Below are 288,358 nucleotides of genomic sequence, written 5' to 3'. Positions count from 1 at the left end.
AACCTGAGTTGGCATCACAGCCTGCATAAACGGTGAATAGGATGATGTCAGCTTCAGACTGCTCAATGATAGTCTTCTATCGGTTGTTGTGTTGACAAGTTGAAGTAATGTGGGCCAACAGCATAGACAATCGCCGCATTCACATTCTTTGCCAGGTCTGTGAGGTAGCTGCATATTCATTTGTGCAACCGCTCCTTGTTACTGACACTACAGACTACACAGTAGTGTTTTGAATGCCTTGGCAGAGGGGAAGGGGTCATTCAATGTCATGTACGTGTTGGGTACATGTGCCTTACCCTGTACACGTAGGTCTCACTCATCATCTTTAGTTGAGTATGCTGCATCGTATGGGTCATTCACACAGATGATACAATGGTGGGCAATGATGATGGATGGATGACACCTTAGACTAGCTAGACATTGACCAACCAATTCCATGTGCTTCCTCTTGGCTTCTTTTCGGGTGGCAAGAGTGTTACTCTTATGCGGGCCATATTGTTAACATTTCTGGAGTGCACCAGCAACTGCTTTTCATTTTGGATGATGGGAGAGCCAGCCTGACTTAATTTTGCTGCCCTTGTTCATTGTACATTCATTCCACATGTCCTAGGCCATGTTGGAATAGTGATTACCTGTGATGGACTGAGTGAAGTTAGTACGAAGGAAGGCAACTTGTTCAGCAGGGAGAGCTGTCAGCATCGCCCAGAAGTCAGGCAGCCACCTCCCATACTTATTGTTGTCGTATGCTACCATCCACGGCTGCATAGCACGCAAAGAGCTGGCATACTTTTCCCAATTGCAGATATGGACTGCATGCACATTCTGCATTAGCACATAAGTCATGGACAGGAAGTCCCTCCAGTAGTCTGCCAAATCACTGACCTCTAATTGTGAGAAAAGCTTGCTGATGTGATTCTTGAGATCAGCACAGGTTTCCAGGGAGAGACTTGTATTCTCAGAATATCAAGATTCTCTCTTGTCTCCTCTGTTATCAGCCTGTCCTTGGCCAGCTGACTCATTAGTGCCTCATACATCAGCCTCAAGCAACGCAGCCCCCTCTTATAATGCTTGCCTTTCATCGCACAATCAACGGATCCCTCAGCAATGACTCCTCCCGCAACATCGCCTAGCTCACTCTCCTTGTAGCGCCTGTTGATGGCACTCATCATCACACACACTGCATGTGTATGGAAAGGACCAAGAAAGGGCACGATGTGATGGTACTTGTCTGGGTTCTCTGCCTTGATCAGAGTTTTATTGTTTTAGGATGATCTCCCAGTAAAAAGGCAAAGAGCATGCAGTTTTGTATTACCTGCACCAGGGCCAAGAGGACAAGGAAGTTGAGAGTGAGGAGGATGATAATGATGATGCACAGAGGAGGAGGGTGGAGTCATCTGAATCTGATGATTCAGATACCACTGAGTCACCGCCAAGCAGAACGCTTGAGCTCCGTTCGAGTTATGTCCCTCGGCACAGGCTATCGTAAATCATGTTTTGGGGTGAACGTTAGCCCCAACTGCCACCCTCAGTGGTTACTGGCCAATCAACAGTCCTTGCCCGATACATATTATTTAATATAGGCTTTGGGATGACGCCGATCTACGTCTTGACTCCTGAGACACTGCTGCCCATCTTTCCATCCCATCGTTCCCAACAGTCATGTCTGGGGGGAGGGGGGAGGGGGCAGTGATCATGATGCTCTCCAAATAAACCCACTTTGTTTGTTTTTATTATGTGCAACAGAGAGAATAAAAAGAGCTGAGACCGAACAGCATGTAAGCTATTGGAGACACGTCTGGCTATAATAGGAAAATAAATGGAGCATTCTACCTGCTCTCTCTCTGTGTGTGTGTGTGTGTGTGTGTGTGTGTGTGTGTGTGTGTTTGGACACAGACACAAAGCATCTCTCTCTCTCTCCCAGGGGCTGTAGCTGAAAAAGGGAGGCTAGCTGGCTTGCAACCAAACAAAACAAAGAGTTGTTCCTAGGAAGATGGCTGCATTCTGGCACTGGATCAGAAGGCAGCAGAAGGGAGTGCCTGCCTTGAAGTGTGGTTGGTGTGAGTGTGCGCGTGTGCGTGTGTGTGTGTGCGTTTGCGTGAGCAACATGTCGCACAGCAGGGGCTGTGCTTTACTGTAGCAGGTTGGCAGCTGATGCAGGGTGGCAGGTCTCGGGCAAATGTGACTTGAACACAATTCACAGTGTTTGTTTAAATTAAAATGGCAGATGTCTGGCATTTAGTAGCCTTGCGTAGTGATACTAATAACACTGCGTGGATATTATTCTCGTCCTTCTCAGTGTTAGATTTATTTTTGCAATGTCCCGCCCCATATTTGAATACTGGGCCCTGGTTGGTTAAAACACCTCCGCTACCTGTTACATTTATTATTTATTATGCGTAGGTGTGGTTCGGGCGTTATAATGAAACCAATCACCGTGCCACATGCCATTGCCTTTAAGAGAAGACAGCCCAATCCATTATGCATTACCCATTACCCCCAGTGCAATGTTGCATTACACTATGGCCCATGGAAGAGCCGCGCCCCGCCCGCCCTCGTGCCGCACCCCCACAACAGCCAAGAACACTTTTTTATGAAGTTCTGTTAATCTATGAGGTTCCAGTTTTCATTTGGTATATAGATCGTGATGTGTTGTCTCTCTATGAAGCCAAATGAAATGTTTGGATTAATTAAACAGACTTAACACTGCGCTGAGGCGAAATAAGATTAGAAATGACACCCGTTTTACACATTAAATATGTTATATATGAGCATATGTTAGGGCCCTTCTACTGCATTAGGAATACGCAATAAGACTAATAGCTACTCCATGTTAATTTACAGGGGGTGTAATATTTGGTTTATATAACTGTCAACTGTCAAATAGTTATACTATACGCATAATTTCAATGAATTGAGTATACAGGACCCCAATGGACAAGAGAAAACAGGGAAAAAAGGTCTGACATTATTTTGTTTGAACTGAACCTCGCCAAGGGATGACGGTGGAGGACGAGGGGGGTGATTATGTATTCTGAACAGAACACTGAACTATCTGATTTAATCACATGCTCTGCAAGAGACAGATTTATCCTTAATTTGATTCAAATTGAAAACACACGCACGCGTGCACACACGCGCGTGCACACACACACACACACACACACACAATCTCTCTCTCTCTCTCTGTCTCTACGGATCACAATTGTTTGGATAATTAGTCTAATCATGCTGAACTCAGCTCGTGAAACATGAATGAAAATCACACCCAGGAATAGGATCCTACTCAGAATTAAACCACTTGTGCTTGTAAATATTATCTCTGGCGGTTACTGGAGTCTAAAGAACACTGAACTCGTAATTGGAGATAATGATGGCATCAAGGCCCACCAAAATATATTTTAGCCGACTAAATCACCTGTAGATTTAGTCGACTAAAATCTTCTGATATTTATTCGATTAAAACTAGACTAACACTAAAACATTCCAGGTGACTAAAATGTGACTGAAACTAAATGAAATGAAACGACTGTTTTTAATAGTAAAATAGCAAGTAACAAGTTCACAACACGTCGCAGCGCAAAGTGTTCTGAGCTTGTAGATCTGCAATTTACTACTACTGCTTGTAGATTTGTTATTTTCAGAATGCAAAGTGTAAAATTACTTATACTGGATCTCTTGTCCACTAGTCCCCTTCCTAACATTTTAGTGTAGTTTTTATTTGTTGACGAAATAGTTTTAGTCATCATGGCTTAGTTTTTATTTCATTTTTATGTAGTTTTTGTCAGTGAAAAAAGGTAGTCGACGAACATTTTTCGTCATAGTATTAGTCGACGAAAACAACACTGAATGGAAAGGAATGGTATCAGATTATTCTGATACCTCCATGCCTGGTGCCCTTGCCCAGACTGAACCCATCTTTGAACTCTGTTCAATTCAATACAAATGTATTCATCACACAAAAGGCAATTTGGTTTTGGGCATGAGTAAAAACAGACAGGAAACAGACATAACATAATCAGATGATCAGACGATTACAAGCAAGAGAGCTGTTTGGGAACCATGTTGGGGCTGTGATTGCATTTCAAAATAATGCAAGTTATTATAAATAAAGATAAAAATAAATAAATAAATAATTAAATAGTCCACATGGCGGGAAGGCATTTCCTGTGCCAAGCAGCAGATTGAGTGGCCAAATTGTGCTTAAATTCAGGCAGGTGGCTTTGACACTGTGATTAGTAACTTTTGGGTTTATTCTTTTGTAAATTGACGCCCTACACGAAAGCATCAAAAGTAGCAGATCTGCAAGCTCGAAAACGTGTAGATCTGCTACTTTTGAATTTGAATCCTAAAAAGTTACATGTTTTGGACAAATTAGGTTTCCATGCACCCGATAGAGACGATTTATGCTCGATGATACAACAGTGTTGCACAGCGAAAACATGTGGACCTGAGGTTGAAGGACACGGGTACCCATGGTGCCATGGACCTTTGCCCTGCATTATTGCTGCTCCTAGGATGAGGCCCGGCTTGGGAGGGGGGCACTCCAGTGAATGATTTTGGAACAGGTGTTCACTAAACGCTTTGGAGACAGATTCTGTTTTTGACAGTGAGGGATGGGAACTGGGGACAAAATCTGTCCACAGACGAACACCAAACAACTACTTTTCTACGATGTGTCAGCTATAAGGGATTAAGGGCTAGATTAAGGGCCTGTGTCTGGGTCTGTCTGTCTGTCTGTCCGCAGGCCACATTTCTTGTGCTGTATAGGCTAAGGAAGTAGAATATGTTTCACATATTGTGAAGGGAATATCTTTACTTTTTAGAAAAGCTCAGAACGGTGCAAGTCGGCAATACATTGCCCACCCGTGTGTGCAATAATCCTTTACCTGATATAGTCGTTGTCTGACATGTCCAACTGGTCCGGTTGGCCAATAAGGGAAGCCGGTACCCCCTCCCAGTCCCAAACACAGAGAGATTCGCTGTCCCCCTATATAGGACACACACGCCAAGTTTGAGGCTGTTCGGTTGGGCAGTGCCGCGGTGCCCAAGTTATGCCTGGGAGAGACAGACAGACACACACAAACACACAGGTTTAGTGAATTAATAGTTAGATAGATACAGTAGATAATTAAGTCAACCGAAGTGGTTTGAAACTTCGCGCAAATAGATGACTGATATCATATTGAGGTAATAGACTGGCCACAGAGATCCACTGGGAAGCCACGCCAGTATTAGACCCTTTCTTTTGAAAATAATGTAATTTTATTTGTCCAACAACACAGAAGTGCCCCATGAAACACAGAAGAATGTTTGTGGGTTTTCTACACTGTAGAATTAAATCATTCCAGCCTATAAAGCGGACAATTTGAAGAGCAACTAACCAGCTGTGTCATTTTTGTCCTGCTCCCGACAGGTCGATATCTGCGTCTCAAAATGTTCCGTGAGGACCACGGCTCTTGGATGACCATGTTCTTCAGCACCATCCTGTTCCTCTTCATCTTCTCCCACATCTACAACCTGTTCCTGCTGATGAATGGAAGCATGGGGTAAGTCTGGTCACGATGAGTCCTACTCCTACCATTCCTGTCTGAGGGCTGCAACTAGCCATTATTTAATTTATGTGTGATAATTCTATCGACTACTTTTTGGATGAATCAAATAAAGGTGAAGGGAGGTTATTAATACAAATTGACTAACCACTGCCGCTGTGCCGCATAATCATATACCGTACTTTGTTGAACAACGGTGTTATGCCAAAATAGTGAAAACGGCTTGTAGATCAACTATTTTCTTCAATTTCTGAGATAATTATAAGCAAAATAAGGATTTATTATATATGTTTTTGTTATTGAATCAATTGTCAATAGTTTTTATATTGGATTAAATTGGTCAATTGGAATAACTGTTGCACCCCATAGTTCTCTGCTGCCATTGGTTAGAGACCTCGGTGGCACACACTCCCTCCTGTTGGCTTTCTGTAATTGATCCAAACATCTTGCCTGAGTGGAGGCTCAATACCAGGCTGATTAATGAACCCCAGCCTATAAATTACACGGAGAGGCCTTCCTCCTTCAAGGGGAGGGTGGTTAACCTGAAAGATCACCTCAACTTCAACACACATCTGCCTCCTCTTGCCTAGAACATTGACGTTATTTTGACAGCTTTGGTTTCAAAGGAAAACATCTCCTGCCGCCCCCCCCCCCCCCCCCCCCCCCCCTTTGTCCTCTAACGTACTGAGAAACTGCCACATAAAGCGGAGCACATGCACATATCAAGAAGCTGACAGGAATCCGTTTGTGCATTTGCAATGTGTCTGTCTGGGGGAAGTGAGGGGGGGGGGAGATGCCCTTGAAGCCAGCCAGCCTGGAGGTCACATGGGGGCTGATTTACCGTGAGGTTTGTTTGGGTTGTAAAGCATCAACGTGACAGGTGTCTGTTGAAATGCAAGCTGTCAGGGGTGAAACCGCGCCTAGTAATGGGATTTGTCCCGTCTGAAGCTGTTTCTTTTCCTTTTCCTCCATCGTAACGGCTTAGCGTCCATAAGGCAGAGGCAGATGAAGGCTATTAGCTCAAAAGGAGAGGTGTTGTGTTTTTCCACGACTAGAGGGATGAGTTTGTATAATCGGCCCATCCGTCACTTTGGCCCGCGCCGTGACATCGGCATCCATCATGTCAGCTCTTTTCACTTGGCCGAGGGAAGGGGCTTGCATGGCTGAGCAGAGGGGCAGAGGTCCTCACCGCACCGTGAATGTTGCAGACTCAGGACAGCTTCCACGTTTTGCTTCCCACTTAGTGTGTTCACTAAAGAGAGGATTTAATTTAGCTGTCTATACATAGGTGTGTGTGTGTGTGTGTGTGTGTGTGTGTGGGTGTGTGTGTGTGTGTGTGTGTGTGTGTGTGTGTGTGTGTTTTCAGGTTGCCACTGCACTTTTTGTCAACTGCAGAGACTGTCAAACACTATAAAACATAATATGCAAACAATTACATGTATGTGCAAGCATCTATGAATTAAACTGATTAATCAGAACTTACAATTAAAGTCATATACATTGGCATTCTTAATTAAGCCATCTGTAGTTCTCCAGGTGCACCATTCATAACAAACTGAAAACAAATCCAACAGGCATAATTCAAGAAAATGACAATCGCCTCGAACCATTCATGTTGTGTTCAGTCATCGCCTGCTGTAAAGCTCTCCACTCACAGACAGATGGCGCTGTTGTAAAGCGAGTGGGCCTGCCCTCTATAACCAGCCCGCTTGATCTTTGCAGATGTTCAATCTTTGCAGATGTCCAATCCCCCATCCATCCATCCATCCATCCCCTCTCTCCCTGGCTCTGTATGCTGTATGCTGTTGCATGCATGGCCGCTGCGGGACCCGGGTCCTGCCAAAAACCATTAGTGTTTACGTCTCTGTCAAAGACCCGATGTGTAAGAGCAGTGTTCACACTCTGCTGGGACAGACACCCCCCCCCCCCCCTCCCTCCCTCCTCAAGCCTCAAGTCTAAATAATGTGTGCTCCATCTGCATGACGGTGCCGTGTGCCGTAAACAGCAATGAGCTCGCAGGTCTGCTGTTTTCATAAATTAGGCTTCGGGAGGATGGCTCCGGGCTGGGACAGCACAGCTCAAATGAAGCAGTGACAGGAGGGAAGGAAGAGGGGGGGGGGGGGGGGGGGGGGATGTGTCACACACCAAAAATAACTGATCTACAAGCTCAGTGATGCAAATAGCCTGTATCCTTAGACTCACTAAATTGAGAAAGGACGCAATCATGTCACCCTCCCCGGGGGTCCTGGCCATGCAATACTGTACTCAGTACTGTACTCCTGTGACCCCTACTGTGACCCCCTGGGTCCCGGGACCCATTACATTGAAACCCTATTTACAGTAACATCACTGAAGCTCACGCGTCGCATCGTGACACATTGAAAGCTTGTAGATCAGGTAGTACTTTTGGCGCGGCGACACCGGCGCACAACTATAGGGATAAATCAGGCTTTATATTATGGATGGAGAATGGAAGTGCTGCAGCACCGAGGATGCTGTGAGAGTCCTTTGATCCGTGTCCACACCCTTTCTGTACGCTCCCCGCACCACCCGCTATTCCCACCCCCCACCCCCCGCCTTCAGTTTCACCCCCTGCACTGTGAATCAGTTGTACAGTAGTTCCACACAACACAAGAAGGGAAGTAGCCTACAATTTCCCTTTGTTGCCTTGTCTAACCCCTGGGTGAGAATGAATGCCCACCCCACCTGGATTGAAAGGATGGTCCAGTGAGAGGTGTCATTATGGCCGAGGCTTTTAAAAAGCTAGGTGTTTTGGCATGGTCTGAGCCAGGCATATAATGGGTTAATGGCAACAGCATGGTGCCCCTGAGAGAGACTTCCAGTTGAGATGGAACACTTACAGGAGAGAGGTTTCCGTTTGGCTGCAAGGTTATTTTAGCTCAGCCTTGTTTTTACTTTTTGTTATAGTTATAGTTTTTATTAATTTTTTTAAAAGCAGGTTTGCTATTAGTTTTAGTTTCGTTTGGTAAGTTTACTATTAATAGTTGTGGCATTTGTTTTGTCGGAGAGAGTGTGATTCACATTCAGAACCTGGCACAGACAATGTTTTTAGCTGTGCCAGATTCTGTGCTGGCATATGCAACCAAAATACTAGGCTTATGTAAGATGTTGGCAAAACCAGAAATGAAGGTAATTTTCTCTCATTTTAGTTTGTTTCGGTTAGTTTTGTAAACACACAACAATACAGTTTCAGTTAGATAGTGATAGTTTCAATATCTATTTTTAGGTACAGTATAACTACAGTATAATACTACATTATAATAACCGTGGGTTGGCTGACCTGTGAATCCTCCTGTGAATTTTGTTACACATTGCTCCCATTGCTATGTTTTGTCAACATGTGTGCATGTGTTTCAGTGGCGCTACTGTAGCTGTGTGTGTGCATGCTTGCGTGCGTGCGTGCATCTAGAGAGGAGGAGGGCGTCCGTCTGTCTCCCCGCTGTCCCTCTGACCTGCCGCCGTATGCTCCTGCTGCCCTCATTGGTATGCTTCCATTCCAGTCTGACCTTTCAGACCGCGCTGAGCGTGATTTAATTAGAGCTATAGCGGTACAACCGCGCAAGTCAGATAAACTAAGCCATTCCTTATCCAGTCACGACAGCAACGGCCCTGTAAAACCATCAACGAGGGGCGGGGTAACATCATGTTCCATTTCTAGATTATTGTTTTCACGATTAGTCATAGAGCAATTGATTCCTGTGTTATCTCTCGCCTCTGAGAGATTGCTAGGACTATACTGTACATCCATCGCTGTCGGGCAGAAACCTTGTATCTCCATATTTCTTTTAAGGTTGTTAATTTAAAAAAATCTTAAATTCGTAAGAAACAGTAGTAGCAAAGATCTCTACAAGATCTGCTATTTCTGCTATTTTTTAAAGAAAATAATATTTAACATGTAAGTGGTTAAGTGTGTGCGTGTGTGGATTTTACACTGTAAAACCAATTAAACATTTTAACAAGAGCTTGTGACATAGCTACATTGCGTCCATTGGAGCACAGGTTCCTGAAAGATGACGTGTTTTGGACATACAATGTTTCCGCCCGACAACTGAGTCGATATAACCGTATCTGAGACAGTGACACCATGAGCCAATATTGAAACAAACCGCCCCCGGGTCAACAGCTATATCAGCCAGCTTCCAACCTGGGCTTATCGTCTATCTAGGGGAGTAGGTCCCTCCATTGTGGCTCCCTGGGGGAGGTAATCCACCCTTGTTACCACAGTCCCTCGCACATCTGGGCCGATTTGCATTTTAATGCAACTGTCAGATTAAGGACGACTGTTTGCGTGAACCCGGAGGAGTGTGACCGCCCGCCCGTGGAGTTTGACGGCGCGGTCTCGCCGACATTCTGTCACACCGCAAATCCCATCCCCGACGTATTACGGTTGCCATTAACCGGCAGAAATCAGCCCCTAATTAAGATGGTGTTATTTAATTAAGACGGCCCAATGCGTGGCACACACATTAATCATGCCTAATTTAGGAGAGAGGTGGTACAGTATGTAGTGTATGCAGTGGTGTAAAGTAACCAAGTCAATTTACTCAAGTTATCTCAAGGTCTACAATTTTGAGGTACTTTTACTTGGAGTATTTCTCCAATTTTCAGTACTTCTACTCCACTAAATCTCAGTTCCAAATATTGTACTTTTACTCCAGTATTTATTTGAAAACTTTACTAGTTAGATCATAGATTTACAAGCTTCTACAAGCTTGCATTGTGAGATTGTGAGCTTATAGATCTGAGCTTGTGGATCTGTAGATTTTCAAAGTAGGACATTCTACATACAGTAATGTCCTTTTGATACCAATACTTTTATACATTTACTTAAGTAAATGTTCAATTCCAGACCTTTACTTGTAACAATATCTGTCTACAGTATTGAAAAGATGTACTTTTCCCACCACTGTGTGTATGTTGGAGGGGGGTGTTGGCATTCAGGGAAGCACCTAGCGGAGCTGTGCTGGGATAGGGAGCTGTGCTGGGATAGGGAGCTGTGCTGGGATAGGGAGCTGTGCTGGGATAGGGAGCTGGGCTGGGATAGGGAGCTGTGCTGGGATAGGGAGCTGTGCGGGGATAGAGGCCAGTGACGCGTTGCAGGGAGGATGAAGGATGCCTCTTTTGTCCTTTCATCCTGTACGGGAGGAGGAGGAGGAGGGGAAGGAAGCATAATGGATGCTGGAGAAGATGAGTGGGATAGAGCAGCTTTTCTGGACTAACCCTAACCCACCATCAAATCTACAGTATATGGGAAGCGTTTGCGGCCCACCCCTGCTCTGACCGGTCGGTCGGTCGGCCGTGTGCATTTTCAAAGTATGTTTATTTTTTGTTTCTGGCCAGGATCAACAAAACTAACATAGATATATGCCTACTTTAATATTTTGATAGCAATATATAGTATCACAATGAAAACACGCCTTTCAAGGTCTTAAAGAAAAATAGGTTGTCTTTTTTTAATTGATTTGTGATATCATATAAATCTAGGCATTTTGCCAATTCCTTTAGACACTTCAGCTCGAGATTAACCATTTACCATAATTATGTTGCAATGATATTGCATTCAGTTTGGCGGTGTGGCTCTGCTCATGAGATATTTACAGTTCACCTGCACAAGCATGAGACAGAATCTGAGATCACAAACCCCCTGGAGCAGAGCATAAGATAGTTATTAGACATGAACATAAAATAGACCCTTCAATTGCAAAGAGTTAAGGTACCACATATCATAGTACAATCCATAGAACCACAGTACAATCGCAGAATCGTCCATCAACATGCCACATGCCACAGGGAGGAGGCCGGGGAGGTGGAGGGATTTTGAACGCTGGCGGCTGCACAACATCTGTGACAGCTAACACGTTGAATGAAGAGTGAATAGTGACAGCTTAAATAAACCGCCTGAGTTTCACAGTGGGTATGTGAGGGCATGAGCGAGATAGCTTGTAGAGAATAAGAATGAAGAGAGGTTGAACTGGAGAGACAGGCTGACTGATGATTACTATTTCTATGCATTTCATGAATTACCTCGGGGTTACCTTGCTTACTGAAAGTCGCGGTGGATTAAGAGCGTCTGCTAAAGGCCTAAATTGTAAGTCGTAAATTGAGAAAGAGCCAAAGGGAGAGTGGGGTACGATGATGAGGGAGTAAAGGCCAGGGTGGGAGCCAGGGAAGGAACAGTGTGGCCGTTTTATGTATGAAATCACACGCTACACTGATCTGGATTACAGCTCCATACATAAGAGCATTGTCTCTCCTTTACCACAATCCCCCTGTAGAGCAAAAGGCATGGCTGGTCCTTTCAGCCGTCTGCTTGTCTCTTTGGCACTGAGCTGTTGTAATGCTAGTGGATTTAAAAAGGCACAGTAAATAGTATGTTGTGGTATTTAGGTTCCCCTCTGTTGTGCGCAGCTGGCGATGGGATTCCCTTCTGCCTCTTAGCTGGGCCTATCTAGCCATGACCAGAGGGTTCTGCCATCCGCCGTAAAACGCTGTGATTTCATGGTGCTCAGAATGAGCACCATGAATAATGTTTTTTGTTTTTTTTGTCGTTTTCTTTGCTAAATCAGTGTCATTTGAATAGTGATAAATGGAGACATCTCATATTGTTGTGAGACGGGTGCCATGTTGGCATTACTCCTGTTCTGAAGTTGGTCCTATACGTAAGTACACTACCAGTAAGACGCCTGAGGGCAAGGAGAGACCTCGCCCTAAAGGTCGAGGCCCGGTGCACATATATGGAGCCATATATAGAGCGTGTCTTCACCGTCTTGAGTGTACAGGGCTTGATGAGGTCAGATCAACATATGGAATGTCAGAACAGGTCAGCTCCATATATGGAGATCTAAGGGTGGCAGCGGGGGCAGTGTCTTGAGTGTACAGGGTTTGATGAGGGCCCAGGTAGGGCCTTAACTTTCGGGCCTGTTGAGAACTCTAGTTTTCACCGGCTGCCAGGCGTGGCTGCACAAATAACTTTGGGGCAGCCCCGTCTAGCGTTTAAATCAGGGGTTCCCCACCTTTATATTGTCACGGACCGGTTGACAGTTCATAAAAGATCCTGTACCGTCACAGCATGTAGTGTTTTGTTTCATTAGTGCGAGCGACCGTGATAAGGCTGCAGCTGTTGTTGTTGCTGCTGCTGCTGCTCGCTGACCACACATGAACGGTAAAGATAGAGGATCGGACAGTGATGTCACCGTTATGCTACGCAACACTGAAGTAACACAGACTCGAAGCCGTTTATAAATCAGACTGCTGTTTAGAAAGTCCTTGTGAAGATGTGTCGTCGCACAGGGCCCCCCCCCCCCCCCCCCCCCCGCACAATCAGAAGCGTTTTCAAAGTGACGAGGAGGATACAAAGACTGCCTGACTGAAAGGCATGCATTTTCATTCTAATGGGTGATTAAGGGTCGCGCAGACTTGTGCTCTACGTGCAACGGCAAATCCACTGCCACTATAGTACTCAGGTTTGATGTTTGTCCTTTCGTTTTCAAATGGATTATTCTATACGACGGGATTCCCTCCTCGCGTACCAGTGGCACATGTCCCGTACCGGTGGTTGGGAACCTCTGGTTTAAATGGACAGACAGTATCAGTCACAAGGGAGACATCGAAGAGGATGAATGGATGGGGAATGATCAACATATGGAATGTCTGAACACGTTCTGACATATATCCATATACTAATATTGATGACATCAGGGATCTCCATATATGGGCTCAATTGCGACAGCAGGTTGCATTTACTATGATATGATCCCTGATTTACTATCATCCCCGATGATGTCATAGTGATGTTACGAGAACTGGGCACAATATATGACGTGACGTGACAAATTCGAGTGTGACATGACGTGACAAAAACGCAAGGTTTCATAGTTAACTGCGACCTTCGGTCACAATAACAAATCATTGCTCATTGGTTTTGAGCAGGAACCTCTTATCTCCATATTTCTTTTTGTAAATGAATGCCCTACCTACATCATCACACAAAGGCATCAAAAGTAGCACATCCACAAGCTCGAAGCGATGCACTTTGATCTGCTACTTTAACTATTTTAGAATTTGAATCCTGAAAGGTAACAGTTTGGGACAAGAGGTTTCCACCCGATAGAGACTAAAAAGTCTACCTGAGCGCCCCGGAATTATACTTCCATAATAGTCGATCTGCTATATCGTACGACTAGCTAGCTTGAGTCACTCTCTCTGTCTCCCATGTTCCTGCCTCGCTCACCCACATACGGCCAGTATACTGTATGTATCTATGTCTCATATACGTAAACATTCATTCCTTACCCCCATTCATTATGAAGGTCCGTGACCGCAAAACATGGCTTCCACGAACATTAAAACTGGACTTGTCCAAATCCGTTCCCCGGCTGGCTACCCCCAGGCTTCCCCCAGGGTTGTAAACTCCTCACTCCGTCGTGTGTAACATCCTCCATGTGCCGAAAATAACCCATCCGCTATTTTCAGCAAACCCTTTCCCCACAATAATAACGGAGAAAATACACTAGTAGAGCCCTGAGGGACTCCGGTCAGCCATTATGGCTAATCAATCACCTCCTAAATGTATGCGGAATGAGATGATAAAGCATTATCGTGAATTATAATTTAAGTCACGATAAAAATATAATAATAATAATATATACAGTAATATAAATATAATAAGTATTATATTATCATGACAAGTTGTTTGCAAGTTTGCTGTCAGGTTAGCCGTTTTCTCTCTGATCACTTTGTGTGTGAAGGTGTGTGTGTGTGTGTGTGTGTGTGTGTGTGTGTGTGTGTGTGTGTGTGTGTGTGTGTGTGTGTGTGTGTGTGTGTGTAGGGGGGTCCACCTCAGGTCAGCTTCATGCAGAGCATAATTGTACGACAAACGGCATCACCTTGACAACTGTATGCGAGAGTCACAGAGAGATGTGGGTGCTACAGAGGGCATGCATGTACATGCACAGTAATGTGTCTATTTTGATATGCTTGTTTGTGTATGTATTTTTATTTTTGTGTAGGCAGGGTGCGGGGAAGGGTGGTGGATTGTCGTGTGTGCGTGTGCGTGCACTTGTTACTTGTGGTCGAATTTGTCAAATCACAAGAGAAATGTTCCGTTAGTTAAAAATATATTGTTTTATTGTGAAGGAAAACAAATCTAATTGGGATTAGTGTTATGATTTTATTCGATAACTGTACTTGTTTGTATGATGTATGCAGGACTATATATAATATGCCGAATGTATTATGAAATATATAGTGCATGATCTATTGATGATATGATATATAGAATATAATTCATTATAGAGCATATAAATATGTATAGATATTACTATTACATTTAATTATCTGATTAATTTCTCTTAAGTGAATTACTTTATTTAAGTTTATACCATGTTGGCATGTATTGACGTCAAGCGATGACACTGAATGTACAGTAATAAAGGGATTTTTTACTTCTCCCTACTCCTTTTCAAAGAATAGAATAATTATAATACTTGCGGCCAGTGAGGCTTGTTTTAGTTTTAGTTTTTTAGTTTTGTGAATATTATTTTATTTGTCCTGTTATTTTGCACTTATTTTAATTATTTGACTTTTCTTGTCTAATTTTAACATAAATAAAGGTTTCCATTCATTCATTCATTCATTCGACATTTAGATGTCAGGATTAGGGGCCACGGGGCTCATGGCTCAGGGGAGTGGCCGGTAGTGCGGTCGGATGGGGAAATGTGAGGTTCCCAGCTCGATCCCAGGTTACCCCCAGAGTTAGTGTTTTTCTGGCTTTTGGGAACGGGCAAAAAAAATACATTAATTAAATATAGTATAGTAATACAAACACATGTGTGTGAGTGTGAGTGAGTGAGTGAGTGAGTTAATTGTCTGTTCATTATCACCAGATCTTATCATTATGTTTCCCATCAGGCAAATGTGTTCAGTATTTGAGAAGCATAGCGTCGTTGTGCATGCAGGCTTGGATACATTTTGATTGCTGTTGTTCTGCAACCAATTTTCCATTACAAAGCTGATTAGTAGAACTATTTTGGGCATTTATAAATGCCACCCAGTGCGGAACAAATTTGGTTTTCAAGAATACAAAAACTTTTTAATCAGCATTCCAACCATTTTAATATTTCAGGGAGCTTGTAGTGTGTGTGTGTGTGTGTGTGTGTGTGTGTGTGTGTGTGTGTGTGTGTGTGTGTGTGTGTGTGCGCGTGCGTACGTGCGTGCATGCGTGTGAATGTGTGTGTACGTGCACACATGTGTGCGTGCCTGTGTTTATTTGTATTGTGTGTTTATTTGTAATGTGTGTGTGTGTGTGTGTGTGTGTGTGTGTGTGTGTGTGTGTGTGTGTGTGTGTGTGTGTGTGTGTTTGTCTGTGTGCTGTAGCTGTTTATGCGTGACAATGAAAATGGACAGGCAGATTTATGTAGTGTTTGGAGAAGGACACTTCATTGTTGAAGCACATTGTTATAATGGAAAACTAATGGTGGTGGTGGGGGAAGGCTGATACAGTATACTATAATACAGTATACTATAATACAGTATACAGTGTCTGACTGCTAAAGTCTGTCCCACTCATGAGCCAGGGAACTGATAAGGGCCAACAAACTCAGTCAGTTCAATACAGTGAATGGCGAATGGCGACACTGATCAAGTATAGGGTTTTAATTCACCCAAAAGTTAGACTTTTTTGCCCGACAGCAACGATTTATTCAAGTACTGTACTAGTTACTTTTACTTTACTTGACTACCTCAGAGGGAAACTGAGGCAACTTGTTACTCCACTACAATTATTTGAAAACAGCCTTATGTTATACTTAGATTATAATAATCATCTATCTACAAATTCACCAAGTCTCTGTGTACGTACAGTACGTGTGTACGTCTGTAATCCACGTAACTCGAAAACCGTTCGCCCCAATCGACCCGCACGTTCCACAGCACCACAGGGAGTGCAGTGCCCGGTCCGTCGGATCTCCGGTTGTCCAGAACCAGCACAAAAGCCTCTGCCCAGGCTCTGGACAGGGCCCCTGCCCTTGCCCTTATTAATAACAACTTGTAACCATTACTTTTGGTACTTTTAGTATGTTTGTGACTTTTACTCAAGTAACATTCCGAATACAGGACGTACAGTAACAAAGTATTTCTCCACTGTGGTATTGCTATACTTTTACTTAAGTAAACAATCTACTACCACTGAACGTGTGGGGCCAAAGAATTGAGATGGAGTTTTTTAGTTGCCTGGGGAGATGGTGTAGTGATAGCGTGGCGGGCTCATGGTGACAGCTTTATGCCCTGTGGTAACGACCGCTGCTCAGCGCCACATACTGTAAATACGTTGTTAGGCTGTGTAGCGGCCGGAGGGGAGACAGCCAATGCATCTCAATGCGGAGGAGGCGGCCAAGGACCCCAAATATAATGAAACCGGCCTTTAAAGGGCAGGCGAGGTCATCCCGCTGGCCCTGCCGCCACTAAATCACTAGCTGTCCTAACAGGGCAAACAAATGATAAAAGCAAGAGTGTGAAAGCGAATACATCGGTGTGGAGTGGACAGTCAAGAGATGAATAGGTGAGGGACTGGTGCTAGGGATGGGGGACAATATTGGCAGAATCAAATATTTGCTTTCGGGGAATACCTCGATGTGGTTTCAGAAGAAAATCACAGCAGGGCTGCATGATATTAGGAAAACAATGCGATATGAGAAAACATTGTTGAATTGTGATGATGATATGACTTAATATTGAAGTATACGAGTATATAAGTGTACGCCTTTTATTGGTTTTTTGAAGGGACAGACAGTAGGCTGACTGGAAACGGGAGAGAGATGGGGGAAGACATGCCGTGTCGGGCTCGGGTGGACACCTCATTATGTCCAATACTGATACTTTTCAGGATTCAAATTCAAAACGAGCTTGTAGATCTGCTACTTTTGATGCAATATTTGCTGCAATACATCACAAAAATTCGATAACCAACATCCCACATGATATCTAGTCTCATATCATGATAACAAACTAATATCAGTATATCAGAATACATATGACCACAATGGAAACAAGTCCGCGGGACTCTTTTGTGCCTTAATGTCATACGGTATTGCACCTCTCTGCTGTTTAAATTTCTGTCCAATAAAGAATTCAATCAATGAAAATGGCCCAGCTCTAACTGTGGCTTGGAGGTATAGTTGATGACTACCAGGCAAAGATAAATCTCTCTCAGCACACTGTTTTAGAATCCTAATGAACATAACGTGCCCTGAAACCGCATCAAAGTTGTTACTTTGATCAAATAAAATAAAAGTCATTTAAAAAAATGGATGACTGGGAATGGTGAAAGTGCTTGATTCATCAGCAATGTGTGACATTGCAAAAAGGATTAATTGGCAATCTCATGCAGTGTGAGTTATTGAATAGAAAGGTCAAGTACAGTCTGACGGTCGCACTGATTGATGTAAACGTCTATTGCAGTGGGTTTCTGGAGCATGAGGCCCACTTGAAAATACTGAAAGCGTTTGGCGGCCCACCCATCAGACCACTTTGTCTCCCAGCCCACACATGTGGCTGGGAATCAAATCTATTGCATACAAACAACGACAACAGAATCAATAGCACGTCTGCATTGTTTTTAGTTAAGATTTTTCCTGTTTAATTCAGTTGTCTACACATGAATAATTTTCACTCGCCTTGCCTGATCAAAACCTCATAGAACATACGCCAGTTAACAGCAACCCAATGTGTCCAGGCTTAAAGAAATAAGGAAAATAATAATTATATATATATCGTGAATTTGACAGAACAAGACTTTGAAGGTCATTGAAAGAGAGCGGCTTGACATTTCTATGACCGTCCGAGCGTGCAGACAGTGATAACACTATCTCCACGGAGGGTTGTCCGAGCTGGCACGGCTGGCGCTGCTGGCATCCGTGCCGGGGCGGCCGCGGCGGAAGGCTCAGCAGCGCTCGAGCCACAGGAGCCATTTTGGGTCCGATTATTCATGGTGCTATACTGTACCGGCGTGGCACCGCTTCTGGATTCTCTCATTAGGTCATCCAGCTCCAAAGGCCATTAAAATTTCAAGCCAGCATGAATAAGTCATAGTACTGCCTCTGATCATGCAGAGCAAAGAGTCCCCAAACTCATCATAGTTGCTCCGCAGAGAATAAGGCAAAAATAAACCTCAACCTCACACAAACCTCTATCCCCTGTTATAACAAGGGATAACATTTGCCCAATTAGACATGTCTGGAGGTAGAGGTTGAAATAGATGGCTGGGTTGATTGTTGCATTTCATAGCTGTTCGGACAGAAACCTTGTATCTCCATGTTTCAACTTTGTTTTTCCATAAATGAATGCCCTATACTTCAACAAGGTTTCTGCCCCGGCGACAGCGACGATTTAAAGGCGAGCGTGTCGTGCCAGACAGCATTTTTCTCCACAAGTATCGATTTGAGTTGGTTTTTTTGTTGCTGCGGGTAAATGACTCCCTGTGGGATCTCCTTGGTAACTGGAGCCGTGCCAACTTCACTGAACGTCTAACTGACTTAATGCACGTATAAATCGCCATTCCAATCAAGGCCATTTTTATTTGCGGGGCGCAGAGTCCAGGCAATAAGTCACCTGCACTACCTCTTACGCTTTCGTTAATGAAGGCCTGTCAGAAGATATTTAATGAACACTGCTTTGATGATGTATGATTTATAATGTTCTCGCTTTACACAATTCCTGGACACAGGTCTGCTGGGCAATTAACCGAAAATATATCGAAAGCGATATTTAGAACCAATAAACGACAGAATAATCGAGAAGCAAGTTAAGTTTAGAGAAGTTAATTATAGAGTATTTATTGTTTTCTTGGAATTGACATGTAAAAATTCGAATAGATTTTTTTTTAGAATCGACTAAATCAATTAGTCTGATTAACCATCTAACCCTGTATTCTACTTTGTTGTACAATGGTAGCGTACAAAAACAGTGAAGATAGCTGATCTACAAGCTGACAATATGTGACCCTGCAATGCGTTGTAGGCTTGTAGATCTGCCATTGTCATATAGGTTTACTGTGTAGTACGTTCATGAATTGGAATCGAGGCAAACATATGTTCATTAATCGTAGTCGAGGCAAAGGTTTTAAATAATCCCGAAATTGATTTGAAAGCCTGATAGTACAGACACTGGAAAACTGTTGGCATGTTTTGCGGTTAAATTGCCATTAACTCATCATGAGTGTTCTAGATTTCCTCTGTTGTGAACTAATAAGCAGATGCAAAAAACATGAGGAACCATTAGCATGAATTAAAGATGAACATACAGCAGGGATAAGTTAACCAACCATAATGGTTTTATCCTTTACGTGTTCTGTAGCGTCTTCTTTACGAAGGCTCTGTGGCTTGGTAGCCACAGAGTGAGAAAGTGCTATATGAATATGTACTTACTTACTTCCCTCTGGTTTGTGATACCAGCAGTGGTGTAAAGTAACTAAGTACATTTACTTAAGTACTGTTTAAAGGACCACTTCAGCACTTTTCAACCTATCTTCATATACTATAGGTCCTCACTTAATAATCATGATAAAATCGCCCAATTTCTTTCTACTCTGTCTGTGTCTCATAGGAGGACTGTGGGCAGTTCAGAAACACGTCCACCAGTTACATCATCGTTATGCAGATTTCTTTTTAAGCAATATTTATTTTACAAACATGTTTAGATTTGTATTATCATGAGAACGATGGCTTCCATTTTCGCATTGCAACTTTTCAGGACTAGAAAGCCTTGCCGTTTCTATTAACTTGGAATCCTAACTGCCCACAGTCCTCCTATGAGACACAGACAGAGTAGAAGAAAATTGGGCTAACATGATTATTAGTGAGGACCTAGTAGTATATGAAGATAGGTTGAAAAGTGGTGAAGTGGTCCTTTAAGTACAGTTTTGAGGTAGTTCTACTTATATATTTTGGCACTTTTATACTAAAATGTATAAAAATGCCAAAATGGCAATACTTTTGTACTTTTACTTAAGTACATTGTGAGATACTATACTTAAGTAAAACCAAACATTAAAAAAGTCCATAGACTTGGCTGCCACATGACGTCACGAGTGGGGTATGTTGTGATTATGTTGTACTTAGGACGTCCTTGAAAAAGAGAGCTTTCTCTCAACGGTCTTACCGGAATAAATAAAGGTTAATAAAATAGAAAATAAACACGCACAAAGACAATAGTCAAGACTGATTGAGAAACATCATTAAAAGTGGTGAATGTACTGTATAAATCAGACAGTCCAAATTGGCATCAACATGGGCATGAATGTTTCACACCATCCCGTTGCCCTGTAATGGAACAGGGAACCATTCTGGCTAGTAGAAAAACGACCCGAGGACAACAAAGACGAATGGTGCCGTTGACTTCAAATGTGACCCCTCGAGAGTGCAGCCAGCACGCTTAGCATCGCATCTATTATATTCATGAGAGTGTGACCTGGATGGAGGGGGGGGCTACATGGGGTGGATGAGCGCCCCACCTGCTCCACTCAACATCTAAGACGTTGTGCTGCCAAGAGATCAAACAGGCCCCTTTGTTCTCCCAGGCTCCCATCCAGTCCCGTGGAGGAGGCAACTGACCCACTTTTGCCTCCTCTCCCTGTGTTAATACCTGGAGAGACTGGAGAGATGTACTGGTATGTCTGCGTGCGTGTGTGTGTGTGCGTGCGCGCACGCGCGTGTGTGTGTGCATGCTGAACGAAAACCCTCTCATCTCCATCCTCTCCGTGGAGATCCAGACGTAACTGCAGAGACTCGGAAGAATGCATGTCATTTTTTATCAAACGTTACAAGCGAACGCGATCGTTTTGCATCTCTGTAATGGCATGTGCTTTTAGCCCGGTGCCCATGTTTCGCTTAGCATAGCCGTTATGTGCTGCTGCTGCTGCTGCTGCTGAATGCTAGAACCAGGCTCCGCCAACTCCCTCGTGTTTGCAGGGAAGACAGTCTCATTGTTTTGGCAATGCCGATTACAAATCACTGTGACACGGGGAGCAAATTTGCCAAACAAATGGATAATTTACCAGACATTAGGAAGACAGATGAGAACTAAACGAGAGGGAGTTTGTTGCTGTACAAACGAATGCTGCGGCGGCAGCGATGTAAATTGTTTACAACCCTCAGGGCGACTTGGCAGGTAGAGCCATCACACAGCGTTTGCACACACACGCGCACGCACACGCACACACACACACACACACACACACACACACACACACACACACAGACATTGATTAACTCTGACAGCTAGCATCATGACACTGAGCAGTGGTGATGGCTTTCTCTCGTCGCTCCACTGACCTCTTTCCACCTGCCTAACTCTTTCCACCTGCCTAACTCTTTCCACCTGCCTAACTCTTTCCACCTGCCTAACTCTTTCCACCTGCCTAACTCTTTCCACCTGCCTAACTCGCTGCCATTCACTGCCCTCAGATGTTTTACTTAAGTAAAAGTATAATTACTGCAATGCAAAAGTCCATTCAGTACAGAAAATTGGAAATACTCCAGTAAAGTAAAAAAAAATAACTTAACGTTTTACTAAGTACAGTACTTATGTACTTAGTTACTGTATACCACAGCTCACTGCCCTCATCACATCTCTCTCTCAATCTCTCTTGTGTATCTTTCTCAGGCCCCACATGGTGACAGAGTACATGGGCATCAGGAATGAGAGTTTCATGAAAATTGCTGCAGTGGGAACGTGGATGGGAGACTTCGTCACCGCTTGGATGGTGAGGCTCCTACAGTTATATAGCCGACCCTATGCATGCTCCACCCTCCACAGTGTCTGGTGACCATCCATATGGGAGAACCCTCGAACAAGACATTGCATGATATTATCATTTGGCTCCATTTGTACACCCTTGGAGATACAGACCTGTAAGCGTCCATTTGGCTCTTAACTATCAATAATGTAGATGGGACCCCAGGGACCCCCCCTCCCCAAGGACACCTTTGGGAACAATTGCCTAGTGAGGTGGTGGCTAGCTATTCAGTTGAATTACAACTCACACTGTAAGATTTAAGATTATTCACATTCGGAAGTTTATGAAGCACAAAGAGATGGGATATGAATATGCAGACGAGACAACATGATGTTCTAATAAGCAGATGGGTTTTTACTTCAACAGTGACTTCCCATATTGCAGTTCCCGCAAGGCTGCAGTCATACAGTTCTTATTAATAAAGCAGTCATTAAACACATCTCTATGTCCAGCGGATTAGGGAGTGATTAAGCCGAGTTATATGCGACTGTACAGATACCGGGGGTGGAGATGCCATGCTCAATTTTGTTGTCACATCACATAGGGTTTTGTGCAAGCGCCATCAGGCACAGTTTCCAGGAAAGAAAGGGCGGGGGAGCAGAAAGAGGGAGAGCAATGAGAAGGTCAAGTCAAAATAAAAATCTAAGCTACAGTATGTATATTACACTGTATACGCATAGCATAAAAGCCAGCAGGTGTGAGGTTAGACATAAGGGGTGCAATACCGTGCAATCAGTGGCGGCAGCGCATAAATATACCCCCCCACGTCCCCACAGTCTGTCTGAGGTCAGAAGCAACCTGTATATTAAACAATTCCAAGGACACTGACGTAGACAGATGGAACCAGGATGAAATTTTTTTTTACTCTTTACCCATACACAAGATGTAACGGTAAACAAACCTTGAACCTACTGTATAAGCTAATGCTAATGCAAGGTGCTACCTAAGTGATACTTCCTATAGACAGCCCCTTCATCCAAACAGAAAAGTACTCTCTAATTATATTAAACAACGTCAAAATCACCAACATTGCAGCTGTAGAGAACGCTTGAATTATCATCTTACTATCAGCAAAGTGTTTGTTTCATAAAAATCCACCGTAGACATTTTATGAGCTATACTCCCCGTCAAGAAATTCCTTGCATGTGATTTTTGTGTGTGTTGGAGTTTGGAAGTGCTGGTTGAATATCACTCAACGGCCTATGTGTACCACCTGTTTTGAATGTGCACAGTGCAGGAGGCAGCAGGAGGTTGCTTCACTGATAACGAGCGCTTCCAAACTCTGAATTTCTTGACAAGAAGTAGCTCATACAATGTCTACGGTGGAATTTTATTAAACAAAAACTTTACAGATAGAAAGAGGATAATTCAAGCCTTCCCTACAGCTGCAATGTTGGTGATTTTGACGTTAATATTTAATATAATTTGATAGGACTTTTCTGTTTGGATGAATGGGCTGTCTATGGGAAGTATCACCTATAGGTAGCACCTTGCTGGCAAGATGGCTGCGGTCTGAATATGGGCAATAACACCTCATCACTCTCATAATAACAAGGCCAAGAAATTCAGAATAATACAAGTATAGCACTCCAAACTGATTCCAGCCCTGCCCACTAATTCTCCAGAGGGTTCACAGATAGCGTGGTATTGAGTCTAGTGTGGGGGTCAGATGATGAAGCGAGCATATGCAGTGAAGGGGGCGGAGTAGAGAGGTAAACTATAGCTCTTCCCTTTGGACTGGGCCGGTTCATTTGTCAACATAAATGGAGGAGAGCTGCGTCCAGAGGAGGGGGGGGGGGGGGGGGGGGGGAGTGGAATGCACATAGAGAGGAGGAGAGGGCCCTGACACCAGGCAGCACGCTTGGTGCCGGAGACATCTTGACAAGCTCCTTCACTGCCCACATTAGTATTCTACAGTACACACACACTGCAGGGAGGGAGGGAGGGAGGGGGAGGGGAGGGGAGAGTGACGAGAGGGAAAGTAATGAGAGAGAGAAGGAGGAGAAGGCAATAGCGGAAATGTAGTCGGGATTGCGTGAAGGGAAAGGGGGAGACGAGGCGTAGAGCGACAAGGTGAAACAGAGACAGGGACAGAAAAGGCGTGAGAGATATGGAGAGAGACAGACGGAGCGACAGACGACAGAGTTAGACACTGGGCAGGGCAAAGTGCTGATTCCGTTAATTACATTGAAGTTTTCTTGCGTGCGTGGGTAGGGGGGCGTGGGGAGGAGGTTGTTACATAGCCTACAATCTATTCAACAAGGCACTTTAAGACGATGACCTCTGTCTCTGCAGGAGAGAGAGAGAAGGAGAGAGAGAGAGAAAGGGAGCACAGATTTAAAATGTGTCATAGGCTGATGAGCAAACAGGAAGAGCTTGTTTTCACGATGTTGCTGCTGATGCCAGAAAAAAAAGAAGAAATCAATCGCTGATTGGCAGATCCAAATCCTCCCCCGATACGAGATACAGTCTGTCTCCACATCCATAGGCATGTTCCCATGGATGTTCATAGCCGCATATTAAATTCAGCTCCGATAGCACATTGTTGCCCGTCAAAGGCTATAATGTTCTCTATAATGTTTAATGATCGAGAGACAGCGTCACATGTATAGCTCTTCGACCAGATGAAGACATTATCCAGAATTGATTGTGATGCCCCACTGCCTTTCATGCCCAAAGGCAACGAATCGTTGCCCGGTTAATGCGCTGGGCATAGTGAGCAATTGCCCAGGGCGCCAAACCACTGGGGGGCGCCAAGAGGGGGGGGGGGGGGGTTGCCCAGAGCGCCAGTTGGCCCAGCCCTCTCCCTGGCAACGATACGTGAAATGCTTTCATGCACATTAATAATACAAGCATGTATAGGCCGTGATAAGCCGTTTTGCACTTGAAACATGTGGACAGACGGACAGAGTGGCTTACTACATGTGTGAAACATGTGGACAGACAGACAGAGTGGCTTACTGTGTGAAACATGTGGACAGATGGACAGAGTGGCTTACTGTATGAAACATGTGGACAGACAGAGTGCTTACTGTGTGAAACATGTGGACAGATGGACAGAGTAGCTTACTGTATGAAACATGTGGACAGATGGACAGAGTAGCTTACTGTATGAAACATGTGGACAGACAGACAGAGTGGCTTACTGTGTGAAACATGTGGACAGATGGACAGAGTGGCTTACTGTGTGAAACATGTGAACAGACAGACAGAGTGGCTTACTGTGTGAAACATGTGGAAAGACGGACAGAGTGGCTTACTGTGTGAGACATGTGGAACAGACGGACAGTGGCTTACTGTATGAAACATGTGGACAGACGGACAGAGTGGCTTACTGTATGAAACATGTGGACAGACGGACAGAGTGGCTTACTGTATGAAACATGTGGACAGACGGACAGAGTAGCTTACTGTGTGAGACATGTGGACAGACAGAGTAGCTTACATGTGTGAGACATGTGTACAGACGGACAGAGTAGCTTACTGTGTGAGACATGTGGACAGACGGACAGAGTATAGCTTACTGTATGAAACATGTGGACAGACGGACAGAGTATAGCTTACTGTGTGAGACATGTGGACAGACGGACAGAGTGGCTTACTGTATGTCAGCTGATCCCATGCTGCTGTTAACAACACAGGCCGGTACAGTATTTCATTACGCCTGTCAAGCACAAAAGTATATGCTTTGTAATACTATACAGTATGTTACAATGTCTCTGTCGGGTAGAAACCTTGTATGTCCAAAACCATTTGTTTTAAGGAAATGGGGGAAAAAAACCAATGGATCTAATGTAGTATTTTAGACACATGCTCTTATATACTTTTCATTGGCTAAATATTTATATATAAAAAATTACACACAGACAGACTTAGCCACTTTTATCCTATAGTGTGTCTATTTTTCAATAGGCAAAAGATAAGTTTAAATTATTATTTTTTAAATAGCAAATAATTGCAAATCTACAAGTCTACTAATATTGGCTATTGCTAATGACACTGTCTTTTACATGACACTGAGATTTCTGCCAGACAGTGATAAGATGATGCCAGACTCAGAGTTATCAGATGTTTTAGACTCAATCTTATTTTTCCATCTTGTGTGCAGAACCTGTGCCAGTATTATGCTATACTGTCTGTATAACCTGTATACTGTACAATATTACGAAATGGAAAATAGTCTGCAATGTAGAAGCCATTGACCACATAACAAGCAACCAACATAAAATAACCAACATGAAAAAAGGGAGAAAAGAAATCAACAAAAGTTGGTTTTCTCAGTAAGTCTTACACATATCATAATTCATTTATCAGCCTGGGTTTGAGTTTAATTTCCAAAACAAACAGATGGAGAACCCGAGTTCAACTGGGCCCTCTGCATTCCCTTGTAGCCTACACCCTACACCTACAGTATTGTATGTAAACACATTTATTTTCTTTTACCATCTGCAGGTAACAGACATGATGCTGCAGGCTTCAAACTACCCAGACTGGGGCAAAGCAGCCAGGAGGTTCTGGAAAAAAGGCAACACCAGGATCGTTCTATTCTGGTAGGCATTTTACCTACTCTTCCCACCCACTCGTGTGTGTGTGTGTGTGTGTGTGTGTGTGTGTGTGTCGGCACGTGTGTGCTTGCTCCCGTCAGTCTGCGTGTACGGTGCCCTCCGTAGCCCCCTGCGGGGTTACACACAGTCGATAGCCGTGTTAATCCTCCCCCCTCTCAGTGTCAGCACCTTTAATTAGAAGAACAACTGGGCAAAAAATCAATGGACACGGCAAGGTCATGGGGCCAGCCAAACTCCTGCCTTTACACTTCACATCTCACCAGCAGTGTGACCCCCTTAAATAACAGCTGAACAAACGCTTGCAATCCCTGTCAGATATGGCCATTACTTCTGGACCGACAAGTCCATCCGTTCCTACTTGATGTATTACATTAAAGTAGCATAGATTCACGAAGGGTCCGAACAAGCAGTTCAGTGCCTGTCTGCCAAATGTGAAATGTGGACATGTTTCCCCCCTCCCCCCCAAAATTGGTTTATTTTACAGTCAATGCATGTGCAGCAATGCCATCGAAAAGCTTTGTGACATCTATCTAGACCTCTCGTTGCTGTCAGGTAGAAAGTTAAAAAAATTTATGTATTTTTTTCGTAAATGACTGCAATTACTTCATCACACAAAAGTGTCGCACAACATTATCGAAAACAGCAGATCTACAAGCATACAAGGTTTCCACCGACAACAAAGTATAGGGCATAAGTGGTTAAAGGAGAATTCCGGACCAGCGCTTTCCAAGCACAAGTTCCGGAACAGCAAGTACTGCTCTCTGGATGTTATTATTTAAAAAACAATTATGTAAATTTTTCACCTGTACCACTCGTACTCCGTACTCTTTTTACAACTCGAACCCTGTTGACATCGTACGTCTGATATGTACAGAGAAAGCGTGGCTGAGGAAAAGACATTTCAAACTTCAAAGCCAGTTTAGGCCGCGGTGTCAGAACGTTTCCACGGAATCGATTTGCTGTCCATTAGAATTCAAGAGAAGGAGAAGGCCTTCTTCCACAAGTCTTTGTCTTGTTATTGACGGACGTCCCCCCTGGAATTGGACTTTCACAATCGATTATTCTGATTTTGACAAGACGTCACATGAAATACCTCCGCTTGAAATATGATTTATGAAAGTGCTGCTGGCCGTCCTGGCGGGGTACAAACTAGATATAAAAAAAGCACTGAACAACCCTGGTGAATTCTAAGTGACAGCACTGACGGAAAAAGTATTATTTATATTATTGGAGAAACACTCTTTTACAAGTAAAAGTCCCGTAATCAAAAAGTAAAGTACAAAAGTATTGGCTAGTAACTAAAGTTTTCAAATAATTGTAGTGGAGCAAAAAGTACAATATTTGCCTCTGAGATAGTGGGGTAGAAGTATCAAGTATAAAGTATTAAAAAACTAGAAATAATCCACTAAAGTAAAACAAAAAATCTTTATACACTACTTGAGTAAATGTAGTTACTTTCCACCACTGGTGAATAAGTGACATTGCCACAAAAGTCATCCATGTGGAAGAATAAGCATGCTACTTTGGAATATTAATCCCCCCCTGCCACAATAATGTTTTTAGCTCCTAATTGAAATGGGACGGTACTATAGCGGTCTGCAAGCCAGGCCAGCTGTTGTGTGGCGGTATAATGTGCGGTGGGACGCTAATCGGCGAGTGACATTGAAATAATTATACACAAGTGAGGGAAAATACAAGCTTTTCCCCCCGCTGCTTAAACCCTGCTTATGTTCCAGCAGACACAACTAATGCAGAATTACTGCAGTGAGAGATAAACATGGAGAGTCCGAAACTCATTCATTTATTTAGGTTACTTGGAAAACCCTGTTTTGTTGGTGGAGAGGGAGAGTGGTCAGCCCTTTGCTTTTACCAAGATGTAGAAAAGCTGAGAGGGAAGGCGTAGTAGAAGGAGCACATTGTGAACCCGTTTTGAAAATTGCTTTGAAAATAAAATGTGAACTTTTCAAAGCTATCAGGAAAGCCAGAGAGAGATAAATGCTTTTAAACTGTTCCTCAACAGGAGGAAACCACTCAACAGATGTATGAAAAGCTCTCGCCTTAATGATTAACCTTGAAGTCAGTGGTAATGGTGCCGCTGGTGTGACAGACGTGTCGTCATTGTTACATCTACCTAGCTATGATCCATTAGTCGCTCAAGTTAAACACAAAAGGCTTTTGGAGCATCATTCTAGACTGATTCATTTTAAGTGCCGGTGTCCATCACCGCACCTGTCAGGGCACCCGTTTCGAATACCATCAATGCATTGCAAGGGACAAAATCACCTTTAATCAGAGCATTCAATGCTCCAGTAGACGCATCTACTGACCTACCAGATCTCAGTAGCTGCATTCTGTGCTGTTCATCACAGCTACCAGCGACAACACACGTTGTCGACTGACTCAACACTGCATGTGTGGCCGGTTAAAACTGATACAGTATGAGGTTAGGCCGTTAGGGGATTACTTGGGCCGAGAGAGGCAGAGCACACACAAAGCGTATCAATCAATGGTGTGAATTGTGTGATCGTGGACGTGGATTACTTTACTTATTCATCAAGGTGAAAAGGTCTGTCGAGGCATCGCCTATAGGCTGTAATTTATTATCTAGATAATAGTTCTTCTTTCACGGGTAGGCCTATGGGCTTTAACTGCAATCTAGTCTTACCAGCGCCAAATAGTCAAATTGCATGTGACACACTGTACTGGCAAAATAGTGCCACCTACTGCTTATTTCGTATCTCCCATGAGTCGCATTATATCAGTGGATGGAAACGGCCAACAATACGCTTCCTATATTTTCGCCAGAGAGAGCCAGTAGGGTACAAGAGCAGTGACAACATAAATGTTGTTAATTAGCACAACGACTAAATTGGGGAGGAAAAAACTGGTGTAATATAATTGGCTACTCTAATTAATTCACACAACTTTGAAAACAGCTTGTACTGAAGAACACTTTGGCCCCACCTATCCCCACTAGAGACATGTTTCACCTCATTTGGGATGGACTGTGCATTTGAGTCAGTGCCTTAATTAGTGCCTTATTAGTTTCATATTGCAAAATGTGCATAGTTTGAGCTCAACAGACTAAATGCAAGAACACATTACACATGCCATTCTGTCATGCAGCTCGCATGACACTGAAAAACTGAAAAAGAGGAACTGAGGCCTAGATTAACATGCAACAAAATTTGACAAAATACGTAGTGGATGGGTGAAGCAGGGGGTCCCTGCTTGCTTCATCTCTCTATCAGTCAAAGCCTGTACACTTAATCAATTGATTTATCTGACATTCTCTATCCTCATAGTCATTGGATGAAATTGATATCCTGACCTGGAAAATGCCTTTTATTTTCTTTCAAGAGCTGTGACATGGGAGTCTCCTGTTACTGAACACTCTGTACTTGCAGAACTATTGAACATTTATTTTAACCAAAGGAGTTCACTTACCCTATCTTTAACAACTTAAAGGACAACTTTAGATTTTTTTCAACCAAGGTGGTTCATGTTTTAGGTCGTTAGAGAAAGTAAAAGGTGAGTGTTAATTTCTTTTTAATTGCTGCTTTAATTCGTTTTAGCGTTTTTAGCTATTTTTGACAGGGGGACACGGGCATTCGAACAAGTGGCTAAATATGCCTTTTGTTTAAGTTAGGGCGATTTCCTTATTGTTATTTACTATAATCTTACTAGACCCCAGGAAATTACATCTGGCCACAGTAGTTTTTTTTCTGTGTGTCTGAACGAACACCTGGAACCTAGGGGGCTGCCATACTGTGTGCCGTGGCTCAATCGCCAGTTTGTCACCTCCTCCTTCACATTTTGTGGCCAGATGTAATTTCCTGGGGTCTAGTAGGACTGGACTACAGTAAATAATAATAAAGAAATCATAAAAAAGACAAAAAGTACATTTAGCCACTTGTTCGAATGCCCCCGTCCCCCGGCTAAAATCGTTCAAACGAAAGAAAGCAGTAAATTACATTTTTGACATGCAATGACACTGTACCTTTTACTTTCTCTAATAACAACCTAAAACATGAACCTTGAAAAATACCAATGTTGTCCTTTAAACCCCAGCATCCATATATTGTGCGGAAACTGGAAACCGCAGAAAATAATACGACAAACTGTTATTTTCAACGGCTTTCCCCACAGCAGCAGAAAGCCCTGAGGGACTCAGAGGCTGAGGACGCTCAACCATATGGGGTTTATGTCATTAAGTGATGTGATTTTATTTGATTTTTTTAACAAAGGACCTCTCCTCTCTCTATGCAGGACGGTGCTGATCTCCCTCACCTCCGTGGTGGTGCTGGTGATCAGCACAGACTGGATCAGCTGGGACAAGCTGAACAGGGGCTTCGTGCCCAGCGATGAGGTCTCCAGGGCCTTCCTGGCCTCCTTCATCCTGGTCTTTGACCTTCTTATTGTCATGCAGGTATGGCCCACACCCCCCTCCACACACATAATATAGTCCCCCGTGGCCAATTAAAACAGGGAGCTGCCTGGGACAGGGTCCTGGCATCACTCTGTCACATGGAGCTGTGCCGTGCCGTGCCGTGCCATGCCGTGCCGCAGGCTGTTTGATCACTGCTAGCTGCAGTTGACCTGCAGAACTACTACACTACACGCCCAGGGACTGGGCGCGCGCACACACACACACACACACACACACACACACACAGCTATAGGCTATTTGTCAGGGCATCAACATTTTAGGATGAGGATTCCATGAATGGTAATCGTTTTTGTGACACTTTTATACCCAACCCTGGAAAGAAAATAGCAGATATATATAACCTACAGTACGTCATACGAACATCATAACGGCTCAGATCTACTCCGTCTGTCAATGTTTTTGTCACAGTCTGTCACAGCTTTGTGTGTGTGTGTGTGTGTGTGTGTGTGTGTGTGTGTGTGTGTGTGTGTGTGTGTGTGTGTGTGTGTGTGTGTGTGTGTGTGTGTGTGTGTGTGCGCGTGCGTGTGTGTGTGAGTTAGAGAGCACGGAATGTGCTCAGCTGATTGGCATAATATGATGATGTATGATGATACATGATGTATGATGAGGATAAGAGCGCCCTTAACTTAATGATATTTTTTTACTAAATCAGGTACAACACCGACCGTAGCGTAACCCTGCCGGCCTGAACCATAACCTCTAAAGTCCTAATCGGCCTATAGAACCTGTAAATCATTTGAACTACTAGTAGGCATGACTGGCTAGTGTCCTGTTGTTATAAAAAGTAGTAGCCATTTGAATTCGGCCACTGGGTATTTGGTGCGTCTTGGAAAGCACCGTTCCGTCCCTGCGCGTGCACATAAAACAATTACTGGTACCACGGCGTGGTACTGCGTTCTACGAGCATGACACCACTGATGGTGACCACCCAGTCCCGAAATTGGACCATCTGTCCCGTGTCCCACACAAACAGAACAATGTCCCGCGAATCAAGTCAGAAACAGGAACGCATGAGTCTGTCAGATAAAATGCTCTGGGCAGCGGCACCACCACCACCATAAATCACACAGGTGCCATATTTGGAATTAAAACTGCGATTTTCACTGAAAAGCTACACTTTTTGCACGTCTGATTTCTCTCTTCTCTCTGGACCAGCGAAATTGTCTTCAGAAATGATTGTTTCGGAAATTGTAATATGCTTTTTGGGGACATTTGTCTTCTCACAAACACAAGTGCACAAGCATGCATATTCATGCACACGCGATACAGGCGCACACATCACACACGCGCATGTGTACAAATTGTTTACTCCGTTACATCTCTCCTCCCGAATTGACCCTTGGTCCACTTTGTTTTTCACTTTGTTTTCCTCCTCTCCTCAATGATGATGACTTTTTTCTTCTCTGTCTTTTTCTCTCCTTCATCCAACGTCCTCCTCTCTCCCACAGGAGAGTACTACTCACATCAATACAAGCCTGTGTGTCAGTGCTTTCATGAATATGCAAATGTGTTTGTCTGGGTGGAGAAAACAAAAACACATAGCTGTTTAGAGAGAGAGAGAGAGAGAGAGAGAGAGAGAGAGAGAGAGAGAGAGAGAGAGAGAGAGAGAGAGATGATGGGAGCCAGAACCAGGGTCCAGATAGGCATGGTTTGAAAACAGTGTAGTTTTTGTCGACTAAAACCAAGACGAAAAATGTTCGTCGACTACCTTTTTTCACTGACGAATACTAAATTGGAACTAAATGAAAACTAAGCTATGGTGACTAAAACTAAGACTAAATGTATTGACAATTCATCAACAGATTAAAAACTAGACTAAAATGTTAGGAAGGGACTAGTGGACAAGAGATCCAGTATAAGTCATTTTACACTTGGTTGCATGCAATGCTGAAAATGTGCTTGTGTGTGGAAGAATATGCCTCCTCCTCCATCAAAGAACAGTTCTGCTATTTTCTAAAATAAAAATTTGCTGCCAAAAACAACACTGTTTGAAAACAAGCCTACTTCAAGCCTTGTCTCTGCCAGATGGAAACCTCATGTGTCCAAAACTGTTACTTTTCAGGATTCAGGATTCAGGAACAGCAAAAATAGCACAAAATAGCCAAAAACATTGCGACACATTTAGAGCTTGTAGGTCGACATTAATTTAAAACAAAAAAGGAAACAAACTAAAAAACGCATTGACACTTATTCCTGGTTTGTATTTAGGCTATTGTAGTAGAGCTGCGGTTCTCACTTTTCTTTTTGAGTGGTGCAACCACTCCTACAACCAGCAATGTCCGTGTACCTGTGTACCTGTGTAAGTGAGCATGAGTATGTGACTTATTAATACCAGTAGGGGGCGCCAGAAACAGAGAGAGGGGTAGTGCTGTGTCTCTAATGAGAGAGAGAGAGAGAGAGAGGGGGGGGGGGGGGGGGGGGGGAATTGCACCACTCAGTTCACACGTGTGTGATTTTTACTATAGCATACCGTTTCTGTCAGGGAGAAACCTCTATCTCCATAATTATCATCCCCCCCCCCTCTCTTAAATTAATGCCCTATAAATTCACCATACTAGTGTCACACAAAATGCATTAGAACTAGACAGGGCATGTTCATGGGCTTATATTTACTATCCCCTTAAAATGTGCATTTCTACTCTGCTGATTATTGGAATTACTAAGAGGCCACTAAAGCACGAGAAAGCTCATCTTCTAGAGCACTGGTTAAAATAATATACAAAAACTGTACAACTAATATATAGAGTGAGATTTTATCTTTTTCTAGGCGTCCCTTATTTTTCGTAGAATTATGGGACACAAGGCCCAGACTATTTCATGTAGTTTGCAACCCAGGAGACCTGCTACAATGCACATAAATTAATGACGGATGCAAATATATAACTTCTAATATTCTATTCGTGCTCACTGTCACAATCATACAGTATACCTATACCTAAGACCGGCAGGGAGGTGCACACATAGACATCAAGCTGCCATTTTACCCGTCTGTAAAACAACTGCCCTTTCCAGACCATGAATGCAGCATTTACTATGGTGAAAGAAATGCAAATGCCCTCCTCTCCTTTCCATGCTATACTGGAAGGAAGGCAACATTCAGGAGAATTGCTTTTTTTCCCCCGAAGTCTCCTGAATACAGCATTTTGCATTGAACAAATTTGTTTATCCATGTCGTACACTAGCTAAAGAGTGCTGGGTTGTTGCGCACACAAAAAGGGCACTCTACAAGCTCACAGTGCGACACGTTGTGAGATCTGCGATTTTCCCTATTTTTGTCCAAAGGTGCCCTCTTACGGGATTTCAGCCCCTGCCCCTCTTAACACTCTCTGCACGTCCCTGTCTAGTGTCTAGAGTATTATACTGTAATGACATCACTCCATTATAGTCCCACTGAGGACACATTTTGAATTCACACACACACACACACACACACACACACACACACACACACACACACACACACACACACACACACACACACACACACACACACACACACACACACACACACACACACAATTATAACCAACATGAGCAAGATTAAGAGTGCATGGTTCTAAAGATGGGTTTTGATACATTTTAATTGCCCAGCCAGCTCTAATCATGGATGCTGCATTCTTTCAGTTCATTGTGTTGAACACTATTCATGAGGGTGTCATGGAGAGTAATTAGCCCACCTGAGTCCTGACTTAATTTCACCTTCAGGTAGAACACCACTGTCAGGCAGAAACCTTGTATATATCCACATGTATCCAGCGCAGCTATATGAAAATAGCCGATCTGCAAGCTCACAACATGAGTGTTGTGAGCTTGTAGATCTGCTATTTAAAAAAACATTTTGAATGTTTGAAATATTTTTAACAACATAAATCTTTGGGACATTGACATACCAGTAAGCAATTTGACCAGTGGTGGACAGTGTCATGAAGAGCTGATTTAGGCAAAAAATATAACACACACACACGACTTACTGTCCCCCGGAGCCAGACCCCTGCACCCCCAACCCCCCTTCATTTTCCTTCTTTGTTTATGACAGACCCCTCTCGTTTCTCTCCCAATGTACCAGCCAGCACGTTTACAACAAGTTATTTATGATTTCAATTAGTCGGTCCTTTCGGCGGTGGGGCCCCCGCCGCTGCTCTCACGGCTCTAACCACACGTTGTGCGCCAGAGAGTTTGTCAATAAAACAAAACTCATCCCGCCGCTGCTCTCACGGCTCTAACCACACGTTGTGCGCCAGAGAGTTTGTCAATAAAACAAAACTCATCCCGCCGCTGCGCTCACAAAGGCTTCATTCGCCTTCATTTAAGCAGCACTCGTTGCCTGCAGTTAATCTCTCACCTCCATGAGAAACGCATTATTGGCCTAATTAGTGACGTGGATCTGGATACTGCAGATAGCATGCTGTCTGCTGCATTTTTGCATTATCATTTTCTTTTGCATTATCTTTTTCTCTCACTGGTTATTTGACACAATAAATCGTGTGCATGCATGCACATGTACAATTTACAATTTACAATTTAGGCATTTAGCAGACGCTCTTAATCCAGAGCGACTTACATTAAGCAAGAACAAAAAAGCATGGGATTACATCACATAAAGACATTTATCATGAAACATGCGTAAGCTAAGAAAGTAACAGTGGAATATCTATAATGAAACTATACATATAAGCTATACATCTATACTACTATGCTACACATATGTACTATGACGTGCTATGACTACATACAATGCACTTATGCTGTCTACATAACATGCTATAAGTCTGTATCAAATGCTATCTAAGTCTACAGAATTGCTATCTAAGGGGGTGGGGTAAGTGCTATGGGCCATGATGGAGTCTGAAAAGGTGGGATGTACAATATATATAATATATATAATAATATATATAATATATATAATGTATTTCTCACATGTCTGGTTAATTATACGTGTGAATCGTGAACATGCATATATATATATATATTCCTCACATTTCTTATATATATATATGTCCCAGAGACTCGTTATTCCATGGGAGGGAGGTTTTTGGTTTAAATGTCATGCCTGTTAGTGCTAGAACAGCGAAAGTATATAGCCTATCGTTGCAGTCGGGCGGAAAACTCTTATCTCCACATTTTAAACGGTTTGTGTTTTTAGTACTTTTTTCGTGAATGAATGCCGTACTTGATCATACTACATGTGGCACACAAAGGCATCAAAAGTAGCAGGAGCTTGTTGATCTGTTGCTTTTGCTACTTTTGAATTTGAATCCTGAAAAGTAACAGTTTGTGGTACGAGGTTTCCATCTGACAGAGGCGATATGGTAGGAGAAGTGGAGGTCTTAATTAATATCTAGGGGGATACAGTACATGATCCCCTTTCCTTTATGCACTTCATTGGATATTGGCATGGGCCCACGAGAAATGCAGCCGTATGGAAATTCCTGACTGTAATAAAAATTGGATGCAAATGAGAGCAAACAAGAGTGGAACCCAGGCAGCTACGCTGATAAAGCTGAGCTATATCTTTATTTAAAAAGAAATCACGCGCGTATGAACTGAGGGGCGCTCCTATCATCGTAATTCATCCATTCATTTTCAATGGGAATTGAAACTTTGTGTAGGACAAAAATTGCTAATTTGCTCGTCTACATAATTATGACGTAAATTCTCCATTCATTGTCAATGGGAATTTATGTGTATAAAAATCTACACTACTGAATATAGAAGGGGCAATAATATGCATGGTAAAATTGCTTGGTGTATGTAATTGGCTCTGAGGAAGACATTAACTTTGAATCACTTTAGAATAGAATAGTGTCACGGTATAGGACTCAAATGCAGAACGACCAGGCCAGGCAGAGAAGTGACTGTTCAAGAGGTTTCATTCTCAAAAACCCACATGGAAAAATCACAAGGAATAATATACTTGGAACAACTGGGAAAATAACTAGGACTAGGCAATAACTAGAAATACACAAGGAACTGACCACATCATATGACGCCGAACTGACAAGGAACTGAAAACACTGGGGCATATATATAGACAAGACTAACTACACACAGGTGAACAGAAACACACAATCAACTCTGGGATAGGCTAACAGGCAACAGAACGCAGGTAGCTAGAGTTATACTAATACAGGGAGGTGAGACAAGGCAGGTGACAGCAAACAAGGCAGACAGGACATCACAGCTAGAACACTACTACAAAATAAGGTACAGAACACAAATACAAGTAATAAGTCCAAGAACAAAGGAGCGTACCATGACAAGGGGTGCCCAAAAGGTAGATTGGGATCTACCAGTAGATCACAAAGGCTGTGCAGGTAGACTACATGACATATGCCCTAAATATGCGACTTGAATTAAGGTGACTTGATTAATTGACATCAAGAAGGGCCTGTCAGCTCACTTCAGAGCTTTAACACTTTGTTTTCAAGTGTGTTAGGTGCAAACGTCAGTAGCATGTCCTTTCAAACGGGCATCGATTAACACAGACGTTGTCGCCTGGATCAACGACAGGTCTGCTCAAGAGGGGTGCGACAACGCAACCTACCAATCAAAATGTTCCCCTTTATTTCCCATTCCAAGCGTGTTTGGAACACATATTCCCAAGCCCCCTTGGGTAAATTTTCAAAGTATTTTACTATTTTCAGCAATGTGATTTGTTGTTTTGGGGTTGGTAGATATTGTCAAGCTTGTCACTTTAAAAGTAGTACTCAAGTCAAAAAGGTGTGTGCATCCCATTGTAGTGGGGAAGTCCCCGCTTCGTCTCTCTCTCTCTCAGCTAAGGGGTCCTTGTATTGGCCTAATAAATGTTGAAGGCCCCTGCTCTATAGCATTGAGTACTATCAGAATATAGAGCTATTTAACACTTATTTCAACCAATGAAAATCACACATCCTCCCTTTAAGGCTAACCGCTTATCCATAGTCGGGTCGCGGGGGCAACAGCTCCACCAGAGTGTTCCAGACTTCCCTCTCCGCAGAGCAACATTAGTCCCTAAGACGTTCCAAGGCCAGTTAGTCGATGTGTTTCCTCCCACTGCGCCTTGGTCTGCCCCGGGGTCTCCTCCCAGTGGGATGTGTCTCGAGGACGTCCCTATAGGGAGACGCCCGGGAGGCATCCTAACCAGATGCCCCGAACCACCAAAGCTGGCTCCTTTCCAGGCGAAGAAGCAGCGACTCTACTCCGAGTCTCTCTCATGTCACTGAACTTATCACCCTATCTCTAAGGGAAATGCGAGCCACCCACTGAAGAAAACTCATTTCGGCCGCTTGTATTCGCGACCTTATGTGGGTTTATGCGAGTTCACCGTCAGTTCAGTGTTCACCCCCGCAATGAAAACATCCTTTTGGCATCATGCACACTGCACGGTATACTGCGTGTTTATCCTGGACAATTTGCATTTCTCTATCTGTTCTGTCCTTAAGTTGAAAGTAGTTGTGGTGCATTTCATTAGCTAGATTGTGTGTGTGTGTGTGTGTATATGTGTGTGTGTGTGTGTGTGTGTGTGTGTGTGTGTGTGTGTGTGCGTGCGCGTGTTTATCTATCTGTTCTGTCCTTAAGTTGAAAGTAGTTGTGGTGCATTTAATTAGCTAGATTGTGCTGTGTGTGTGTGTGTGTGTGTGTGTGTGTGTGTGTGTGTGTGTGTGTGTGTGTGTGTGTGTGTGTGTGTGTGTGTCTCCATCAGGACTGGGAGTTTCCCCACTTCATGGGGGACCTGGATGTGAACCTGCCAGGAATGTCCACAACACAGTTCAAGTTCAGGCTTCCTGTCTGCAAGCGCATCTTTAAAGAGGAGTACCACATTCACATCACAGGTATGATCACACACAGCCTACTGTATATGGAGCATTCATACTGTATAAGTGTATATGATCACACACAGCCTATTTGGAGCATAAACATTTCACTAATGCCACCAAGCAATAGTCCCTTGAAACACTCTCCTATAATGTACAATCTTGTACAATATATTTGGTTATAGTTATTAAAATAACTGATACATACGGTTATAGTTATTACCATATAGAGTTCACTACGACTCAGACATAACCATATATAGTTAATGTGCCTAGTGAAACTGCCATTTTCTAAATGTCTTAAGAGTTAGATTTTTTTTTTGGGGGGGGGGGGGGGGGGGGGAGAGAGAGAGAGAGAGAAATGTGCGTGTCATCACTTGAAACACATAATACTCCGCTTTCCCATTTAAAACCATTACCCAGGTTCTCTTCCATTTGGTTCTGAGCTGTGCACACGGCACGTCACTCCCATCGAGTGAAGGAGCTAAACAATGCTCCTGCTGCTGCTAAATGTTAAACCGGTCAAACGCTCACCGATTCAAACCGCAGGGGTTGTTAACTCTAGTGCACTGCATAGCCAATTAGCCATTAAGTATTATGGAGACGGCTCCCTGCGCAACGTGATTGGTTTAAGTAAGAGCATATTAACAGCATGTCTCTGGGAGAGACGGGAGGGAGAGGTATACTGTATGTTGTCGTCACTGTTGGGCAGAGAAACCTCGTATGTCCAAAAGCATTTACTTTTCAGGAAATTGAGGAAAAATCCATACAGAAATGCAGTGTTGTTTTTGGCAGCAATTTTGGATTTTAGATAGTCTTTTGAATAGTTTTCCTTTAGTTTTAGTCACATTTTAGTCACCAGGATTGTCTTAGTGTTAGTCTAGTTTTACTCGACTAAAATGTATTTTGTCCGGCCTTGATGCCGTCGTAATGACTGATTTTACACTTACTGAAAATAGCGATCTACAAGCTCACAACACGTAGCAGCGCAACCATTTCATGGTTTGGGATTTTATTTAAAGTCGACGAAATCAACACTGCAGAAATGTAAACAGCTCGTGGTACAGTCAGACATTAACAAATCTACTACCAGATAGATGTATTTCACCCCATGTATTTCGCCCCATGTTCATCCCTGACCATATACAGTATGTCTTTTCAGAGCTAGCTTTCATTTTGAAGACCAAAAACTCACGGGCAGTGAACTGGATATAAAAACCTGCTGTCCCGCGAATCGACGTTCATTATTTAATTCACCAAAAACAAATTTTGTAACCGCAACCTGGCAAGGTCTTCTTCAGGGAAGGATCAGGCCAATTTTGAAAGAAACCAGTGTTATGCATCCTTTAAAGGACAATTTCGGACAATTTCGGCTTTCTTACCTTTATTTGTAGTTGTTATGTCCCCACTAAAGAGGTCCAGGTGTTATTTTGTGCAAAAGTGCATTATTGGCTATTTCCCCTACGATAAGCCCTCAATGGAGTGTTGGGTTTTAGTGCTAATTCGCTTATTTCCAAATAACAAAATCAAAATAACACCTTGGACCTCTTTGGTGGGGCTACAAATAAAAGGTAAGAAAGCCTTCTAGTCTGAAATTCTCTTAATGGCTTTTGCTTGATTTAGCCATTCTATACTTTTATGTGATGGTCTTATACGTTAAAGTATGGCATACATTTACCCAACCGAATACGATACGATACAACTTGCACTGACATTTGTTTTGCGTCCATGACGTCACCGTTCAAGAAACAGACAAGACATAGACATACATTACAAAATGGTAGACATTACAGGAGACGTATGACAGAAAACAATCAGGAACGAGAAAGTTCGAGAACATATCCACTGGTTTAACGATTTTGGTTTAGAAGCAAGACAGACTGATGTACAAACGTATGTGTAATGTTTGAAAATATGGAGTTACAAGTTTTGCAGCGATGATGTATTGTACAGCCTGGCTGCTCTCTGCCTTTGCTATCAGTCACCCGGCAGAGATGAGCTGTGTGATGGAAATGTAGTGATCTCATTAAGATAGAAGATAGAAGAGTCTCTGCACCTCCGGATGGGTCTATTCACTCTATTGGTGCTTAATATGTGAGTGAGCCCAAAGTCAATGTCATGCAGCAATACCTGATGAATTAATGAATGAATATATGAATGAGTGTGGTGAATATCTTGTCTTGGCTCTGCTCATACATCTCATTGGGACTATTAGCCCATTCTGGGCGTCCGGGAACCCCTTTTGGTGTCTTAACCATTATTTTAAACAGATCTACAAGCTTGTAGATCTGCTATTTTTGAAAAATCGTGAAAATGTGTCGCAAATTTGGAATATATATTCTTTCAGAGCGAACATTTTTAACTCAAATCTTTGCTTCTGGAACAACATATTTTCAGATTGGGGTCGGAGGCCAAATGCATATAATTTTTGCGTTCCTTGATATGAAATATTGAGCACCACTGAGATAAAAACATAGCTATTTCAGAAAACTGTCATGATTTATAAGACATTTTTCTCAATTCGATGTCAGGCCTAAATGGGTTAGGCTAGTTCATGCATCAGTCTACGACATACATTACCGGCTTGTTGAATAGGGACAAGGCTTTCTATACATGTTTTGCATGCCGCTTATTAAACAGGCATTTTTGCATAACACGCTGCTTTACGTTTTGTCCTAAAAAAGGTCCTTTCAGAAGGCCAGCGCGACTGACCTGGCTAGGAATTCGTTTTCAATGATAGGCCTAGGTTTTTTTGTAGGAGGAGGGGGGGGGGGGGGGGTTTGAGGCTTTAACCTTTGCTTTTATGAAATAAATAGGCTATCTGAGACCATTAGGGTTTATGAAAGACCCTTCTACAACCAGATCTTATTTTAATGATGTTTGGGAGACAAGAAACACTTTCCTGGGGTTTTTATGTGGGCAATATGTGTTTTTAGATATTTTAGTATTTCAAAGTGTCCATGATCTCATGGACACTGGGCTCACTTCCTTCCTGGACTACAATTCTCATAATGCTTTGGTGCACTGCTCCTCCTTGTAGATAGGGGGAGGGCTGTCTTACTGAGACAACATGTAGTCCAGTAAATAAGTGAGCCCAGTGTCCATGACATCATGGACACTTTGCAATACTAAAATATATAAAACATACAGTACATATTACCCACATAAAAACCCAGGGAAAGTGTTTGTCTCCCAGAACATAATTAAAATAAGATCTGGTTGCAAAAGGGGTGAAGTGTCCCTTCAAACCAAATAAAGAGATTTTATACTTCTCATTACAGTGAATATTTAGGATGTATTCATTCCATGAGAAAGTATCTTATAAGTGTGGGGAACGCTTCCTGATAGCTTGAGTTTCTGAAGTTCTACACAGCAAATACAGCATTTATACTGTACATGGATGCATTGGTTTCCCCCCTCTTCACAACGTCCTTGTCAGCTGTCGCCACCCATCTCCTAGGCAACCAGTGTCCCTGCGACCTCACTATACAGTAAACAACACATGGTCACCCTGCCATCTTATCTACGGAAACTATATGGAAACTAAATTAAAACTAAGCTATGATGACTAAAACTAAAGACTAAGACTAAATATACTGACAATTTCGTCAACAAATAAAAACTAGACTAAATGTTAGGGAGGGACTAGTGGACAAGAGATCCAGTATAAGTCATTTTACAATTCGTTGCATGCTGAAAATAGCCAATCTAAGAGCTCACAACACGTCGCAGTGCGACGCGTTGTAAATCAGCTATTTTCATAAAATACTCCTTACGACGGCATCAAGGCCCGCCAAAACACATTTTAGTCGACTAAATCAACTGTAGATTTAGTCGACTAAAACTAGACTAACACTAAAACATTCCAGGTGACTAAAATGTAACTAAAACTAAATGAAAACTATTCAAGGGACTATGACTAAAAACTAAAACTAAAAATCTGCTGCCAAAAAACAACAGTGCTCCAATCCCTCCCCCACTCACTACACAGGCAAGTGGTTCAACTACGGCATCATCTTCCTGGTGCTGATCCTGGACCTGAACATGTGGAAGAACCAGATCTTCTACAAGCCCTACGAGTACGGCCAGTATGTGGGGCCCGGCGACCGCATCTTCACCGTGGAGTACCCCGAGACGCTGACCAGCTTCAACCGCAGCACGCTGACCTACGAGTGGCGCTCGGAGGCGCTGGACCCCGTCACCAACCGCTCCTACGTGGAGCGAGACATGTTCCTCCACAGCCGATACCTGGGCCACAGCCTGGACGTCAAGTGCCTGGCGTTCATCCCCAGGTTGGATTATTATTATTATAAAATAAAATAAAATGTAACCCATTTTTTTCACCCCTGTGTCAATTACCTAATGTGATCCTGGGCTCTAGACACCCAGCTCCGCCAACCTGGGGAGAGAAACGGACTTGAACTCATGCTTCATGCATGAGTGTCCATTGTCCAAGTTGCTCCTTTAGTTTCCTTTCGTAAATTTGTTCAGTGGTGTGCAGTGAAGATAACTAACATACAGACACGATACACCCGACTTCACTATAAAAACACTAACACATAATAAAACTCTACTACAGTACTTAAAAGCATAATAGCTCACAACATGGTGCCTCGCATTGTCATTGTAGATCAGCTATTTCAGCTATTTTTAAGACAAATATCTGGTACTGACAAAGACTAAAACTAAGGAAATCAATTATTTTAGTTTAGTTAAACGCTATAGAGTTTCATTTCATTAAAATGTGTGTGGGGAGAAATTAAATGACCCCAACAACTAAATTGTTAGTTTTAGTCATAATAACCCAGATCATTTCATCCCCAGCTTGGCGATGTTTGGCCTCTTCGGCTTCTTCATCTGGCTGCTCGGGCGCTTCCAGAAGTGCGAGACCTTCCCGGAGAGCCAGGACAAGACGTACGAGAGGATAAAGCGCAAGTCGCCGTCGGACTACAGCAGCAAGGAGATGGGCGGCGTGACGCCCACGGAGGTCCACCTGTCCATGAGCGAGACGCTGAGGCGGGCGGCCACGCCTATGCTCCTCTCGGTGGACGGCGCTCACTTCGGCATGACGCCCTTGACTAACTCCACGTCCTCCGTGTCCATGGAGACATCGGAGAACCAGAACACGCAGAACACGCACACGAGCGGCGTCACGATCAACGGCGAGATGCAGGGTGAGCCGGCCGTCTCTTTCGACGTCCACAAAACCTCGCCGACGCCATAGAAACAACGAAGTTTGGTCGGTGGTTCTAAAACATTTTGATGGTGGGAGACTGAAAGATTTTCAAACGAGGGCATGTCCGTTTTCTGTATCAAGGTTGAACATTGTAATTTTGAGGTCTTGAGGAATCATTTTTCACTAGAACGGAGTTAAGCATCGCAAGAGAACCCTCTGCTTCTGTCTGTCAGTGAAGAACAACAGGTCTCTAAATTACAATAACATGTAGATTTTTGTACGTTTGGACCACAAAACATTAGACAGCTTTAGACAGCATCTTGGTGCTTGCTAGAGTACATGTTTTCGTAAATCTATTTTCATGTTGTTAAACTACATTTGGTGCCTACTCCAGGTGATGTGGATTTTATCGTTTCACAACACTGTTACAGCAAAATGTGTGCCTTGATATTTGGTGTGTTCACTTACTGATGGACGCATACTATGACGGTATGTAGGCAGAAACTTTTAAGATGTCCCAGATGTTATGTATGCTCAGACTATTGGATACAGTATGTCCTCTTTTTGCATGGACAATGGTTACCTCATCAGATCCACTTTGATTCATTTCTTGTCTCTCCCCGTCTTTTTACCCCCTCATACGGTCTGCATTTATTTAAACAGCTTTATCCAAATTGTTTTAAAATGTGCATTACATTAAACCAGTGCTTCTTACATTTTTATATCAAGGAACCCCAACAGAACATGCATTTGACCCCCATAAGAGAAGATTTGTGTTAATGTTTCAAAACTATTCAAGACATTTCAAAAACTTAAATAATTTAGATACATTTTTGAAAATAAGCTCAACAAGCTTACAGCAGATTGTGAGCTTGTAGATCCGAGATTGGCTGTTTTCAAATGCATATAGGTTTAAATTGGGTAACCTGATGTTGATGCTTTAATAACACATTTTGCTGGGGACCCTGTGGAACCCCCTCAAGCACCACCTGGCAGTCCTCGGACCTCACTTTGAGAACAATTGCATTAACGCGTTCACACACAGATGGCGGAGGCAGCCATCCAAGGTACTGCACCACCCTCATCGGGAGAAGATCAGTGTCTTGCTCAAAGGCACTTCGACACGCAGGCAGGAGGAGGAGCCAGGGATTGAACCACGAACATTTCCAACATGGCCGCTCTACTGTACCTCCTCCTGCGCCACTGCCTCCCCGCCACCCCCCCCCCCCCACACACACACACACACACACACACACACACACACACACACACACACACACACGCATCCTCATTTCATGTTGAAATGACATGATTATGATTATGAACAGTGACACACATTAATGGTCTGTTCATCTCCCCGCTAAGATTATCAATTTGCAGGCTAATAAACCAAGCCAGCTGAGATCAAACAACAAACCAACAAGTCACTTTTGTGATTGCTTATGTGGCTGAATGCACCTGCGCTTGAATACCAATGAGGTCTGAAAAGGTAGTTTTGCCCTTGGCATAAATTTCCCATTTTCCAACGTTCAAAAGGGAGTTCTGCACCAAAAAATAAAGCTTGAGTTCCCACACAGCCTGAAAGAAACATGACTTTTAAATGCAGGTGTTTTCAAAAGGAATATGGTTTTGACCGTGACAGCTGCACGTCACCTGACCATTTGTTTCCTCCTTTTTTTTATTCTTACAGATGAGCGAACTGCAGCAGCACTATCAATTTCCCCCAATTTGAAATCTAAATATTTATAAGCAAGCATAACAATATTGCATGCTGACACATAACCATATGGTATGCCATAATATAATCTATAATATATTCCTAGAAATGTTTCTTTTTCCGCCCAGATAAAAGTATGAAGGCTGCAAAAATGTATGGACACAGTGGACGTAGGGCTGGGCAATACAACCATGTGGAAGGTGCTAGTTTCGATGAACTCAGATCAATTAAATTTAATGAAAAGTTTTCTACACTCTTTTTAAACTGACCTCATAGTTCTCTGACAAAGTCTGTACTGTATATGTTACGCTTGGGGGCGCAATATTTAATCACTAATTGATTTTAATAACTGATACAACTATTTATCGACTTTAATAAAGTCATTGATTTTCATTTATAGTGAAAATAGCCAATTGCAGATAGGCTATTTGCACTATTTGTGCCACCACTGTACAATATAATAATGTAATAGGGCTTGAGTGGTTAATCAGACTAATAGTTATTCAATTATTTTGTGTCAATTAGTTGACAAAATTACATTTAAAATCCCCCCAAAATTGCTTCTTGATTATTCGATTAATCGACGAAAGCAAGGTGAGAGTTTCTAAACGTCGGATTTGATACATTTCCGGTTAATTACCCAGCCCTACGATGGAGAATAAGGGGCTATTATGCGTGAAAACACAATAATAACAACAGTTACAGTATGTATTTGTTTCTTCAACCTAACTTGTGACACTTGATTTAAACCGAAAATGTGTGCTGTGTTAGTTTTCTGTTCTGCAATAGTCACTCAACTCTGGAGGATAACCTTGTAAGTGTGTAAGTGTGTGTGTGTGTGTGTGTGTGTGTGTGTGTGTGTGTGTGTGTGTGTGTGTGTGTGTGCACACTGTATGTGCGTGGTACTGTATATGCATGTTTGTGTGTATACCGTCTGTGTTTGCGCATTAAAGTGTGTGTGGACAGATATTTGAATGTGCTTTTGTGCACATAGTTGATATACTGTAATTAATCAGTGATATTTTCTACTACCGTATGCTTGCGCACATTTACTGTGCATGCATGTGCGTGTGTGTGTGTGTGTGTGTGTGTGTGTGTGTTCATTACTCCGTTTTCTCTGTGCACATACCATAATTATGGTATGTTTAAATATCGCATCCCTATTCTGGCCTGGGGAGAACATACTGCGAGAACAGCAAATGTAGCAGGCCAAGTATAGAGCCCTGGGGAACCCCGGTGGTCAATGGAGTATAGCTTTTGCATGGATTAAAGTCACCATGACTGACACGTGTATTAGAATGGGTCATAAAACGCTATAAATGGTGTCGGCTATTTCATAGAAGCAAACGTCAAAGCCTCAATCTGCAATTTCTTGAACCGACTGGCTGTCTGTAGAACAGCAACACCACCTAACATTTACTAATGTCCAAAACATTGACTTTTCTGGATTCAAATTCAAAAGTAGCAGATTTGAGCTTGCGGATTTGCCACTTTTGATACTCTTATGTGATGCCGTAGTATGACGGAAAAACACAAACAGTTGGAATTTGGAGATAAGAGGTTTCTGCCCTACCTACAGCAACGATATGAATAGTTTATAGGAAACACACCACTAGTAGTCCGGCAGTCGACAGGCTTCTTTTGTTTAAAGTGGGAAATTTGGTATGGTAGTCTTTTTTATTGGCCTAAAATATTGTCTATATACATACATGAAACCACTTGCTCACCGGCTGTTAGTATTGGGCAATCTTTTTTATAGGGGTTTCTTGTGACCCTACCATTAATGGCAGGCAAAAATGTCAAATTTTCCTTTTGCTTCAAGTAGCACGTGACATGTTAAACTAGGGGTTTTTCATGATTCTGAATCCAGGGGGAAAGAATACATTTACAGTATAGTGAAAATAGCTGATCTACAAGCACACAATGCATCTTATCGCAACACATTGTGAGCTTGTAGAACCGCTATTTTCACAGACAAGTATAACATATTTAAGTGGTTAAATGATCTGTTTGGTGTATAAAATATATACTGAAACTGAATATAGCTGTTGTCGGGCAGAAACCTATAGCATCTCCAAGTTATTTGTTCCTCAAATGAATGCCTTACTTAAGTTACTTAATCACACACACAATAAGTGAAAATAACAGATCTACAAACACACAATAGCTTGTAATTTTTAAATTGAAAACAGTTTTGGACATACAAAGTTTTGACCCAACAGTGAATTAGATTGTCCATTGAGCCCTAAACCTTTCGTAAACAGTCTCGGTGAAGGACAGACTGGCATGTGGTGGTGGTGATATTATTATTATTATTATTATTGTTATTTTTTTTATTGTAATGTATGGGTTAAAAGAAAAGAATGTCACTATACCTGCTGGTGTCCATGTATGATGTTTTATATTATTGTATTGAAATACTAACAAATAATTTGTCATCCGTCTGTGTGTTTGCATTTATTATTTTATTTATTTATTTTCATATCAAATCAGAAGGATATCTTTCATATTTGCTTAGTATTCTACACTTCAGTGGCTCTCAACCGTCTCTGGATCAGGGCCTCTCACATCTTAAAAATGTCCGCGGCCCACCCATCTCTCAAGTGGACAGATGGGTGGGCCATATGCATTTTACCAGAGCCTGTTTGCTTTAATAATCAATCAAACATTTTGTGTTCCAGCTTGGATCAATGGAACTATAGTAACTATTTTGCAACATCACAATGAAAACTCGCTTTCCGAGGTTTTAAAGAAAAACATTGGCTACACTTCACGGCCCAACCAGCGGTCCCTGGGCCCGGCCGGCCCACAGGTTGAGAATCACTGTACACTATACTGTATGATGTGTGTCTGTTGAGGAATCATGTGTTACCAATAAATCTATACATTTGCTACTGGACAGCACTTGTGTTTATTTTTTTATGCTGCTCATCCTGCTATGTAAAGTTGTAGCTTTACATTTTCCAATACTAAGGGACACAGTTGCCAAGCAACACTAGCACAGGTCAACTTCTTGCAGCTGCTGACCCAATTAATATGGACGATATGAAATAATGATGCTATCTGATTCTGCACACAAGGACACTTCAATATCTCTCAGCCTCACATTACAATGCCTTCCGCTCAACGCTGCTTGGTCCCCTGTTTGATATCTATACCGATGAGGAGCGCGCGCACAAACACACACACACACACACACACACGCGGTAGACTGCTGCTGCAGATCATAAATAAACATTATTTTAAAAAAAGACTTCTTCACAGGTAGGCTATATCTGAATCTGCATCCTGCAGTATATTCAAGACCTTATTTGGATCGTCCTTGAGTTGAGCGAGCCCTTTGCTTGAAGTGACTTATCAAAAACTATAGACCAAGACTTGACTCAAAAGAAATTGCAATAGCTAAAAGGTTTTTTATGATCCGGGGTCATCCAAATAACATTAAAAATGGATTATTATGTATACATTTTGGAAAACGGCCATAGCCGTTTGGGAAATTGGCTATGGCCAAATTCAAGGAGTGTTTTTTGTGCAAAACTAATGCTTGGATGGAATGGGTTAAGAATCATGAAAAAAAAAACTAGTTTGACACGTCACATGCTACTTAAACTAAAGCATAATTCAAATTTGAAATGTTTGCCTTATATACTGTAGGTTTTCAATGATACCCCAACCCCCAATCCCTGAATTTACCATGATCCAAAATGTATATAATAATCCATTATTTGGATGAGCCTAAGGATCATAAGAAACCTTGAACGATTACTATTGTAATATATTTTGGGTCATGCCCCTTTTTAGCTTAGATTGACTGGCCTATAAACCTAACAGTAAGGGGCGGATTTGACCATTCACAGCCTCCTCTGTTTTGATCCCATAGCCTGAGGGGACTAATGCAACTATGCAGGAGAATGGAAACATATTAAGATGGAAAAGTCCCCTGGTTTAACCCTGGGTCAGAGTCATAGTAAGACAGAGGTACGACATTGAGGGGGCAGAAAACAGCCCGGTCACGTGGTTATGTAATTGTAACTCGTTTGTCACTGTAAAGCCTATGGACTCAAATGCATTCAGTCAACTTCCGGTTCAGGCCATTGTCACTATTCACCAATAAAAGCCTATGAAGAAGAGGACTGGCCCCATGAAGTGAACGGTGAACTCTTACTCTATGGCTGGTTAAACCAGGGGTTAAGCCAGAGTTAAACCCTGGTGTTAAACCCCCACTACCCCCAGTACTGTGATTGGCTGAGAGGCCCTATCGATCACCCCTCACACTTGTGTTTCACTAGGAATAATGGTCACGAAAAGCCATTTTAGCTGGTCTTTAACCGGTCAGCACATTAGAAGTGAGTGTGTTGTGCGCTTACCTGTAATCCTCTTTTCAATGCCACAGCTGGTCTAGTTCAACGCAACAGCTTTGCCCCACCAGCCCAGTCTGTGGCTTCCGCCTGCAAGCCTTGCTTGCTTTGGAAAAGAGTTAATTTATGTATAAAGATAGGCCTAACATTAATATATTCCACACTGAAAACAGATCAGGGAAGTGTCTGAAGTCACATTTAATGTTGGTTGTTTGTATCTTCCAAGTCCCCACTAATGACTAGCAGCAGTTGTTTCTCTTTGCATTAAAACAAGCTGATTTCCATCTCCTTTAATCAGGCACCTCCCTGACATCAGACAAAGAGCACCGAAGTCCTGACGTAACTCGCTCATCCCTTCGATTCCCCTGGTTCGCGGAAGTAATTTCTCTATGGAGAATAACATGGGGTGATCTTAATATCGTCTACTATAAGCGTTGTGGTCCAAAAATAAACAAGCTGTCTCGGCGTTATTGTCAGGGAGGTGTCTCTGTATCGTTTGCAACAGTCAGTCACTCATATATGATACAGTCTGCTTCTAGCGAAAATCTAACTAATTCAGCAGCAGTAACATTAGCGTTTTCTCTCAGTCAGTTGATTCTTCATATCCATGAGTGAAGCGGCCGGGGTGACATGTTTATTTTTCAATGGAACTAAACAAATACATGAACCTGGGGACTGACGCCCTCTACTGAAAGTGACGTCAGACTTCGGTGCTCTTATCCTAATAGGTAGGTACGCGCGCATGCACCTTAGATTGTTTGCTTAAGCCTAAACTCAGGTAACCACATTATTAATGAACTTTAGGCTACATGTGAAGTGAAGTTAATACTGAAAGATGACAAATATGTTACCAAAAAGTAAATGGATTTATCAGATCACCATAATTAACAGCCAATGTGATTAACATTCACTCATTCTGTTGGAGAGTCTTGCATGAGACACACAATTGCCATCCTCCTTTATTGTATATCAGGACACGCTGCAGATGCAAATGCAATTTAGAAAATAATTGAAGACTGATAGGCTACTATACAACCCTAAATGTGGGCATGTTGTTTATTGTGTGGGGAAAATATACACCCACGTACTGTCTGCCACAGAGTATTATGTGAGAGTGAAGCCTCCCATGTATGCCATTGGGCTGAGAAATTAGATATTGATTTTCTTGGAGTACCATGCAGTACGAGAAAGCACATGAAAGGAGTTTGTTTTTGCGAGACTGGGTGCCCATATTGCAGTGATGCCAGTGTATTGACTAATTCCCAAGTGCAATGAGTGGATTTGTGTTGGTTTTGTTTATGATCAATTACATTCGACCTCAAAATACGTGTGCCGGTTGCACACACATATGCGCGCGCGCGCGCACGCACACACACACACACACACACACACACACACACACACACACACAGAACAGCTACAGAGATCAAGTGGGATTGATTGATTGATTGAAATCTTTATTAACAGTTTGCAGAATTACAGTACATTTCAAGCACAAACTCAATACAAAGACTGTTAACTGTGAGTGGACGACCCAATTAAGCCTTACACTTGTTTACAACAGGGTCCACATTGTTCAATTCATCAAAACATTTAGAGACAAACAAATAGACACTTCTATGTAGTTAAAGAACAGAACAGGAATTCATCATATAGGAAGCGAAAAGGGAAAAAAAGTATATATACAGTGAGGGGAACAGGGGGATAAAAGAAAAGAAAACGAAAGACAGAGTGTAGGGCGCCTGCACACAACACCATGCGTTGATGCCATGTGTGCATATGTGCAGGCACCCAACACCACGTCCATACAAAAACATAGTACAATCCATAGTACAAAGACAGAGTGTAGGGCGCCTGCACACAACACCATGCGTTGATGCCATGTGTGCATATGTGCAGGCACCCAACACCACGTCCATACAAAAACATAGTACAATCCAGATACAAATTCAGCTTTTACAGAGGCCAGTTTCGAATTGCAGCCATCCGTAGGTGCCCTTTGAGAGCAGTTTTGAAGGAGCCAAGGGATTCACATGTCTTAATGACTGTTGGTAGGGCGTTCCACATTTTGGTCGCATAGGAGCGAAAAGAATTTAGTCCCTTGTTTGTGCCGAATCTGGGTTGTACATGGTTTGTTGCACTCCCTCTGGTGTTGTGGGTGTGGACTTCGTTTACATTTAGGAAGTATTTAGACAGGTACATGGGTATCTTGGTGGTGTATCTAATCTTGTGGACCAGACCCATTGCAAGATGCTGTACTCTGTCGTCGACCCTAAGCCATCCCAGCCTGTCAAAGTGGGCAGGGGTGAGGTGGGTTCGGGGGGTGAGGCCAAGTAGGAGCCTGACCAGTTTGTTTTGGGAGGTCTGGAGCCTTGTTTTAAGGGCCTTTGAGGTGCTGTGGTACCAGGAGGTGGATGCATAGTCAAAGAAACCTTGTACAAGGGCTCCTGTTAAGGTCTTCAAGGTGTTTTTGTCGACCAGTGAGGAGATCCTGTAGAGGAATCTTGTTCTTTGATTGACTTTTTTGATTACGTTGGTGGCCATCTTATCACCGGAAAGATTGGCCTCCAGGATGGAACCTAGGTAGGTAATTTGATCCTTCCGTGTGATAATATCATCACCAACTCTAACCAAGAAGCCATCTGCCTTTTTGAGATTACTATTTGATCCGAAGAGAATGGATTCAGTTTTTCCCAGGTGTAAGGATAGTTTGTTATCAGCGAGCCAGGTGCAGATTCTACCGAGTTCGGAGCTGAGGGTCTTTTCAACCTGCAGTTTGTTCCTGTCCGAGACCAGCAGTGCTGAGTCGTCTGCGAACAGGAACAAGTTGCAGTCACAAGCTGAAGTCATGTCGTTTACATATATTAGGAACAGTAAAGGCCCTAGTATGCTTCCTTGTGGGACGCCACAGCTCACTGGGAGGGGGGGGGACAGTGTTCCGTTCACTTCCACCATCTGTTCTCTCCCCTCCAGGTAGGATTGCATCCAGCTCACTGATGTGCTATCAAAACCAATAGCTTTAAGCTTGTTAACCAGTATGGAGTGGTTCACGGTGTCAAAAGCCTTTTGGAGGTCCAGCATGACCATGCCGCAGTATTTTCCAGCATCCACCTCGTGTTTGATGTGGTCGCTCAAATAGAGAAGGCATGTGTCAGTGGAGTGGGATGTTCTGAAACCAGATTGGAACTCGTACAACAATTTATTAGTGGCAAGATACTTTTCAACCTGTTCATAGACTATTTTTTCCATCACTTTCGAGATGGAGCTTAGAATAGAAATAGGGCGGTAGTTGCCGGGTTCTAATTTGCTCCCTTTTTTGTACAGGGGGGTTACTTTGGCCAGTTTAAAATCTCTGGGGACCTGTCCTTGTTTGATGGAGAGGTTAACTATGTGGGTGATGACTGGAGCTATGGAAATGGCTGAGTCTCTGAGAAATTTGGAGGGAATATTGTCATGGCCAGTGGCCTTGTGGGGTTGGAGGGCACTCAGTTTCTTAAGTACCTCCTCAGTTGTTACCATTGTCATTTTAAAATCATCTTTACAAACACCTAGGTTTTTGTAGAAGCCTTTGATGTGCTCTACACCAAAACGCCCAGAGTGGGAGGGCAGTTTGTTAACCAGCATTGTTGCAATGTTTGTAAAGAAGATGTTCAAGTGATTGGCTACATCAACCTTGTCAGTGATGAGGGTGTTATTTGATTTGATGTTTATGTTAGTAAACCTGGTTTTAAGTTTCTGACCACAGCCTAGTTGGTTGTTTAGTAGCTTCCAGAGCTCCCGAGGATTGTTTTTGATTTCCTCGGCTTTATCATTGATAAAGTTACTTTTGGCTGATTTGGTCATGGCAATTACACCGTTTCTTAGCTTGTTACATTGGGTTTTAAGGATGCACAGTTTGGTTTGGAGATCACTGTCGAAGCGCTTAGCTAGCTTGGACTTGCATTTAAGAAGTTCAGAGCATTTGTTGTCTCTGGCTTTCATTGCAGTCAGTATGTCCGAATTCATCCATGGCTCCGAGCGGGTTTTGACCCTGATGGTTCTCAGAGGAGCCATGTTGTTTAGTACTGTTGTAAATTTGGTTTTAAAGCCAAGCCATGCTTCTTCGACTAGTGAGCTCCTGAGCACATCGGACCAATCCAGTCTCTCCAGTTCTAGGTTAAAGGCCTCACTAGAGTAGGTTTTGAGGTCCCTAGATATGACTGTTTTGTGACAGTCAAATTTTAGTTTCTGTATTTTGCGGGTACAGAAAATCATAAAATGATCACTGAGCCCACATACAATAACCCCTTTCTTGGAGATTCTGGATTTGTCCGAGGTCAGAATGAGATCAATGACAGTTTGAGTAGAATCACACACTCTTGTGGGTTGGGTAATTAGCTGGCTGAAACCATGCAGATCACAGAGCCGACTAAACGATTTAAACACAGGCACTTCCTTACGATGCATGTCCGTATTCCAGTCGCCAATCAGGATTTTCTCTACAGATTCCTCCCCAGCTAAGCACCCCTCAAGAATATCATAGAACCCGTGCTGATCAGGCGGTCTATAGACGGTGCCAACTAGTACTGATTTAGCATTTTTGAAAATTAATTCAACCCACACAGTTTCAATTTCATCATGCTGTAATTCAGTACGAGTAACATATTCAGTGTCTTTGTGAATATACATGCACACGCCACCACCATGCCTGTTTCTGTCGTTCCTAATGACAGTATATGACAGGATAACTTTCTCCAGCTCAACCTCGCTATTTTCAGGGGTGGAAAGTAAACAGACTAAGTACATTTACTCAAGTGCTGTACATATATTATACTTCTACTCCACTAAACATCTCAGAGGCAAATATTGTACTTTTATTGTAATTTTACTATTACTGGACTATACATATTTAACATCTTTAATTAGATGCTTCGCTTGGATTAATACAAAACATACATTAACCACTTGAGCCCTATTTTATAATTTGTTGCTGTCGGGAGGAAACCTCATAACTAAGGTTTTAGATTTTTTTGGGCATAAATCAGTGCTTATGGTTTCGAAAATATTGAACCAATAGAAAGTAGTTAAAAACCTCTTAACTCCACTGGACCCTCAAAATGTCTGCTAAAACAACTAACTCCACCATGCACCTCTCCCCCTCTCATGGAAGTAATTGACAATATATAAAGTTACAGCACCAACTTTGATGAGGCAGTATTGCTTTGTTTTAAAAATATAAGGTTTTCTTCATTTCCTGAAAAAAAGATCTGCTTTTTGAAAATGTGTTTATTGTTTATAAATGAAGGAAAATTCTTGTGAAAAGGGGTATTCTGCATAATGGCTACGTATAATTATTTTTATAATAATTATATTGTACTTTTACTCAACTGTCCTGAATACCGGACATTTACTAGAATTGTAAGTGTTTAAGAGTTTTGAGTGTTCATGTACAGGGGTCTGGCCGTCCCTTCAGCTCTTGATTAAAAAAAATCATTTTCGGGCCAGGATACCATTTTTATACAGTAGAGAGAACACACACAGGACAGGATACAGATTAAGTTAAATTGGAAGTGGTGACATAAATATATATGAGCACACAAATGTGGAACTGGAACACTATAAAATGGAGTCTGATCAATGTGTACTTTCTCCTGATTGGCTGAAGATTGTCCACCCACCTGGAAAATGTATTTTGAAAAAGTTTGCCAACAACGTATCGGCCTCAGGTCTTCGTGGGGTAAGTAACACATCTGAGTATAGCTATCTTCCAGTGAAATCAGTGCTCAGTGCACACACAGCCCATCCCTCTGTGCTGTCAGCTCTGTCACCCCAGCAGACCCGCCGGTTGAACTGATCAAAATTCATCCCTCAGCCTCCCCAGACCAGACCAAGCAGAGATGGCTTCCTATAGCTCTGTCACCCATGGCCCAGTGCATGGGATTCATCCTTAATTCCTGCACCGACTCTCTGATGTTATCAGGAGCAGGTGACATTCAGCCAGCGCTTCTCAACCTGCGGGCCGGGGCCCACATGGGCAGTGAGGATACCTTCTCAACCTGCGGGCCGGGGCCCACATGGGCAGTGAGGATATTGCAAGAGGACCCCCGGCGGGAACCCCTTTTGGTTTTTTTTTAAGCATTGTTATACTTTGGCTATTGAAAAATAGCAGATCTACAAGCTACGAGCTTGTATGTCTGCTATTTCTTTTTAATCTTGAAAATGTGGTGCAAATCTTTGAATATATTCTTTCAGAGCGAACGTTTTTAAATCAAATCTTTGGTTCTGGGGGGGGGGGGCTTCTGGAACAACATATTTTCAGATGGGCGTCCGCGGCCAAATACAAATAATTCTGGGGGTCCTTGACATCAAATATTGAGCACCACTGATATAGAAACATAGCCTGGTGGAACCACTCCCCCTGCTGGACAACATTTGCATTCTGCCAGAAGGGTGAGTCTGGTATCTCTCGGGCAGAGATGATGTTACTCCGGACCAAATCAGACCGGAGCGATATGCAGCCGTATGCGGCCACTAGAGGCGGGATCAACGCGAGACTTATGACATATTGAAGCTGTGCCACAGCACAAATGTAAACTCAACCTAACAAGACTACAACTCGAAATGATTATGGAGATATCAGATTGTTGTCCCGCTGCCTCCGGGTTCATCGTCTCTGCTTGAGAGAGCCCAGATGCAGGCAGGAGGAGGAAACTGGTGAACTCAATACTGCCGCAATCTGGCAGAGTCAGGTTAATAGAAAAAAAATCATGATTTAGAAGACATTTTTTAAATTTTGTCGTCAGGCCTAAATGGGTTAAAAAAAGTGAGTGTATAACTTGTTTTATTTCTATAAAGATTAGTTTTCATCATTCATTTTAATTAGTAATACTAGACTAGAATATTTTGGCACTGTTGAGGAGGATAGATTGAGGTTTGTGTGTTAAGAAAAATGAAAATGAAATGCATTTTTATTTGTATTGCCCTCTCCTCTACAACTACATATATGTATGTATGTATAAGGCAGAGACATTTTAATAAGGTACATCCAAGTTATGAATTTGTGTCCGTTGGATATGTCCCTTTCAACATGACTTTCATTGGATGCACACACTTGCTTGCCTATATTAGTATGAAGTTGAGTAGAATCTATACAGAATTCTAGGCATAAAGGCATACAGTGTGTGTTGATGAGTGGATTTCAGTTCATGTGTAATATAGCAGCATAGTTTAAGTAATGGAGCTGTACTAGGGGTTACAGAGAGGCAGAATAACTGCCACTGTGTGGCATAGCAGCATTGGATGACAGAAGTGATATTATTGTATGAATAACAGCGTTACATAAGGTTTTTAGCAGCATGATCAAGTACCTGTGGCTCTATCCCTCTGTCTCTGTGTCTGGTGCGCACGCATGTGCACACGCACGAACGCACACACGTCATAGTTCCGTGGGGGGGTATGTTCTCACGCTGGCATGTTGTGTGAAGCAGAGCACAAGCACCATGTGAATGGGATGGTGAATGCATGGGAATGCTGATAAATGTGATTATCATTTTAGGGTAAAATTTGGGAACACGGCCATTTTCATTCAACGGTGCTGAATCGGAAAAAGGCTCCGTTATTACCGTCTATAGATGCTGATCATTACATCACACTTCCGTACTCCAATCACACCTCATTCTCTCAACGAGGCGGTCCAATACGTCTCTCTGCCCTCAAATGATGAATGTTATTGAATCACTATATCCTAGCTTTTCTTACATTATAATTCTGTTCAGGCCCTGTTTGGACCTGTGCTATGTTTAAATTGTTCTAATATGATTGGCATAATATTCATGACCTGTTTGATTAATCTGTGTAATACATGGGAGATGGACCTGGACATATACTGAATAGCCTACCTTGGAAGTGTCCTGTATTTGTCATCTCTATACTGTCCAGTCTGTGATGTGATCAATATCATGTGCCAATATGCTGCAGTTGAAAGTCTGCATATTGTGTTTCTAATGTCTACCCTTAAACCTGTCTAAAACAGCAGGAATCAACATGCAATATAACTCTTTGAGACCAAGAAATAGAACGACAGCAATAGCCATGACCCGCTGAGCGCTGTTCAGAGGTGGACAGCCGCTGCCCCCGCCGGAGGGGGCAATGGGGCTCAAGAGGTTTTAAACCCCAGTAGGCCTACTCTGGGGAGCCCTAAGATCAACCAAGTGGTTCAAGTGGTTAAATCCAATCGGAGTATATATATATATTTTCCCACCACTGGTTTTTATTCTTGCTCCTCTGTCTGGTGAAAGATAGCACACTGTGCTCTGATACACTGTTCTGGTGAATAACTGAATATGTATGACTGAGGTGCTCTGCAGTGGAACTGGCCTGTAATGTAGCCTCTCCAAAGCTCCTCTGGTAGTTAAGTGCCTCCTGTGACCCAGTGCACGATACAGTACTTGCTGTGGGGACAATTCAATATCAGAGAATACAGGTGTACCAGATTCATACAAAAAGTAACCTCTTGGCTATGTGTGGAGTGAATGTCCTTATACAGCACATGCAAATTATGTTTTCAGTATAAGTGATAATTGGATTTGCTTCATACTATCGAGTCAGCACTACGTGTATTTACATCTTAACAAATTTTGCCTATGAATAATTAAAAGCTTTGCTCTCTTCAACATAGAGGGAATGGTAATGGGGTTTCTGTTTAACACCACAGCACATTTTTGTTTGGGCAGTTGGAGCCGTTTTGGGAAAGGAATGAACCTTTAAAAAAAGCCTGATTCCTCACACAGGCCCCATTGCATGCTGTGTTGCTGACGCTATCTATCCGTCGGTTTCTTAGATCTGCACCACAGCTGGGTTCTCAAACTTTTTTGTGTCATCATCAGTCCCCCATCTTTTTGTTCCAGGGACCCCCAGAAGAGAAGATTTGTGTTTAAAATTATACAAAATGTTCCAATACTTTCAAGATAAAAAAGAAAAGAAAATGGCATATCCCTGCATGCTGTTTGGAAGAAACCGCCTAACTCTTATGAAAATAATAAATACAAATACAGCCAGCTCAAGTGGAGTTAGGAGGTTTTTGTTGAAGCGCGTTTAAATACTTTTCATTGGTTCAATATTTTTTTTAACCAACACACAGACGTATAAGGGTGTTCAATAGCACTGATTTATAAAAAAATCAGTGCTATAAAAAAGGTTTGCTAAACAGGTGGAGTTAGTTGGTTTGGAAGATAGTTTGAGGATCCAATGGTTTTCGCAGGAAACACTTTTTAATACTTTCCTTTGGTTAAATATTATACACACAGATGTAAAGGGTTCAATAGCATTGATAAAAAAGGAGTTAAAAAGGTGGTTTCTTCCGGACAGCAACGACACAAGCTTGCAATGCTTGTACATCTGTGACCGACTGCAGAGGTAGGTAGGTAGGTAGGTAGGTAGGTCACATGTGCTTACGTTTGTTTCTAAATATCTGTGAATTTCCCTGGCCTAGCTACAAAATGAAACGGGTTTACCTCTCTGTGGTCCTTAACTCCAGCGGTGGCAGCCATGCACAATGCTATGGCGCTGATCATTAATAATGAATATAGGAGGGACCGCAAAGTGGGCACCCTGCGGATCCGGGCATCTGTTGCTGGGGGTTCAGGAACTGCCATGGAAAATTGGACATTTAGGAGCCAGCTGGACGAGCACCATGCCCCGCTGTGCCACCACTACACAGGTTCCCACTGGCAGCCTGCCACCGCCAGGCTACAACCCAGCGGACCAGAGCATGCCAGATGGTGCCCTTGCCAACCCCTTTTACAGCCAGGGTGAACTGCCCACTTCAACCAAGTTTTCTCTCACTTACACACAGTGGTGGTCAAAGTATATCTATTCCCATTTTGAACCCCCGACTTCCATATTCTTGGGGGGAACATTTGTCAAACAATAGCTGATCTACGAGCTTGTAGCAAAGTAGCAATACAGCAATGTAGAAATGTTACAAGTAAAATGCATGTATTCAAAAGCTTACTTTAAGTCAAATTGCAAAAGTGGTAGCATCAAATACTTAAAAAATAAGCAATAAGTAAAAGTACTCATCAAGAATGTTTATTTCAGAATCAGAATCATGTTTTTGAACTATTAATCACTACTTATGCTGTATTTTATACTTATTGTTAAGATATTGTAAAAAGTACATATAGTAGTAGTATATAGCATCAAGAAAGTAAAGTACAAGTACCTTAAAATTGTACTTAAGTACTATAGTACTTTGGAATGATGTGTGGAATGATGGTAAGCTGAGGTGGGAACGTTTATCTTGAGAGATGTTATTGTTAGATGCAGAAAAAGCTCTGCTGAGAGGGTGAGTCGGAATACAAATGCACTCCATTACGTTGTGTGTTTGTTAATGTAAGCGGCTGAGGGCTATATAAGTGCTGAGGGGGAGTCAGTCGGTTACAACGGAGTCTGGTCCGCGGGGAAATAAATCCAACGGCCCTGGCTTAACTTATTTCTGCCTGCATAGTAATCTGATAGACTCTGATAATTAAATTATAGGGCCTCTAATGCTCGTACTAGGATACAAGTATTACCATCTACCCCTGGAGGCACATGGTGCGTTTACTCTTTACTTCCCCCAGAAACAATATTTAATTATTATTTAAAAAGAAACTTAAAATAGTGAAAATAGCCCATCTACAAGCTCACAATGAGTTGCATCATGCTATTTCACTACTTTTGTATGATATGATAAAAAATATATATATTAAAAAAAAGAAAATGTGAGTTTTCTGCCTGACAGCAACGATATATTGAACACGTCTTCTAGACTGTATGATATGATTAGCCCAACCCTACTTGGAGGGGAGTCACAGTGGCCCGCCATTATATATCGTCTCTGTCGGCTGGAAACCTCGTAGTCCAAAGCTATACTTTACAAAGTTACTTTCCAGGATTCAAATAAAGAAAACAGCAAAAAGTGGAGTTCGACATGCTCAAAACGTGTCGCTTCGTGCCGCATTTGAGCTAGAAGATGTGCTACTTTTGATGCTTTCGTGTGACGCTGTAGTAGGGATAGAATATGGAGATAAGAGGTTTCTGCCCGACAGCAACGATATGCAAATGTAGACCATTCAACAGATGTGGTGCCTGATTTCAAGTCCACGTGGGGACAGTTCCCTATCAGCACCATCCCAGTTAACAAGCTTAGAACAGGACCTCTAGGGGAGGTCCTAAAGACCCCCATGTTAGTGAGTGCCAATGACCCATGTGAAAGACACATGCAGGGTTGGGTCCTAAAGCCCCTAAAGTTAGTGAGTGGCAATAACACACACAGGGGGGCGATGGAGGGGACCTTGCCTCTGCTTTTGATATGCCTCTGTGGTCATTCATTTATATCAGCAGTGGGCATTATGTTTTATCCCTGCTTCTGGTCATTTGAATTAAAGTGGCACTGTTGCCACGACAACGGGTAACAGCAGCATGATGTCATGGCAGTGCCATGACTATAAATAGAGCCTAGGTAGAAGTTTAAGGGCAGATAGAGATAGTGATTCATAGCAAATAATCACAAATAGCAAGCTCAAAACGTGTCGCATCACGGTGTATTGTGAGCTTGTACATCGGCTACTCTTCAATATCAAGAGAAGAGTATAGTCAAGTGGCTATAGGAATGTGTACTTCAGATGTTACACTTCTTTGGCAAAAAATAACACATTTTCAACTAAACTAGTTGGGCCAATTAGGTTTGACAGTGTGATTGACAGTGTGACCTTGATCTCTAGAACAACCAAAAGGTTCTTCAAGCATTCATTGCCAGGAACAAAACAAGAGCCGTTTAATGTAAATGGAAATACTTTATTTCACAGTTACACAATAACAAGCTTGGAAATAAATTAGAAACAACAGAATCTTGAACAAAACCGTTACAGAGCACCACATTAATATAAACAACTCTCATAAATGTGGCAATGGAAGCTTTTAAACACTAATTGCCTTACTCTATCTAGGCTATCATGATTAAGAGATTCAAAGTTTATTTTATTTCATTTTTTTTTAGAAATCAGCAAAAATCTTTTGGACATTGAGCACAGTCATGCCAGTAATAGTGAATATCTTACAGCTTCATGTTGCAGATGGTTCGGAGCGGGGCGAGTGGTGCTGTTTCCTCAACGTTTTCACTGGTTCATCAAGCTCAACAGTGAGGAGTAGCAGGGCTTTGTGGGAACTGGAGTCCATCATCTGTTTGGTTTATTATGTTTGTATTTGGTATAAAGACGACTTGAGAACGCAGACTCTGATCAGACACAATTTGCAAATACCACAGAAAACAGTGGTTCTCAACCTCAAGTACCCCCAGTTTGGCATGCAGATTAGGCCATGGAACCCATAAGGGTCCATTTAATTCCATTTGTACACTCTCAAAGTTACAGAACCGGTCCATTTTGGTTCCTAAACTTCCTATCTTTCTATAATTTCCCTGGACCGCACATTGAGAACCTTAGAACATTTATTTTAAACTGCCAACTTCAGTTTTTGGACAGGCTTTCCAAACTGGTTCCGACAGTCAGGAAAATAATGGGGCTGCAGAAGAGTCCGGGAAAAAGCTATCAGAAGTTCATGTATCGCGCCTTAGTATTAACCCATTTAGACACCCAGAATGGGTGGGAACCCATTCTAGCCATTATGGGCAGCGACTGACGCACCTAGTAATGCATTTTCAATGAGAGGCATGCGTTTATGTTGGACGTGCGGAGAAGTTGAGGGGCGACAACGCCAAGCGTATTTACATGGGTCCCGGTAAATTGTCGTGCGCGTGCTCGTTTCGTGCACACGCTCGTGACTGACTAGACCTGGATTGTGTTGAGCTTTGTGTTGCCCCTCATTAACCACCCTGGGCAAGACCTACGCTGTAGAGGCATTTGTTTGGGCGGAAGTTGCGGGATTTTAGCGGAAGTATCGCCCAAGGAAATGACGTTGATGCTTTACAAATCAGTTTACATTCTCCCGCGAATGAAACAAGTGTTGTGATTGGTCGGGAAAATATCGTATGCGGGGGAAATACATCTGACGGATGTTCCGGACGATACATCCGCCGATAGCTTCGCTGCCTTACGTTGTGACCAGGCTTTTCTTTCCGCAGATACAGTAGGTAAGCCTGGGACCGAGGCTACTCATGAACAGACCTGGAGCAGACCTGAAAGGACCTTTAGGTTGGGGTGAGGCTGATTCCCACACAGGGCAGTAGACCAGGTGCACACGGTCACAAGTCCGTGTTGTTTGGTACCTCTCAGCGATGAACATCATGACACTCTGAACTGTCCCTGATGTGGAGAGCATCACACATCTGGTACTCTGAGCCATCCATTCCCACCGGCGGGGCAGCGCGCGAGGAGGCTGTGAGTGCAGAAAGCAAGTCATTGCAAAGCATGACACCAAATAATTGGTAAAACACTAAGTACAAAGTAAACCGTTGATCAAAGCCAGAACACAATCGATCCGTTTGATCATTAAAAATAAGCATGCTCTGAACGTGCACGGTCTGGCTGCCCGTGTTGAGGTGGTCAGATGGGTGGCCCGCCAAACTCTGTTTTCAAGTGTGCTCTGATCCAGAAAAGGTTGAGAACCGCTGGGCTTTAAAGTTTCGAACAAATGCAGAAATAAGGATTTGCAAATCGTTGCTGTCGGGCAAAAATCTTGTATCTCCGTGCTTCAAAATGTTATGTTTTTTTTGTTGTTTTCATAAATCAAAAGACGCTACAAGAGTGTAGCAGTAAATAGTAAAAATAGCATGTCTACAAGCTCACAACGTGTCGTTGTGAGATTATACATCAGGCTATTTTCCCCATTTTTGAAATGCCATAAAAAAGGAAGATTTTGATTGGACAAACAAGGTTTCCACCCGACCTCGTGTTTGACTCAGGCCTGTGAGGAGGAGAGTGAAGAGACATTATGGTGTGTGTTCATTTTCTATTCTTCTCTTTTTTTCTTCTTTTCTTTACATGGAGGATGCTGTACAGGGTCGCTTCAGGTCTGCCACCACTAAAGGCACATGGGGTCCACCGAGCAACAGGTGTGTCCGTTCTGAAGGAAACAAAGCAAGAGGGGAAGTTGAAATAAAATGTGTCGTTTATTGACAACTTTATTGATCCTGTCGTTGAGTAAGCGCTTTGGGTATTCAGAAAAGCGCTAAATAAACTTGAGATATTATAATTAATGACGGCCCTGAACGTCAGACCAAATCTAACATTTAACTGCCACATTGAAAACGAGTTTTCAGTGATTACGTTAGATTGTGCTCTTCACCAACCAGTGTTGTTTTTGTCGACTAAAACTAAGACGAAAAATGTTCTTTTCACTGACGAAAACTAAATGAAAACTAAGCTATGATGACTAAAACTAAGACGAAATATACTGACTATTTCATTTTGCATGCTGAAAATAGCAGATCTACAAGCTTGTAGATCGGCTATTTTCAGCAAGTGTAAAATCTGTCATTACAACGACATCAAGGCCACCAAAATGCAATTTAGTCAACTAAATCAACTGTAGATTTAGTCGACTAAAATGTGACTACATCTAAAGGAAAACTATTCAAGAGACTATATGACTAAAACTAAAATAGAAATTTGCTGCCAAAAACAACACTGTCACCAATATATGAGTGGTTCTAGGTTGCTAGGAGACCCATTCAACCGGAAATGAACCGGCAGTGAAAACTCTCCATCCGCCTCAATGTAAACAGATTTACAAAAATGCATTTATCTCTGGATCTTTTCCCAGATTGCGCTTTTTGGTCAAAACAAGCTTTCAGTTTTTGTCTAGTTTTAGTCAACTAAATATCATAAGATGTTAGTCGACTAAATCTAGTCTACAGTCGACAAAACAATATTGTGGCAGGACTTGGTGGCATCGTAATGGCTGATTTTACACTCGGTTGCATGCTAAAAACCATTCAATGTGCAAGCTTGCGCCGTGAGCTTGTAGATCTGCTATTTTCAGAGTGCAACACCCGAGTGCAACCAAACATACATACTAGTTCTACTGGTTTTCTTCTACACTAGTCTCTCCCTAACATTTTAGTCTAGTTTTAATTTGTTGACCAAATGAACACTGAGACATACAAAAACAGAAAATGCCCTCCTCCCCCAAACACACCCTGACAAAAACAACAATCCAAGAAGTAGAAAAAAAAGAGCACAGTAAAAAAAACACACAAAAATGGCATCAACAGCTGTACCTCAACGAGTTACGTACATAAGAAATGGCTTCCAACATAACATTTATCACTCGTACCTCGTAGACTAAATAAATAAATAAAACGTTGAAAAAGGAAAAACGAAAGTCTAAATGTCATGCAGACCTTGACCCTGAGACAACCACCACCTCCCAGGGCCTCTCATAGTATACTGTAACATTTCACACAGCTGCATACCGATTGCAGTTTGACATTTAGAATTGTGGAGGGCACCAGCAGATGCAAGGCAATGATGATAGTCTACTGAGAATACAGTACGTTGAAACCTTGTACGTGTACAGTATATTTCAACTGTTATCGGTTTGTTGTAAATTAGCGGTCTCGCAAAAGCAGCGTAAATAGACGGTCTTGTAGATCGTGTAGATATTTTGGAAAACATTTTGAAAGAGAAAGCAGTTAAGTGTGTCTTGGTTTCTTGGTGGTTTTCTAAATAGTGAACCCACGAAAAGTATAAACAAGATCTTGTGACTAAATAATAACTACAGTAGCCGGTGTTATAACCACTTTGTTCCTGACGTACTTTTTTGTTTCTATTTCTATTTGAGGATTGTTTAAGTTTACAGTGAAATCCTCGTTACTTCATTTATATTTCAGGATGGTTCAAACAGTCAAACAGTACAGTAGTGAGACCGGATTTTAGTGGTTGTTTTTAACTGAAGCAGATTCATAATTCAGAGAGACTAGTCTGTGCAAACACTATGTTTGTGCATGCATGCGTATGGAGGGAAAACGTGTGTGTGTGTGTGTGTGTGTGTGTGTGTGTGTGTGTGTGTGTGTGTAGGTGTGCAGGCCACATTCATTCCTTTTCATTCCATTCCGCTTCATTGCTCTCCTCTCCCCTCATTAGTTATTCATATTTTTTATTTGATTGGTTCGGGCAATATCACGCAATGCCATGTGGTCGGCATATCAGAACTTGCTCACTCACTGGCAGTCAGGATGTGAAGCTCAATTCTCAGCCTAGTCCAAGTCTTGAAAATATCTCTAGCCAGGGAGAAGATTTATGTAAAACAAAAAAATCTAAATGACAATTTCTATGTTTTTGAAACATCTGATGTACTTAAGCTCAGAGTAAATTTGCTCGCATGAGCCCATTTTTTAAGTATTAGAAGAATGTATTAGAACAAAAACAACAAATACTGCTTCTCGAGCAATATTAATTTATCTTTTTCTTTTCAGGTGTAAAATAAATGTGAGTTTGAAGTAACAATGGGGGTTTGTATAGGAGAGGGGGAGCAGCTAAAATCAATAACAAATATCTAAATACTGAATCAAGCATGCTAAAAACTGTCTGGGGTGTTCACATAAGCCTGGGTAGACGATGAAATGAGTCACTCATGACCCACATCTTTTTTTAAAGTGAAATATCCCGTTGCTCATCAGTTATTGTTTGCAAATGTGGGTTTGGATATATATTCGGCTAATCACCCAGGCCTAACGTGAGCTCCACATCCAGCCCTAACAGGAGCTCCCTGTCCCTGGGTGTTGGGTGGTGCATGCTGGCTGGGTTACCTTGCACTGACAGAGGGTGCACTCTGTCCATGGGTGTTGGATGCTGGCTGGGTTACCTTGCACTGACAGAGGGTGCACTCTGTCCATGGGTGTTGGGTGGTGCATGCTGGCTGGGTTACCTTGCACTGACAGAGGGTGCACTCTGTCCATGGGTGTTGGGTGGTGCATGCTGGTTGGGTGGTTACCTTGCACTGACAGAGGGTGCACTCTGTCCATGGGTGTTGGGTGGTGCATGCTGGCTGGGTTACCTTGCACTGACAGAGGGTGCACTCTGTGCCGTGTTTGACCCAGGAGGCTCCGCTGAAGCGTGGGATGCCGTGCTCGTCGGCGCAGGTCTTGGTGATGTCGTTGCGGATGGTGTCGGCCTGGCAGGGGTCGCTCACACAGCGGGGGCAGCACTCGCCCTCCGGGACCACTGTGAACTCACAGTCCACGGGCGGACAGGACAGAGGCCAGCAGTCCACCTGCCCCTGCTGTGGTACGGAGGGAGGGAGGGCGACAGAGAGGGAGAGTTTGAGATGGACACTGACGAAGCTGAATTATAGTACATTGCTTAGCATTGATCGGTTTGTTTTGCTAAAACTTGAGAGCTGAGAACAAGGCCTAAGTAAGTTGCTATTTGCTTTTTGGAAATTTGGAAGCAGTACAGGTCACAGCTGCAGGAGTAAGAGATAGCCTTCGTTTTACGACACAAGCTTGCTTTAGACCAATTATTATTTGTGAGTCAGTCAGTCTATCTATCTGTGTGCTTTACTGGTGTATGATGTACGATGTATGTTGTGTGAGTGTGAATGTTACCGCGCTGTAATCTTTCTATCATCATTTGCATCTGAGTCCAGGAACTATCTGATATTTTGAGAGTTTCAATTCCGCTAGAATATTTGACTGTGACCCCAATCTATGTACACTGTGTTCATTTAACTTTAAAGGCAGAGTAGTGACATGCCTTGGGAAATGGTAATACATTTTCACCTGCACTGAGGCAGGCGCTTATTTGGCGCTTATTTGGCAGAGCAGTTGAGCTGCGGTGAAATTGTGCTCGTTTCATGCACGCGCCCGCAGGCAGATAGAGCTGGATTGTGGTCAGCTTTTTCTTTTTTTAAACAGGCCTTAATAGTGTGCAAACAGAACCAAATGCTGCACACACTCAGAGTTACAAAGCCGTTAAGGGCACGTTTGGTCCCACAGACCTGATGTTGAATATAGTACTTGAATTTTAAGAGACAATAGGACATTCACACCTAATCAGTGGGATTGGACCCATCTGTGAGTGCTTATAGAATTTGATTTCTTTGAACTTCAACTTGATGCCAACATTGTTCCACCTCCCCTTTTCCCTTATAGGAACCGTATAGGAAGTTGAGAACCAGTGAGTTAGACAGATGGACGGACGGACGGACGGACGGACGGACGGACGGACAGACAGACAGACAGACAGACAGACAGACAGACAGACAGACCATATTCAAACAATATGACTTCTTTGGAAAAGCAATCCGTTTGGTTTTTTACAGTATGCAAATATACACAGCATACATTTGCATGCGAGATGGGCTGCCTGTCTGATCACGACTTCATGGTGGGGGGGGGGGGAAGTTATCAGGGTATCTGGGAGACGTACAACTTCCTGCACAGTCAGCAGAACACAGCAACAAAAGCTTTTTTTGGTAAATGATCCTGCTGCTTTTTTTAATTCACTTGTTGTGGTCTCTCCTCTCTCATTGTTGTTCCCATATTATTCTCTGCACAGCACACGCCTGCAGCAGACGAAGCCATATTGGATTTCAATTGGCCAGAGAAAACAGGTCATATATTTGGGGTTTCGACTTTATAGATCCTCTGGCTCAGCTATGCGTGTGCCCTGCAAGCCCTGACCCACTTCTGCTTTACACTTTCATCCACTGCAGTGTTGCTTTCCTCCACTAAAAACCAAGGCGAAGAATGTTCGTCGACTACCTTTTTTCACTGATGAAAACTACATGGAAGCTAAATGAAAACTAAGCTAAAAACTAAAACTAAGACTAAATATGTTGACAATTTCGTCAACAGATAAAAACTAGAGTAAAATGTTAGGAAGGGACTAGTCTAGTGGACAGGAGATCCAGTATAAGTAAAAGACAAGTCATTTTACACTTGGTTGCATGCTGAAAATAGCAGATTGGCTATTTTCAGCAAGTGTAAAATCAGCCGGCATCAAGGCCCGCCAAAACACATTTTAGTCGACAAAATCACCTGTAGATGTAGTCGACTAAAACTAGACTAACACTAATACATTCCAGGTGACTAAAATGTGACAAAAACCAAGTGAAAACTATTCAAGAGACTATGACTAAAACTAAAATAGAAATTTGCTGTCAACTTTGCTGCCAAAAACAACAATGATCCTTGGCAAATAAAAGGTCTAGCTTGTAGCTTATCCTATACACATACTATGTACTGTATCTACCGTTCTGTCTAATTTGTGCCCTTTCTGCATGCCCTGGTTGGGTTGTTTTTTAATGTGTTGAATTCTGAACTAGTATTTATATTAAAGCTTTTTAACTCATTTATTTAATTTTAATATATTGTTTTACTATTGGGCTACTGGGGACAGAACGGAACTGTACCGTTGGCGGAGCATTATGGAAGCAGCTAGGAGGCTCGATCCAACGACAATACGTCCATCCCACGGGGAGTTCTGTTTTATTGTTTTCCTCTGAAGGCCAGGCGAAGGGCTGCGTAGCCCCGGCATACACGCAGAACAATTTAGCACAATCTGAGCACCGCAGCCAACCAAGTTCGATACACATACTATTATGTATATAAAGAAGAAAAAGAGGTTGTGCATCAACAATGGGTTTTCTCTCAGTGGAGTGCTAGACCTACAATTAAATATAATATCAAAAATAGGAATAAAAGAAAAGAATCCCTAACATCCACATTTTTAAATCAATAGAGAACAAAGCACTCACATTTCCACATGCTGCCTCACTAATAGCCAGCGCAACACCCCTTCCTTTGTCCGCCTTCTCCTACCAAACCACACCGTTTGCACACATCTCACCATGCACAACACCAACAGCTTGCCTGTCCAGACATCACGCACTACTTTGCATCCATGCAACTGTCATATTTACAGTACAATATCCATTTATATGAAAGAACACATTCTTGCCACCAGCCTACGTCAAAATCGTCACCACTTTGCCGAGTTACGCCAACTCTGTTCACTTCATGGGGCCAGTCCAATGGCGCATTGTAGTCTACGGCCTTCACAGTGACACAATGTGTTACATGAACCACGCGACCGGGATGATTTCTAACCCCTCAATGTCCAACCACGCTGCCTCTGCTCCACACCAGCTCATCCTACCTCAGCCCCCTCCCCCTCTGGCTGCTGTGCCGGACAGGCGAACACTCGGCTCCGTCCTATGAGCTAATTTAGAACTTCCTGTCTGAGAGCTAGCTAATTTAAGACATCCGGTTGCCTTCAGAATAAGATAAGGTTATTTAATTCGTTAATTAAATAATTATTACATTACATTATTAGTATTATTATTACATTACAGTTATTGTAAAGACACACATTATGTTTCTGTGTAAAAATAAGTAATTAAATAACATAAAAAAGTTATCTAAATGGATAAATGCTATTCACTGGAGTGCATGGACTTTATAAAGTGGAAACTGGACAAAAGACGGCTCCGCGAGGCAACTATCTGGACATACCCACGTGTTCAGGGAGATGTCCTGTACCACACCCCAGTCTCCGCTAAGCGGGAGAGGTGTAAAATTCACAGCAGCAGAGCTTCTACTGTGGTCAATGCAAAAAAATGTACCGTTTCCGGACCCAGAATGGACACTGGACAAAAGACGGCTCCGCGAGGCAACTATCTGGACATACCCACGTGTTCAGGGAGATGTCCTGTACCACACCCCAGTCTCCGCTAAGCGGGAGAGGTGTAAAATTCACAGCTGGAGCCCTTCTACTGGGATCAATGCAAAAAAAATACCGTTTCCGGACCCAGAATGGACACTGGACAAAAGACGGCTCCGCGAGGCAACTATCTGGACATACCCACGTGTTCAGGGAGATGTCCTGTACCACACCCCAGTCTCCGCTAAGCGGGAGAGGTGTAAAATTCACAGCAGCAGAGCTTCTACTGTGGTCAATGCAAAAGAATGTACCGTTTCCGGACCCAGAATGGACACTGGACAAAAGACGGCTCCGCGAGGCAACTATCTGGACATACCCACGTGTTCAGGGAGATGTCCTGTACCACACCCCAGTCTCCGCTAAGCGGGAGAGGTGTAAAATTCACAGCAGCAGAGCTTCTACTGTGGTCAATGCAAAAAAATGTACCGTTTCCGGACCCAGAATGGACACTGGACAAAAGACGGCTCCGCGAGGCAACTATCTGGACATACCCACGTGTTCAGGGAGATGTCCTGTACCACACCCCAGTCTCCGCTAAGCGGGAGAGGTGTAAAATTCACAGCTGGAGCCCTTCTACTGGGGTCAATGCAAAAAAAATACCGTTTCCGGACCCAGAATGGACACTGGACAAAAGACGGCTCCGCGAGGCAACTATCTGGACATACCCACGCGTCCGGGGAGATGTCCTCTACCACCCCACAGTCTCCGCTAAGCGGGAGAGGTGTAAAATTCACAGCAGCAGAGCTTCTACTGGAGTCAATGCAAAAAAATTACCGTTTCCGGACCCAGAATGGACACTGGACAAAAGACGGCTCCGCGAGGCAACTATCTGGACATACCCACGCGTCCGGGGAGATGTCCTCTACCACACCCCACTCTCCGCTAAGCGGGAGAGGTGTAAAATTCACAGCTGGAGCCCTTCTACTGGGGTCAATGCAAAAACATTACCGTTTCCGGACCCAGAATGGACACTGGACAAAAGACGGCTCCGCGAGGCAACTATCTGGACATACCCACGTGTTCAGGGAGATGTCCTGTACCACACCCCAGTCTCCGCTAAGCGGGAGAGGTGTAAAATTCACAGCAGCAGAGCTTCTACTGTGGTCAATGCAAAAGAATGTACCGTTTCCGGACCCAGAATGGACACTGGACAAAAGACGGCTCCGCGAGGCAACTATCTGGACATACCCACGTGTTCAGGGAGATGTCCTGTACCACACCCCAGTCTCCGCTAAGCGGGAGAGGTGTAAAATTCACAGCAGCAGAGCTTCTACTGTGGTCAATGCAAAAAAATGTACCGTTTCCGGACCCAGAATGGACACTGGACAAAAGACGGCTCCGCGAGGCAACTATCTGGACATACCCACGTGTTCAGGGAGATGTCCTGTACCACACCCCAGTCTCCGCTAAGCGGGAGAGGTGTAAAATTCACAGCAGCAGAGCTTCTACTGTGGTCAATGCAAAAGAATGTACCGTTTCCGGACCCAGAATGGACACTGGACAAAAGACGGCTCCGCGAGGCAACTATCTGGACATACCCACGTGTTCAGGGAGATGTCCTGTACCACACCCCAGTCTCCGCTAAGCGGGAGAGGTGTAAAATTCACAGCTGGAGCCCTTCTACTGGGGTCAATGCAAAAACATTACCGTTTCCGGACCCAGAATGGACACTGGACAAAAGACGGCTCCGCGAGGCAACTATCTGGACATACCCACGTGTTCAGGGAGATGTCCTGTACCACACCCCAGTCTCCGCTAAGCGGGAGAGGTGTAAAATTCACAGCAGCAGAGCTTCTACTGTGGTCAATGCAAAAAAATGTACCGTTTCCGGACCCAGAATGGACACTGGACAAAAGACGGCTCCGCGAGGCAACTATCTGGACATACCCACGCGTCCGGGGAGATGTCCTCTACCACACCCCACTCTCCGCTAAGCGGGAGAGGTGTAAAATTCACAGCAGCAGAGCTTCTACTGGGGTCAATGCAAAAAACATTACCGTTTCCGGACCCAGAATGGACACTGGACAAAAGACGGCTCCGCGAGGCAACTATCTGGACATACCCACGCGTCCGGGGAGATGTCCTCTACCACACCCCACTCTCCGCTAAGCGGGAGAGGTGTAAAATTCACAGCTGGAGCCCTTCTACTGGGGTCAATGCAAAAACATTACCGTTTCCGGACCCAGAATGGACACTGGACAAAAGACGGCTCCGCGAGGCAACTATCTGGACATACCCACGTGTTCAGGGAGATGTCCTGTACCACACCCCAGTCTCCGCTAAGCGGGAGAGGTGTAAAATTCACAGCAGCAGAGCTTCTACTGTGGTCAATGCAAAAGAATGTACCGTTTCCGGACCCAGAATGGACACTGGACAAAAGACGGCTCCGCGAGGCAACTATCTGGACATACCCACGTGTTCAGGGAGATGTCCTGTACCACACCCCAGTCTCCGCTAAGCGGGAGAGGTGTAAAATTCACAGCTGGAGCCCTTCTACTGGGGTCAATGCAAAAACATTACCGTTTCCGGACCCAGAATGGACACTGGACAAAAGACGGCTCCGCGAGGCAACTATCTGGACATACCCACGTGTTCAGGGAGATGTCCTGTACCACACCCCAGTCTCCGCTAAGCGGGAGAGGTGTAAAATTCACAGCAGCAGAGCTTCTACTGTGGTCAATGCAAAAAAATGTACCGTTTCCGGACCCAGAATGGACACTGGACAAAAGACGGCTCCGCGAGGCAACTATCTGGACATACCCACGCGTCCGGGGAGATGTCCTCTACCACACCCCACTCTCCGCTAAGCGGGAGAGGTGTAAAATTCACAGCAGCAGAGCTTCTACTGGGGTCAATGCAAAAAACATTACCGTTTCCGGACCCAGAATGGACACTGGACAAAAGACGGCTCCGCGAGGCAACTATCTGGACATACCCACGCGTTCGGGGAGATGTCCTCTACCACCCCACAGTCTCCGCTAAGCGGGAGAGGTGTAAAATTCACAGCTGGAGCCCTTCTTATATTGGTAACAGCCTACACATAGAGGATGTGGATGGAATTAGTGAATGTCCAGTTATTGGCGATGCCTTGACCACAGATACGAAACAGAGTAATGATGAAGCTGACAAGATTGCTTTAGAGATTCTACAAATTAACACATCTGCTACACCCATGAAAATGCGTGTGAACAGAAGGTGTGCCAAACATCCACTAGATGCTAATGAATGGGTCATGCCAAGTAAAAGGGCTGTCTATTGCATTTGCCAAGCGCCAAATGACCGAAATAAAGCTATGATTGCATGTGACCTCTGTGGAGCCTGGTTTCATATGGACTGTCTGGGAGTTTCACCTAGTCGAGACTTTGACAAACTCAATTATGCGTGTTTATCCACTACTTGCAATCATGAGCCATTGACACAGGGGATTTTATATACTGAAAAGAATAGCAGTGTTCATGTGCAGCCTATAAAGCCTGAAAAGAATAGCAGTGTTCATGTGCAGGAAGACAGCACTAGTGTAGATGAATCACATTTAAATCAAACCAACAGTGTTCATGTGCAGCCTATAAAGCCTGAAAAGAATAGCAGTGTTCATGTGCAGGAAGACAGCACTAGTGCAGATGAATCACATTTAAATCAAACCAGCAGTGTTCATGTGCCTATAAAGCCAGTTGTTGTGCACCACGCATTTCATGAGAGCACTGTACATAATCATTCTGTACAGACTCTGAGTCTAGATGCTGTAGAAATAGATCACTCGTATAGCACTGTACAGAATCAGTCTGTACAGACTCTGAGTCTAGATGCTGTAGAAATAGATCACTCGTATAGCACTGTACAGACTCTGAGTCTAGATGCTGTAGAAATAGATCACTCGTATAGCACTGTACATCAGTCTGTACAGACTCTGAGTCTAGATGATGGTACTGTTCAGAGTGTCATGGGACTATCTAGTGCTACATTAGGACCCTTAAAACACAGTGCCATTGAACCTACTACCTTTACTTTGAAGTCTTCAGAATGGGACACTGTAAACTCCTTAAGAGTCAAAGGAAATAAATATTTTAAGATGTATGAATGGCAAGAGCTGTTTGCCAGCAAAGTCAAGGAATCGAATCCATACTGTATAATCCGTTTTGTTAATCACTACTTGCCACAGGGGGGATCATTAAGACTAAACTAACAGAGAAAAGGATTTTGTATTATGAAATTATAGTAAGTTCATTTAATTCATCAACTCCTGTTGCATTCATGATCTCTGAAGAACATACTCAATCGGCTATAGAGGAACTACTCACACAATTGAGATGCAAAGAGAAGGAGATATTTGGTACAAACACAACACCGATTCAGATTAATAGTGACAGGTCCATAGTGCTTTTAAAAGCCAGTATGCGTATCTTCAATCAAGATAGCATGAGTATGTACTTGTTACGCTGCTGGAGAATAGTGGTAGGAAAGGCAGATAACAAAGATTTAGATTTCTGTACCATAAGGGCATGTAAAAGTCATTTGATGAAACAGGCAAGTCACATTTGCAAACAACAATACATACACAGAGATAAGAGGTATAATTTGGTACATCTTCAGCACTTTAGTTAATGCCAAAACACTACAACAAACAAGTACAATAGTACAAGCTGCTTGTATTGTACTTGGTAGTAAAAGGAACTCTAGCGTGGTGCAAGCCAGTATTGACACCATCATGTCTGAGACACAGAAACTAGCGCCACAGAAAGAAAATGTTGATACAAAGCATGATCGACAAGACAAGATAAATTGAAACCATTGACACCTACTTCGATGGTTCAGTTGTCATCTATGCCGGGGAATTTAGCAGCTCTCATTCAAGCGTTTTTTCAAAATCCAGGTCACACATTTGATTGCAAAACAATCTGTGGTGTCACTCAACAACTAGTGAATAGCATCCCAGACTTGGCCTTAGGAATGCACAATGACCCATTAGATTTTATACACAAACTAGTAGATTGGTTGAGTATGTGTGGTGTCCACACAGTTGTTCAAGCAAAACATACAGACATCTGTACATTCTGTGCCTGGACAATTCTTCTATTACTAATATTTTTGCATTACCGCTGCCAGGAAACGGTAATTTTTTTGCATTGACCGGAAACGGTATTTTTTTTGCATTGACCCCAGTAGAAGCTCTGCTGCTGTGAATTTTACACCTCTCCCGCTTAGCGGAGACTGGGGTGTGGTACAGGACATCTCCCTGAACACGTGGGTATGTCCAGATAGTTGCCTCGCGGAGCCGTCTTTTGTCCAGTGTCCATTCTGGGTCCGGAAACGGTACATTTTTTTGCATTGACCACAGTAGAAGCTCTGCTGCTGTGAATTTTACACCTCTCCCGCTTAGCGGAGACTGGGGTGTGGTACAGGACATCTCCCTGAACACGTGGGTATGTCCAGATAGTTGCCTCGCGGAGCCGTCTTTTGTCCAGTGTCCATTCTGGGTCCGGAAACGGTACATTTTTTTGCATTGACCACAGTAGAAGCTCTGCTGCTGTGAATTTTACACCTCTCCCGCTTAGCGGAGACTGGGGTGTGGTACAGGACATCTCCCTGAACACGTGGGTATGTCCAGATAGTTGCCTCGCGGAGCCGTCTTTTGTCCAGTGTCCATTCTGGGTCCGGAAACGGTACATTTCTTTGCATTGATCACAGTAGAAGCTCTGCTGCTGTGAATTTTACACCTCTCCCGCTTAGCGGAGACTGGGGTGTGGTACAGGACATCTCCCTGAACACGTGGGTATGTCCAGATAGTTGCCTCGCGGAGCCGTCTTTTGTCCAGTGTCCATTCTGGGTCCGGAAACGGATTTTTTTTTGCATTGACCCCAGTAGAAGGGCTCCAGCTGTGAATTTTACACCTCTCCCGCTTAGCGGAGACTGGGGTGTGGTACAGGACATCTCCCTGAACACGTGGGTATGTCCAGATAGTTGCCTCGCGGAGCCGTCTTTTGTCCAGTGTCCATTCTGGGTCCGGAAACGGTAATTTTTTTGCATTGACCCCAGTAGAAGGGCTCCAGCTGTGAATTTTACACCTCTCCCGCTTAGCAGAGACTGGGGTGTGGTACAGGACATCTCCCTGAACACGTGGGTATGTCCAGATAGTTGCCTCGCGGAGCCGTCTTTTGTCCAGTGTCCAGTCTGGGTCCGGAAACGGTATTTGTTTTGCATTGACCCCAGTAGAAGCTCTGCTGCCGTGAATTTTACACCTCTCCCGCTTAGCGGAGAGTGGGGTGTGGTAGAGGACATCTCCCCGGACGCGTGGGTATGTCCAGATAGTTGCCTCGCGGAGCCGTCTTTTGTCCAGTGTCCATTCTGGGTCCGGAAACGGTATTTTTTTTGCATTGACTCCAGTAGAAGCTCTGCTGCTGTGAATTTTACACCTCTCCCGCTTAGCGGAGACTGTGGGGTGGTAGAGGACATCTCCCCGGACGCGTGGGTATGTCCAGATAGTTGCCTCGCGGAGCCGTCTTTTGTCCAGTGTCCATTCTGGGTCCGGAAACGGTATTTTTTTTGCATTGACCCCAGTAGAAGGGCTCCAGCTGTGAATTTTACACCTCTCCCGCTTAGCGGAGACTGTGGGGTGGTAGAGGACATCTCCCCGGACGCGTGGGTATGTCCAGATAGTTGCCTCGCGGAGCCGTCTTTTGTCCAGTGTCCATTCTGGGTCCGGAAACGGTAATCTTTTTTGCATTGACCACAGTAGAAGCTCTGCTGCTGTGAATTTTACACCTCTCCCGCTTAGCGGAGAGTGGGGTGTGGTAGAGGACATCTCCCCGGACGCGTGGGTATGTCCAGATAGTTGCCTCGCGGAGCCGTCTTTTGTCCAGTGTCCACTTTATGAAGTCCATGCACTCCAGTGAATAGCATTTATCCATTTAGATAACTTTATTATTATTATTATTATTATTATTTAATTACTTGTTTTTACACAGAAACATAATGTGTGTCTTATAGCATCATTTAAATGCTTAATTTGTAGTTTTAATGTGCAAATTAATTTTTTTTTCAATACTCTAGAGGTACTCTTATTTTGAAGAGATCGTCTACCGGAAGCCTTAAATTAGCTCACTAGATTAGCTCACTAGACAGTGCCGTAAACTCCACCTCAGACAGTAACAGTACGCATCGACAAACAAACACCACGTCGTGTTGACTAGACTACACTAATAAGGACCCATGACGGCCACCACCAGCAACAACACGCCGGCAACAACCCGAAAAAGACATCTCTCGCCTATCGCACGGCAAACGCCACACAACTACGCTTGGTGAACGCAGCTAAAGTAGCTGCCGTACAACATGGACCTCGCATCAGTGCCACAGGTTCAGTGGCAGTAGACTGTGGAGGATTTTTGTATCGCATCGCGGGCCGGGGGGACTTCAATTGAAGTGCGCGAGTGAGTGAGTGAGTGAGCGAGTGAGTGAGTGAGTGTGTGTGTGTGCGTGTGTGTGTGTGCGCGTGCACACGCACACACATATTATGTGCACACATAATAATAACTAATACCCCATCCGTTACTACATACACTCCCGCAATTTCCTCCATATTGTGCTGCAACGTAACTCTAGGATGAGCCACCCCGCAAAATTATTTTTTATTGGCACACGCCAATAAACCAATGCGTACGCATTGTAGCAAGAGCCTTCATCAGATATACATGTGTATCGTCTCGGTCGGTTGAAAACCTCATATGCCCAAAACTGTTGCATTTCAGGATTCAAATAAAACAATATCGGCAGATGGAGAAGCTTCATGCCGCGTTCCGAGCTTGTAGATACGCTACTTTTGATGCTTTTGTGTGATGCTGTAGATTGTAGAATGATCAAGTACACTGAAAGAAAAAAAACGTTGGTTTAACATGAATGAAATATGGACATTGGTTCCACATGAATGGTTTGCTTTGGCAGCACTAGCTCCAATTGTCTAGGTTAAACACATCTATATGAACTTACCCTAATGCAATTGAACAGTGTTACTTATACATGTTTCAATCACGTTGGGTCAACATGATTTACTTAAGGTCATTCAATGTATTAGTACATGTTTCAATCAAGTTGGGGCAACATGATTCAGTTAACTTCATTCAATTTACTATTAAATGTTTCAAATACATTATGGCAACATGATTCAGTCATATTCATTATTCTAGCTACATGATGTGATCATATTAGTCCAACACAATTTGATCCATGCAAAAAAAAAGTTTATTTGTATTAATGCAGGGAACAGTACGTGCATTTATGCATTACAATGCATTACATAACAACATTAGTTATGTTAACAACATTAACAACATTAATTTTAACAAAATTTTAATTAAAATTAATTTAATTAAAATTTTAACAACATTTTAATTAAAATTAAAATTAATTTAACTCGGGTTCAGCGCATAAATGAGCCCCAACAACATGGCCGTTGCAAAGGCCACATTATCCAGGTCTTGTACCACCGTGACTCCCTCAAGGACAATTCTGACATTGTCCTCACTGGTGTTTTTGATGACGATGATCCCCATTGTCGTCTTCTCCAAGGCAGCATCACTGATTGTCTCCTCCACATCCTAAGTTTTCACAAAAAGGCATTATTAGTTATAATCAATAATGAGCTGCAACTGTGAATTCCATCTGTGGTTAATGAGATGCAATCTGCTTTGAGTCTGTATAACTTTTTAACTTTTTTTATTATAAATATTTGAAGCTTTTTAAGAAAACCTAGGTCAGGATTTAGAAGGCATTTTTGTAATCAGTCTTATGTCTAAATGGGTTAAGTCACAACTATGTATAGCATCACATTTGACTTGGCAGCAGTTAACAACACTGCCGCTTGAGTGTTGGCAAAAAGCATCAGTGGTTCTTCAAAGATGTACACAGTGCATGTATACACTGTACAGTCACTTACTATGAATTCCTGCACAAGGTCTCCAGGATCCTCGTTGAGGTAGATGCAGAGTCCTTTTATTATGCAGTCCCTTCCTTCGTCCGTGTCATCCTGAAAGATAAGGGACAGAACAGACTCTTAAAACTCAAATACATAAGCGGTGCTTGCAGGTTAACATGTTTTTGTAAAAGAAAAAAAAGGCCTACAAGCTCACAATGCATCACATAGTGCCATGAGCTTGTAGATAGTTTATTTTGTTTGTGTGACACTTTTATATGATGAAGCAGAGTTTAAATGTAATAAAAATCAGACCAGTCTGAAGAGAGTGGTGCAACAGCACCCCCTATTGGTACTCTAAACATAGTCCCACCAAACGTAGTCCCACCAGGACAAAGCTGTTCCTTCACTTAAAAATAAAAGTTTAAATATGGAGACACAAGGTTTCTGCCTGAGCAGCAATATAGTTCCATTACAGTAAAGTAAGTACACATGGATGTGACACATAAAAATTAAACTGAAAAAGGAGGAGGAAGTCTGCACACCGTTTTAAAAGCTTATACCTGACGAAGGCCACAGAAGGTGATAATTAAAGTTGTTAAGGAGCTTTTAAAACAGTGTTCAGACTTCCTTCTTTTTCTGTGTACATATACACAGTAGCACACCCATGGTTGCATACATTCTTGCACCTATAAACACACTCAGTACACCTATCAACCTTGGTATAATGTATTTTGAAAATGTCAAGAAACATGTTCCAGGGAAGCAGTTGCCATAAGCAAAGATTTGAGCTAGAAATCTAAAATCTAAATCATTTTAATCATATGTTATACTTTAGCTATTGGAAAATAGCCGATCTACAAGCTCATAGCGCGGCACCGAGTGCCACGCTAAGAGCTTTTAGATCTACAATTGTTTCTTTCAGAGTGAACGTTTTTAGCTCAAATCCTTGCTTCTCGGCAGTCCCTGGAACAACATATTTTCAGATGGGGGTCGACGGCCAAATAAATATAATTCTGGGGCTCCGCGACATTAAAAAGTTTGAGAACTACTGTCTAAATGGATTAAGATAACTTACTGTGTCCATGTTCGTCATCTCTTTCAGTGTTTTCCCTTTCTGCCCAGTTGCGCTTTCAAACAGCTTCAGCAGGTTTTCAGAGTACATGTCCAGCTGTGACAGGAACCTTGACTGCAGAGGCATGTGTGTGATCCGTTTAAACTCTGCATCAATCTGAAAACACACAAGCACACAGCGCTTTATGAGACAATTTTCATTAATATGGCATTCATAAGTAAGTCACATACTGTGTACACTGTCATAGCACTTAGTTCCTACTAACCTCAGTCACATTAAAGAGAGCTGGCCATCTTGTTGTGAACTCGCTGATCATGGGATCTACTAGATAGTTCTACATGACAAACCTTACACGTCCACATTCACAGCAACAGTCACTGAAAATGAAGAGAACGTTGAAATTAGAAATCAATAAATGTCGTCGATTTCGGCCAAAAAACCTTGCATTTAATTTTAATAAATTAATGCCATACTTCATCACAACATTGTCATGATGAAGTAGGGGAACTCAGTGTCATGCATCAAGTTGTGAGCTGTAGATTGGTGGTTATAGGAATGTACAGCAACAAACAAAATGTTTCACCTATAACGTGACCATATTGAGTAGTGTGTATTTTATGAATAAATAACCAATGAAAGTACTAACAATAACAACGATATTAATCAGATTGTAGAAAATTCCCAATAGCTTCATTTATTTGCCTTATTTTGTACAGGCCTATTTTGGGCAACCTCACTTTAGTTCAGGATGCCTGAACTAAAGTTGGAAACTGGGTCCTATAGAATGACTAGAGGTTGCCCAAAATAGGCCTGGACAAAATAAGGCAAATAAATGAAGCTATGGGGAATTTTCTACACAGATCATTTGATAGTTAAGATTGGGGAGGCAGTACTCACCACAAGGAAATGAGCCTTGATGTGATACAAAGATCTTTTGGACACAACTCGAGCCACTACAGGTTGTTTGTCTGAAACAAAGACAACAGTAATCATGCAACTGTCGGTCTGTACTTAGGAACCTATTCAGTCATTTTGTTCATTTAAGAGAGTATTACCAGTGAAACAAGACAGCTTCGGACCAGGGAGGTGCTGAACACAGGTCTTTCAGGAGGTTGTAGGTATCAGGAGGTACAGTCACTGAAAATGAAGAGAACATTGAAATTAGAAATCAATAAATGTTGTCGATTTTGGCCAAAAAACCTTGTATCTAATTTTAATAAATGAATGCCTCATCTTATAATTCATCATGACATTCTCATGATAAAGTAGGGGAACTCAGTGTCATACATCAAGTTGTGAGCTGATCATTTAGCAAACTGTAAGGCTAATCAAAGCAACCATCTTATTCAGTAAACTAGTGTCGATGGCATGACACCATTCTAACAATACTGACTAAACCAGACTATAGACTGTAGAGTAGCAGAGTGAAGAAAACCATTGCAATGACAAAATATATACTCTTACATCAAGCAGCAGTAGAATAATACAAAGGGTGTTGTTGAACTTTACATATATGCACAGAGACAGCAGAGTGTGTTTTGAGACAATAGAATGTTAATTTCTCCCAACACCTGAAGAGAGCCTCAAAGAGTAAAGAACAATGGCTGATACTTGGCAAGTTGGCTAAGGTTCACACCAGCCCCTTTTGGGTAGACAGGCAGTCTTCACTCATGAACCCTCACATTAGCACATAATATATGAAAAGCACAAGTGCAATGTGCATTTTTTTTATTGCTTGGTGTTCCAGTTATATTCTATGACACAGTTTAGTATGAATTTGCACTAGTTTAAGCAGAGAAAAAAATCGCGGAAAATTCGTCTATTTTATAATGTTATTTTTAGTGAATTTCTCTGGAACGGAAGGTCCAATCTGCTCAGTATAAAGTTTGTTTGATGCAGGACTTTGAGGACAATATCCACGTCAGGTTGAACATGGTCAAATAACAAGCTAATCCCGTAAATCATTTGAGAAAGCATGGTAGCCTGCGTTAGCATAAAACACAACAGTTTAAGCAGAGAGAAAAATCGCGGAAATTCGTCAATTTTATAATGTTCTTTTTAATGAATTTCTCTGGAACGGAAGGTCCAATCTGCTCAGTATAAAGTTTGTTTGATGCAGGACTTTGAGGACAATATCCACGTCAGGTTGAACATGGTCAAATAACAAGCTAATCCCGTAAATCATTTGAGAAAGCATGGTAGCATGAACGCTAGCCTGCGCTAGCATCATAAGAACACAACACCAGTCTAGGAAGATGGCATGATAACTAACCTGTGCTAGCATTGTTAACATAACACCACCAGGGAAATCCGGCTTATAATAATTATAATTAAGACTCATTATAGCCTTACCTTATGCTTTTAGGCTCCAGCATGTCTACTTGTCCACTGTCCAGCTCCCAAGCAGAAGAAAGAGGGGGAAGGAAAACAGGATACCTGGGTACTTCCTGCTAATTCGCGCCATACGTTTGACTTCCGATTCAATTGAAATATATTAGGTCAATGTGATTGAATCACTTTCAGGGTTAGGGCCGGTTAGGGCTTATGACTCACTTTAACTCAACACATTCTAATCACGTTATGTGGTCAAACATAAATTGTTGATGTTGAACATATATAATCTGTTCATTTAATCTCAACAAAGGGAGTTTTCATTTTTCTCAGTGTACGGCGAAAAAACACAAACTTTTAGAATTATGGAGATAAGAGGTTTCTGCCCGACAGCAACGATAATAAACTTCTGCAAGTAAAGTATACCGTATATCAGTATAAATCAGGCAGTATAAATCAGGCTGTACGTCACGCACCCTCTCATACTCACACTTGTACACTCACATGCGCCACGCACACTTGTACACACTCGCGTGCGCCACGCACACACACTCCCTCATTTACTCTATGCTCTTTTATACTCCGTGTCACACGTGCACAAAAACAAGGAGACTGGAGCTTGATGCATGCCTCCCTCCCATCTGGGGGATATGTAATATCACTGAAAATCATCTGGCTCAGCGTTTTCTCTGATGTTGTAATAAATTAGAAGGAGGCCCTCGTCGGCCCTTGCCGCCGCGCAGCGTGTAAACATTTCAAAGAAGGAAACACCTTGATTGGCACTCTTTGCCCGTGCAGCCGGAGGGAAGGGGATTCGACGCGGCCGTATACTACGTCGTGTCTGTTTCATGTAGATTTTTGCAAATGAGATTTGCAAATGAGAATGTGAATTTCAAAAACAATCAGTCACTCTCTCAGCCACAGTCCACAGTCCACACGGGAGGGAGAATATGGAGCTAGAATGCGATCCACCCTCATGGAAATCAAGTCTGTGATATTCCAGAAAGCTCCAAAACGTGAATGCAAAATGTCGTTTTTGCATTCAATTTTCACGGTCTCCGAATGCACTGAAATCCATTTATTTCCTGATTTGCATAGAAGGAATAAGGCTAAGGGAAGGTATCTAGTGTAGGCCATATATACAGTATCACTGCATGCTACTGTATGCCCACATTAAAAACCAGTGACATTTACACAAAGTTTGCCTGGTAATCAGCTTGGAGCATAGCCAATTTCATACATTTATGCAAGCTGCGTACTGCAGGTTAAACCATGTTCCTTATACTTTATAATAGCGGGACATGAATTAAAATCAGACGACCAAGCCTAAGAGCATTGTTCTTTGTTCTCTGGCAATTCGATTAAAAAGATATCAAAAACACTGGCGCCCAGCGGCTGCAAATTCTGCAGGAAAAAAGGCCTTATTGTTGGTGGATCACACACATAGCTGAGAGAGGGACCCGGGCCGCAACCAAAGATAAACTTGACTCTTGGGTGAGTGCTTTGCCCGTCCCTCCTGCCACTGTATATTTTAAGGCTCTCTGCTGGGAGCGTGCGCCGCTGTGGCTCTGCAAAGTGTAACGGCATTCAAGGTTCATTTCACGTTCCTGTCACGCTACTGAAGCCTGTGCACCGTATCTTGCAGCACTATATTCCCCTCCAACCGCCTGCCGCTTACACAGCGGGCCGGGAGGAGTAGGACGGAGGCTCTATGCGTCCTCCCAGTGGAGGTTCCTCACTGACATGTGAGTTAGTAGACAACACAGACAGTGTGCATCTATCTTCTGTATGTGTATGTGGACACTATGGCTGAGACTCACAACGTCTTAAAATCAGGTGGTATCCTATAATCAGCTCAAAGCACGACCACTTTATGCGCCCTTCGTATTATGCAAGTCGCACACACATTATGGCTTATTACCACTTTCCAGCATATTTTAGCATTGGGGGAGTGTCCATATGTTAATTATAGTCGCTTTGCGCTATCTGCAATTATACCCCTTGACCTAAAAAGACTCATTACACCTGGGTCTTAAATGCAAAAAGCAATGGTTGATTTGACACAAGAGCGATGCCGTGCCTGCTCAGCAGTGTTGCCATGTCTGTTTATTATAAGCGACTTTGGGCTTATTTTTCCGTAAAGTTGCTTGTAAGTAGTAGTTGTGGTTGCTTTTCTTGTTTCTATTGTGGTTATTTAGGCTTTTCTCTTAATGTTGTTTAAACCAGTGATTCTTACAGAGTGACATTGCCATGTCGAGGACCCCCAGATGAATGTATTTGCCCAAATAAGGACCCTAGATCAAAAATATATTTTGGGCCGGGGACCCCCATGACAGATTTGTGTTTTTAAATGTTTCAATAAAATGTTTCAAAAATATTCCACAATTGTCACTTTTTTCCAAGATTCCTTTTGGAAATAGCAGATCTACAAGCTCACAATGCATCACATCATGACGCGTTGTGAGCTTGTAAATGGGCACCAGTGCCACATTGGCACAAAGGAGGGTGACTGAGTATTGTTGGTTTCAAATAAACTATGTTTAAACATCTAGTCAAATAAATGAAGTCCCCCACATATGCTAGTAAATTACATTCTGCACACAGCATATTCTATACATTCATTAGAACTATTAACTCTGACTGGGGATATGTATAATATAATGATCATTATAACAATGTGCAAGAAAATATTTAAAAACAAGAACTGTGGACAATCAAAATTAGTTGGAATTCAAATGAATCTTGATATGACACACTGACGATCTAGAAAATAAAAACATGGCACTTCATTTAAAAAAGGTTGCAGACCCCTGCCCCATGGTATAAGGCTTCTTTTGGGATTATTTTGTATAGACCTGGTTGTTACTTATTTCTCTGAAAACTGGCAACACCGCTACGCCGTGCTCAGCAGTACGGCTTTCTGTGGTAAAAACTTGAGAACGGCCACAGTTCTCTCATTTCTCAACCTTTTTTAAAATGTAAAATTCTCCTTAAGAAGTTTGCTTTCATTCGCTGTATCGTACCCGATTCTATTGTTATACAGTCGCTAACGCTATCAAACAAAATTTTATGTTCGGGTTAGACGATTTTGGGAACATTACCCATGGATTGACAGCCTATGCTGTCTTTAAGCTCGCAGTTCCATTCTGATCTGAAAGGTAGGTGGCATTTCAAAGGCTTATAGTTATTCATTTATGAATCAAATGAACTAGAATAAAGATTTTCACGGCTGTTTAGAACAGAAACAAATGAAATGATGTGTGTGCGTAATACCTCTCCCTCCCTCCCTATCGCTGTCATGACTTTCCAACACTGCATGTTACTTTAATAACCACAAAACATAGACATAGGACTACACGCTATGCACATCATGACAGCTTGTAGATCTGTTCTTTTGAGGCACAAAGGAGACAGCAGTGCAATAGGATTAGGAATTATGTTATGGTTAACCAAAATGTAACAAAGTCATGTCATGTCTATGGTACCTGCATGCAGAGTATATTGTCATTATTTGTACACCATTGTGTGTGTGTGTGTGTGTGTGTGTGTGTGTGTGTGTGTGTGTGTGTGTGTGTGTGTGTGTGTGTGTGTGTGTGCGTGCGCACGCGTGCTCGTGTTGTGTGTGCGCTCACCCGGCATGTACACGTGCCTGTAGGAGGCATGCGTGTAGGCATGGATGCCTCAGTTGCCGTATGTATGACAAGCAAAGAAAGCACTATAAAATGTGCCTTCCTCCTACGCTATACAAATATAAAATATAAAAATATAAAAGCTCAGCTCATTTTCCGGTGGCCTGCGCTTCTCCCCCGCCACCACCAACCAACTCTCAGCTGCAGTGGGTTTTCCTACCCGTGCCCTATAATGGTGTAAGACCCTTCAGGGTCTGCCCTTAAGGACACCCCTCAAAATGCGGGGCGGTGGAAATCAGCATTTCTCTGCTCCTCAGACCAGTACCAGTGAGACTGGGAGCCAGCCGACTCCTATTCATATTGTGGGGTCTCGAGAGCGACACCCCGCGATGGTAAGTGCGTTGCCAGGGCAACCAGACACGCTGTCAGACAGAAGAAGCCTCGGGCCGTTAGGAACGCCCTCAGCCGTGTCATAGGGAATATATACGTCCCGAATCTCCTCCTCCGCCAGCTGGAGCTGATGGATCGACCGCACCCAAATCAGCAAGCGGCCACACCCGTCATATAAAAAGGAAGACTCAGTCTACGTCTGACAGCGGCTGGTTCACACACACATGCTCACGGAGGCACGCACGGCACACCGTCGGGGGGTAAGACGACACACACACCTCCACCGAACACACATTCATGTGAATAGCTCTGCATGTCTTAACTGTCATTCTCCTCTCATCACAGGCTTTTAGGAACGGTCCAGGGAATGTCCGAGGGACAGAGACACTCGGACTGTATGAGTAAAATATAGAGACGTTCCAAGTCCGCATATCGCGCGGCGGGAGGGTGGCAGCCCCGCCACAGTGACAGCGACAAGGACACTACCCAAAATAAGGTCGGAAAGAAACCTATAATTCTTGAGTCTACTATTGAGGCCTGTCTAGCGAACAGGCGCTCATTATATACGCCAGGGTGGCAAAACGGCTAGTGCTCTCTTGGAGCTGGAACCCGCTAGGGGAGAAGACCCGCTACAGTTAAAGATAAAGACCGATGACGTCACGAAGCAAGGCAGCGCCGTCACCTCTTATCGTTATTAAAACCACAGCCCTCCAGTGAGGAGCGAGCTATCAGAGACTGTACAAACCTGAGTTGAAATCTAATCTTCTGTTCTCATCCTCTCCAGGCTGGCGACGACGCCTGTGAAACTTAAATTGTATGGAATATAATTTATGCTGAACCTACGTGGGGTTTCTCCTGCATGCATTCTGTATACTTTGCTGCTAAACAAATAAAGAGCCGTTTGAAACTGCTGCAATCCCCTGTTCCGCCTGCTCCTTGACCACTGAGACTCCACAATATGCTAATGCCTCAAGCAGAATTTAGTAAAAGTAGCAATACCACAAAATTAAAGGGCATGTATTCTAAATTTGACTCGATTAAAAGTAAAGGTATTGGCGTGAAAAGTAAAAAAGTGTCTTAGATTTGTCTTAGAGCGTAGATGGGCTGTTTTCAAATAGCCAAAATATAAGGCTTGAGCGCTATACGTTTGCATTAATAATCTACATCTGCAGAGTATAGTGAGTAGTGAAGTGACTAAAGTTTGCCTCTGAGGTAAACATTGAAGTAGAAGAAGGGATAGACACTGGAGCAGCTTGGACAGTTTAAACCCTTTTTTATCCAGGTGCAAGTACAAATAATGACTGACGTTTCTATCTTATCTTCCTCAGATTCATGCAAATATTCTCCTTTAAGTGCAGTAGTCGTCTCTGTCCAAAACTTTTCAGGATTCAAATTCAAAAGTATCCAAAGTGGGGATCTGCAACGTTTGGCGATGTTGTGTGATCCAGCATTATGATCCAGTAGCAGATAGAAGGTTTCTGCCCGACAGCCACGATGAACAGCACGTGGTTGCGTTATGCCACTAGTCATTTGTAGGCCTACAGGGGGACACGGGAGCAAACAGAGCTGCTATAGCGTAGTGTGAATGATTTACAGGCCATACATACGCTGCTGTCAGAAGAGAGGCGCTCCATCCAGCGCACGGTGTGTAAATTGGAGCTTGTAAGTGGGAAGCCAGATGACAGGGGAGAGAATGTACTGCATGACATTTGCATTTAATAAACATGGTGACAGGCTAGTGCGAGGCAACGTGAGGAGGTGGATCCCTGTGTACTGTACAATGAAGACAGTGGCATTTCCACGGATCTGGTGGGGTGGGGATACATTTGTAAAACTCCCTCGCCGTTGCCGCTATGTTTGAGCGTAGGCTGGGCGCGTGGAAGAAACTTCTGTATAAGATAGATCTTTCTCTCGGCAGAGGCTTCAGAAGTGGAGAACCGTGGGCTTATCGTAAATATGTTCTGTGACAACATCTTCTACTGCAGTATATACAGTATAGGCTATACACTATATGCTTTAACGCCTCCACACTGCTACACACTTCTATGTGGCCGTGGCGTGAACTTGGGTATTATATTAGTCTCTGTCGGGTGGAAATACTGTATGTGCAAATGTTATTCAAAAACATAGCGGATCAAAACGAGCTTGTAGATCTGCTACTTTGCATAGCCTACTTCTGATGCTGTAGTAGTTTACTGATCAAGTAGGGCAATAATTTACGGGAAAATAAAATACAGGAAAATAAAATATAGAGATAAAAGGTTTCTGCCCCGACAGGCGTGCACACGCACGCACTCTCTCTCTCTCTCTCTCTCTCTCTCTCTCTCTCTCTCTCTCTCTCTCTCTCTTCAGGCATACACCGCTCTCTTCTCAACCTTTTCCTTCCAGAATGTAATAAGCCAGGCCGAACCAAGCAGACAGCGGTGCGTGTATAAACTCAATTCTCACCCTCCTGGCCAATCACTTCTTCTGTAGGTAGAAAACTCATCTCTTCAAGAAATACTTCACATACCTCTTCTCCTGCAACCCTCCTCTCTGCTCAGGATTTATTGACCTAGCATATACTGGACTATAGCCATAGGGACAGGTACTAGTCTCCTGTGAGACCCACAGCCGGAGTCGAGCCTCGGGTTCGACTCCCTCAAAATTACTTTGCACCACTGAACAATAGCTGGTAAAAAAGCGAAGCGGTGCCTGCATGCTGCTGCTCACCAGACACTGGCACTGCTGGCAGTTCTCCACCCAGGTGTCTCCGCTGCCGTAGGTGAGCAGGCCGTTCTGGTGCAGACACTGGCTGCTGAGGCGAGGGTCACACTCTGGGCAGCAGAACAGGTCTGCGTTGGGGTTGTCACAGTCACACACCATCCTCCTGCACATCACCTGGCCAGCCTGCATGAGAAGCACACGCATCAACAATTTATTTCTGTCCACACAAAGGATATGCATACAAGGACACAAATATTATAGGTGCATTAAAGTTACATCTGCAAAGTCATGGCATGTGTTTTCATGATACAACAGGCATGTCACACAGTACTCTATGGGTATAAGTAACCATATATGACGGCTGCCAATTATAGCAGAGACACCACAATACTTTGCCAGCCTTTTTGGGCATCCCAAGTTGTTGGAACCCTCTAACAACCAGTCTGTGCGTATGCCCTAGGCTGCCACATATAAAGGCTTCCTCTAGGCTGTGGTCAAAGGTGCAGGCTATCTCTAATACAGACACTTCTCTGGACTCTTCATCAACCACAACAATATCTGGTGCATTAGCTGCTAGAGATGTAAAGTTATCTGAGTTATCACAGAGTTGGAACATGGATGGAATGACCCTGGAATGTTTGTACATTCTCACTGAAGATGCATGGTATTTTGATATATCCTTTGCTATGAGTTCCACTATTCTATCATGGCGTGCAATGTACATTCCTTTGTATACATAACATCCATTCAAGATGTGTGACAGTGTTTCAGTGATCTGTTCTGTGGCGTGGTGCAATTGCAATGAGGGACCTGAGTGGTGGGGAACCTGATGGACAGATTGAGTCTGGTGGGAAGGACTTGTAGTCTGGCCTTAACTGTGAATGTGATAATGTCCTCATTGAGTGACCTCACCCAGGTCAGGGCAACGGTCACCTATGCTGGACACAGTCACCTGCTATCTACAGCTGCCAGACTCATGGATGTACACCAGCACCAACAACAACACTGGACTGGACAAAAACTCCAAGGGAAGCTCGCATGTCTTCCCCATGCTGATCACTCCGATCAACATGGGGAAGACATGCAAGCTTCCCTTGGAGTTTTTTTAGTCCAGTCCAGTCCACGTATTTCAGAAGTTGTATCCCGAAAGCTGTTCCACTGTGGCTCTGAGCTGTAAATACTCCGTTCTTGAAGAATATTCCATTAAGTAGATTCCATTGGTAGATTCTACCGGTGAGTAGAGCCTCCTTGTACCCACGCTTGATCGTCGCGATCAAGCACATAATCCACAGCAATTGCAAATGCATCTCAAATATAAACCTACTACATTAACGATGGTAGTTACAACGGGTGCGGTTGTTAATATTTCATTAAAAACAACATTGGCGTTCTGCGGTGCTTCACCTCCATGCTGCCACCCTTGCGCGTGCGTGTACACACACACACACACACACACACACACACACACACACACACACACACACACACACACACACACACACACACACACACACACACACAGTGCTTTTTACAGTGTTCATTTTGTCGACTAAAACAAAAAAAGGTTCATCGACTACATTTTTTCACAGACGAAAACAGACTAAAAGACCAAATTGACAATTTTGTCAACACATAAAAACTGAACTAAAATGTTAGGGAGGGTCTAGTGTCATTTGGTTGCACTCAGGTTTTGCGCTCTGAAAATAGCACATGTACAAGCTCACAACGCTATATAAATTCAAGTTATTAATTATTATTATTATTATTACAAGCTCACTTTTCATTGGTTCAATATTTATAAAACCAACAGACCAGGTGCCCCCGTTTTGGGCATATCGTTATAGGCGAACGTTTAATTTTTGTGCGGCACTGTAAAATAAACAAAAGAGATACAAGGCCAGACAGTCACAACATGACCCATTTTGAAACCCCTGCAGCAGGTGTTTGCCACTAGTCTTCATGACATGCCGGGTCATGTCTGCTTTGTACTTTTCCCTTGTGCCACCCGAGCGCCTTATTTGCGGATACTATTCGACATCGATGGGGATGTATAGTGTGACTTTGAGCCCTTAACCCCCTTTACCCGTATTAAAAATATAATTCCGTTTGGAACACCTACTGCACCTTCCAAACAGAACAGAACACCATAAACATCTACAGGTAAAGAATCTGACCACCAACCGCGCCGGCTGTGTTTCCGAATCCACCATGGTGCATCTTTTGTCGAGCCTGTGTTCGGTAGAGGGAAGCTGGGGGGAGAGAGAGAGTGTGTGTGTGTGTGTGTGTGTGTGTGTGCGTGCGCGTGCGCGTTTGCGTGTGCGTGTGCGTGTGCGTGTGTGTGTGTGTGTGTGTGCGTGTGTGTGGGGGGGGTGGCAAGGCTCAGGGGTGGCAGTGGCTCAGGGGTAGAGTGGCCGGATGGTAACCGCAAGGTCGCCAGTTCGAACCCGGGCTCCCCCAGACTTAGTGTCGAGGTGTCCTTGAGCAAGTCACTGAACCCTTTGGTTGGTGCATTGCATGGTTTCCGCCGCCATCTGGTCACTGTAATGTAATTCAGTGTGTGGTCCTGGGCCTATAAACGGGACATCTAGTCACTGTAATGTAATTCAGTGTGTGGTCCTGGGCCTATAAACGGGACATCTGGTCACTGTAATGTAATTCAGTGTGTGGTCCTGGGCCTATAAACGGGACATCTAGTCACTGTAATGTAATTCAGTGTGTGGTCCTGGGCCTATAAACGGGACATCTAGTCACTGTAATGTAATTCAGTGTGTGGTCCTGGGCCTATAAACGGGACATCTAGTCACTGTAATGTAATTCAGTGTGTGGTCCTGGGCCTATAAACGGGACATCTAGTCACTGTAACGTATAACTCTGTGTGGTCCTGTGTCGTTGACCTTGGTCGTCCTATCCAACATGGCTCTGTGTCTGTCCTGTCCTCTCACAATCCATAAAACAACAACATGTTTACGGCTGAGATAGAACTCAGCCGTTCAACACAACTAATGTTGACAGGCACTTCCTCAATCTCTCAAATCAATTAGGATGACTCATTTCATTAGGGGACCGTTTCTGCCCTCGTCCTTTGTAATCAAATGAATAATTTGCGGCTCGATCATTGGGCAGCACCGATACTAATCCGCCCTAATCGCCACCAACCACCCGCGCGCACGCAGGCATGCACGCACGCACACACACACACACACGCACACGCGCGGCATTAGGATGAGTGAAAAGCTGAATTAACAAGCACATGGCTGGACCATGACCTCATAATCAGAGGGAAAAATTAGGCATTTGTTTTGATAGAATGAGCTTTCCACACCACCTGTTTCCACAAGCCTCTTCAATAAAGTCTAAATCAATCAAGACAACGGCACTAATAACAATTTCTTGCTGGGGATGTGGCCAAAAATCTGTGAACGAAAGGCTTTTAACCACTTAAACCCTGTACTCGGTTGACAGGAGTCCCTTAGGGCTCTATGCCAATGCCTTTGCTGCACATAAAATAATCAGCTGAGAAAGCAGATCTACAAGTTATTTTCCCTTTTTTTTGCAAGTAGTAACCAAATAGATGCTCTATTTGAAACCATGAAAAAACAATAATTTAACCCATTTTGGGCGGGAACCCCTTTTGGTGTAAGCATTGTGTTATGCTTTAGCTATTGAAAAATAGCAGACCTACAAGCTCGTAATGCCCCACTCGGTGGCGCGCTATGAGCTTGTAGATCTGCTATTTTTTTTTAAATCGAAGAACGATCTCAGGTCAAAATGGGTTAAAACATTTTATTTGATTTTTAAAATGTTTTAAATCTATCAAATGTGGATAGCCTAAGAGTTATGTGACGAGGTAGAATACATCGTCGCAGTCCAAATCCATTTAGAAGGTTTTTGATTTTCTTTTTTATAAATCGATGAACTACTGAACACCCTTTACGTCTGTGTGTTGTTATGAAGATCTTGAACCAATGGAAAGTATCAAAAAGCGCTTCTGAAAACCGCTGAACTCCATTTGATCCTAAAACTGTCAGTGTGTGTGTGTGTGTGTGTGTGTGTGTGTGTGTGTGTGTGTGTGTGTGTGAATGGGAGGAACGGGATTCAACTTTTGCGTGGGTGCGTGTTTGTTTGTGTCGGTCCCACGTGTGTGATTGCGTGCGCGCACACACACACACACACACACACACACACACACACGCACACGCACACGCACACACACGTACACGTACACACTAGGGCATTAACATAATAATCGAATAGTCGGCTAGTCGACTAGCAAAACACTAGTCGACACTGTTAATTGACATCCGATTATTCGCTAATATTAATTTTAATATTTATTATGATTTTTTTTTTTGCTTTTCTACAGCAGACATGCAGCTGTGAGCTCGGTGGTTTTGTTGGTAGTTCGCCAACTTCAGTACTAATCCATTCCTGGCTGATTGTTTTCATATCATATACAAGCCTACTGTACGTGGGCTTTGCCGTCACCCTTACTCGTGTAGGTGCGGTGGGCAGCGGATCGGCAGTGGCACTATAGCAGCATTCAAGACAGTTTTTCTTTGGGAAAAGCATAATGCGATATGCCTCATAGGCTCATATGCTCAATGGGGACAACTACAGTGTGTAAATACTTTTACTATTGGTGAGTTTATTACTGTAGTTTGTTCAACAAGTTAGATTGGAGACGTGTCGTCGTGTCGTCCGGTACAGTAAAGTATAGCAGGAGTTCCTCCTCACTCTGCCCAATATTATCCAGTTTGGTGACAGTCAAACTACAGTAGCTCTTGCCGTGATTTCATGTTTCTTCATGCTTATCCAACAAACAAAAAAAAACTGCTGCCGCACGATCATAGTTATAATAGTTGCGATGAAGTTAAGTAGTTGATCATCTTCATAGCCTGGCAGCCTGCTAGCTAGCAAACCTAGTATGTAATCATAACCTCCTCCTAGCTTGTAGCTCCATCTAAAAACCAAAGGAACTGTGGTTGTAACTTGTTGTTGAACATTTATTGTTGTATGAAAAACATCGCATGGTTCATTCCTCCTCCTCCCCGCTCCACGGCTCCAGACAGTCTCCAAACATTGAGAACAACGTAACATGCTATGCTGCTCCGTAGAACGGTCTTGCGCATCAAAAATAGCAGATGTACAAGCTCACAACGCGTCCATCCGTGAGTCATTGTGGACTTGCAACTTTGACTTGAAACAGCTGAGCTAATTTCGGCCAATCAGAGCGGCATTCAGCGTATTCTAGTAAGAGTGGCGACACTCACGTTGACTCCCACTGTAACAATGGAATGGGGAAGTGCTCATTCTATCTCAATGGGATAGTTCCAATGTTTGGAACTATAGCCCGCCCCATAGGTGTGTCGCCACTCTCTTAGTACTATTCCCTGGGCCTGCATTCACCGGCTCTGTTTTGCTTCACTCGCTCGTCTCGCTGGCTGTTTCAGAACACGATGTTTTAATGCTTGATTTGATGGAATAAATATCATATTTTACCGCCGACTAATCGACTACTAATCGAATTTGATGGTAGTCGAGTCGACTATCAAAAATCACGTTTGGTTAATGCCCTAGCACACACACACACACACACACACACACACAGCGCCCTCACCTGGCAGGAGCAGACGGAGCACCTATCGCTGTCCAGCACCCAGATCTGCCCACTGTGCTTGACCTTGTTGCCGTGGATACAGTCTCCGGTGCAGTTGCGCCCGTGGGGGCACCTGCAGTCATAGCCCCCCTCCAGGTTGAAGCACACCGTGTCGTTAGCGCAGGTGTTCCGCCCCGTCTTGCATTCGTTAATATCTGCAGGGGGGGGGGGGGGGGGGGGGACAGAGAGCGTTAGAGAGGCAGGGGCTGAAATCCCATAAGAGGGCCCAAAATAGCGAAAATAGCAGATCTACACGCTCACAACGCGTCACGCTGCAACATGTTGAGAGCTTGTAGATCAGCTATTTTTGGGCCGCAACCCAGCACTCTTTATGTAGATATGGTGTATACGACATGGATTTCGAAAAACTAATTAGTTCAATGCAAAAAGTTCAGTTCAGTGCTGGCATGGCATGGCATGGAAAGGAGTGGCATTTGCATTTGCATTTATTTATTTAAATAAGTGGTTCTCAAACGTTTTCAGGCCAAGAATCCAATCCAAGAATAAAAATAATAATCACACCTGTGTGAAGTGAGGGGCACTCTTATACATCATCATACATCATCTGATTCTGGCCAATCACAATTTGCGTCCTCACTTTTGTCTTCAGTGTTTGTGTTTACACAATGTTTGTGTTTACACAAACCCTCAAAGCTGGACATAGGAGGGGATATAGCAGCACCCCTCAAAAATAGCCAATCTACATGCTGGCTCCCAACATGTCACATCGCAACGCGTTGGGAGCTTGGGAGCTTTATATACAAAGTATAAAGTGGTTAAACTGATTTAGACGCTATATTAAGTAATTTTGTTGGGGACACCCTGGAACTCCTTCAAGCACCCCTGAGGGGGTTCGACCTCACTTTGAAAACCACTTTAGACAGATTCTATGTTTGACGGTTTCCTGGTATCCTACCTAGAGATACATCATGACTTTGTAGAACTTCATTGTTTTCTTTGTACTCTATTTAATGACCATTTATCCTGTCATTAAGTTTACTAGGACATTCGTTCCAATGACTCTGAGCTTTCACATTGTAAGTTGCTCTGCAATATGTCTGCTAAGTGCTTACATTGTAAACTGTAATGTCCTTCTCTCTCTCCAACGTACTGATGCCTTTGAAAACTACAGCTTGATTTCCAGCGTTGCAATACACACTCACTTCCAAAACGGCATAGCGACTTCTTGGGACAAATGTGACCAAACGTTTAACAAGACATAGCACACGTTTAACTTTTTTTTTTCGTCCGTCTGTAATCTCTGTATGCCTTTTTGTGCCCATATAGGCCTATATCTTCGTATCTGTCCGTCTGCTTGTATCCATTTTATGCCCATATATGGAGATATAATGTGGGCATATTGGTGGATGTGGAAAGTCCTTGTGCAGTGGTAAACGGCGTCACAAAGCGTAAAGTATTTGACAGATGGCCAGGTTAATTTTTGAGGGGCGCTAGCCCCTCCTATACACAGGTTTAATGTTGGTCTTTAGTTCAAAGTTTACGACATAATTATAATGTGTCGTTTACGTCATATTGTCTCTTTATTGTTAATGGCATTTAATGTTTGTGTTGGCACCGTTTGTTTTACATCACCATTACATCACCTAATCAACATGAGTCAGACTTATATATTAGCGCCCCTCACTTCACACTGTTTAGGCTGATGCTAGGTTCTTGGTTTACCAATGATCATAGATTGCTATCTTATATGCATTTGATGAATGTGTTGCTTACTTACTTACTTACTGTAAATAGCTCTGGATTAAGAGCGTCTGCTAAATGCCTAAATTGTAATTGTAAATAGGAGTAAATCAGGCATGATTTCAGGAGTACATCGTAGGATGCATAATGTTACCATACCGTAATGTTACCGTAGGATGCATAATGTTACCGTACCGTAATGTTACCGTAGGATGCATAATGTTACGGCAACCCAGGACAAAAAGGAAAACAAAAAGCTTTAGGTTAACACAGCTCGGCATAGAAATCAACAAGTCACAGGTTATGGCTTCTTTCTTTCCTTCCATTTTGTGTGTTTTTTCGTGTGTCAGGCGTCTAGACTATAGCCTCTCAGTTTCTGTCAGGCTGACAAGCTGAGGTGGGGTTAGCCGTAGCCGAGGAGCAGATAGGCAGCACTATATCGTTGCTGTCGGGCAGAAACCTCTTATCTCCATATTATTTTTCCCTGTATTCATTAACACCCTACATGATCATACTACAGCGACACACAAACACATGACATTATATATATATGTATGTAGCAGATCTGCAAGCTCGAAACACTGCATGAAGCGGCACGTTTCGAGCTTGTAGATCTGCTGCGTTTGCCATTTCTGAATTTGAATCCAGAAAAGTAACAGTTTTGGACATACAAGGTTTTCCACCCCGACAGGGACGAATTGCTAACAGGCTGGGACTCCGTTGGTACTTTAGAATAGAGAGGGCTTTCTATTTTGACAGCTGACACTCCTTCCTGCAGGCTGCCTGCATCACAGAGAAACTGTTCTGGAAACTGAGCAGGCTTTCCAAGAAGGAAACCGACGTCTACAAGGGAAGGGGGGAAGAAAACACACCAACCACCACAGTAATGACACCAGCTGCAATCATAGCTACTACCCACACATAGTGTGTCTTATGGAACCTAAGAAGAGCATACCTATTTACACGCACTTCCACAGGCCAATAAGGCAATCATGGAAGGAGGTACTGTAGGGCCCGCACACCATTCTTTAGGTAATTAAGGCTAACCAAGACATGCCATTTATTGTTTCTCTCTGTGATGCCTGTGGTACTTCGATTGGTCTCGTTGTTTTTCAAGACCGATTCATTTTAATGCATATATAGTTGTTGTGTGGCATGTTAATTATTATACTGTAACTCTTGGCCCACTTCACCAATCATCAACAATCCATTTGGATCTTTTCTAAGGTCCCTGCTTTGTTTCTACATGGTATTAAGTTGTCCGTTAACGTGACAGAGTTTACCTTGAATTAAAACGTTCTATGCAAATAAAAGTGACCAGAGAGGATTTGTGTCCAGCAGTGTCTGTGAGTGTGGTGGAAGAGGGAAAATAAATCCAGCTCACCTATACAGGACTCCCCATTGGCTGAGAACAAGCCGTTGTCATGGTAGCCATCGCGACACTCACAGTGGTACCAGCCCGGCAGGTTGACACACGCAGCTTTGTTGTTGTCACACTCCACGAAGCCATCGGAGCACTCGTCTATGTCTGGAGACACAGAAGACAGGTGTGTTAGACCAGTGGTTCTCACAACCTCTGGGTCGGGACCCTCAGGGTGGTCCCAAAAGGATATTGGGGGGTCCCCAGATGATAAGTTTAACCCATTGAGGCCTGACGTTCGCTCTGAAAGAATATATATTCAAAGATTTGTTTACGATTTTTCTAAAATAGCAGACCTATATGAGCTTGTAGATCAAAATGGGTAAACACAATACATCCCGTTACACTAGGCGGGATCGTGAGGACAGTGCCTCCCCCCCCCACCAAAACATGCTGGATTAAATGAAATCAAAGAAATACGAGTTCCTTCGTTTTGGCACAGAAGAACGAGGTCCCGTGTTCTTGGCATTCTTAAATGTGCATTATTTATTATTATGTACATTATTTTGTCACTCAACGTTTTGGAACCACTGGCGTAGAGTACAGGAGGAGAAGAGAACGAGAACAAAGTGTTCTCTGTCAGTAGCCTATTGGTGTTGCTTTCTGTGTTCAGCTCAGTGAATGGGCTATTGAACTTCATTCTTTGCCCAGTAGGCATTTTCCAACATTGGTTGATTCATAATTGATATAAAAAACAACGTGTCCAGTATTCCAGAGGATGTGGTCCACAGGGTCCATCGATCAAGCAATGCTCTCATTGCCAGAGAGCATACATATCGATGCAAAGACTACGGGGGCATGAATGTTTCAAGACTATTCTGGAAGCCACAGGGACAGAGTCAGTTTGTAGTGTGTGAGGAAACAAACACACAAGTGCATGTCTGTCTGTCTGTCAGTCAGTCAGTCAGTCAGTCAGATATACAAGCTTATAGCTTGTCATTTCATGCCACGCTGTGAACTTGTACATCTGCTATTTTAGAAAAATCTTATACTAGGCCGATATGAAACATTTGGGGCAGAGGTTCTGCTTTGACCCTTCGGCCTTGCGGAGACAAAAAATAAATATCCGGTTTATTGTTAAAAAATGTGGAAACAATAGGAAGCAATACAATGTTAACACTCATCGTTTAATTATTATTACAAACTAATACAAGAACCCTAGTTGTCCGACTGCCAACAAGGTGTCTTGATGTGTCTATCCAAATACCACATGAGTATGAGTATGAGTATGAGTCACCGTGAAACAGTCTAGCAGGAAATCACGTGATCGCAAAAAACAAACAAACATTTTTTTAAATTCCTTTATCTCGGCTTCCGTGTCGTTCCTCTACGTTTTTGTCCAGCATGCTATTTCAGTGCATGGACGCCGACTGAAGAATGGATGGTAAAAACTCAATACATCTGGTGACTTCTTCAACCAGTGATGAGTGCACAAGATGCATATGGGACTGAGCTGTTATTGTGAGAATGGCCGAGTGCTGCTCTGTGCCTGACCTTCTCCCTGCCTGCCTGCAGTGTGATGCACCCACAGAGCTGTCCGGGCTGGCAGGCGTGCAGCCTCTCGTCCCCCAGCAGCCAGTAATAGGATTAAGATCTATTGGCTAATGAGCCCGCAGTCCTTTAATAGAATTTCACCAGCAGATTAACCATTGATCAAATGTCGCACAGATTGTAGCCTTATCTATTTAAGAAATACCCGCCATTTGTCTGAATCCCGTCACGAGTTGAGTTCATGCAGAAATGGGACGAGGAGAGGTCATGTATCATTCTTTTAATATTATTTTCCACACTGGGTTCAGTTCTGTGGTGTCTGATTCAGTGATGGAAGAAGTACTCACAGGTTTTACTTAAGTAAAAGTATCAAATACTGCAATGTAGATAATATACTCAAGTACTAAGTAGAAGTTCCAGATAAAAAATGTACTTGAGTAAAAGTACAAAAATGTACCATATAGACAACCTATAAAGCTCACAATGCGCCGCACACATTGTGAGCTTGCGTGTAAGACGCACCACTGTGCGTCATACTGTACACTAAACATAGCAGATCTATAAAAGCTCACTCACAAATGAACCCGAGAGAGACAGAAGTAAGAATGGCAAAACGAATTTGCCTGAGAGCTGAACGGAAATGGAGAAAAGGACAATTTAAAGTTGAGATCTATGAAAAATGCAATCTGTTATAACAAATATATGAAATCTGCCGCACGCACACACACACACACACACACACACACACACACACACACACAGACCCACATTTCTCAATCGATGAACAGTAATCAGAATAATGCCTCATTCCTATTCTCTTCCACTGACAAACTCATAAAATCCTTCTAAATCTACCCCTCTCTTCGACCAAATGCAATGAATTGGTTTTTTTCTTTACAGGAAATATTAGAGTATATATATATTTCTTGCAGCAATATCTAGGCCTGCCTCTCTCTCTATATAAAGATATTTTGGGGCTGTTCTGCCTATATCTGGATAGTAGAGTTGAGATCAGTAAACAGGAGAGAGAGAGACGGTAATCGAACCAGCGATTTGCTGTCAGGCTGCTTCAGAGCATATGTGGTACACATAATTAACACACACTAACATTACTCGTTCCAGACCCACAGGAACAACACACACTAACATAACTTACGTGAACGAGTAACCAAAATGCATCTGTATAGTAAAATCACACCCGCGTGAAGTGAGTGGTGCATCTCTGTGTGTGTGTGTGTGTGTGTGTGTGTGTGTGTTAGGTTGGTGAAAAACAACCATGCTGTTTTCGTGCTCAGACGCACCCACCCAGCCACACAAAAAGATGGAATACTGTATGCCACACAATCTTATCATGATTGGGCCTGTGCCTACTCTACAGGTATGTCCTACTCTTGTCGAGATGCTCAAGGGTTCAGTGCTCATGTAGCTGTCAATGTCAAACTACTTCAAAAAGAGTGAGAAACGCCCAACACCAGAGGGAGCTCCACTGATCGCACCTGTCTGGGTCTAGACAAGTCTTCTAGTTTGCCAAAAGAAATGTCCCCCCACTGTTTTTGTGAAAATATACTTTTACTGCTTCTAGTGATGATTTCTTGTATTATAATGTCTTCATACGTCTTAATAAATTCAATACATAGGACCGCAATGGAAACAAGCCCTCAGGGCCTTTTGTGATATCCTGTTAGTATAATTGTATAACTGTACCTCTGAAGTTTTTTGCAAACTGTTAATAAAGTATTGAATCAATCAATCAATCTATTACTAGGCAACAACAACCAAGGAGCTTTTAAAGACAGTTTAATTTTAATTTAAGTTTAATTTTGACCTGTGGTTTGTCCACATGGTGGAAAGCAGGCAACATTGTTTTCTCTTCTTATGAAGACTGATCAAAAGAACACTTAAAGTAAAGTTCAGCCTCTGGAAAGACAATAATACACAAACATCATAACTGGCCTACTCTGGAAAATACAATAACAAAACAATTCCCTCGGCTACTGAAGACAACATTGCATTGTTTGATGAAATGGCAGAGCTGCAGGTGTTGTATTGGCGGCATTAGAAAAATGAAACAGACTATTATATTCTTCTCTACAATATTACGTATAACCTACTATTAACAATACTTTGAAAGAGCAGTGCAGAAATACATACACATTTGCCTATATATTTGAAGGTAGTTTCATTCAAAAGCCATGAGAGGGGGGGGGGGGGGGAAAGCTTCCTTTATTGACCGTTCTTTCCTTTATTGACCACTGCTGTCAACTGTGTGCGGTTATGGCACAATGCATCTGAGTGAGTGTTTGTCAAAGTGATTACAGCTCATTTCCACACAACGAGAATTACTTTGAAACACCCTATTGTAACACCTTAGATAACATTGTATTGACCACAATGAACACTTCGAAGCGAAGTGTGCGTGCATTTGTGTGTGTGTGTGTGTGTGTGCGTGTGTACTTTTTTTTGTAATATTACTATATTATTATTATATTATTACTATTTACTATACTTGCACATCTACAAGCTCGAAACACGGCGCCAAGCGATGCGTTTCAAGCTTGCAGATTTGCTACTTTTGCTATTTTTTTATTTGGATATACAGTATGAGGACATACTGTACGAGGCTTCCACCTGACAGAGACAATATAATACATGATTGACTTCATGGTCACATATTTGCGCAGCAGTATGGAGGCGTTAAAGCATACTGTATAGAAATTATACAATATAGTACTATACTGTATATAGAATATACTGCATATAGAAGATGTTGTCACAGAACATATTTCCGTCCCGTTCTCTGTGTTTTCGTGTCCAAAGCCAGTTATACAAGCCAAAATAGAAGCACTTGTGCTATAGTTTGACATGGCAGCTTTCACCAAACACAAACTTGGAATCCATTATTTAAAAATACAATGTGTGACTAAAACTTATCCTGGGAGTATATCCTGCACTTATAATAAGTGATATTTTCTTGTGAAAATAATGTTTAATAATGTCAAATATCTCTATACATTAATAATTGCTGTGAGTGTCTGTTCAGTAGAAGGAGTCTCCCCGTCTCTCGCACTAGTATACGGAACATTCACTTAAGCTGCGTTCAGACCAATTCTCGCCTTTGCATTGACTTTGTATGTAATCGCGCCGCTCTAACCATCCAAGTCTGAAAGCACCTTTACAGGTTGTGATATTACCAACTATTATAGCGTCTCTGTCGTGGGTAAACTCTCATTATGTCCAAAACTGGTACTTTTCAGGATTCCAATACAAAAATAGCAAAAGTAGCAGGTTTTGAGCATGAAAATCTGCTGCTTTTGATGCTTTCGTGTAAAGCTGGCCACTGACTCATCTGCCAGTGTGGAGCCCCCACCGGGAGAACGCAGAGCCTTCGTCCTACTCGTCCGGGCCAACACTCCCTGCTGACAGCCTCACAGGCACCACCCGCAGCCCGTATAAGAATAAATGTAATGACTAATATCACTCACCCCGCCCCACTTTCCTCCCCTTACATTCTGTGGTGGTGGACTTTACTACAGTGCCACGTGACGTACCTACTACCGCATGATAATCTTTCAAGATATTTCAAAAAATATTCAAAAACAGCCATATTGCAGTGAGCGTCCCCCTCTCCAGGATATACATGAGAGACGATGTGTGGCTAAGGCCAGAAGTATCATCAGGGTCTTTTACCACCCCAGCCATGTCTGTTCACTCCGCTGCGGCAGCCACGGACAGGCAAACAATACAGGAGCATCGGGAGTAATACCACCAGACTCAGTCATGAACCGTTTCTAATAGAAACTAGATAGAAATGGCCTGGGCCGGTTTAGCGATGCATGACAGAGTGTTGCAGGTTCGAGTCCCGATCCCGACGAACTTTGCTGTGTCCCCCCATCTCTCTCCCCGTTTCCTGTCTACCTACTGCACAACAAATCAATAAAGGCAAAAGCCCCATATCATACTAAAATAAATAAATATAACTTTCTATCTAGAAGCAATTCTCTGAATAATAAGAGCTAAGCCTGTGGCCACTGAAAAGCTTTCTCCTTTCATCATGACTCTCAAATTATTATGCACTTCTTTATGCACTTTATTTTACTTCTATGCTCTAATTCTCTATCTTTTAACTTCATTGATGGGCCTGCACAATTAAGAATTTGACCCATGTTACTTGTGTGTGACATGTGATGTGACAATAAAGTTTGATTTGTTGTAACTGGTGTGGTCTGGGCACTATAGCGTTTAAAAGAATATATGTTGTCAAGTGATGTGTTTTTCTGAAAAAACAACAACAACAACATGAACACCAATAAAACAAGGAACCTGGTATCTGTCTGTCTCTCATGCACTTCCAAGTAACAGAGAAGCACAGTCAGATGAGATGTCAAGAGAGGTAGCCGGAAAGTGGACGTTTAGATGGAATAATGTACTGTATCAGTATCACTATAGTACCTCTGCTTGACTCCTCTTCTCTTCTCTTCTCTGCTCACTTCTCTCTCTCTCTCCCCTCCTTGTATCATTATCACTATAGTACCTCTGCTTGACTCCTCTTCTCTTCTCTGCTCACTTATCTCTCTCTCTCTCTCTCTCTCTCTCTCTCTCTCTCTCTCTCTCCCCCTCCTTGTATCAGTATCACTATAGTACCTCTGCTTGACTCCTCTTCTCTTCTCTGCTCACTTCCCTCTCTCTCTCTCTCTCTCTCTCTCTCTCTCTCTCTCTGTTTACACACATACCATTGCTTTTGTCTTCCACCAAACTGTCCTTCTCTTCCTCATCAACTCGCTGTTATGTACTGACAACCGAAACACAAGCGCTCTAATGCCCTCCGCTCTTTAGCTTCCTGTGCGTCCCGTCCCTCTCTCTCTCCCCCTCTCTTTGAGCTTTGACTGACAGATCGTCCAGGGGGATGAAGAGAGCGAGGGAGACTCAGAGATTGTTCTGCAGTGTTCTCTGATGCTACTGCATGTAAACAGTAAACTACTTCCCTGTGTACATTTCCACTGTGTGCATCTGTGTGCCGAAAACAGTCGATCTACATTCTACACAGTACAAGATCGTATCGTATCGGAGAGGAGAGGAAAAATGGAGGGGAGGGGAGGGGAGGAGAGGAAAAGGGAGAGGAGGGGAGGAGAGTGAATTTAGAGGCTGGGTGAAAAGCACAAATGGAACGTGTGCTGAGGTTAGCCTGGCATATTGACCGGGGCTCAAGAGCACAATCAGAACAGACAAACGATTTGTTCTCCCAGGGCCAAAACCTCATTTACATTGAGGCCATGATCCATCCAGGTAGAATGGCAGGCAGGCTAGCCTCTGTCCCAGGCTTACTTATCTGCGAAAAGGAAAGCCTGGTCACAACGTAAGGCAGAGAAGCTATCGGCGGATGTATCCTCCGGGAACATTCGTCAAATGTATTTCCCCCTGATACGATATTTTCCCGACCAATCACAACACTTGTTTCACTCGCGGAGAATGTAAACTGATTTGTAAACCATCAACGTAATTTCCTTGGGAAATACTATTCTTTTCAGCGTAGGTCTTGCCCAGGGTGCAGGCAGGCTTCCCTGTTTTTCCTACCTGATTTCGCACCAGTGAGGGGCTAGCCTACACCGGGCCGCAGTGCAACAGTCAGCACACAGCCACACACAGAAGCCAAGGCAGACGACTGTGTGGAACGTGAAGCACAACGGAGCTGCCCAACACGAGGATAAAGGAAACATTCAGTCCAAATGTCCAGTTTGCTAATTCAAAACTAAATGCAGGAGTTTTCACGACTCATCTAACTGTAACTAGGGTCACCTTGCCCCCCGTCCCTCCCACCCCTCACTGGTGCGAAACTGGGTAGGAAAAACAGGGAAGCAGCAGGCAGGCAGGCAGGTTTCCTGTTATAAACTGTTGTTTATAACCAGTGCTTCTAAAACATTTCCATGCCAAGGAGTCGGACCACCCTCAAAATAACATGCATTTTGTCCACATCTGAAAGTTTTTTGTGACCCCGGTAACAGGATTTATGTTTCAAAGAAATATTCTAAATAATTAAATACATAAATAGCAGATCTACAAGCTGTACAGCATGTTGCAAATATTTTAGGCTCATGTAGCTTAGTTTCTGGGCTTCTTGTGGCTTTGTTTTCATGGACCCGGTGGCTTATTTCTCTCGCATAATCTGGCAAATGTAGTAGAAAGGCTCCGAGCTTTGGTTGGAAAAACCAGGTAAATCACATGCAGACAGACAGACAGTGTACAATACAGATAGGCGGGGTAAATATTGTGCAAGCCAAATTGATACGGGTAGAACGAGACAGATAGGCTGAGTAAATGCGTAAATGACAGTCCCACACACCAAGACACCACTCACACAAACAGACAAACAGAGCATCAGGCTTATCTGGGCTGAACGACACTATAGGAGAGGCTTGGTGGCTTAGCAGATGTTATTTAGGCTATAATACGAATGTATAATGTACGAAGTTGAAATATACTGTTGTTGTGTATTATGCAATTGTAGGCAATGAAAACACCCTCCACTTTGTACACTGTGAGATTTCCCCAAGGGCCACCTCCCACCATATAGCTTCCTCTCACTCACAGATAGTGAATATTTAAAACCATATTAATTCCTCTCCCCCTGACAGCTCCCAAGATGCATCACTCCTTCGCTCTGTCTCTCTCACACGCACGCACGCACGCCACGCACGATTTATCCACAATGCCTGGGGGCCTGTGACTGCACAAACTCGACGTGGCGTGTTTAAGCACAATGATTATGTATTCATTATTTATTTAGAGGGGGTCCTAGGCAAAGCAAGCGCGCGCACTCCATCACCCGTAATTAGCGTGTCTTAATTAGGCCCCGCTAATGGCCGGAGCCTGTCGTTTAAGCTGAGCGCAGGCCTGCTGCTCGTGGCTAAATGACACGTCTCCCAGGGATTGTTGCTGTAGCTCCTATAGCTACACAGAGTGGCTGACTGACTGCAGAACTATTAGTGAGAACTAGACTGGAGGATAAAAGGAAATGAGACTAAACAAAACACGGCAAAAAAAAGTAGGTAGAATGGAACCCCTGCCGGGCCCTTAGGTGACATGAGTGATTCGCTGACAGTGTGTTCCTTAATTTATACATTGCGCCGCGGTACCGAATATAGCCTTTGCCATCCTTTCTTCTCCTCTCCTCTCCTCTCCTCCTACTCCTCCTCCTCCCTGTTCCCCTCTTCCTCCGATTCATTGTTCTTCGCCCCCTCGCCTCTATCCTCGTTTTCTCTAATCACCTTTTTGCTTTTTCCCCCCGTCTGTCATCTTTTCACATCCATCCTCCCCCTCTATACCCCCCCCCCCCTTCCCCCCCCTGTCTCTGTCTCTCTCTCTCCGTCTCAAACCACTAATCAGTTCCTGGGACGTGCACACATAGACATCAAAGGGGGCTTCAGCCCCTGCCCTTTTACTCGTCTGTAAAACAACTGCCCTCTCCAGACCACGAATGCAGCATTCACTATGGTGACAGAAATGCAAATGCCCTCCTTTCCATGCCATGCCGGAAGGAACCATTCAGGAGAATTGTTCTTCCGAAGTCTCCTGAACTTGGACGCAGCATTTTGCGTTGAACAAATTTGTTTAGAAATCCATGACATTACACCACATGTTCTATACTAGCTAAAGAGTGCTGTGCTGGGTTGCACCCCGAACATAGCAGATCTACAAGCTCACAACGTGTCGGCAAAAGTGCCCTCTTACGGGATTTCAGCCCCTGCCCCTCTAACACTGATCAGTTCCCCCCATCCTCTTCTCTCGACTCCTCCCCTCTCTTTCATCCTCTGTTCTGCACCAATGTTATTATAGTTCAGCATTGTTTCATTAGTACTTTTGGTTTTCAATTTCACTTTAGCCTTGATTCGTTTTTAATGCAGTGTTTGCTAGTTTACATATTTTTTAAATGAATAAATAATATGGGGAAGTCAGGGGCGAGATTCAACAAGCACTGGAAAAATAATGAACATAAATATCTGATCATGGTGCGTTGTGTGGGCTTGTAGATCGGGTATTTTTCACTATGTCTGACAAGGGGGCTTTCAACCGGCACAGTAGCGCAATTATTGGAAGATGAGGATTCATATTCAGTCAAAATATTAGGCTGACGTATGAAATGTAGTTTTGTAAACACACAATACATTTTTAAAGAAATATAAATAGTCAGCAGGAGTGTTGGGTGGGATGAGTGGGACGAAGGCTCTATCTTTGTCCTCCCGGTGGGGGCTCCTCACTGGTCGGTGAGTCAGTAGGATACAACAGCAACGATAGGGCAGAAAAAGGCATTAATGCACTCAACAACGTTAAGTGGGCTTTAAGTGGGCTTTAAGTGGTTAAGTCCCCCCCACCCCCCCAACACACACACACACACACACACACACACACGCACGCACCCAAAAACCCACCAAGAGCTGGAAGTCTGCAGGCACAGACGAGAGATAAACTCATTCAACGCTTCATCAAAGAAGCCCATTCTACCAGGACCAGGTGTGAGAATATTACAAGCTGAAAATTGCGACGCTAAAAATAAATAAATAAAACAAAAGGCCCACAATTTCGCTCACGTATAAACAGAGGGCCGCCTGTCTTTTAGACGCAGTACTTTATGAAGCAATCATCTTGGAAGAAGCAAGCAAGCGAGCGAGCGAGCGCTAGTAAACAATCATGACTTGAGAGATTGAGAGTTTTTTGTTCATTTTCTGTTGGGTTTCTTTTCTTTTTTTTTTGCCGACCAATAAAATATCAATTTAGAGAGTGTAGGTGTAATGTGCCAGAGAGCTGTGAGAGCTTCAACACTTCCCCTCCAGGATATTTGAGTGTGTGTGTGTGTGTGTGTGTGTGTGTGTGTGTGTGTGTGTGTGTGTGTGAATAGAATCTAAATGGCATCATTAGCAGAAAACATAAAACACCCCTTCATCTCGCTCTGCTGTCCTTAACCCATTGACGCCTGGTGTAACGTATACGTTGTTCTACCCTTGATGCCGGCCGTGCTCTCTGTGTCTCATCAGCTATTGCTATACATATAGCAACATAACTATTTAAAAAGAAAAACATCAGAATTTGAAGGTTTTCAGAAACCTTAGGTCAGGCCCTAGAAGGCGTTCCCAGATTTGGCCTCAGGCATCAATGGGTTAAAGGACGGTGAAATGAAAAACCGTGATTTGTGTGGAGTTTGCATGTTCTCCCCGTGTCCCCTAGGGCAGGGGTTCTCAACCCGTGGGTCGCGAACCCACTGGGGTTGCCAATTTTTTTTGGGGGGGGGTCCCCACATTATTTTCATTTTGTTTTTGTTTTGCAACGAGTTTACATGTGTACACATAGTACATGCATAAACTTTCCTTAATGATTAGATCTGGTTTCAGTATTCATTTATGATATATTTTCTCTATGACTAAGGTTATTTTTGCAGTGAGTGGGGAAGGGGGGCCGTGAGACATGGCGCGCATTTTGACGATCGTAAATCATTTGTGAGTTTGTATTGCATTGCTGAGCACATATAACTGGTTGTAATGATAGCTAAGGGGTCTGAGCTAATGCGACTGATTACTGTTCCCATAACAAATGCCCCCACCTCCCGGAATAACCCGGAAAGGAGGTGGGGGCGGAAAAACGCAGCTAGTGTGTAACCACCTTTACGGCCCGGTCTGTTACACAGAGAGGATACATTATGTAAAAACGCAGCTAGTGTGTAACCACCTTTAAACGCAGCTAGTGTGTAACCACCTTTAAAACGCAGCTAGTGTGTAACCACCTTTAAACGCAGCTAGTGTGTAACCACCTTTAAAACGCAGCTAGTGTGTAACCACCTTTAAAACGCAGCTAGTGTGTAACCACCTTTAAAACGCAGCTAGTGTGTAACCACCTTTAAACGCAGCTAGTGTGTAACCACCTTTAAAACGCAGCTAGTGTGTAACCACCTTTAAAACGCAGCTAGTGTGTAACCACCTTTACGGCCCGGTCTGTTACACAGAGAGGATACATTATGTACGGTATGTTTTAAATTAAGCTCATGGTTAATTAATAATATATTTGGGTTAAGTCCCTTCGTAGAAATGCAGTGGAGTACCAATATTTCTATTTAAAATGTAGCAGAGTGACTGTATGTAAAATTTTTATGTGTACTTATGTACTTACTCGTAACAGAGTATTTGTACATCGCAGTATTGATACTTTATACTTTCATCCACCCAGCCCAGTACTTCAAAACAATATGCTCTCCTCCCTTCTCTTTTTGGAAGACACAGTGGGTGAGGGGCAGACAAGGACAGGACAGCGAGAGGCAGCCATTAGACGGTGGGAGCGACATCACACATGAAGGGACGTGTAAGTGTGTAAACCTGTTGGCAGGATATCTAACAGGCTCATGAAGGACTTCCACTCCCTGTGAAAGTATAGAGACATAACGAGCTGGGAAACAAAGGGAGGTATATACCGGCCATCCCAAAATCATTCGTCTCTCCGGAACAGCTCAGAAATTCAGTCAATAAACACACATCAAAAGAGGCAAAGCGGGGCTTTCTTAGAGGAGATATTTCCAATTATTTCAAGCAGGTTAAATATTGCAGCAGGTGGAGAAGAATCTCTGTAGTCTAGCAAGGATTACGTTGGGATTCGGGCTTGGCTAATGGTCTCATTTTGGTTGTTCATCTACTATGCTATACTATGCTCTCTTCGAGGATGGCCTCGAAAATAAATCAGCACGCAACAAAATATACAATTAAAACTGTTATGGAGGAGCTGAAGATTAAGACTGGAAGTTTATTGTGGATTCCGACCACATAAAATGGGGGTTACATCGAGAGAAGGATACTGCAAATGGAACTGTCCGGTAAGAGGAGAAGAGGAAGGCCAAATTGATGCCCTACATTACTTCATCATACAAGAGTGCTCACAACGTATTGCTCTTTTTCCCATTTGAGTCCATGAGGATAGCAATGTGGCTGTTTTGCTAGTGGGAGCAATTTTGGTCCAGCATTGTACATACATTTGGGAATCCTTAAAGTTTATTGTCACTTTGTAGTGATCCTTATTTCCTGTTTTTGTGATGGCGCCGGGTGCATAGTGGGACAATGTGGCCGTACGCCATGCCATTATATTTATTGTGAAGCATATTAGTTTTTTTACCTTAGAGTCTGCATCTGCATACGACGTCTCTGCATTTTCTTTCATTATATCCTCTGTATTTCCTCTTTTCTGCTTTTCCTTTGATGTGTTTTGTCAGTTGATTAAAATCATGAGGTGCAGTATGGGGGCGTTTACATATGAATGGGTGAGGCTAGCAGTTGCCATTGTTCTTGTTGAGTGGATTTGAGTGTTTGATTAAGTTAAACCAATCAAATTGTGTTCCAGGTTTTCTGTCTTTTACTGTCAGCAGAATGGTTAATACAGTATTTTTCTGTTTGCATTTTAACTACACATTTTGGTGCTTTTCAGTTCTGTCTTGTGCCTAGGCCTGCATCCATGGTTGGTCCCAGGCAGCTTAGCTATTCCCCAGCTAGGACGTTTGTGTTTATCCTTGGTGCTGTGTGTTTCCCGGTAAAGCTCCAATTGTGTCTGGTGAAAGGCTGTTGTAGTCCTTTGTATAATACTTCTTTGGTCCTTTTGAAAAAAAAGTGCCCTTAAACAAGGCAAAGGTCTGCAGGAGCTCAACGGAGACACATCCTCTCACGCTGACTTCCTCTCTCTCTCTCTCTCTCTCTCTGCGCGGCACTGGGCAGAGCGAGCGTCTTTCTTGTTTATCGGGAGAGAGGCGAGGGGTAAAAAACATCTTCATCTCTCTCTCTCTCTCGGGGGTCTGGCTGCCCCAAAAATAAACCAAAATACCCCTAATTTTGTTTGGCCATGCAGAATATTGTCTAGCCCGGAGGCCCCAACTCCAACTACTGTAAATCCGGCACTGAGGATACCAAACCCCTAACTGCACTGGTGCCTTGCATGGTCGGTGTGTAAACGTGTGTGAAAAATGGATGAAGTGCATTGTAAGTGCTTTGAAAGGGTCTAGAAAAGCTGTACATAAATACAGTCCATTTACCATTTAATGTCATACTTTTCACCCAAATTGCCCATCATATAATTTGAGAAAACACATTTTAAAACCAGAAAATATGAACGCAAAAAGAGCTAAAAGGGAATACCCAATTGGTTTGCGAAAATAAACACATATGTCATTTGAGAAATTTTCTCATACAACCCTTGCACTGAAAGAAGCAGTGTGCCGAGGGGGGGGGTGTCAAGCGTGGAGTGTGCTTGTGGCGTGCATTAAATGACCGGTCCCCTTGTACATTTATATCTGTTACTACGGTGTGGGAGCCCAGCATGCAACGGTGCAATGCATAATTCATTTGGTGTCAGACCTCTTGTCAGTCAGTCAGTCAGTCAGTCAGTCTGTCAGCCCAGCATGTCCCCATACCCTCTCTGCCCATCTCTACTGGAGGAGAGTGACAAGACAGAAGACATACAACATACTGTAGGCACGGTTTATACATCGTCGTAGAATGATGGTGTTTGTTCGCAGAAAATATAAGACCTACAAGCTGACAACGCGCTGCGTTGCTTTGTAGCTCAGCAATTTTCGGTGAGTGCCGCAGCACAGAAAATTGTGCACACACACACAGGCAGGCAAGGACACATACATACACACTCAAACATACATAAGCTGACCAACGCATGCACTTGTATAAAGAACACTTTTGCATCATCACACACACACACACACACACACACACACACACACACATACTGTATACAACAAAATTACGTACGCACGCAAGATGAGACTGCCAAAAAGAAGAAGCACAATGCTATATTTGTCCCATCGTGCATCGTTGGGGTGGGGCGATGACGACGACACTGGCCCGTCCGCCTGTCTGTCCGTGTGCACTTGTGCATTTTTCAACAGCTTCTCTCTCTCTCTCGGAGGCAGGCTGACAGACAGGCCTAGGCTTCAGGAGGAGTGTCTGAGTCCCCAGAGAGCTCTCTAAGAGCTCACTGGGTCCAGGGACAGTGTGTGTGCGCGTGTGTGTGTGCGTGCGTGGGGGGGGGAGGGTCTCTGTGAAAGCTTTTCCATGTTCATCCCCCCATCCTCCGTCACTACCTACCTACCCATCTGCCAACCCACCTCTGACCCCTCACCTCCTCGCATATATCCTCTCCTCGTTCCATCCATCCGCGTCCCGTTCTGTCTGTGTACTGTATGTGTCGCCTCCCCCATGCAGCCCCCCTATCATTCTCCATTTCTCTGCCTTCATCCTTACTTTGCATTTCGTTACTGCCGGGCAGGAAGCTGTGCTCGTTTCAATACCACCCTCCCCCCTCCATCTGAGCCATGCGAGGTACAGACTGCTGTCTTAGTCCCTCTCCCGCTGGATTTCTGACCATTCCCGTCCACTCCCACAATGGTTTCATCCCGTTCCTGCCCACAGTGGATGTTTGACCGCCCGTTCCGAACAGAAGAGAGACCCAGCCATTACAGCACCATGGACAGAGACCCAGCCATTACAGCACCATGGTCAGAGACCCAGCCATTACAGCACCATGGACAGAGACCCAGCCATTACAGCATCATGGACAGAGACCCAGCCATTACAGCACCATGGTCAGAGACCATAGAGTTATAAAGGATAGAGTGAGGACCGCGAGCGACATCACCACCCACTGCTATTCATTTCAATGGAAGTTGCTCAGTGGAGTTTTGAAGCACCCAGAAGACCCAGAAGACCATTATAACTCAATGGCTCGAGCGAGCGGAAGTTGAGAGCGGACCTCAAATTTCAGGTCAGGGTTGATGCACGTTGATGCCAGTAGGTAGTGGCAGCTTCAACGTTGGGCCAGCCCTTCTTGGGGCTTGACAGAGAGAGCTGGGCTTCCTGCTCGTCAGTAGGTTATTAAAGGAGCGTTTCACCCATTTTCTTCATATAATTGGTCCTCACCTATGCTCATACTCTGTGTGAGTATAGCCTACCAGTGACTATCCGTGGCACTTTCAGACAATGTAAGCAATTCTCTATCAATGCAAGAAGTTCTCCTCCTTCCACTGCCGTTTCCATTTTTGTCATCCTTATAATAATTCAGCGAATCTCTGAATGTCTGAATGAATGAATGAATGTCTGAATTAATGAATTAATGTCACTGACAGCGAATTATCTCATCATTAACTGCACGAATCACTCCCACTTTTCACACAGGCATGGACCATAATCATATGGAGGTCTTAACGGAGCCCTTTTTCCCATTTGACACATTAATGATTAATAATGAATTTATTTGTGAATTAACCTCGCACCCTCACACCTTAGCGACACCTGCATCACAGGCCACCGTTCTCACCGTTACCCCACTGGCATGCTTCCTCTAGCTAGCGCTGCAACACAACAAATTGTGCCCTATACAATTTGGCGCCGCTGACTGTGTGTGTGCGTGTTGCATCCTTTGGTAGTCTTCTCCTGATAAACTACACGGTTTGCACACATCTCACCATGCACCGCGGCGACAGGTAGCCTGTCCACACATGGACCGCTACTTTGCATTCATATTCATGTCATATTTACAGTACTACGGCCTTCACAGTGTGTGTGTGTGTGTGTGTGTGCCAGGAGGCGGTGTGTGTGTGTGTGTGTGTGTGTGTGTGTGTGTGTGTGTGTGTGTGTGTGTGTGTGTGTGTGTGTGTGCGCGCGCGCGTGAGAGGGACGCTAAAACTGTCAACACTTCTACTAAAGAAAGAGGCAGCGATGGCGCCATAAGTCCATATCCATACATTCGGGGACATAAATTGCGCAAAAAACTTCTAAACTTTTAAACCGCAGCAGCTTACTGCATTCTCCTAGCTGTTGCTAAGCTACATTAGCATAGGAACCAAAACAGTGTTGGGCAATCACCAGGGTTGCCACATTGACTGAGAGGGAAACAAGCAACCAGTTCTATGAAAATGTTAACAGGCCAGAATAAGTCAGAACATCCGAAAATAAATCTACAATAAGCAACAATATAGCTGACTGTCAAACATCATTGTCCAATGTTGTTTCAGAGCAGTGGTTCTCAAACATTTTCATGTCATGGACCACTAATATTCTATATATATATATATATATATATATATATATTTACTATATATATATTTGCTGTTCATATATTCAGAACGGGTAAGGACTAGTAAGAATAATTGAGAAATGTGTCCACATGTGTCCAAATGTCAGACGACCCATGCTTTGCTTTTGTATTGTAACGGCAGCTACCTCAACCACCCACTCCTACGAGATATATACCGGTAGCCACTTATTCTGTCCAGTATTCTTAGTCAAACAGACCTGAGTTTCAACTGTACTTGAACTATACGTGCATTTCCCTCTCCATACATCTCCATTCGTTTAGAGAAGACAGTTGACTTATTGGGGAGCTGCTTCAGTCGTGCTCCGCAGGGGGACAGAAGAAAAGCCTTCTATCACCTTCAATAAATGGCCCCTCAGGGATGGACTAAAAGAAAGTTCAAATGAAATAAAAGTAAAGGGCGAAGGAGGCTGCGTGCCGTCATGAAAGCAAACCTGGCAAGAGACCAAGAGGTGACGACAGAGAGAGAAAAGGGAGACAGACAGACAGACAGACAGACAGGCAGACAGAGAAAGTGAGAGAGAGAAAGGGAGAGCGGAGGATCGCCTTGTTGCCTCCAGGAGTCGGGATCGTGCCAGAGGCTCTGTGTGCACGACCATGAAAAGGGCTGTTGTTGTTGTTGTGAGTGTCCTCGAAAGGCTTGACTGTTCAAATTCTGATCAAACGCGATGATGAGAGGCTGGCACCCATGTGTCATTGCACGATTTAGGTAATGGATGTTTTGCACTCAGCAACTACATTGATTTGTTTGCAACCAGTCAGGTTTCTGGGCACTAAAAGGAGCTTTCAAAGGTTTTTACGCTAACACCTGCCAACCGGAGAGTGTCATGTCACAGTGAGCATGAAAGAGGAAAAGGGTTGCACTGCAAAACAATACGCCCCATAACACTTTTTCCCCACGTCATTTCAACTGCTGTCCACCAATAGTGGTCCTTCCTGGCCACAATACAGAAGCACAGGTAGACCAACCACAACCATCACGGTTATATTGCGTTAACAGTTAACGGTTAACATACTCCACCATATACTGTAGGTATGGTCAAAATATAAGAGAGAGAGAGGAGGGACGTACAAGAATGTAAAAGCACTAGAGAAGGTAATGAAATGTGTGATTAGCTGGACGGTGGATTTACTACTTGAGACACTGCCAAGATGAACAGGAGCACAAGTCATTATGGTTAAGTGTGCTCAATCTCTCTCTCTATCACTACATTTCTCTCACTCTCTGTCTCTCTCTCTCCCTCTTTTATGTCAGGTACAACGGTGTCTGGTGCCAAAAATAGCCACTTGAAAAATGTGTTTTCACTGTGATACCGATAAATAGCAACAGTGGGTTTAACAGTTCCATTGATCCAAGCCAGATCACGGTCCACTGATTGCTCTGAAAATGCCAGCGGTCCACCCATCTGACCATGAACCCGGCTTCCGTGTTAAGTGGTCGCAACGCAAGCGCTTTTTGAGTTGTGCAACCACTCCCTTACGGAGTTATGTGTGTGGGTGGGTGGGTGGCTGGCTGGCTGGGTGAGTGCCTGCCTGGCTGGGTATGAGCACGGAAATAGCATGGTTGTTTTTCACCACCCGTGCACAACCTAACACACACACAAACGCACATATTAACTGTATACGTATATGATAATTTCAGGTGTGCCAGTACAGTACAGTGACAGTACAGTAGAGGATACAGTAGAGGGACCGGCACACGGTAACTGTCATTTCTCAACCGTTTCGGACGCGGGGCGGCTCGACCAGGCCGGCACCCTGGATGCGTTCCTGTGTGCCTGGAACTCCCCCCCCCCCCCCCCCCCCCCGGGAACCCCCACACATAGTTGCACCACTCATTTCACACGGGTGTGATTTTTAGGTTATATGTTAAAGTATCAGGCTATACTCATTCACACTTTCTCTCTCTCTCGTACTCACATTTATGTACTGTACACGTGCACGCTCACAGACGCACGCACAAACACACACACACACACACACACACACACACACACACACACACACACACACGCACACTACACTCCTCTGGGCAGAATCACAGAGCAGCACCTTGAGGAAATTCATTTGCTTTAAGATGGGACCGTAAAAAAGGACACCTCATAAAGAAGGGTCCTTTATGTGCAATCAATACCCCAGCCAATGGCTGAGCAGACGCGCTCTGTTTCATTTCATCACATAAAGCTACACAACACACACACACACACACACACACACACACACACACACACACACACACACACACACACACACACAGTGAAAACCGCCGTGACTCCACTTTCTATTAGCTTCCTTTGTTGTTGCCCAGAAAGACGCTCACAAGCTGCCGTTAGCAGGCAGACGATGTATCAAACGACAGGATTATATTGACTTTTCTGGTCAGTTCACAACAGCTTTGTAGCCACTTCTTCTTCCTAATGAATTCAGAAAAACATTTAAAATAAGTAGTGCAAAGAGGCTGTGCGACACATTTCAACGGGAAGTGGTCAACAGAAGACATCATGCCAGGTAGAACTCATCCCCCTTCACTCACTGAATTAACTGACACACCTGGCATGAATTAGACACAGGAGATCATAAATCAATCAACAATGTGGGGGGAAAAACTAACAAAAATAAAAACACATTCAAAAATATATATTTTATTATAACCCTGGGAGGAGTCCAGTTGTGACTTGGGAACTATATGTTGTTATTATTGCAATATACAGTAGGCCTATATAACTATATTAAATTACATTTATCTATTTACTACTGTATCAGTAATACTTTATGTGGAGACAAATTCTACACCCGAAGAATATTATATTGTAATCACTTTCAACCTGTTGTCCCTATTCTGAGCATGCCATAGTTATTAAATATATTTTTTATAATTGTGAAAATTGAACAAGTTTAGAATGGTGTGTTGCTTTTCAGGACCGGAAGTTCCGGGATGGCTTCAAAACGGGTCTGTAGAAACCAATGGGTCATGTGACCACATTCGTCCCTATTCTTTTTACAGTTTTTTCACCATGTTGTGAGATTGTAGATTTTTCACTATCTCGCTCTCTGCAGTGTTCATTTTGACATTTAGTTTTAGCCATAGACTTTGGAATATAAAAAATCTGATTATGTTTTAGTCTAGTTTTAGTCGACTAAACATCCTAAGATTCTACAGTCAACTACATTTACAGTTGATTTAGTCGAATAATGCCTTGATGACATCTGATTAACACAGCAGAAATACAAGTTCTAGCAAGCCCTTGTAGATCAGCTATTTTCAGGGTGGGAGTCGACACCCGCACACAACCCAGCATAACATGATTTGTCTTGGTCTTCTCCACTATAGAGCACAATGTCTGATGTCAATATCGGTAGAGGGCGCTAAGGTGGTGTCCACATGAGGACGTATTCCTCGTTACCTGAGCAAGTATTTAGCCGATCTGCCCTTTCTGCCACACGGAGACAGCGTTGGGGACTTAACGGTCTCTTTTTGAAACCACCTCCCAGAGTGGTAAACTTTGTCGTCTCTGTGTGTACAGTGAATGCCGTGTCTTTCCTGAGCCGGTGATGTCATAGTCCACTCATCCCCTCCAAACTAACCATTTGTTCATGAAGTGTTGGATTATTTCACCATAACCACTTACATAAGTATCACAGCTATTTTATATTTGCACATAATGTCTATAAATCTCTTGTCCGAAAATAGCCGATCTGCAGCCCATGCATGAGCTTGTAGATGAGCTATTTTCGGAGAACAGATATAAATTATGGTGATTATCAATCTGGACATGGGTTCATGTGCTTATTATTTGCATTGTAATCCCCATAGGGTTTTTTTTAGATCGCCTCATATAAGAACTGTGTTTGAAAAATAAATAGGGATGCACAATATAATCAGTAGCATAATTGGAATCGGCCATAAAAATGCCATATCGGTATCGGAACTCTCAAAATAATACAGATTATTTAATTGGTTTTCACCAACAAAACACTTTTTAAATTAAAAATGTAAAAAATCATCAATGAATTCAATATAAATCAAAGGTTTCTAGTACCTCTAGTCTAAAACAAAACAAAATCAAATCAAATATGATGTAAAATCTTAAGTAAAAACCTTTCTACATCTTTTTCTGCCTGAAGAAGGTCAGTAGACCGAAAGCTTTCCAAATAAATTGATTGTGTGCAGATCTGAGTGTGCGGAGCTTCCCTTTATTTCTCATGTTCCCTTTGTGGCTCCAGCACCTCTCTTAAGTTTTTTCAGCGGATGAGTGGTGGTTCTTTTTCTATTTGTCTACATTTTTCTACATTAAAATGTGTGTACTCATCTTATTGAGTAATAGTATAGTCATTCAGTTGTGAAAACATACACTTGGTAAAGAGTATAGGCTATGTATTGATTGATTAAATACTTTGGGCCAAGCCCCTATATGACCTAGGCTTGTTTCCATTGTGGTCCTCTGTACAATATCGGAATCTGTCAGAATCGGTATCGGCAGTTATGACCATGCAAATAATCGGAGATCGGTCATAATTTCATAATCGTGCACCCATAATATCCATTGAATAGAGATTTGTAGACTTTGTAGGAGAAGCATGTCTGGAGTGGTGGAGCACAGTAGCCTACTGTATGTTAAACTGTGATTAATGGGGGAGATTGTTCTATTGTTCTCCTTGGCCAATCGTTCAAAAGCTTTGATGTTTGTGGTTTAAGAGGAGTTGGTCTGTGTCATTTCCTCACAACTTCCTCCAGGATATCAGTCATTTCTGATCACATCAGACCGTGTGTGGACTCCAGAGTTAAGTGAAGATGAGCTGCACCGACCTACACTCTGCTGAACAGGAGGAAAACAATGGCCATGGTATGTCACATACAGTATACGCTCCTATTTAATTTCTGTCACATCTCTGCCGCGTTTTGTTGCTTTCCTTGTCAAGCTTAAAACATACATCTCTCACTATTAATGTTGAATTCCATCTTATATTTTGTTTTGTTGTAATAATGACTAGTTGCTTTGCTGTAGATTTAGATCATTTCTGTTTTGCCTCACAGTTGAATCAAATATTCACTTGAATGCAAGTTCAAGGTTCAAGGTTTAAAGGGCCTCTCCTTCCTGGACTACAATTCACATAATGCTTTGGTCCACTGCTCCTCTACATGTTGTCTTACTGAGACAACATGTAGTCCAGGAAATAAGTGAGCCCAGTGTACATGACATCATGGAGCCATTGGACACTTTGAAATACTGAAATATCTAAAAACACATATATTACCCACATAAAAACCCCCAGGAAAGTGTTTCTTGTCTCCCAAACATCATGTTGTAAAAGGGGTGAAGTGGCCCTTTAAGGTTCACTTTATTTTTCATTTCACATATTTGCACATAAAACAAAAATCGTACCCAGGACCAGCAGTGTAACCTATAAATAAAATAATATACAATCCTAAATTGCAGTGCATTAAAACTGAGCAGCGTATTGTGAAATATTAAAAGTGGCTAAAGTGCATTGTATTAGTGCTGTTAGTATTGCTTACGTCTTAGTCTTATGTGACCTAGCACATCTAAAAGTTTGCAATGTGAGTTATTGTGGCAAAAGTTAAGTCCATGGAGTACTGTCTTTCTTCCTATCAACCACCTTTCCTTCCTATTTGTTCCCAATCCAGTGTCACATCATCAGTCTGGCATTCCTGTCTTACCAGAGGTGAATGAACAAAGAACCCCGGCTAAGAAAAAACACCACTGCTGCGATCAGTGTGGAAACTACTTTCCGAGCATCTCCGCACTTAAAACACACCAGCTAATTTACACCGGAGAGAAACCCTATGGATGTGCTCAGTGTGGACAACACTTCTCTACAATGCCTAACAGAAACACGCACCAGAGAACTCACACAGGGGAGAAACCCTTTCAATGTGACGTGTGTGGAAAATCTTTTAGTGATTCACATCGTTTAGAACTTCACAAGGCCGTTCATGCCGGATATAAACTGTTTCCTTGTGGACAGTGTGAAAGGAGTTTTACCGATGTAAGCCACCGGAAACGTCATGAGCGCACACATGTGATGAACATTGAAAATTGCTATTATGAAAGTTTTTTTGCTCTTGACCAAAATGGCCAATTTTGCCATGGTTAGTTACTTATCTTAGAATATACTGTAGCCCAGTGGTTTTCAACCAATGGTTCCTTGATGGGGTTCCAGGTGGTCCCCAGCTAAATGATGGGGAGTTGGTAACCAAATGGACACTTCAAGAGTTACATCATTGTTAAACCATGTGCATTACTTAATTACATTACTTACTTATATACTTAAATATGTGCATTACTTAAGTCTACAGAATTAGAGAATGTAGAAGAATTGTTATTTTGATCAACTTTTGCCTGTTTTCTCTCCTACTATGGTACCACATCAATACAGCATGGAATTGTGGACACAATCTTATGCAACGACAACAAAACATTTGTAGTTTTGGGTCAGAGAGGCTAAATGTCATCAAATGGTGGTCCATGGCTCAAATGCATAATAAATAATGGACCTTAATAAATACAAATCTCATGATAATCTTAGCAAAGATGAGAAGCAAGCTTTGCTTGATCTCAAGTCTGACAATTATATTGTCATCAAGGTGGCTGATAAAGGTGGTGCTGTTGTGTTGCTTAACACATCCGATTATATCACCGAATGTCTGATTTCAATGGTGCAAGATTTGGAGTGCCGTCTGCAGTTCTGATTGCAATGGAAAGTTCATTCCGTAGATTTGGAGCAAGAAGGGAGAAGAGTCTTGGACATGTACTTCTCTAAATGTTTTGATTAATTGAACAAGGTGGACCCTCTAGTAAACAAGTGTAATGCTTTATTGGGTCGTCCACTCACAGTTAACAGTCTTTGTATTGAGTTGTGCTTGAAATTGTTGTACTGTAATTCTGCAAACTGTTAATAAATATTTAAATCAATCAATGTGCAGAGTTGTCTCGGCTGTTTAACCCACATCGTTGGTTCTGTTTCAAAGGTTATAATGTAAATACTAGGGCTGTCAAAATAACTGAGTTAACTGAGTTAATTCATTTGTGAAATTAATCAGATTAAAAATGTTAACTCAATTAATCCATGCTTGGCCGAGCTGCCCCAATACATCCCATAATAGATACATATGTTAATTGTATTGGCCTTCTGCCATTCCCACAACAATATACAGAATAACTTGGGATTTTTGGACATAGTTCGAATGGTTTTTTAAGCTGCTAGTAAATACATTAACGTGTGATGAAGACAGCAACTAGTTACAAAACCAACGTTTACATAGATAAATAAGAGACTATCTGGGCACTCAAAGTTAAAAAGAGGAGGGAAGCCTTGATTAAATTAAAAAGGCGACTGCCAACATGTTTCGACCATTAACTGGTCTTCATCAGGGCAAGAATGCACTCATTATATATCAACAAGAACACAGCTTTACAATGATATTCCATTGTGGTCCTCTCGGTATAATATCGGAATCGGTCAGAATCGGTATCGGCAGATATGACCCTGCAAATAATCAGAGACCGGATATCGGTCATAATTTCATAATCGTGCAATGATGAGAAAAATGTCATGAAATTATGTCAACATAATTGTCAGTATATTTAGTCTTATAGCTTATAGTTTATAGCTTATCATAGCTTACATTTTATTTAGTTTATATATTTAGTTTTCGTCAGTGAAAAAAGGTAGTCAGCGATAATGTTTTCGTCATAGTTTTAGTCGATGGAAGTGGCTCCCGGGCACAACGACTTTGAAACCCACTGGCTTACTGTACATCATCTGCAGTCTGCACTGCTTAAGACAAACCAGGAGTGGAATTCTGAACAGAATAGAATCCATAGGCGTATAGCCTCTTATCTCACTGCTCACACTGTTTGACACTTCCCTGTCCGTTAGAGCAGGCAGTGAGATGTGTGTTCTGTGTGACACGTGCTGACAGATAGTCTTGGCTCTGGCTACGCTATCATACCCTATCATGTATTGTTGCTCTGAGGAGGAGGATGCCATGTTGTAATGTGGCTCTGGTGGAGGAAGTATGTACTTTGATTTTTTGATTTTTTTTTAGGGGCGCTAGCCCCTCCTATACACTACAGTCCCTAACAATCTTGTCCCTAACACAAACATTAAATGCCATTGACAATAAAGAGAATTACATTTTGTTTTGTCTATGTCTGTTTTACATCACCATTATCACCTAATCAAAGCAACATGAGTTAGACTTTAATATATCAGCGCCCCTTACTTCACACAGGTGTGATTTTTTAGTATGTAAAACATCATGTACTGTGTACTATGTAAAAAAAAAGTATATGATTAAATGTAATTTTGTCCAATCTGCATGCTAATACAATATAACAAATGTATCTCCCTGTAAGCAGGCACGCTACAACTCCTACAACTTTTGTCCAAAACTCACAAAATACACATGATCTCAGAAGTCATGTGATCAAGATGTTCAGTATCAGTATATCATATATCGTTCCAATTGTCTATAAGGGCCTTCTGCGGGCCCTTGGTAGACAACCCGGCCTGGTGGAGACCTGCGCTCCAAGGAGCACAGTTATTTCGAGTTACCACTTAGATGTAGTTTAAAGTATTGAAAAATTGACTACATTTTTGAGTACATGTCCACCAGTGCAGTGTGGATGCGGCAGGGTAAACCAGAGAGGGAAGGCTAAATACAGGCTGTGATGTGGGGTAATTCCCACACTGCTGCAACTGCACTTCAAACCCTCTGCTCTATCCAATCATTGGGAGAGCTACCATCATTACTCACCTGGAGCCACCGCACACACACACACACACACACACACACACACACACACACACACCCATGCACACCTGCAGAGAACACGCACGCACGCACGCACGCACGCAGGCAGGCACGCTATAGGGATGCCTGAGAAAGAATACAAGCAGCTGGTGAACGCTCTAGAGGGAAAAGAAATCTCAATAATTTAACATCAGCTGTTTTGTTGGCGCCTGTGTAAAGACAGTGCCGCAAAGTAAGAATTCTCGATGCAAAACGCGGCCATGATATTGCCGGGATAACTGAAGGCCAACTTTGATCTGCTGCTGAGTCTTTTCCCACCATACTCGCTCACATCTCATTTGATCTGCCGGCCGGGTGTCCTTCTGCCGGGAGAAAGAGGACAGAGGGAACGCCTATAGCTGCGTCTGAAGCGGAGTTGCCAGATTTTGGTCAGAACGGTGGTCTATGAAAACAAATAATAGCGAGGCTACATGAGCACTTTACTATACATTGTATAGCGGCTATTTTGAAATCGTTGTTATAGGCCTGGGTTAAAGCTCACGATAGCTTGTAGATCTGTTATTTTCAACAACAATTATCAAAAAATGAAAAAAATAGAAATATTTAGGATATTTTAAATACACAAATCTTGTATGGGGGTGTCCCCTGGCATAAAAGAAATTCAGACAGGGGTCCGCGCAGACAACTACATCTTAATTTGGGACGTCCATGACATATAAATGTTTGAGAATTACTGGTTTAAACAACAAATAGGAAGCAAGCGTGAATAATCAACTAGACACACAAACCGCAACTTACAACATTACAGAAAAGAGTCAGTGTTGCCAATTGGCTTAAAATAAGCCACTTGGCAACACTGATCTGAGGAGCAACCAAAAACAACGCCACCCTTCTCTCTCTCTCCCTCTCCCTCTCTCCCCCCCCCCCCCCCCCCCCCCCCACGCTTCTCATTCAAATGCATTCAGAATGTCATCCCGGAGGTTACCGTGAGGGGATAATATAATACAAGCGCCCCGGGGAAAAACAAAAGGGAGAAATGAAGTGTTTTTTAAATGTGTTACCTGTCTCACATCTCCTCCCCGTGAACCCTTGCTGGCAGACGCAGTTGTTGGGTGAGACGCAGGTCCCTCCGTTCTGGCACAGCCCGTCACACATAGCTGGAGGTATACAGAGACCGCAGGAGAGGAAGGAAAGGAAGGACACCATTAGTCTACAAGACTAACGAGTATTAAGGATTTAATTAGACCTGGCAAAGCCAGCATATGTACTTTGCATAGAGAATAAGAAGCTAATTTGGTGACGTGATACATTAGAGCAGCTAGGGCGCCTCGCCTCGCCGACGGAGTGATGAATTCGTCTCGCCGAGGTTAATTTGAGAATGTTCATTATTCACGGATGTAGATTGGTATAGTTAATGTTCGTCACCCCCCCCCCCCCCCTCTCGCCGCCCACCCTCATCAAAGAGTGACAGAATGCCTACATCTAGGGCCTTTATTCCACTTAACTGAGGGGAAAGAAAGACAGAAGATCATTTTGAGAATGAAAGTGAGATTAACGGGCACAAGGTAATTTCCCCCCCGTTTTTTTTCTCATACCCCTTTAAATGAGTGGTTCTCCTGTGGACCGTGTGGGTATTGGAAGTGGGCCCCCAAATAATTGCCAAAATGTCGTGGTATATTTGACCTTGATTATTTTTTTATGTTTTTTTTGTGCAGTTCATATACTTCACAAGTGCTTCATGGGGCAACTAAGGACAGATTTCAAACACAGATGAGATAAAGTAATACATTCATTAATTCTGCAAGTAAATGTTGATTCCTCATCATATAAAACACATTAATTACAGATGTGATACCAATATCTTGTACTTGTATTGTTTACAAGTGGTCCACAGATAAAGTGGAGATAAATTATGGAGATAAGAAGTTTCTGCCTGACTTCAACAATATATTTTTGTATACATCTGGCTCCCGAGGTGACAATACAACAATAGGATGGGACTTACCTTTACACACGGTGCCGTTGCCAGTGTACCCTGGCTTGCAGGAGCAGCTGTGACCTCCAACCATGTTGAAACACAGGGCGTTCTGGTCACAGTTGTGTAGTCCACTGAGACACTCGTCATGTTCTGGAGGAAAGAACACAGAACATCTTAGAACTACAATATCCAGGTTCACCTGGTGGAGTCATAATGTGTCACAATGTGTCGCAACTCGCAAGCATGTAGATTTCCTATTTTCACTATAGTGAAATATCTATAGCAAATATCAAATGTATTGAACTAAAACCTTTGGTAACCACTAGACTGTAAAACGAAGGGTTTCTACAGACCTGTTTTTAAGCATCTACTTCAGTGAAAAATGGCTGCGAGTGCAACTGCAACCATGTGTGCTATTGGTGTGACGGGGAGCGAGGGGACCTCCCTCAGGCCCCTTTTACATGAGAACGCTGTTCAAAGAGGGGACCTCCCTCAGGCCCCTTTTACATGAGAACGGTGTTCAAAGAGGGGACCTCCCTCAGGCCCCTTTTACATGAGAACGGTGTTCAAAGAGGGGACCTCCCTCAGGCCCCTTTTACATGAGAACGCTGTTCAAAGAAAACGGCAAAATAAAGTATCGTTTGCTGGGTTCCCTTTAGATGAGAACGGCGTTTTCTAATGTAATATGTTTATTACATTGATGCAGAGTCGTAGGTGATATTTGGAGTTCCTAGAATGAGCAAGCTCTCCCTCGCCCCGCTCATCGCCCGAGGTAATGACGTTGATGCTTTACAAATCAGTTTACATCCTCCGCGAATGAAACAAGTGTTCTAATTGGTCGGGAAAATATCGTATCCGGGGGAAATATACATCTGACGGATGTTCCGGACGATACATCCGCCGATAGCTTCTGTGCCTTACGTTGTGACCAGGCTTTTCTTTTCGCAGATAAGTAAGCCTGGGACCGAGGATAGTTGGGGCTGGACGTTGTGGAATAGCTTGAAAGTACCCCAGCTTTTCAAGACATAGAGGGCTCATTCAAACCAACGCTGGAAACCGACACCCTATAGGTTCACCAAACTATGTGGTTTGGCTGTGGGCATATAGCAAGTGGGCCCCCAAATAATTGTCAATTTGAATGATAATAGGCCTTAAAACATTAAAAGTTTGATATGGTATTTCTTTCTCTAAAACCTTGACATTTTTGTTTTCATTATAAACAAATAAAGCATACTCAGTTCGTTCCATTGATCCAAGCCGGAACACAATGGATTGATGATTGACCATTCAAATAAACATAGTCTGACATCTTCATCTGACCCCATAGGCTGCGAATGCTTTCAAGATTTTCCAGTGGGCCCTGATCCAGAAAAGGTTGGCAACGGCTGAAATAAAGGCTTTAAAATGAATCCCTCCCTCCAACAAACAAACTACAGTGTCCATGTCTCCACTCAGCCTCTTTTTGACCAGCGGAGGGTCAGTCAGACGTACAGTACATCTAAATGTGAGCCATTAAGACATACGGAATGGTATGATACTCATCACCGCTTCATGTACAACTCACTCAATCGGCTGCAGCCTGAATCAAGAAGGCAGTTACCGGTACATTGGTTTCTCTTCATTTATAAATGCATTTATTTTAGGTGCCCCTCTTATCTGAAGCAGTACTTGGCCCATGTCTACTTCATCATATCCACTTAGACATCTACAATGCCCTTACTTTAAATATACCAAAAATCTTCAATGAGGTTGGACGGAGGTCTTTCTGCTATATAAAGCCCATTTGATTGGAATAATCTTCCTCTATCTCTTAGATCGATGTCATCCTTCAGTCGCTTTAGGACTTCCCTTCATTCACATCTTGATGCACCTTGTTTATGCTTCTGAAGTATAAGTTATAGCACATTCACCAATGTATTTGCACTTCCATTCCTCTGTTGCTTAACAGCTGATGATGTGGTGGTTGGTGGGGTGGGGGGGAGAGGCTGAGCAAGCTGTCTGTGTGTATATGTATAGTATGCATGTATCTGTATATTGTCTGTATCTGTATCTTGTTCGTGTTTTACAGGTCCCCCTTGAAAACGAGATGCAGCATCTCAAGGGGCTATCCCTTCAATAGAAATCAAGAAATCTGATTGTCATCGTTTTGCACTGTGAGTAATTGGAACAGGCCCTGTGATTAATGTCACAATCACTTATCTCCCCATGCAATTAGATAATCTAATTAGCAAGTCATAATGAAGCCTCTTGTGCTTTGTACCGAAACGAAAACAAGCGATTTACAATGTGAAACGACACAGACCACAGTAAACCATTGGTTCTCAAAGTAAGGTCAGGGGACTCGCAGGGGTCCTTGGGAGGACCACAGCAAAATGTGTTAATATAGCGTAACAAACATTTTAACAACTTACTCACTAATCGTGAAAATGTGTACAAATCTTTGAATATATATATATATATATATATATAAACTCAAATATTCGCTTCTGGAGGTCCCTGGCACAAAATGATCGTTAGATGCGAGGTCTGCAGCCTATAATACATATCAATTTGGGGCTCCTTGACAAGTCCGAGAGCCACTGCGGTGGCCATCCTCTCTCCTCTGTGGTCTCATAAACAAGCACTTCCTCAGAAGTTTGTAACATTGAAATGGGGGGGGGGGGGGGGGTTGGAGTTGTTTTGCATTTTTATTGGAAACCTCCCGTCTGCAAGCCCAATCGCCCCCTCGCTAGATGATAAAAATCTGAAAATTGAGTTAATAAAAACAACATCAGCTCCTCCGGTGCTGAGGCAAGGCGGAAAGTAAACAATCAAAGAGTTTTGTAAGAGTGGCTGTGAAGCTGTGCCTCGTGCCACATGGCGCTAAACAGACAATAACGTTGCCCTTTGTCTGCCCATGAACAGAAACATTGATCCCGTATCCCACCGAGAGACACTGGGCAGCAGAATGCTGCTCACGGCTTGTCAGACTTTCTGTTTGGTCTTCTTCTGATCAGTAGCTGCTTAGTGAGCACTATTTTTGGGCTGATGCACGGGGAAACTTTTTCCGGACTTGTCCTAACCTTCTGAAATCTTTATGTAAGCCAAATTCTCCGGTTTCAACTGCCAGGTGGTTGTTTATTTATTTATTTTTATTTTACCAGACAGTCAGGAAACAACTTTGCCATATTGATGTCTTTGATTTTTGAAGAGCGGCGGTCGACAAAATACCACAACAAGGTTAAGAATGAAACGTGAATTTACTACTAACACAAAGGGATGCAACAGTTTGGCCTCCTTCAGGTTGCTTTTTTGTGGATTTCTGGGCCACGTCGCACCTAGCAGGGGACAGAAATACATTCATTTTTCTCAGCTGTTCATCTCTCTCTCTCTCTCTTCACATATACAGAAAGTCAAGTCGTCCTGAACAACAGTGTCAGAATGATCGGCTCATTGTCAAATCATGTGCGGCTAGTTGTTCAGGAGGTAGAGCGTCCGTCTTCCAAACAGAAAGGACTGACCAAAGTCCCAATGAGGACTACTGGGTACTATCCTGGCAATTAAGACTCCTGTGACAGGAGCACAGTTAAATCCATGGTTCACAGTGCATGAATTCAGAATGCATGTGATGTCACAGGAGATGTCCCGTTCATTTGATCTCCTGAACAGATGTTAGGGCCTCATGATCCAAACTGAAAGTGACATTGTGACAGGCTCCTCCACAGAGACTAGCATGTGTGTGTGCGTGCGTGCACATGTGTTGGATTGAAGGGCACTTACTGTAGGAGAGCACCATGGTTACTCCTGTTGCTATACGCTGTAGTCACGCGCACGCACGCGCACACGCACACGCACACACACACACACACACACACACACACACACACACACACACACACACACACACACACACACACACACACACACACACACACACACACACACCTGCTGATAGGCAGAATTAAAGCCTGCTGGGAGGTATATAAAGCCTGTAATAGAAGTGCAGAGGAGAGGAGAAAAGACGCAGAACTGTCCAAGGTCACATCTGTCTGTCAGCTGCTAGAGCTGTGGCTCTGAACCCACAGCATGGCACAGCCCAGCGCATGTACACTGTATGTATGTGTGTGTCCATGCACCACATGTGCACTGTATGTGTGTTGTGTGTGTGTGTGTGTCCAATTGCACATACACTGACTATGAGAATACTTTGAATTGCCATCAATCAATCAATCAATACAGACAATACAACACACAGACATAATTAACCACATTTAACCTGACGGTCCTATTTTGAGCATGTCAATATAGAGTAGAAGACATTTTAAACATTTTGAAAATGAGCTACTTTGCCATGTATGTGTGTGTGTGTGTGTGTACAGAGAGTACAGCAGGCCTATTCATTTTGTCCGTCCTTAAATGCATTACAATAGAATGAATAGTCAATTAAACAAAAGCTGTTAAAATGGCAGGCTGTGTGTGTGCAAGAGGAACGTTTTGCTCACTGACTGCTGCCGCTCAGTCAGATAAACAATCAATTATGTACAGGCCGTCAGCGGGGATCTCTCTCTCTCTCTCTCTCTCTCTCTCTATGTCTTCTTATCACCCCGCCTCCAGCACTAACAACACAACAACAACATCCTCCGCCTCCTCTGACCTTTCCTGCACTTCCCTGAAAGCATCTCCCCGTATTGATGGGGCTCTCTGCAATTAAGACACCTGTGTGTCTGAAAAACACCTCCATCTGTCTGTCCCCCCCCCCCCCCTTCTAAATCCTGTTTTCTGAAATACCTCATGTTTCTGTATAAGTGGTTCTCAATATTTCATGTCAAGGACCACAAAAAAATATATGTAATTGGCTACCGACCCCCATTTGAAAATGTTGTTCCAGGGACCTCCCATGAAGCAAAGATTTGAGTTAAAAACGTTCGCTCTGAAAGAATATTCAAAGATTTGCGCAGCATTGTCAGGATTTTTCAAAAATAGCAGATCTACAAGCTAGTAGCGCGGCACTCGGTGCCACCGTATGAGCTTGTAGATCTGCTATTTTTCAATAGCTAAAGTATAACAAAATGCTTAAAACGCCAAAAGGGGTTCCCGCCCTGAATGGGTTAAGTACGATTTTGAGGTATTTCATTTTACTTTACTGAAGTATTTCCAATTTCTAGTACAATTTAATGGACAATGACGTTTAATTTTTTTTTTTTACCAACAACCTCCAATAATAGATCGATGAGTCAATCGGGTCAATAAGCACGATCGATGAGGTGATCAAAATCAATAAAGATTTACGACCGTGATCTCTTACAGCTGTGGTTACAAAGCCCACAGCTACGGAAGAGAGACAGGAAACCGCAGCAACAGTCAGTACAGAGCATTAATGGACTTGAACTCCTGTTTATGGAACTAAGCACCGCAGCACTGCAGTCAGCGCCTGAAGCTGATTATTTGGCAGCAGATCAAGAATGTCCCCATGTATTTAGTTGGAGCCATTCGGGCTTAGTGGTGGATCCATTACGCTTGGAGCTGGGAATGGTCCCATTGTTGGAAATTGCCTCGGGCCATTAACTCGCTGCACATCAACCATATTGAGAGATTAAGAGTCCTATATTGGTCATGGTGCTCGCTCCATTATCCAAAACAGATTGTTTAGGGTCTTCAACAAGAGGTCCGGGACCTCTTGGCCCCACTAGTACTACAGTACTAGTACTACAGTACTAGTGGGGCCAACAATGAATGGAGAATTTACGTCCTATGTGTCTGAGCAAATCGGCTGTCGGGTTGTGCAGTCGTCGTGCTGTGATTGACAGCCTAAATCTAACCCTAATCTCAGTAAAACAATACCTAACCCTAACCTTAACCTCAGTAAACTTAACTTGCCCAGGGGCGTGGTTATAAGCACAACCCATGTAGCAATTTGTATGTAGTGGTGGAGACCCCTGGCCAATAAGGGACCACTATTATTGGTGATGTAACTAAGGTATGCTTCAAGGTCGGTATAAGGTCAATAATGGGTTTAAGGATTTAGAACAACAGTTGTATTAGACATTACTCAGGGTTAGGGTTTTGAGGGTTTGTGTAAACACAAACATTGAAGACGAAGGTGAGGACGCAAATTGTGATTGGCCGGAATTAGATGATGTATGTACTGTATGTTGATGTATTGTGATAAGAGCGCCCCTCACTTCACACAGGTGTGATTTTTATGTGATAGGAACTTTTTACATTAACCACATCAACACTAGCATCCCTATTCTGGTGGAAACATTCTCCGTAAATAATCAGTATAGATATACAAGCTCACAATGTGTCATGCTGTGATTTTTATATATATATATTTTTGACATATTATTGCTTATAGCAGAATATATATATATATATATATATATATACCGCCATATATATATATATATATAAAAGAAAAGAATATGTAAACAAACGAACAAAACATGAATTTACGCAACACTGATGATTCATGCTAGTCAAGTCAAACAAGTCTAGAAAGAGTGCAGTGGTGACGCAGAGAAAGGCCTTATACACCACATCTCCTCTGGGCATCGACGTGATGGAGTCAAAACGTCAATGTTTTTCATCTCGACTAGAACCTTAACCCTCTGCCCCGCGTCCAGCAGCGTTCCTCCCAGGCCCCCCCAACCCCACCCGACCCCACCCGTTTTTCCACCTCAGGGGTCCGAGTCTGGTTATCACAGGATTAGAGAAGGCCACATCCAACACCCCCCCCCCACACACACACACACACACACACAACTTTTACAGCACACCGTGCCAACACAGCGTGCGCACACACCTCGGGACAGCCACCTTTAATAACATTCAAAGGGAGAGCTCAGCCAATCTGCTACCTTTCATGGATTAGCTGCTAATCTCACAGAGCAAGCAGCACCCGGGGCACTTTGGGGAAAAGAAGACGAAGGAGGAGGAGAAGAAGAAGAAGAACAGAAGTCTGGGAATAGCAATAAGAGCAGTCTTGACCTTCAGGAAAAAAAGACCATAAAGAGAAGTCCACCAAAGAAGAACAAAGTACTCGGCCCCAGTACTTTTACCCCTGGTCAGATATGTTACTCAACTACAATTGAAAGTTTCTCTGTCCAATTTGTACTCGAGAAATTAAGTACTAAAGTGACACTCTGTGAGCTTGTGTTATCTGATATTTTTGAGAACCACTGATCTAAATTTCCCGCCAGGATAAATTAATCTATTTATCGCGCATTGCCATGGTTCTATTACGCGCGACCCTTATTTTGAAGAGCCAAATATCTGTAACCGGATGTTACAATGACAAAATGCTGTGTGTTGTGTCTTGACCGGTTGTTGTTCTCTCGGTCGGTGGTGAAAAAACACAATCGCGAGTATCACAGCGCCTGATGTGGGCCGTTGCAAAACCTTGTTTTCACCAGAGTGGATGCGCGGGCATCTTCAAAATGGCCGCGGCCACTTTGACTGTTATTCTAACGAGAGGCAGCTACCGATGCGATCCGATCAAAACATGGATTAAAGAATATAAACCCTGGAAAACGTAGCCTTCATGGTTCTGGCGGGCTGCACGACTAATTTAATCCTACGGTTAGGTAGTATCCTTCGTGTTTTCCACTGCCATGGCCTAACACCACTCCACCCCACACCGCCTATACTTCTGCCACCGTTTCCACTACACGGTGCAAAGTGCACCATATTATGTATATATATTTTATAATATACACGTCATTCGATTTATTATGAGCTAAATGAAGATAAATCAGTGGTTCTCAAACTTTTTAATGCCACGAACCCCCTTTGAAAAGATATGCCAGGGATCCCGTGAGAGAAGATTTTTGCAGCTCTAGCAGTGATACTCAAATATCCCCAGTTTGGACATGCATTAGGCTACGGACCCCCATTTAATGGCATGTCTATCTCTGGGACCCCAATTTTATATTGTAAAAGCAATGTTAATTTAACCCCATTTGTACACCATTTGGTTCCTAAATATCTATCATTTAGCTATGGACCCCCCGGGAATTCCCTCAACGACCACTACATGGGGTCCCCCGGAGAACCACTGTTCTAAATCACTGTTCCAGATCCTAAAAGGTTTTCTGAAAAGCTTATGATACTAGAGCTAAAAATCTAATATGACACTGATCAGATGCTCTCCGTCTCGTTGTAATGGATTAAGTAACAGTAAGTGTACCAGGCTACTGTCCAGCCCTGCTTCAAGTACACCGAGTCAACATGTTCCAGTAGGAGGCCTCCAGCTGGGATGTGAACCATGCACTGACCTCTCTCACAGCAGGGCCGTCTGGGCCAACTTAAAACACACAGCAGCACGGCTCCACCCCCTGCGCAGACAGTGGTGCATTTAAAACACACAGCAGCACGGCTCCACCCCCTGCGCAGACAGTGGTGCATTTACTCAAGCACTGTATCTAAGTACAATTTTGAGGAAATATTGGCAAATATTGTACTTTTACTCCACTATAAAAATAAAAAACTTTAGTTACTATAGTTACTTTGTGGATTTAGATTATTATAACACAAAACATACAACATATCAACTACATCAGCACTATATACATTTCGACCATTTGAAAATACAAGTTCGAGTTTGTAGATTTTAAAAATACTTTTATACCTTTTTTACATTTGAAAACAGGGGACATTCTGCATAATACAAATCTTTTGGTACCAATACTTGTACTTTTACTACATTTTGAATTCCAGACTATTTCTACATTGCAGTATTGATATACTTTTACTTATGTAAAGAAAATGGGAGTACTTTTTCCACCACTGGTCCTCCAGAGCCCCCGCCAAGCCGTGCAGACCTGTAACCATGGCTTCATGCTGTGTCTCTGGTTATCCTATCCGCCCTAGAATCTACTATACTATACCATTGCTTAACCTCTTAAACCCTATTATACAACAGGTTAATTCAATGAAGCAATCTGATTGCAAAACTTCTGCCGTCAATGGCATAGCATGGCAGCCGATCGCCCCATGCATTTTCAGAGCATATGTTATGATTGGATCAATGGAACAAATGAAATGGCACGCCTACTGGCTGCCATTATTCATTTGTCTGTTTGTTTATTTATTTAATATCATTACAAAATCGTAAAGTGTTTTGCCATTATTTGGGGTTCCACTTCCACAGGTTGAGAAGTACCACTGTGCTATAAAGCGTGTGTAGAGCTTGTAGATGGTCTACTCTATAATGTAGTTTAGAAAATGTTTGAAGGTTTTGTGCCTAATGACATGTGTGACGGGCGGCCATGCCCCCTTTGCCTCACGGTAGGCTAGCGGGCAGCCATTGTGTTTAATTTAGTATAATAAACTTTATTTAAACATTTAACTTGTGTGTGAACTCTCCTGAATTTCTCCTCATGTTTTTGCTTCATGTAAAGCGAAGAAGAGTTTGAACAGAGGTAAAAGTATTTGTATTAATTAGCATCATAAATATTGGGTCATGCAATAAAGTAATCCACTTTAGCCCGTGGCTATGGGTTCATGGCATGCACTTCACTCTAATAGACGGGGAGATGCGGCCATCAATACCTGCTCATTGTTTTCGCTGAGCTGGCAATTCATTAATTGCTGCGAGCCATTGAGGATGATAAAGATGCTCGTATATCATGTGAATGTACTACATCACTATACGGGGAATGGCTTTGGTTTAATGTTTTCTTGCACCGGCTGTAATATTTCTTCACTAGCACTTGGTGGAATAAGGACGCTCCCCTCGGACCCTTTTCAAACAGCGGCAGATGTTCAATTCCTATTAATAATGACTAGGAAGCCTGCAGCTAGTTTAGCGAGGCACCTCTTATCTGTGTTGTTAAACGATAGCCGTGATAGACTAGCATGGTGGTACTCTCCAAAAATCAAGACGCACACACACTATAGGAGTACCCTGGTGTGCTTTCCAATATTATCAAACTTGATTTGATTTCCTCCCCTGCTGTCTATAAGGACCGTGAATGTTATTGCTAAGATCTAATTTGGCTATGATTCGTCTCCCTAATATTGGCTAAGAGGGAGTATGTGGGCTACGGCTGTGATTGTGTATCAAGCACTGGGGGCCACAATTGTGAAAGTGTGTGTGTGTGTGTGTGTGTGTGTATGGGGAGGGGGAGCCGATGGTCCAATAACTCAGAGAGGAGATTACGACAGTAATTTGACTGTAGCGGGGAGAAAAGTCATTACATCAAGCCGCCGCAAAAGCCTCGGTTTAATCACAGAAATTGACTTTTTTACGGGGATGCACAGGCGCGGCGCTCTGCCTCCTAGTGACTTGAAGGCATTTTAATAGGGATATACGTAAAATATAGTGACACAATTTAATCCGGCGGGTTCGGGATATTAATCTTCATTGTAAATCTGAGGGAAGGAGTCCAACAGCGGAGGAAAGACAAATGAGGAGGACAATAAAACTTGCCCAGCAGCTTCACAGGGATTAGAGAAAAGCATGGCACGAGTGAAATCACGCACATACCGACCGACCGGCCGGCGCTATACCGTTAAGATAACATGCAACAGGACAGAGCAAGCAGCTCAGTTCTATATATCCCTGTATAAATCACAGAATGTTCCTGTTATGTTGGAAAGAAACCTCACATCTCACATTTCATATTTTTACCCGTTTAAAAAATAATAATAATACACGCCCTACTTCATCGTACAAGAGTGACACACAAAAGTAGCTAAATTTGTAGGTCCACAAGCTCAAAACAATCGGCTATTTTCGAATAGACACAGGTTCATTTTTTTAAATAATTTCCTGGAAAGTAACCATTTTAGACATACAAGGTTTCCATCCGACAGTGACGAGAAGCAGTAAAGACAAGCAATAAATGCATATTCCTTGTTCATTTATAATACTATTCTTCCACGTAAACCTCACTTACGGTACACACCTTTCAGTAAAGTATTTCTTGAAAAGCACAAAATTAATTGGCAAATTGCTCAACCTCCCCAACACAAACTCTGGGGGGGAGGGCTCTAGCGTCTATGGTACACAAAGTACAGTATTTGCCAGTGGTGGAAGTACTTTTACTTTACTTGAGTATTGAGTATTACCATTTTTCCGATACTTCTAGCTACTCCACTACATCTCCACTACTGTTACTTTGGCTATTCGAAAATAGCTGATCTACAAGCTCACATCGTTGTGAGCTTATAGATTGGCAAATGTTCAGCTAAGATAATTAAGGACTCCGCTCAACAAGTGGTTACAGGTAGAAAGTGTAAGTGATATTTTTTGTTAAAAGGTTAAAGCATTATTATGATAGTAATCATTGCTATTTGTTCAGTAACGGCTAGGGGTCTCCCTGTCTCTCTAGCGTTTTATTAAACAGAAAATAGTGTTTCTTTTGCCTGCTCATTTCTTTGAGTCATCACTTCCAAATACACTTGGAATGCACTCAATGTGCAATAGCAATGAATACTATCACAAATATGGAGAAATGTAACACTTATTTTAACAAATAATTATTACTTACAGTACCCTACCTAAAAAAGGACTAGTTCAAACTGCAGTGGAATAGCAGGGAGGCCACTCTGGCAGCAGGTACACACAGCACGACATTGAGACAGCCTGCTCCATCCAGCACTCTGCTGAGGCACTCTGCATTAGTGCAAATTGCTTTTTTAATTACACACAGGGAGGAGACGCACACGGCCTCCTCTGAGGCCAAGGCCAAATGCACAGGGAGATACGTTGCTCCATGTTTCACAACCTCCAAACACCTGGCGGTGAGTGCAGGAGCAGAGCTGACGTTCTCTGATAACAAACACCTGTTTGACAACGGAGTTTGGGATTTGCATTTATTTAAGAGAGAGAGAGAGAGAGAGAGAGAGAGAGAGAGAGAGAGAGAGAGAGAGAGAGAAGAGAACAAAACTGTGAGTCATACAAAAGTATAGTAGCAGGTTCACAAGCTCAAAATGCAGCTTGAAATGTTGGGTGAAGTGATGCATATTGAGATTGTAGATCTGCTACTTTTGATATTTGAAATTGAATCCTGAAAAGTTCAGTTTTGGACTTACAGTAGGAGGTTTCCACCGAGCAGTGACGGTATGGAATGATAGGCATCTGTTCACTTTTCCCAAAGCTCAAAGATGGAGTGCCATGATTTTTTTCCACCCTAAAACATCATCATCAGGTCTTGTTATATAATTATTTTTTTAAACGTGTACAGTATTTGTTAAAATATAGTTTTTATGTGGGCACGGCCACCAGGTCATTAAGTATGCCTGGTTTGCCTGGCGGGTGGTGATGGGTGGTGATCCACCTGAACTGAAGCCACACCCACAGCTTTTGTTGTATGATAAAGAGGAAGGGGTTAGGGGAGGGGCTGATAGTGTGATGTCACTACATTACTGTTTTTTTCCATTGGCACGTTTGACTGTCAGGGTTTCAGCCTCCAGGAAGAAACCCTAAATAGAAAGGGATGACATCATTGCACATAACAACCACACCAGGGGGTCTAATGAAGTAGTGAAGTACTGTCACCTCTTAAACAAAAAATTTGAATCACGGCACTCCATCTTTAATCTGAGAATATGAGATGGCCATTTCTGTGGAATGTCCACCTATTGATCGCCATGTGGTTCAACTAATGCAAAGTTTCTGCGATGGACCGTTTTATTTATAGACAGTCACATTCAGTTTGTGGGTCGTACACAGTGTTTTGTTCTTTTTCAATTGCATGGGGGATAAAAGAGGAGGCAATGAGATAAGAGTCAAGTGGGTGAGATGTTGGGCTTTATTTTATGGCTTTGGGAGTTGCTGCCTCCACAGCTGCCAGCCAGCTATAGTGCCAGGGGGCAGACGTTTTATTTGGTTGTCGTTAGAAGCTAGCTGCAGATGGTTCAGCACCGTAACTTTGCTCAAACTGTGGGAGGCTGTTTTTATTGTATGGTGCTGAGTAGGGGAGCAAAGCCACTGTAAACACAGACATAAAGAGAAAAGGCTGGCGGCCAGGCAGACCACATAGTGCACTCACTGTGTAAGACTGCTGTGGAACTCAATGGTATGGGATGAGGCTTTACAGCATCTGTTATTAAACACCTTGTAATCCACTGCCATGTGTCACAGTACACAGGATGGAATCTTTCCAAGTACAGCTCCAAGAAAATTCTACATTTTTGATAGGTCAACTATAAAAAGAACATTTAAACATACACTGTACAAGCAAACAAGGAAATACATTATACATATTGTCCAGGTTTCTCTGGATAAAATACAGTGGACCAACACCAGCAGATGACACGCCACCCCAAATCATCACTGACAGTGAAAACCTCACACTGGAGTCGACACAGCCATCTACCAGAGCACACTGCTTCCGTATGTTGACTCGTTTTATGGAGATGCTGATTTCCATTTCCAGCAGGACTACTAATTGTGTACTGACCAGGGATTAGAGAAAAGTATGATGTGAGTGAAATCACGCACATGTACAAACCGCCTGGCGCTATACCGCTGAGATGATAATGCAGAAGGACTGAGCAAGCAGCTCATCTCTATCGCCGCGCAAATGAATCACAGACTGTTCCTGTCGGGTAGAAACCTTGCATCTCCACAATTCATATTTTGACCTTTTATTATTTTCCTAAATATTTTGCTGATTTCCGTTTCCACCAGGACTTGACACCTGCCCACAGTGCCAAAATGACTGGTGTACTGACTGTGCTTATCTGACCAACTGGCCTGAGCTGAACTCCACAGAGAATCTATGTTGTACTTGTATTGTCAAGAGGAACGTGTGCGAGACTGTAGACTCAACACAGACTCACGCACTCATGCACGCACACACGCACACGCGCATGCACGCACGCACGCACGCACGCACAAGTTCACCTCACGCACTGCCCCTGTCAATCTAAGAAATTACATCTCAGATGTATGGAGACTGGGGGGGGGGTACTTACGATTCTGACCCTATCGGTACATAACTCGGACAGCGCTGACTTGGCTGAAGATGACTTTGCAACACTCAGCATGGCGACTCGCTCACTTTGGCTTGGTCGGCGGCAAAGCCTCACATGGCTCAAGTCACCTTCAGGCGGAACGCCTCTGGAGGAGAAACCGAGTGCACCTCTTTCAATCTGACTGGTTTTACTATTGTACTGTAACATACACACGCTAAGACCCCTTCAGTCGACTCAGCGAGTTATGTCAGTGTGTTGGTCGGGAACGTGACATCATCAGTGACATCACATGACATCATCAGGAATCGAGATCCCTGATGTCATCAATATTGGCCAGCAACTCTACATCTGACCTCAAACCTCAAACCCTTAGATCTCCATATATGGAGCTGACCTGTTCTGACATTCCATTATGTTGATCCTTCCCCATCCATCCTTCCTCTTCAATGTCTCCCTTTTGACTGATACCTGTACATTTACTCTAGACGGGCCCAATAGTGTCTGGCTGCAGAATGCAGCCGAGCCCCGGCAGCCGGCGAAAACTAGAGTTCTCAACAGGTCCGAAAATGAAGATTTTACCCCCCATTCCAAAGCACCAGCGCTCGCCCAGCAGACTGCTGTCACCCAGGCGGATGTGTGCACGCTTCTCGCCCTTTAGGGCGAGGTTGCTTCTCGGCCTCAGGCGTCTTACTATACAAGGTCATGGTCAGCTTTATTGTCAATCCAAAACAACATAAAACGATAAACAGTATATAGTACAATAACAACAATAGTGCAACAATATTAAAAGACAATATACTGCAACGATTAAACAAATATATACAAGCAAGTATGCGTGCACACACACACACACACACACACACACACACACACACACACACACACACACACACACACACACACACACACAGATATATCAGTCTATCCTGGCTATAATCTCAAGGCAGGCAAGCATCAATACTGTAAATGTGAATCACTAGCTGTTACACTGCAGTGATTATATACTGCACATTCATTTAATATGCATAGATATGAATGGCAGAGTTTGATTTGCTGTGATTACCAATGCCACTTTATAGTGAAACACTCGCGCGCGCGCGCACGCATGCACACACACACACACACACACACACACACACACACACACACACACACACACACACACACACACACACACACACACACACACACACACACACACACACACACACACACACACACACACACACACACGCACACACACACGTACACACACACAAATCAATATCAGCCTTGCTACTATATGATTCAGTGTGAGCTGGCATTAGTAAATTAAGTGTGAATCATTGTTGAATGCATGCATGTGCTGCACAATCGATGCTGGGAAGCGTCTCACATTACTAAGCACTTCGTTCTCCCTGATCTGATGGAATCCTTTCAGGATGGAGAAATTCTACACTGACACTCGTCTCGTTCCACTATGCCAGTGATTCACAAACCTTTTCATTTCAAAGACCCCCAGTTTATTCCTTATACCCCCATAATGACCCCCATATGAGCGATAACTCTTTTATCTGGACGCCATTTTTACCAATTGGCCTAAAATATTGTTTATCTTACATAAAATGAAGGGAATGTCTGTCAGTCTGTATGTCCTACGCCCCCCCCCCCCCTGGTCCTCACTGGCATGCCCAGTTGGTATGAATTTGCACACATACATTGACCATTCCATTATGCAGGGCATCTCAAAGCTCTTTTTTCTATTTTACAAATATGGGATATGGAAAGATCGAAGACTCCCATTCAAGTATTTTTTACTTAACCGTAAGCACTATATTTACAAAACTTGGAGAGGAGGTTCATAATAATTACAAAAATGTATTGAAAAATAATTACATCTGTCGGCCTCACGGTGGCACTATGACAGACCACTTTACGTTTTGCCCTATAACTCTTGAACCGTAAGTCTCCCCAAATAGGCCATGCCAATTTTCGTCTAGATTTACCACCATTTTAAATTTACCTTTTTGGGCCTGGGCCATGGCTCAATGGTCCAGGCACCTTGGCTGGTAATCCAGTCTGGCAGTGTGCTGCGGGTTCGACTCCCGATCCCTACGGCCTTTACTGCATGTCTTCCCCCCATCTCTCTCCCCATTTCTTGTTAGCCTACCTTTTGTCCCTCCATAAAAAAGCCAAAAATAAAAAAAACACACTTTTTGGACTTCGGTACACATGATCTCTGGACCTATTCCATTAAAACATCACAGGCAGAATTTTGATAGTCTGTATCGTTCGGCCGTAATCGGCTTCCAAAGTTAGTGGGAGGGGCACATTTTACAAAAAATCCCACAAATCATGAATCATGTCCAATCCAGCCTACATTTTAATCACATGTTCAAAAAAGCATACGACCTATGTAAGGCAACATTTTCAAAATGTCATTATGCTTTAAGTAGCATGTGACGTGTCAAACTAGGGGGTTTTCATGATCCTAAATCAATTTCAAGCATTAGTTTTGCACAAAAAACAATCATTGGGCAAAAAAAGGCCATAGCAATCATCACAAATGTGATGAGGTCAGCACATTTGGGCACATTTGGGCAAGTGGCTATGGCTGTATTTAGCCAAATGAGTGTTGTTTGTGTAAAATTTATGTTTGGAATGTATTCATAATCAAATCAGCCGGTCAGTAGGTGGATTCAAGAATGTAAATTAAATATAGACAATATTTTAGGCAAAAAATAATAATATATATATATATATTATATATATATATATATATATACACCAAATTTCCCACTTTGAACAAAAAAAATGCCTTTTGGCTGCTGGACTATATGTTATTAGCTTGAAGCTACGCTCATGCAAGTATTTCCCATGTGTACAAAAGCAATATTTTCTATCATTGTGTGAATTTGTGTCAAAAACTTCCAATACAACAGCTCTTTCTAGCAGAAACACTCAAGTCTTCACACACGCTGCCTTGTCTCCAACTGTGTAGTCGACCCCAACCCACCCCAGCCTTGAAACAAACATCAAATACGTCTAACGCCAGGACACAATCCTCTCAAACTATAGAGTGTAGATCAGGGATATTCAATTGGCGGCCCGCGGGCCACATGTGGCCCGCGGAGCGCCTCCTTTTGGCCCCTGGAAGAATTTTGGAAAAAAAAAAAAAAAAAAAAAAAAAACTTTTTTTTTTTTTTTTTTTTTTTGAGAATAATAATAGGGCTAATAAGAGTTACAGGTATGGTGTGTGCGATATTAAATGTGAGATTAACATAATGACAGTAATCATTAAAGGACCACTTTTCAACCTATCTTCATATAATAGGTCCTCACTAATAATCATGATAAAATGACACGTTTTTTTCTACTCTGTCTGTGTCACATAGGAGGGCTGTGGGCAGTTCAGAAACCCACCCAACAGTGACATCAATGGAGAATCCAAGCTAATAGAAACTGCAGGCTTTCTAGTCCTGAAAAGTTGCGAAAATGGAAGCCATCATTCTCACAATAATAAACCCTGTTAGGGTCCATTTGGTTCCATTTGTACACTCTCAGAGTTACAGACCCATAAGGGTCCATTTGATTCCAAACCATTTCCCTGGGGACCCCCTGGAACTGCCTCAAGGACCCTGGGGGTCCCCGGACCCCGAACCCCACTTTGGAATCACTGCTCTATGTAATGTTTGTGTGTGTGTGTGTGTGTGTGTGTGTGTGTGTGTCCGTCCAGCTGATGGTCGTTAATGTCAAAGCAATGTTAATGTTATGCACTGTCAAATAGGTCTAGGCCTACATCTATTCTAAGGTGGCATATACCTGTATAGACATATTACCCTGCTCATTACTGTGCGGAAATATACATAAATCTTCGTGTTTGAGCACAAAAAGCATTTTGAGAACCCACAAATTTCCGCGCTTCGCGCGCACACAGTGCGGCCCCCCACACACAATCATTCTACAGTTGTGGCCCCCGGCCTAATCTAATTGAATACCCCTGGTGTAGATGATAGATTCCATCCTACTGCACGGCAGCACAATCTGAACTTTGACAAAAACGCATACCGCTAGCCGGCTCCTCTCCACTGCAGCCAAACTGGAATGGAATTGACAGTTTCTGCACTTTGTTCATTCAATCGATCTTAACAACTTTAAAGCTGGTTTTCCCTATAGTCGTTATTATTTAGCCAAAACATTTAAAACAATGTCACAAGCTACGAGCTTGTTGATTGGTCTCTATTCTCCATACAACAATGTACATAGATTGTCTCTGTCGGGTGGAAACAAAATTCAAAAAGGGCAAATGTAGCGCCGCATTTTGAGCTTGCAGATCTGCTACATTTGATACTTTCGTGTGACTGTAGTATGATGAAGTAGGACATTCATTTACAACCCCCCACCCCACAAAAACACAAAAAAGAAAAGATATGGAGATAAGAGGTTTCGTCTCCGACAATGACGATACTGTATGTGTTGCATTTGATGTCTGTCTGTGGCCACATTTGCCTCAGGGGATACAAAATGATTCTGTGAACTTCGGAGAGAAATGGGCTCACCTGTGCAGGAGTAGTCATCGATTCTGATGTAACCCGTATGGCAGATACACATGAAAGACCCGGGGGTGTTCACACACATGGTGTTCTCCCTGCAGTAGTGTTTCCCCTCGGCACACTCATCAATATCTGGAGAGAGACCAATGGAGGAAGAAAGGGAGAGAGAAAGAAAGGCAGTATGTGGTTAAGAAACAGAGAAACCTGTTATTTTCAACATGCAGTGTGGTTGTACGACAAAGTACGAGTTGTTAGGCTTTCATATTACACTCTGACAGAGTTGGAGTTTCTTGCCACAGCGGGTTTGTGTCAAGTCGGTTGAAATAATCTTTTTAAAGCTCTCTAATGAAATAGGGTCAACACAAAGTGCGTCAGAGAGGGAGAGAGAGAATGTGAATTAATTAATTGAATAAATGGTGAATCTTGTTAATACTTTTCATTGCTTCAATATTCATAAAATATCGTATAATGTTTTGTGCATGTCATGTCATGTCAAAAATGTCTTCTTCTTCTTCTGAAACATTCTCAAAATGTTTCAAAATGTTGGTCAAAAATAGCTGACCTACAAAGCACACAACTGAGCATGTAGATCAGAGTATAAAATAGGGCATTGATATATGAAAGAAATACATAAAAAAGATTAAATACAAAGTTTCGGCCCGACAGCGACAATATTTTTCCCCACTCTAGCGTTTCATGCACAACAAATACACACACACACACAAAGTAAACACTCGTGTCCACGCACGCACGCACGCACACACGCACAGATGTGAACATGTGAAGCCCAGGGGTAGTTAATCTTCATCAGTGGAAGCCTATAGGCGAGGCTGTGCAGAGGGAGTACGTGAGGTGGGCACCAGAGTGCTGGAGCTTGCACTCCTGCATCCTCAAAGTAGAGCACTGATGCCGAATGGGGACTGGCTTGTTCTCCTCAGACCCCCACTACTATCCCTATAGCACCCAACAGTGAGGAGATCCTGTATAGGAATCTTGTTCTTTGGTTGACTTTTTTGATTACGTTGGTGGCCATTTTATCACCGGAAAGATTTGCCTCCAGGATGGAACCTAGGTAGGTAATTTCATCTTTTCATGTGATAATATTGTCACTCACTCTAACAAAGAAGCCATCTGCCTTGCTGAGATTATTATTATCCAAAGAGAATGGATCCAGTTTTTCCCACGTGTAAAGATAGTTGGTTATCAGCGAGCCAGGTGCAGATTCTACCGAGTTCAGAGCTGAGGGCCTTTTCAACATGCTTGTTTGTTCCTGTCCGAGACCAGCAGTGCCGAATCATCTGCGAACAGGAACAAGTTGCAGTCACAAGCTGATGTCATGTCGTTTACATATATTAGGAACAGTAAAGGCCTAGTATGCTTCCTTGTGGAACGCCACAGCTCACTGGGAGGGGGGGGGGGCGGCAGTGTTCCGTTCAACTCCACCATCTGTTCTATCCCCTCCAGGTAGGATTGCATCCAGTTCACTGATGTGCTATCAAAACCATTTGCCAGCATCCACATCATGTTTGGTGTGGTCGCTCAAATAGAGGAGGCATGTGTCAGTGGAGTAGGATGTTCTGAAGCCAGATTGGAATTCGTACATTCATTTTTATGTGGCAAGATACTTTTCAACCTGTTCATAGACTATTTTTTCCATCACTTTCGAGATGGAGCTTAGAATAGAAATAGGGCGGTAGTTGCCGGGTCAAAAGCATCAAAAGTAGCAGCTACTGGAGCTGAAACGGTTTTGGACACATGAGGTTTACACCCAACATACAGTCGAATGAGTAGATTATATTAAGGTTTGGTTTATAATGCATTATAAGTGCATTTATAATGCATTATGCGCTTAGCGGTATAAGGCATAATAACATTATAACACTGGGTTTGTGAGCTTGTAGATCGGCAATTTTCTCTCACACACACACACACACACACACACACACACACACACACACACACACACACACACACACACACACACACACACACACACACACACACACACACACACACACACACACACACACACACACACACACACACACACACACACACACACACACACACACACACAAATCCGGAAGTATCAAAGTTATCCTAAATTTGATCATAGCAATTGAAGCACTAAGATACAGTTTTTAAGTTAATGGAATATGTAAGTTAAAGCATGTCTATAGTAGCATGACTGCAAACAAGTCAAAGGGTGCCAAGTTACATACTGGTATTTCAAAAACTTTTGATGTACTACATTTACATATTTCAATATTGAATAGAAATGTTGAAATATTTAACTTAAAAAACTTACATAATGAAAACTGCCACCCTCACTATTCCTGAATACTTTCAGACGTCAGACATCTGACTTCAGATGGTGTGTGTCCAAATTTGGGTATAATCCGAACACACAGACAATATGTGGTAGATTATAACCGTATATCGCATCATGTAAGAACTGTATTCCAAAACATGCTCTGAAAGTGAAAATGTCCCACCCAACCCATCTGACCACTTAAGACGGTGGTCAGATGGGTTGAAACATTCTCCCATTTATTTTAGTCCAATGTTTGGATCAATCGTGTATCAGTAGTTGCTTAACCCATTTAGGCCTGACGTCGAAATAAATAAAAAAGTATTTTTTGTGACACATTTTCATGATTTTTCAAAAATAGCAGAACTACAAGCCCGTAGCGCACGCGCTATGAGCTTGTAGATCTGCTGTTTTTCAATAGCTAAAGTATTACGTAATGCTTAGTTAAAACACCAAAAGGGGTTCCCGCCCAAAATTGGTTAAGTAACAGCTTTTGGCAGAATACAAACAAAGTGCACCCCAACACGCCACAGCCAGAGAAAACTAAATGATCTTGATAATCTGATGCAACGTGGTGCAAGCACGAGTCAAACGCAATGCGAACGCATCCCAGCAATACGGGCCCCAGAGACCATGTTGTTTCACTTTCATAGTTTAAGGTCAGATACACAATATTATCGCTCCATATTGTATGTCTAAAACCATCACTTTTCAGGAAATGTAGGAAAAAAGAACCTGTGTTATTTAGTCACAAGCTCTTAATACTTTTCATTCGTTATTGATTTATAAAAACCCACAGACACACTTTCCACCTGGTGTCCATGTAAGTATAGGCAACACATTTTCATAATAGCAAAAATAACAGATCTACAAGCTCACAACGCATCAGATGACACGGTCACACAACCAAGTATAAAATAGACTAGAGGATTCATTTATTTAAAAAATATTACATATGGAGATATTAAGATTCATGCCTGACAGCGACTGTCAGCTATTTTTTCTGACAGACAGTCCTTGGCAATGCCTTATTTAGTATTCTTTCATAGCGCTCAGGCTGCACCGCACGCATGCATTCAACCCCGAACATGTTCCATGCCAGACGCATTTGCGGAGAACACATAAAAATGAATTTAAATGGGTGTGCATTTGGCATTCATTCACCTTTCATGGGTGAAACATGTCCAAACATGACCTTCAGCATCCCCCGCTATTTTCACCTTTCCTCGCACTTTACTTTTCAATCTTCAAACACGTCTATTCAAACTCTCCCTAGCTGTTCAACAGACAAATCAACAGTCGCCTATGAAAGTGCTGTGTCCTTCCGTTAATCAATGTTAGCCAATTAATCTGGCCATGAAAATACTTGGAAAAATATGCTGCGTGGTTCCCTCTCCAAATTCAGTAAAGTATGGCAGCCTTTTCTATCACATATTGTAGCCTTGTTTCTACATTTGTTAAAAAAACCTTCTAAAAATCGAAAATAAAGGTTGGCCATGAAAAGAGAGGATATGAAAGAGAGCGGGAGTACTAAATTAACTGCATCTCTATAGCACCTTTATCCAAAGCGCTTTGAAAATGTGCATTGCATTAACCCATTGACGAACCGACGGTGGACACAGCCTTGCACAGTACTGTACTGCCGTCATTGGGAGCAAAAAGGGGTTAAATGTCTTGCTCGTAATTGCATTTGTCACCTCTAAAGTTAGTTCTTGTTTGCTGGCATTTCTGCACGCACGGTAGGCTACATGCTCATGCATGCATAGACTACTGTCATAAATAGGAACTTATCTGGCTCTACTATATACAGTAGTACTATAGTATGTCCGTTGTGCTGATCAGACATCCGAGGTTCGGATCTGATTTCAGATTTCTCGAGAAAGATAACTACGTGAGCTAGCGCTAACAATAGCCTTTTATTACAATGGAGGTTTGTGAGCCTCCTCCGAGCGGGGGAAACGGAAACACTTGAGTAATAATCTCCCCAATTCTGGCCCTGTGCAAGGTAATTACAACTGGTGGCCATTAGGCCGCAGTCAAAGTGTTAACACATCGAGCGGCAAGGACGGAGTTCTCTGTTCAATCAATTAGTAATCCTGGTCGCCTCGGGATTGTTTTGGCTACATCTAGCTACTTCAGCTACATCCGGGATAGCACCTGGTCCATCGCTAATTGTGCTCGGCTGCTATAAATCGATGGGTGCTCTGAATTAATGGATTAAATAACCCCAGGTGTTCGGGGTGTTAATCAATCAGGGAACCCATGCATTCAGCCTCTCCGTTTTTGTGTAGAAACAGGAATTTGTGTTTGCTCCTCCCTTTTCTTAGACCACTTTCTCCCGGGCTTCTGTGTTTATTCCAACAACAACACCATTTAGGCCAGTGTTGCTGACAGATGCTGCAGTCTTTTAGTTTAATAAACTCCAGGACATCAAGGATCTGAAGTGACTTTGAGACTTGACGTTGACCTCCTTCAGCTCCCGGACATTCCAGTGTCTTCAGGGGCGCGTGCTGAGGCGTGTCGTACGTGAAACAACCTCAGTCTTCTTGGCATTCCAACAGGCAGACGCCCACCGCCTTGCGTTCAGCATCCTCTTAAGAGGAGCAGAGAGTGGCAGACACAGAAGATAAGGATGCGGGGAGGTAGAGGTGCGCGGAAAGGACAGGAGATAGAGAGCGGACCAGGAGAGCATTGTACACAGGAATAAAGGCAGAAAGAAGACTTACAGTATTATAGTAGGGGTGGGGGGGTATGCGAGACAGCTAGAGAAAGCAAATGACCGAGGTAGTGCAAGGAGAGAAAGATAGAGAGAAATGGAGACAGAAACAGATACAATATACTGTAGACAGAGTCAGAGTTATGAGGTACAGCGGGCGCAGAATACATTTTCTAAACCACAGAAGGTTATTAACTGTAGTAGGTGTTAGATGAGCTGTAGAGATGCAGAAGGAGAGAGAGAGATCGCGACTCTCCCCACAATAATCATATTAGAACTGGGGAACCCACAAACTAATCATATTGGAACTGGGGACCCTCAGCCCTGACAAGCATTTGGAATTGTAGGAGTTAGTTCCACAGATAAATATTGTAAAAAATCTACATGCTCACAATGCCGCAATGTTTGCCTCTGTCATAGGTAATTGCGACGGTAGGTCGCAGATTACTATGAAAACCTACAAAATCTGTCCGTCAGTCAGTCAGGTAGGTCACGTCACGCCTCCATATATGGCAGTCCATTACACTTCATAACATCACACCTCGTGACACGGCACACCACCATATATGGTCGTCAGCCTCGTGACACACTCCATATATGGCCGTCTCATGACTCTGGCCGATCACAACACTGACCTCATCAAACCCTGGATAGCCATACATGGAGAAGACTGGATCATCACCTAGATCTGCATATATGGAGTCGGCCAGCAACTCTACATCTGACCTCAAACCTCAAACCCTTAGATCTCCATATATGGAGATGACCTGACATTCCATATGTTGATCCCTCCCCACACATCCTTCCTCTTTGATGTCTGCCTTTTGACTGATCTCTTCTCAACAGGCCCGGGAATTAAGTCCAGGCCCTACCTGGGCCCTCATCAAACTCTGTACACTCAAGACGCTGCCACCCACTGCCACCCTTAGATCTCCATATATGGAGCCGACCTGTTCTGACATTCCATATGTTGATCTTACCTCATCAAACCGTGTACACTCAAGACACACTCCATACTGTATATGGCCAGTACACAATTAATTCCATATGTTGATCTGACCCCCCATGCCAAAGCGCCAGTGCTCGCCCAGCAGTCTGCTGTCACCCAGGTGGATGCGTGCACGCGACCTCGCTCTTCTCGCCCTCAGGGTGTCTTACTGGTATTTAACAATTTGACCAATGTTTGACCACTTAAATTGAGACTACATAAACATAAGATACCATGGTTTGTTAACTGGTGTTGAGTGAGAAAACATTGTCGAAGTAAATCATTTTGACCCCTCCCCCCCCCCCCCCACAGGTTGAGCACCACTGGCCTAATCAACAGCCAACTACAACCGGTAACCTTGAGCGGGGGACACTAATAGACGACACATTCTCAGCCCTGTGATTGGCTGGCCTGTGACCGTGCTGCGGGTGGCTTTGATGTACGGCCCTCATTGGTTTTCAGACGTCATCCATCTCGTCTCGCCCTGCCTGCCTGCGTGGCACCAGTTACATTCACTGAGACAATATGTTGCGAGGCGAGAAGACGACGGGGCGCGGAGCGGAGCAGCACCGTCTCCATCTCCATTAACACACTCCATTTTCCTGATTGGCCCTGTCACACAAGACACGCGCGGCGGGGCTGCGTTAAAAGGGTCCGGCTCAAGAGTTAATGGCGGCCTTTTATTGGCGAACAAAGCGATGTGGGTCAAAGTTGCTGTCACAGAGGATGGTTAGGAAATTACAGGGTTTTTTCACCTTCGCGCATTTGCACTCCACCGTAACAGCTGAATCAATCTTAGTCATACCTGCTTGGTTCGGGGCAGCTTAGAGGTTTCTCTTTATTCTTTTTTTTATGTACTAGTACTGAGCTGGCTTATGAATGCTGGCTGCACGTTAACAATTAATCGTTTGATTTGATCATTTAATTAAGACATTGGGCCTCATCTTGACGTGCTCTTACCAATTATTCCAATCAAGGCTCTGTTCCACTTTAACACGAATTGTGTAGCACAGTGGTTCCCCAACCTTTTAATTTCAAGGACCCCCGTAACTCTGAGAGTACAAATGGAGTTACGTGGTGGAAAAAGTACTCAATTGTTTTCCTTAAGTAAAAGTACCAATACTGCAATTTAGAACTACTTCGTTACAAGTAAAAGTACGGAATTGAAAATGTATTTGAGTTTTTAAGTATCGGCATCAAAATGTACTTAAAGTACTAAAAGTTAAAGTACTCATTGTGCAGAAGCTCACAATTGTGCAGAAGCTCACAATGCGTCGCAACGCAAAAAAGTAAACGCATTTTCAAATGGCCAAAATGTATAGGGTTGAAGTGGTTGATGTATGTTTTCTAATCAAAATTAAAATCTCTATAGTAACTAAAGTTTTCAAATAATTGTAGTGGAGTAAAAGTAAAAATGTTTGCTCTGAGATGTAGTGGAGTAGAAGTAAAAGGACTGGAAATTGGAAATACTCAAGTAAAGTACAAATACCTCAAAATTGTACTAAGTACAGTACTTAAGTAAAAGTACTTACTTTCCACCACAGCATAAGGGGCCATTTGGAACACGCATCCTGACTATGTTTGACCAGATTGATTGATTGAAATATTTATTAACAGTTTGCAGAATTTCAAGCACAAACTCAATACAAAGACTGTTAACTGTGAGTGGACAACCCAATAAAGCATTACATTTGTTTACAAGAGGGTCCACCATGTTCAAATCATCAAAACATTTAGAGACGTACAAATAGACACTTCTATATAGCCAAAGAACAGAACAGGAATTCATCATAAAGGAGGTAAAAAAGGGAAAAGAAACATATACAGTGAGGGGAAAAGCTTCTAATTGCAGCCGTCCGTAGGTGCCCTTTGAGAGCGGTTTTGAAGGAGTCAAGGGATAGAACAGAACAGAACCTTCATTAGTATCATTGGGTAAGACCTGTGAATGAAGTAAGAAAAGTGGCCCAATTCCTTCCCAATATGGCTGCAGTGCACCGAGCCTATTCCTGGCTTAGAGTATATAAGAATAGAGACGGCACCCAGAGGAAACCCTGAGGTGAAATGGACGAATTTGGTATTGCAGCTCTGGGCCAAAGCTGGTCTATTGAATAATATCATTGTGCACGAACACCTACAATGATAGTCAACGGCCAGCGTGCTCGTTCATGTGTTTGGCCCAATCCATCCCAGAATGCACTCTGTTCCTACCCGGAAGGAGGAGTGAAATCGCCTCATGCGCTTTTGAGCAACTTAATACAAGTGGATGAGAGGAGAAATCCGGTGCCGTCTCTATTAATATATACTCTAAGGTTCCTGGCCAGAGATCTGAATGGCATGTCTGCCATCGCCTTCCCGTCTCACTACTGCACTCTCATCCAAATATTGCACACAAAAACAAAACCTAGAAAAATATAAAATAATATTTCTCCACGGCAATGAAAATGTTTACGATTTCATATCTACAATTTAAGGGCCGATATCCATTAACTCAAAAAGTCAATGGATAGAGGTAGAGAAGGTTACACTTTAATATTCTCCTCCACTAAACGTAGGTCAAGCTACATAAGAGTTGAAGGTTTTATCGGCTACCTGTGTGATGATCAATCACCACCGCTAACAGCTGGCTTTTTTGCTAACAACCCACGAGCACAGAACTGGAACAACCAGCTCATTATATATTATACTGTACATCCATAATTATTCCTCTGGCTTACATTGTTGCCATAGCAATAACGTAATTGCGATTTTATGCAGTAAGGCAATACTCGTCGATCTACTGTAGCATGACAGCAGCATATATAGTCCATTCAATCCAATTCCATGACTGGGAAGAGTAATGAGAGTCACATGATGAATCATACATATTAAATGAACTAGTGTTGTATACCAGTGTTGTAACTAGTGTTGTAATATGCTTTATACCAGGAGTCTTCAATGTTTTTCAGTGCCAAGTACTCCCTTAGCTGAGAGAGATGAAGCAGGGACCCCCTACTACGTATTGTATTATGTTAATAGATTTTATATAGATAGCTTATCTTTTCTATTCTGGGGGGTTCTTCACACATTTAACCACTTCACCTTAAATACTTGGTTTCAAAGAGTTCAGTGACGTTTCAATCGCCTTGGAGCAAGACAAGTCACTTTTTGCAAATGGGAGCTATACCTGCCTTTTCAACATTATTATGTTAAGTTGAAACGTAAAGTAAAATTGTACAGCCATTAATTCCACCGTTATACTCGTTATACTACCTGTCAGTGGGGAGTGTTGGCTGATGAATGAATATCAACATCCTAATACAGGGGGGTCAAATTATGACAGGCAATTCCCCCAGTCAAAAAACACTTTGTTTGAAATAGACACTTTCCAAGGTGTGATTTGGGGTCCTAAGGATGAATACAAAATTAATCAACATCTTAAAACCAAAATGTTGAATTGTGGGTTTGAGTTCACATGGGGGGGGGGGTACTACCTGTCAGTGGGGAGTTTTGGCTGATGAATGAATATCAACATCCTAATACAGGGGGGTTGTGACAGGCAATTCCTGCAGTCAAAATATGTTGGTGTGCGTGTGCGCACACACACACACACACACACACACACACACACACACACAGTTATAAGACGACGTAATTATTGTGATATATTTCACATTCTTGCTCTTTTGCCATCCCCAGTCAATCCCCAATCATTCAAAAATGGGAGAAAGTCCCATCAATCGCGCCCCTGTGCACCCTGTGTGGTGTGTGTGTATTCTAATAGGGAGAATCCTTGCAATATCAGCTGCATACTGCAGCTTATACGTATACTGGAAGCCTGGGAGGAAGAAGATAACACTGCTACTGCCTTTGAATGTCCCACAAAGGCTTGCAAAAGTATGCCATTCGGCCTCTCTCTCCTACTGTACCGTTTCATTCCATCTGTTTCTCTTGTATCTCCCACGTTTTCTCCCCCCCCCCCATCCCTCTCTCTGTTTCTGTCACCTATCTGTCCCATCCTCTGTTTCCGTCCTATCTCTCCCTCTCTGTCTCTCTCGCTCTGCCTCGCTTCCTCTCTCGCTCAGTCAGTCGCTTGCTCAAGCGGATGATTTGCAGTAACTGGCAGAGGAACGAGGCTTTGCCAAAACGTCGGCTGACATTTCCTCAGCCTCCTGCTTCTCTTCCCTCCTCTCGTATAAGACAAAACTATAAGTAGCCAAGGGGAAAAGCATGGAGACCAAAAAGCTGTCCCTGCTGGCCATGCTGCTCAAATGCCACGCTGTCATGCCGGATGGGACAGGGTTTCTCAAATGTTTTCATGTAAAAGACCCCGGGAAATTGGGCAGAGCTAGGGCCCCCCATCTGAAAACAATTTGTGCCAGGGACCCCCATAAGAGACCATTTGTGTTGTTAACATTTCTCAAAATGATTCCCTGTTTTTCCACAATTCCACAAGACTTTCCAAAATCTGCGATCTGACGTGTTGTGTGCTTGTAGATCTGCCATTTTGTAGTCCCTCAAGGACCCCAATTTTGGTTTGATTTAGTTCTAATTTCAGACCTGGCTCAGTACTTTATCAATAATTAAGTGTTTATATCTCCAGATTTAAATTATTGTTAAACATCTGCATTACTTAATTTATAAGAAGTCTACACAATTAGAGAATGTCAAAGGAATGAGCATCGATTCGCGCCTATATATTCCTTCCATTCTTGAGTTGTCCTGACTGAATTGTTATTTTGATCATCAGCCTGTTATCTCTTCTAGTTAGATATTGAGGTTTGATGGTTTGAATTTTAATCCTGAATAGTAATGGTCCTAATGAGGTTTCCACCCGGCAGAGACGATATACAGTTATATACAGTAGAAATGGTGTAGTGCACTCTTTCCTTAACCCTGTAACACCCAGCGTTGCAATAATACCAACATATTTTAATTAATTAATTATTTTTATGTTCATTTTTCACCTAAATGTCATCATTGATGTTCATTGCAATGCCATTGGTCATGATATTTGCATATAAATACCCCCCACAGAGGCTGAAATTCACACAAATTAAAAATCTCTGGACCTTTGAACAATTCTTTTATGACCTTTGACCTTTAACCCTGATAAAGTAAAATAACTGTAATATATGTTTTTTTGTGACCATTAGAATGTCTAGAACATGTTTTATTTATTATTGTGAAAGATATCCCCCCAAATTAATTTATTATTATTATTATTTTAATAATTATTATAAATATGCATTTTGCTTAACATAATTTCCTCTGCAAAGTCCTAGTAGTACAAGTAGTAGTAAGGTAGTAATAAGTAGAAATATATCCGGCTGTTACAGTGTTAAGTTACCCATTAAAACATTAAACATTAAAACTGACTATGAAATGGAAGGGAGCGCTCTGTGTTTTTGTTCTTTGTTGTTTTTTGGAATGGGGGCGTGGGGATTGCTTCCATTACATTGCAGTAATTTGTCATGCAGTGTAGTAGATACCGTGCATGACAGTTCAACAAGGGGAGTCGACCACTCTCCCGCTCTCGTTCATTCACGAGTCAATTTGCAATAAATGAAAAACAGTGTTTTTTTTTCATCAGCAGTGTGTTTCTTTAATGGTGCCGTTCCCTAGGCTGATGATTATTTCCGTGTCCACCTTTAGAAGACCCTCAAGACTAATGTGTTTCCTTAAAAAGGAACACGGATGCTTGTTGTAGCCAATTTTCTGGGCAATTACCAACACATAAAAAAGTCAGTACGGCGAGCGCTACACTGCTTTGCTTGAGTTTCACCTGGCGAGAGGCCAGAGAAAAAAGCTTTCTTCTCTTTTTCACTTTCCAAATCACCAAATCAATTCTTGACAAACGGGCTCGAACAGATCGACCCAAACAAATATCGTCTAAACAAATATCGGCGGAAACCTCATAATTATGTCCAAAAACAGTTACTTTTTCAAATTAAAAGTGGCAAAAGCAACAGATTGATAAGCTCGAAACACAACTGCCCCTCTTCTACTTTTGATGCTTTTGTGTGATGCTGTAGTAGATCAATTAGGGGCATTAATAATAATTATTTAATAAAAGTCTGTGTATTGGAGATTTGGGGCTATATCTTGCAAGATATAGCCTTAACCCTTATGCCTGAACTTATTTGCCATTTTTTACTATTTTAAAAAACATTTAAAAAAAGTTCAAATAGCTGATCTACAAGCTCACGACGTGTAGATGTAGATCGGCTAGTTGAACTATTTTAAAATGATTTCGGTCTGATTTCAAAATAGTAAAAAATGGCAAATAAGTTTAGGGATAAGGGAGGCGCAAGATGGAGCCCAAGAGGTTTTTTCCAGACAGCGACTGTATGCAGAACATCTCTGGTGCTTTTGGAATGAATGGCCATTTAACATGACTGAGTGTTAGAATGGAAGCAGAGGCTGAGAGAACAGCCATTATGTAAAGATCAGACACTCATGTCATCCATCGCTGTGAGCACAGCTGAGCTACCTATAGCCATGATTGGACCTGTGCAACAACAATGCACATCAGACATCAGCATGCAGGAATGCATGCGCACACGTGTGTGTGTGTGTGTGTGTGTGTGTGTGTGTGTGTGTGTGTGCGCGCGCGCTACACACGCAACCTCTATATCATCACATATCCAAGGGACTTGGAAAGAGGGGACTTTTTTCAAGTCCACACTAGAACACCGCTGGTATAAAAAAAAGAAACAGATATTTGGTATATTTTGATAAGTGGGAATTTAAAATGTGTGTGACTTAAAACACTCCTACTCAGCACTGCCTCTGTAGGTTGAAGCTGTGTGCATGTGCGTGTGTGTGTGCGCGTTGAGAGGGTCATTAATGTGTGCACACACATTAAACGGTGGTGCAATATGCAAATCTTGCATTAGAAAGTAATATTTCATGTCTCACATTAGAGAGCATGCTCATGAGTATCTATCTGCATGATGTGGTTAAGTGTGCATGCTCGTGCATGTGTATACTGTATGTCTGTGTGTGTGTGTGTGTGTGTGTGTGTGTGTGTGTGTGTGTGTGTGTGTGTGTGTGTGTGTGTGTGTGTGTGTGTGTGTGTGTGTGTGTGTGTGTGAGAGAGAGAGAGAGAGAGAGGTGTTTTTTTTAGCAACATTTTTAGCAACATTTTTTAGCAACATGTTTAACAGAAAATAAAGCAATCAAGCAATCACAAACATCACAGCAATTATAGACAAAATTAAACAACAACACTATCAGAGGGGAAAAAAGGTATCAAGTGCTGGGGTTAAAAAGGCCTCTCTGTATAAATGAGATGTTGGAGGACCTCAAGCAGCGGACCGGCACATGTGGTTCCAGGAGGTCTGATATATATTCAAGTGCCAGGCCGTTAAGGGCTTTAAAAGTCAACAATAACATCTAAAAAACTATTCTAAAGGTTACGCTAACATTGCGGCGATATGTTCTGACCTCCTGGTCCCGGTGATGAGTCTAGCTGCTGCATTTTGTAGGCTACTAATTGTTTGCGGCCTACTTAACAAGTGGTCAGATGGGTGAGCCTGGGTTTATTTTAATGATCAATCAATCAATTGTGTTCCAGATTGGATCAATGGAACTAACGTAGTGAACTTTAATTGTTTTATTGCCGGCTTAGCATTCATGCAGTTCCCAGTGCTACTACACATGTTCACTTTAAAAGATGCAGTGGGACCCTACCTGGGCCCTCATCAAACCCTTTGAACTCAAGACACTCACGACCTGTTCTGACATTCCATAGGTTGACAGCCTGGTCTAACACTGCATGTGTAGCATCAAGTTAAACCACCAGCCTGGTCTAACACTGCATGTAGCACCAAGTTAAACCATCAGCCTGGTCTAACACTGCATGTAGCATCAAGTTAAACCAACAGCCTGGTCTAACACTGCATGTGTAGCATCAAGTTAAACCACCAGCCTGGTCTAACACTGCATGTAGCATCAAGTTAAACCAACAGCCTGGTCTAACACTGCATGTAGCACCAAGTTAAACCTCCAGCCTGGTCTAACACTGCATGTGTAGCATCAAGTTAAACCATCAGCCTGGTCTAACACTGCATGTGTAGCATCAAGTTAAACCACCAGCCTGGTCTAACACTGCATGTAGCACCAAGTTAAACCTCCAGCCTGGTCTAACACTGCATGTGTAGCATCAAGTTAAACCACCAGCCTGGTCTAACACTGCATGTAGCACCAAGTTAAACCTCCAGCCTGGTCTAACACTGCATGTGTAGCATCAAGTTAAACCACCAGCCTGGTCTAACACTGCATGTAGCACCAAGTTAAACCTCCAGCCTGGTCTAACACTGCATGTGTAGCATCAAGTTAAACCACCAGCCTGGTCTAACACTGCATGTAGCACCAAGTTAAACCTCCAGCCTGGTCTAACACTGCATGTGTAGCATCAAGTTAAACCACCAGCCTGGTCTAACACTGCATGTAGCACCAAGTTAAACCACCAGCCTGGTCTAACACTGCATGTAGCACCAAGTTAAACCTCCAGCCTGGTCTAACACTGCATGTGTAGCATCAAGTTAAACCACCAGCCTGGTCTAACACTGCATGTAGCACCAAGTTAAACCTCCAGCCTGGTCTAACACTGCATGTGTAGCATCAAGTTAAACCATCAGCCTGGTCTAACACTGCATGTAGCACCAAGTTAAACCATCAGCCTGGTCTAACACTGCATGTGTAGCATCAAGTTAAACCACCAGCCTGGTCTAACACTGCATGTGTAGCATCAAGTTAAACCACCAGCCTGGTCTAACACTGCATGTAGCACCAAGTTAAACCATCAGCCTGGTCTAACACTGCATGTGTAGCATCAAGTTAAACCACCAGCCTGGTCTAACACTGCATGTGTAGCACCAAGTTAAACCACCAGCCTGGTCTAACACTGCATGTAGCACCAAGTTAAACCTCCAGCCTGGTCTAACACTGCATGTGTAGCATCAAGTTAAACCATCAGCCTGGTCTAACACTGCATGTGTAGCATCAAGTTAAACCAACAGCCTGGTCTAACACTGCATGTAGCACCAAGTTAAACCACCAGCCTGGTCTAACACTGCATGTAGCACCAAGTTAAACCAACAGCCTGGTCTAACACTGCATGTGTAGCATCAAGTTAAACCAACAGCCTGGTCTAACACTGCATGTAGCATCAAGTTAAACCAACAGCCTGGTCTAACACTGCATGTGTAGCATCAAGTTAAACCATCAGCCTGGTCTAACACTGCATGTGTAGCATCAAGTTAAACCATCAGCCTGGTCTAACACTGCATGTATAGCATCAAGTTAAACCACCAGCCACAACATTATGGCAGTGAGGGAGACTCTCAGTCTGCCTGTGGTGGATATGCTGGCATAGTGTTGACTCAATAGGACATCTCCATCAATCATCCATCGCTCTCTGACAAGACAAAGGCTTGACACATGGTGGACAGTAACCACTTTACTTGAGTACTTCTTATACTCAGTGAAATTATTTTGAGTATCTTTACTTTCACTCTACTTTTGACTCAACTACATTTCTAGACATTGCTACATAAGGTACATAAGGTGGTCCCAGTTATTGTCAAGTGCTCCCAACAAAATGTGATTGGTTAGCCGATTTGATCATTTACATATGACGTACGTTTTCCCTTCAATGTCAATGGGTGTGTTGATGTTTAATTTACGTCATATTTAGCGGAATTCTGACATAATTTCTCCGTTCATTGTCAATGGAAAATATTGAGACGGGCGGGGACAAGATTTAGCGGACATTTGACCGGGATTCCCCTTTCATTGTCAATGGCAAATCTTGAGACGTGTGTCGTGTGGGGACAAAAGTGAGCAACTTTCACTTGTAGTCGAGTGATATTTGACCTGGTAGTATCTATACTTTGACTCAAAAATACTGGGATTGAGTATACTTTGTCCTGGCTGAATCGATAGTACATCTTCATCAATCATCCGAGGCTCTGTGACCAAGACCAGGCTGCAGGCCAAGAGGTCTGAACAAACAGCCGAAGCAGAGGGGACGCAGGTGCCTATGTGACACCAATATGAAGTAGAGAGGGGACCACTGTCTCATGTGACATTTGAAAGACTGTGTTATTCACACTGGAGGTGATTGTCTTTGTGAAAAAAGATAGGATTGGTCTCTGCTTAGGTGACATTTCTGCAGGGGCTACAGAGGTGAGAGAGTGTGTGTGTGTGTGTGTGTGTGTGTGTGTGTGTGTGTGCGCGCGTGCGCTTGCGCGCGTGTGCGTGCACACACTTATATACTTCTGAGGGCTGTGTGTGTAGACGTATATACTTCTGAGGGCCAAATGTGAGAGAGAGTGAGTGTGTGTGCATGTGCATGTGCACGTGCGTGCGTGTGTGTGTGTGTGTGTGTGTGTGTCTATTGTGTTTCCCCGGGGTCATGCGAGCAGTGATTGGATTTAGAGAACAGACAACATCGTTCAGTGCTTGCCATTTAGCCGGTCTCCACCGTGTGACATCCATGAGAGCGCCAGTGTCTATGATGGCCCACACAGCGTTGCAGTGCGTGATCCGCTGCCTCACTGACACCAAGTTATACACACATAGTCGCTGTCCGGTGGAAACCTTGCATGTCCAAAACAGTTAATTTTCAGGAAAGGAAGGAAATGCAATTCCATTCATTGCGACCGAACGATCCATCCTTCTTCTTCGATGTCTCCCTTTTGACTTTGTCAATTCAAATTTCAAACTCTAGACGGGGCTTCCTCAAAGTTATTAGTGCATCCGCGCCCGGCAGTCGGCGAAAACTAGAGTTATCAACAGTCCCACCTGTCCATTCAAACTCTAGACGGGCCTGCCCCATAGTTATTAGTGCAGCCCGACAGGCCCGAAAATGAAGGCCCGGCCCTAACAACACAAAGTTTAAATATGGAGATAAGAGGTTTCTGCGACGACATGCAAGTGTGCTTAAAGCGAGCAAGAGATGACACTGCCACTTGACCGTGACCGCGGGGGTCTCCATCCTATCACCACCCAGCCTTGCGAGGCAGAACAAAGACAAGAACATGCAAAGGCCATGTAGAAAACAAGCAAAAAGGTTTGCTCTTTACACAAAGAAAATGCCGGGAAAGTAAAGAACAAAGATGAGGCAGCTGGAAACGATGAGATAAAGCTGCGATGCCTGCAGCCACCCACGTTGACAGGTGCACATTGCACACTGCACAGGTTAAAGATATATAGCAAAGAGAGAGAGGGGGGGGGGGGGGGGTTACAGAGAGTAGCACGGCCTGCAGCAGAACAGATTCCTCTTTCTCCTTCAGGAATGGTTTTCAACCCTTTTCATATCAAGGTCCATTATTTATGGACGCATGCTGTGTTGATGTGTGGTACCATAGGAGTGGTAACAAGCAAACGATCAAAGTAACAATTCTACATTCTCATTGTGTAGACTTCTTGTAAGTCTTCTTGTAAATTAACACATTGACTGCATAAGACGCACATGTATATGTCCCTTCGAATCCAACGCTACCGTGCCTAAGACGTATATTTACGTTCTACGTTCTTTATAGTGGTTTATGATAGATCCCGGTCATAAGCTACATAATGATTCAAGATGCCCTAGACGTCCATGTATTTACTTTTTATTTTTTTTTATCTCAGAATCTAATCCAAGATTCCGATTATAATCAAAACAAGCTTTATTTACAGCCGAGTCGGCCAAAAGTGTTGTTTTTGGCAGCAAATTTTGATTTTACTTTTAGTCATAGTATCTTGAATAGTGTTCACTTAGTTTTAGTTACATTTTAGTCACCTGGAATGTTTTAGTGTGGGTCTAGTTTTAGTGGCCTAAATATCAAGATTTTAGTCGACTAAATCTACAGTTGATTTAGGGGACTAAAATGTATTTTGCCGGGCCTTGATGCCGTCGCAGCGCGACACGTTGTGGACTTGTAGATTGGCTATTTACTATGAAAACCTGCGTTTCATGTCAGGCACGCTTCGTGTCAGTCAGTCCTTCACGCCTCGTGACACGTTCCATATATGTCCTCATCAAACCCTGCATAGCAATGCATGGAGAAGACTGGATCATCACTCTAGATCTGCATAATGGAGCCGGCCAGCAACTCTACTGTACACCTGACCTCACGGACACCATGTTGATCTGACCTCATCAAAACCTTAGATCTCCATACCGGTATGTACTGTATATGGAGATGACCTGTTCTGACATTCCATATGTTGATCCTTCCCCACCTGTCCTTCCTCTACGATGTCGTCCATTCAAACTCTAGACCCGCCCCAGAGTCATTAGCACAGCCGCGCACAGCAGCCGGCGAAAACTTTAAAGTTCTCAACAAGCCCGAAAATGAAGGCCCGACCCTACCTGGGCCCTAACTGGGCTGGCCCGAGGCCCCACCTGGCCTTACTAATTAGCATACATTTTACGCATCTCGCCCTTTAGAGCGAGGTCGATTCTCGCTAAAAAGATTTATTTTACACTCTTAAAGATCTATAAGGGTCCATTTAGCTGGGGACCACCTGGAACAGTACACTGTTACAGGTGGTCCTACTGTATACTGTACTACAGTACAGTAGCTATTTCCAACCTGTGGGCTGGGGACCATGCAGTGGTGGGCTGTGAGCACACACATAATACAATACATATATTTTAATCATTGTATAAACGTTAATACAAAGAATCCTTTAAAAATAAGTATTCATTCAGTGATACCGATGAATTTGAAGTCTAAAGTAAACTGCTTGATCGTTAAAGAAACATGCTCTTTAATGGGGGGGGGGGGGGCAGGTGGTTGTGGCAGTGCAGCTAGCAGAGTGGTCAAGCACTTGATCACTGGCCTCAGCAACTGTCTGAAATAGACATGAGTCAGACAGCAGGCAGAGAGAAAATGGCATGTCATTATATTTATTTGTGTGTGTGTGTGTGTGAGTGTGTGTGAGTGAGAGAGAGAGATATCTGACCCCAGTATCTCTGTCAGAGCGACTATGATTGTGTGTGGAGCGGAGCATCAACTTCCACTGACTAATGCCCGAGGTCGCCTCCTATGGGCACAACAACAAAGACAGCGACAACATTGGACTGAGTTGAGATTGCAAGGAAAGACTGCATGTCTTCCTGCTGCAGACCATTCTGTCTCTCACTCTGTGTTAAAAAATGTTGCCATTGATGAGTGCATTGTTGTTTTTACTATGAAAGCGAGATTACAGGTTCTACCTTCTAAACTTAATCTCTCCATCTGGTTTCCAGGCAATCATGCTCCTCACTGTATTCATCATGGCCATGAACAAATAGCTGAAACCATGTCCCACATCTTAAATGGTTGTTTACAGGGGCCTCTACATAAGTAGGCATGACAGAATAGTGGATTTGATATCGAAAGACATCTCTTCCATTTCCAGGTCCTCCATCATGCTTTATAAGCATTCTACTGTGAAGCCGAGGATGTTTAACCTGTGTGAATGATGAGTCTGTGTTCTCTAACATTTCAGCTAACACCCCTGATACAGATACAGATGTAAACTTTTAGTTTTATCTTTGGCAGCCTATAGGGCACAAGTTGGTTGTGAGGGGCTTACAAATGGCCGGGCCGGCCTTTCCAAAAGGAGAGCCAAGCAGTTAGCGAGGTACTGTTCAGTTTCAGCCATTATAGGAAGGAGGCGTTGTTTCCTTTATCCATGATTTATGTCTGGTGCTCTGTGTCCGACATGTCAGCTGTACTGTATAACTGGCTGCTCTTCTATTGTCAAACTGCACTGGCAGTGTTTATGTCCTTTGTACAAGGTATTCCTGTACTTTATGTGGACATAAATAAACATTTCAAGTGTGTGTGTGTGTGTGTGTGTGTGTGTGTGTGTGTGTGTGTGTGTGTGTGCGTGCGTGCGTGCGTGTGTGCGTGCGTGTGTGTGTGTGTGTGTCCTCAGCTAACCTTATAAACCAACTCTCTCTTGCAAAAGAGAGAGCGAGAGAGAGAGAGAGAGAGAGAGAGAGAGAGAGAGAGAGAGAGAGAGAGAGAGAGAGAGAGAGAGAGAGAGAGAGCCAGAGCCAGAGGCCAATAGGCCGAGGCCTGAGGTTGCACAAGGCCAGCATGTAGCACAGACTGCAGAAGGGAGACAGAGAGAACAAACCAGATAATGATGTGAACAAGAATACAGCTGCAATGCCAGGAGTTTAACACCTTGACTAAAAGACAATGTCATACTATAGACTAGGGGTGATGTAATGATACATTTTAAAACACATTCCCTGCCAACATTCCACGCCATAATGTGGCTGAGTAGTGCCTGAGAAATTCCGCAAAATAAGCAAAGAAGATGGGTCACTTCTGCCCACGGCACAAAATTACAGCTTCTTCCCCAGCGGTAGTTCATACAGAAGTTTTGGGCCACAGGCCTTCCTCATGCATGAATCAAAAAAAGGTTACCACTGCACATATTTGAATGGTTATTGCAGCCTTCTACATTTAAATATAATTATCCTTGATGCAAAGGGATACTTGATACAAAATGAACAGCGACTCAAATGTGCAAATTAGGATAGACCATTAACCAAGAGATAACCAACAGAGTCATACTCATTATTGAGAAATGGGTGATTTGGACCCCAAAGAAAAGTAGAGAGGTCTTTATCACCCTGAAGGGTGATATATTACACAGCTTATTACACGGCTAATTAGCAACACATTGGCTGCCAAAAATGCGATATTGCGTCTTTTAATTAAGACCCGTATAGGCTGCCGAAGACTTGATATCGCGTCTTTGATTGCTTTATATCAATATGAAATGGTTTCGCTAAAAAGAGGCCCGGTTGCTAGGCAACCCCTTGCTCACCCCCGCCCGCACGAAACCTGCGAGCGCATCCAAGACAACTGTTTTAATGGCGATCTTTCTCTGTAACTATGGCGCTGTCTGTGGTGTTGATCAGACATCCGAGGTTCACGTCTCATTTCAGATTTGACGGTGCATCAAGATTAGAATATAAACGCTTCTGGAGAAAGATATAAGACATTGTGTGCTAATGCTACTGTATTAGCTTTTCCTTCTCACATTTTGGCAAGTAGTAATCTGCTCGCATCCGCCTTGGCAGCCAAGCATTATCATTAATAAAGAAATCGGTAATGAAAGTTAGCCTGGTAAACTGTATCCCAGTCGTGTGGATTCAAATTAACATGTTGTGTCTCTTCTGGAAAATATTCCCGGCCCCAAGAGCTGCGTGGGCGTTTTGCAGAAAGGGGAAGATGAGCCAATCAGCGTCCACTTTTTGGTTTCTGCACTTGGGGCCAGATCAAGCCCCCAGAAAGGCTGGAAGCCGCGAGACGCAGTGGTCAGAAGAGCTGGAACTGCAGGCGGGCCCCTGCATTTAGCACGAGGAAACCCCGCGCCGCTGGGGTTTAACATTGCGCGCTCATTCGCACTTTTGACCACCAAAATTTGGTTGGCAAATGCAGAAGTAGAGCGTTCTTCCGGGTGCTTCAAAACGCCACTGAGCAACTTCCATTGAAATTAATTGCTGGGGGCGGGGCAGTCCACCCTCCATCCTTTAAAACTCTATGGGCCAGACCGGTCTGCAGAAGACACAATGATGTGAATTCACATGACTGCAATGTTTTACCAGGCTAAATGAAAGTAGTCTGTAATTTATGCCAGGTGTGTAAGAAATGAAGACCAAATCTATAAAAACTAAAAAAGATATATTATGCATGCTGCTATGATGTAAGAATGTACTGTTAAAAAAAACACCCAAGTCTACATTGTTTTCCAGTGGCCGAAAGGAAATGCTTTAAAAGTAGGACATTTGGCAGTGTCTCTGTGTTGCTGGTGGTACATGTGGTATATGAATGCATGATACTGTATGCAAAACGGATGTGACGTCAGTGCATGTTGACGCGGGCAGCGGATACTAAGGAAGTTTGTTGACACTGATACCACTGTGTTACGTTATATTATTGTGCGGTTGCAAATAAAATACTACAGAGCTTATAGCGTTGTAAAGAGCCTTTTATGGACTAACCCGACAGTACACTACAACATAGTATAGTGGAGATGAGTAATGGTATCATTGTAACATGTTGAACTGTAGCGATTGTTCCATTCAGGGACAATCACACAATGTGCCACAGCATGGCCATCTGCTTGGCACTGTCCCAACCTGGGAACCTTGATATTTTGGTAGCGATAACAGGTACTTGAAGTCAGTGTTAAGTGGTCAGATGGGTGGACCGCGAAAGCTTCCACGGTTTTCAAGTGGGACAGAGGTTGAGCGCCACGACCTATGCCCCTCCCACACACACACACACACACACACACCTGTGTAGGAAAACTAAACCGCATGGGCACGGCACCTCAAGAAGGAGGACATTCTTCTGCGGTTTGAGAGAACAGAGCCATACTTCAAAAACCACAGTTCTGTATTTGTGTGTCGTGCTCGTGTGTGTGTGTGTGTGTGTGTGTGTGTGTGTGTGTGTGTGTGCGTGGGGTTAGTATCCCCCTGAGCTCGGCCTTCTGCTGCTTGTATGAAAGATTTACACAGTAGTGATCTCATGGTCTATTCTGAGCTCATCTCTAACCTGCGAGTGTTTTAAAGAGCTAGTATGTGTCTCTGCCCGTGGCTGTGTTTATCTTGATGTGTATGACAGTTGTCCCGGAGAATGCAGCATGTGCAATGCGTGTACAATATGTATACTTTATGTGCATGTATGCTAGGGGACATATATAGGCGTAGTCGACATTCAATTTGTAACAGAGGTAGAGGACATTTTCTCCACCACTTAAAGGCCTGTACAATTCTTTGTACAGCGAATATGGCCCGATCTCCCAGCTCAAAACGTGCCCCATCATGATGTGTGAACTATTTTCCTCAATGTTTGTTTATTAGAAAATTCAAACATTGACAGATTGACAAATTTGCACAAAATAGTGAAGCCAGGGTTAACACACACACACACACACACACACACACACACACACACACACACACACACACACACACACACACACACACACACACACACACACACACACACACACACACACACACACACACACACACACACACACACACACACATATATATATATATATATATACACACATGTATACTACAGCATGTGTATGTAACATATACAATAGGCATATGCATAGGTGCAAAACACACATTTGTACACAGAACGTGGGAGCAAACAAGAACTCATCTGAGAGCGAACACTACACTAGCTTGAACTTCACAAGTACATCATTACTATTGTATGCTCTCCCAACTGTGTTCTATACATTGCCTGTGAGTTGGGACTTTCTCATCTCATCTCTCCGATACTATATTGCATTGAAAACTCCCAGAGAATCGAAAGTAGCCACTTTCAATCATCTGTCCCGCAAAACACCTGCCTTCTCAACCACTAAATGCTTGTGTCTTCTGGTTCAGTCTATTACAAGAATAATAACATTCACTCACGCCCTCCCCATGGGATCTGCACTACAACTATTTCGGCGGCACGGCACTGGCCTTTTTTTCCTTTATTTCTTAGAGAACACACAAACACTCCAAGAGTAAGTGATTTCCAGAGACAGAAGAGAGAGAGAGAGAGAGACAGAGAAAAAAAAATCAATTGCCTTTGAGAACAGCATCAGCAAATTGAGGTTCTCTGGAATGGACACGCACGCACATGCGCACGCCATCCAATTTCGTGGCTACTGTTGAGATGGGTATAGTGCTGGTCTGTCTGTAGTGGTGTGTGTGTTGAAAGTTGAAGTCTGTCTGTCAGTCAGTGCTTACTTTCACACTTATGGCTCCCAAAGGCTGTAAAAGTTTTAAAGTTGTCGGCGAGTCTTCAGATCGATGTATTTCACACTACAGGAGTCTTTTTTTTATCGGCTGTCATTACATTGTATACCCAGACCTGATACATTATAGGCTACTTTAGTTTTTTATTTGTATTTGTATAGGGGGCATTATAATGCAATGGGTTTTACTCTGTCAGTCACCTGCAGCATTTCTTTGACCACAAACTGCTGAAATTATATTCAGTAAACACAGCTGTTGCAAAGATAATCACCAAACAAAAAGAAACTACGCTAATTTAGGAAAACACAATCTTTAATATGGGATCTAACCCAACACAGGACACGTTACAAACCATGAGGCTCATTTATCAATATTTTGTGTCAACGGATACAAACTAACACATTCTGACACACGTAATTTATACGACGTGTGTAGACACATCATTTGTTTCCCCATGATGAGTATGTTGATGAGCTATTATAAGCTATGAGTCCTGCTCCCAACAATAAATAAATAAACTGATACAAATGAGAAAACCTTGAACACTAAATCCCACAGTGCTTTGTTCTCATTATGGTCAGACAGCTCATGTTTGATGAATGTGAGGAGGCCCCGGATAAGTCCAGCCTTGACACGATGACGCAAATAACAAAACAAAATAATCCAATTAGCATTTTTACCTCTGACCCCTCAGTGTAAATGGGTGGTTAACATCATTTGGACGGATGAATCCAGAGAGGCACTGAAGGTCAAAGTAATAGCTGGATATGGTTTTTACACATGAATAAACATGACCTTATTGTAGTGGGTGAAGCTACGGTAAACAGTGACATATTTTGTGTGAGAAATGAACAACCGGGTCTATGAAAATAAGCCCCAAAAAGCGACTATAGGCCACTATAGAGCACATAAAATCTACATGCATCTACTATTTGAAAATAAACTGATATGAGCTTGTAGAAAAATGTGGAATATTTTTGAAACGACACAAATCTTCATGATACAACACCAATCTTTATGAACAACACAAATATTTTCAGATGGGGGTCCACAGCTAAATATATTTATTTGGGGGTCCTTGAAATGAAAACGTTGTTTGAACAACACTAGCAAGCCCAAATAAGCAACTATACAGAAACAAGACGCGCCCCCCCTCCCCCCCCATGTTTGCTATATATTCAATATAGCACACATGGCAACACTGGCGGCAGTGGCGTGCACAGTGTACACTGTACAGTATTTAAAAGCTTCTAATATATTATTTAGGCCCCAAAATCTATAAATCTCACACTATTAATGCAACCGGCCGGTTCCACGCGCTGCACAAGGTGCCCTTTTGTTTCACTTGAGCACCTGCCCCTCTAAATGCACGCCACTGCCTGGCTGTAGTGTCAGCGCTGCAGCATCCCTCTGCTTTCCTCCCAGTCCACGTACAGTAATAGCGTCTTCAATTATGCAGATTCTCTTAAGAGCAATTATCAGACCAGCTGTTCCTATAATCCACATGTTAATAATAGACGATGGAAAGGGGGGCGGTTCACGTAGGATTTTTACTCATTACAACCGATAAATGTGTGCGGTAGATACAAATATTGCCCTCCTCTTGACAGAAAAGAAAGTGAGCGGATGCACGTGGGAACAAAGTGGGCCAAGAACACATGTATATACTGTAGGCCTATAGAAGGCATACAGACGATCTGATCAAACTTGTGCACACTCACACGCACAAACGCACACAAGCCTGCATTCACACACACAAGGGCATGCACACATCCATGTATTGCACACAAACACACGTCTTATCTATTTGATTGGATAGCAGAGGAATGTTGTATCTACAGTAACTTTGATTGGATGGCAGAGGGATGTCCTATCTATTTGATTGGATGGTAGAGGGATGTCATATCTATAGTAACTTTGATTGGCTGGCAGAAGGATGTATCTAGAGTAACTTCCTCTCACGATAAAAGCTATTGGCAAAACGACTTGTAATAATCACACCGGTTATACTGTATAAGAGGAGAGTTTCTGCTGAAGCACTTTGTCTCACAGCTCGGCAAATAGAAAGCCGTGTGAAATTAACAGCTTTTGTTGAGCATCAATACGGGTTTTCCAATCATCTAAAGTGGAGGAGTTCCCAATAGTAATCTAGTAAAACATCATCTGTTCTCATAAGACAACAGCACGACGACGATCAATCACACGTGGTCTAGTGGAGAATACAGTGGAGATAGTAATGAATGCCTAAACTGGTGATGAACTGCACCTCTTAAAATGGCCCTCCACTTGTGAAATATCACTCCTTCGTTCCTACCAGTCCATTAGAGGCGTCATTTCATAAGAAACTAGGAGAGTGGCAAAAAAAGGTGCCCACTTAAGCCTGATTTACACCCGAGTGAAGTGAGTGGTGCAACTCCGTGTGGGGGTCCCCGGAGGGTCCCCGGAAGTTCCAGACCCACAGGAACACGGCCAGGGTGCTCGCCCGGTTCCGGCGAGCCTCTGGAATAGTTGAGAAATTACAGAGTTTCCGTGTGGGGGTCCCTCTACTGTACTGTACTGTCACTGTAACACCCCACATCATCATATACAGTAAATATGTGTGTGTGTGTGTGTGTGTGTGTGTGTGTGTGTGTGTGTGTTAGGCTGCACAACAGTGACACTTGGTTGTGAAAACCAACCAAAAACTATTTTCATACTCGGACAACCCAGCCAGCCAGGGACAGACCCAGGGACACACATAGGATGTTAGCTTAGCATCCCGGACATCTGACTGTGTCGCACAGTGCAAAATAAATTGCGGATGTTATTGTTCCTATTTTTTTTATGTGAAGCTGTACGTGTACGTAGTATCAAGTAGGGCATTCATTTTCAAAAAAGAAACACACACAAGTTTGAATATGGAGGAGAAAAGGTTTCTGCCCGACAGCAACGATATAAAAGAGTGCACACACATTGACATTCAATAATGAACTGTACCGCACTATTCACACATTCAGCAACTCCTGAAGGACAAGCTCAAAAAGCCAAGGTTTATGGGTTCAGAAACACGGCTTACCTTCACAGTAAGCGTTATCGTCCCTCAGTGGGCGGAAGCCATCCTTGCAGACGCAGCAGTCCCCGGCCTCCAGGTTAACGCAGTTAGAGTGCTCCGCACAGCCGTGGCCCTCGGCACAGAAGTCATGACCTGCACAGGGACACATGAGACCAGTGTGAGGCCCATGGACACATGAGACCAGTGTGAGGCCCATGGACACATGAGACCAGTGTGAGGCCCAGGGACACATGAGACCAGTGTGAGGCCCAGGGACACATGAGACCAGTGTGAGGCCCAGGGACACATGAGACCAGTGTGAGGCCCATGGACACATGAGACCAGTGTGAGGCCCAGGGACACATGAGACCAGTGTGAGGCCCAGGGACACATGAGACCAGTGTGAGGCCCAGGGACACATGAGACCAGTGTGAGGCCCAGGGACACACGAGACCAGTGTGAGGCCCATGGACACATGAGACCAGTGTGAGGCCCAGGGACACACGAGACCAGTGTGAGGCCCATGGACACATGAGACCAGTGTGAGGCCCAGGGACACATGAGACCAGTGTGAGGCCCATGGACACATGAGACCAGTGTGAGGCCCAGGGACACATGAGACCAGTGTGAGGAGGTTCCAGGCACAAACATTTTCAGATGGGGGAGTGGGGATCCTTGCTATGAAAATGTTTAAGAACCACTGGGAAACAAGCACAAACAACAAGCTTATAATAAGCGGACATGGCAACACTGAATGAGAGCAGTGCAGAGAAGAGGAGGACGGAGTGATGGAGAGATGCAGTGTGATGGGGTTGGCTGAGAGGTCGTATTGTACCGCCAACATTAATTCGGCCAGTGTCCACAACTATGACCTTTCCTCAGAAACGCTGGGGGTGCAGACATTGTTTGTATAATACTTGCGTTGTCCTGTTTTGACAGTGAGACTGGAGTCCATTGCTGGACTTTCCAGAACTTTTTCTTAAAACCAACCCGCAAATTGTGTTTCCTTATTACCTTCCAGTGTTGGGGAAGTTACTTTTAAAAAGTAAGGCATTATAGTTATCGTTACTCATCTAAAAAAGTAATTTGTTACTTTACTTTACATGAAATTATGAAAGTAACTACTTTACTTTACTTAAAAAAATTATAATATAAAAAACTATTTAAAAGAAGGTTTTTTGTTCTGTCGCACAGTAAGAGAAAACACAACTCCCTCCTAACATTATATGAAATGTAGTGGAACAATAAAACATGTTCAGGAATTTTGACAGGCATCTTTATTGTAGCCTCAACTTGCCTTCAAAACAATTAAACAAATGGTGCTGTCAGTGCAATATGAAGAAAATAAATAATTACACTCTTATTACACCGTAAAGTTATAAATAAAATAAATAAGCACATTGAGATGCTTTTCACATTTTCACGGTTTGCGTTGCTTTTTTTGGCTGAGGACAATGTTTTATGTCCGCCACACAATTTACATTTCACCTCAATGTTTTTGTCGTCCTTGGGTCGCAAGTACTCAAAATAGTGTTTAAATTTCCAACTCCCAAAGCAACCGATCTCGCTGTCATCATGATCCGCATTTGCCATTTTTGCGTGTGGTACTGACGTACTGTATTATGATTTTCGTTCTACCGGCGATTTCTGTCTGTGTAGTATCTATGTATGTGTTACAAGGGTTTGGGTTTCTGTGACTAAATGTGTTACTGTTTACAACAGCCAGTAAGCCCGCCCACCCTGTAGACTGTCTCTGATTGGCTTATCCTGAAATCTGGCCCTACGTTAGCCAATCAATGACCTCAGTTAGGGTGTATCAAGCCATGTGGGCTGACAGGCTAGTATGACTGCACAAACGAAACTGTCAACAGAGAGCGCTCTCTGCACTGCAGTCAGCACAGCACAGAGACGCCTGTATGATAGACTCACGGAGCTGCAAGACTTTTTTTTCACTGATCACATAAGTTGACATAATAACGCCATAACGCGGATAACGCTCAAATCCTAAACTAACCATAACCGCAAGCACGGGAGCAGCGCATGTTCGAGCGCTAGTCCGACCGTTGTTCCCCGTCGGAATTACCATCGGATCCCCCCCAAGCAGTGTTGTTTTTGGCAGCAAATTTAGATTTTAGTTTTAGTCATAGTCTCTTCAATAGTTTTCATTTAGTTTGAGTCACATTTTAGTCACCTGGAATGTTTTAGTGTTAATCTACAGGTGATTTAGTCGACTAAAATGTATTTTGGCGGGCCTTGATGCCGTCGTAATGACGTTTTTACACAGCGCGACGCGTTATGAGCTTGTAGATCGGCTATTTTCAGCATGCAACCAAGTGTAAAATGACTACTGGATCTCTTGTCCACTAGTCCCTTCCTAACATTTTAGTTCGTTTTTATTTGTTGACGAAATTGTCAGTATATTTAGTCTAGGTTTAAGTCATCATAGCTTTAGTTTTAGTTTCCATTTAGTTTAGTGGGCCACTGACACTTTAGTCAGTGAAAAAAGGTAGTCGACGAACATTTTTCGTCTTAGTTTTAGTCGACGAAATCAACACTGTCCCCAAGAACGCATGGATGACACTGTAAGTACAGGTCTCCTCTGCAGTACATTGCAGACCAACATACTGTATGGATGATAATAATAGGTCCCATACTGTACCTCTGCAGACCTTGCAGCATCTGCCAGGTACAGTGATGTGTTCAGACTCAGGACAGCTGAGTTGGGGACAGGGTTCACTGGGGACCACCCGGTGCATGGTCCTGTCCTGGAACACGCACACACACACACGCACACACACACAGTCTTATTTTGGAGTTTTATTAGTTAATTTACAGAGATTAATACAAAACATGCATGAAACACACACTTATTTGTAGCCAATCTTGAGCGTGTGTGCTTGTGGATTGGCTATTTTCAAAAATGTTACATACCTCTTCCAAAATGTGTGTGCGCATGCGTGCGTGCATGCGTGTGCATGCGTGTGGTGACTAGAGACGGGGGTGTGGCTAGCCACCTCAGATGCACCTCTTCAGCAATCTAGTTGCCTTCATAAACTCTGGCCCGTTACGTTCTTCATTCTTCATTTTGATATTCCTGTCCTGTAGCTGTCTTGCTTGCTCAGCCAGCCTAAACCTTGGCCTCACATTTTTAGCCAAATCCTTTGTTTGACTATTTGCCTGCTTTTGCCTTTTCATCTTGTTCACTCGGCTGGCAATCAAACTCACTTTAGAATGTATTCTTGCTCCTGTGTTTGTGTCTGGGCTTGGGTTCACGGTCTTATTGTTTTAACCCAAATTACTGCACTTTGAAGAAAAACTTTTTAAATGTGACATTCTGCATAAGTTCATACTTTTACTTTACTTGAAGTATATATATTTTTTGATTCCAGTATGTTTGCACTTATGAGTTATATTCTTCATACTGTGTGATTGGTACTTGAGTAATTCTTCTACCACACAATCCTCCTGAGCTCCTTCCTCCCTGTCTGTGCACTGCTGTCCTTCATTTGATCCGTCTCCGTCTTGTCTGAATGTAATTATCCATCTATTGTGTTACTGTACCTCCTCTCTCCGTGTCTGTCCCGCTTGTTCATTACAAGCCAATTACCTTGACATAGTTACTGGTCTGTTGTGCTATTATTGTACCACCACACAGAGAAACCGTTGCTGTCGGGTGGAAACCTTGTATATGTAAAAATAAAATAAATCCTTTGTTATTGTTATTTAAAAAAAACATTTAAAATAGCCGATCAAGATCGGATCTACAAGCTTGTGGGTCGGCTATTTTCACTACCTTTGTGCGACACTCTTGTATGATGAAATACAGCATTCATTTACAAAAAAGAACAACGAACAGTGACAAAATTAACCCTGCCTCTATTCCCCTCTCCTGTCGTTTCCTTTTAAGGATGCAGACGGCGGTTCCATAATTCATCTTAATTAACGCAAACGATTTGAAATCCTTCCCGGATCAATCTTGTGGAATTGTCTGTTAGGTGTGGGTATGTTTATAGAGAGAGTTTAAAACTTGATTAGGGCGTTCCTTCTTTCCCAGCATGTCTTTGGCATTTTGCATTAATTAACTTTTCTGCTACAGCGCTCGGATTAATGCTAGTTCAGACTCATTAACATCAGATCAGACCCAGTTGACTATGGGCACAGCTGTGGTGCAGGTGGATTATACAGCCAAACAAACCACTTAAACCCATACAGCACTTTGTTCTTACTGTATGTTCTCAAACTGTTTCATGCCAAGGAGCATGGCCCCCATCTGAAATCTGAAATGACAGAATCACTAAATACTACTGTGTGATACAGACAACAGGGTGTGCACTGAATTCTCCAATCTAACTTCTGCACTGTACTTTGCATGAGTCTTTAAATGGGCCAATTTCTCCTAATTGAGTCAGCATTTGGAAAGCCAGAGCAACTCACCTGGTAATCAAGAGATACCTGAGGCTTAGCCAATAGTGTCTAGAATGACCAATTCTACATCACAAGTCCTCTGCATCAATTAACCACTTGATGCATTTGTCAGGTGGCAGGGCGGGCAATGCGCATTTCCGTTAATCAATCGCCAGGAAATGTACAACTTGCAGTTTGTGCAGCCAGCAGCGCTCGCTCGGCTCCATCATAACACCACAACGGTATATCGGACAGCTGTCTGACTGGCCTTGCTTGGCACCACACCTGGACCATCTGTGTCTGCAGGTAGATGACAGGCAGGTACCCAGGCAGATCAAAGGACCCGGGGATGGGACTGTGCTGTCAATCACCACGTTATCGCTGCAGACTCCTAGGCGAGCCTGCTCTGACAGCTGTTCGTCATGCCTCTGATCTGTGCTCTGCCTGCTGGCTGCAGCCATGGCGGCGTGGTGGTGGGGGGGTTCAACCAAGACTGCTTGATAAGTCGTTTGATAACTTCAGAGGGACTTATTTTTAGAACATTACTTCGAGATTGATAGTTCGTTTACAGTGTTACAAATGATGGGAAGTTAATGCATTTTAAATTCCAGACGGTAATTTGGTTTGCAGCAAAGTGTAACATATGCCAGTGGTGCTCACACGGCTGTGCCGGGAGACAGGTTCCAGGTGTGTCTTGGGATTTTGTGACAACCACACATAATTAATGCAACAACTATCTAACAATGAATTAATGCTTTTTTTAATTAACTACTAACTAGAGTACTTTGTGTGCACTCCAAGATGGAAAATATATATTTTAGCAACTTTCATCCATGGTGTCCTTATTTTGGCCTTGTAGAATGTAATTCTACAAGCTTGCTGTAAACAAGAGAAAGCACTGCGAAGCAAACACTCCAGTTTAAACAAAAGTCTCAAGGTGCACGGCTCAACAATGTCAATGACGAAGCAATGACAGGGGCGGCAGTGGCTCAGGGGTTTGCTGCTGCACACTGATTCTGCTGCACTGCTGCCTGCTTAAACTTTTTCTGCTCACCCTCCTCCACCCCAGCTACCACCTGTCGTTTTGGATCTGCTGTTTAGGTACGGGGATTTGGAGTCCCTATGGTTGGGACTGATGCGCTTGATCTCAGTACCAAAAAAGCAGATCCAATTCATCGCCAAACCATAATAAATATATTGCTCATTTTAATATTCAATATATATTCCATCCATTCTTGAGTTGTCCTGACTGAAACACTACTTAGCCTCCCTGGTCACATTGTATCATGTCATAATGCTTTGTTACGGGAGATGGTTTGCAAACTCATTGTATAACTATTTAATTGTATAATAATATAATTTATTGTATAATACAATTAGGGTGGCAATCCTTTAATATCAGAAGGAACTATCATGTTACGTAGTTTGTTTATAAAGTGCTGCTACTTGCCAAATCATTGCACCAGATACAGGACTGTGTTACAAACAACAACCAGTTGTATAAAGTACATTTACTCAAGTACAGTACTTGCCCTTTACTTTACTTGAGACATTTTCATGTTTTGATACTTGAGAAAAATAAAGGGAAGCTCTGTGCTTCTCAGATCTGCGCACAATCAGTATCAAGTATTTATTTTGCAAGCTTTCGGTCTACTGACCTTCTTCGGGCATGTTTTGATACTTAAAACGTTTACTCCACTACGTACTTTTTGTTTTACTCCACTACAATTATTTGACAGCTGATTTTGATTATTAATACAAAAAACACATTAACCACTGGAGCCCTATTTTACACTTCAGACATTTGAGAAATGTCCTACTTACATTGTACTCTACTTGGTCATTCTACAGCATCACACAAAGGCATCAAAGATAGCAGATCTGCAAGCTAGAAATGTGTCACGAATCGACACGGTTTGAGCTTACAGCTGCTACTTTAGCTTTTTTGTTTTTGAATCCTGAAAAGTAACAATTTTGGACATATGAGGTTTCCACCCGACAGTGACGATATGTAATATTTAATGCTTTTAAGATTTGAGTGGTACATTTAATGTTGCAAGACGTATGCGGTTGTGTAATTCATGTTCTGAGAAATTGTATCGCCATAAATGTTCCGGTTTTGTATGCAGCACTCCGTTGCAAAAGAGACCTTGGTCTCAATGGACTGAAATAAAAGTTTCACTCGACTCAATCAATGTAGGAGTGTAGTGTTTGCGCACATGGATATGGTGAATAGTCTGCATTTCTATTTCTAAAGCTATTCAGAATGCAATGTGCATTACATTCATGGGGGCAACCATGCCTCTCTTTGAGTGCCCTTGAGGCCTTGTGCCAGAAAGATAAACTAAAAGAAAGAGACAAACAAGACAGACAGACAGACAGACAGACAGACAGACAGACAGACAGACAGACAGACAGACAGACAGACAGACAGACAGACAGACAGACAGACAGACAGACAGACAAACAGACAAACAGACAGACCTAACTTAAAATGCTTTATGTGCACCAACCTGCTCATTGGAAGTGGTTAGTATAGTTCAGTGTTTTGCTCCAAAGACATTTCCGACATGCAGCCAGGACTCATCAGGAGCCGTGGGAATTCGAACCGGGAACCTTCCAGTTCCTCGTACCTCCTGAGCCGCCGGCGCTCATGTGTTGATGTAAGATTTTGTAACTGAATCGGTTCCCAGATTGTTGAAGGGACTTACCTTGCATTCAAACAGCAGACACCTCCCAGAGGAGTCCCGCACCGCTTTCTGATCCCCTTCCACCAGCTCCTCTCCACCAAACTGGCACACAGCTGGAAGCACACACACACACACACACACACACACACACACACACACACACACACACACGTTTTACTATGTGTGTGAGGACATCAACATTTAGGACGGCGGTGTTAGGAATGGTATTTTTTAAATATTTTACATTAGGCCTCTGACTTCAAGATGACCAATAGTCAATCTACAAGGTCACGCGCAATGTGCTATAAAATCAGGCATATCTCATTACACACATTACTCCAACCCCTAAGGCTAAGCTCTAAATAATATGTTATTATATGTTAAGGACCCAGGACAATGACATATTGAATAGCTGCATTCTGTTTATGAGTGCCTAACCCTTTTCCTAAAGTTCTCCACGTTGGAGCTAATGTTGAATTTATTATGGCAAACCTGTCCTGGCATCTATGCAGAACGAGGACCACGGCATAAACAAAGTATTGGCTGATGTTCTATTACGCTGTTGTGTTCTCAAAGTAATCCAATAAACCGCTGCAGTGCACAGAGATAGAAACCTGCCGTAGTCACTACACGCTAAATAGATCATATCGTGACAGGGAGGGCACGGTAATCACTTGGGCAAATAGTGTCTGTCTGAATGATGCGTAGCTTGTGTCAGACAGATCGGGATAATCGAGATGATTGACACCGTGGGTCAGGCCCCATCACAAAGAAGCCCATCATGGAAGTGAACTTTACTTCGGGAAGGAAAGTGTATGCGTCTACTTGACAGATGATCAAAACAAGACTCCTCCGCATGAAGACCTGCGCAGACAGATAAGGGTTTTAATGTGCTTTGCGTCCCCTGCAGCAGCACAACTCGCAGCGCGAATATTCCTAATTAGCCAATTTGTAATTAGCAGCGTATTGCCATTGTGCCTATAGTCCCCAAGCACCCAGAGGTGACATTTCAGAACAATTAGAGACCTGGAGCCTCACCTCCATTGTCAGCTAATGCTTTGAGAGCTTGTAGAGGGACTACGTTGGTTCAATACTGCCTGCCCCGCTGGACCCATGGTCATTTGCATATGGACCAAATAGATTAGGGGCTCCATCTTGCGGCAGGGGCCCTTTTTCCTTAATTTGAGGATTTAGTATTGTGTAAGAGGCGTTCCCAGAACTTGCAGCAAGTAAATTGACCCTATGGGAGCCAACACAGGCCAAAGCCAGGAGGGGAAACCACCTATGTAGACGTTCTGCGGCGCGACATCTTGGCTGACAACACTGCAGAGCTCAATAATCTGATGTTGGATAGGAATTTGTGGAGGGCAGCGATCCAGGAATCCCGAGTTGGTGTTGGCTAGACCTCACTCTCGCAGCAACTACTAGAGGCGTTCCCCTGTAAAAGATGCTATATTGTGCCACCACCTAAATCCTTAAAACACCTCAGCTGAATACATTATGCATAGGTAGGGTTTGGGCGTTACGCAACTTAAACCAATCAGTGTGCCAGGTGCCATTGCCTTTAAGAGATCCATTATCCATAATCCATTATGCCCTGGATCTTGCCTTATGGAAGAGCAACACGTGCTGCCTTGGAATACATTTATATTAGAGGGTTGTTTTGTGTGTCCAGTATCTGACTATCTGCCATCCACTCTGCAACCAACACAGCAAATATAGCAAATAGCAAATATAGGGAAAGCGCATCAACACGCCTACACACACGCCTCCACCCACAAATATAGGAGTTGGCAAAATGAATAGTGGGTTGTGTGGCCGCAAGATACCATTAACATTAAGTGTTTATTACTTGTGGATAAAGCATAGCACAAGATATAGCCCAGGATGTACACTACTGACGTTACAATAGCCACACAGAAAAGCGGAGAGTCCTATAGGGTTTCCAAAAAAGCAAAAGGAGACCACTGTAAAATTATTAAATATTTTAACACCTTCGAATATACTGTACATCCCTTCTGGGCACAGGTCTCCACCAGGAGGATATAGGAGTGTGTGTGATGTTTGGCAAAATGTTTAGGAGTAATATAAATGTTTTTGTGGGGTTGAATTTTCGTCATTTTGTTGAGGAAATGCAGAGCCAGATCACTCATAGCATCTCTGAGGATAGAATTCTGGATGAGCAGGACATGTGCAAAACTCTTGATCACATGACTACAGAGATGTACCTATTTGCGTGAGATTTGGATGAAATCTGTGCGACTAACATAAACAATGTGTTTTGCAGAAATCAGCCTCATTGTGGCGCTATAACCGGCAGATGTGGAGGGATGCAGGGACAATGTTTTTCCATGGCCTCTAGGGAGTGCGCTTATACATAAGTTGTATACAGATCGATGCAGTTATAGGTAAAAACAGGAATTGCCCTGTTATAGCGCCACCGTGAGGCTGATTTGGAACAAAATGAGTGGTGTGGCGTCCGCGGCCTAGTGGAAATGTGCGTGTATAATCTCATGGAAATTGCACACTGCGTTTGTGATTTGTGGCATTTTGTTCGAAACGGACCAATCATGTGAGCTTTGGTAGCCAATCAGGATGGAAGACGGGAAATGGTACAGATCCGTGTTGATCACATGACTATGGAGATAATGTATACCGAATTGTGTGATTTATGGATAAAATGTGTACGAGTAATCTACATAAATGTGTTTTGCCTAAATCGGCCTCATGGTGGCGCTACAACAGGCCGTTGAGGAATATTTGGGGCAGAGGTTTGTCGTTGGCATTCAGGGAGTGTGTGTGCAAAGTTTCGGGTCAACGGGCCAACGGTGCCGGAGATTTGCTGGTAACGGACGGACGGAAGGACGGACGGAAGGACGGACGGACGGACGGACGGAAGGACGGACGGAAGGAATGACGGACGGACACACGCACGGACGGAGTGAGTGCAAAACATACTCTCTCCCCATGCCTTCGGCCTGGTGGAGACAATAAAACATACTCTCTCCCCATGCCTTCGGCCTGGTGGAGACAAACATACTCTCTCCCCATGCCTTCGGCCTGGTGGAGACAAACATACTCTCTCCCCATGCCTTCGGCCTGGTGGAGACAAACATACTCTCTCCCCATGCCTTCGGCCTGGTGGAGACAAACATACTCTCTCCTCATGCCTTCGGCCTGGTGGAGACAACAAGCTGCTAGGGCTTTTTGTGTTACCTTTTTACCAACTATTTGCAAACTGTTAACAAAGTATTGAATCAATCTTTCCTCATATTTTATATTGAGGCCATGGCTGTCCACAGTACACACCCCTCTTTCTCGCCTGGAGGAGAGCAACTGTTGCAAGTGTTTTGTAGTCTACAGCTCAGTGTTCAGCACAATAGTTCCTGCCATGTTTGACACCAATCTCAGGATCTGGGCCCTCACCCAACCATGTGCAGCTGGATTCTGGACATCCTGTCGGGCCGTCGCCAGGGCAGGTGGTTGTGAACGGGCAGCAACATGCCACAACCACTGACCTTCAACAACACATGGCCGCGCCTCAGGGCTGTGTGCCGAGCCCTCTCCTCTACTCCCTGTACACACGCCTCAGGGCTGTGTGCCGAGCCCTCTCCTCTACTCCCTGTACACACGCGCCTCAGGGCTGTGTGCCGAGCCCTCTCCTCTACTCCCTGTACACACGCGCCACTGCATGGTTAGCCACACATCATCATCAAGTATGATGTGTGATGGGCCTGATTTTCAATGACGAATGAGACAGCCGGTTTCAGCAGGTCCCCAGCTAAAAGGATTGATAGTTAGGAACCAAACGGACCGTTACAGTCAGGCACAGGGGCTGTTGGACCCATATGCAGGGACTCACATCAAACCCAGAGGTTGATGCAGTTGACTTGGACTTTACTTAGACACAAGTGACTTACTTTAAAACTAACATATGTTTAAAACTAATTAATATGTCCATTCAAATCATTTCACGTTATAATATTCACATATTGTCATCTTAAATATGGGGCCAGGGTCCCCTATGTGTTGCAGATGGACAGAGAGAGGCTAACGGACTCATCTCAAATATCGCGAGAGTTTGTTGCTGGGATAAAGAAAGGTCAATAACAAAGTAGATTTTCTAATGATTTGTCTCGCGAAAATAAGCCATTTTAGTATGAATATCTTGTAAATATTGTGTTACTTGTGATGATTTGGTCCAGTATTTAGTTCAGTGACAATTTTAAGGAGTTAAGGAATGGTTCATAAGCTGTGTTAACGTTCATTCTCCCATTGGAAATGAATAGACTCAAACATTCTTCCTGTCTCCTAATAATGTTACCGCCCACCTCACGCAGATACGGGAAGCAATGAAAAGTTGGCCCCTCTTGCTATTGGCCTCTTGGGTACTATGCAAGCCCCCAGAAAGCCTTGCCAACGTTGAAGCTGCGAGATGTAGTGGTGAAAGCTGGAACTGCAGGCGGGACCCTGCATTTATCACGAGGTAACCCCGTGCAGCTGGGGTTTAACATTGAGCGCTCGGTTGCACTTCCGCATTTACCGCATTTATTCTCCGCAGTTACCTACAGTTCTTTCATTTTTCTAATATCCCAATGTATTTCTGTTACTGTATTTCAGATACCATTCACTCATCAACCACCATGTCTGTCTGTGCAACCATCAACCTTATATAAAGTCTAAATGCCATCAAGTGTCCAAGCTCCCTGACCAGAGCATAAACAAGCCATTCAGGCTAATTTTTACAAAAACGTTTGATGACAAAGTGGCCTAGAGAGAGGTCCCATTAACGTGACGATGGAATCGTATTTAGTGACATTCCTTGGTTCTCCAGAGGAATTTCACATTGCGGCCATGCCGTGCACCACAGCCCTAAAGGCCCAACACCACAATGTCTGTATACATACAGCCTCAGGCGGATGAGCATCCGCTCCACACAGCAGCACCGTTAAAAAGAATCCTGACTTTGCATCGCCAGCTGCTACTGTATGGGAACTCCACCTCCCTCCCATCCACCTCGGAGCAGGGTGGTTACAGCCTCCCTCCCTCCCTCCAGGACATAGTGTACGCCAGGCAGTGTGGAGGCCAAGGCAAAACGGATTATTAAGTACAATAACCACCCCATAGCCCCAGTCCATTGTCAATCTCTTCAACGCTGCAACTGTCAGGACAGGCAATGCTGCAGTATCAAATATTGACACAAACAGACAGGGCTGCTGAACAGGCACTGAACCTGGCTGCACATGACATGTCTGCACATAATCACCCATGTATTTACCTGTTGCACTTTACACCGTAATCTGCACTATTTTGCACTGCAGCCAATATTTGCACCTACACATCAGCTTTGACAACATACAGTAATATTCTCTGCACCATTTTTGTGCCTGCTTATGTCTTTTATAACTTTGTAAAGTGTCCTTGGCTTTCTTGAAAGGTGCTATATAAATTTAAGTTATTATTATTATTATTATTATAATAATGATTAACTTGTATGGACGTTTTCTTAACTCTTTTATTTGTATTTATAAATGTAACTGCAGACAAACTCCAGTCCACAGTTTCCAAATACCACAGTAGCGTCCACAGAGAACAGTCAATAACATTCACGTATTCACAACACCCCAAGGTTATTCATCCACTGAATGAAAGGTTATTACCCCAAAAGAAAAGAAAACTAATTAAATCCCATGGCCTGTACCGGGGTGATTAGAACGAACGGCAACAGGGTGTTTGTGTGTGAATGTGTGTATGAGCGTGGGGGGGGGGGCGTAGGGGGTTAGATACCAGACACAGATAGAGCAGCTCCGTTGCTGAACGACGACGAGACAGGCACACGGACAGTGGAAAACGCCCCAAGGATTCACTTCTCAGGGTATACGTAAGACCCACTCATTTACTCCTTTACACCAATAGAAAAATGAAGGGCCAGGCGATCCCATAAATCTACATCAATTTCTCCTGTAATTAATCCAAGTCGTGTGAGTTAGTTGAGCACGCCAATCCTTTGGAATACTTAAGACCCTCTACGTATCACAATAGAAACCAACAATGGAAATAAGCTTTGGCGTGTATACTGTAGGTGTTTAATTCATTAAGGAGCTTATATTGGTGATAATGTATACATGGCCAACTGGCAGCCCAGTAACCACATGTGCCCGCCCCTCACCTTCACTTAATGCGTCCTGCAGAATATCGGAAAACTGATATATTATTGATTTCAGCTGTTACAATTCCAAACATGCAAACATGACCCACTTTAATTGCTTCAGTCTATACTAGTAATGACTAGTATTCAAACGTTATTGTTTTTTTACGTCCAATGAATTTGTATTTAGTTTAAGTTAATAAAGTTAACATAAGTATAACTAAATGCATTTGAAATTGAATAAAAATGTTACTTTTAAGTATTCCAATTCAGACAAAAATTAATAATAAATAATAAATAAATAAATGTCAAAGCAAAGTAGCCGAAGACACACTGCGAAGCGTTTTGAGATAGTAGATCAGCTATTTTTACACCATTTGTGTGACATTGAATGACAATACAGAGATAAGAGTTTTCTGCCTGACAGTATATCCAATGTGGCCCTCTGGAGTGAGTGTGGAAATATACTAGTGGCCCTTTCTATCATCAAAGTTGCCAACACCTGCTTTAGATGTTTGCCAATAAAGTATTCTATTCTATACTTCGAAAACCTGGATGGCTGGATCTGAGTTGGCACTGTACTTTATGGCCTCTTCTTGCTCTCTACTACACCATCTCTTCCTGATCGGCTATTTTAGGCCAACGTTCCCCCAGGAATATATATGGATATGGCTAGAGCTCAAGTAGTTACATCACCCTGCCTCTTGTTATGTGTGTATAACAAGAGGCATGTGTATGCAACATAACAGCTTATGAGTCATACCCATCATCACTGATGGGTGACCCATCGTATGGATGAAGCTTAAACGATGTCAACAAAAGCAGATTAGCGTGCATGTGATGCCTATAGAGCCAAAGTGACACCTGGATGGAAATGTGAAGAACCTCACTAGGTCCGATCAAACCAGCCACAGCAGCCGTGTGTGTGCGTGTATGCGTGACTGCGTGTGTGCGTGCGTGCGTGTGCGTGGGAGGATGTATGCAGTGATGCAAGTTCTGAGCTGAATCCAGTTCACACAAGATGTCCTGCATGGTGGGTGGACTGGTGCTACAAATACATATGCCAATTGCCAGCCATTCCCAACCTGTGTGGGCCGTTAAGATGAAGTAAAGTACTGTATATATACGTACTACATTAGTAGGGGCCGGGGACACAATCAATTGATTGATCATGCAATAAACATGCTCTGAAAATATTATGTGGCCCACTATACACAGCTGCCATGTTAAGGTCAGATGGGTGGGCCGTGACCCCTTTTGGGAAACGCTGACATGTTATAGGCTGATACGTGAAACAATTATTGAACCAATGGGAGGGAGCTCATATCATTTCACCAATGGGAGGGAGCTCATATCATTTAACCAATGGGAGGGAGCTCATATCATTTAACCAATGGGAGGGAGCTCATATCATTTAACCAATGGGAGGGAGCTCATATAATTTAACCAATGGGAGGAGCTCATATCATTTAACCAATGGGAGGGAGCTCATATCATTGAAAGCAAATATTAGAAGGAACGTTAATCAATCTGCTAGAACTAGCTTCCCAGCAGTGTTGATTTTGTCAACTAATATATACTATGACAAAAAATGTTAGTTGACTACCTTGTTCCACAGACAAAAACTACATAAAAACTAAATAAGAACTAAGCCATGATGACAAAAACATGAATTGTGTCAATTTTGTCAACAAATAAAAATTTGACTAAAATGTTAGACAGGGACTAGTAGACAAGAGATCCAGTATAAGTCATTTTACACTTGGTTGCATGCTGAAAATAGCAGCTATACAAGCTCACAAAGCGACGTGTTGTGAGCTTGTAGATCGGCTATTGTGTGTAAAATCTACCATTACGATGGCATCAAGGCCCACCAAAATACATTTTAGTCGACTAACATCTTGTGATACTTAGTCGACTAAAACTAAACTAAGACTTAAACATTCCAGGTGACTAAAATGTGACTAAAACTAAATGAAAACTATTCAAGAGACTATGACTAAAACTAAAATAGAAATGTGCTGCCAAAAACAACACTGCTTCCCAGCCTACATGGTGTTCTCAAGCAACAGTCCACTTTTATTACTTTTGGGAATAAATCAACAAAAACAAATATATCAGCCCCTTTTGTGGGCAACTTCAGTCAAAACAGGAGGTGAGTAAAGCTAATATCCAGCTGCGAAAATCACTTTGGAGGTGAATAGAGGGAAATTGAGAGGAGTCATGGGATAAGCAGGGTAATAAGAGTCCACACTGTGCGTGCGTGCGTGCGTGTGTGTGTGCGTGCGTGCGTGCATGCGTGCGTGTGCAGGACTGGGGAAAAACTGAATTCTATCAAAAATGTGGATATGTGATGAAACAGAATTATTCATCTGCCGAGAACATAGTCAACGCACAACAGCTATTGATGAGTGAGACCAAAACCAAACAACCTTACGGTCTGCATTATGCTGCACAGCATCAGAGGGAGAGCATGGCCTTAACCCATTCTGACCTGAGATCAGATTCTAAAAATGTCTTCTACATCCTGACAGTTTTCTGAAAAAGCTATGTTTCTGTCAGTGGTTCTTCGATTTAAAAAAATATAGCAGACCTACAAGCTCGTAGCGCGCCACTCAGTGGTGCACTATGAGCTTGTAGATCTGCTATTTTTCAATAGCTAATGCATAACATAATGCACCAACACCAAAATTGGTTCCCGCCCAAAATGGGTTAAGAAAGCCTTATAAGGAAATGCTTTATTTCCTTCTTCAATTTCTCCTCGGGGTGAACCCGACGTCTGCGTGTGTGAGGTGCCTGCGCTCCCATAGTCAGAGGATATTAATAAAATCTGGGAACACATTTCTTACCAAGAATTTTCTTCACCAACGTGTTTGTAAAGTGTCTACTAACATATCCCACATTGGTTTCTATTCAACCACCCTAGGGGAATCTTTGACAGCTGCTGAAAGTTGGGGTACCATACAACCATTATAAGGCAAAATGTTCTACATTTCATTATGCTTTCAGTGACGTGTCAAACTATGGGGTTTTCATGATTCTGAATCCATTCCAAGCATTAGTTGTGCACGAAAATCACTCCTTGGGCTAAAAATGAACATAGCCGTCATCCCAAATGTGATGGCTATGGCCAAACTAGAAGTCTATGGCCAAACTAGGGGTCAAACTAGGGGGTTTTCATGATTCTGAATCCATTCCAAGCATTAGTTTTGCACAAAAAACACTCCTTGGGCTTAAAAAGGCCATAGCAGTCGTCACAAATGTGATGAGGTCAGCACATTTGGCCACATTTTGTGAAAGTGGCTATGGCTGAATTTTAAATACTACTTAAAGTACACTTTTCTGTTATTATTTACTTTACTGGAGTACTTCTGATTTTCTATACTTTTACTTCTACTCCTCTACACCTTAGAGGCAAAGCTTGTGGCTTATTTCTAACCTATAATGTTTTCAGATGCATATTGTAGCACGATGATTAAGTTTAAAACGATTAATACACTGTCTGGATGTCATCTTGAATGGGATTAAAAACGGAGTTGTTCTGTAATCAGAAGCAGCTGTGTTTGGACGGACGCGCAGCAATGGGAATAATAAAGGTGAATTAAATCAAGATTCATTTGACACTCGACACGTCATCACGCATCACGATTTCATTCAAAGGAAGTAATTAAAATAGGATATTTAGGGACTTTTGATATAAAGATACACAAAAATGCAAATATTCCCATTGTTTTGGCATCCATTAGACAATGATGACCACGGATATGGTCTAAAAGTGTGAAAAACTGATTTTCGCTATAGGTCTTTAAATGCCTGACTGTGAGCTGGAGTAGTGCACATATTAAGGGCTATATCTTGCACCACCCCTTAACCCTTATCCCTAAAATAAATTACCATTTAAAAAACATTTTAAAATAGTTCAAATAGCTGGTCTACAAGCTCACAACGTGTAGATGTAGATCGGCTAGTTGAACTATTTAAAAAAAATGGCAAATAAGGGATAAGGGATAAGGGTAGGAGGCAGTGTAAGAGAGTGAAGGGTTTAGGGATAAGGGTAGGAGGCAGTGTGAGAGAGTGAAGGGTTTAGGGATAAGGGTAGGAGGCAGTGTAAGAGAGTGAAGGGTTTAGGGATAAGGGATAAGGGTAGGAGGCAGTGTGAGAGAGTGAAGGGTTTAGGGATAAGGGTAGGAGGCAGTGTAAGAGAGTGAAGGGTTTAGGGATAAGGGTAGGAGGCAGTGTAAGAGAGTGAAAGGTTTAGGGATAAGGGTAGGAGGCAGTGTAAGAGAGTGAAGGGTTTAGGGATAAGGGTAGGAGGCAGTGTGAGAGAGTGAAGGGGTGCAACACACTCAGGGATATGGGTAGGAGGCAGTGTGAGAGAGTGAAGGGGTGCAACACACTCACGCTGGCACTCCTTGCAGCAGGCACCCTTCATGTAGGCAGGCTGTGTGCCCGCCGTGCACTGTGGGGGAGGGCAGGAGATGGCCTCACACTGAGCACTGCCGTTCTGAGGGAACAGGACACACACACACACACACACACACACACACACACACACACACACACACACACACACACACACACACACACACACACAGCTTGATCACAATGTACAGTAGGAGAGCAGGTTATATTTCTCACCCGTCAGTCAATCACAGTAGTGGCAGGGGTCTTTGACAGGCGGTTCCGGGACCTGTGGCCCTCAGAGTTACTACAGTACATTAACCACTTGAACCCCAGCCTAGCATTCCTATTCTGAGGAGAACATTAGCCAAACATTTCTGATCTACAATCTCTGCAATTTGTTAGCAAAGATGTTTGATGTAGACTAGAGTGAAAATATTTATATTTGTGTGTGTGTTTTTTGTGTGTAGATATTTCAGGATTTCAAAGTGTCCCCATGATGTCATGGACACTGCATGGGCTCACTTCCTTCCTGGACTACAATTCCCATAATGCTTTGGTCCACTGCTCCTCCTTGTGGATAGGGGGAGGGCTGTCTTACCGAGACAACATGTAGTCCAGCAAGTAAGTGTGCCCCAGTGTCCATGACATCATGGACAATTTGAAATACTGAAATATCTAAAAACACATATTACCCACAAAAACCAGAGGAAAGTGTTTTTTGTCTCCCAAACATCATTAAAATAAGACTAAAGGGGAGAATTGGCCCATTAAGTTTCTGAAAATACACATTAATCATTAATCATCATTCCGTCTGACATCATCAATATGCCATCTTGTGCCACCTGGGGTTGTGCTTATTATAACGTCTGTGAATGAAGGCATGGCGACAGTAACATCTACGGAAACCGCGTAATTGGTAACATCTTATTCCGTGACCTTTAGATATGAAAGGTCGCTGCTAATTGCCACACATAAGTTAAAGAACACATCCCATCTAATGTCCTAATTGCGAAGCGTGGCGGTTTCGTTCGGATGAGCAGACGGAACGAATCGCACATGATAATTATCATCTGTCAAGAGCAATTAGACGCGATGTGGTGAGAGATATCGTCTGTCAGGTGGAAACCTTGTATCTCCACATTTCAACTTTTTCAAGAATCATGTCCTACTTCGTCATCCGAAACCTACAAATAGCCGTTCTACAAGTTCACAAAACGTTGTGATGCGTTGTCATTTTAAGTGAAAGTAGTTACGTCTGTGTGAGGGCTTTATATGTAAATATTGAACCATTGAAAAGTATTAACAAAGACATTTTGACTAAACAACAAACTACATTGGATTATTTTGATTATTAATCAATGATCTAATTATTATATATATTTTTCTTTTTTTCTCTCCACATTTATTCACTATCCCATTTAACCCTCACCGCATATTTCAGAGTTGCCACAGCTATTGGTATCCTACTGGGTATCAGCTGCCAGTGAGGAGCCCCCACCGGGAGGACACTGCTGTGTGTTACCACTCCTGATGTAACCTATTGGCTCACGTTACTGGCTCACGTAGCTCAATCATTTCCAATGCTTAATTTATACAACCGTGTCAGGTGCTGAAAATAGCCCCGATCTACAAGCTCACAATGCGTCGCGTAAGTGATGCATTGCGAGCTTGTAGATTGGTTATTTCCGGGCACATCGTACGACGAAGTACAAATCGGACATTCACTCTCCTTTTCACAATTATTCACACTTGTGGTGGAGAGAGAAAAGCAGGATTGTGTCCGTGCTAACTGCTATGTACTGCCGTTGAATGGTGTGACTGTGGGTTGCCGTGGATGCCTCTGTTACTGTGTCTTTTCTTGGGTAACTGGGGCAACAGCCTGCAGACCCCAGGGAGTAATGAGAATGTAAGACATGGACAATGGGGCTCCTGTACTGTTGTCCCTGGTTTCCTAGACACCAGTGGTGGGAGAAGTACTCAACATTGTCCCATTAAGACCTGGGGCTGATTCTAAAAATGTTTTCTAAATCAGTTTTCTGAAAACCTTATGTTGATATATTAAGATTTGCAAAACATTTCAAGATTTAAAAAAAATAACAGATCCACAAGCCCATAGCAATAGCATGGCACGAAGTGAAGTGCTATGAGCTTGTATATCTTCTTTTTTTTTTTGCCAAAGTATAAGCTGCACTGTAACTTTCATGTTCTACCCTTAGCTGCTGTAATGCTTTACCACAAAGCTTCTTGCTCAGGGGAGAAATTCAATGTTGACCTTTCAGGCTGTATAGTGTATACCACGTGCTTGTCACTCAGTCTTGTCAAGCCAGACGCGCAAGTGCAGGGTGACCAAACACAACCACTCCAACTGTTGTAGAAGTTATGTAAGGACGACGGCTTTGTGTCGGGATCTAATCATCCTGAAGTGGTTTACATCTCAACAATGACTGGCTCGCCATTAATTATCCCACGGCTGAGGAAATAATACATTGACCCAAAAGTAACAAAATTAAGGATTGAATTTTTACGGTAATGGAAGTAGTCCATTAATTTATGCCAGGTCACGGTGCGTAAAGTGCAGTGTCGCCTCGGAAAACAACAGGAAGTGTTGATGAAATAGAATACATGTTATTGCATTGTGTATTTCTCGCTTCAAATGTAAAGAGAAAAAAAAATGTTTAGCTATGAATGGCATTTTGTTTACATGGCTGTCGTGTTGGATACGGCACAACACCAAACAACACAGCAGGTGCTCTGAGGCTTTGATTACAGTGGTCTGTTATTGAGCTCAGCGGTTATTATTCCGAAATAACACACCGCTGAATTCTGTGAATGACCAATCAGAATGGACCCCACTTTGAGAACCACTGTTATAAGGCAACACAAGAATGACTGAAATTCTTACTTCTTACTTCTTACTCTTTTTTGTTTGTTTTTATTTTAATAATTGCTCACAGTTCATATACTCTCCTATGTCTTCCTTAGCGTTTTAAATTGTATTGTACTTTACCAATGTTGTACACATCATCTATCTCTACCATACGCTTTATTTTCTGATTTGCTTAGTCTCTGTTTAAAAAACGTTCGCTCTGAAAGAATATATATATTCAAAGATTTGTGCCGCATTTTTAAGATTTTTCAAAAATAGCAGACATACAAGCTCTCAGCGCTATGAGCTTGTAGACCTGCTATTTTTCAATAGCTAAAGTATAACATAATGCTTAGTTAAAACACCAAAAGGCGTTCCCGTCCAGAATGAGTTAAATAAATAATTAAAAAACAAAATAAGGCAACGCAAGTTTGAATTTCAACAGTGAGTGAGTTCAAAGTGCACTACGTGCAAAGCATTAAGACAATTAAGATAAAGCGCAAAAACGAAACCCATTTTGAATACAATTCAAATTGGCTATTAAATTAATTGCTAATAAAAATGAAAAGAAAGATAAAAAATGAGAATGAGCTCAAAGGAAAAAAGAGAAAAATAAAAGTTGCAGTGCAGCACAAGAAATTAATTAAAAACATCAATGACAGTCAATGGCAAACAGAAATCTAGCTTTGAATTAAAAGACCTTGACTGTTTAATACAAAAGCTCTCTTTCTTTTTCACACACACACACACACACACACACACACACACACACACACACACACACACACACACACACACACACACACACACACACACACACACACACACACACACACACACACACACACACACACACACACACACACACAGAATAAACGTGACTGAAACATGAAATCACTTCAGTCCAAGATGGCCGCTGAGTGAGTAGGCTGGGTCTGAGCTCCTGTCTGTTTGACTCTTTCATTTGAAAAACTGTAGCCGGCTATAAACTTTGCAAACCTCATCTATAGTCTGTAGCTTTAAACTACTAAAAGTCTACCAACTCTGCTTGAAAGGAGGACTGTTTGTTGCTTTCTACTGCCAACCTCAAGCCGACGCCTCAAACAATGGATGAAGCCATGGTGAATGCCTTATCTCAGGCCATTGTGCAGCAGTTAAAAACTGAAATGATTGCTCACTTTGACACCAAAGTAGAGCCTATTCTGCGCTCGCTGCAGGGCATCCAGAACTCCTTATCCACACTAGGAGACCATGTGCAACATATGGAGCAGCGTGTTGGAGCTAATGAAGATAATGTGAATGATCTCACCACTCGGATGTTACAACTTGAGAAAGACAATGCCTACCTGATGTCGAAGATCGATGACCTGGAAAATAGGAGCAGGTCCTTGAACCTTCGTGTCCTAAGAATCCCAGAAAGAGCTGAAGCTAAGGACCCAATCGGGTTCATGGCTGGCCTGATTCCTCAACTCCTGGGGCAGGAGAACTTCCCCAATCCACTGTCCATCGAAAAGGCTCATCGTAACCCGGCGTTCTCCCGACAGAACGACAGAACCACTCCGAGGCCTATCCTGATAAAGTTACAACACTTTCAGGATAAGGTGAAGATCCTCCGCCTTGCTCGTGAAAAAAAGGAGCTGTTCTACAATGGTTCCCGTGTCCTAATTTATCCTGACTACAGTGCTGAATTGATGAAGAGGCGCCAGGCCTTCCTCCCAGTTAAACAACGTCTCAGAGAACTTAATTTAAGATACTCATTACGTTTTCCAAGCACCCTGAGTGTCACCGTGGATGGAAAGGAGGAGCTGTTCCGAGACCACAAAGTTGCCGAAGCTCTCTTCATGCCCAACGTCTAATCCTCCATTCGCGCCAATGTCTTTTGAAGATGAAAGTGATGAAGACCTTGTTTACTGCTCTATGGTGACAGAGACCCGCAGCTACTAACTCTGATTACCAGACGATCCTATCAGGCTAATTGTAGCCTGTCACTCGCCACTAAGTATTCTGAAGACCTCCTAAGTTTCTGATGATTCCTCTTCATGATCGATGATGACACTTCTAATATGTAAGTGATGACATTTGAACTAACCGATGGAATCCGTTTGCTTTTGCCCTTATCCTGTGGCTGTTTGTTTTTGTTATGCTGCTCAGCTTGCGTCTTGCATGCTGGTCTGACTCTGGTCTGTGTGTTTGCTGGAAAACACTGCAGCGCCAGCTATTTTCAATTGCCGTAAAGCAGTGACATAGTGTCGTAAAGTGCTGCAAAACGTATTTTTCTTTTTCTGTGTAGTGCTTTGAGCACCAATATGTTACTACGAGGCATAATAGTCTTTTCTCTTATATAGCACTTAGTTATTCTGTGCAACGTAGTGATCTATTTCATTTTCCTATTACTACTAATGTTTATTAGTATAATTATACTGAGGGTATTGTTTATTTTATTAACAGTTATGTTTCTTTTTATTACCCCCCTCTTTTTTCTTCCATAAATGATAATCTTGCTTGAGAAGCTACCTTCTCAGTTTAGCGCTGCCTTTTGTTTTGTTTATTTATTTATATTACCTTTTGTTTTTCTTGACTTTTGCACTGAGCTACATGTTTGCGTGCGTGCGTGCGTGCGTACGTGCGTGCGTGCATTATGAAACGGACAGGGGCTCAGTGGGTTTGAGGTTCTGGCCTATTCACCTAATTCCTTGAGCCTAAGGGGTCACGGATTAATGGGCCTGTCTTGGTCTTGTTTTTTTCTTTTCTGTTATTTGTTATTTTGCTGTTGTTCACCTGCTTTTGTGTCTGTCCTGTGCCGTCTGTTTGTCTTGTTTGTCTTGTCTGGGTATGACTTATCACTTTTTATGTCTGTAGCATGTAAACCTTGTAACCTCTACAAACCTTGGGCTTGGATCCATCCATTACCTAATCTATGTTTAAACAGTGAGAGTGAGACAATTGTTTTTAATCATCAGTCTGGATAATATCAAGGGATTAAAAGTTATTCATGTGAATATCCGGAGTCTAGAACATAAAATGGTGCTACTTAGGCCATGGGTTGCTCTATATAAACCTAACATTATTACACTCTCTGAAACATGGCTTACCAGTGACATTCCAGATAATAGATTAAGCATCACTAATTATGTTCTCTATAGATCTGACAGGTGCTCCAAGAGTGGAGGAGGCGTGGCCATATATGTTTCCACTGATCTCATAAGTGAGTTAATCACTCCCACAGTAGACCCTCTACATTTTGAAGGTATCTTTGTTAAGATACATTTTCACGAAAATAAGTACATAACTATTGGTAGCATATATAGGCCACCCTCCGCACCAGCTGAGTCATTTAACTGTATCATTACTACTATCAACTCCATTCCCTTCAGGAATGAACTGATTGTTTTGGGTGACTTCAATAAAAACTATTTACACAGATCTTGCTCCAAAGAAAAACACATGATTAACAATATAAATCTTACTCAACTAATCACTGAACCAACACGAATCACACCTACTACTCAGACACTGCTCGACTGGATACTCGTTTCACATCCTAACAGAATTCTGAAATCAGGTGTGTTAGCTGACTGCTTTAGTGACCACTCCATTATATACTGTGTATGGAAAATTAAATTACCCAAATCCCCCCCAAGAACAATAAAAATCAGACAATATAAAAAAATAAATGTAGATATTTTTATTAATGATTTGTTGGCGATAAATTGGGATAGATATCAACTCATACCTAATGTTCAAGATGCCTGGGATTTTTTCTGTTCAGAATTTACCCTGATTGTTGACAAACATGCACCATGGAAATTAGTGAAAGTGAAGGGCCAACATCTCCCGTGGGTCAGTCCTGAACTTATACAGCTTTTCAGGCAAAGGGACAAAGCGTGGGCAACATTTCGGCGGACGAGGAGCGGTGCTGATTGGGAAGCTTATAGGCAGCTTAGAAATAGGAGCAAGACAAAAACCAGAGATGCGGAAGCAAATTATTATAAAGAAAGTCTCACAAATGATTTTAAGAATCCCAAGCAATTTTGGAAAAAAATCAAATCGGTTATGAATACATCAGATAAGCATCATATCAATCAAATAAGATGCAATGACACAATATTAAATGACTCATTATCAATTGCCCAGGCTTTCAATCAGCATTTTTCCTCTGTCGGCTCCACTCTAGTAAATGACACATATCTTACCCCTGGTTCTTTCAATAATGGTCCACAGTGTACTAGCCTGTTTAACTTTCGGAGAATTTCACCTGTTGAGGTCCAGGAGGTCATCAATGAATTAAAAATTGATGGTGGTGCTGGACTGGATGGAGTTGAAAACAGATTTCTAAAATTAGCTGCCCACATTATTATGTATCCACTTGCCGATTTATTTAATCTTTCCTTGTCTACATGTGAGCTTCCTGTTATCTTTAAAAGTGCCCGTATCACACCACTTCACAAAGGTGGTGATGTACTCAATTGTGATAATTATAGACCTATTTCAATTATTTGCTCTACAGCCAAAGTCTTTGAAAAATTGATATATAACCAACTTTCGCAATATACCAATACGAATAACATTCTTTCGGAATTTCAATCTGGTTTTAGGCCCAATCATTCCACTACAACTGCCTTACTTAAACTTACTAATGATGTATACTCTTCAGCAGAAAAAGGTCTACTCACTGGTGCCATATTTATTGATTTAACCAAGGCGTTTGATTTAGTTGATCGATATCTTCTTTTGGATAAATTACATGCGATTGGCCTCTCTCAAAATGCAATTCTGTGGTTCAACTCATACCTCCATAATAGAAAACAGTGTGTTGTCATGCATGGGAAGAAATCTGATATGGTGGTTCAACTTAAAGGTGTGCCCCAGGGGTCAACTTTAGGACCCCTTCTTTTTTCTATTTATGTGAACAATCTGCCATCAATTTTTAGACATTGTTGCTCCCAGCTATATGCCGATGATACGGTCATCTACACATCTAACTCTGATTTAGCACAAATCCAAACTTCTCTTCAATACGACTATAACATATTACAAAATTGGCTCCTACATAATAAATTACTGCTCAATAAGTCAAAATCTTTTATTATGATCTTTGGTACTAGTCCTAAACTCAAATCCATAACAGATTCCCTTACTATAACCAGTAATGATGGCACGACTTTGCAAAAAGCTGACAACATTAAATATTTAGGCGTATGGTTGGACCCAGAACTTGCTTTCAAATCTCACATTAACCATGTGTTAAAAAAGGTTAACTTCGGAATAAATGCTTTATATAGATCCAGAAACTGCTTTTCACTCAGTGTACGTAAGAAACTGGCTTTGCAATTAGTACTTCCACTATTTGACTATTGTGATGTGGTTTACCAAAATGCCTCAAAATCAGATCTTGTGCCGCTTAACACTGCATACAATAGACTCTGTCGATTTGTCCTTGGCTGTCCTTTTCTCACACACCATTGCATAATGTATGAAAGACTTCAATGGACACCTTTACATATAAGAAGACACATGCACTGGCTTCAACTGGTTTTTAAATGTATCTATTTCAATTATCCTATTTACCTCAAACGTTATTTAACTTCTATCCCTTCAACACAACGTACCAGACACTCCACTCAGGTTTATTTTAATGTTCCTTTGGTCAGTATTGAATTTGGTAAATATGCCTTTTCCTTTAAAGCCCCGTCAGACTGGAATACCTTGCCAAATAACATTAGATCCATCTCATCATTCCCAGTTTTCAAAAGTGCATTGTCTTCATACTTCAAAGTCTTATGTTCTTGCTTTCAGTAAATATGCCATTATATCACCATGTTTATTCCGTTATTTTATTATAATTTTTTTAATTTTGTATTACTATTATCATTATTTAATTATATTTTTTGCACTCACTGTATAGGACATAGAATCTTCATATGCTACATTATATTATGGGATGATTCAAAGCCGTAATGAGGTTGTAAAGGTTTTCAAGGTTTCAATGTTTAATGTTTTGTGTTTTGTGTCCATGTTAGGTGTATGTAATTTGTTTTGTTTTACTGTTTACATGTACAAAAAAGTTGTGACATGTAACTGTTGGGAGCCCCTCGAAAACGAGATGATACATCTCAAGGGGTCTTTTTCCTAATAAAGAAACTTTAATCATCATGAAAGCATGAAAAACTGACATTTCAGTCTGTGAGGAGACAACAGGCTGACAACTTCATATTGAGTTCCGCCTATACATTTGGTATAAATGTAAGCAAAATATGTGGGCGTAATGTACTGTATATAAAACAGCCATTTCATACGATTATTGTGAGCATTTTATTATCACGATAAACAATAATAGCGATTATCGGCCCATCCCTAACGCCCGCGTGCGTGCAGAGAGCCCTCATACCGTGCATGTGCAGTTCCTGCAGCCATCTGTCCAGCCCTCGTCCTCTCGGTAGACGACCCCCTTGACGCTGCAGGTTCTCTCACAATAACAGCCGTCCAGCCCATTCATCTTCTCCTCCGCCCGGGACAGCTGCTCCACCCCAACCACACCGAGAAGAGGGGAGAGAAGAAGAGGAGGGAGCCACTTCTATCATCAATTTACATTCATATTTCATATGTCAGTTTTTCCCAAAATTGATGCCAGGCTTCTTCGTACAAGTAATCGCACACAAATCACACAAAAGAAGTGAAAATAGCCGATCAAGACACACAATATCCCACAAAAATAGTGAAAATAGCTGATCTACAAGCTCTTTTCATATATATATATTTTTTTCGTTTTTTGTTTAAATAAATGTAATATAAAAGGAACCGTTTTATACGTAGCCTACAAGGTTTACACCCGACAGTGACAATCACTGCCACAACAAGAAACTATCATTTGAGCTATACCCAAGGGCCAGAAGAAAAAAAGAAAAGGAAAAGGAATTGGTGTGGTAGGAAGCAATAATTCCTACTGGGATATAAAATACAATAACAACAGCAGCAACTGTGTCCAGTAGCTTCCAACAATAATTATAGCCAATGTCAAATGCCTGCCAGCCTTTTGTTGCAGTTGTTGCTATGGAAGCAAATATGATATTTGCTCTACAACAAGTGCACGTTCATTTCAATTTCTAGTCACTGCTAATTCCACTCGTGTGTTTGTCACGGTCAAACTGTAATACTGTTTGTTTCGGGCTACAGCCTACCTACAACCTAAACTAGTTATAGTATCAGCCAGTATTAGTCAATGCCCTTGTTATTTTGGATTGCCATCACAACATAAAGCATTGTGAGTATTCCTTCAGAATACGATCATGGAATATCATCTCTGTCGTGACATTACTGTACCTTGCTTGATGTTTTGGCAAGAATATCCTGGAGTTCCATGATCTTCTGCACAAGTCCATGGAAATCATTGCAGGTTGGGCATGCTGCATTATGGGAGAAAAGATATTAAACTGCCACAGAATACAGAAAAGAAAAGAACTGACGGTGTTTATTTTACAATAATAATAAATTATAAAACCTGACATATACTGCAATATCTACCGTCATCATAGTTAACAATTATGCACATAATTTAGAGTCAGGTTGAAATGAGATTTGGATCGTTCATATTCAGTCTACAGCTAAAGCACACTTTTATGAAAGCACTCCCAGAATGTTGAGACACCAAAACATTTATGAGAATGACTAAGCTCTCAATTTGCTTTGCCCTTTCTCTTAACCATCTAGTATAATGTGGCACAATCATTATTCATAATGATGTCACAGACAGGTCGGGTTTGGAGGTGTTTTTCTTTTTCATAAAAATATCAAAAAGCATGTCTGAATGAAATAATAAACTGAATGTGTGTGTGTACGTATAGGTATCTACAGTATATACAATGGTTTATGCCATACTCACTTCTGTTGAGGTCTGGACACTGTGAGATGTACCCCTGTGGCATCACCAGTACCTCCACATCCTGCATCACCCCCTGCACATGCACACACACACACACACACACACACACACACACACACACACACACACACACACACACACACACACACACACACACACACACACACACACACACACACACACACACACACACACACACACACACACACACACACACACACACACACCTTCTTATTGGTAAACACGACTTCACAAATGAAATATTGAATAAACGTGACTGCGAGTGAAAATCTGACCACTGTCTGCTGCGAGGAGACAGTGGGCTGACAACTTCATTTTGAGTTCCGCCCGGTCGCCACTCCGACAAACTGCCCCATAATTGGACGCCAAATATAATATTTGATATAAATTGGAGTGAATGCAGCCAGGAGTAATGTATAGTGTATAAACAGCTATTTCTGTTTTCCCATTGATTGACTGATCCCCATGATAAGCATAACCTGGGAAAATACACATACATATAATTTGATTGCAAGCCTTAATTGTGACTGGTGTCAACATATCATTTGATTGAAAGCCTTTCAAACACTGGCTTGGACAACACACACACACACAAACATTTTAGTTCTTTATTTGAATCCGCAAATTTCAATACATTTGACAGGGAGACAAATATAACAGGATTAACAGTTCAAGGATACACATGGCACCTTTCCTCCACACAAACATAGCCGAAACAGAGTCAGTATTTGGCAAGTTGTTTGGCTTTGGTCTTTGTCATGCAAGCTATTGTTATGTGACTCGTGGGCAGTTTATGTACATTGCCCAGGCTTCCAAACTACACATGCGTGTGTGCGCCCGCACACACACACACACACACACAAACACACACACACACACACACACACACACACACACACACGCGCACGCACGCACGCACGCAGTATAGTCGCCATGGTAACCCAATCTCATTCCTTGACAGTATTTATTTCCCTTACAGAAGTGGAGGGGTGTGCAACATGGGAGAAATTGTTTTTTAAATTGTCTTGCCACTTCAATTTGCCGGCCATAAATGTAATAATCCTGCCGGAAAATTATTTCATGGCCAAGCCAAAGAAATGTGAGACGATGGAAATCGTGTGTTCTAGCTAGCAGCAAAGAAGAGAATGCCGATGCTATACATTGAATGGCTACTACAGTATGGTGCTGTCACGAGTAGGGATGGGACGATAATGAACTAGCTTTTGTTGAGCTGAAAATTGAATACCACTTAAACCTACTTGATAAAACGGACATGTAAAGAGTACATTTGGTATGCTCTTATTCCACTGTACACTACACACTATCGATTCGACAGAAATGTCCTTGCAGGCTGCTGTTTTTTAGCATTTTTTTCTTAAAATAAACTAAAACTTTTCGCAGCAGTCTTCAATGACCTTAATCGTGATATGAAATATTCACATCGTCCCATATCCCTAGTCCCTAGTGCAGTCAGGGATTCTCAAACCTTTTAATTTTAAGGACCCTCAATTTGACATTCATTCATTAGGCCATGGACATCCATAACTCTGAGTGTGTACAAATCCTGTACATTCATAGAGTAAGACGTTTGGTTCCAAACCAGGGCTTAGTTTTATTTATTTAAAGGATAGCCCCTTGAGATGCATCATCTCGTTTTAGAGGGGGTCCTCCATTCTGCGTGCGTGCGTGCGTGCGTGCATACTGTATGTGTGTGTGTGTGTGTGTGTGTGTCAACGTATGTTAATTAAGCGATGTGTTTTAAGGGGGGATGTGCTTCCATGAAGCCACTCAATCAAACGGAGGGGGAGGTGCTGCTACGTCAAGATTAGTGCTGACCTCGAGGTCTTCTTTCATCTGCCAATTAACACTGTGCACGTGCACGCACACCCCCACACACAATTATGTTATTGTACTTGTGATGACATCGACAGTTTAGGATGGCATTGAAAGTACGGTAGTTAAAAATAGGCAAAGAATTGCAGATCCACAAGCTCACAACAACATGTCGCACTGCAGCATGGGTTTGTAAATCGGCTATTTTCCGGTGTGCGACATCGCTGACGATGGGACGAACAACTACAGTTCTCAAAGGGGCTGACATTTTCAGGCCCGGCCCCAACTGGGCCCTAACTGGAACCCGAAAAAAATTGCATAGATTTTCGGCCCGAAAACGTAGGGTCGTGTGTAGGGTACGGGCAGAATTTGAGATCTCTATGCACAACTAAGGACAATTAGGGACAACTCTAACCGTAAAAGTTAATCATGACCTCTAAACGTTTAATCCTAATCCCAAATTTCTAATTGTAATACTAACTCTTGTTGACGCAAAAAACAATCATTTCTCAGGAAAATGGTCCTCACATTTTCATGTTTCTCGTGGATGGCTTAGATGATATTAATAACTTTCCACGAGATACTGTATCTCATGGATAGCACGGAATGTGTTAAGGGGATCTCGACTAATACAAGTACACGCTTGCGTGTGTGCGAATCGCCATCAAATCGCATCGAATCAGGAAGAAGGGTGAATCGTATCGCATCGCCAGGGGATTCCATGTATCGCTAAAGTATCGTGTCTCTGGCAGTGCATCGAGATGCGTATCAAATCGGCCTCACACACACACACACACAGCATAGGTACCTATAGGTACTGGCATCAGATAAAATGTCCCCCCGCCCCTGTGATTAAAATAGTTTTCAGTTGCCGATAAAGGCGACATTACAACCCAGCACTTCTCCCTGCTGCTGATGATGTGTAGAGCAGTCGGCTAGACGCCATATTATGTCTCCACTTCAGATAAACAATAGGCCAACATTAATTTAATGAGCATCGTCCAGAGGCTATTTAATGATTTCCCTCAAATGGGTGTTGTGAAAACTGCTGGGATAATTACCGCTGTTGTTTTAGACGCAGCAAGGAGAGAAGGCGACAAACAATGACGGCAAAACAAAAAGTGACTTGCTAGGGTGGTGCCCAGAGACCTGAGGAGTATTTAAAGTGACTTGCTAGGGTGGTGCCCAGAGACCTGAGTAGTATTAAAGTGACTTGCTAGGGTGGTGCCCAGAGACCTGAGTAGTATTAAAGTGACTTGCTAGGGTGGTGCCGAGAGACCTGAGGAGTATTTAAAGTGACTTGCTAGGGTGGTGCCCAGAGACCTGAGTAGTATTAAAGTGACTTGCTAGGGTGGTGCCCAGAGACCTGAGTAGTATTAAAGTGACTTGCTAGGGTGGTGCCGAGAGACCTGAGTAGTATTTTGCAACTCCTGCAAAACAATTAAGTTGGTGGTGATAAAAGGAAAAGTTTTGGGGTAAGCTATGGTGCAAAAGTCAAGATGCATTAAGGCTAAGTTATACTTAATTTACGTGTGGGAGTTGTGCAAATAAGTTTAAAACTAGTATCTACAGGTATCTAACATACAACAGTGTTAATTTTGTCGACTAAAAGTAGGACGAAAAATAATTTTGTCAACAAATATAAACTAGACTAGTATTGTTGGTATACTTTACACAATTATAAATCAGGCATTACCTGCTCTTACAGAGCTGAATCAATTATCATTTGTTAATCTGCTGTATAGAAAGTAGTTTTTAAAGCGATGCCAACCTTGAAGAGGCCATGAGGACCGTTCCTCTGTCCGACCCAGAAGGAAGCATCCTCAGGTATGTCCATGAACGGCATTTCCACCACCCTCTCGTAGATCCTTTAGAATAAATACATACCAGTTACAGTAAATGCTGTAAGACAGTGGTTCACAGACTAGAGGGGTCGTCAAATAATTTGAGGGGGTTCCCAGATCATTAGCTTAATGTGCAACATTAACATTCTCACTCAGCGGTAAACAAACCAACGTCCAGTATAAGTGTATACAGGGTATCCGCACATTTTTATTATAGTTATTTATAAGTTTATAATTTAATGACCTTTAAGACCTTTTCAATACCATTACAAAGAAACAGCTGGCAATAAAGAGGCAAACGTTGTGAAAATAGCCAATCTACAAACTAGTTTGGCTATTTTCACAATGTTTAAATGTATTATTTGGGGGGGTCGCAGCCTGAAAAGCATTTCTGTTTTGTTGACTTCTGCTTAAAATAAACCAAAGTGCTTATCATCCTACTATATAATTGAGAAATCTGTCTGTCTGAATTAATTAAGTTTTCCCCTTAATTAATGGCTTGGCCAATCATCCTATGCACATTACACATGGGCATTGAGCATTGGCATAGGAAGAGACAGACCAAGCTGATTTCCCCTAAAATATAAGCTGTTTATTAAGCAACATCACATTTGGGGAAAGTAAAATCCAGAGGTATTCATTTAACTCAGAGAGTGTATAAATGTGTACAGTCTCTGATTTACAGCGCACCATTTTGTGCCACGCTGCGAGCTTGTACATCTGCTATTTTAATATGAAAAATAAGTATAAAAAATGTGTGTAAAAACCTTTGAGAAGAGGTTTTAGCTCGTAACCCAAAAGAGAGATTAGATGTTTGCCAAGGGACCCAAACTAGTGAAAATAGCAGATCTACATTAATTAAAAATGAAATGTAGGAAGCACCCATAAGAATGTGCCCGCGACCCACAAATGGGTCCCCGAGACTCCCGACCTGAGTGTTTGGGAGCCAGTGGCGTAAAACGCAGTACCTGTTGCAGTCCACGTGCAGTATGACGTGGGAGGCGCTGACCGCCACGGACACCTTGTGCCACTGTCCGTCGGCCAGGCTGTACGGGAACACCTCGGTGTGGGCCTGCTGGCCCTTGGTGCGGTAGTGCAGACGCACCTCACTGCGCTGCCCGCTGCTCTCCAGCTCCAGGAACCTGCAGGAGGGGACAGACATGCATTTATACTGTATCACCCAACGCCATACATACGCAATATATCGTACAGAAGGGGTCTTCTGACAGGGACCCCTATAGGCTAACTTAAACCCTAGCATCCCTATTCTGAGAGTGGGACATTAGCCGGCCTTGTGAAATCGGCTATTATCGACAAAAAGGTTTGATGCAGAATAGGGGGGGAAAGAGCAGACCAAGTACAGAGCCAGCATTCAAGTTTACATATTAATAGAAAAGATAATTAAAAAAAGAAATACGTTTTTTTTCCACAACAGATGATAGTGCTGCCCAACAAATCTATTAAGCTATCTCTTTCAGCTAAGGGGTCCTTATAAATATTGAAGACCACTGTAAATCACTTTTTCAGTTTAATTCACGCCATTCTGTGTTGAACAAGAGGAACATGCAACAAAGGGTGTGTCTACAAGCTCACAACTGCAAGCTTGTATATCTGCTAGGTTTGAAACCATTTGATTTTTTTTTTTTTTACATAAATCTTCTCTTCTGTGGGTCCCTGGCACACATTCAACATCAATGTGGGGGGTCCTTGACTTCAACAAGTTTGAGAACCACTGCATTAAAGCATTTGTATTGTGTGAAGCCAGAATTATACTTTGAAGGAGCATAAATCAGGCTTAAGAGAATCCTTGTCTCTCCACACCATTGAGATTCAGCTCAAGGAGCGACGCTAATGGAAAGAGCTGCCAATACAGTCACCAGCGCTGCATTTAAAGAAGACTTACTTCAGCCATTTGCTTGAAACATTATTCAAAAGGAGAAGAAAAAAAAACAGACAGTGACACATTTGCTTGAAACATTATTCAAAAGGGGGGGGGGGACAAGAAAAGGAAAAAAAAGACACCGACAGTCCGACACATAACTGCAATGAATGAATTAATGAATTGATTAATCTACCCCCAGCTAACCCCAATCTAATAGAGTTACTCTCCCCCATGCAGCCATGCATAGTAGGCTATTAGGCTACAGACAGTACACACATTCATTCTAGCTGCACAAATCCACTACAGTAGCTAGCACTGGCATTAAACAAATCCCAGCCTAATTTCCAAATGCCGCACTTTCTAGTCTACGAACGACTGGGAAAGCCAGTATATTTGGGGGTGAAAGTAATTAACGCAGCTGTGAAGTCTCTTCTCAGCACTGACTTTAATGTAGACATACAGTACTTCAATGGGTGTGTGTGTGTGTGTGTGTGTGTGTGTGTGTGTGTGTCATATTCACATAGTCTAGTCTGATTTTCTCCCCACTGCCTGAGCCAGGGTAATGTAGAGCATTAGCATGCTAACCGTGGCAGTCAGTGCTGTGTCTCATTACTTCTCCCTCCACGATTACGGGCCCAGTGTTTGGAACGGTGACGGAGTGTTCATAATATGTTGACGAACAGGGTGATTTGCTGGTTTACTCGGTCACTGACTGATGGCGAATGAATGCGTTTAAATGTTTATCAAACAAGCCTAAGCACCATCCCAACCTCAATGTGCAGTTGGAATGCTCTAGTAAAATCCTCAGTGTTAAAGGTGCAACAGGCAAAATTCAGCCACTATGTCTCACTCTGAACACCTGTTGCATAAGGTTCCTTATTTCTCAAGTAAGGCAGCAGTTATGCAGTTTGTATTACAATTTAGGCATTTAGCAGATGCTCTTAATCCAGTGATTTACAGTAAGCAAGGACAACACAAGGCAATGCATCAAATACAAGGTAAACCGAGAACCTAGCATCAGTCTAAAATCGCTAGTAAACAAAGAAAAAAAAATCTCTACATTGAAGCTATAATAGGATGCCAGTCTGTGTTGTCTGAATTACACTTAAACTTTGCATAAGCCGGCAAGGCTAGGTCAAGTGTAACGGTAAGTGCTACACAGGCTAATTCTGAAGTCTTCAGATTACAGTGGAAGATTGAGTGATTCTGCAGTGCAAGTGCACTGAGGAGTTCATTCAACAGTTTGGGAGCCAGAAGGGAGAAGAGTCTGGGATGTGTAGAGCGTAGAGCATGTATAGAGATGTTTAAGGAAGGTGCTTCCCTGTGGTATCATAACATGCTGCCTCAGAGCGTTTGTTTAGGGGAAAAGTAGCTTTCGCAAAAAATGAAAGTATTATGGATAATGTCAGCTTACAGAGTTGTGTTCATTCCTACCTGTGTTCAGCGTGGTGGATGGAGAGGATGACCCCCGAGTTGAGGTGCTCCTGCTTGAGGGTCACCAGCACGGTGAATTCACTCTTTCCTCTCAGTTTGTGGACCATGCGCTCTGACGCCCGTGCTGAGGCCTTCACCTCCCTGGACGAACCTAGGAGGACAGGAGTGTTGTTTTTGTCAGTACATTTTGATTTTAGTTTTAGTCATATCTGTCTTTTGAAGTCACATTTTAGTCACCTGGAGTGTGTTAGTCCAGTTTTAGTCGACTAAATGTCATACGATTTTAGTCGACTAAATGTACAGTTGATTTAGTTGACAAAAATGTGTTTTGACAGGCCTTGATGTCGTTGTAATGGCAGATTTTACACTTTGTTTGTATGCTGAAAATAGCAGATCTACAAGCTCACAACGCGTCACGCTGCAACGTGTTGTGAGCTTGTAGATTTGCTATGTTCAGCATGCAACCTAGCATAAAACTCTTGTCCACTAGTCCCTCCCTAACATTTTAGTCTAGTTTTTATTTGTTGACGAAATTGTCAAAATCGAAAAAAGGTAGTCGACGAACACTGGGAAGCACAGCTACTTAAACCATACAATCTAGAGTTGACAGATTCGGCGAGAGAAACACGCATGCACACACACACACGCACATTTTAAAGTAGCCAATCTACAACCTCAAGTTTCTTACTGGAAACCTTTGGCAACAAGCGAGCCCCTCTAACCTTTGGGCCACCAATGCCCCTGCATCGAAAGTGACCCCCCCCCAAAGGACCCCTTTGAGAACCAAGCTTTAGGCAAGGCCTGACAGTAGGTAAGTAAATGAGTTTCACTGCATTTTTGACGGGCGCTAGCCCCTCCTATAAACAGCTATAGAGTAGATATAGTTGTAGACCCACGTCCGTATATATATATGTACGTCGACGCTAGGTGGCGTCATATCCCAAGTCTGTATATATACGTACCCAACGGCCAACGTAGACCGTCTATATAATGGTTGATGCATGCCTACGGAAGCCTTTAACATTGGTCAGGTTCACATAGCAACGCCCCACCATTCCAACTATGGAATTGCATATTCACAGTGCAAAGCAGTTGAAAGGAGGATTTTCAAACCACCATAAGTTGGATTCTAGGATCACTGTCCTTGGTGGATTTTCTGCCATCCACATGTCGGATTTAATTTGTGCCTTTGTACTGCCGCCATTAGAAACCTCTGACGAGAGGTAAAGAGTGTGTGCTTGTTCCAATGATACTAGAGTGTGTGGGGGGCAGGCAAAATCTGACTTTTTCAAGTGAACGCGTATGCTGGCCCCTGGAACTGGGGTTTTATGCTAACCGCTAGCGGTAGAGATAGAGTTAACACAAACATTAAATGCCATTGATAATAATGGAGAATTTATTTCATGTGTCTGAGCAAAACGGCTGTCGGTATGTCGGTGGAAAACTGGAAACCAATAAGGGACCACCATTCTTATTGACGTGATGTTTCAGGTTGGTATAATTGATTAGAGCGCCCCTCACTTCACACAGGTGTGATTTTAGTAACTCTAAAGTGAAAGGCGTATTTCACTTATATAAATAAAGCTCAGCTACTGCGGTTGACACAAGAATTTTCGAACAGGTCCTCTTTGAAGTCAGTTTCTGCAAGAGTATATGCATTTTGAATACATATGAAGATTTGACAAAAACTCCTATCAAAATAAAGTGATTTTCACGCCACTCAACCATGATAAATGCCAGCTGTGTGTACACAGTGATGTATAAACATTTACAATTCACTTCAAGCACAATATCTGTTTCCTGCTGTCTGTCAATGAATGACATAAGCTATTGTGGATGCAGGCATCCGTGACTTGAATATACCAAGAGTAACACTTTATTAAAAATAAACTCTTTGGTGTACCAGCAGTGTGCATTACAAGGTTGGTGCTGATCGGTTTGCACGATTATCTCCATGCAGGGACGCACAGTTGAAGAAACAGACAAAGCCGGATCTGATTGGTCGAGGTGGGATGAGTGCCAAGTAGGGAGTCATATACCATAATGCACACGGCGGCCATACATGGCCCTCATTTATCAACACGGCATACGCCCAAATATGGGTGTACACTGGAATCACCACAATTTTCGGCATGTATCATTTCAGCGTGAACTTTGGTGTGCGCCCGGCAAAATATCACGTCAGGTCGGGAGCTGTCATAGGCGTTGTCCTCACCTGTCTTTCTGTCGTACAAAAGCGGAGCAGCTGACAGGCTGTCACAGGCATATAAACATATGTATTCACTCCCAAAATGTATATAAAACTAATAAATATTATACATGTGAAAAATTGTAAAGGCATGTCATATGAAATTGGTAGGATATTTCCAAGTGTACAAGCAATTAAAATCGCACAATTAAAAACAATGTTGCAAGTTAGATGCTTAAGCCATTTAAACAGTGTTTTGCATGAGCGCATAGGCCTACTGTACATGCGAGGATTTGCACTGCCTGTGCTGGAATAGTTTCATGATATGGACTATGGAGAGGCATTGGAGGGAGAATATAGCTGCAGCTGGAGAGTCTCCCAACGGGTACTGTATTCTAATCTACAGCAGGCCCATGTCTTTCTGGAGTTACGGTATGTGCAATCTCCTCGTCTCGTCCTCGTTTAAGGATAAACCCGACACGTCGCTCGAAAGCCAAATGTGCCGAGCCAGTGCAAGTGGGGACCGCATCGGAGATGGGTAACCCAGCCAGCCCACCATCACCAGACACCAGTACCACATATACTGTACGTTCCCACCACCACCAGACACCAGTACCACATATACGTTCCCACCACCACCAGACACCAGTACCACATATACTGTACGTTCCCACCACCACCAGACACCAGTACCACATATACTGTACGTTCCCACCACCACCAGACACCAGTACCACATATACTGTACGTTCCCACCACCACCAGACACCAGTACCACATATATACGTTAAGGTTTAGGCTGCGCATTCATTGACACTTGACAGCCCAGCCACTGCAGCGAGACGATATAATATAGACTGTCATAAACGTGCATGTTCACAGTGTCACGGTCCCGGACCACAGTGACATGAGACAGACAGGACAGGAGATGCAGCTATTTGCAAAGCAGCAGCGTGTGTGTGCGGTTGTCACGGGCTGTGCGCGTCCAAACTCAGTCCAATGACATGTGAGTTATTTGTCAATTGATTCATGGTTCACAGGTTCAGGTTTTCGTTCACTAATATTATCTTGTTATATATTAACTGAATAAAGACTTAAAAAATGTAATATAGAACTAACAACACACAGTGACAGTTGATTGCAAGTTGTGTGTGTGTGTGTGTGTGTGTGTGTGTGTGTGTGTGTGTGTGTGTGTGTGTGTGTGTGTGCGCGCGCGTGTGTGTGTGTGTGTGGGGGGGGGGGGGGTGTGTCCTTGTGGTCACTCAGTCCTTGTGGTCACTTCTCCATTGGAATTAAAGAGAGTCACTGCTTTCTGGTCTCCTACCCACACAGATATAACAGTCAGGAAATCAATCGAAGTTTGCGACTCTTGGTTTTCTCCCAACGTCTTTGGTTCAACTTGGCCAGTGATTGAACTCCAGCCACCCCCAGTCTCAGGGCTGACACTAACCAAAAAGCCACTGAACTAGTGAGTAGAGTAGAATGGCCAGAGGGAATGGAGAGAGACTGACCATGAGAGTTTCAGCATTAAAAGACAGGCCGATCGACTGGTCGATTGAGGCTGGTTTACCCTGTACTTAAACCCTATACACATTGTTGACCGGTGTGTCCCCTATACTTGGTAAGTTTTTTCCCCTCCAAGACGTGTTGTTGTGACGAGTTGTGAATTTAAAGACCTGCTATTTTGCCAAATGTTCACCTGTTCATAACATGCCCAGTAAAGGGACGTTAGGGTTCAAGTATAGTCTCTCGAGACAGACAGCTGACTTAGTCAAATTCAAAGGAAAAGAGGGCGCTGTTTTTCCTTTATTGTTTGACGATGGGTTCTCAGATTGGGGCTCAAGTGGTTAAAACATTGACTTGACTATGACTGTCTTCAGTATTTAGTGGGCTGACGAATTATTAACCACCAGACAGAGGTGCTTTGGAATATTCTCTGTAGACAATGTTCAAAAAGCTTTATTTCATTGTGCAGTGGCATCGGAGCTTCGAAAATGGATGCGACCAATGCGGTAATTTTGCAACAAATAAAGGTGCTTTTTTGTTGTTGCCGTAAGCCCAAACAACACTTAAGGGTTGAGACGGGACGAGACTGTTTCAGCGTTCGTCCCAGTGGTGTGATATGTCCTGTTGCACGTCGACCCAAGTGATTCAACTGGTTCAATTCAACGGCCCAAACCACACCAATGGTTTGGGAATGACATACAGTAAGATGTTATGAATGGCATTGATATTTATTTTATATATATTTTGACTGGGAGTCATTCCAACACATTACATCTACCTCTTGGCTGAGGGTGATTTCCCTTTGGTTGTGTGTTACTGTTAGATCATTTGGTTTCTCATGCATTCTACAATTCTGCCATACCACCAGAAATGAAATGGTGTGACTCCCTATCTTCAGCACGTGTCCGCAATTCACAACAGAAACCTAAGGGCCCTATACTTCTAGCATCGCTTGCCTTGAATGTACTTCTGTAGTGTACTGTTTGCAAATTGTTTATCAACCAAACACACACACTCAAAGGACCCAGGTTTGAATCCAGATTACATCTTACATCAAAGCAGTTCATTTCTGTCATCTGCCATGCTCGTGTGGATAGGATTTACCCAGTAGTGGCCAAGAGTTCCATTGTTTACCTTTTAAGAGACTAAGCAAGTGACCAAACAGGAAAGTCTCAAGGTGCAAGGCTCAACAATATAATGACACTGAGAAAACAGCCAGCACAACGCTGAGTAAGACGTGTTAGGTTGAAACATGTCCGTTGCTCTGTCTGTGGAGAGGTAAATAAAACTATAGGTGAATAACATTCATGGTGTGTTGGGTTGGCTCTGTTTTCTCAGTTTCACCAACTATTTACACTGGGAGCTTGATCTAGAAGCAGAGCTTCTAGAAGCAGTGGTTCTCAAACTTTTTCTGAAGGACCCCCAAATTGACACTCATTAGCCGAGCTGCGGACCCCCATTAGAAAATATACACCAAGAGAAGATTTGTACGGCTCTAGCAGTGATTTTCAAACAGTTTAATTTCAAGGACCCCCAGGTTTGACCTGAATTAGGCCATTTAATGGCATTTCTATCTTTGGGACCCCAATGTATATTGTAAAATCAAAGTGTACAAATGGAACCAAATGTACCCTTCAGGGTCCATTTGGTTCCATTTGCACACTCTCTGAGTTACAGACCTATACGGGTCCATTTGGTTCCTAATTATCATTTAGCTGTACCCCACTTTGGCAACCACTGTTCTAGAAAGTGTTATTATGAGAGAGAGTTGGCATGGCAGGGCGGGCATTTTCTGTGTCACTGGCTTCCCGCTCTGCCAGCATGTTTCTCCCCTTTCTCCTCCCTGAGCCTGCAGCCTACAGACGTCCATGCTTCTTTAATGGAAGCATCAATAAATGATGACGTTTCTCACAAGCGATTACATCAAAAGAGCTCACTTCCCAGCTAGATGACGCCATGGCCAGTGTTGCCACATTTGGAGAGATGAAACAAGCGGCCATACGGACAAGACCAGCTCCTAAAGAAGTGACTAATAGTTCTGCAGCAGAACTATTAGTCACTTCTTTAGGAGCTGGTCTTGTCACACACACACACACACAGTCACACACACACGAGTAAATATAGCATCAAAATTCTGACATATATCAGATATTTTGAAAATAGCAGATCTACAAGCTCACATTGTGTCGCGATACGTGTTGTGAGCTTGTAGATCTGCTATTTTCACAAACAAATCTTGAAAGTGAATTTTGAAACATTTTAACAAAACATGTGTTGTATAAATACATAATGTGGGGGTCCATGACATGAAAATGTTTGCGAATAAATGGTGCATTTATATAGTGCCCCCTCTACTGATGGCGGTGGAAACCATGCAAGGCACCAACCAGCACATCAGGAGCAATTAGGGGTTCAGTGTCTTGCTCAAGGACACCAACTCTAGGGGAGCCTGGGTTCGAACTGGCAATATTGTGGTTACCATCCAGCCACTCTACCCCTGAGCCACCGCCGAACCAACATTAGCAAGCAAACCCAAAATAAGCAACTACACTTGTCTTTAGAAACAAGTTGTTGTTGCTTATAATAAGTGGACCTGGCAACACAATATAGCACGCACTGGAGCACTCTGGTGCGTGCTATCTGGTGGGATTAACACATTCCCTCCCATTCACGAGTTAATTGATGAAGAACAGCTTCCCTCCCATTTAAGTATAGCCGAAGTTATGTTTTCATTGTTTAATTCGCCGTTATAATACATTTTAAAACTTACAGGGTTTCTATCGGACAGAGTTGGATAGGTGACGGATAGTCAGATTTTCATGAAACAGAACGATGATGGCGGCCGGGTGGTTCTTCAAAGGTTAGTGAACAACTAGGCAGTCAGATGGAGATCACGATTAATTAATCCCACAGTCAAACTGTTAACCAATGAACACACTGCCATCTAGACTGGAAGCACTGGCGTGGCCATGACGAACACACAGGGACACGGGGAGTGCATTATGGCAGGGGTCCTCAAACTTTGTTTTTGTGCCAGGGTCTAATTTACGGTCAAAACATTGCAATTAAGAATTAAATTGTGTATCTGTCGTTATGCGATCTCAAATAATTGTGAAATGGGTGATTATGTAATAATTGTTACAAGACAAGTACAATATGACGATGACATGTATTTTCCAGTGACAGGATAGCATGGACATGGCGTATAGGTGGGACAGAAGGTCTGTGACAGCAACATTACATGACTACTCTGCCCAGCGATAATCTGCTGCCACCGACAGAAAAAACAGGTGAATAATTCACTCAGACCATTTTTCATAATAATGTAGGGCATTGCTGGACATTATTTATGCCTAGGTGTGTTTGGGTGCGTGTCACATTATAATAATTACACCTGTGGTGGGGTTTTTCGTGTCGTTTCTGTTCATTGCACACAAGCTGTAAGACAGAGCTACAAGGATTAATTCTGCGTTCTTTTCAAGACGAACCAAACCAGGTCCTGTGTAGACGTCACTACAGGCCTGGCCCTGAGGGGGGGGGGCAATTTCTTTTTGCAACTGAATGGCTGGAAAATGGAAATTAAGAGTTTACATAGTATGCGGTGCATGCATATATTTTCCTTTAATGATTATAGCTGGTTTCAGTATTAATTTATGATATATTTTCTCTATATTATTAAGGTTATTTTTGCAGTCAGTTTGTATTGGTGGTGTGTGTGTGCATCAATTTAACAAAGGTGCAGACGATCAGAAATCAGCAGAGAGTGATCGACGTTTGCGCTACTCTATGCCGAATTGAAGTGGACTCGGTCCCAGACTTTTTTTTTATCCCTGGAAATAAAAACGTCTGGGTTTCCGAGGCTATGGGGGCCTTAACCCATTTTCACCTGAGGACGATTCTACAAATAGCCTTTTAAATCCTGACAGTTTTCTGAATGTCGGTAGTTCTGAAACATTTTCATGTCAAGAACCCCTAGAATTATATGTAATTGGCCGCCGACCCCATCTGAAAATATGTAGTTCCAGGGAGTTCCAGAAGCAAAGATTTGAGTTAAAAACGTTCACTCTGAAAGAATATATATTCAACGATGTGAGGCACATTTTTATGATTGCTATGAGCTTGTAGATCTGCTATTTTTTTTGTAGAGCTATTTTTCAATAACGGTTATAAGAACCTCTCAAGAACAGATTTCGAGCTGCGCTACTGGATCTGTCAGCATGGACATTCAGAATGTGTATACATTGGGGATTAGTGGAATTATGAATACATAAGTGCTCCACCGGAAGCAGTGAGACATTAAAGGACCACTTCACCACTTTTCAACCTATCTTCATATAATAGGTACTCACTAATAATCATGATAAAATGGCACAATTGTTTTCTACTCAGTCTGTGTCTGGGCTGTGGGCAGTTCAGAAACCCGTCCACACCATCGTTTTGTTTTTTAACAAGATTTAAAAAACGATCGCTTCCATTTTCGCATTACAACTTTTCAGGACTAGAAAGCCTGAGGTTTCTAATAGCTTGGATTCGATGATGTCACTGGTGGACAGGTTTCTGAACTGCCCACAGCCCTCCTATGAGACACAGACTGAGTAGAAAAAAATGTCATGATCATGATTATTAGTGAGGACCAATTATATGAAGATAGGTTGAAAAGCGGTGAAGTGATCCTTTAAGCCATGCAGAGCAATAAGACTATAAAAACTACTAACACTATTAATACTTTTGGACACAATGAATCCATAAAAAAGCAAATGTGTCGCTGTCGGTCAGAAACCGTAACAGGAAAGGTTTTGGACATGCAAGGTTTCCCACCCCACAGCAAGACATCCCCTGAGAGGAGGGGCCCGCTAGGACACTTCAAGGCAAAGCATCAACACAACAATTGCACCAATAATATTCTCCTGCAACCTCCTCTAAAACACACACACACACACACACACACACACACACACACGAGAGCAGTGGATGAGTCAGTGTTGTGATGAGCGAGGCCAGCATGGCCAAATCAATGAGGGCCTTGCTGAGGGAGCCATGGGACCATTATTATCCATTGGCAGACACATTCTCTCACTGGCCACCTGCTCCTAATGACCCCCCCCCCCCCCCCCCAGAACATACAGGTCTTCCAGAACATACACAGCCACCTTATCCCCTGCCATTTGCTATGCACCACAACAAGGCCGTTAAGTCATATTATATCCTCCGCGTATTCTAGAGCGGAGACAGTAGCTTTGTGCTGAGGAAGAAATTATACGGTTGCTTATATCTAACCTTTATATTTTACCATCAATTATGATCAATATAATACATTATGATATTTGACAGCTTGTAAGAGCGTAGATGTCACCACTAATAGACCTAATAGATGTGGGTTTGGTACAGCCCTATCTTCTTATGGTTTAATTGTCCTTGAAGGAGCCACAGTATATATACTGCCCTGTGCTCTGGGCAGAACTATCGTACCACAGTGTTATTGTACTTCTACAGTGCGGTCACTGCGTATACGCGGAATACGCACTGCGAGTATGGCAACACGCCGAGGGGGGGGGCAACAAAGTGTGCCAAATAGTGCCAAGCCCGACCCTCATAATAATTTTCTCTGGCTCTGCCGTGTAATAACGAGCAGTGCACCCGTGTGTGCGTCCTCGCAAATGGCGAAAGTAGCCAATCTGCATGACAAAACGCAGCGCTCTCGTCGGGAGGGGGAAGGGGGGGCAACACAAAATGATCCGAGTAGGGCAATCAAATGGTCAGCTATGTCCCTGCTTCTAATAACCATCAAATGGTCAGCTATGTCCCTGCTTCTAATAACCATCACCACCTACAATCAAATGGTCAGCTATGTCCCTGCTTCTAATAACCATCACCACCTACAATATGTCCCTGCTTCTAATAACCATCACCACCTACAATATGTCCCTGCTTCTAATAACCATCACCACCTACAATATTGTCTCCACTCCTATTTGCCTCATCGATTGCTGATTGATCCAAAATGACACAACAGTGCTGTTAGCTATGAAGATTATAACGAGGATCATGTCGGTCGTAGGTCCCACTCAGGACTATTTTGCTCGGTAACAAGCAGTCCAGTACTGTAATCATTCATTCAAACCTTTATTTATTCTCGAAAGACATTAAAGGGTACCCTCATCTGCAGTGTCGTGGAGATACATCACAGTACAATTTCATTTCAATATCAATATTCACAGCAATGATAAAACAAAACGGAAACATCAAAGATCAAATCAAAGATTTAAATTGACCGTGTGTTATAGGAGAACAGATCTTTAAATTAAGTAGTAAGTCTGCTTCTGTGTGTGTCTGCTTCTGCTTCTGTGTGAGCCTCCAGCTCAATGCCATGCCATCCACCAGCTACAACTTTTTAATGCAGACATACAACTTTTCGCTTAACTGAATCCCCCCTGCCTACACGTAAGTAGCCTACACGTAAGTATTTTGAGGTTTACTGGATTATTTCCGTTTTGCAATCATTTATACCCACTACATTATCAGGATAACTATTATTTATTATTATTATTAATATTATACTTTTGACTATACCACAATCATTTGGCAGCTTTAGTTACAAGTTCATTACATTTCAGATTTAGGTTACTAGAGGTTTGACTGCACCAAAGACTAGATTTAGTATTTTTGGCAGGTATACAACACGCTATGACTTGAGAGCCCAGATAGACCCGGGAACACTACAAGCCTTTTCTCACACACACCCATGCTTACAGAGCATCACGTCTCCAACTCTGAGAAGGAACGGAGGGGGATTGTGTGGGAAAATGGAACCTCAGTGCTGACAACAACAGGGGATCTGTATTTCTTCCTCTTCATTAGGTGTGCAACTGCCTGGTAATTATTTCCCAGAGGCAACAGTGAATGGAAACCGATATCAGCGTGTGATTATAGGCACTTTATGTGACTAATGGGAACTTGTTGTTGGTCTCTGGTGTGCTGCTGCAGTGCTGAAGCAAAATAACACCACCCGCCCACGCAGTTCTGACAGCTCCTCCATGACTACATTGTGCAAAGTAAAGTCTTTGCTCAGGAACATAAAGAGTCCATGCATGAGATCCACTAATCACATAATGCCCTATATATATTACAGTACAATACAGTAGTAACGCCAACTATTTCATGTCAAGGACCCCCCAAATTGATATGTATTTGACCTCGGACCCCTAGCTGACCATGTTTTGTTCCAGGGACCATCAGAAGCAAGGAGTTGAGTTAAAAAGATTCGCTTAAAATAAATTATAGTAATGCACACTTTTTCATGGTTTTTCCAAAATCTACAAGCTCATAGCATGTATAAAATATGGTTAATGGTTGAAATGATTGTGATGCTACATTAACTACAGACTACAGTACAGTACTACTGTACTTTAAAGGTACTGTACTTTTGGTTATTTTATCGTCTACTCAGGCTCATGTGAACACCCCAGACAGTTTTTAAGTTACTTGATTCAGTATTTAGATATTTGATATTAATTTTAGCTGCTCCTCCCCCTTCCTATACAAACCCATTGTAACTTGGCGTGGGGGGGGGGGGGGGGGGGGAGTCACCAGATTTTTTTTCAATGAATTTATCATGGTAAAATAATTTGTTTGAAGTTACAATGGGTTTGTATAGGGAGGGACGGGGTAGCTAAAATGAATATCAAAATACTGAATCAAGCAACTTCAAAACTGTCTGGGGTGTTCAATTCACATGAGCCTGAGTAGACGGGAAAAAAACAGGGTCGTATTATAATCGAAGAGTAGACTATTTGACATTCAATGTTATTTTTCCACAAATGAGTCTTGAAAAATGGGGGTCGTTTTATAATCAGAGTCGTCATATATTCTCGACAATACAGGTACTTTCCATACACAGAAGGGGCAGAAGGTTTTACAACACAATCTGTACAATTACAATTGCTCATTGCATTTGCATAATGTTTCCTATTGGAAATATGACAGCGCACATTTTCCAATAACACATTTCATCTAAAAGGGCCCAGCATGTTGGGAGGAGGCGAAGGGGGTGTGGGGGGGGAGGCGGTAGGCAATTTGAGGACAGACTCCCTCTAAAGCGGGTTTACAGTAGTACAAATACAAAACTCTCCACCAGCAGCAAACTCTAAACCCGCTATTTCTGTCACAGTGCATGATGCATGTGACACACATGTATTATAATTGTACAGGCCAAAAACATGCATGCATTCTATATGAAGTATACAAAGAAGTCAAGCACACTTCAGCCAGTTGCAGGTACAGAAGGGCTCGTCGGTGCTCAGGACCCACACACACACACACACACACACACACACACACGTATACCCTTTAAGCTAGCCTATATGCGACGCCTTAATAAACGCTGCCTGTGTGCAGGTGTGGGTGATCTGCATTCGGCAGCTCGTCTCTCTCCGCTGTGCGGCCGCGCTCTCCTGGAACTAATCATAAATGGAGCCAAGGGCACCTACAGGACTGCTGGGGCCAGCATCTCTGTGATCCGTCCTCGCTGACCCCACCGCCTGTTGTATTTTCTAAACTGGACCCTCGTCTGGTTCTGACAGACTGGTAGTGTGTGCAGGCTGGGTGGTGTGTGATAATCCGGTTTAATTATTCCTTTGGTATGGCGACTGCGGCGGCAGGCCCGGGAGAACAATAACGCGACACGAGATAGTATCACGATAAAGGTTCACAAAGTTAATTACACAAATAGGAACATATATAGCGCTGGATCATAATGACGTGACAATAAGATATAAGACAAAGTACCGTGTCTAATGCAGCAAGGCTGACCTTGCTGGCAGTACACAATACATATCAAGTACACTGTATCTCAAGTTCAAGTACACAGACTTAGATGTACATGGGCAACTCATAATATAACGCCTGTCTGACATTCACAGTTCACACACACTCTGAGCTACTGTCGCAGGCCTCTCAACTTACTACCCCGCCTGGCTGGATATTAACCCATTTTGGACTGAGGCTAATTCTAAAAACTCTGAAAATAATCCGATTCCTGACCTAAGTTTTCTGAAAAACTTCAAATATTTATATAGCAGCATCACATGTTTGACATTTTTGAATACTGTACAGAACCCCAAAAGGGTTTGTTCCCGTCCAGAAGGGTGCATGCGCATGGACAGGAACACAGTTATATTATATGATGCGTAGCTTGCAGTTAGTTCAGTCAGACATACTCGAGGGGGTTCATGCCGTACTCAAAGGTGCATACTATACTCAAGGGGTTAACATGCTGCATTACTATGTGGGTGTGTAAGTGTGTGCAAGTCCCACACGCAATTTGCCGATGCGGCAGTCAGCTGACCAATTGGGTGGGCTACTTAAGCTCATTAGACTGCATGCTCTTCCTGCCTTCCTCTGCACATGGTTCCTGGTTGTTGTGTGATGTTTGCTCCCACCACCACCCCAGCACCACCGGTGGGCTCTGTTATTTATGTCCCCCATGGGGGTTTTATTGTAATCTATCTCCCTGCTCTTGATGTTTTATGATGGTGTTTAATCGTGCCGAGCAGGGAGAAAATGCAGCAGAGCCGAACGCCAAGATTAATATCATATGCACGCTTGTATTCTCATTCTACAAAAAATGTTGGTAAATCTATTTGTGAGTTGTCTGACTGAAATGGAGATAGCCTGGGGGCTCTGCAGGCTTAAGTTGAATTTATTTACATGATGGACAGTTACAGTATATGGGGATAGCCTGAGAGGGCTCTGCAGGCTTAAGTTGATTTTATTAACAGCTGGCTGTGAATAATAAGCCAGCCTGTCCCAAGTCTAGTATCAACAAACAACAGACTACACCAATTACAACAAGTAAGGTAATTAACGCGAGAAAAAGTAGACCAGTTTGTGTCCCAGAGCAGTGGATATTCTACACCTCGGTCCAAGGACTCTGACTTGTGCTACATTACAACCAGGTTGTGCACGTCTCTGCGTACGTGCGTGCGTGTACGGTTGTAACGCACGTAACTCGAGAACCGTTTGACCCACCGACTTCACATTCGATACATGCGTTCCACACCCCCACAGGGAGTGCAGTGCCAGGTATCGAGTCGGTCGGACCCACAGTTCTCCAGAACCACCATAAAAGGCTCTGGTCAGGCTCTGCCAGTGGGCCTAATGAGGCCAACTCCTTTCACCTGTGCAATTTCCAGCCTCTGCCTCAGCCAATTGAGGCTCAACCAATCAGGCTCTGCCAGTGGGCCAAATTGATTGCCAAGTACACTTTGCACAGTCACAGTTTGCAGAGAATACAAAGTAAGAAAGCCTTCTAGTCTGTGTAGTTATATTGTGATATTGCTACAACATCCAAGTACATGTTCCACCACTGGTGAAAGGCCAGGCTGCTTATTCTTGCTCCAGGGTGGGGTCTTGATAAATATTAAATGCAGAGTCACAGACAGACAGAGAACCGAATCCAATCTTGATAATATGGCTCCATTTGTTCACAGTGTGAGGGAGGGCTGATGCCACAGTGTCCAGGCACAGGCAGCCATGCCAGGAGGCTTCCTAGATCAGATCAGTCACCAGACGCAGCACAGCGGTTACAGAGTAAGAGAAGTAGCCTGCTGTAAATTACAGCATGGTATTTTGATTGTACGACATACGGTTCAAGATGGTTAAAGGCCAAAATGTGAAGTGGTTGTTAGAGCACCACCATCTGGCAGTTTGGGTGCAAAGTGTCATGAGATGAGATGAGATGTAAATTATTATCCCTGCAGGGAAAATTATACGTTACAGCAGCATAATGTAAAATGTAAAAAATTAACAGACAGACAGATATGTTGGACACAAATGGACATAATCACAACAAGTGCATCCCTGGCCGAACGGTTTGGGGGACCATTTAAAACAAAGGTTTAGTTTTTCTTGTTTTTTCGCCCCCTCTCTTCGAAGTTAGACTGGGCCAGCTCTAAACTGACTGGGCCACGGCCCACGTGGCACAAAGGACCCTATGCCGGTGAGATGATGATATCCTCCACTCCAACTTTGGCTCGCTAAGCAAACTGTAGACTAGAGGGTTCAGGGAGTCACTCACCAAAGGGCGTAGGTGCTGTAGAACTAGTCTCTCAAAGGTCTTCATGACATGGGAGGTCAGTAGTAGTACCACTGGCCTGTAGTCATTGAGAGTCCTAGGATGCTCTCCTTTGGCACCGGAACGATGCAGGATGTCTTCCGCCTCTCAGGCACCGTCCTCAGTCTCAGTGAGAGATTGAAGAGATGCTCGAGCACTGCTGACAGCTGGTCTGCACACGTCCTCAGAACCCCTCGGGCTGATGCCATCGGGCCCTGCAGACTTTCCCTGGTGTAGCCTCCTCAGTTCCTTCCTCACCTGTTCAGAGGTCACAGTCACGTGGTGTGGTGGTGATGGGGGAGGGGGGGGGGGGGGGGGGGGGGGCGGGCAAAGGGGTTGAGGGGGAGAGTGGCATCATGAGTTGTGCTGGGAGTCTGGGACATGGGCTGGAGGGCTACGGGGAGGGTTGGCCTGGGAGCCATTAATATCAAACCTGTTGAAAAACAGATTTAATTCATTGGCTTCATCCAGGTTGCCCTCCACTGATCGGCTGGTGGACTGCTTGTGGCCGGACATGTTTTTAAGACCCTTCCACACCTCCCGCACATTATTCCGTGCCAGACTCTCCTCTACTTTCCTCCTGTAGGTGTCTTTTGCCTCACTTATCCTCTTCTTCAGCTCCCTTTGCACCCGCTTCAGTTCCGCCTCGTCACCAGCCTTGAAGGCTCTCTTCCTTTGGTTGAGAAGATCCTTCAAGTCACCAGTGACCCAGAGGGTTTGTTGTTCCAAAAGCAACATACAGTTTGTGGGTACGACATTATCCACACAGAATTGTATATAGTTAGTAATAGTCTGTTAATCCATCAATGTCCTCCCCGTGTGACTCTACATATCATGGCAATCAGATGCTGTATTCATGATTTGTGGCATTGTGTGCAAAATGTCCCCTCCCGCAAACTTTGAAAGCCAATCGTAGACAATCAGAAGGGAATCTGAAAAAGCTGACACATACATCGTGATCACGTGACGTCACAGATATGTGTGTAAGAGTAGTAGTAGAAGATACGCCATGATCCAAGGAATCCAGGAATTATTATTTTTTGATTGTATGGTATTGTATTTGATAGGTTCTTCCTTGGCCTACTGGGCGTGCCGTGCATGTGCACATTTTCATGCCAATTGGTCCAGACAAGTCCAGACAAGACTCCCAATGAAAACATAATGCTCCTTTGGCCGTTCCGGCCTCCAGGCGGTGTTGGTGATAACCAACCACCAGTATACAACCAGCATACATCATGTATACAGTAACTTGCACAATACTTAGCCAAAAGAAAAACAGTCAGTGTCATTAATTTATCATGCGCATGCCATGCGGGATACTGTAATGGCACGCGATTCTGTTTTTATGCGTAGACATGCTCCTGGGTGGGGTCTTAATAAATATTACATGCAGAGCCACAGACAGAGGGACCGTATCAAGTGAAGGGGGGAGGGGGAGAGCTCAGCATGGATGCTGCATGAAGGCAGCAGTGCTGCCAGATTTTGCAAGAGAAACAATCTGCGGTCAGGTGTATGAAAACAAGCCCAAAGGAAGCGACACTAGGCTAGATGATCTCTCACACACACACCACAGACCACACACATCTCCAATCCCAGCAAAATAATCACTTTGAACCCATAACTACCAATATTTTACAAGCAACTTTACAGAAAAACAACCATAAAGTTGCTTACAATATTGTTCGGTCACTTGTTCTGTCACACCTAGTAGTACAGAGTATTAATTAGTCAAGTGCTGCTGAGAAACAAATAAACATAGTGCTTCTATGTACGGCACGGAATGGTGCACGTGCATGCACGCTAGAACGTGTGCCCCTAGATTTAAGAGAAGACTCACCTAACCTTGCGTCACCAGACTTTCCAAGACGCACAAAGTACCCAGTGGTCTAGGTTTACTGGCGGCGGGCGTCAACTGTCAAGTACCGTACTACTTTGCATAACAACAGGATTAACCGTTTACCTGAGTGCACTTTCTCCAGTAGTCTACTTACTGCTTCTGTGGTGTTCTGCATGCAACAAGACTGCCTCCTCCTCCATCAAAGAAGAGATTCGTGCAAAGCAAACTTTTGACTTTCGCTTGTAGTTGTATCTACAAGGAAGTACTTTGGGGGGAAAAGCTGTCAAGAGAGTAAATGACTCCTCTCTCATCCACTTAAACTACTTCCCTCTGCGAGACGGTACAAAGTACCAAAAGCGAACCATAACATCTTTAGTTTTTTTTAATCTATTTGCCACTGTTGTCCTGCATTTTTGCCATGAAAATAATTGTGTAAGCCGTTTGTTTTTACTGCTGTTTGAGACAGAAGACAAATTTCCACACGTGGACATAAATAAAATAAATGATAAAATAAACTATTGCAGCACAGTAAAGAGGTTTATGATTTTTTTTTAAGTCTTAGGCTATCAGCTGTTCTGTGTGCATGCACACATGTAGGCACTTGCGAGTGCACGTGCGAGTGCACGTGCGAGTGCATGCACGCGACGTGCTGTAGTACTGGGGGGGGGGGGGAATCACTGTCTATGTGTGCCGGGTGTTGCTGGAAATGAGCACTTGTGCTCAGCTAGCTACTACCCTGGGTAAAAAAAGAAAAAGAAAAGAAAATGGGAATACTAATAAAGAATATATGGCCACACTGGCAGGCAGGGTATACCCCCAGCAGCAGTCTGCTGAGGACCGACTGGCCCCAGGCATTCCTCCTGCTCCATTATGCCTCTCTCTCCCCCCGCCCGGCCCACCTGCCCTTAATGCCACTCCACAGTTTGTGCTGACAGCTACCTTCAAAGGCACCAGCAGGGGGTCTGCTAAACAGAAATCCCCCCCCACTCCCCTGACTCACACACACACACACACACACACACAAGATATCCTTTCATCACTTTCTAAAAGAAAAACATTCTGACACACACACACACACACACTTGTGAGGACATCAACATTTTAGGACGGCAGTTTTATAAATGCCACTTTTACAATTGTTTTTAACCCTAACCCTGAAGCGCAAAATAGCGTCTCTAGCTCACAGAACAATGTGCTACGTAATGCGTCGTGAGCTTGTAGATCAGCTATTTTCATCTGCCTGCCTGCCTGCCAAGCACAACATACATGTGTGGCATCATCGCTGTCGTTCTATGTAAAAATCACACCCATGTGACTCATGATGTTTTTGTTGTCAAAAACCAAACAAAAAAATACTTTTCAAAAATGTAAAAAATAAAAGACTCGCCTGTACTCCACTGCACTCCCCCATCAACCTGGCATCACTCTGCCTCAAACATAAGACGTCTAGGATGATGAGTGATATGGCAAACTCTGCCATAAATAACAGCGTTGCCTTCAGCTGCTGGGGAAACGGAACGTACTTAACGGCTGATCAGAGTCAATTCACAGCCAGTAAAGAGTTGATGGAGAGGTGTTCACCAGCCACGTGCCACACGACAACCTGGAGGGGGAGCGGGTTGTTCCTCTGCATGTTTTACATTTCACTACTAAAAACAAAATCCATGAAAATCCATGAAAAAAAATCCATGGAATCCATGAATGAAAAAAAATCCATGAAAAGTTGATGGAGAGCTGAGGAGATCTTTTCTAAGGGTTTTCAACTTTTCATTAACTCCCACCCCCTTCTCTCTCTCTTTCTCTCCCTCTCTCCCTCCGTTGACAACTCTATTCCAGTGATTCCTAGGGGGGTGGGGGGGGTCTCCAGATGATTTGCTTAATGTAAAGCAAACAAATCAACATACACATACAGTGTAAGTGTGCAGGGTATTTGCACATTTCTAAGGGGCAATTTAAAATAAGGACTTTTTAAGACCTTTTTAAATAGAACTGCGTGATATCCTTGGCATGAAAAAGTTTGAGAGCCACTGAAATGCATTGCCTTCAACCCACAGAGATCTGCAGGCGTAGCATCATCATCATCATGCAGCCATGCTGCTGCCTCAGCTCCTTCCTGACTGGGGGAGATTAGAAGATAGCGGTGAAGCGAGGCAGAGGCGGGTGGCGGAAGAGAAAACATCGGAGAAGGTTAAATTTTTTATTTTTTGGAACACCTCTGTATCCTCCGATACAGAGCTGTCACTTTCATGGTGGATCTAATCTGCCATCTGCTTTTTCTTTTGAGGAGGAAGTGAGCATCGTTAGTTCTTTTTTTAGTTCTAGGACTTTTTTAACTGCCGGTCGGTCCCGACTCCCGTGTCTGCGGTAGTCTGCGGCAACGATTTGCAAGACAACCAGTGTTGTTTTTGTTACATTTTAGTCTTTTGAATAGTTTTCATTTAGTTTGTCACATTTTAGTCACGTGGAATGTTTCAGTGTTAGTCTAGTTTTACTAAATAATTTTAGTCGACAGTTGATTTAGTCAACGAAAATGTAATTTGGCCTTGATGCCGTCGTAATGGCTGATTTTACACTTGCTGAAAATAACTGATCTACAAGCTCACAACGTGTCGAGCTTGTAGATTGGCTATTTTCAGCATGCAACCAAGTGTAAAATGACTTATAATGGATCTCTTGTCCACTAGTCCCTTCCTAACAATTTAGTATAGTTTTTATTTCTTGACGATATATTTAGTTTTAGTTTTAGTCATCAGTTTTAGTCAAGTTTCTATTTAGTACTCGTCAGTGAAAAAAGGTAGTTGACGAACATCAACACCGACGCCAACGGTAGCCAGTCTCCAAACGACACGACACAGGGGTTGATATCAAGCCCTATCGGAACTGTAATCAGGCGCTGTACGAAACAGCTTTCTCTGGCCCCAAGATGGACACAAAGAAAACTGACTTTGACATCTTAATTTACCAGAATGCTGCTGCCATAGTATGACTCATATCAACACAGGCTAAGTGGGGCCTCGCAGACAGCGCAGCATGCGAGTGCGACGAGCCTGAGCAGACCGCTAAACACATAGTCACCACCTGTCTCCTGTACAGACTGCCTTCAGAGGTTGGCAGTGCATGATGCAACAAAGCAAAATAAAATCTCAGGACTGAAAGTGTAATGATGATGTTTGTGATTCTAAAACAGATTTTAGGCATTAACCTTTTGCTTTCATGACATTTCTGAGAACATGCATGTTTAAGGAAGATGCTTCTGAACATGAATTCTATTTATGGTTTGACTACTTCAAATGAAGTTACTCTAACCGAACATGGAAGATCTACAAGCTCACAACACGTCGCAGAGCGACATGTTGAATCCATGCAAGTGGGACCAGAGACAAAGGGCGTGGCCCCGCGACACTGAGTTGGACATTTGACGATGACACACAACAGAAGAAGATCAACAAAGGCTGAACAGAGTTAATTTCACTCTCAGGATGTTTTGTAGCGTAATGTTACAAGATTGTCTCTGCAGCATCCAAGTCACTGGTACCCACAATCAGGGCTGGGGAGGGATCCTTGAAGGCCATCCAGGCGGTCCCCAGCCAAAATGAGGAACATGACAAAATAGCTGATCTACAAGATAATTTCCTACTAGTCTACTGTACTGTAGGCTACATGCTATTCAAAAGTAGGGGTGTCCCTGGCACAAAACCCTTTCAAACGGGTCAAATATGTATCCATTTGGGGGTTCTTCATATGGAAATGCCTGAGAAGCGCTGATCTAATATATCATAACATTATAGAGAGAACGTAGTAGGACTCAGAAGGACCAAAGAAGGGGTCCAGACTCCACACACTGGCCCACTTCACATTATACAGGACAGAAAGCTTGTACTGTATCTCCATATTTCAACTTTGTTATGAAGTTTTCCTCACATATTCTAATTCCCGCTTTAATGCCTTGCTTCATCATACAAGAGTAAGTAAGTATAAGCCTTGCCGAGCCATGAGGCCCAAAGGGCAGGAGCCTATCTCCTGTTTCTGTAGCGTGAGGCAACTTGATGTATTGTACAAGTACACTCCCTGAACATGACGCTAGTATGTCGCAGGGACCCAATCCAACCCTTGTCGCTGAGTGCCAAGCAGGGAGTCTGGTTCCCATTTGTCAGAGTCTTTGGTATGACCCGGCCAGGCCGGCTTCCGAGTCCCAGGGCAGACACTCTTAACCACAAGGCCACAATGAGCTGGCTCATACAAGAGTGCCGTACAAAAGTCTTCAACGCAGATCTACACACTGTAGGTGTGTAGGTTGGATTATTTTCACTACCATAGTACCATTTCACTATTTAAACGTAAAAAAAAAGAAATTATGCCTGAAGAAAGTCAGTGTTGACCGAAAGCTTGCAATAAATATTCGGATTGTGCACAGATCGCTTTATTTTTTTCATTATCCTTTTGTGACTCCAGCAGATGAGCCGTGGGTTTTTCTTTTTCTTTTACAAAATAAGAATTAAAAAAGGAACGGCTTTGGACTTACAAGGTTTCCAGCCGACAGCAACAACATCCATGAACATGGGGTGTTGTTGTTGCAGCCTAATGTGATTAAACTGATTATGCTCTCACACACTCCCTTTCCATCATTCCAAGCATGTTTCCCCCGGCCATTTGCCCCCCTCCTCCTCTTTACTGTTCCCACCATATACGTCTATGGTTCCCACTCCCTCTCTTTCTCATGCATTGGGGACCCAGACATTGCCCCATTGTTTGGGGCAGGTGGCGTTCCATGCTCCCCAGAGCACAGCCTCGACAACAATAGAAGATCCATTCTGCAACAGGCTCTTTATACCCTGGGGTCCGTTCAACTTCCAGGGCATTCCACGTCAGCAAAAATCGGATTAACCACTTTATTTAACCTTATTTCATACTTTGGACTATTCAAAAATAGCCAATCTACTAGTTAAAACAAAATTAACCCAATTCTCTTATGGTCCACCATCCGCTGCCAAACACATCACATCAATTTCGGGGGTTCTTGACATGAGAATTAAGAACCACTGGCACTGACTGTATTGTTATATGGACAGAGGCAAACCAAACAATTTTCACCTTGATGTGAGGGATTCATTCAATAAAAAGAAGCCTACTTTACTTGCTGATTGAATTGAATTGATAAAGATTCAGATGTAGACTGAATATGAGTAGCCTTTCATACACTGTCATTTCAACTTCGACCAGCAGCCACTAACCACAAGAATGCATCATGAGCTCAACTTGGTACAAGTGCAAAGCAGGTTGTGTTAAAGGATGATTATAGGCTATACTTGTGCAGGTGTCACACAGCTTGTAGATCATCTCTTTTCAGACAGTGCAACCCATGGTACTGCAGACTGCAGTGCAAACATGTCTTATATCAGACGTCACGTTACTGTACCTTGGAAGTGGAAAGCTCTGGACTCGCTGTGGAATCCCTGGACCTGTGTAACTCCATCAAAGCCTTCATCTCCAACCGCCAGTTCGTCAAACACGCTGATGCGCAGAGCAGGGTCAACCCCGAAACCTACAACTTCTGAACACACAAACATAATTTAGTCAAGTTTGGACTCAACTTGATGCCTCGTTAAAAAAACGAATACAATCAGTCCATATTGCTGTCTGAAAAGGAGATGCACGTGCGTATAATCAACTATAGGCTATTACAAAAATGGTACATCAACTGTAGGCTACATGGCTACTGTAGGGCAAATTCCTAGGCTTCACACAATACAGCATAAACCCTCTATCGAAATGTGTTTGTAGCCTATGACTACTTTGTTATACAGACTATTATTCACTGCAAAACAATCTATATTTCATGGTCAATGGCAAAGCAACGCGTTCCTACCTGAGGCGACGCCAAATAAACTGAGGACCAGAAATAGCCGTGATATTCCCATGGTGAAAATAGAAGAAAAAAAACAATCAGTCCATGATTTTTTTCCCCACTTCCAAGAAACAAATGTTGATTCAATCACATGCGAACGAGGTCTATAACCAACAAACTGTACTGTAGCGCAGGAGGATGTTATTAGCAATCCCAGATTTTTAGAGCAGCTGGCTTCATCATCAGAACTTAGATGTCCAAGGCAATGTTGCAACAAAAAAAACAACACGCGTCCGGGGGGTGAGAGAAGATATTACTCCATTGAGCCTGTATGTCTGTCTGTCTGCAGTACAGGTGGATATTATATGAAAACAAAGGAAGGATGCAGGCTGTCGCTTCACCATCCGGCTGAGGAGAAGACGCTCCTGTGTAGAGGCTACTAGTGTGGCTGAGAGAAGTGAGAGAGGGAGGGAGAGAGAGAGAGAGAGAGAGCTGTGGGGCTGGAGACCCAGCCGAGGAGAGGAGAGGTGGACCCATTGACGCGGACGCCCCCTGGTGTCAATAGTGGGAGAAGTAGGCCTGTACCGTATGCCAATATTGTATCCCAGGGAGCGCTCGTTTTATTCCGCCGGCTACTTTAACCCTTGCTATTAATTGATTTATTGATTGATTGATTGATTGATTGATTGATTAACAGTTTTGCAGAATTACAGTACATTTCAAGTACAACTCAATACAAAAACTGTTAACTGTGAGTGGACGACACAATAAAGCATTACACTTGTTTACAATAGGGCCCAATAGAGAAGTTTTGAAGGAGTCAATGGATTTGCATGTCTTAATGACTGTTGGTAGGGCGTTCCACATTTTGGTGGCATAGGAGCAAAATTAATTAATTTATGCCTTGCATTGTTTTAGAAACTGACACTAAACACGCTAACACTTTTGGTGTACTCTAGCGGGTAAATTTGACCCGTGATACAAATTAGCCCAAAATACTATCAGAATTGAAATTCTCATATGGATATCCATAACACTTAACCTATTTAAAATAGGATTGTGTGTTGGGGTTAGGGATTCATGTTTTCAGTTATGAAAAAAAATGTAAACCCATTACCTATAATGAAGACAATGGATAATGTTATCTGGCAAAAATAGACTAATATTATAACACACTTCAAAAAAGAAATTACTTTTCTACACGGAAGTTATGGGGGAACGCAGGCCTACTGAGTGGCGCACTGTGTGTGTGTGTGTGTGTGTGTGTGTGTGTGTGTGTATGTGACATACAATGTACATACAATCATGTATTGTACATATAAATCACTTTCAAGTTGAACAGAAATAGGCCTATAGACTTCATCTTTTGCAGGTGTGTGTGTGTGTGTGTGTGCGTGTGTGTGTGTGTGTGTGTGTGTGTGTGTGCGCACACACACACACACCATTCTTTTTTTTGTGGCTTTCGCCTTACAGTATAAATGGACAGGAAATGGGCAGAGAGATGGGGGGGGACATGCAGTAAATAAAGGGTAAAGGCCGTCGGGATCGGCAGTGGAACCCGCGGCCAGACTGGGTTACTACTAGCCAGGGTGCCTGGAACGCTGAGCCCCGGCACCATTCTACTTTGGAACGATGGAAGTTGGGAACATGAGAATCGGGAAGCATACCCCCACCGTAGTATGCAATACCTGTTATATCCGTTGTCATAGCACCCATTTTAACGTCTGTCTGTGTCGCTTTTGTGGCCATATATGGAGATGTCTGCCTGTATCCCATTGTATGCTCATGTATGGAGTTTCCTGATGTTCAGTATATGGGCATATATGGGCCTGGCCATATGGGTTTATGGGTGGGGGGGGTGATTTGGCGATTGTGGAAAATCCATAATAAACGTCTGGGAATGTCTGAATAGTGCAAACTGACTGTCGAATGGCAGGTGTGGGGGTAGCCATGGCAATCAATTGGCTCAGGCAGAGCCTGGAAATTGGACAGGTCTCGGAGACTTTTCTGGCAGTTCTGGACAGGGATGGCTCCAGAACATTGTGACTGGTGGTGCTATGACTGGCTATTTAGAGGGGGGGCTAATGCATCTTGGTTTACATAGAAGTCAGTCAATTGGGCTTCTTTGGATGGGGGCTTCGGGGGGCCAAAATAAGTAGGCTAACTAAAATGGTAATAATTAATTTTGTTGCGTTAAATTAGCCGTTTTTGAGGACATCATGAAGCCTTGTTCCAAAAAATCTAACATTCACCATTAGGTGAACTAGTTTCTAATTAGCATGCATAGGCTATTACTCTTATTCAACCCCCTAGGGGGTCCTCACAATCATTACAGGGGGCCTGGTGGGGGGCTGCCAAGTTATTGTTTAATGTTTTATTTATTCTTAAATGTTTTAATGTCTGAAAATATCCAGCACATTTTTAAATGAGATGTTATAGGGAAGCTTTGCATAGGAGGAGCATTTGTAACCCTGTAAATGTGGAATTATTATCACCAAGGCCACTTTTTGCCATCTTTCTATAGCCTACCATCTTACCTAATGGCTTTGAAGCAAACAGGACAACCAGAGACGGACAGACACTCCTTTCTTCCTTCATCTAAATGTCTCTTTGATGACTCTGAACTTTGCATCGGTACACTACAGACCGTCAGTACACTAACAGACCGTCAGTACACTAACAGAACGTCAGTACACTACAGACCGTCAGTACACTAACAGACCGTCAGTACACTAACAGACCGTCAGTACACTAACAGACCGTCAGTACACTACAGACCGTCAGTACACAGACCGTCAGTACACTAACAGACCGTCAGTGAACTTTGCATCGGTACACTACAGACCGTCAGTGCACTCTCACCTACCATCACTCAAAAACCTACCAGTTCTTTATTGTTTATTGTAGGGAGGGTTGCTATAGAAACACCCATGCACATCTATTCTCTAAATTTCTAAAACGTGTAGAGCTGGCTGCAAATTTCAGTGACCATGCCTGGATCACAACATTAATGTATCCGTCTGTTTCTGAAATCAACCAACGTGACAATTATATGTCTGCAACACATGCCAGCCAGCTGTATGACAGAGGAGACTCGATATTTAAAAATCACACCCGTGTGAAGTGAGGGGCGCTATTATATTAAAGTCTAAAGGCCTATTCATAGTCTGGAGATTCGGTGGTGAGGTGACCACCGCTCCGGTGGTGAGCTGACCACCGGAGCTGAAATAACGTTGAGCGGTGGTGAGTAAAAACAGAGAGAAGGGCTGGAGCGGTGGCGGTGGTTTGCTCTTCACCGCGGCTCGTGACGTCATGTTGTAGTTCGGTGGTCACCTAACCACCGAAAATCCAGACTATGTACGAGCCTTGACTCATGTTGCCATGATTAGGTGATGTAATGGTGATGTAAAACAAACAGACAAAACAAACTAAATTACTAAATTGTTACTTTACTTACTTTACTTTATTGTTAATGGCATTTAATGTTTGTGTTAGCGACTATGATTTATTATTGGCAAACCCTTTCAAACGTTTTGCAGAAATCTTTGAAAATTGTGAAAAGAGCAGATCTACATGATGTGACGAGTTGTGAGCTTGTAGATCAGCTATTTTGTTGGACACTGATGTATAAATTATGGCTTAACCACTTGAACCCCAGCATCCCTATTTTGGGTAGGTCAACAGCAGATCAACATCAACGGGTCACATAACAACTCATTGTGAACTTGTAGATCAGCTATTTTGGGTAAATGGCACTTTTATATAGCGCCTTTATCCAAGACGCTTTACATAGATTGTGCATTCCACCAGGCATTCACACACACACATTCATACAACGATGGCAGAGGAAACCGTGCAAGGCATCAACCTACTCATCGGAAGCAATTAGGCATTCAGCGTCTTGCTCAAGGACACTTCGACACTCTGGAGGAGCCCACTGAGCCCAGGATCAAAATGGGAACATTCCTTCCGGTATGTTAATTAATACAATATACGGTAACTTAAACAATTGGGCTGGTTATAGCTGGGTTTGGATACTGCTCTGCTTCACCTCAGGGGTACCAATAAAAGTACAGGAGTCATGGTCCTCTTTTAATAAGGGAAAATTAGCTTAAGTTATGGCAAATCTGGAAAAAAAATGCTTACCACTAACTTTCTTCACAGATGTGTTCATACACATCTTCATTATCAACGAACGACTTCATTATCTTACACGTCATCACCAATTGACCAGGGAAACACAAAAGTTTGCGGTCACACAATTGGCAGGTGCTTTGCGATAGGTGCTGGGTAATTAATCACACCACCTGCCAATTAAGTGTGACTGCAAACTTTTGTGTTTCCCTGGTCAATTGGTGATGACGTCTGCGGTAAACAGGACGTATTTGTAAAATCAGTTCATCGATTTTTCCGGCCCCCCTGGCCCGGAGAGAAAGATGTCCGTGTGCATCTCTTGAAAAAGTGGAGATAATTGACTAAATACACGTTTTGTGCCAGAACTTTCACATGGATATAAAACTAGAGGACCATATTTCACTCCACGTCTTTGGAATTATTTAATGGGTTAGTACAAACGGAGCATTTATCACATTTATGCCGCGCATGTTTCAATTCTTGCAGGATTACCAGCAAGCGATCTATGCCTGTGATACATGAAAATCTACGAAGTATAATTAAATGATCACAGGCATTCTAGGTCTACTTTGATAGTAGACACCTTTATGAACACATATGTGAAGAAAGCTAGTGGTAAGCATTCTTTTTGCAGATTTGCCACAACTTAAGCTAACTTTACTTAACTATTTGGTGCGTTTTAATATCATAATGCAGGTCAGACAAGTTGCATTGTTGTGTAATATAAGTTGTTGTTGCTTTCTGAAAGGAACATTAAACATCACAATATAGCTAATTAGCAAACCAATTACTGCAGCTTAAATAACAATAAACATATCAACTATAAACCTTAAATCTATCTATATGTAGAACAATCACATTTCTCAGTACACTCTGACATCTGCTGACATCCAGCTAGCATTAAATAGCTGAATAATGTAGTTACAGCATGCAGAGACCACTGGCATAGTTGAAATAACCAAATACTGGTATCAGGCAACAACATAAAAAAACATGACACATAGGTTGGAGCATGAAACACAATTAGGCCATATAATATTACTTTCTGCAGTCTTGAATAATTATAATACTCACTTTAGTCATGAACTCAAACTTCAGAACAATTAACCTGTACTGAACTTAGAGGTACTGAATGAAAACAAACTCTACTGAGGCTAGCTGGCTAAGCTAGGCACCTCTCTATATGCTGTCTTTAGCATACAGATTGCCACCTAGTGGCCTGGAGGTGTATTGCATGTCCTACTATTATGAATAAATTATAGTCCAGGTCCAGGGATTTTCTAACACTGCTCTTTTATTGAGAGTTTACATATCGTGTCGAAGGTCATGTCATGTAGACAAAGGATCTAACACGATTGCAATTTTCCCCTGAGCAAGCAGGTCGGCTCTACTGTATATTAGTTCAATGGTAAGAATTTTGCGAGAAACAGGGTTAAAATCCGGGGTATAGAGGAAAGTAAGTTACATAGTGCATATGTTGTTTTTAGTATATCATACTGCATTACATTTAAGTTGTCAGTTCACAGTCACACACACACAATTTCCATAACAAATTGCAGACCAGCTGGACGTTAGTAGAAGGCTTTTCATTCACCATGTCCTGTTGAGAGACTGTATATGAGTCCAGGAAGCATCATGGAGCCTGACGGAGTGAAGGAGAGGCTGTTATCAAGGAAACAGCAAGCAGACACCGTTGGGAGTGTCTGACCGACTCCAAATCCTCTCTGACATTCAACGTCCTGCCATGATGGACCAGAGAGCTGTCATCTCGTCTCCAGCCTGGTATTATATTACTCCATTATTGCGGATGGGATGCAGAATTTCATCAGTTCCGCTCTGTCAAAATGTTATGGAAATGCATATAAACAGCATATGGGCCAAAAGCATATAGATATCTATAATGTCAATATGCTACTACAGTATGTCAGTAGTTCTTAAACATTTTTAATCTCAAGGACCCCCAAACGTATTTTGTGTTTTACGTGTTATGAGTTGTGACTCTTTTCAAAATATTAAAAAAATAGCCAAAGTATGAATCTGGCCACAGTGGCCTTAATGCCCCAGCTGACTGTACCACTTTCTCCTCTTTCATGTTCTTGTCAATATGTAGACACCAGTGTCTTTAGTTGAGATTCTGAATTCTTAACTCATCTGAGGCCCAATCTTTAAACCAATCCAGGGACTTTCCAGCCGAGCATGGATCAGATTGTAAATACCATCATTTATTTATTTAACTGCATTATTAATAATCCTTAACCCTCAAATTAAATTAATTATTTCAATGGACTACTAAAATCTTGTTTTATTTGATAATAAAATACAGCTCCATTTCAGATAACTTGGTTGAACCATGGCGGGCATCCAGTGGCCGGCTATTGTCCGTAAAACAAAGACAAGCAACCCACCATGCCTTTAAACGGAAGCCAGAGAATAAGGCCTGCATCTATATTCATTATTAATAATGCATTTCTGTTGGGTCCAGACACAGGAAATGTAATTACTTTCTATTGCCCACAAGTTGTCATTTCCTAAAGTGCCACCAGGAAAATAGGTCATTAAAACATGTTACCAGACAAGACTACAAAGTAATAAAAAAAACGCATGTGCACACACCCACGCACACTCAGGCACACGCACGGCAACGTACCCAGAGCAGAGAGCTTTATATAGGACTCAGAGCAGCAGACGTACCCAGAGCAGAGAGCTTTATATAGGACTCAGAGCAGCAGTCGTACCCAGAGCAGAGAGCTTTATATAGGACTCAGAGCAGCAGTCGTACCCAGAGCAGAGAGCTTTATATAGGACTCAGAGCAGCAGTCGTACCCAGAGCAGAGAGCTTTATATAGGACTCAGAGCAGCAGACGTACCCAGAGCAGAGAGCTTTAGGACTCAGAGCAGCAGTCGTACCCAGAGCAGAGAGATTTAGGACTCAGAGCAGCAGTCATACCCAGAGTAGAGAGCTTTAGGACTCTGCATGTTGTGTTCAGTGTATATTCCTTCGTTTTACACATTCAGTATTCCTGTGCTGTAGCCTACAAAGTTCTAAGTGATCACTATAGGCAGTAAATACCACACTTATTTGTTATGTGCTAATATGCCTTAAAATAAATAATTTCTGTATTATCATTTATTATGCCATCTTAGAATAAAAGTTAGCTTCATAGCATAATTGCCCAAGTAATTTTTGGAATTTAACAAAGCATTCTGTTAGGCTGAGGACATAGGCTAATAAGGCACACTCAAGCAACAGTATGTAGAGCAGGGGTGGGCAACTGGCAGCCAGGGGGCCACATGCGCCCCCCACATTCACTTAATGCGGCCCGCATGTTAATATCAGAATACTGATATAGTATTGATTTCAGCTGTTACAATTCCAAACCCGCTTTAATGAATTGACTAGTAGGCCTACTTAATGACTAGTATTAAAATCTTATTGTCTTCTAAAAACGAAATTCAATAAAAAGGTTACTTTTCAGAATTCCAATTCAAAAATAGCAAAAGATTATTCAGGTTTTCAATTCAAATATAGCAAAAATTGCCGATCTACAAGCTCAAAACATTGCACGCATTTTGAGCTTGTAGATCGGCTATTTTTGCTACGACAGTAATATGCACTGTGGCCCTCTGGAGTGAGTGTGGAAATATATTGGCCCTCGCCATCGTCAAAGTTGCCCACCCCTGATGTAGAGTTAGGCAGAAACAAAAAAGTAGTTTGCACATTATATACTGAGGCTAATGTGCACTTTCTCCACAGCGGTCCTAACAGACTTGATACTGTGCACTGTAGGCTATATTTCATTCTCTCAGCGCCATCTTGTGGACAGTGCTGTGAATTGAAAGGATCTGACTGCAGAGCAGGGCACTGATGGCAATCAATGCAGGCAGTGTCTCCCTTTAAGTTGTCAACGACCCCCAAAATGCATAGGCTTATGTATTTGGCAACGGACTCCATCTGAAAATGTTTTGTGCCAGGGGACCCCTCCCCCAGAAGAGAAGATTTATGTAACTGAGAAGATTTATATTAGGTTACATATAATATTTGTAACATAAATCTTATATAACATAAATATATATATAGGCCTATAGTTTACAGTCTATATAGGCCTATATAGACTGTAGGCCTATATATATTCCTTTGGAGACCAGGAAGGGACCGCACACTCCAAAGATGCTCGAGGAATCAGGACTTAATGCGTAATTTAAAATTAATTTCAGCCAAATTTCAACCAAAGCGTCGTGCAAATATAATTTGAAAATAGGTGCAGGTTGGTGCCTTGCATGGTTTCTTCCGCCATCAGTGTATGAATGTGTGTGTGTGTGTGTGTGTGTGTGAATGGGTGAATAATGCACAATCTATGTAAAGTGCATTGGATAAACGCGCTAAATGCACCATTTACCACTACAACCATGCACAAATGTCCCAAGAAACTCGCTAGGCTAGCAACCCAGTTGGCTCCGCTCTGGGAGAACAGAGCAGCTGATTTTTATGTTTTGATTAGGCTTTCCATCATGCTCGTTTAAGTACGGCCAGATGGCTGTTTCAACCAATCAGATTGCTTCCTCGAAACGACCTGTTGTATAATAGCCAACACATACATGGATAGCGGTTAAACTTTTTCATGGCGACGCCCTGGACCCTTCCCAAGAACGCCTGGGAGGTCCCCCCCCCATGTTGTCCAACAACCTATAAAGTAATCGATTCTGTCCTTATCAGGACGTTACATAAGTCGAACAGCGCTGAGTCGGCTGAAGCGGACTTCGAAACATTCGGCACGGCGACTCGGTCGTCTGAGCTTGCTCAGTGGTGCCTCTCGTGGCTCAAGTCCCTCTGTCGTTTTAACAGTTTTTGCATAACTAGTTCCTAATATAATAGTGTGCAGAGAGTTCTGCAGGAAAAAAAATCCGACTATGTTGTTGTAACAACCATTGTGGTTACTGGTTGATTGAAGTTCTAGATGTGAAGATGAGTCATTAAGCAGGGCTCTCTGAAAGATTTTATTTACAGTCGATACAGGTATCAAAGTAAAAAAGAAAAAAAAAAGATAAATGTACAATTTATACAGAGTGAAATTTGACTTCAATTTTTTTTTTTATAATAGAGAAAGCTTTAGTGTAAACCTTAGTAAATATGACGCATTGGAGGGAGTATAATGCAAATCGTCGCTGGTGGGAACTTTGTAAGTCCAAAAGCGTTACTTTTCAGGAAATGGAATGAAAAAAGCTTGGGATGTCCCGATCACGTTTTCTGTGGGTCAGGACACCCAGGGGGGTCCCCACATGGTTTTGGGGGGTCCCCAGATGACAGTTAATGGACAATTTAAGGTAAGTATAAGGTAACTTTTGGTCTGTTTTTTTTTTGAGGGGAGGGTAAATTAGCAATTTCACATAGAGGTGCCCAGGACTTCTTGATCAGGTGCCTGTTCTTCCTGTATCCAACAAGACAAATGCAGTGATCTACACTGATTATAATGAGTGTTAGTCTTCGCAAGACGTGTTTTCCATCCACACACATGTGTTAACTCACTCTCTCTTACAGACGTGGCTCGGCTGGCAAGTTAGCCAAGTCACAGCTACGGTCTGATGGTCACAATCAGCTAATAATAATGTGTCCATCAACAATGTTTATGTCGTGGCTGAGTGGCCGACTGAAACTCTGAATAAGAGCACCAGGAAAATGCTACACATATATCGTCGCTGTCGGGCAGGAACCTCATATCTCCATGTATTACAACTTAAATAAATGAATGCCCCTGCTACTTCGCCATGCACTACACGTGTCGCACAAACACAGGCTATAGCGGAAAATGGCTGATTTACAAGCTCACAATGCATGGCGAAGTGTTGTGAACTTGTAGGCCTGCTAGTTCCACTAAATACATTTGAAAGTATAAGTGAAAGTGGTTAAGTCTGTTCCGTGTGTTTTATAAAAATGTAATGGAAAAAGTATTAACAAGAGCTTGTGACTAAATGATAACTAAATGGGATCCTTTGGAAAAGAGGTTCTCTGTTTTCCTCATTCTTTGAAAAGTAACAGTTTGGGGACATACAAGGTTTCCACCCAACAGTGACGATATCGTCTCGGTCGAATGGAATCCTCTCATGTCCAAAACTGTACCTTTCAGGATAATAAAAAAAAGCAAAAGTAGCAGATCTACATGCTCAAAGTGCATTGCGTGCTACTTTTGATTATTTCTGTGTGACGCTATAGTACTGTATGATAGAACCTCTCATACGTATGGAGATAAGGGGATCCGACAGCAACGATATACAGTGTAAACAAATCAGTGTGGACTTAGTGGATGCGTCAGAGTCTCAGGTTGTGTACGGGTCTTTCCAGGGAGGCAGGGGGAGTTATAGCGCAGCAGGGAAACACCTGCCGCCAAGGACTCCCTCTCCTTGGCAGTGTTGTTCTGTGAAGGCGACGGTCTGACTGATGGTGTGGATAAAGGCGCTGCCTCTGGGGGTTCCTCCTCTGGAGAGAGGCTCTGGGCCAGCAGCTCGTCCATGGGAGAGCGTGCACTTTGGACCTCCTTCTCCTTGCAGTTCCTCCACTTCATCCTGCGGTTCTGGAACCAGATCTTCACCTATATATACCAGGATGATAGATAGACATTGGGCTTCCGCTTTGGGATGGCCATACCCTGAAGAAGGCCATGGGGCCACTAGTCAACGCATGGGTTATCCCAGATTCCCTGTCATAGTTTTTAACTCAATTCAGTGATGAAATAGCCATGATAAGCCATCTCAATAAAGGCTTTTTTTCACCTATTTTCGCACGTTTTGAGTCCCCAACCAAAGAGCACCTTCATTATACTTTTTTGGACTTCCGAGCACTACTGACACTTTTTTTCTTCTGTTTAGGGATTGTTTGAGTCTTTGATTAGGAATAATAACCCCTTGAGATGTAGCATGTTGTTTTTGAAGGGGTCCTGAAGACAATAATAGCCTACAATATAAACACACTTTTCCAAACAATGAAATACATCAACCAAAAAATACATCATTGTACATCCGCTATTTCTGAACATTTTTGGAAAACTCTGGTGGGGGTTCCTAGCCATATATCTATCAATTTGGGGGGGGTCCTTGACACGTAAACGTTTGAGAACTACAACCGTAGTAATGTCGCTAAGATTAGATTACCTGTGACTCCTTGAGGCTGAGGTGAGCTGCCAGTTTGTTCCTGTCTGTCTTGCTGATGTACTTCTGTCTCCGGAACGTTCTCTCCAGCTCCTTCCGCTGGTCGTCAGAGAACACGGCCCTCCTCAGGATCCCTCGGCGGGATTTGGTGCTCATGTTGTGGGGCCACATTGAAAGGTTGGCTTCCTCTGTATGATGGTCAAAGGGGGGGGAGGAGGGGGGGACGGACACAATTGCATTGTTAATGCATTGTAACCCCCCCTGGCAACCAGGTTGACAACTTGACACCACGAGAATAATCTGTTGTGTTTCAAGTACATTTTCATTGTCAGTTAAATCAACTATTTGCTTTTTGGCCCAATGTGCACCTTTAGGCCTCGTCATCGTCAAGCAAATAATAGACAGTATAATTATGACAAATAGGTAGGAGGCACAAGTGGCAAACAGGAGACGACATACGAAGTAATGTAATAAGTATAATGGAGCAAGATGGCTAAAACCACAACCACATGAACCCTTGCATTCCTATTCTTAATGTGCAAACATTCAGTGAAACTAGTACATCGACAAGCTCACAATACGTTACAGCATGACGCATTGTACGCTTATATATGAACTATTTTCAGCAGATATTTGATGTAGACTCTACATCAAAAGAATATAGTCCTGGGGAACACCGGTCAAGTAAGTATAGGACTCAAGTGTAGGGAAAAAAAGTTGTTTCCCCCATTTTCTTTTTCAAATGCTTGCTTTGTTCGCGTGATAAACGATGTGCAGCTTTCCCCAACTGTACCAAATCGACCAGCTTTTCAATCCTAACATGACACTTGTTTTTGGCCACACTTACTTTATCACTCATTCTCCACTCATGGGGGTTTCTCTCCAATCTGTCCAATTTAACAAACTGGGGGTGACTAAAGAGAGAACTGAAAGGCCTTTCCACTGGGCTAAAAGGGGGATTTGGTGAACTCTGAGGGCCAATCCCACGCTGCTTCACTCACAGGTGCACGCACAACAAAAGTCAAGTGGGACGATTTATCCAAACCATTCAGTGTTGCCTTTTTAATCTGTACGACAAATCTGCACACAGACCACCTCTAGGGAGCACATAACAGGATCGGACACGCTCTTCACTCCCCTATTGGGACACAAAGGCTTCCACTTAAACGGCCGATTACCGGGTCAGTCGTGGGCTACGTGTGTGTCTCTCCCCATGTGGCCCCTGTGGGACGTCCAACAATGGGCCGGCTCAGAGCAAAGGCCAGCGCTCGCTCTCTCCGGCTCAGTGCCCCGGCACTAAATCTTTTCACTCGCAGGTATGAAGCCCCGGTTTGTATGCGAAGATGATCTCGAATAAGTCTATAAAAGTCACCTTCATTGAATGCTTTATGGTCCCAGTGGAGAAGCCTCGAATGGGGCTTGGAAGGACAGGCCTGGGGGGTGAAAGGAGGGGGTTGTTGCAGCGAGGCTCTTTAACTACACAATGGGGCAAGGGGGATGTTCCTGGCACGGCCCTGTTCTTCTGCAGAGGAATGGATGCAGAGTCTCTTTTTTTGTGCTCAGCAGAGTTCATTGCTGCAGTTGAAAAATTGCAGTGGGGTCGCGTGTGGACGCTGGAGTGAAAGTGGCGATTGGTCACGGACCAGACCTGGCATTGTTGCGTTGCTGGGCACTGTGGGAAAGTGTCAGCCCATTAAGGGTATAGCTCGGAGGGCCAGGGGGGGTTGAAGGCTTTCTGAACCACCGTGCTGTTTTCTACCTCACTTGACTGACATCATTGGATGTAGCAACCATCTCTTTTAGCCCCTGATAAGACTGTATTAATGTTAATTTAACTAAGAGTGACATTTGGTCACTCTCAGAGGTACAAATGAACACTACTCAGCATGCATGGCAGAATGCCAATGGAAGAATTTAACTTTTTTGCAGAATGATTACACACATGAATCACACATGCAAAGAAATGAGACTTCTAATTACTCAATGATGATGCAATGATGATACTCTTGGAGCATTCACATTTTGTCCGAAATTAAAAGGTAAAAACATTTTCCTTTCTATTTCTTTTTTTCATTTTTTACATTCACAGCCAAACATTTGAATATGAGGGGTGGGAAATACAACGTTTTAAAACAACCTTCCCTCAGCTCAGCATCAAGAGTCTGCAGGCCTGTTAAATGTAATCTTAATCTGACAGAAGACAAGATCTGCGTTAGCTCTGCACACTATATATAGCGAAAGTGTGTATCCGAGAATACAAAGAGGGAGGGGAGGGGGGAATAAAAGCCCCCCACCCCACACACACACATCCCCATCCACCACCCTAAACAACCGTGAATGGCCATGAATAGTGCTGTGCAGTAGTTGAGCGGAGAATTAGCTCCTTGGCGTAGCAATTGGTAATTAGCTGCAGAAAGCCAACGGGAGAGCCCCCCGCGGTGAAGGCTCTATAGAGGGGAGCTGATGATGCATGGCTGATGAGGCCATGCAACGCAACACAACACTCACTGGGGAAGACGGGAGGCGGGCTGGACCCACCGCAGCACGTCGCCAGGAGGTACTGCTGCTGCGTCGTCGGGCCCTGCAGGAAAACACTGCTGCTCAGCACCACGCCTGCAGGGAAACACATACACAAAGTACATAGTTTCATATTAGGCTAACCCATTTTGGACTGAGAAAAAAAAAGGCTTCTAAATCCTATTTTTTTTCTGAAAAACTTATGTTTCTATGTCAGTGGTGCTCAACCTTTTTCATGTCAAGGACCCCCAGAATTATCTCTATTGGGCCACGGACCACCATCCCAAAATATGAAGTTCCAGGGACCCCCCAGAAGCAAATATTTTAGTTAAAAATGTTCGCTCTGAAATATATATTCAAAGATTTGTGCCACATTTTGATGATTTTTCTAAATTAGCAGACCTACAAGCTCGTAGCGTGGCACTCTGTGCCGTGCTACGAGCTTGTATAGATCTGCTATTTTTGAATAGCTAAAGTATAACACAATGTTTAAAACACCAAATAATAGCTTCTACTACTTTTTTGTTTTTAGCCTTTTCTCTCCAATTTAGAAGTTATGCCAATTAATGTATTTAATTCCTCCCCACACACATTTCTGTGTTGTCACTCACCGCTGTTGTATCCTATAACGACTCACCTGCCAGCGAGGAGCACCCACAAGGACGACATATAATAGCCTTCATCCTACCCCTCCCGCCCAAGTGCCATTCTCAGCCCGTATAGGACTATGTGCAGTTTGTGCACGCAATGATGTTACGGTTGTTACCCTCTCCCGGACACAGGCCAACTGTGTTCGTATAGACACACACCATGGTGGATTTTAACCAACAACCTCCACAATGGTGGGCAGGCACTTTTACTATTGTGCCACCTGGGCGCTCTACTTTCTACTTTTACTAATACGTTGTACTGTTGTTGATGCACTATGTGGTAGCAAGGTGTGATGGTATAGTGGTTCCAGTGTTGATTTCGTCTACTAAAACTAAGACGAAACATGTTCGTCAACTACCTTTTTCCACTGATGAAAACAAAATGGAAACTAAATCAAAACTAAGCTACGATGACTAAAACTAAGACTAAATATACTGACAATTTCATCAACTAATAAAAAACTAGACTAAAATGTTAGGAAGGGACTAGTGGACAAGAGATCCAGTGTCATTTTACAATTAGTTGCATTGTAAAAGTGAGGAAAAAAACAGTCGGCATCAAGGCCCGCCAAAATACATTTCAGTCGACTAAAATCTTATGTTATTTAGTCGACTAAAACTAGACTAACACTAAAACATTCCAGGTGACTAAAACTAAATGAAAACTATTCAAGAGACTATGACTAAAACTTGCTGCCAAAAACAACACTGAGTGGTTCTCATGTTCAGTTCAATAAGCTCACAACGCATCACATTGTGAGCTTGTTGCTAATGTATGGTTAAAGTTGTTCAACTGGTTTCAATATATTAACTCATTTTTGACTGTGGACCCCCTGGAACCCCACACCCACTGTGATAGTACACGTATATATAAGTGTTAATTTAACTCTCAGAGTGCACAGTTATTATAACTAAATGGACCCATATGAGTACATATGTACAAGGGGGCCGTGCGGCAGTGGCTCAGGAGGTAGAGCGATCGCTTGGGATAAAGTGTAAAGTTTCCGGTTAGATCCTCAGCTCCCCCTAGCCTCGGTCCCAGCCTTACTCATCTGCGGAGAGAAAAGCCTGGTCACGACCTAAAGCAGAGAGTGTATCGGCGGAAGTGTCGCCAGATGTATTTCCCCCAGATATGATATATATTTCACAACACATTACGTCAACGTAATTTCCTTGAGCAATACTTCCGCCAAAATCCTGCAACATCCGCCACCCCAAAAAATGCAGCTCCCCATGGATTTGTGTTCTTGTTCAAGACACGGAACCTCCATTTGCTCACGATGAACATGTTGGTGCACCACATATCTGGAACAAACTCCCAGAAAACTGGACTAAATAGTACCCTTCTGAACCAGGGTCTACCACGTGGGAGGCCAAACCTCCACTACACTTCCAAAGCACAATCCCTTGCTTTGCCAGAGGAGAGATTGTATTCACTAGCCTCAGGCTAGTGAAATAGTTGGCTATGTTGGCTATGAGTTGGCTATGTCAACCAGTAAAGTATCGTACAGATCTCAATGGAGTATAGGGACTACCGGTATGAATCAGACCACCGGCTAACAGTTATCCCTCTATGACGGCAAGACTATACATCCTCAATTCAGACCACCTCCAGCCACTGCACATGACCAATTCATTATGTACATGCTCTAGTCTAGTCTATAGGCTACAGATTGATTAAACGTATCACACTTATTCTTTCAAATTCCCAGATTGCAGGTTTAACACTCAGGTAATTTACTGTGCATGAGGAAATATATCTCCTGCTCATTTTGTACAGTTTTACAGTCACACACATGGTAGCACATATACTCATTGGTGGAAGAAATACTCTTCCACCAATACAATAATAGGCGACTTAAAGTAGACTACCAAAAGTAGCTAATGCTAATTTCACAGGTTTTCACAATCTTTTGAAAATAGCAGATCCACAAGCTCAGTGTAACATGTTGTGAGCTGGTAGTTTGGCTATATTTGTACTTGAGTAAATGTACTTCGCTACTTTCCACCACTGGTCACTCTGATAAAGAACGTCTGTTAACCCATTCTGACCGGGCACCCATTTTGGTGTTGGCATCATGTTATGCTTTAGCTATTGAAAAATAGCAGATCTACAAGCTCATATCGCGCCACCGAGTGGCGCGATACGAGCTTGTAGGTCTGCTATTTTTGAAAAATCGAAGAACGACTGACATTTTTTAGAATCTGATCTCAGGTCAGAATGTGTTCATCAGACCCGTGTGTGTCCGGTGGAAACCTCGTATGAATCTGATCTCAGGTCAGAATGGGTTAAAGGCGTAGCTTCCTGCGTTTCGAGCTTGTTGATCTGCTACTTTTGTGTGACACTGCAGCATGATCAAGTAGGACGATGATTTAAAAGCAACCTTACACTATCTACTCATTTACTTTGAGAGTTACTGGCTCAATTCAATGTATAGACTCAAAACCAAATGCACCTGTGGAGCTACCATAGTCTGTTTATAATCAATCTATGCTATGGTACAATCTATCTACACTGTAGTGGTTGAATTGTATAGTACGGTAGTTAAAGTTTGCTTATTTAAATTACACACAAAACTGTGTGAATTGCCAGCATCATGAAGCTTGAAATTGAAATGTCCTTTACTGTTAGAGCAAAGAAATGTATGGCATCGTGGAGGAGAAAAAAGTGATTTTAGTTTACAATACATTAACCACTGAGCCTCGTAAGTACAAATTCAAACACACAATTACAAGATTACTAACTTGATTAAGTCATTTCAATTACTTAGACAACTTTTTAAAGCTGATGTGATGTGGAGATAAACTAAAATATTGTATTGCTCATTTGGTAGCATACTTCGATCTATGAGCCGTTAGTACGTTACAGTTAATGGCAGGTAGGACATTTGTGTTCCTTGTTAATCCCGTGAAAGAAAAACATGTTGAATAGATTATAAAAATCAAATAGAGAAATAGACAATAGACAATGCCTAGACAATGGAAATAGACAATGCATGAGAAAATATCTACAATTATTTTTGTATAGACATAAATGGAGAAATAGACAAATAGACAGACAGACAGACAGACAGACAGACAGACAGACAGACAGGCAGGCAGACAGACAGACAGGCAGGCAGGCAGATAGACAGACAGCACAAGAAAAATAACAATGAAAAGGAAGAGGGGGGAAAGGAAGAGGTACATTAGATTAGTTAAAACTATATTGGTTTACCTGTGTTTGGCAGAAAGGGGCTGCCTAGGAGGTCTTTGACCTGTTGACAGTACGGTGGAAGCACCTGGCCCTGATGGCTGATGAAGGGGTAGGCTCCATGCTGAAGGCCCCAAGACGTCCTCCGTGGGGATTCACAACAAGGTGCTTGCCTCCGATGATGATGATGATATCCGCTTATCTTCCTCTCCTCCGCAATTATGGCCGCCGCCGCCGATGTCCCTGATGATCTCAGCAGATTGTCAATGAGGAAGCTCTTCCCCGTGCTCCCAAACCCCTGTGGAGCAGGAGGAAGAGACCCAGCCATATTCTTCGTCTTCTTGCGCCACTGGCCTGAGACCATCCTGTTCACACGGTTAACCCTGACACTCTCTCTCTCTCCAGCAGTCACAGCTCAATGACACTAAATTCTCCTTAAATCTCTCCTTGGGAGTGACCAGGCCAACTTCATTAAAGTCTGGAGGGAGAAAACAACAGTGCTCTCCTCTTCCTCTTTTTAGGGCCTGCACTCTCTGCACTTTTTTTCCCTTTTTTCTTTTTTTTACTATAGGAGCCGTGCCGTGATTGGCCGAGAGGCTCTAAATGCCGCTTCTCAATGCAGATAAGGCCGGGTCCCTTTTTCCTGGAGTGGCAGAAGGTGGGTCCGCTCTCTTTCATTACGTCAACTGGCCTATTAAATGATAGACACCAGAGACAATGAATCGCTGGCCATAGTTTAACATGCGCCAAACAGTTCTCTCCCAGTAGTAAATAGTTTTCTCTTTTCATCAGCCTCCTTCCAGAGATCTCCATTGTGGCTCATACAGACCCATGGCCTATTAAATACTTAGCAACTCATTCTCTCTCTCTCACACACACACACACACACACACACACACACACACACACACACACACACACACACACACACACACACACACACACACACACACACACACACACACACACACACACACACACACACACACACACACACACACACACACACACACACACACACACACACACACACACACACACACAGCTAATTTCTATCACTTGAGCCAGGTTTACCCATGAGGGCTGCTTTCATACAAATCATCATAGTGAGAATGAGCATCAAGCCGGCACGATTAAACATCAAATATCGCCTATAGTAGTACGAGTCTTTTCTCACGCGACTTCATTATGTGCAAAATGTCTTTGACAAAGAATGTTTTAGCGTTTGTTGCTAAGGTAACTATAAGGGAACTTGCTTATTTTCTCACAGTAACCTCCCTTAACCCATTTTGACCTGAGATCAGATTCGAAAAAGTCAGTCATTCTTCGATTTTTCAAAAATAGCAGACCTACAAGCTTGTAGCGCGCCACCGGCGCTATGAGCTTGTAGATCTGCTATTTTTCAATAGCTAAAGCATAACATAATGCTAACACCAAAAGGGGTTCCCGCCCAAAATGGGTTAAAACATTCACGTTCCAGATCCATTTAGATTTTGACTTGATTCCTTATTGTGGGTCTTTTTCAACAGTTCAAATATTACAACCATTTACACCTTTACCGTAATGCTAAAAACAATAATTAAATAATACTTTTTGGGGCAGATAATGATGAAATGAAACATCTTGGCTTTGGGTTACACCTCAGGACACCTCCCTTATGACATCACTCCCTTTCATCCTCGCTTTTTGCCACTGATCAACTCTCCTGTAGCAAGAAGTACAATGTCTGAATAGATCAAAACAAAATATTGTCTAAATGTTAACAGTGTTGTTGTTTCATATAATTGTGTTTCAATAGGTCCTTAAATACAATGGTTCCTCACTCAAATGGACCCTTATGGGTCTGTAACTCAGCGTGTGTACAAATTTGTACACTCTCAGAGTTAAATACATGTTATAATACGTTTTACAATATACATTGGCGTCAAAATTCCATTAAATGGAGGTCCGTAGCCTAATGCATGTCAAACTGGGGGTCCTTGTAATTAAACGGGTTGAGAATCACTGCTAGAGCGGTACAAATCTTCTCTTATGGGGGTCCTTGGCGTATATTTTCTAATGGGGGTCTGCGGGCTAATGAGTGTCAATTTGGGGGTCCTTGACATGAAAAAGTTTGGGAACCACTGAACCATCATGTCCATCAGTCGGGTGGAAGGGTTAGGGTCATATGTCCAAAACTACTATACTACTACTAATACTACAGGATTAAAAAATAAATAAAAAATCAGAACAACAAGCTCGAGATGTGGCGCAAACTGCTATTTTTGACACTTTTGTGTGACTCTCTAGTTATGATCAAGTAAGGCATTAATTAATTCACGAGTAAAAAACGATATGTAAAATCCTTTTGTTGATCTAATGTTTGCATGCCTTTGTCAGCTGTTGGCAGGTCTAGTGGCAACCAGTTGAAAAGTTGGAAAGAATATTGTCAAAATATTTATTTGTATTTTCCAGTCAGACAAGCATTCAGTGATGCATTCCTAGAGACCTAGAAGAACTGGGGCTAATACAAACTGTATGACCCCCCCCCCCACACACACACACACACACAGGCAGTGATGTGGACACAAGCGAGCGTGTGGCTCATGTAACTATATGTAACACACCACAATGACTGTTCCAGCAAATGATGTTCAGCATCATAATGGACAGGGCCACAGAAACAGGGGGTAAAGGAACCCGTGGTGGAAGCAGCACAGTAAACAGGCATGTCCACACTGGCTGAGGAGGGGGTGGGTGTGTGGGGGGGGTCCGATACCTCATGCTGGGCATGAAAATTGGTCCAGACAGCTTGGCCTATTGTGCATTGGCAAGGGAGCCAAAGGTGCCTTGTAATCAAATTTGAGGTTTTTATTCCACAGACTGGTGGGGAAGTCGTTGCGCTGCGTCGTGTGATGAGTGTTTGGCACGCTCGTGTGTGTGTGTGTGTGTGATTACTATATGTTTACATGCTGCACATGGACTCTCTGCTTGTGATTATGACCCCAAGGCTTTTTGTCTGATGGAAGCAGACTAATCTGTTCATGACACAACAGGAGAAAAACTATATAAAGCTATTGTTTTTGGGCAGAAACCTTTATCTCCATACCTATATTACACTTTCAGGGTTTTTTCGTAAATCTACGTGATCACACTGACTACGGTGTCACGCAAAACTATCAAAAGTAACAGATCCACAAGCTCCAAGTGCGGTGTGAAGCGACACGATTTGAGCTTGTAGATAATGCACATTATTATAAATGTTTGAATTTGAACACTGAACATGTCCAAAACACAGTTTTGGACATATGAGGTTTCCACCCAACACAGCATTCTGATTTCCATGAAGGATACGGTTTGTAGACTGCCATAATACTGCAATAAAGCTTACCTAGTAGCAAAATCTAAAACATGGCAAGACATTAAATAGTATAAATGCGGGGTGCTTCTAAGAACTTTCTATTTAAGCCCTTTATCCCGTTGACATTCTATGTTAATACCTGGAGTGGAAGTCTATTTTGATCTCACAAGACTTTATGCACACATAAAAAAAAAGCATTGCTCAGAGCTGCATTTCATCATTTAGATTCAGCCCTTCTTAATGATGCCGTTTCCAATAGAACGCTCCAGGAGAGGGAGGTATATAATTAGGCTATTCTCATACGGGAAGTCTTGGAAATACCCTGAGAGCAAGTTCATGTGAATTTATTTGATGTCCTTCTCAGGAATTGGAGGCAAAAAAAGAAGAAGAAAAAAAAACAGGGGTCGCTTCATTCAGAGCCCCCCACAAAGGCCCCACGTTTGAAAGCTATAGCTGCTCTTCAGGGCCATCTGAGATCCCCCCTTTTCTCTCTTGTTTTCACCCCACCACCCCAAAACCTCTTAAAAAGATATCGGACCATTGCACACTCAATTGATATTCCATCACTCGAACTTAATAACGTGAATGGAGGGCCAGACTCTATGAATCAGGGAGACAATGAGCCTAGCTTAGCAGCAAACTGGCACTTTGTGTGTAGTGTCTGCGCCATAGAGGAGGAAGTTTCTAATGTGGGACTCACAATTGTGTGTCTATAGAGTTCTAATGAGCTTCTGTGTGTCGCATGAATGACCCGGGGCCCCATTCAACCACGAGAGCCCAATGAGCCAGCTCATTGCACAGCAGTGCACACGCACTCACACACTCACACACACACACACACACACACACACACACACACACACACACACACACACACACACACACACACCCATACACGCACACACACACACACACACACACACACACACACACACACAGATGGGGAGGTGTCCATGTAGAGCAAATGCTCTGCGTGGAGACCATTAAAAAAAGAAATCTGCAATAGAGTGAGAGATAAACATGTAGCATGGTAGCCTACAGAAATGAGCTTTTTGAGAGCAATCTGGAGTGACATGTACCACACATAGTCTAAATGAAAGCCTGGGTATCGAGGCTACACATAGTCTTCATTCTCTCCAATCTGTCGCGCAGCACCTGATAACCGCATGTCGTCTCACCATGGCTGGAAACATCATTGTACCGATTCATTTCTCTCGATAGATGGATACTGAAAATGACACTATTCATTATCCAATTAAAATAATTAAATATTACTATTTCAAAAGATTGGGTTCAATTTCCTAAATAAATTAATTTTTTTAAAGATGTGCAATGCGCTGTGAGCTTATAGATCTGCTATTTTCACTAGTTTGGGTCCCAGGGTGACATAAACCAATTCTGTTTCGGGTCTCAAGCTAAAAGGTTTGGTAAATCCTGCCCTAGTCCCATGTGCGAGCAGCACTAAGGTGACATTTCTAGTATACTGTTGAACTTTAGCACACATCCCGTTTGGGTAGAGGATGAATTCATGCAATATCAACCAGTAGTGGTCCTGAGTCCTGACTGACTACTACAGGATATCATCAGTGGTGGAAAAACTACTCAATTGTTTTACTTAAGTAAAAGTACCAATACTGCAATTTAGAACTACTTCGTTACAAGTAAAAGTACAGAATTGAAAATGTACTTGAGTAAAAGTACAAAAGTATCAGCATCAAAATGTACTTAAAGTACTAAAAGTACTCACACACTGCAGAATGTGCCATTTCACAAGTTCAAAATGTGTAGCAGATCTACAAGCTCACAATGCGTCGCGTTGCAATGCATTGTGAGCTTTTAGATCGGCTATTTTCAAATGCAGAAATGTATGGATTGAAGTGGTGATACCATTACCAACTACAGTTATGTTAGTTATATTGTATTACAGCTTGGTCAAAATAACATTTCATTCATACAAAGATAGGTTATGGATCATCATAATTCCTAGTTAGTGATGGAAGTGTGAAATGTTTCCCCATTGTCTACACATCCTCACTGTAGCTATAGCCTATTAATAGTCAAACTTAATTTTAACAAACACCCATGTCTAATGAATTCGCTATCACTAAATGAAGCACTTTGGTAATATGTTGAGAATAGGTAAAGTTGTCCCTCCCTATATGTCACAATGTGCCCACTCTGTTAACCACTTTATATATGGCTACTTTTCTCCTATTTATGTTCATTCATAAATATTTATGTTCCTTCATTCATTATCTTTAGTGAATCATTATTGTCACTGCTTATTGTAGTGGCAATAAAGTGAAAAATATCAAGACTCTTGTAGCTGAACCTACATAACCTAACTGTGATTAATCTATGTGACTGACTGGTCCATCATATTTGGGCAGTAGCCTGGCTAATAAGCCAGACCGAATCAGCCGTTGGCAAAAACTAATTGCCTGCCGGCAGCGACAGTGTTGTGTGATATTAGTCTGGCTTATTAGCCAGGCTACCTGGGCAGAGGCCATATGCCTAATGATGTATCGATTATTTACTACCATGGCCACGCAATAATTATGTAAATAAAATAAACATTGGAGACATATTAAGAGTAAATATAATTTATTTTATTATCATCCTATAAAATCAACAGACACACATAAATACAGAACTACGCACAAGCCACATATAATAAATTATTTCAAATAGTTTACATTACTATGTACAAATCTTTAGTGCATTGACTCCAATGTGCTCGGAGCAGAGGTGCGATACTGTAAGTGAGCCACAGATGGCAGCAGAGGGTATCTTTGTCTGAGTCCAGCTCAGATTCACAGCTTCTTAATGTTTTGTCATCACTACTCCATTCAGCATCTATGGTGCCTCCATTTCCTGGTGGCCGCGGTGATGTTGGCGTCCTTCTTGTGCCACGGGAACAGGCGGGTGAGAAGCACCCTGCCGTCGTGCTGCACGGCGCCAGTGAGCAGGTAGAGCTGTGTCCGCCCGGGGCGCACCAGGGTCTGGGCACAGCGCAGGTTGATGAGCAGCCACTGCTGCAGGAGATGCCGGGTGTCGTAGGGGAGGAGGGGCCCCTGGCGGATGAACTCCACGCGGCCGTCGATCTCAAACTCCGGGTCTCCCATTGGATGGCGACGGCGATACAGCTTGGCGGAAACCGCTGCAGAGAGAAAAGAGGAATGAGTGACTTGATCGAGGATGTTATTTCATACATCAAATATATTCATACATGTTCATAAAAAGGACATTGTGATAAATCGATGGATTGCAGTGGGGCTTACCGAAGTCATGCTGACACAAGGCATCCAGAACTGTTTTCTTTTCAGGGGAATGGACCACCGATGGGCAATTTTGACACGCAGGTTTGGGTAAATCTGTAAAAGAGAGAAAGTGTAACTTTAATGGAGGTGATAATTATGAGCAGAATATGGTGTTCATCTTAAAACATTGTCCTGAAAATCTTAAATTAAATGTCACAAACATACCTTTGGGGAAATGGCTGAGTTTTGGATGGGGGGATAGACACGTATCTTCCTGGGCAGGGAAGCGGTCACAGTTGAGGACCTCAGGCCAGGCGTGACCCTGGCAGGCCAGCACAGGGGCACAGCTGTCCCTCACTGCCACACACAGATTGCGGCATGGCTGGATAAACCTGGAATGAGAGAATTGTGCAACAGTCAGACATCGAGTAACGGATAATTAAAGTGCACAAACTTAAATGAAATGGCGGCTTGGATTTCAGCTCCCCAACAGTTTGGAGGGAAGCTGAAATCCACAGTGATGAGATAAGAAATAAAAGGAACAGAGCAAACAAATGCAAGGGTAGAAATGTCCTTACGTGTCAAGGCAGTCCGGAGCGATGAGGGAGCATATGAATTCCTGAGCCTGGGGGTGACAGCCGCTCTGCAGAAGGGGCCTCCAGTCCTCTGAGCCGGGGACCACCTCTAGCTCCACACTGCTGTGGCCCAGCAAGTTGGGAAGCCGCATCTCAGAGTAGCCCACGTCCTTACAGATCTTCATCTGGTCCGGGATGGGGACGCAGCGGGTCGACTGGCTCATGTCAAAAAAGGCCATCGACGGGCATGCCAGTGCCAAGAGAGCCACCACGGTGAAGGAGAACACAGTCATTCTAATGGTCAAAGTCCTGGTAGTGCTGGAGGTAGTTCTGCTGAGGCTGTTGCTTGCAGGGTAATGGATGAATACTACTCTGGCTGTCTTGGCCCTTTATATAGCGTAAGGCAGCCAGCCCCATCAGCCCTATCAGTCAGTCTGTTATCAAGTACCTATCAAAGACGCTGAGACAGACAACGGCTTGTTTTGTGATGACTGCAGACAGGGGGGGGGGGGGGGGGTATATTATGCAGGGTGGGTGGAGGGACAATGGGCAAGCCACCAGCTTTCACTAGATTACAGTACAGCCCAACCATGGGAATTTACATTTTTATGCATTTATGTCAGGCTCCAGAGTGACTGCAGTGATACTTTGTTATATGGTTTACACAAATCTTTAAAAAGAAAGGTGAGTTAATTCTTTGCCAAAGAATATTTGCACCATAATTGTATTCAATCAATTCAATTCAAAGGAGCTTTATTGGCATGAGAAAACATACGTTTACATTGCCAGAGTGATGTCAAAGTGTAAAAATATAATTTAAAAAAATGGGGAAAGTATATGCAGTTGGAACTTGGAGGGGGTACAGCATTTTGTAAATGAGAGAGCACAAATAGAAATAATTCCTATCCAAATGTCAAGCCATAGTTTGACTTGTTCTTTAGGTGTGAATAAAATCTCAGAATGACTTAGAAAGGCAAAAGTAAAAACAACTCCTGCAGTGAGATTAGGAGAATAGAGAATCAATGATATGGCACGTCTTCTCTAGATCAACATAGGCTTTGGAGAGAAGGTGTGTTTAGACAGCCAGTCTCCTCCATATCGCTCAGCTCTTTCATGTCCCTACTTACTAATTGGAGTGGGGGTTCTTCAAAAGAGAACTCATCAGAGCCCCTCGCTCTCATTAGCAGAGCAGTGTGTCTCCTGGCTTTGATATGCCAATAACACACTCAGATCCACATGCTAAATGTTACAGGCTCAGCTTGTTCAAAATAAACATTATTGTAAACTTGGATTGGCAGATATGCAGCACTGAAGCCGGCAGCTCCTTCCTTTGTGTCCCAAAAGTATCTGTATTAAGGGCAGCTCACACTGAGCATTACAACTATAACGGTTTGAATTTGTACTTTTTGTAGTCTTTGTTTCTTGTATGTTTTCTTTGTATAAAATGTGTTCGAATCCGTCGAATAAACAAATAAAGTAATGTAAAGTAATGTAAATAACATATTTCTTTAATAGTTGGTGTGAACTTTGCTATACGCTGATTTAACGATTTTTAAAAGTATAAGTATAAAAATTATAGTTAGTGCTCAGTGTGAACGGCACACCAGATAGAAAGGTAGGCATCGTCAGCCATATTTAGTTAGGCCTATTTGTTTCAGTAGGTATTTTATTCAGTAGGTTGAAATAAACTGAAAATATAAGTGTAAATGCATCAACTGCACATCACTTTTTCTCGTATGTACAACAAATACAAAAAGTGGCAATAGCAATTCGGATTCAGATTTATATTTAAAAAAAATCTCATCTTATTAATTTCCTTAGTGTCACTATAACTATATGTAATTTCACAGACTAATCATATTAAAACGTGTAAATCCAGGTATTGGTAAAATGTGTAAGCAGGCAGACACTCTTGGGATGTAGTCAACATCACATACAAGTGAGGTTGTAGTAGAGTCTCCAGGCAGAGATGTGTATCTTGGGGCTTGTGCCTGAGGGCTCTCTCACAAATTGAATCAGAGGTCTCTATTCCAGCCGCCAGCCTAGCTGTTCGTTTGGCTGGAGCCCAGTCTGACTGGCCCCTCTCATCATTTCCTCCCTTCTAACTCCCAGCCCGCGTCTCCAATACTATCACTCAGCCAGCCAACCAACAACGACCCTCCAATGTTTTACAGCCTAGTTATGATGAGTAGAGGCTGGATCTGGCCAGGACAGACGAGGGACAGCCAGCTAGGCTAGGGGTCTAACTGAGCTATTAGTGTCACAGACCAATTTGGGAGAACAATGGGGCCCCACGTGTATAACAAGCTCCCCCTGCCGGCAACCCAGTGGGGGGCTTTTGCTGGGCTTAATGCCGCCTTGTAGACGTTGTGTTTGTCTTGGTAATGTATGGTCTGCCCCATCCCTACCTATAAAACTTGACGCATTTAGTAGATCTGCTATTTTTGAGCGTGCGTGTGTGCGTGTCTGGGGGATCAAAGTGGTTTTCAAATTGTATTGATGCAATAATGGTGTCGTTACAAAATCCCAAAGCACAGCCAGAGATCAAACCAGAGATCCACCACACACCGCTTGGGAACCACTCATCTCTAAAAAGGACCTGAAATGATGACCTATGAACTTGATGAAGAATGTGTACTACATTAGTGATTATGATGGCAAACTGTGCCGTGTACAATTCTACACTGTACATGGCATGACAACTGTGCTAAAAAAATAAATGTAAATGCTGTAATGCATTGGGCTTATCTTCAAAAACACAAAGACCATGCAATTGAGCTAAATGCCATGTAATGAGGACAATTCAATTCATACTGAGACATAGACCGTCTCCACCAACAGAAATTGGGACAAGTGTAACGCTGGTTCTCAGCAGTGTGGGATTCAGGCCAGGGACCCTCAGGGTTTCCTTGAAGTGGTTGCAAATGAAGCCTTACAGGGTATTTAACTCGATAACATCTGTACAGTCGCAGAGATATCGGGGCCCGTGAAATTAAAATGAGAACCACTGGTATAAACGCATACGAGTGTGTATGTGTGTGTGTTTGGGCAGGGGGGGGTCGCTGGCCTACCTGGCAGCATAACATACAGATAAAAGCTGTCTCCTCCGTGCCCATTAGACGGTCATTGACTTCTACAGATTGGAACCCCCCCCCTGCACTCTGCAGGGTTCCAGCTGACTGTCCCACAGATCCAAACTGTCACTCAATTGTCACATGGGCCGGTTAGGCAGACGGTGCCTCCACACAGAGGAGTGTAGACACTCCTGGCTGCCGCTGGGCACCAGTCACTCGTGATTTGATGAGTGACGAGCGCACCATGATATATCTATAGCCAACATATAACATATGGATAAAGTGGTTAAAATGAGTGAGATGCTGTATTAACACATCCATCTATGGGGACACACGTAAGGACCCGTGGTGATCCCCGGATCCCACTTTGAGAACCACTCATGTAATGAATCAACTCCCTGGCTATGAACCAGACAGATTGTGTGGCAGTTTGATTACTTGCTAATATAGTTCCAGGAATTTTAATATTTTTAGCCAAATCATTTCAACATCATTACCTACCCTTCTTGGCAAATGAACTGTGTAACTGCTCTGGCGTAATATATCGTTGCAGTCAGGTGGAAACCTCACATGTTTAAAACTGTTACTTTTCAGGGGGAAAAAATAGCAAGAACAGCAGATCTACAAGCTCAAAACACAGCACACCTTGGCACGTTTTAGATCTGCTATTTTTTCTACTTCAGTGTTGTACAGGAACATGTATTGGTCTTAAAAAGTATCTGTGTAGCCAAGCACATCAGTTTAATAACATGATGTAATCAAATGATTGTGCAGTAAGCATCGGTGTCTTTATTTAGCCGCATTTGGTCCAATGCAGGGGAAAAAACAATATTACAAGACTGCTGCAACTCAGAGAGGGGAGACAAGTATGCGAAGTCAGCAAAGAAAACAAATAACTTTTAGTTAAATACAAACTAGTTGGAAAGTGGAATGGAGGCACATGCATGTTGAGGAATGTCCGCTTTTGGGTTCCCTTGACCCTCTGGTTCCCTGTGTCAGCGCAGAAAAAACTACATTAGTCAAATAATACAATACTGTAGTCTTTGATTTAACCTGCTTGGACAATAATTTGTTATTTTGTTTCCAGAGTAAAAGCGGACAAGTTTTCCCGAAGTTATACCGGATGTGGCTGGAGCAGCTAAATGTAGCCAAAAGACTCTTAACGGAGATCGACAACAACGGGAGGCATGATTACATCTAACGTGACTAGCAACTGGCCAGCAGGGGGCCGTCTACCACAGGATCTTTTCTTATCCTTAAGAGTTATTAACGTTTTAAGATTTCCGTTGTCGTCGGCTAAACGTGGGGGGGGGGGGGGGGGGGGGGACGACATTTCCGATGACGTCCCACTGTTGTGCAACATCGAGGATTGCGCAACAGGCACTCCTATGCTGTGGAGCGATGCGATGGTTTTCATATCAATAAACTTCGTCTTTTGGATAAAACTTCGTCATGAGCACTGGGTGTTACTGATAAAAGGACGGTTCACCGGGTGAACTTCGTCCTGGGTGATTGATGTATTAACCACATTAACCCGAAAGATAAAAATAATATACACTATTCATATAAAATATTATATTTTTATATAAATTTCTTTATTTTACCCTCACATTTTCAAGAGATATATATTAATTAATTTAGAGGCAACTCAGTCTGTACCTGCGTGACTCCCTGAGAAAGGCCGGAGGGTCACAGCCCATGAAGGCCCCGTTGTCAAAGCTGTACTGCAGCAGAGCTCTGAAGCACGGCTCCTGAAGGAAAACCAAAGTGAAAATGAAATCGATTAAAAACAATACCGTGATGTACTAGTTGCATTAGGGCGTCAGCCTGGTGTTTTTTGCGCAGGTGTATGTGGTTTTGAGGTTATGTTTAGGCATAGTTTCTGTGAGGGTTAAGGTTAGGGTTAGCCAGAGCCATCTAATAGAAGAGTTACAATATACATAGAGGGGGCAGAAACAGAGTGCTCGAGCGCTGTTCATGCAGCCTGAACTGAGACAAACTTCCGGGCCAGGACTTGTCCCAGTTGGTTGTCCCCATGCTCAATAGAAGTCTATGTAGGAGAGCAGCCATTGGACTGGCCCCATGAAGTGAACGCAGTAACTGTCTATATCTAAGGCTCTGGGGTTAGCCAACTGGACGACACACCAAAGAAAGAGGGAGTTCCGTGGTCACTTACCCTAATGAGAATATGGGGGTTTCCAACAATGATGAGCAGGGCTTTGGGTCGGGTGATGGCCACGTTGAAGCGCTTGGGGTTGGCTAGAAAGCCAAGGGCATTCTGCATGTCATTAGCAGGTAACGACTCGTTTGAACGCACCTGTGTGTTGATGGGACAACAAGGAAAATGTCTCAGTACTGTAATGTAATGTACAGCCCCTAGGAGTACATGCAATGACAATTATCACCCTCCCAACCTGCCGGACCTTTTGATATGAAAGGTTCCTTTCAGTAGGTGCATGTAATGTATCCCCCATGAATGTACAATACATTACTGTGGCAGGAGAGGCTCAGATTGCATTCATGATCAAATCCACAAGGTGGAGCCAGAGACAACATGTCACTTTACTCAAGTACTCTATATATATATATATGTTGTTCTTATGACTTTCACTCCACTACTCTATACATTTTGTTACTTATGACTTTCACCCCACTACTCTATACATTTTGTTACTTATGACTTTCACCCCACTACATTTCAAAACACATTCTATAGTTTTAACCATAAAAGCCAACGCTTTGAATAGGCCAACGCCAAAAACTGAAACGATACAGATGCTTTCCTGGTTTTAATGGGTTAATATAGCGTCACAATCATTTTAACCACTTTATCAATTTATACTTTGGCTATTAAAAAATAGCAATGTACAAGCTCAGTGTTTCTGCTATTGAACATATTTAAAAATCTAGCATTTTAATCTAGTAAGTATTTTTAATATTTTTTTTAAGTTTAACACAAATCTTCTCTTCTGGAGGTCCCTGGCGCAAAATATTTTCAGATTTTCAATTTGGAGGTCCTTGACTTACAGTGCTCAGGATGATGACCAGGAACTCCTGTCCCTGGAACTCCTCCACAGAGCCCACTTTGATGTCCGACAAGCCCACCTTGCCCAGCAGCAGACGGATCTTCTCAGACTGAGAAGAGAGAAAAACGTATTGAGGATAGAAGATGCATGTGTGATAAGACTGCACATTTATCCACAGAATGTACATATCGTCGAAACGGCAGGCGTTTTGTTTTCAAAGGAGAAAAACAAAAGCCTGGGTGAGCGAAGCAGGAAGAGGCATAGGAGTTGGAATGACCCAACCTTGTATTTCGCTAAACCAATAAGAGTGCAGATTTGGTGCCGTCAGTGTTCTCCACTGCGTTCTACTGGGGACGGGGGAGGAGGGGAGCGGGAGGAAGTCGCTTTTCCAGTGCTAGTTTGTTCCGCCAAAAGCATAGGGATCTTGCAGGCTACTGTCAGGCTAGTCTAGATCGGGAAGGAGGCTTAGGGCAAAATTAGCTAAAAAGAAGGGTTACAAAACTTCGTTTGTACCAACTGCTGTGGACATTTTAAATAAAATAATGTTTAAATAGTCGCCACTGCTCATGATCACTGTTGTTGTGTTAACGTAAAGGCATTTTATATAGTATTTTAATGCACCTGTGTATTTTTTGTAATGTTTTATTGTTGTAACTGACTGCCGGTGTGCCAAAGACGAATTTCCATTTTATGTCAATTTAATGGACAATAAAGTTTTCTTTATCTGTCCCACATGGTCAGACTGTTGACTCCCACAATGTTCTGGAGCACGGAAGCTCTGATCATAAAGTTGATACGAAAACCACTGAAGCATAATAAAGCTTGCTGCTTAACAGAAATGGAAACTAATTAAAAAATCAAATCTAAAGATATTTTAAAATTATATTTTCATGAACGGAAATGCCAGCTTCCTCTCGGATTTTGGGAGGTGTAGTTCCAGACTTGTCTGTCGAGCAGAAATCTCTTACCTCCATATTTATTTAAGGGACCTGGCTGCCATGACTACAAACAAATCGCTCCACAAAAAAGGCTTTTCTGTTTTGACATACATATGCATTATTAATATTGCAGTGCTTCTTGTTTGATACCTGAACCAAATGATCAATAACAAGACCCAGTTAGAGTCTGCTCCGATATATAACTAACTGTTTAACAGGGTAGAATAGAAGACCCAGTTAGAGTCTGCTCCGATATATAACTAACTGTTTAACAGGGTAGAATAGAAGACCCAGTTAGAGTCTGCTCCGATATATAACTAACTGTTTAACAGGGTAGAATAGAAGACCCAGTTAGAGTCTGCTCCGATATATAACTAACTGTTTAACAGGGTAGAATTGCACACCTGGCCTATGTATTTAAAGGCTATACAATTATTTGTTTTCTCAACTTGGGAAGTACGCTAAATTAATTAATTAATTACATTTTAATTTTAGTTTCAGTCTCTTCCATAGTTTATTTAATTTTAGTCACATTTTAGTCATCTGGAATGCTTTAGTGTTAGTCTAGTTTTAGCCGATCAACGCTCACGTGTCGCGCTACAGCTTGTAGATCTGCTATTTTCAACATGCAACCAAGTGTAAAATTACTTTTACTGGATCTCTTGTCCACTAGTCCCTCCCTAACATTTTAGTCTAGTTTGTTGACAAAATTGTCAATACATTTAGTCTTAATTTTAGTCATCGTAGCTTACCGGTAGTTTATTTAGTTTCCGTCAGTGAAAAAAAATTGTCTTAGTTTTAGTCGACGAAAACAACACTGGATCCTTGAAATCAAAACGTTTGGAGAACCACTGTGCTACACAAAATGGAACAGAGCCATTGTATAAGACCTGTGAAGCAAAAGAGGCTCAATTTGAAAAGCTGTGGTTGTTGTACTTGTTTCCTGTAGGGGGCGATGACGCCTATGTCAGCAGCGTCCACAGGGTTGTACAGCTTCTTGGCCAGCTGACAGCAGTAGCGCATGACCTGGACAGCCTCCGCTGGGTTGTACCAGGATGGGTTGTAACCCTCCCTCATCTCTGTCCCCTGTGGTTGAGGACACACAACATGGATTAAAGCAGTGGTTCCCCAACACAATCACATTTGAACTGGGGGACACCCAAAAATAATCATGTGACAAAATTTGACTGAGGGACTGCCATTGGATTTTTTTTAATTTCCGTTTGTTCATGTCATGTGAAAGCAGAGAATCGTAGCTTCAAATTGACATATTGTTTGTTCAGTTTGACCCACCAGTTTTGGAGATATGGCTTGTAGAGTAATGTCTTGCAGAAAACAGTGAGTTGAGAAAACAGGCTTGAAAGGTTCACTTCTGTGGACTCTAACATTACACCTAGCTACCTGTTTAAGCATTCATCAAAGAAAGAAAAAGGTTTTCTCCTCTGGTGAAAAGCTGGATTTTGCGTGTTGGCAGGCTCTCAGTCAAATCTGGTCACATATTTGAACTGGTGGACACCAACACAATCACATTGGGGGACAAGGTCAATGGTAAAAATATCAGCACTTGAAACCAGGTTAAAATCTGGAGTAGAAAAGGAAACTTACAGAGTGCAGCTTTGTTTTATGTATTTCCTATCCTCTTAAATAACAGTGTTGGTAGTAAATGAAACAGTTTGAGGAGCACAGCGTTCCTTCCTCACCCTGAGCCCATGGAAGAGCAGTGGGAAGCCCCAGCGAGGCAGGCTCTTCCACTGCAGCAGAGAGTCCACCGTGGCCCTGTTAGCCTTCATACACAGCTCCCCGTGGTAGAACAGCTTGGATGGGAGACGCAGCAAGGCCTCATGGGAACGGTAGTTGTCAACCAGTTTGGTCACCTGGTGGCAAATGCATTTCATAAGATAAAAGGTGTGTGTGTGTGTGTGTGTGTGTGTGTGTGTGTGTGTGTGTCAGTGATTTGGCAGCAATATTAGATTTTAGTCATACTGTAGATCTTTTGAATAGTTTTCATTTACCGTAGTTTAAGTCACATTTTAGTCACCTGGAATGCTTTAGTTAGTCTAGTTTTAGTCGACTAAATGTCATGAGATTTTAGTCGACTAAATCTACAGTTGATTTAGACTAAAATGTATTTTGGCGGGCCTTGATGCCGTCATAAAGGCTGATTTTACGCTTGCTGAAAATAGCCGATCTACAAGCTCACAACGCATAGCAGCGTGATGTGTTGTGAGCTTGTAGATCAGCTATTTTCGGCATGCAACCAAGTGTAAAATGACTTATACTGGATGTCGTGTCCACTAGTCCCTTCCTAACATTTTAGTCTAAATATATTGACAATTTCGTCAACAAATATAAACTAGTTTTATTCATCATAGCTTAGTTTTTTAGTTTTTGTCAGTGGAGGTGTGTGTGTGTGTGTGTGTGTGCGTGTGCATTACTCTGACCAGTTTAGGGTTGTATCCCCAGCTCTCTCTGCTGTACAGTGGATTGGTCATCAGCCTCTCCAGCAGAGACACTCCCAGGCCAAAGGCCAGAGCCGGCTTGGACTTCACCAAGGGACCCAGCTGACGGGGGTCTCCGGCCAGGACTATCTGCAAACCATCCATTATACATTATGTAATAATCCCTGTATTGGGAATCATGTCATAGGCAAAACGCTTTCACACTGGTGGCATTATGCACCTTTTATACCATGGAAAATACTGCTTTCCGACAAGCTGGAAGGTGTCAGTTCCTAGATACTTACTGCTCAACAGTTGAATCTCCGTTATAAATCAATGTCTATGATGTTATTATGCAGCTTGTTACCATAAGGACGACAATAAACAGTAGCAGCCGTTTGCTGGACTAGAAAGTCCTTACCAAGGCAACACAGTTTTTGTTTGCTCCAAAAAATGATATTCCCATTATAAAAGTAAAAAAATATATACATTTAGCCTGTGTTCATTGTATAACGTTGATAAAGGCTCTCAAAGGCAAACCGATATAGAAAGATAGCGAATAGCTGTCCTCAATTTCAATTAAATTCTCTCTCCTGGCTCCCAAGCACCAGTCATGACTCACTCAACCATTTTTCAGACCTCTTCAGACTCTCCTTCCACCCCCTAGCGCTCCTCACTCCTTATAGCACTTCTTGTTTCCCCATGTTTGATAGATTATTGTTGTCTCCACCAGGCTGAAGGCATGGGGAGAGAGTATGTTTTGCACTCTGTCCATGTGTGTGTGAGTCCGTGTGAGTGTGTGTCCGTCCGTCTGTGTGTGTACAGCTAATCTCCGGTGGCACATTTTGCACACTCCCTGGATGCCAACGATGAACCTCTGCCCCAAAATTTCCAGAACGGCCTGTTATAGCGCCACCAGGAGGCAGTCAAAACATTTTTTTAAATTACTCCTCCAGATTCTGTCCAAAAATCCCACAAATCGTTACACACTATTTCTATAGTCATGTGTTCAAGACGGATCTGTCCAGTATGTCATATCCCATCCTAATTGGCTAACATTGCCTTTCAAAGTTTGCAGGATTGGCCCGTTTTGAACAAAAAGCCTCAAATCATGAACGGTGAACGCAGCGTGCAATTTACGTTAAATCTTTCACAGACTTTCCTACTATGCTGAGGAATACCCTTTTCACATTAGCCTGTTATAGCGCCACCAACAGGTGGATTATCGCAAAACACATTTTTGGAACAAAATGCCTCAAATCATCCAATTCCACAACCTGACCTGTCTCCTGAGGGGCACTTTATCTAGTTCTATCTGCTTTTGATAGATGACAGTTACTATACAGATGAATGTTGGTCACTTGTTCTCGTATGCCGTTATTTAGTCCAAAAATGCGAAGAATGTTATTTAGATATAGCATGCTGTTGCAATTGCAAATAACTATGCAAACAACAGTGCAAAGTAGGCTTTTATGCAAACAAAGTAAATAGAACCAAAATAAATAAAGTAAAATAAAATAAGTAAATTCATTACCTATATACTGCGTTTTGGGACGCAAAACGCAACAAATTAGCATCTCAAGACAGAGACAAGGTTTGATGTTTACCTGGCATCATGCTCAATTGTTTTCTTTGCATTCTATGTCAGGGGTTTAACGCTTTTGGCTGGGGACCCCTGGAAAATCTTTGGCCATGTCTTTTGTTTTTTAAATAAATCTGGGGAACCCCCAAAATAATTTGGCAACAGAACCCTTGGACCCATTGACATTGAAGGTTGAAAAGAAAAAGATGAACAGAGAGAGAGAGATGCAGCAGATGAAAGCATGTTAAAAACAATTGCTCCAACCTGTCCATTTCTCTCCGACACAAGGCTTATGGGGATGAGTGCCTCGGGCTCCGTTGCTTGGCCGGCTTCATCCACAAACACATGAGTGAAATGGCCCAAACTGTAGGAAGGAAGACAGGGTTTAGAATTAATGTTGCCCTTACATCTACACCTGGTCCCTGGCTGGCACCAAATAATGTTTAGATGGGGGTGTTAAAATGTGGGGGTCCATGACACGCCCCCGTGTCTTACTGGAGTCCTATGTGATGCAGCATGCCGGCACTGGAACAGGTGCTGACCACAATCCTGTGGAAAGCAGCATGGCGGATGTCGTCCCCTGCCCTGGAGTACTGTTTCAGAACCTCTGGGATGGACTGAGGAGAACAAGTGACTGAGCAACTTTGATTTCATTCACAAGTATTACATTTTTTTGTGGACTGGACAAAATTAATCTCCAACCTAGATCATTGGTTCTTTATTCTGGTCCTGGAGACCAAAGAACAGCTGTGTTTTCTTTTGACAGATTTGACAGATTTATTTCTGGCTATGTTTAGCCACTGCCAAGTTTGTTTTGGTACTCACTGATAGAAAGTCATTGTTGTCATTGAACTACACCTTTAAAAACATTCTTACAGTTATTACAAATATCTGAACTGAACTGAACTGGGCACAATGAGATGGACTGAACTACCTCTTCATTCCTACAGAAGGCGTTGATGCGAGCCAGGCTGGCGGCGTGCAGGAAGCCACTGTCATGCAGACGAATGCAGACGAGGTCGGCAGCGCTGTTGGAGGGGGTGCACACCAGCAGGCGGCTGCTGGGCACAAAGTGGTACACCTGGAAGGTTGGGAAAACAACAGGTAATCACTCAGAGGGAAGATTGGTCAAATACCAACTACCAACTCAAGGGCAAAACAAATAATCAAATAATAATAATCAAAAAAATTATAATTACGGTATGCAAGAATCGATTGACCACTTAATGGATCCCCTTTAGTTACACATGAATGAGCCTCCAGTCTTCCTGGCATTCTTAAACATTTTTTTTTTTATTATACCTTGTCGCACAACTTTGTCATGCAAAAATAGCAGATCTAAAAGTTAAGTTGTGATTAGCTTAAATTTCTTAAAGGAGCCAGTTACAATTAGCAGCCATCTGCAGCGGTTTTGGCAGAGGTAAGGAGTCACACATGAACGTTGATAGGAAATACCACATTTTTGCAGCATAGCAGTAGAAGGAATTTGACCCCATCTGTGTGTCTTAACTGGGTTCAGTGAGATCAGTGTGGCTAATGTTGGAAACTGCTGGAGCGATCAGATCAAATCTCCCTTTCAAATCAAATATAATTTTATGAAATTATCCATTATGTTTAAATATTCGATTAAACTTAATAGGAGTGGAGATCTGATTGGTTTGTGCTGTAGTGTGCACACATGTGAGAAGGTTGGTGGTGAACTGTGCCTTGTGGTTGACACGTCAAACAACAGCACCCTCTAGTGCCTGGTTGTTGAGCTATGTAATACCTGCAGTATAGTCTCTATAAGGGTGACAGTCTTGCCAGTTCCAGGTGGTCCAAAAAGCACATACGGAGTGGGCCGACATTCCCCTGTCAGGATCCTCTTCACTGCCTCCCTCTGAGCGGGGTTGAGGCTGGGGTTGAAGAGGTGCCCTTCCCTGGGTGTGGCAGGGGGCAGAGCACCGCCTGGAAGACGAGCAACACATGATACGTTTCACCCAGCGCTTTGTTATCGGATTCAGCATTGGTCATGTACACCAGGGGTTCTCAACCTTGTGCCATTGTGCCCTGTACACCAGCGGTTCTCAACCCCTCAGGGGGTCGCCAAATTATTTTGGAGGGGTCCCCACATAATTTTCCATTTCCTTTTTTCCTTTTTTTTTTGCTTTAGTTTTTGCAACTGAATGGCTGGAAAATGGAAATTAAGAGTTTACATAGTATACACGCATAAACTTAAAACATAAAGGATTATGTCTAGTTTCAGTACGGTATTTATTTATGATGTATTTTCTCTATTAAGGTTATTGTAGTGGCGGGGCGGGGGTCGCGAGACATGGCCAAAGCATTTCCGGGGGTCCCCTGCCAAAAACGTTGAGAACCCCTGATGTACACCACTGGTTAACGTTTTAAAACTGAGAGTGCACAAACGTACCATATGTACGTTCTCAAGAGTTAAAGACGCACTGGTTCTCAAAGTGGGGTCCGGGGTCCGTGAAGGGGTTCCAGGATGTCCCCAGCAAAATGTGTTAATACACATCACAATCATATTAACCCCTGCATTCATATTTTATATGTTGACTATTCAAAAATAGCAGTTGTACATCACATCACGGCATGCATTTTTGAAAAATCTTGAAAGTATTTTTTGCATTTCTGAACACAAAACTTGATCTCCTCTTCCGGGTGTCCCTGGCACAAAACATTTTCAGATGGGGGCCCATTTTCAGATGGGGGAACTACTGCCAAAAGGGGCCTCGCCAAGTACACCTGGGACCCCACTTCAAGGACCACAGGAAACGTGTGTGTGTGGTAGCTCTCCCCCAATTCAGTCACCTTTAGTCTGCGTTGTCTTTGACTTCATGTCGATGGAGATGCTTGACACCTTCTCCCCATTTTCCATGGTTGTCACCTGCAGATTTGGATTAAAAAAAAGAAAACTAAAATGAGTAGAGGTCTTTCTGTGAGATTTGATCCGATCGGTCCAGTAAATATAGTAAATAGTCTGTCGGGTAGAAACCTCATATATCCAAAACGGTTACTTTTCAGGATTCAAATTCAAAATTAGCAAAAGTAGCAGATCTAAAAAACGCACCGCTTTGCGCCACTTTTCGAGCTTGGGGATCTGCTACTTTTGATTGACGCTGTAGTGTGAAAGTTAGAACATTGAGATAAGAGGTTTCTGCCCGAAAGCGACGAAATAAGGTTCAAGTGGAGCTTTTCACCTGATCGTCCTCTGTGGTCTTCTCTTCTCCGTCTGCCTCCATCCATGATCCTGTCCACTGGGGTTTCTGAATAACGATCTTGCTGGGAAACAGAACTGGATAACAGGGTGGCACAGTCAATTGGTAACCACTAGCCAGTGTAATGCAGCACAGGTGTGAAATGTGACCTTCAATGGGTGCTGCCACACTATCTAAAAAGCTGCGCACGTTCTCGGCTGCGCACAGCAGCTACGCACAGTTTTTAGACAGCTGGTGGATGGAAAAGAAGCTCCATTTCCGCGGACGACTTGCGCGACGGCCAGATTCCCGGAAGCGCTCTCCTCCGCGTCAATCGTTCGCGGAGGTGGAGCTTAATTCCCATCCACCTGCTGTCTAAAAACCAGCTGCGCACACGCCGCACAGCTTCTTCTGTCCGCGGCGCAAAACCGTTTTGCACCGTTTTGCACAGTAGGAGAACTGCAGACATCTACAGAGGTGACACGCTGCCATCTCCAAAGAAGCAAGCCAATGAGAATGATACAGTTAATTCCACTGTGTGTGTGTGTGTGTGTATATATATATATATATATATACACACACACACACACACACTTAGAAAATTAGCAATGCAAATAAAACACATACTTACTCTGCCGAAATTGCGTGGCTTGCTCCATTGCCTGGTGACATCGTCTCATAGTCAATCTAGGCATACAATTTGGGGGAGTAAATGTAATAAATCATGGGTAATGTGTATGGACCAACTCAAAACCTGTTTCACCATGTGACCCTTTGTCAGCTTGCCTTGTAGATCAGCGATGTTTTACTACGTTTAATGATATGCCCAAATTGAGACACCAGGTTGAAAGTGGAAAGTGCAATGGAACCTGCTTGTCCCTTTGGCACATTTTAGTATACTCATTTGTCAGTATAATCGATCTGTGCATTACTGCACCAGGGCTGCCATGATTAATTGTCACAAATAATTGCAATTGACGATTTAATTGCGTTTTTGGCATTGAACATATGAATAAAAACGTATTATTTTGCCTTTCAGGCTTTGTAATAAAAACGTGCACATGGCAGATATAACAATATAGAAAGAAATTACTTACATATTGAATAATTTTATACTTTCAAATAATGTTAAAATAGTGGATAGTGGATAATCTACAAGTTCACAGCACGTGAACAGCACAGAATAGATTTTAACCTGTGATGTCATGCTGTACTTTTTATTTGTGTTTTCTCTATTAATTTGGTCATTAAGGTCCACAGAATGAGAGGCCTGCTCTGCTGGAAACGTTATGGCCATTTTTGTATAACACACCATAAACAACTTATAAAAGGCAACATTTTCCAAATTTCATCATAGTTTAAGTAGCATGTGACATGTCAAACTAGGGGGTTTTCCTGATTCTGAATCCATTCCAAATATTAGTTTTACACAAAAAACACTCCTTGGCCTGAATTCGGCCATAGCCAGTTGCTCAAATGTGCCCAAATGTGCTGACCTCATCACATTTGTGATGACTGCTAAGGCCGTTTGCTGCACCCGCTTCGGATGTTATCACCCGATAATCAAGAGAATGTTACTGGGAAATCCGGAACTGAAACTATGGGAGCGTTTGCTTTTTGTGTCAATGACGCAGGCGTGCCGTGTCTGGTGGCCTTGAGCCACGTGAATCAGTGAATCAGTGCAAAACGAATGCTTGGAATCGATTCAGAATCATGAAAAACCCCTAGTTTGACATGGCACATGCTACTTAAAGCATGATGAAATTTGGAAAATAGGTTGTCTGGTGTGGTATACAAAAATGGTCATAACCTTTTTTTCGCGATGTTTCCGGCAGAGCAGGCCTCTTATTCTGTGGACCAAATGACCAAATTAATAGAAAAAACATACCGGTAAATAAAAAATATGGCATGACATCACAGGTCCTCTCAAATGTTGGGCCTGTGGCTCCACGGCTATCTGTCTGACCTGTTGTAGGTGAATTCTACATCCAGAGGTTCTCCCAGATAGTCCCTCTGAAATTCGGGGTGTACTCTCAGACTCGCAGTCTCATCACGAATCTGTCGCACAAAAACAAAAGGACTGGTCATCTATCAATCAGAGTTCATTAACCACTTTAAAAAGCCAAAAATAGTAATTTACAAGGTGTAAACTTGATCTACTAGATCAGCCGTTTACAGTAAAGAGATGATCACACTTAAGGATTATACTAATCATGATTAATCACTTAAGCCCTATAATGGTCATCGCACTAAGAATAAAAAAATCACACACGTGTGAACTGAGTGGTGCAATTCCCCCCCCCCCCCCCCCCCCCCCCCCCCCGCCCTCTCTCTCTCTCTCTCTCATTAGAGACACAGCACTACCCCTCTCTGTTTCTGGCGCCCCCTACTGGTATAAATAAGTAACATACTCAGGCTCATAGACACAGGTACACAGGTACACAGGTACATGGACATTGCTGGTTGTAGGAGTGGTTGCACCACTCAAAAATTGCTGATCTACAAGCTCACAAGCAGATACAAGCATTTACAGTTGGTTGATCCATTTCTAAATGGTGCCTAAATAAAGTGACTAAAGGGGTGCCCATTTGCCCATAAAACCGACTTGCGATTCACATAATACTGCATACAGCCTTGATGTGTGTGTATTGCTGGTGTTCCTTGTGTTTGTCTGAAAGTCAGAGGCGTGTTCACGTGGAAATGGTGTAATGGACACAGCTAGATATCATCCACTGAATCCTCATCAGATGATAAGATTGCGTTCATGGGATGTATCATGGATGTATGATACTTTTTTATTGCATCATGGTTATACTATTGCATACAAGCAATAGATCGTTTGACATTTTGTCTTTTCTTATTTTATGTGTTGACAAATGTTGACCACATACACATTTTATTTTAGGTTTGGCACCATTATCATTCTAATGACAACAAGCAGATGCCAGTCCAAATTCAGGGACAACATTAAATAGATAAAATGTTGGCGTAACAACTTGGCATAACAGCTTAGTGAATCAGGCCCATGTGCGTTTACTTTAAACCATTTTCATGTTTTGACAGTGCTGATGCCCTTACCTCTGATACATAGGCAATGTATTCCATCACCATTCCACCACTCTGTGGTTTCTTCAGTGTAAGGCGATCACCTGTTAAGTAGACCCAGTATGTCTCATATTTGCAACATGCATGAAGTTACCAACATAAGACTGGCTTTGGGGGACTGGGCCGTGGCTCAGTGGTCCAGGCACCTTGGCTGGTAATCCAGTCTGGCAGTGTGCCGCGGGATCGACTCCCGATCCCGACGGCCTTCACTGCATGTCACCCCCCCCATCCCCCATCTCTCTCCCCATTTCCTGTCAGCCTACTGTCGGTGCCTCCATAAAATAATAAAAAAATAAGGCGAAAGCCACAAAAAAAACATTAAAAAAAAAAGACTGGCTTTGGGACGCAACTACACATTCTGTCTTAAGGCTGAGCGATACGACTTCAAAATCAATGTGTTTATTTCAAAGTTTTGCCTCGGTTACAATTAATGAATAATAAAACTGGAAACAAATTGAAAAAATTGAAGATCTACAAGCAGCTTGTAGATGGACTATTTTCACAATTTGTGTACGCCAACATTATGAAAGATCTATTCTAATTATTTTGTGTTGATTCGTTGATGATGTATAAGAAATAAAAAAATATCCACAATTTTGTCCTTCAGTACATAAGCAAGATATCGGTTTTCATATATTTTCGGTTAATTGCCCGGCCCCATTCAGCCTCATCATCCTCACCTACGGAGAGGCTTGGTCGTCCCTCAGACAATCCCAGCACTTCGAGGTGCAGGTAAACGGCTCCCTTCCGGAGGAGGGCTCCAGTGATGGTGAGAGACTTCATCTCTTCCACTGCGTTCAGCTCCTCCATCCACAGCAGGGCAGAGAAACGTGAGCACATGTTGGATGCAGACAGGACCTGAGCAGGAGGAATCAGCCATGGAAGAGTGTCAGTGTTGATTCCGTTGACTATGACCAAAAATGTTCGTCGACTACCTTTTTTCACTGATGAATACTAACAGAAATGAAATAAGACCTAAGCTATGATGACTAAAACTAAGACAAAATATATTGACAATTTATCAACAAATAAAAACTAGACTGAAATGTTAGGGAGGGACTAGTGTAGAAGAGATCCAGTAGAACTAAAAGACAAGTAACTTTGTTTTGTTTCGGGTGATGCTCTCTGAAAATAGCAGAGCTTTTAGATTTCGGGCGTAAAATCAGCCATTACGATGCCATCAAGGCCTGCCAACATAAACTTTTGGCTACAAATTCAACTGTAGTTTTAGTCGACTAAAATTCGACTGAGATTTAGTGAACTAAAGCTAGACTAAAACATTTCGGATAGCTAGACTAAAACATTTCGGATGACTATAATAGTATAAACCGGGCTTCATAACTTCCTGCAGGTTTCTCTGGGAGTTACAGAACTCACCTCTCCTAGGCAGGGCTGGACTACCAGCACGTCCCCATGGCCGTCAACGCACTCTCTCAAAGCATGGGGAATAGAGTAGTTGCCCAGAAACTGAGGCAGCCTCCGGCTAATGAGCCTGGGCGGGGGAGATCAAAACATTACGTCAACCCAAGGAAAGGTTAGGCACACCTAGTTCATCAAAGCATGGAAGACATAAACGCAGCCATGTTATCTGAGGGTCAGGTACAGAACATTCCCATGAAGCACTGTTCATCGATATTACAAAATGTGACGGTGGGTATTACAACAAGACATTTCAACACTAATCGTTTCTGTGCACAAGCATTTCGATATAATTCTCTTCACGTTAGTGATCGTACAATTTCAGTTTCAGTTTACTGAAACTAGGAAAACGACCAGGTTGGTGGTTATTAGTGTTGATTTCATCGACGAAAACTAAGACGAAAGATGTTCGTCGACTACCTTTTTCCACTGACGAAAACTAAATGGAAACTAAACAGAAACTATAAGCTATGATGACTAAAACTAAGACTAAATATACTGACAATTGTCAACAAATAAAAACTAGACTAAAATGTTAGGAAGGGACTAATGGATAAGAGATCCAGTATAAGTCATTTTACAATTAGTTGCATGATAAAAATAGCCGATTTATTTAGCCGATCTGTATTTTGTCGAACTTCACCCAATTAAAATAAACATTATATGACTCCTGTTACACTCTCCCCTATTGAATAGCCCAGTGAAGAAAAGTGAAGAAAAAAAACAGTCATTATGATGGCATCAAGGCCCGCCAAAATACATTTTGTTTGACTAAATCAAGTGTAGATTTAGTCGACTAAAATCTTATGACATTTAGTCGACAAAAATAAACACTAAAACATTCCAGGTGACTAAAATGTGACTAAATGAAAACTAATATAAATAATAACTAATAAATACGACTAAAACTAAAATCTAAATTTGCTGCCAAAAAACAACACTGGTGGTTATTATTAGTGGTACCTTTGAGGAGGCGGAGCTGTAACAGTGATGACGTTGGTGGGTTCCTGAGGGACAGAGAAGGAGGGCCGCTGGGGGTTGTAGGGCACACTGGGTTGCAGCAGGGTCTCCTCTTGGCTGGCCACCACGACCTCCAGGCGCCTCCCGATGGTGAAGGAGGAGAAGTGCAGCAACAACAGCTCAGCACAACTCCCTGGGTTTCTGAAGCACAAGTCCCCAAACACACATCACACATTATTTACTGTCCACACAGCATGCCAAAACAACCTTCAGACATCTCATGACTCTGCCACCACTGCTTGTGATTGGAGCCCGACAACATAATCTGATCAGCCATTATTTGACTTTTTTTGGACAATGTCCTGATGTTTTACCTATTCATTTATTTTCTGAAATAGCCAATCTACAAGTTCAAAAGAATAGGGCTTAATTGGTAGAATAAAATATAGATTTGTGTGTGTATTTTATATTTCCTTGTTTGCTTGTTGTGTACTTCGGAACCAAATATCAGGCACCAGTCAGGCTCTCTACTTGTGATACAGCCAATACTGATGCAATCATGCAACCACTACTACAACAATTACTAGTTGTATCTGCTTTTAACACATTGTGTACTCCGTCATATAAAATCCAATCGTTGCATCTGACCGAATTCTCTGTCATATAAAGCTTTTTAATGATAAAAAACGGGATCGCTGTAATCCATTTTTTGACAGCTCCCATTGCTTGGCCTTTTCTTCTTCAGCGATCCTAGACATGTTTTGCGCATGCGCACTGGCGTTAACTCTAAATCTACAGCACTCTGCATGGTTTGAATGTGCAATGTTATAATGTTATAATTTCTGACTTAATCAAGCATCTCGTTTGGAATATTAACGCTTCTCCTCCTCCTCCTACTAGGTAGCACGACGTAGTAATGGAAGATTTCACCTCCCGGTTTTGGGGGGGAAATGGAAGGCAGGGCTTTTCAGAGTAAAATCTGCCCATCTGCTTGGCACTCTAGCGCCTATATTCTGACGAATTCCCCGGCAGACAATTAAGTTAAGAGTTAATTTGTTAAGAGTTAACTTACTTGGCAGTGCAATTCACTTCAATTGCCAGCCTCTCCCCTGGTTTCAGTTCCGCCTCCATCTCCTGTGTCCTTTCAGCAGGCTTAGGAGTGACCACGACCTCCTCCGGCTCAATGTCATTCCTGACCGCCTTTACTGGACCGTTGACATTGTCAACAACAGCGGACCCATTTTTGGAACCAAGGGTAGTTAAGGCTGCGTTTTTGTGGTCCTGAACCTCACTGCCGAGAGACTGCAACACTACCTTTCCCTTCTTTGCTGAGGAAAGGTCTTTGAACTTACAGAAAGTGAACTGTTCTTGCGAGTCCCAGCCGGACAACTCGCAGTGTGTCAGAGTTTGGGTCTCTGTACCGTTGTTCCTTTTTTGGTGTAAAGAAGGGAATTTGATGAGAAAACATTATAAGATATACATGTCGACTCTTATAATGGCATTTATTTAGATCTTTTATATTTGAAGGATTTGGCTGACAATTGACTACAGCACCTATGATTCTAAGGAGTCTAATAGTAGAATAAAGTTACATTCACTAAAATTACAAGCAACCAAAGTGTTAAGTGGAAGGTGTCAATGCAGCTAGAAAGTGTCACTACAGGAGACGTAGGCTAAAAACAATAGACACGTCTCTAGAATAAGAAAGGTATTTTCATAAGACATTCAATAGTTACACTCACTGAATCCAGAATAACAGCCTTCCGCTTTCCCCAAGTAACAGAGTCCCAAAGTTACCATACATTGTGACCTCCAGTCCCTTTTTATTCTTTAGGAGATACTGGATGTCAGCCTCAGGAGTAGGCTTAGCAAAACCATTCACACTGTTGCGAGGAAAAGCACACACAAAGCATGTTGTTTAGTGAGTTAGCATCATAAGATCTCATCCTGAATGGGAAATGAGTGCAACCAGGGACTGTACATCTATTAGCAAAATTGTATTAAGCAGCAGGCGAGTCTTGTGATTTAAGAGTCAATAGAAAGTTGGTAAACTCTTGTCTTGATACAACTTATTAAATAGTGAAAATAGCTGATCTACACGCTCATAGTTGTGAGCTTATAGATATTGGCACGCCACCATTGAACAATACAAACAAGTGGTTAAACTAATCAATTTATTCGATTATAAAGAACAATCTATTAGAATTGAATGTGCGTCTCAATTAATTGATAAAGAAAAGAAAACCCTGCTTCTGAATCATTTGATTAACCTACATGAGCAAGATTGAAAGTCAGTTATGTAATGGGAAAATGACATTTCTATCTATGCAAGTCTGTATGTAGAGAACTGCTGACAGAGGTAGCCCTCCTGGGAGGGCTACCTCTAGGCTTAGAGGCTAGAGGAGTAAATATTCTTTCATATCTTTCAAACCTTTCCTTGATCTGGACTTCAAATGAATTACACTTTGGTTGAGTTTAAAATATCCAGTACAGCTATTGGTTCAAAATGTGGGTTAATTGTCCAGCCCTAGTTGAAAGACTTCTCTTGTTGTGCTACCGTTGTTCGGTCGGGGCCATGCATAAGGCCCTCCAGCTCCACAAGGACTGACTGCTCTCCATGATCACCAGGTTCACCAGGTCCCCTGGCGTGGGCCGGTAGTCAGCAGGCAGCAGCAGAGAGTCCAAGCTAAAGAACACGTTGTCTTCTACCGTCCCATTATTACCATACATACTGGTAATGTGCACCTAGAGACGGAATTGAGCAGAGGACATGATATGCATATCCGCCCCATCTTGAAAATGTTTTGTCTCAGGGACCAGAGAAGAGTTGCGTTGAAACAAATAAAACAGAACTAAATCATTAAACATGTTAAAATGGCACAGATGCGTTCCCGTTTTTAATGGGTTAAATGTAGGCCATGTGAGAGTGTCACGTCAACATGGTGCTTCAGGGCCTAAACACTAAGTACCTTAGTATCTGGCCTAACTATTCAAATATGGACATTACCTGATCTAAACGGCAGTAGCGTAAGGGAGCCACTGATTGAGCCTGGCTGCTCCACTGGGTTGGATTGACGAAATACTGTGCTTGGACCCAGTCTCCCTTCATTGGCTCATACCCTTGCAAATAGGGGAGTTAACATAAGACAATTTACAATTTAGGCATTTAGCAGACGCTCTTAATCCAGAGCGATTTACATTAAGCAATAACAAAAAGCATGGCAATACATCACATACATAAAAAGTAGTTATCATGAAACATGCGTAAGCTAAAAACGTAACCGTGGAATATCTATATATGAAACTATACATATAAAATATACATACTACTATAAAGTTCTATGACTACATAAAATGCAATTCTAGTGCCGTCTACGTAACATGCTATAGGTCTGTATAAAATGCTATCTAAGTCTTATCTAAGGGGCTAGGGCAAGTGCTACGGGCCATGATGGAGTCTGAAAAGGTGGGTTTTCAGACTACGGCGGAATATTGGGAGTGAGGCTGCAGTTCTGATTGGATTGGGAAGTGCATTCCATTGCCAGAAGGGAGAAGAGTTTGGAACGTGTGGAGTGTTGTCCTGGTGTTTTTAGTGAAAGTACTTCCAGCTTCCCTGCGTTGGCTGATCTGAGTGCACGGGAGGGTTTGTAGGGTTCTATCATACTTGCAAGGGCTCTATTGTCGTCGATGCTAAACCCCTTATCCCTAAACTACTTTGAAAAACATTTTTGAATAGTTAAAATAGACAATCTACAAGCTCACAACGTGTCGATGTAGATCGGCTAGTTGAACTATTCAAAAATGTTTAGGGAGAAGGGGTTTAGCATGGACGAAAATAGTGCCCAAGATGCGTATATCAAAATCGTACAAATAAAAAATAAAAAATGCAAGCTGAAAGTTATAAAACATAATTCAAAGCAGCATCCAATATGGTAAACACAGCAGGAAAACCGCCTTGCACTTCTTAAAAAGTTTAAAAATGTAATGTATTTTGGTTCCTTTTTACACCATTGGACATGTTTCGAGCCTACTGGCTCTTCAGACTGAAATAAATGATGTCTGATGAAGACCTGGCTCGAAACATGACATCCAATGGTGTAAAACGGAACCAAAATATATTTTAAAGCTTTGGAGCATGACTCACACTGAATTCAGAAACCAGCACTTCATTGTTGGTTTCTGAATTCAGATCTTTACCATCCTGCAGGGCACTGCTTGGAAAGAACGTAGTCTGGTTGATATAGCCTCCATCTTGGTCATATTGTGTCACAGTGCCAATGAGAGGGCGCAGTTTCAGCCCGTCTGCCTCTACGGCATGTAGGCCCCATTCCTCGGCAGACTTTTCCACCTAAAAAGAGAATGCAACAGAATGAAATCAATCATCTTTTCAACTAAATAAATATTAAACGTAGGGTGGAATTTGCATTTCTAATTAAGGATGCAGAACAACTGATGCAGTTGATGTTCGAACACAAAACACAATGGTTTTCTCAGTTAGCAAGTAATTTAAATGACAGTTTAGCAAGTTATTTAAATTACAGCTTATCAAGGTAGTAGATCACATGACTCCAGTTGCTTTTACACACTAAAGCATATTTACCGGGTGCGTGGTCGGGTAAGTAACTTTACATGAACATCTCTAAAAGAGAAAACCAGAACTCACAGAACTCTCCCTCCTCTTTAAGGAGGACTCAGTCAGATGTGCCTTTGTGTATTTGTTTCAATATGTTTGCCTAACTTCTGGGACTTTTATATGGGACAAAGGACTCTGATATTTGACATAAATACATTATTAGCAATAAAAGAAAAATCGTTTTTTCCCCCTATCCAGACATATTCCAGTATTTTCTAGGGGAAAAAAACTTTATATCGCTCCATTTAATGTGCCTCATTATTATTATACTCAAGGGGGGGAAAATGCACCTATGCACTCACATGTGCAGACTGAGTGCATGCAGGGAAGACAGGAGTTATTCACAGGAGGGGAGGGATTCACACAGGAGTGCGTCCGTGTCGCATGGACAAATACTAAAGTTTAGTTTATAATAAAAGATATCTGCATGAGGATTTAAGGATATTATGCCTATATTATTACAAAGAAGGGTTCCTATCTACAGTCATGGAGTATTTAGTTGGGACTTTTCTGACAGAAATTTATTTTAATAAGCTCCTGCTAAGAGTGGAGAGAGAGAGCACAACGTTAGGTAGGCTGATCAATATGCGAACGGGACATGCTTTAATTAGCAAGCTTGCATCAGAGTATCATTTATTTAGTGTGTTTGCTCTCCCTCAACGGTGTCTGTTGCACTCACAACAGCGAGTGCAGAAGCAGATCTATACAAACTTACAAGACAAGACGGTGCTTAGAAGCCTGGTGACGCAAGGTTACTCCGAAGTGTGTGTGTCTCTGTGTATAACGATTAATATTATTCCACAGAGTAGTCTATTCAAGAAAGACGTTTAAAGACGAGGGCTGGGTTCTCCTCATCATGCCATCTCTTTCTCTCTGTGCTGTGCGTGTGTCTGTGTGTTTGTGTGTGGGGAGAGAGGGGGTGGGCGTTCAGTGCAGCGGTGTGTGGCCGACAGAGTGCTACACTTCTGTGACCGATAGGGTGTAAGCACACTTGGGCTTCCATGCGTGGCCAAAAGCCACTCGTAGCAGGCATCTCTTCCTGGTTTTTATACAGCTGGTGGATGGAAATGAAGCTCCACCCACGCGGCAGAATGCCGCGTCGGCCAGATTCCCGGAAGCGCTTGCCCCCGTGGCATTCTGCCGTGTGGGTGGAGCTTCATTTCCATCCACCAGCTGTCTAAAAACCCAGAAAAGACGCCTGCCGCTCGCGGCTTTTGGCATCTTGGTGACGCTAAAGTGTTTTTTTTTTGTTTTTAACAAAATTAAGAATCGTGGGAAAACAAATTTTAGAAGGCTTTTGTAGAATTAGCCTCAGGTCTTAATGGGATTTCTCACCCGAAGAGCTTTCCAGCCGCCCCCGACACCGCTCCTAACGGCGATGCCGTTGACTGTATCCCCTACTTTCAACGGCGTCCCTCCCAGCACCTCTCCACTGGTGAAGTAGATCTCCTCGTCTATCATGCCGTAGTCCTGACAAAGCTGGGTGACCACACTGCCTCGCAGGTGGCGGATCTCCTCCGTGGCTGACACACAAAGGCACAAAGTATGCTACGATTCAGGCATGAAGGTAGCCGTAGGCCCTAAAATGGCCATAGAACGCTGCAATGCAATCTTTTTTTTTTAAATCTTTTTCTATGCCTTTAATGAATAGTATACAGTTGTAAATAGACAGGAAACTGGGAAAACATGCAGCAAGGGTGCCTGGTCCGCTAGGCCAGCAGGCAGTGCAATGCATTTTCAAGGAGGGATTCATCTCAGTGGCATTCTAATTTGTAGTGCTCTGGTTGTCCCCGCCCAATAATTAATTGCTGTGACTTGTCATCTAGTATCATATTATTAATTTAAAAATGGAAACATGCATTTAGTAAAATGTCTTAATTGTCCACGATATTCACACAGAACACGTTCCCTCTGTGCAGTGACAGTAAAACGTATTCAATGAGCAGCTACCGGTATGTATGGGGCACACAAATTGACAGGTGTGATCAAGTGACTCACAGCAACAAACCTGTCAATTTGTGCGTTCCATAAATATTTGCAGGCTCTTAGAAAGAAGTTCACATGTTGTTTAGTGCTATACCGTCACATGTTGTACATAGAATGTGGTTTGTGCATTAACATTATGCATTATTATTATGCATTATGTTTTCTGCCAGAACTGACAAATGGATAGACAAGTGCTGACATCAAGTCACAGCATTTAATTTATGAGGCGAATACACAGGGAATGCAAAGCCCCCAAAAGGAGATCCCATAAAGAAAGTGGCCCACAGCCATTGGAACATCTGCATTTAATTTATCAACATTACGGTTACACAGGACCTTCCTGTGACTTAACTTAAGTGCTGATCCTTTTAATAAATTATCTTAAAAACAAGGTAACAACCAAACCAGGTAGACTAGCTTTAGCAGAGTTATCTTTATATAAGCAATATGAGTTGTTGATACCTTACCTGCACCAAACACATAAGCATCTTTCTCTTCTTCTATCACCACTGTCCTCCACAATGGAGCCAGGAGCTTGGACAGCACAGATCTCACTGCAGAGGCCATCAACATGTCTGCAAACTGTCAAGGAACTAAACTGGTGGAAGGAACAAGGAAGGGTTGGTCAACTTAAAGCTTGATGTAGTATGTAAAAGAGAACCTGTCTGCAATTTTCAACTATAGACATAGACAAGTCTTCTAGCTTGCCAAAATAAACTATACCCAATGTTTTTGTAAACACACTTTCACTGCAATTGTATTTTGAATACACAGGTCCACAATGGAAAGAATTAAGCCCTCGGGGCTTTGCGTTTTGATGTTCGCATCGATTATTGGGTCGCACGGCTCGCACCATTGTTTTACAGAAGGTAATAGCCTATGCTGCAATCAGTCAATCAATACAAACGTCACTCCCTGTCCCTGAAAATAGCTAAACTCACGTAAACTAACATGGTCTGACTACAACTGCACACAACTAATGTATTAGGCCTATTGTAAAAATATATATACATGCTGAAAGGAAAGACATGATGACAACCAGGCTAGCTAGCTAACGTTCGCAGTCAACAAAGCAGCCAGTCGGGGAAATTACCATTAATAAGCAAAAGGCTGCAGGGGGTGCAAAACATTATCTGAAGAAGATGTCTGTCTGTCTCCAAATATTACTTCACCAGTTAGGCCTGCTGATACATCGCTGCATGTTTCCATGCAATGAAGTTTGTAAACTCCCCCCAAAAAGTGTCAACTTGCCCTGCAATCGGAAGTATAGCCTAGGCCTGTAAATAACAACACAATAGCTCTGGCAAAAACACGTGCTCTAATTAGTTGAAGGCGTCGTCGAGTCGACTCGTCGTTGCTCGTGCCTGTGTGTGCGCAGTCCCGCCACCATGCGCGAAGTATGCGCGCACACACGTACACACACACACACACACGTGACACGCAGTGTACCAGTGCTGGAAGTTATTTTCTGCATTTCACGTAGTCCAAATATACATTTTATAGTTCTATGGGTTTTCTTTCTCCATTATTTTATAGGCTATAGGCAGGTAAAAGTGGCAGTAGCCACACACCTGACCGAACACCCTCTATATATTAAATCCCTATACGTTTAGTAAACAGTGACACTATTAAACTGCAAGTGACATTCGACATTGAAATTAAGCAACGGAGACTGGAGAAGCACATTTGCCAACCTTGTTCTTTAAGAACAACTTTCTATTTTTGTTTTATTTATTTTTACTTTAAGACTGATACAAACTTTTACAAGCAGGTGAAAGAAAGGTTTGACAAAATATGGTAGCTGCACTAGCGCCCTCTACTGATTCTCTCTATGACTACTAGGGAACTTCAAGAACCACTGAATCAACTCCAGTACAAATGTATAAATTATGTCCTAATGCTGTGTGTCAGTCAGTTTTATTCTCTCCTGAACACATGGAATCCCAACCCCAGATTTTCTGTCAACAGAAAGCATGAATAATGTTCTTGCCTCTTGGACATGGACATTCTTATAAAAAAAAAGAAGAAAAAGAAGACAACAATGAACCCAGGACATGTTCATATCCCCCCAAAAGGGATACATAATATAGGCCTATTGCACTTATGCTATCTTCAATTACATTTTTCCTTAAACATCATAATCTATTCTAATCTTCTATTCTGTTTCGATGACCTGGTATGAAATGTTCACCTTTTGTCACTGCGTGTTTATTTGCTCAGTGCAAACAACAAGACTTGGCCTGGGAACAGCTGGACTCTTCAAAATGCGACAGGAGTTGTTGCCAAATCTGTATCCTGGCAGCTCTCCATCTCTCTCTCTTATGTCATAAGAGTAATGGATTCCATTTCGAATGGCCGCTGTGGGCCTAACAGCGTTGTTGAACTCGAGAGTTGTTATTGTGAGTGACTTATATGCTCTGGGAAGCCTGTGGTCCTGGGCAGTGGTGTAAAGGAACTAAGTACATTTATTCAAGTACAAATTTGAGTTTATTTTTGAGTGGTGTATTGTGCAACCAATATAGACTATAGCCTATGTGGGTCTCTGGCTGGCTGGGTCTGTATGAGCACGAACATAGCATTTGGTTGGTTTTCACAACCAAGTGTCACTGTTGCAGTCTAACACACACACACACACACACACACACACACACACACACACACACACACACACACACACAGTTACCGGTATGGCTAGCCTATACTTAACTAAGTGAAACATTTTAGTACTTTTTCCACCACTGTTCATAGAGATCACAACGCAACAGTTGGGCAATACCAAAAACTGTTCATATTATTGTCTGTGCAGTCAGTGCATTTTATTCAGCCAACTTTCTCTGCGGTTACGCAATATATTATGTCATGTCTTTTTATAACTTGTTTAGATAAATAGCAGGGATATTGACATTTGGCGCTTGGCAAGTGACCCTGGATTACATTTCAAAGCTTACTAAAATTAAACGCAAATTGACCTGGCAAGCATATGAGTATGACTCCTTCTCTGTCAGGCAGTATTCTACCACATTTCTGTACTGATGTCCTTTTAACAACTTTTATCCTGGCATTCCTATGTATAAAATCAACTTTAAGCCTGATTCATATACTTCAAACTATTTCCTATGTATTATTCTATGGGCAATCTCATATAATTCTTCCTCACTAATGCTCATTATAATATGGTAACATTTTTGTCTACTATTGTCTCAGAGCCTCTGAGACAATAGTAGACAAAATGGCTGTGGACTCCTGCAGAAACCCACCTACCAGTGACATCATCAATGGGAAATCCAAGCTAAAAGAAACTTCACATGCTTTCTATGACATGTTCTCGTGTTAATAAAAATAATAATATTAATAGCCAAATGAAATCTTGATTAGGCAGGTTTCTGAACTGTCCACAGCCTTATATGAGACACAGACCTAGATCTGCTATTTTCGCTGTAGTTTGGGTCCCAGGGAGACATCAAATTTCTCTTTTGGGTCACAGGCTAAAAGGTTTGGGAACCGCTGCTCTAAACTACCTTAGTGTCCATATTCTGGGGGTGAACAATATGTGAAAATAGCATTGCTATACACATGCTCTGTAGATCGGCGTAGAGATTTGGTGTAGAGAGAAAATACGAGCAGACCAAGTACGGAAACCTGGGGAGTGGGCCGGGACCCCGGTCAACAGTTCCTGGTGAAAGTAGGGTAATTGCATATTACCAAATTGTTAATCTCTAAAAACAAATTACTTTCTGCTAACAGCAGAATCTGTCAACACACACCACTGCCCTAAACATGTAGTGTTGTTGTTAGTAGGAACTGAACTAAGAAAGGGGAGGCGCCAAACCGAGTTCCTGTTTCTACAGGGAAGGGGATGTATTTTTGTGTTGCCAAATTGTAGAGAAGACAATGTCATACATACATGCTAAAATAACTGTCACTCTCTTTTTTTAGCTCAAATGTCGTAACCAGTTACCCTGGTAAAATGTCAGGAAGGTATGACAATGTATGAAAAAATAGATACCACCCTAAGCTGCTGACTTTGTTTCCACAGCCACAGGTATACTGCCCAGATTCTTTGTTTTATGGGCCTTTGGCTTCCATGCCCTGCAGTTATCTCATTGGGCTCTACATAGGAACAGTTGATCCAGTAGGTCATAAATCAAAAGGTTGACTCTGTTTTTTGTTTGAGGACGCCTATAGGCTGTAATGTTGTTTGCAAATGGACCGCCTCAGTCAGTATGAGTTTGAAATCTTTATATTCTAAAGACTTTGCACTGGATGCCATTGGTGCAATTCAAGCTGTTGTTGTTGTTGTTGTTGTTGTTGGTGTGTGTGTGTGTGTGTGTGTGTGTGTGTGTGTGTGTGTGTGTGTGTGTGTGTGTGTGTGTGTGTGTGTGTGTGTGTGTGTGTGTGTGTGTGTGTGTGTGTGTGTGTGTGTGTGTGTGTGCACGTGCGCAAGCGGGGAGTGCACATGCGTGTGTGGGCGACAGGGCGAGTAGTAGTTTATGGCATCTATTGTTGTGTGGTTTATTGCTGTATTTTATTGCTCATTGTTCCACTTGCTGCTGTAACACCTTGAATTCCCCGCCCGGGGGATTCATAAATAGTTCCTCCTCTCCTATCTCCCCATCTCCTATAAAGTTACTTTACAGTCTCCTATCTCCACAAGGGGGCAGTGGTAGTACTGTTACAAACAGAACTACTGGTATTTTTGCCCATGGAGTGCAAATAAGGCCAATTTAGCATAGGATTCAGATAAGAATCTCAGAGACTTGAGTGTTGCTATAACGGGATACTCCACTGACCCTTTTTTAATGAAAACAAATACCATGAGTGCTCTAAATTTATACCGGCTATCATGGCGATCATAGGGGAAAAGCAGCTCCCCTTAATCAGATTCTAAACTTCCCCTTTGTAATTATAGAATAAAGTATAGGATAAAGTCCAGACAGACTATCTGATTGTCAGGCCAGGGCTGGCCTACATTGTCGTCTTTCCAGGGCCCCTGGGACTGCTTCACCTGGTGTCCCTATTTTGGACATAGGAGAAAAAACAATTGTTCAAAAATGTTTGAAATTGTTCAATTTTCTTTCTTTTTTTTAAAGTAGTGAAATGGCAGATCTGCAAACTCACAATGCATTGCGGCGTCTGTTTCATTAAGGAGACCAATGCAAAACTACATAAAATAATAATATAAACTCCAAAAACAACTCTCACAGTCAAAGCAATCACTGATGATGATCCAGGTTCAAAGAGAATATAGTTTCCTATTAACTTAAAGGAATGCAACAAGACAAACAAATCTAAATCTCTGGGGTAACTGAGGGCTCACTGCGGTTCACCTGAAACCAGCCAGGCTTGGACAATACTGGCACCATGGAGGACACCACACACACACACCATCTGATGAAGATGCTTAGATGCTACTGATGATGACATAGCCGAAGGAGCTAGAAAATGTCCTGTATGAGGTCATCAAAGAAGCATCCAGATGCCAATTTTGAGGGTTCTTTAAGTTTGTGAGAGGGGCCATTCCACTGGAGTCAGTAAAAACTATACACAGAGGGGTATTACTGAAGATGCTTGCTCACAATAGCTGGTGTATAGGGCTTGCCCCACAGCAAAAAATGGGATTGATTGGATAATCACTTTAAAGATTCCTATGCTGCCTTGTATCATTCAGAACCAATTCATTTGGCATTATGAATGTAGCCTGGGTAGGCTAGGCTGAACCGAGGGAGATCTATAGGAACTGCCATTGGACTGGCCCCATGAAGTGAACGGAGTTGGCGTAACTCGGCAAAGTGATGACGATTTTGACGTAGGCTTGCGCAAGAATGTGTTCTTTCATATACATGGGTATTGTACTGACAGTTGCATGGATGCAAAGTAGTGGTTGATGTCTGGACAGGCAAGCTGTTGGTGTTGTGCACATGGTGAGATGTGTGCAAACGGTGTGGTTTGGTAGGAGAAGGCGGACAAAGGATGGGGTGTTGCGCTGTCTAGCCGAGCCAAATTGTGCACTATACCTGTTATTCATGTTAGCCCTATACGTTTATTCTGCGTATATGCATGGTTTTCTTTCGTTTATTGCAATTTAAGCTCCATGGGAGCATGGCAGTATCTTCATCACCAATGTAGTTAGTTGCATGCATGACATGCAGTGTTGGCTTCAGAAGATATGCAGCCTTAATTCAGAAATGTTGCCATAGATTGTTTGCCAGTTTATAGCAAAGGATATGGGAGTGAATCATTTTAGACTCACTCAGGCAGATTTTCATAACAGCACTTTCTTTTGTTATTTTTCAACAATAGCTGGACCGTCTTTCCTGCTGGCTGGCTGGGGCGTCTTTTATTCTGAGTCATTTTCTATTGTTTAGAGAGAGACGCTGCCCTTTTGAGTGACTAGTGCTCCTCAATGCCATATGTGGTGGGGCTAAATCACTCACAGTCTACTATCAAATAAGTGTTAACATTTGTAACTCTGAGGGGGTATACAAATGTAACCAATGCCATTGACCCACAAATGGTCCATTTGGTACTGTAGTACGGTAGTGGTGTAATAGGAGTATAACTAAATACATTTACTCATGTATACTATACTTGTAGGCTATATATATTTTGTACTTTACTGTGTATTACTGAGTATTTACTATTTTCTGTACCTTTACTTTACTCCATTACACCTCAGAGGTAAATATTATCAAATAATATTATAGAAAATAGCCAATCTACAAGGTCACAATGCGTTCGTTGTTGCAATGCATTGTGAACTTGTAGATCTGCCATTTTCAAAAGATTTGTAATACATTTTATTCATTTGAAAACGTGTGAAATGGAACATTCTGCTTCTGCATACACGTTCTACTTTCGGTACTTTAAGCAGGCACTTCCTGTGTAACAGGGTATGTGTAACAATCATGTTACACACCTACCAATACTTCTGTAAGTTATAATTACTATTGTTATAATAACTTTTAGTTCTGGAATTTTACTTGTAACATGGTATTTCTAGATGGCAATATTTGATACTGTAGCGATAATAAACTCTACTACATTGAGTAACATTGGGCTACATTGTAACCAAATGGATACATCATACATTTGTATCCTCTCAGTGAGTCAGAGTTAAGAAGAGTAGACGATACTTACGACGAGAGAGAGAGAGAGAGAGAGAGAGAGGGGGGGGGGGGGGGGAGGGAAGGAGGGAGGAGGTCTTGTAACTCCGCCTCCAGACGCAGGGATCATCTCGCATTCCTCCTTCACACAGACAGCCCCTCACGTTGGAGAATAGAGAGAGAGAGAAAGGGAGAACGAAGAAGAAGAAGACGGGCACAACAAGAAAAGACGGAGTAGCAAAACGAACCATGGCAATGTTCAAAACACTTCAGCAGCCTGATATCTCCGACCACCACCACCACCACCAACATCACCACAGCGCATCTTCTCAATCTTCTCCACCGTCGACCACCGCCAGCTGGGCTGCATGCATGGGCACAACATCCACGTCTAGTACCCGCACCACTACCACCTTAGACAGCGTCCAGATGCACGGAGGAGCGACACCTGGGCCGCGCTGGTGGATACAATAAAATGAGGGTCATCTTCATCCAGAACGCCGGTTTCGTCGCTGCTTTCTCGGGATAGATTATAATAAAGGAGGGCAATGACGCCTTTTAGTTGACGAGGAGTCAGTGATGTTGTTGGCAGCGTTTTTAAGACGATACTGAGTGTGAGAAGAAGACAAATCAAATGTGAATGACCCCAGCGAATACCCCGACCGACGACAGACTACGAGATCATGCCAATCCTCTAGGCGAGAGAGACGAA

General features: G+C 42.8%; 6 protein-coding genes across 7 annotated transcripts in view; 2 read left to right on the top strand and 4 right to left on the bottom strand.

Annotated features, from left to right (window-relative positions):
• tmem117 (transmembrane protein 117) overlaps positions 1-48,947 on the top strand; it is a 92,252-nt gene extending 43,305 nt beyond the window's left edge. The window contains exons 3-10 of one of the 2 annotated variants that reach the window (XM_080762418.1): positions 5,414-5,546; positions 21,142-21,231; positions 22,227-22,326; positions 26,812-26,909; positions 31,194-31,353; positions 39,056-39,185; positions 43,159-43,459; positions 43,992-48,947. In XM_080762418.1, the coding sequence (XP_080618544.1) occupies positions 5,414-5,546; positions 21,142-21,231; positions 22,227-22,326; positions 26,812-26,909; positions 31,194-31,353; positions 39,056-39,185; positions 43,159-43,459; positions 43,992-44,391 (1,412 nt within the window). In that variant the 3' untranslated portion in view covers positions 44,392-48,947. The remainder of the gene's footprint in view (positions 1-5,413; positions 5,547-21,141; positions 21,232-22,226; positions 22,327-26,811; positions 26,910-31,193; positions 31,354-39,055; positions 39,186-43,158; positions 43,460-43,991) is intronic. The other variant, XM_080762419.1, reaches the window with a different exon arrangement.
• A 13,310-nt stretch (positions 48,948-62,257) lies between these two features.
• nell2a (neural EGFL like 2a) lies at positions 62,258-229,787 on the bottom strand. Its single transcript, XM_080760945.1, has 20 exons — positions 229,395-229,787; positions 228,945-229,079; positions 206,888-207,038; positions 204,540-204,713; positions 203,499-203,595; positions 199,874-199,946; positions 199,315-199,397; positions 198,383-198,511; positions 189,126-189,228; positions 178,598-178,689; positions 174,142-174,247; positions 171,507-171,635; positions 144,688-144,813; positions 126,272-126,394; positions 125,328-125,423; positions 98,841-98,984; positions 95,717-95,910; positions 90,106-90,282; positions 67,396-67,620; positions 62,258-64,461 (listed from the first exon to the last, which is right to left on the bottom strand). The coding sequence occupies exons 1-20, from the start codon at positions 229,444-229,446 to the stop codon at positions 64,420-64,422; spliced, it is 2,451 nt and encodes an 816-aa protein (XP_080617071.1). The 5' UTR covers positions 229,447-229,787; the 3' UTR covers positions 62,258-64,419.
• Positions 229,788-239,788: 10,001 nt separating this feature from the next.
• On the bottom strand, positions 239,789-247,371 carry dbx2 (developing brain homeobox 2; the record flags this gene model as incomplete). The annotated part of the gene is made up of 4 exons (XM_080762106.1): positions 239,789-240,091; positions 240,651-240,835; positions 243,156-243,260; positions 247,032-247,371. 4 exons carry the CDS (start codon positions 247,369-247,371, stop codon positions 239,789-239,791), a joined length of 933 nt encoding a protein of 310 aa, XP_080618232.1.
• A 5,825-nt stretch (positions 247,372-253,196) lies between these two features.
• Positions 253,197-254,475, bottom strand: szl (sizzled; the record flags this gene model as incomplete). Its single annotated transcript, XM_080762456.1, has 4 exons — positions 253,197-253,507; positions 253,629-253,721; positions 253,833-253,999; positions 254,186-254,475. The coding sequence occupies 4 exons, from the start codon at positions 254,473-254,475 to the stop codon at positions 253,197-253,199; spliced, it is 861 nt and encodes a 286-aa protein (XP_080618582.1).
• A 2,931-nt stretch (positions 254,476-257,406) lies between these two features.
• On the bottom strand, positions 257,407-281,116 carry mov10l1 (Mov10 like RNA helicase 1; the record flags this gene model as incomplete). Its single annotated transcript, XM_080762105.1, has 22 exons — positions 257,407-257,509; positions 258,916-259,007; positions 259,433-259,573; positions 260,284-260,391; positions 262,157-262,306; positions 262,921-263,094; positions 263,662-263,808; positions 265,505-265,604; positions 265,736-265,857; positions 266,175-266,321; positions 267,009-267,187; positions 268,055-268,130; positions 268,444-268,538; positions 272,226-272,403; positions 272,923-273,037; positions 273,928-274,125; positions 274,997-275,353; positions 276,482-276,669; positions 276,932-277,044; positions 278,122-278,272; positions 279,893-280,080; positions 281,011-281,116. The coding sequence occupies 22 exons, from the start codon at positions 281,114-281,116 to the stop codon at positions 257,407-257,409; spliced, it is 3,228 nt and encodes a 1,075-aa protein (XP_080618231.1).
• Positions 281,117-287,799: 6,683 nt separating this feature from the next.
• Positions 287,800-288,358, top strand: part of nuak1b (NUAK family, SNF1-like kinase, 1b) — a 25,923-nt gene continuing 25,364 nt past the window's right edge. The window contains exon 1 of the mRNA XM_080760919.1: positions 287,800-288,358. This exon is cut by the window's right edge and continues 918 nt beyond it. The gene's annotated coding sequence lies outside the window, so the exon portion shown is untranslated.

This window comes from Protomyctophum bolini (genome assembly GCF_963924005.1).
Source record: "Protomyctophum bolini genome assembly, chromosome: 4".
In the NCBI taxonomy this organism is placed as follows: Eukaryota; Metazoa; Chordata; class Actinopteri; order Myctophiformes; family Myctophidae; genus Protomyctophum; species Protomyctophum bolini.
The sequence above is the reverse complement of the archived record's forward strand: the minus strand, read 5'-3'. Positions and strand labels throughout refer to the sequence as shown.

Bases quoted from the DNA above. Each gene is read 5' to 3' on its own strand.
- nell2a (XM_080760945.1), bottom strand. From the start codon at position 229,446: ATGGGAATATCACGGCTATTTCTGGTCCTCAGTTTATTTGGCGTCGCC. The intron at 204,714-206,887 runs GTAGGAATGAAC...CCCCTCCTGCAG, and splicing joins ATCCACCACGCTGAACACAG to GTTCCTGGAGCTGGAGAGCA. The intron at 171,636-174,141 runs GTACAGTATGGG...GTCCCTGTGCAG, and splicing joins ATGCTGCAAGGTCTGCAGAG to GTCATGACTTCTGTGCCGAG.